The 288358-nt window shown below is 37.9% G+C and overlaps 2 protein-coding genes across 18 annotated transcripts; one reads left to right on the forward strand and one right to left on the reverse strand.

Annotated features, from left to right (window-relative positions):
• Positions 1-3232: 3232 nt before the first annotated feature.
• Positions 3233-203164, reverse strand: ELAVL2 (ELAV like RNA binding protein 2). 11 transcript variants are annotated; one of them, XM_042964165.1, is made up of 9 exons: positions 203117-203164; positions 168672-168826; positions 71354-71444; positions 68264-68507; positions 42492-42595; positions 17834-17987; positions 14273-14498; positions 6315-6353; positions 3233-5687 (listed from the first exon to the last, which is right to left on the reverse strand). In XM_042964165.1, the coding sequence occupies exons 3-9, from the start codon at positions 71423-71425 to the stop codon at positions 5360-5362; spliced, it is 1167 nt and encodes a 388-aa protein (XP_042820099.1). In that variant the 5' UTR covers positions 71426-71444; positions 168672-168826; positions 203117-203164; the 3' UTR covers positions 3233-5359. The 11 variants fall into 11 exon arrangements, with proteins under 11 accessions (XP_042820099.1, XP_042820096.1, XP_042820102.1 ...); XM_042964162.1 differs by having other exon boundaries at positions 3233-5690; XM_042964168.1 differs by lacking the exon at positions 71354-71444 and adding an exon at positions 166737-166834 and having other exon boundaries at positions 3233-5690.
• LOC102956655 (U2 small nuclear ribonucleoprotein auxiliary factor 35 kDa subunit-related protein 2-like) lies at positions 201066-226430 on the forward strand. 7 transcript variants are annotated; one of them, XR_006210494.1, is made up of 4 exons: positions 201066-201125; positions 223616-223702; positions 225093-225168; positions 226359-226430. XR_006210494.1 is itself a non-coding variant. In XM_042964157.1 (3 exons), the coding sequence occupies exon 3, from the start codon at positions 202382-202384 to the stop codon at positions 203822-203824; it is 1443 nt and encodes a 480-aa protein (XP_042820091.1). In that variant the 5' UTR covers positions 201074-201131; positions 201221-201282; positions 202228-202381; the 3' UTR covers positions 203825-204698. The 7 variants fall into 7 exon arrangements, 6 of the variants coding, with proteins under 6 accessions (XP_042820091.1, XP_042820093.1, XP_042820094.1 ...); XM_042964157.1 differs by lacking the exons at positions 223616-223702; positions 225093-225168; positions 226359-226430 and adding exons at positions 201221-201282; positions 202228-204698 and having other exon boundaries at positions 201074-201131; XM_042964159.1 differs by lacking the exons at positions 223616-223702; positions 225093-225168; positions 226359-226430 and adding exons at positions 202005-202130; positions 202254-204698 and having other exon boundaries at positions 201076-201125.
• The last annotated feature ends 61928 nt before the right edge of the window (positions 226431-288358 follow it).

The raw sequence follows: 288358 nt of genomic DNA on the forward strand, positions 1-288358 counted from the left end.
ACACACACACACACACACACACACACACACACAGCACTCTTGCTCTTCTTTGTACTGTATAGCTACTTGTAGACGTGGACAAATCTTCTGGAGCACAAGACAGACTGTGTGAGAACAGAGAAGCAGACGTCATCCAAACATTTATGTCTGGCCCTCTGAGACACTGTACATGCTTGGTTGCTAGAAGGTATTTGAAAATGTTAACACCCATGTAAGTATTTCTGGGGGTTAGTATAAACTACTACATCTTAACCTACATCTTTAGGTAAACTAAAAGTAATGTTAATATTGAATCTGAGGCCCCAAGATTGTGATATGTCTTAATTCAAAGGAGAGTAACACCAGTCAGCATACTTTTAATACTCAGGGTATTTTACCATATTAATGCTTTGCACGTTGTCACCCCATATATTATATGTTTAGAGAGGTCAAGAACAACCAGCCAAATTCTTTCATCAACCCAACTCTTCAGATAAACAGTGTCTTATTGTATAAAATAACTTTTATTTTGCTTCAGAAAGGTATGGACAACTTAATGCATATGAGAGCACTTCAAGATTCACTCAATAATACTAAAGTCAGATTAAAAATCACACAAATCTGAAGAAGGAAAAGCAGAATCTAGAAGAAGGGAAAAGCTGGTTCAATTTTGCAAGTTGTAACTGGGCTTATAAAAACTACAGCAAGCTAGCTTGAGACCTGTTCTGGGCTCTCACAGCACTTATGACATTGCGGTCATGGCCTTGTGGCTTGTCTGTCCTCCCTTCCAGATGACAGTTTCCAAGAAGTTAACAGCCACATCTTGCTCATTTTTATAGACTGGGGTACAACACACAGTACACAGATAACCAATAAACCTGTGTTCAACAACCAAAAAAACTTGTTTTTTTCTATAAGCCAGAATTCTGGAGAGGTGAATTTCAGTAACCCTACATCAACTGGCTTGCCTGTATTAAAGGTGTAGATGTTTTTTAATCCTTCCAACTCAAGGGAACTGAGCCCACTTCTGGGAATTTCCAGAGAAAGAATACAAAGAATAGAGAAAAATGAACCATTTGCAGCAATGACTGAGGCTACAAATGCTCTTCAAACAATAATTATTATGATTTTAGCAATACTGTTTTCTTCTACTGTTTGAGGTTTCAATATAGCAACAGATACAAAGGATCAAAACCAATGCCTCCTAAATATATCTTCTCCCAATAAAAGGTGTATGTATATTGTTCTGGAAGTATATTAAAATTTCAACATATTTAAGATAAATGCATTTTCTTATTTCAAGGTAACCTTTCTAAGCAGGATGTTACAAGCTTCCCCTACATTTTTGATCCTCTTAGAAAGTAAGGGTAGGACTCTTACAGTAGGTTTATTTAAAAAAAAAAACAACAAACAAACAAACAAACCAGAAAAGTTAAACTGCTAACACTTTTCCTAAAATCAGATTAAATTAATGAAAATGGGGGTGCTGGGTGGTTCAGTCTGTTGAGCGTCCGTCCTTGACTTAGGTCATGATCTCACGGCTCGTGGGTTTGAGTCCCGCATTGGGCTCTGTGCTGACAACTCAGGGCCTGGAGCCTGCTTCTGCGTCTCCCTCTCTCTCTCTCTCAAAAATAAACATTAAAAAATAAAATAAAATGTAAAATGATGTTAAGATTAAAAATTTATGTTGGCAACCCTAACACTGAATTGTAATACTCTAGACAATTTGCAAGCATAAGGTGGAAAGGATACTAAGGAAAAAACATTTCTCCTCTAGTATACCAGTATTCTCATCAACCTCCTTTCCTGAGAATTTTTCCACTATCTGCTCAAATATAAAAGAACTGCTGACATGCAAACCAGTCAAAATACAGATAAGCATACAGGAAGAGAGGGGTGACAGGAGGATGTTCTGACATCACAAAATTAGAGTATTAAATTCATATAATAAAGAAGGGGGTATGGAGATTTGAGATTAATTGCATGTTGGAAGAAAAGGAATTGTCTTGTCACTCAGCTAATCTCTTGACTACTACATTGTGAATTCAGGACAATTACTCTTAGAATGGCTTTTTACAAAAAAAAAAAGAAAAAAAAAAAAACAAAACCAACCCTGACAGATACAATCAAATCTAAAAGAGCCATTTAGGATACTATTTAGTATACTTTGTAAGGCGGGGGGGGGGGGGGGGGGGGTACTTCATTATATCAAATTTTCTTAAGCTCTATAGAAGTAGACTGTTCACATAAAAGATCAGTAAGAAGAATTTGTTTTCCTCCACACATCTGGTAAGGATGTGTTACAAGAACTGAACATGTATGAACAACACAGGGTTGGTACAGTTCAAGATTTGGACACATGCTACACACATCAGCCTTAACCTAATGAAAACTGAGCTTCTGATTTCTGAGAAGAGTCTCTTGACAATCTGGCACTAGGGCAACAAGAATAAATCTGACACACCAGAAATTAATCCCATGGGTGAATTAAACCTTGCTGGTAGAAGCAGAATAAGTTATCTTCCTTCTCTTTGGTTTTTCTTTAGCTCACGTAAATATGTGAGGACAATTCCCATTTGTTACAAAAAAAAAAAAAAAAAGAAAAAAAAAAAGGTGGTGATTATTAAATCAGAGCAACAAAATGATGTCAGCATCCAATCCAATTACCCAAATGTTACCACTGATAGTAGCATGTATTCCTATAAAAATTACTCATTAAGTAATATTTGAAAGCTGACTATCAGAAGTGTCATTCAAAAAAATTTTTTTGCACATTCTACTTCAACTAACATGCTTTTAGAATTCTTACTTTGGATATAACACTGCTTTCAACTAAAGCTCTGAGAGAATCTCTTAACTCTAGAGAGTAAGTTTATCAGCCTGAGCACAGGAGCCCCCAAAATGTGTATAAAGACCTACTCACCACACTGTTCTTTCCCTTCAACTTTGTTTATTGATGTACTGAACATGAAAAAGTACAAAGAATCCAAACACAAAAGAAAACATGTACAGCCTCTTAAATACTCAACAGAATATATTTTCTATTCCAACAGATGTGAATTAAGTCATACTGTACAACTTCAAATAAATACCAGCCTTACATTTTATTAAGTGCTCTGATAAACACTGTAAAGTGAAGCACAATTTGCATGCCCTCTCATCAATGCCTTGGTTTGCTACAGTAGTATAGGAAAGAAGCACGTAGCTGCTGTTTTCCCGTGAGGGAAACCTTATTTTTTTTTTTAAGTATATACATGTATTTTGTTTTTTAGTTTTTTTTTTTAAACGCAGAAGGTTAACTCTGACAATCTAAATGCACCTAAGGATATGAGAAAGTGCTAAGCCAATTGATTTCTGAATAGCATTGAGTGGGTCAGCATGAAAACTCGCTTATTCACTTTAGCACGCGCCTCACAGTATATGTACTGTACTATACTGAAAAATTTTATAACTACAATTTTTAAATAATAAAAAATAAAATTCAACGCAACCGCAAAGATAATGTACAACTATGTTATGCATAGCACATTGCCTGTTCTAAGGGGAAGCATGTGAGCATCTCAGTTTATACAAAAAGCAGGACGTAACTATATAGTTCTCAGTGCATCCTGATGAAGGCATTTTTGCCTTCAGCTTTTTTGAAAATTTATTATAAGCTAGATGCTAATCAGAAAATATTTTGTATTTTTTAAAATTTCTTTCATACATGGTAAAGACTTATTTTATTATTTCCCCAAATAGTGGTTTAAGCATCATACAAAGTTAAATTTCAGTAGCATACAGATATTTATGATTTTTGTATGAAAAATGTAAGGAAATTTGTTCAAAACCTATGGTTATACTCATTTTTTTTTACCACAAACATATTTATAAACGAAAATGTAGCATCACCATAAACAGCTGAAGCTAGACTATCTACAGACAAAATTAGCAACAAATCTGATGCACTGTAAATTCAAGTCCTCAGGACAACGAAAGTGATTAAGCAAGACCTCAAGTAACAATGTTAATGCCATTTACAAAGGAAAAAACTGATACAAAAACATTCAAAACCTGAACATCACTTGGCATGTAAGGGAAAAAAAAAATCAAATTAGCTGAAAGGTTCATAAACACAAGGTCTTATTTACATTACACAAAGCTCAGGTGTTAGCCTTGAACGTAACTTTCAAAATACCTTCAAATATATCCAACTCAGATCACTTTTGCCGATTTGCTGCAGTACAAATCATGTGCAACATCTTTTTTCCTTAAGACAAAACAATTCTTCAAACAATACTGCAAGTACATCACTAAACACCATGAGCTCTATCTGAAGGGATTTCTTTAGGAAGAACAGATTTTTTTTTCCCCCATCTCTTGGTAATTTAAATTTCTTGCCTGCTCTTATATATTCTTTTGTAAATTTTTTTTATTTGTTTCAAAATCACAAATCAATGTGAGCCACCTATCACATAATAACCAGGATGATCAGACGCTCCACTGGTGATTACAAAAACGAAACCAGCAGTGTTTCCCCCATTGATTCTACTCCTTTCATACAAAGATCTCAAAAGTAGTTTTTCTACATCATAAATCTTTCTAAATTTTCCAACCACTGCAAATTTCCTGGTAAATTTTAAAAGCTCACTAGGTGTCATATGAAGAGATTTCTCAAAGTATTCAAGTCAAAATATTTGTTCCAGGACCAGTAAAAAGTTTCTCCAAATTTTCTTTTTTATAAAAATAGATGCTTTTTTTAAACCCACATCAAAGAGGCTCTTATCTCTTTGGCAAGGTACTGCTTTACGAAAAGTTCTCCAGTATTCTTACAATAAGCGTTTATAATGTAGCCCCCCCCTTCCCCAACCCAAATCATAATTACAAAATAAATACTGTTTTTAACTTCATAAATAAAAATGTAAACTTCAAAATACTTTTCTTAGACATAACAGTAATGCTTTAAATGTAAACCAAACACAAAGCTAATTAGGAAAAGAAATAAAAGGGGGAAAAAAAGACACAACCAACTGAAGAACTACAACACAAAGCCTCAATATTTACTCACAGGTTCAAGGCAGTTATGTAAAAAGAAAAGAAATGTCTTCCCTTAGCTGAAACACTTTAAAAGGTCCACCTTCTTCAAAGAAGGCAATAGAATGCAATGTGACAGGTAAAAACCCTGTACCTCTTGTCCATATTCAAACATAAAAGATATTTAAGAAGTTTTAATTCAAATACTAGCAATAAAAAATCTCACATATTTCTTAGGATGCTAAGTAGTCGTTTTATCCCCATCTCAACACTGACTTACAAAGACATTTACTAATGTATAAAGTTTCTCTTAACTTGCCTTTGTTGTATAGTTTTCATATATAAATGGACTGAGGACAAGAGCTCATTAGGCTTTGTGCGTTTTGTTTGTCTTAAAGGAGACCTGCAGTACTCTGTCTCCCAGACGGTATCCATTGAGGCTAGCTATCGCCATGGCGGCCTCATCATAGTTGGTCATAGTCACAAATCCAAAACCTTTGCATTTATTGGTGTTAAAGTCACGGATGACCTTCACGTTGGTGACCGCTCCAAAAGGCCCAAACATTTGCCACAGGATACTCTCATCTGCGTCAGGAGCCAGGTTGTACACAAAAATACACCACCCTGTTCCTGGGTGCCCAGGTATATTAATTCCAGCCAAACTGGTCATTCCATCAATGGTCATTGGAGAAAACCTACTAAACAAAACAGGAAACACACATACACACACGCGCGCGCGCACACACACACGCGCACATACACACACACACACACACACAAATAGAAACAGAGGTTGGTTACAGCAATGGACGTTATTTCTTTTCCCTCTCCCATCCCAAGAGTTTGAGTAAACCTCCCCCCATCAAAAGATACATACAACCACTTGATGTTTCAATCAAGGCTTGCAGTGACATGCTCTTTTGACAAGGCATTAAGTTATGAAATGGCCATTATATGCTATATTGGATAATATGACCCACAATAGCAAAGAAATATATTTAGAATATATTTAGAATATATTTAGAAGTGGCTTCATGAATTGAGCAGGATTGAGGAGGGGAAGGTACCAACACATACATAAACATGCTATAACGTCGCGATGCAATACACAACAAATAATGGGGTTTTTAAAGACCGGGAGTATCTATCCAGCAGTATAAAAATATTCCTTCAGTCAACCGTGCTTCAAAAAGCAGCTTTTCATTAGGTTGTACATGCAAAAGAAAACTGAACACAAACTTATGAAGGGGGACACTCCCAAAATCAAAGAAACTAATCAATTATGGGAAGGGATTATGAGTATCATGAACCTCTGTCATTACCTCTTTACTCCATAAGCCATATTGAGCAGATTGTCCAACCTGCAAAACACACATTTAGCAAACTTCAGTTTCTCATTTTCCCCTGGACGTTCAAAAAAGCTGGGTTTGTTATTGCCATCTTCCAAGGGGATAGCTGCATATTAATTCTATGTGAAGTCTCAAAACTTTGGGTCTCAAAACTGGAGAGAATGGGTTCCCACTGGCATTAAGACACTACTTTTCCCAATGGATAGTTTATCGCTACAGTGTTTAGTGCCACATAGAGGAAATGTTGGTGGTCATCTGAGCAAACCAGAAAGGAAATGTGGAGGCTCTGGAACAGTTAATCTTTGGGCTCTCACCTACCGCCAGGTAAATTCTAAGTGCTTCACATGCACCTACATGTATTTTACACTGCTGTTAAAAAAAAGAAACAGGCCCCAAATGGAATCGCCTGTGCTGAGCCCCATGTCAGCAAACTAAGACTTGGTATCTACTAGTAGGTTCAAGAATATGAACTTTCATCAGTCAATCTGGAATTATGTGGTCAAATCTAGTGAGGTAATCTTCTGGAAAGACCCTTCCCCCAAAGGAAGGTACCCCTGCCTGAAACAATCCACTCTTTGTTAAAAACCTCTCTTTTCCTGTTCCCTTCTGCCTATAAAAGCCACCCATTTTGTATATAAAAGCCTTCCATTTTGTACATCTCCTTGGAGCTCTTTTCTGTCTGCTAGGTAAAATGCTACTTGATTCATGAATTGTTCAATAAAGCCAATTTCATCTTCACATTTACTCAGCTGAATTTTTTTAGCATTAATTTTCATAGCTCTGTTGGTCCCTGAATATACCAAGGCACACAGATTAAGTGACTTGCCCAAGACCACAGGGCTAGTAAATGGTGGCACCAATATTCTATGATTTCCCTTCAATCTCCCAATTCTGAAGGACTCTCATTTCTTACAAAGTGGTGTTATTACAGGCAGAAAGAACCTTACAGACAGTATCAGCTAAGTGTGTCATTTCTCAACGTGCTCAACTAAAGACCAGAGAAAGGCAACAGACTCATTGCTCCAGCAGGCAAGAGGGCAAAGGGTTCAGACCCTGAGACTGAGGCTTATTTTGATTCTGCCACAGGAACTGTAGCCCCACTCAAGGTGTAAGAAGCCAGGTAGAAACAAACCAACCAACTTGAGCTTCCCTTAATATTTTTAAAACTCAATAGTTGGGGGTGGGTAGGTACTCTTTAAAACTCCCCATCCCTTTCCTATTTCAAAACTTAAGTTGATTTTATAATACTTGATTTTTCTTGTCAGTTTCAAACGGACCACTCTCATGTTTCAATTTCCAGAATGCATACCAATTAATTATATGTGTTCAGAGGATGTAGGCATAACTTAACTCGTTGTAGACAGAACCACCTTCAACTGTTGCAATGTTCAACAGTGTCCAAAGTAAGATCGTGAGGCAGGGGGAACAATTTTTTTTTTTCCTTCTTATAACACCTATGAAAGGTTAAGTCTGAAAAATGTCTCAGCATTATTGTCTAACCTGTGGCCTCAAATGAGTCTAGGGCACACATGAGAAAGCAATTCCCTTTTGTTTTATAAAAGCCAAGAAAACATCTCTTTCTGGTCTTTTAGAATTGGAAAAAGAACCTTTATACATTCCAGTTCCCAATCACCCCAGGGCATTTTGTGTGTTTTGTGAAAACAAAGAAACAACTGAGCTGATGTAGTGCAAAGTGTAAGGGACGAGAACAAATCACAATGACAAAAGACCCTCATCTGTGTATGTAGGTCCTGTCCCAATACCCTCTCAGGAGCAGGGACATGTTCATTCCCCACTGTGCCACTGTGCATAAACACAGGCCTGGATCGCTGCAGGTTTACAACTATCTGGTGACAAATAAAGCAATAAGGTTACCGATAATATCCTTAACTACTTAATCCAGAATGAAAACTATCAGGAGGGCTGCTTGGGGAGCCTATTTGTATATGCAAGGAAAAAGCACATGTGTGGAAAGAGTACATAGGTGGGAAGGCTTTGCTTTCTGCAGAAGTGATAGTCATGCCTTTATACTCCAAAAAGGAAAGGCCACCAACACCAGAAATAAAGATGCATACAAATTAGTATCACCAACCCTCAAGTAATATGATACAAATAATTTCATGCAATTGCTAGAATGATCAATGAAGAATGCACTTGGCAGAGGATACCTATAGAAAAGAAGAGCATATTGAAGTCTCCTTCCAAAGTGCTGAAGGGGCCAGATGCAGAGACACCTTATCGATTCAAAGTAGCGTTATGTCGTCCCTGCCAGCCCAGGTAGGGACTGTTACACTCTGCCACTATCAGTTCAGTATACCAACCCACAACCTGAAGTCCAGAAATGCAATCTTCTAGGCAAATTTTCAGTATTTTCAAGACAGGGTAGAAACCAAAACTGCCCTAGAAGTGAATTACAGGTTTTGGAGAATCCAAGGATTCCCACGCAGGAGTTCTAGGCCTTTACACTAGGATCTCGGAGGGCTCTCTCAGTGGGCCTCATATTTGCCTCACCTGTGAAATCCTAGGACACACTGTGATCCTGACCACTTATTTCTTTACTTACACTTTCAGGAAAAATTCAGTCCTTTGGAACTTAAGCCGAGTTCTTGGTCAACCCCCGCCGGCCCCCTCCCACCATCTCCCTCCTCCATCCTCTCCCACATCCTCCTCTCCCACATCCTCCATTAGCAAGGAGAGCAAAGAGGAACACGGGATCTAAGAAACAGGACCTAGGCAGTGCTGAAAACTCCAGTCTGCATGCAATAGTTAGTGCCACACACCCACTATTCCTCATGGGAGTTGGGAGAAATCAGTGGGCACTTCACGTGGGCACTGTGCACCCCAAATCTTGTTTGTAGCAGTTGGGAGACTGTAAACTAGGCATCTTCTCTTGTAATTGCCTAGTTTACCAGTCAGACACATGACCACTATTTTACTCTCCAGAATTATACATCTTTGCTGGTATGTCCAGAGCCAAGGGCAGACATCTTTTAATAGGTGCTCATTTAAAAACAGAAGCCTATTTTTAATGGAGACCTAACAAGTTAGTAGCCTCCAGAATGACCCAGATGGGTGTCAATAACGATTAACTACAGTGTGACAAGAAAATATTAAAATGCCCATTAAAAATATGCTTTTAACTTTAAAAGTACTCTTGGGGCACCTGGCTGGCTCAGTTGGAGGAACACGGGACTCTTGATCTCAGGGTCTTGTAAAGATTACTTACATAAATAAACTTAAAAACAATATCCTTTACTCAAATTTAACTGAGGCACTGCACCCAGTACTCTTGCTCAGTCCCCATACTTTCCTGAGGGAAGACTGAGTAGTCCTCAAAAGGGAGAGTGACACTCTTCCCTTGTTCTTTAGCTTGGACATAATCCACTTTACAAATAACACATTAAGTGGATTTGGAGGATTAGATAGGGAAACCTAGCTTTAATTAAAATAACCCTTGAAGGAGATGTAGCTTCAGAAAGATTTCTATACAAATCCTCATCATCAGAGTGACGATGACACCAGTAAGGGAAGCACAAGTAAACAAAAACAGGGAAAGCAGATGATTTCTCCTACTCTTAGTACAAAGTACATTATGAGGTTACACACAAGATAATCTAACATGTCTCACTTTCATGAAATCAGACATGAAGTTCAAAATTACCAAGATAATTTTATGAATCTTGCTTTAAAGACATATTTATTATTAAAATACTGGGTAAATGAAATGTATAGTAAGTCAGCATGATAATAAGACATTTAATATATTGTTTCATCTTTATTTCCTGTGTTTGACTAGTGTTTATGAGTTAATGAATGTAATAGCAGAAGCCCATGTTCATATAATTTATAAAAACATATACTGGGGATACAGGTACAAACATTTTTCTATCAGTACAAATACAACTCATACGAGGCCATATTTTGAACAGAACCCTATATTAGATAGAGCATTCTGATTTCAAAACTAGAGGTTTATAAGTAGAGAACAGAAAGAAGACATCTGCTTAGCTTCCAAGAAAACTGGCCAACAAGACTACAGGAAGGCCTATACAAGTAAAAGGGGAAATGTGACTTTAATTAAAGTCAGAAATAAAAATATAGAGAGATTACTAGTGGTTAAGAAAGTGACACTATGAAGTCTACAAACTGGTTCTCAAAACCTCTCCAAAGCACTCGCCCAGATCTGCTCTGAAGTTAAACCACAAGATCATCAACTTATCCCCTTGTCCAATTAGATGGCATCATCTATCCTCTACAAGAAAAAAAAATTACTCAGGAGGACTGATACCAGTTTATTCCAAAAGGAAATCATGGTAGTGCCATCAGCACTTGCCTTAAATGCAACACGAGTGCTGATTTAAATGGCTACTTTACAAATGCATAAAGGCTTATAGAAGCAGGCACACAGGCCATTAGACTAGATCACATTCAATAAAATTAAAGCTGCTCCACAAGAAGAGAGATGAAATATTTGGCTGAAAGCTTAATTCGGACATGGTGTCCCAAAAACATACTTAAGGGGCTTGAATTATACTATGTATCCAAATAAATAAGGATGGTTTTATTTTGAAGACTGTAGTCAATTAAATAAGCACTTGCTCATGTTAAAATAATTCTCTAACTATTCATATGGGTTAACTGGGTCATAAACTTCACAAGCCCACTTTTAAACTTAACCCTGGGGCGCCTGGGTGGCTCAGTCCGTTAAACATTCAACTTCAGCTCAGGTCATGATCTCATGGTTTGTGGGTTTGAGTCCCACATCGGGTTCTGTGCTGACAGCTCAGAGCCTGGAGCCCACTTCGGATTCTGTGCCTCCCTCTCTCTCTGCCCCTCCCCACTCATTCTCTGTCTCTCAAAAATAAACGTTTAAAAAAAATTTTTTTAATAAAAATAAACTTAACCTTTATTGCATGGGTTTTAATTTTCCTGACATTAAAAGATATGGTGCATTTCATGAATATTAAAAATATCCTTGACTATTGTTATACTTATAACTTGTATTCTCCAATCTCTCTCAACTCCCAAGGTACTATGACAACATAAAAAACAGAAATTTTCTAAGTGTCTGCTGGAAGGTGATAAACTGAAGGCTAAGAGCATTAGGACACAGACGTTAGGAAGAAAATATTTCTGTAATGATCTAGAGTTGAACGAGAGAAGAACAAAATACTAGCAAAACAAGCAAGTCCTTAATTCCACGGTCTTTATGAAGAGAAGATTCAACGTTAATTCAACGGCGGGGGGGGGGGGGGGTCAAGGTAATGACAACCAAGTTCTTAAAATACTCAAGAAAAGCAACCAAACACACATCAGGTTAAACCTGAACCCTAGGGATAGGACTCCCGATTTCTTCTAACACTCAGTCTAGACCAAATGCTTTCACTGAGCTCAAAGACTAGTTCATAACTTATTATCTAGACAGAGATTACGGGAGGAAAAGATCATAGGGCAGTAGAGACAAGAGTCAATAAAAATCTTGGACAATAAAAATCACCCTCAATTTCTAAAACCGAGTTTTCCTTATAACAGACAATTCTCACTCCCCTTTTTTCAGAATTTCTTTTTCTAGGAGTCAGGGAAAGGAAGAATTTCAAGTTGGTTAACATATGGAATAAAAAGATAAAAGCAAAGGATGGGCAGAAATATATTTAGCAAGATAATAAATCTGACCATCATAACATCCTGGAAAGCTTTACAGAACCACAAGTAAGAAGCAGAGAACATGCAGGGAGTGGGCTGGGTGGGGCTGTGAGCAGATACAGTAGTCATCAGCCTAGTCTTGGGAGTCCCCTGCATGCCTGGCCATTTCAGTAATCAGGCATTCTCCTGAAGATTCTGTCATCTCAGGCCTCTTGCCCAATCTTCCTCAGAATTCAATCTTGACTCTCAGAACAGAGTTTTAGTTAATAACTGCCATAAAACAAGTTGAGAGCTTAAATTGGAAAACACCAGAAATAACCAACAATTTAAAGTGAAAACAGTTTTCTATTAACATCAAACATTTTATTTTATTTTCACAGGGTTGAAATCAACCTGTAAGTCTCAAAGAACCTTCCTCTCTGTAAGCTCCAAACTCTTTTCTAGGCCCCAAAGAGCTCTGAAGTCAACAGGATGGGCTGTCCAGGAAACACCTCGAAAATCCCTCAAATGTGTCTGTGCAAAATTTCCAGAAAGTATTATTCACTTTAAGATGCCACAGAGGAAACCCACAGGCAGAGCTAAAAAAAATGGTTTTATGAGATTTCTTTCTCCACAAGGGCAAGCATCCAGCTGCTTTGCGCACCTCTCCCTGAAGCCATGGCCACTATCATCCACCAAAGTCAAAGGTACCAGGTGTGCTTTCTGACAATGCCTTTTTTTTTTTTTTTTTTTTTTAAACCATGCCAAGTTAAAACAGAGAATGAAAAAAAGGCTCAATCGACTGGGTACCCAGGCATCCAGTTCCAAATGGAGCCTTTTGATAGTACCACCTCTACTCCCAGGGCAAAAGCTACCCTAAGTAGGAAGTGGCCATACTGTTTATGGCAAATTTCCTTCTCACACCTCAGGTGACACAAGTATTTTTTTAAAAGCAGATATCTGACCGATTTTATCTCCACTCTTTTCAGCACTCTCAATACCCCAAAGGAAAAAAACGCATGTGATTTAAGTTCAAAAACATAACTCTTCATTAAGCTACATTTGTGATCCTATTTTTAGTAATTAACTATTCTACCCCTGCAAGGAAAGAAAGAAAACTGATATGCACTTGGGATTAAAAAGAAAAAAAATTAGCATGGGGTTAGATGGAATTATGGCTGCAGTATACCATATGGCCAAAAGGATATTAAAAAAATGTTCTGGGGAAGAAAAAAAAAAACTGGGTGACTTTGCTTATGAAACCAGAAGTTCTTTGTGCTGTGTTTAAAGTCTTAAAGTCACTGTTCTCACATGCAGATTAGAGATGTTTTTAAAATGACTCTTGATTTGATTGTTATCCCAAGTTTAAAATAAAACTTGAAAAACTGAAATATTTATGCTTGTCTACAAGATAGAATGCCTTCTTTGGGCTGAAGATGCAGAGTCATTCTATGGACTATACAGGGGTCTGAAAACTACCACCCACAGGCCAAATCCAGACTGCCATCTGTTTCTGTATAGCCCAGGAGTGAAAAATGGCTTTTACATTTTTAAAGAGTTGTTAAAAAAAAAAAAAAAATGTATGCAACAGAAACCATGACCCATAAAGTCTAGAGTATTTACTATGTGGTCCTTTACAGAGGAGGCTTGCCAACCCCTACAATACAAGAAATAAAATTTTAAAAGGTGAGGGGAATCCATTTGTAGAAACAATGTTTTCACATAGGTTATATATCCTTAGTGGTGTACATATTATAAAGCAAAGTAACTGAAAGAGCTTGACCTAAAAGCTGAAATACAGGAATAAAATCTTATCAAGAAAAAAACTAAAAAGAAGAAATCAGAAGTACTGGAAACAGAAACAACCCAGCATTCTGCCGGTCGGAGTTTATAGCCTTGCACTATGGATGTCTGGGGCTATATGATTTGTTGCTGTTGGAGGCTATACTGTGTACTGAAGGATGGATATTCAGCAGCATCCCTGACCTCTACCCATTAGATGCCAGTACCACACTGCACCCAAGTCATGTCCACACAAATGTCGCCAGACACCGCCAAATGTCCCGAGGGGCAAAATTACTCCCCAGTTGAGAATCACTAGTACAGCTTATCGTCCCTTTTTGTTACCACCTTTAATATTAGCATAAGACACTGCACCTCAAATAGGTTTTCTCAGTGCCCGTAAGAAAAAGAAAGAAAACAACAACAACAGAACAGCAAAGCAAGAGATCCTATCAATAAAAGTACTGCACAGTGAACCTGAGAGTTCTGAGTTTAGTAGCTGGGCATAAGAACCAGACCAGACTTACCTAAAACGCTGTGCCTGCTGAGCTAGTGGTCCTGGATACCTTCTGTTTGGAGACTGGTACAGCTGGGAAAGGATGGCCTGATTGGTTTTTTGGCTTGGATTATTAGCAAACTTTACAGTGATTGGCTCTGTGGCACCAGGCGGTTTCTGGCCATTTAGGCCTTTGATAGCTTCTTCTGCCTCAATTCGCTTGTCAAATCGAATAAAACCTACACCCCTTGATATGCCTATTGGTAAATTTGGGTAAGGATTTGGGAAAGAGGGAGCAGAAGGAGAAGGGAAGAAGAGAAGAAAGGATAAATTAATTTCTCCTTAAAAACAAGTTTTCACCTACATATAACATCTGCCACAAAATAACAGGAGGAGGAGAGTTTTACCTTACCTCTGTAGCAATTCAGTCTAGAATCACAATTTTGTATTTTTTTTAATGAAGTCATCTACACAATCTGAATACCCATTATCACCTGCCTACCAATAAGCCAAGAAAAACAGCACACCAGTATGCCCATGTTCTCCCTACCTGCTGTCTTCTCTCCGCTCCCCCCCCATATGCTGATGTTCTTTAATAATGTCAACAACAACATGCTTGAGTTCCAGTTCTCTTGTGCTGTTGGATAAGCAGCTCAGAAATGAAGGGCACAGTAGCTTCCTTTCTTGTAAGAAGAACAGAACCAGGCATTTGCTAAAAATGCTACAAAGCTATGCTAAAAATATATTACAGGGGTAGAAAGATATTACATCCAACTTTTTAATCATAAAATTTTACTTAATAATATTACATAGGACACTGGCCCTTTAAGAAAGTGTCCAAAGAGGGTTTTCTCATTCCTGGAAACTTCCCCCACAGCTTTTAACTATTATAAGCTGAAAAAGGGATAAAAGAGGACCTACATTTTTAAATAAATAAAATAGAAATAAAGTCTCAAAGCTTTCTGGCTTTAGCAGTATTACTCCAATGGAAATGCCATTCTCTGTCTCATGTTCTTCCCACTCTGACAGACAAGAATAGGAAAGCAGAGCAATGGCCAAATACCTGTCCAGCTTCTGAAAAATGGCAGACAAAAACCCAACCCATTCCATTTAATTAGCTTAAATGGGCTAGCTGAGGTCAACCCATAGCCGGCCATCCGGAGATAAAACAGTAGCAGGGAAATACTTTTTGGGCAAGCAAATTGGTACTAGACGTACCAGCTTGGGAAAGGTAGCTAGACGAGTCTAGAATGAGAAGTTATCGAGAAAGGTTGAGAAAATGTACTAGACGATCACGATTTACAGGAACCTTAAAAAGGAATGAAGTTCTACTTGCTTTGTAATTAATACTGTGTAAATTCAATGGCTTAGAATTATATTCTAAGTGGATAGGCATTTCTTCCATATACACTTATGTCAGCCCATACCACTTTTCCTTTCTGATTTAAGTTACATCAGTTGCACATTACCACCTGATGGCTGAATAACAAAATTGCAGGGTTTTATTTTTCATTTCAGATAAAGTGAATAATTTCACCTTGAAAGCCATAAGTATGAAGATACAATGGTGAAATGACAGCAAATTTATTCTTCACTAGCGTGAAGAATTAATAACCCCCAAGAACTTAACTATTCCACGAGGAAAGCATAAGATGAGCAATGCAATAGCCTCTACACAGACTGAGTCATCTCAAGCTGAGGTCCTCAAACTTGAGCATGCACCAGAATAACCCAAAGCGCTTGATACAATGCCCATCCTCAGAGTTTTATTCATTAGGTGCTGGATGGAACCCAGATATCTGCATTTCTAGTGAAGTTCCAGGAGGATGCTGATGCTGCAGGGGTGGGACCACACTTAAGAACCAATGACTAACCCCAGAAGGGATGAAGTAAGTCTCCTTGGGAGCCAATGTACTCAGGATGGATTTGCACTTAAGGAGATGGGCATTCTGTAGCAGAAGTGAAATCTACTCTCAATTCACCAAGTCCTCATTAAGAATAATTTAAAAAGCATAAATGATATGAACAAATAAAAGGGCATTTCTATTGCTTTAAGCCAATTTATCTGGATTGCTAAACCTCGATTTCTCTTTTCCTGGTTAGCAGTCTGTGTGATACAGCACAGAATGAAAGAACATGTAAGAAAGATTATAAAACACAGTCATCATGAAAAGACCTTATTTTTACCTTCCTTCCCTAAATTTTCTTCACAAAGCACAACCTATTGGCCATTCTCCCAAGCATATGTGTATGAAGGTAGATCTCTCTCTACCCAAAACTCTAAGTGTGGTGCCTCCTACGGATGAGCCCAATTAACAGTACAGAAGAGCGTAACACGGGCTGCTTCTACTCAAACTCACATCAATTCAACTGAGCTTCACTTGAAGAAATAAAAAGTTGGCCTGATTTTATTCTGTAGTTAATCTAGTGCTTCCTTTTTTTTTTTTTTTAAGGATTAGAACAGAAATGATATAGAAACTAAAACAACAACAGAACAGATCAATGAAACCAGGAGCTAGTTCTTTGAAAATATCAACAAAACTGATTAACCTCTAGCCAGACTCATTAAAACAAAAGAGAGGCTCCAATAAACAAAATGAGAAATGAAAGAGGAGAAATAACAGACACCACAGAAACACAAAGCATTATGAGGATGTCCACTGCTTACTTTAAAAAGACAACAGACATTGTAATACATAATGAATGTCTTCCGGTGGTATTATGACAGAGAGAGAAAAGGAGAAGGAAAACCGGAAAAGTAAAAGAGAGGAAAGAAAAGGAAGAAACATGAAGAATATTAAAGAGGAAAATCTGTCTACATTTTCCCCCAAGCCTTAATGTGACTGCTTGAGTATACGGCCTTAAGGTTAATTTTCCCCCCTCCTTATCATGTTGCTCTATTTTCAATATGTTTTTAGAAAATAAGCATTATTTTCATAATAGAAAATTACCATTTATTTTTAAAATCTGTAATCAAATCAGTATTGCTTTTCTTAAAGGCTTTGGCAAAAGAGCTCCCTTACCAACAAAAGTTTTAATACACCTATCAGTCTTCTCATCTCAGTTGGTCAAAAGATACAGCAGGCATAAAATATTTTAACATTCAAAAAGTCAACCTTTTACTCACGCCCATACAATCCAGCATGGGCCTGGAAACCGGCCTGAACAGCTAGTGCGGACATGGTGTCATCCTCCCCTAGAGAACTAGGTGCATTCTGCTGTATTAAACTATGCTTTTTACAAAAAAACAAGACAGCTTATTAGGAGGAGTACTTGATGGAGAATGGGGGCTTGTTTCACGCAGCAGCTTAGAAATGAGGATTATTATCATCTACAAATTTATTACATGCCATAAAACAGGCTTCGAACCTGCCCCTTCAGGGTGGAAATGACTCAAGCTCGCTCACTTCACTCCACAAGCTATTTTTATGCATGCATATTTATGAACAATTCCAGCAGAAAATTGCATTTTCTGGTCCACATATACCTTTGATATGTTCTAGAAGCAAGACTGCTGTACGGAAAGGCAAAATATTTCACAATCTGCCACTCAGAAAGTGTCAAAGATTGTGTAGAGCAGCTGCCGACTTACCAGTGACCTGGTCAACAAGAATACGAGAAGTAATGATGCGTCCATATTGTGAAAAAAGCTGCTCCAACTCCTTCTGGGTCATTGTTTTCGGAAGTCCACTGACATACAAATTCGCATCTCTGATAGAAGCTGAACTTGGGCGAGCATAGGAAACCTGGGAAAGGAAAATGAAATTAAGCATCTACACACACTCAGTTACCTCCCTTCAGAAACTCAACGACTGCCTAAAGTTAGTCAGCAGCTTTTCCGTATGGAGCACATAACAAACACGGATGTTAAAAATAAGTCCTGCGTTAACCATTTTACTCCTTTCTGGAGAAATGATCAAGAAATAGAAAATGCCATTCCCCCAGGAGGAGAAAAGAGATCATATTTATCCCTAGGTTTGCAGGGTTTCAAAACAAACCAGTGGTGCACATAGCACAGTACTACTTAGGGTAACAGGATGTCCTCACTGGGGCCAACCCCCTAAGCTACAGATGTAGGCTCAATCGAGTAATTCAGTTTAAGAACTCTAAATTCATCCAACACATTTTTGTGACCTGTTTTTGAGCCTCTCCCATCTCTGCAGGCGATGGTACAAAGTTTCTAAAAATTTACCATATTATCACTAAGTATGCCTTTTTGATTCATTTCAAAATAGCATTTTATCATCCCTAAACTTCCGGACATTTAAGTATGTGAACAAGCTATATCTCTAGCCATTCCTTGTCTATTGTCTTCTTGTCCACAAGCCTCTGTAACATTTATTTTCTAAAAGGTCTTAAGTCCCTTTTATTGGCTTTAACTACCATTTTATGTATCCTTTCAAAAAGCTTCTAAGATATAATGTTCAAAATTCTACAAGGATAGAAGACAAAATAAGTCTGCCTGTATTTGTTGATAATCAACATTCTTCATGTAAGCTCCATGCACTAAGGAACTACCTCTCACTCTTATCACTGTTATCCTCAGCATCTTGGCATATGATAGATGCTAGAACATTTGCTGAGTAAAACCAATCTAATAACCAGTGATCCTGTGGGCCCAGAGCAAGCTTCATAGACCACAAGATTTAACGGACAGTTCATGTAGTCATCAAGAGCTTGCCCAAAACATAATCGACAGCTCTTTGCCTACACCTATCTCTGCCAATTTTCAGACAGCTCTGGATCTCATATGCTATTCCTGACCACATTCCCTCTGGTTTAATTCTAAGCTTTTCTGGACTACCTAACTACAAGGTCACAATATAGCCTCCATCTTCCAGACCATTCATAAAAATGGCCAATGGGTCTAACTCATATTGATTTGCTCAGGTACTGTAACATGGTAACTTCTGCTTGCTACTTTCATCTGTAAGTATCTACCTTTAAACTAGTCCACTGCTCATTTCAAAAACAAAATTAAACAAAAAAAAAAAAGGTCTTCAATTTCAACAAGCTCTTGGTATTTTCAAATATATTCTCCATGGTTTAAATTATGCCCACAGTGTCATCACCATTTCCTTTTCGGCTTTTCACAAAAAAAGTAAGCCAGATTTATATTACTTTATAAAAAGGTCTTGCTATCTTTCATCCCTGCCCCACTAGTGTTAACATTTAATACTCTTATCTTTTATTCAACAAGTTTGCTCATTAACAAGTGAAAACACACCTCTTGGTCCACAGGCTATATTTGAAGTTGCATGAACACTGTCCTATACTACAGACACAAGGAATTTGGAAGAGTGGTGGAGTGCCGAGAGATAATTATGCACGTGCACTTTTTCTCTATGCCTCACCACTTAAGAATGAAGATTGAGGAACTTAAATGTAAGTGAAAAATATGAAGGAAAATTCCAAGTGATCAACAAAATAATTCAAGTGGAACCTAGTCTTGGGATTGCTATAAACTGAAGGAGAAAAAAAAAGGAAAAAAAAAAAAAAAAAAAGCAAATGAATTACAGATACCCTCAGTAATATGAAAACAATGAATATCCCACTTCTTTTCTAAAGCCCAATTCTCAATTAACAGCTACAAATCCCACCACTTAAACTCTTGCTTTCGGAGACTGAGAACTCTCAGCAAGGCAGCTGTAGTCTGCTCGGGATCATGTGACTAAAGCATTCCCTTTAGGAAGAGCCACTTCCCACGGGCAACAGAGTAAGCATATGTACATTCTCTCTCCCAGGGACTGATGAAGGAGGCCATGGAGGCAGACAGCCACTCCAGGAGCTCAAGCAAGGCATGAGGCAGTATAATGGTAGTTTTAAGTGATGGCTTTCCAACCAGTGTGCCTGGGCTCGAAACTACATTCAATTCATTAAGGCTCTGTGAACTCGTGCAAATTTAAGTCTATTACCACGTGACCGTATCTCCATTGTATGATTAGGAATCTTAATAATTTCTAATGTACACAGAATTCTTCGCACAGAACCTAAAAACCTAGGTGACTATAAACATTATTTACCTCTACATGCATCTGAGAAAGACACAGACCATTAAAACTGAGAGTAACCTGAGTCCATTACTGTGTTCCAGAATAATTTACTCAGGCAGTGACATTTACTGCTCTGTGCATTTCAGAGGAGTGTGGGTGGAGTGTTTTAAAAGTTATCCTAAAATATATTTAGGAAAACGGGTTTATATTTAGTGCTTATATAAAAGCTTTGAAAACATACTTGGGTCAGTTATGTTATCTGCTTTTGTTTTTCTTCAATGTCCAGTCTCAAGTTCACACTGCTGCTTTAATTTCTAGCCTGTATTGACTAGATTTTATTTTCTGTATTCTTGATGCTCTAGCATCTGGGGCCTGGATCCTGAAGACTGCCCCTCCCAGAGATAACTACTTCTTGGAGACAGTAAATGACTCTCCTGTGAGCCTGCCTTTGATATATAAACAAACCAATCCCACACACCTTTTCTCATGTATCAAATTCTCACACACCAAGCCTATATTCCCCACCCTAAATCACCCCAGGGCTGGGTGTCTGACAACTAGAAACTCCCCACCCCCAATCTAGAGCCCTCCAAAATTATTCAAGCTATCCAATGCTAAACTCAGCATACCTATCCCGCCTCACCCTTTCCTTCCCACTGGGAATTTCAATAAAGGCTCTGGACCATACTCTGCCTTCATCTCTCTGCCTCCTGATCATCCTTGGTGCTTCCCCATGTGGCCCTACATGTCAATGGAAAACAGGGCTGTTTCCTTTTGTTTTAAGTTTGAGAGAAGGGGGGGAGGGAGGGGGGGGAGGGAGAACACGCAAGCGAGCGCAAGCAGGTGAGGGAAAGAGAGAGAGGTAGACAAAGAATCCCAAGCAGGCTCTGTGCTGTCAGACCAGTGCCTGAGGCAGGGCTTGATCTCACAAACCCCAAGATCATGACCTGAGCCAGTCAGATGCTTAACTGAACCAACCAGGCCCCTGTTTCTAAAGGTCTGTAACTATAAACTGCTTCCTTCTAACAATAATTTCCATGTCAGCATATCCTACCATACCTGATTAAAACGAATCCAAGGTACATTTTTAGAACACAGCCACATTAAAAGGACTCCTAGAAGCAACAGTAAATCTCCTCAAAAGAGTATTTTTTTAGTAACTTTCTCAAAAAACTGGTTCCAGTCCCAGGACAGAGATGAACTATCACATATAAACTCATGGTAGTAACAAATATTTCCATTTAACTTATACTTAAGGACTTAGGAGACTTTACCACGTGCAAAATAGAGTGTTTTGTCTGTGGTAGGTAGGGCACACATTAGTATTTTATAGCTGGGCAAATAGTATAGACAAGGTAAGTAACATACCACTGGATCCAAACTCTGAACACGGGATCCTTGTATCCTCGTCCAATTTTCTTTCTACAATTTACTACAGTAACTTTTGTTCTTAAAGTTTGGAGGAATTAAATCAATCTGGGTTGTTTCTCACACTAACACAGTGAAACTGAGCTAAGGCAGCAGAAAACAGGATGCCACCAGATATTAAAGTTATATCAAAGTTATTTTATCTTCCATTAATATGTTCTCTAAAAAGTAACTTCTAGCAAGAAAGAATGAGTGGCCACAGATTGAGACTCACTGGAGAAACTTCACATGATACTTAGGATTTTTACGTTTATTACTTTCTGAGAATGTGATTAAATGAGCAATGTATCCCCCCTCTACCCCTCATGAACTTCCAAGAAATAAAAATGTAATGAAGGGCAACCATCCTTCACCCAGACCAATGTGTCATGTCTTGCCCCTACACCTGTTTCTTAGGATTTGCAGGTCCTTCTCCTGCTCTATCAAGGATGTCACTGTCAGTAACATCCTCCCTTCCAAGAAAAGCAAAATATTTCTTCTTCTATCTCAAAGGATTATAAACAGAATGTACTTAGATCAAAGTGGGAAGAAGACTCCCCCAGTAGGATAAATTTTGTACCTGGTAATTATCAGCAACCTTCTCCATTCTGATTTTTCTGGATGTGGAGGCTGTACTGGTGCCTTGAATAATGCTCACCTACAGGAACTCTTGGTCTATCATAAGCCTCAAAGTATTAAGTCTATTTTTATGGTCCTTCAAGGTTAATACCCCTTGGAGAAGACCCAAGAAATGGCTTTGTTTTATGGCAAATTATGTATTAGAAATACTTCAATACAATAGCCCTGCAGCATATGATCCACTGGAGTCAAAATAGATTCTTCTGTCACCAACTGCAAGCTCTTCTCCAATCTACATTCACTGGATTAACAGAATGGGTTCGGATTTTAAATTTTCACTGCCATTTAAACAGGTGAATATTTAATGCCTGAGGAGCAAGGTTATGAAATGTCAAAACTACTAAGTGAAGGATCTAATTTAAGAGGCAGCCAGAGAGTCTGCAATTTAAATATTTAAAGATGATACAGAGAGTACAACACTGAACACCAATCTACTCCAAAGATAGCAATTTAAAACTCAGGTTTATTCTGGAATTTCTCACAACCCTACAAGTGATATAATAAACAAAGACAAGCAATACTGAGATTACTTGAGGGAAAGCAAGGAAAGCAGTTAGAAGTACCAGGCAAATAAATGCTCTAGCCAATGGCTTCTGAAATTGTTCTTCGTAAATGAGATCACACCGGACAAAATAGAGATAAAAATAGATTTATCAAAGTAATTAGGTCTTGAAAATGGAATAGTTTGAAACACAATATATTCCTTGTAATTAAAAACTCCATTTATTCATCAGCAACTAAAATTAATTATACATTAAACATTCAAGGACAAGTAACACATATACTAAGAATAGGCTATCAAAACACAAGTTAATCAAAACACACAGAATTAAAAGGAATGAAGATATCTATGGATAAGAATTAGCACTTCATTACATGTACATAGTAGAGTTTAAAATCCCACTACATCACGTTCAATAGTAAGTCCATCAAAATGCCTTTGCCCAAAAAACACAACTGCTCTCATTTCTCTTGGACTCATCAACAAAAGATCAGTGACAGTGGACATTAATACCAACAGATTAAAGAGATAAGGTCTATAAATGAACAAAGCAATTCCTTCTTTATTAAACTAAGGACATTTGAAAAATCTCCCACTGGCAAGATCAGCATTGAACAACTTCTATCATTTGTCAATTACTGACCCAGGACTATCAACATTAAACCTGAAAATTAGATGCTTGCCACTTCAGACTTTTTTGAAAAGCTCTATTCATTCTCTTCAGCTGGGAGGAATAGATAAGATCATGGTTGTGCCTATTTAAAATGAGAATTAATTGCTGTTCATATCAAAAAGCTGAGTCTTGATAGGGCTGTCTGAAAAGTGACACTATCACTAAATAAAAGCTCTGGCTCTGGTAGGCAGTAGCAAAGGTCCTGTGACAGCATTAAGGCTTTACAGACAGGTGGTTACACCAGAGCCTCCAAAGAGCTGAGAAGTACACGGAAGAATGTGATCTCCCATCACAATTCAGGCCAGAGACCTCAAAATGCATCCAAAAGGAGGAACTATACTTTTATCTGCTTCTAAATGCAAAACCCCACCAGGAACAAGTCTCAAAAACACATCAAGGCATATACATATCACAGTCTAAGTTTTTTAAGGGCCAGCATGTTTCACAAAAGGTGGCAAATGAGTAAACCCGAGAGAACAAAGCATACAGAAGTAAGTCCATAAGAAATTAAAGATTAGCTGTAGAAAAGGTGTTAGAGTTCAAAGCAACAATCACCTCTAGCAGGAAGGCTTTAAAAAGGGGTATTATAGATTAGGGGAGTTACCTTTAATAGGTATTCCAAAACATGGAATTTAGAAAACTCCATTGGTGGAAAATACAAATGAAACCTCTGCTTTAAGTCTCATAAAGATTGTTTTAATTCAAGCAACACCAGGAAACACATTTGATTGTGTTACTCTCAGCTTCAAATCCCTCAGGGACTCCTTAATGCTTTAAGATTAATTTCAAATTTCTTAGTCCTTTACGCTCAGGGCACTGACTCCCTTTCTATATAAACACACACAACCTTCAGTAGTTTTCCAAACCTTCCTCTCTCTTACTTCCCAGTGTGAGTATAACCTGCACCTCCCACTCAACTAAATGTGAGTCACTTCAGACTCTACAATGGCATCACGAGTGCCTAACATCCACTCTCATCCACCTTCAATTGTCTGAGTTAGTACCTTTACCAGTACCCACATGCCTGGTTTCTCATCCACACTGAAGAAACCAAGATAAACTCATCTCTTATCCTCTCTTACAACTGCCTTACGTCCTTGAAATAAGAAACCTTGTCTTTATCCTATTTTGCACACCCTGGTACCTGCCACACATTACCGTAATGAAGAGGATTTATAATCACAAAGTGGAGAAACCTCACTTTGGAAATCTTATGTAAAAAGTTAAGGGCCATAATCTACTTCGTAAATAAAGCAAAAATCATACATGATGGCACTCTGTTCATAGACTAGACTGTAGATGCCATTAAACATGTCAAGAATGAAGTGTCATTTCACAAACTGGGGATTCAAATCTCCAGAGGCAATAAAATCTTTGATAGAATAATATGTTGCTGGGGGGAAAGGTCTTAATATTGGAACAAAAAGGAAACAGATCATTTGGCCCAATTTCTTTTTATTTAGGAAGGAGGGAGACTGAGGCACACAAAAATGAAGTGATTTGTCCAAAGATGCAGAGCAAAAGAGTGTAGGATTCACAGGCCTTGACCCTTCATCAAGAGATTTTCCAATACACCACTGCCTGAGACACAATCTGAAATCATACAGGTTTCTAGCAAAATAACAATTATTGGGAGGATGATGAGACATATACAAGGAAAAAGATATATGCAAGAAGGTAAGAACTTTAGCTCAGCAAAATGGTTTATTCTATACACGTAAGAAAATCCAAAATACATCAAAATGGGTCTAGTCCATAGGACACTTACTATATTTCTTCTACTAGTATAATGCCTGAGAACTATTTAGGAGATGTCTGACAAAAAGCTAAGGGGAGAGAGGTGGGGAAAGGGGAGGACAGTTGAAGAGGGAAAAAAAAAAATCAAACTAAGAATCTTGAAACTATTGCTTTATACCAAGTAAGTTAAAACTTACCTAGAAGAGAATATTTTAGGTATTAAACATGCATTTAAAAAACATTATGTATTATTTAACAGAAAGGGAAAATAGCAACTGGGTGTATTATACTAGAGAGACTACCCAGCTTTACATCATTTCCAAGTTTTAATGCAACATTAAATAAAATTCAAAGCAGTTGACTCTTATACCCAACTTAAAATTGAAAAAAGAATAAATAATGTCCTAAGAGTTTAAGTGATCACATACGACATTATTAAAAACAATAGAAAAAAAGCACACTAGTTCTAAGTATCCTACTAAGCAACTAATCATAAACTGGACACTTGAAAAATTAGATTTCCTTTTACATACATCTTAAACTCAGCATCTGAAAACTACACTGAGCATAGTCTATTAAATACTACCCTCATCTGTCTCATCCAACATTTATCAATTAAATGAGGGTCCAAACAGACTGTCCTGACAGACATCTTTATATTTTATTGAAGTAGTTTTATTAAAGTATCAAAGTATTTACTAAACCATCAAAGTTTTTAGCAGATCACATCTGCCCGTCTATTGTCGCTTCTGCCTGGCTACAGAACCCCGTTGGTTCAACAAGGACTCTCACGCTGGTAAAGGTAAATAGGGAACCCATGGTAAAGCATTCCTGAAATGCAACTTAAGCCAACAACGTCTTTCAAATTCCTAAGGATCTGTGCATGTAAAGAATCTAACAAAAAAAAAAAAAAAGAAAGAAAAAAGAAAACAAACAGAGTAAGTGGTAAATGTGGCATCCAGAGGGGGTTGAGGATTAAACTGGATCTGCAAGTGCAGTGGTGGTCAATCAGTCATCCCAAGGTCTAAGCAAGAATCTGCCAATCAAACTGTTCCATATTCCATTCCATACCTTCACTTAGCCCGTTAAAATTTTAGCAAGTGATTACCCTAAAGTGGCTTGGAAAAAAAAAGAAAATAAAAGAGATGGGAGTTTCAGCTATAACCACCAGAGTTCATTCCTAACCTCTCTGCACTGGGAAGTTTTCAAGAGTGGCTAGGAAAAGCGGACTCCCTTATTTTCAACATTAAAAAATGAGAAATGAGCCTGTATTTATTTGGCCACATATCTTCAGAAGTATTAAGTAAGGGGTACCTGGCTGGCTCAGTTGGTAGAGCATGGGACCCCTGATCTCAGGGTCACGAGGTTCAAGCCCCACACTGAGCATGGGGCTTGCTTAAAACAAAAAGAAGAATTAAGTAATATAAATAGGCTAGAATTAAGGCAAACAGGAATCAGTGTATTACTATGTCAAAAAAAACTTAAAAGGCAAAAAAAGAATGTATTATCACTGGTGAAGTTCTGGCCGCAACAGGGCATACTATGAACTAGTGGCCAGAAACTGATACTCGTACCGGAGCCCTCCAAAGTTATGAAGCACTGAAAACACAGGGCTTGGACGTGCACAGAGCCAAGTTCAGGTCTTGGCTCTGGTGCCTTACCAGTTATATAACTAGGGAATAATTTCCTTACGTTCTCTGAAGCCTCTATTTGTTCGTTTACAATCTGATGTAAATGAAAGTCCTCACCTCACAGGGACCTTACAAGGATTAAATGGAAAAATAAAACTATTAGCACAAAGCTGGAGAACCATAATAATGTTTCAATCATACCTTAATGATTTCATACATAGAAAATCATAATAACATAGATAATGATCGCTCCAAACACTTACTAAGCACTTACCATGTGCCAGACACTGTTCTTGGTATGTTACATACCTTAATATTCAATTGATCCTAATATCAGGGTTATAAATTGGGTGTTATCACTAGCATCCCTAATTTATGTAAGAAAAAACTCAAATTATCACTATTATCTCTGAGATCAGATAAGAGGACACAGAGGAGGCATTTGATACAAGATGTATGTACTTTAACAGAAAAACAGTTCAAAGATTAAGTCTTTTTCCAAATCCATCGCAGTTATTATCAAAATTAATCCTCACTAATTATTACAATATTACAATACAATCTTCCATGTATTTTGTAAGACAATAGCAGATAAGTGTATGGGAGAACCCAAGCCCTCGTTGAAGCCTAAGGAAAAGGCTGTTTGTTGTATAGAAGGTCAACATCCAGCAGCTTTAAATGAGCTGATAGAAAAGACCAACTTGATTTTAATATTCTTTCCCCAAAGTACTGCATATTAAATACTCCCACTTCCTTATTCTCTCTCATAAATATCTATTAGAGCCTAAAATGAGATGCAAAATGAGAAACAGAATCATCTCCGTTTTGGGGAGACAGTGGCAGAAATCATAAATGGGCTTTGGGGAATAGTGCCTATTTCAGATGAGGGGCGCATGTATGCACCTGAATGTGGGATGGGTTACAAAACACCATTCAACCAGTGCCTAATGACTCAATGTGATTTCACACCAGGAAAAAATACCAAGAAGGCTATGCTAGCAGAGTACTGTGAAAGTTTTTCACTTTGGACACTCACGAAATATACTAGGAGGATGTTAGACATAAAGAATAAGGAAAATATCAGTACTCAGTACTCAATATTCGGATGGGTGTAGGGCCTGTTCAACACTGCCAGAGCAGCAGACTACCTCAAAGCCACCTCCCAGGGTAACAGCACTGCAATTCACTTACAAAGCTTTTATATTATTAGGCTGTACGTTTCCTAGAGGGTTGAAACTAATTCTTATATGTATTCCTATCTTACACCCCCACCCACAAGTGGGTGCTCCGATTCTTACAGACTGAAAATACTCCATGGCCTCCTGCAGAGGCTATTTCTGAAGTATTTTTCAGGCAAGCTGATTAGAAGGTGTGATGCTTGTCCAAACAATCTGGCTTTTTGTGCTTCACTGGAAACAACAGAAGTTAAACTAGCTTACAGAAAAATAGATGTACTCATTCAGTTCTTAGAAAACCATTCTTCAGTAGTAGCTTCTTAAGGGTTCTTTCAAGTTTCTGAAATTTGATCAGATGCAATCTCTAACAAAGCTACACTATCAAGTTCCCTGTTAACAATTTTACGTGTAAATATAAACTTAAAATGTAATTCATGTAGTATTTGACCAACTAGTAGATCTAAAGCACTGGCAGCAGATTAAAATGCTGAGTTAGAAAAAGTTAAACCTAAAGAAGGTCACCACAGTACCTGGTAGAAGTAAAATGGAGCTGTTTAACAATAAAAGCTAATTAACACTGGTTGGTAATGTGTAGAAAAAGGTTCTCAACAAGCCAATTTTGGTGGGTTACATACCCTAGAGTTTTTGCATACTTCATCTAAGGTTTGAAATGGAAAACATAAACACACACACATCCCACTATTTCCTATCTCTGAGCATACAGAGCACATCCCCATTATCTCTTATAAGCACTACATAAAAACTTCCTCATTCAGAAATTTTAATTTTTTTTTAATCTTTATTTATTTTTGAGAGAGAGAGAGTGAGGCAGCATGAGCAGGGGAGGGCCAGAGAGAGGGAGACAGAATCTGAAGCAGGCTCTAGGTTCTGAGCTGTCAGCACACAGCCTGACACAGGGCTCGAACCATAAACTGTGAGAACATGACCTGAGCCGAAGTCGAATGCCTAACCGACTGAGCCATCCAGGAGCCCCCTCATTCAGAAACTTTAAATAAAAGCTTATATATTTTGTGAAGTGCTCTAAAGACAAAGATGCCTGCCCTCTGAGAGCAGACCACCAAAGAGAAGAAATGGTAATGTACAGAGAAAAATAAATGCTTTAAAAAAATGTTTTTAATGTTTAGTTTTGAGAGACAGAGCACAAGCGTGGGAGGGGGAGAGACAGGGAGACACAGAATTGGAAGCAGGCACCAGGCTCTGAGCTGGCAGCACAGAGCCCTACATGGAGCTTGAACTCATGAACTGTGAGATCATGACCTGAGCCAAAGTCGGACACTTACCATACTTAGCCACCCAGGCGCCCCAAAAAATTAACACTTTTATGGCCAAATAAAAGTTGGTAAGTAATGACAGTGGTATAAGGCAGTACAGGCAGAGAATGAACCAAGGCAGGAGATAAGAATTTGGCATGCATATTCAAGGAGGAGGAGCCCAGGTGAGCCAGAATAAAATCTCTGTAGAACAAAGACAATGCTGTAGTAGGAAGCTGGGGCAGATTCTGGAGCCCTTAAATGTCATAGTGAGGCTTTTAGAACCAAGGGAGTGACAGTCTACAAAAACGTATGTGTGTAGGTCAAATACATATACAATGTGGAGATAATTTTCCCATAAGCTAGGTGAACAGAATAGTCAAAATCAGCGTGGCAATTTAAAAGGCTATTTTAAATACCATCTACAATAAGTTTCCTTTTGTTCTGTAACTAGAAGAAAAACTGCTTCGCCACAATGTTGGTTCAGATATCCAAGTCTTCTTTGACCTACTTATATATACAGTAATGAAAATATAATGATCCTATTTCTGTGTGTACACTAAATACTCCACAGAGAAATTTCATCTTGGTACCATTTTTAAACATCTTAAATGAGTCTCATAGGTTACCATGAATCTTTGCAGAACAGGGCAGATATATGAATGTGAACAAATGCCCAAAATTCATCCCCATAGTTCCTTTTATGAATTAGGTCTTCCCTAAAAAAGAATAAATGTAAACTATGGGGCTAGGTTTAATCAAATTTGCCTACCAATCATTTTCATAAAAGGTTAATACTTGATTGAATAAATACACTTTATAGTTTCCAGATACAAGTTTCTTCCAAAAAGTACATGTCACATAAAGGCCTCTGTGCCTTTGGATGAGACATTCCTTCACGTGTAATACGTGTCTTCTTCCTCTACGTGATAAACCCTATCTTGTAAAACTCTATCACTTCTGAAACCACTGCAGGGGCCTCTCGACAGCCAGTGACATATCCATTTCCACTGTACTCTGCATTCACTTATCATACATCAAAAAAATGGTCATATAAAGTCAGTGCTGTCTCTTTCTACTATACAATGGCATCAGGGACAAGACTGTATCTTGTCATGTTTTAGCACGGCTCCAACATTTAGCAAAGTGGACCTATATGTGCTAGACATTCAAAATACTTACGGAATTAAGTACTTACAGATATTCCCTATCCAAGACTGTATAACCATGATTGTATCGTCCTTAAAAAACAATTTGCAATTAAACATTTTTTAATATTAAATTTCACAGCTTTGACCTTGGGGGGCAGAGGAAAAAACACGTTATGATAGAAATTAATAACTTATATTTAGTAATTGTTTTTCATGTTTATTTATTTTGAGAGAGAAAGAGCACAAGCAGGGGAGGGGCAGACAGAGAGGGAGAGAGAAAATCCCAAGCAGGCTCCATGCTGTCAGTGCAGAGCCCAACACGGGGCTCAATCTTGTAAACCATGACAGCATGACCTAAGCCCATGCCTAACTGACTGAGCCACCCAGACACCCCAATAACCTTTAAAGCATATGCCCCTCCATACAAACTTGGAAACTAACCACTGGACTTGCTAGGATTTCATATAATGTAAAAGGCCCTAATGGGACAAGACTATTGAAGATGAAATAATCACTCTTACTAAACCTTTAACGTACTTAAAAAATTATTCCTCAAACATCCAAGGGAAAATTTCTAACAGTCTTCCTTCAAACACCTGTTGTAAATGTAAAAATAGTCTGTACCCATATCTCTTACAACTAAAACACAACAGTCAATATTTAATGTTTTCAGGCCTGATTTAATCCGATTGTCAGGAATCTAGTGTGTGCGTGTGCATGTATATATGTACACACGCATATGCACAAAAAGTTAGGAAACCACCTCACTTTCCTTCAAGGAGAGCCTGTCTTTGCTGAGCCTTAATGAGTATAAACTATACACCATTAAAAAAAAAAAAAGGCAATACCAAACATTTTGGATTGCCTATGGCATTTCTCTCTCAAATAGACTAGAAAGAAATTGTGTGAGAGACACATGTATGACATATAAGAAAAAGAAAGAGAGATAATAGGAATGTTATTATAAACCCTCCCCAAGGCCAAAGAAAGTCTTACCTATATATTTTTTGTGGACATAAATTATACAACTATAAAAAATTTATTCAATAGATAATTCAAAAGGAATAACCCTTGAAATATTACTGAATGTTTTATAACTTCAAACCTACCAAGATATTTTTCTCTCAACATGATTAGACATTAGAGAATAATCACAGGGAAAGCTTTTTAAATGAACTGATTTGCAGGACTAATAGTCTCATTCAAAGACAATCCCTCATTCTCCAAATATCTATTAGACACCTGAGCTGTATATCCCCCAAACAGCTTTAACAAAAAGTAATTACTATATTCCTAAAGCCTTTTGTATGCCAGTTGTGAAGGCCTTACAAGAAAGAGGGTTTTTAAGGAACACACCAACAACCTTAACTGTACACAATGAACAGACCATATCACTGCCATTCATAGACTCCTCCGGAAATTTAAACAGGAGCAGTAAGAGGGGATAACCGCCTTTACCTCTGTTGCAGGACAAAGCATTCTCCTGCTTCAGATGTGCAGAAGCACCTCACTTTACCTTGAGAATCCAGTCCTGCGGTATTTAATTACACTGTCGGGAGCACCGAATAGTCTGGCACAGTGCCCTTTCCCTGGGTCTTGCTGATTGATAGCATCAATAACATTCACTGGCTGTAATTAAACCGCCAAATAGTACCCCCTTTGCCACTTGGTAGATCAATGTTCTTTAATACTCAAAGAACAAAGTACAAAGGTGAGAGGGGTGTTCTTAGCCTTCACCTTCACAGTTCATTTGACTTTGTGCACCAGAGCGGTCTGCAGACAACGCATATTTCACAATTCCCCCAAGACACTGGTTAATGAAGGAGAACACTATGGAAAACGCTGTAAGTTGGTGACAATTACTTATTAACCCATTTTTGCAAATCTGAGAACAGAGACATTCTAAGCCTTTTGGTGACAGTATGCACCGCTTTCACATAGCTTCGGAACAAAATTCAGTTTATAGGTCAAAAGGCTTCCAAATTAAGTTGGCATACAGTAAATAGTTTTTTTTTCTTTAAATATTTATAACATGCTATGTGGGCAAGTTCTTGTGATAGTAACACAAATTCCCATTTATTAAAACCCGGACTAGAAAAGTTCAAACATCCAGATACTGTGGAGGGGTGGAAGAGGGGTGTGGTTGGGAGTCTATAAATAGGAGACAAATTTTTATTGCATTCTAAAAGCAACTTCCATATTCTAAGGATTCACAACCATCCTGAACCATATAATTGAACTCCCAATCTCTATACTAATATGAAATACCCATTTTAAATGAATGGGCCCCAGAAGAACGATACTGCAAATTCCCTATGCTCAGAATCAAATATTAAATGACATTTATGTACTTGTAATACTAAAAGTATTTAATGGCACTGAAATGCCCTGAAAATGATTACTGTGAGTGCGTGTGAATGTGTGTGTGTGAGTGTGAGTGTGAGTGTGTGTGTGTGTGTGTGTGTGTGAGAGAGAGAGAGAGAGAGAGAGAGAGAGAGAATGAATATTATTCAGGTAAGTCCAGCATTATATTCATTAAAAGTACATCTGTTAACCACAAGCATTCCAGATACTTTATGACAGAACCTACAAATGAAAATTTCATTAACATGTAGGTTCATTTTGAAACAAGCACCACAGACCTATCCAAGTACAAATCATTAAGGTCCACCAAACAATGGTTCTCAGGTCAGACCACCATCTATTAAGAATCACCTGTGGTAGCTGGTTAAAATACATTTTTTGGTCTCTCCCTGCAGATATCAGATTCAGTAAGTTTTGGGGTCCAGAACTATGCATTTTATCAACCACCCCACCTTAGTGATTCTGATGAACATTTTAATGCTTTGGCAGTCCCTTATGTAGACAGACTTTAAATAGGTAATCCTCAAACTCTGGGGACATACTTGGATTCCTAGAAAGCTCATAAAAATTACAGATGTCAAGCTCTCTTCCTGGTCACCCACCAATGCTGGTTTCCAAATGAGTAAGAATGAGTAGCTTGAAAATAAGGTATATATGAATAGAAATAACCAATAAATACAAAAATGTAAAGGTAAAACAAAGCCCATAAAAATTCATCCAAAGGTATTTCCAAATATCAGCCTGGCTGGATGGGGCTCAGCTGGATTAGGGAGCTCATCAGCCTGAATGGTCTGTGGAAAAGATTTAATTCTATGAAGTAAGAGCCACTCTCAAGGACTCCAGAATCTTTCTAAGAATATGAACAGGGTCGGTTGTGTGAAGGAAGTGGGAACAGTCGAATTTCTAAACAGTCATTTAACAAAATTGTAAAAATGAAAGCTTTTTCTGAATGATCAGTTTTCAGGACCATGCAGGTGCTGCCTTTCCTGCTGCTTGCCTGAGGGTCAGTGAGGGTCACTTCAAGACTCATTAGCAACCTCAGAACCTATGCAGGAAGGATTACACTTCCCAATTCCTGTGGGAGGAGGTAACCTTATACTAATGACCAGAAAACAGAGCACATTAGCATGATTTATTGATTTTTTTTCCACCATCCGCTTCTCTATAACACAAGGTAACTACAGTAGTTTTAAATATCCAACAAAATCAAACTAACAAACTAAAACAGTGGGACTACTTACTTTGGAGTAAAAGCAGCTTTTTCATTCCTCCCCAACTAGATTTCTAAAATACCACTTTAATAGAGCAGGACATAAATCCAGGACTTGTGGCTCTTAAACTTTGATGCAGCATTCAAGGAGTTGTTCTCATTCGGGGTCGGGGGGCACACAACTAGCAGACTGCTTGTACAGTTTTCAAAATAGAGCCCTCTCTCTCTTGCTTAATCACAAGTAGTACGTCAAGAAACTTCCAAAGTAAAACCCCCACAAGTCTGATGTCGTACTCAGGGCTTAGAACTGATGCTAAGGGCAACGACAGGAAAATCAGTCAGAGATGGGAGTAAAAGAAAATGGACCACACGTGCTTTTGTAAAGAGTCCACACAAACTTAAAGAATAACAAATGTACTTTCTGTAGCTTTTAAACTAGCATTCTAAGACTCACAAGAACTTACCAGAAAAAGATTCCTGTATGGGTCATCTCCTACAGAATAGAGATCCAGAGCGTTACTGTAATAGTAATTCTTTTACTCTCCAGTTACCATCAAAATACTTCAACCTATGTGATCCTGCCCATCTTCTAGACAGGACCTCCAGACACTAGTTTTATTCTCAAAGTGGGTGTCTGGCTATCTCCAGCATTCATCCTGACAGACAGCAGTTTTCTGGCCACTAGGAACAGCTCCAATTTCTCACATCTAACAGAGATCTGAGCCAGAAAGTCTCAAGACAGTAAAGGACCCAAATTAAGGTTCCCAAGACAATATTCCATTTGTAGTGGTATCTATAACCTGGTTCTAAATGAAACACCTAAATGTCAAAAATATGAGGTGAAAAGAAAACAAGAAAAGCCACCAGCATCAGCCAACGTGTCCCTTGTGGTACTGTTAGCTACAAGGTGTTTGAACAAGTCCCTTAACCTGAGCTGCATCTCATTGGTCAGAGGGAGTATTTGCCTACAGGAATATTGCTTTTGCCTAAGTCCAGTCAAGTAACAGGATAAAAGTCCTATGCAACTACTATAAAAAGTAGATAGAGCAAGGAATTGAGGGACCCTTTTTCAGAAGTTAGCATATCAGTCTGTGCTGACAGCTCAGAGCCTGGAGCCTGCTTCAGATTCTGTGTCTCCCTCTCTCTCTGCTCCTCCCCCACTCACACTCTCTCTCTCAAAAATAAATAAACATTAAAAAAAACAAAATAAAAAAAAAGAAGTTACCGTATCTGTCTTAACCTCTCAAGCTAGCTTGGTAGAACAGGCAGAAGCCACCAACCTACCTAGTACTACTCCCAAGTCACAAATAAAAAGCGACAAAAGCCCTACCCTACCCTTTAAAAGCAGTAGAAAAGATAAGCAGACAAGTGTTAACAGTGCTTTGCAGAAATGCCTTTGCTGATGCACATTTATGAAACAGGCAGAAAAGGTAGAAGCTTGAATAAAAGGATCTATAAACTCCCTCCTAAGAAAGTGGGGTTCAGTCAACTGCCCAGACACTCCCCACCAACCCATCTGTGGTTCACAAGCAAGTAAGGGCAGGAAGCAAGCTGAGACAGTGCTACCAGGAACCCTCCTCCTCACCCATCACTCTGTGCAGGCTCAGCCTTTGTGCCAGCAATTGTCCAAAAATGTCTACGGAAGAGCAGTTCAGTTACTGCCCTCTGGGAATTTCCAACTGTCTCATTCCCACTTTGGAGGGAGCCTTGAAGGAGCAGGAGTGACACAAATAAGCCTGAGTTGGGACAATGAAGTTTTGGACTATCCTAGGCCACCTACCCACACTCTTGAGGCTACCCAAGATAAGTAACAACCTATAGTGGTTTTTTTTGTGTGTAAATAAATAAATTCACAGCTCACAATGGAATATTCTGCAAACACATGACAGGCATTATACAAATAATACCTTATTAAAAAATCTTAGTCATTTCAAATAAGGGCTGTGTATACTCAGCTCAATATAAGAATTTTATTTAAATGTATTGAAGAGTTTCTGATGATCAGATGTAGCAATATACTATTAAAACTCGGCACACGGCTCTAGAAATTTCCAGACCATGGGTTAAAAATGAAGTTATAATACATTCAGTCTTTATTTTAAAAAAGGCAAAGAAATCATTTACTCAGCTTCCATTTTTGCTTCCACTCCTGCGATGTACTTTTTCCACTTTTTTTGTCCCTCCACAAACTAAAGTCTGACCAGCCAAATAATAATTTAAGTTAACATCTCCAAAGTTGTCAGTCAATCTGAGGCCTGTCCTTCAGACTATTACTAGCAAATTTTCCAAATCTAGTCAAGGTAAAAAGATAAATGATGATCTATATGCAGCAGCGTTGAAATCAGGGATACTTTGGGGTGCGTGGTGGCTCAGTTGGTTAAACGTCCGACTTCGGCTTGGATCATGATCTTGCAGCCTGTGAGTTCGAGCCCCCCATCAGGCCCTGTGCTGACAGCTCAGAGCCTGGAGCCTGCTTCGGATTCTGTGTCTCCCTCCCCCCCCTCTTTGCCCCTCCCCTGCTTGTTTTCTCTGTCTCTCTGTCTCTCTCTCTCTCTCCTCTCAAAAAAATAAACATAAAAAAAGAAAGAAGGGATACCTTATAGTAGATGCTTTTACAAGTTTGTAAAGCCCACCCTTCTCCTACAAACATCTACACTTTGTACCTACACAGAAAACAAAATCAACTATGTAAGCTGAAAGAATACTAGCATAGCCTGAGATGCTCAGAGATGTGGAGTCTGTACTAGAGAGACCTTCCCTTCATAACAAATACTTAAGTCCAATCCATTGCTGCTCTGCTCAAAACACTTTGGTGGTTCTCCCTCACCTACACTATAAAACCCTGGCATGGCACACCTGCCTTTAATAATCCCCAAATGCTCTCTGCTCCTTTAGGCATTCCTCCCCCTGCTCACTGCTCTCCCTAATTCTAAGTGGTTCCCCTAACAGCTGCTTTCAAACTTCCCTACAAAAGCATGAACTCTCAGCATTACTGCCATTTGAAACCCACTGGTCTCAAATATCCCAGAATGATGCTGTAGATCTTTTAGCGGAGCACCTACCAGGTGGCAAGGCTAACGTCACTTCTGTTTCCACATCCATGCCCTTTCCTTCTCTAAAGTGCGGAGCTGATTTACACATTTCCTAACGGGCAGAAGGAACGGGCATTCCTTCCTAACTGCATGAAGGAATGGGTTATAATGATAAGAATCAATCCCCTCCCCAATAATTCTGGAACAAAAAGAGGGCTAGGTGATGTGGAGAATTGTTTCCCCACACAAATTTTACTGTGGCTGCAAAAATTTTCAACAACCACAAAGAGAAAGTATTAACATGTTGTCTCTTCAGGATGGGGTGCTGCATTTCACCACTAACTAAATCATTCCATGATAACCATGAGTTGACTAAAAATCTATTAAGTAGCTACACCTTTTTGTAATATGCAATTTGGTAGACTATGGAAAGTTAAAAAAAAAAAACGGGGGGGGGGGGCAGATAATAAACATTCTCAAGATGAATTAGTTTTACAGATAAAATGGAAACCTGAATGATTACTGTCCAAGATCACACAGCCAGTTAAATCATGTTATCAATGTCCTGAGAGAGTAAACTTTCAGAAGTGTGGTTTATAAGTTTTTCCATATGCACTTAAATGGTGGTTTGGTTATCTTAATATGAGAAATTTCACATTAATGAGGTCAATTAATAACTTTTAAGCAAAGGTGAAATTTAGGCTGGCCTATGTCTGAACGATGAATCAAAAACAAATTTAGGCAGTTTTTTTCACGCTAGTAGTATTTCAAACAGAGATCCCCCACCCCCACCCCAGTGGGGCAGAGAAGGCATGGATTTGTAGGAGTATCTATCAATAATAACAAAAGACTTCTATTCCTTGAGGTTAACAGCTCCCACTTTCAGAGAAACCTAGGGACTAACAAAGCTTCCTACACCCCTTGTAGGAGGGGAAAAGCTAGGAGTGACACTGAGGGGCAGGACCTCCATCACCTATTCACAGTACTTGCTGGGGGTGGAAAGCATGCAAGATCTTTTGGAAATGAAGGATTTTAATCTGCTAATATGAATTTAAGTCTGATACCATTAACCTGGGCAAAAAATACATTTTCTCTGGGTAGGGGGAGAGGGCATGAGGACTGGCTTGAACCCATAAATGTTTCATACGCCAACTTAGATTTTATCAATACTAGAGACTCCCTAAAACCAAAATGAGTAGAGAATATGAAGACTGAACACACTAGTCACAACCACTGAGAACCCAAATGATCCACAGAACAAAAGGTGCCCATGGGGACCAGGACCAGAGGGCTCTTGATGAGATCCTCCCCCCAGCATACAATTTTTGACACTGTCATGAGGAGATTCCCGTCCCCCAGGGCTCAACTGTGCGTATACTACCTTTTCATTACTTTCCCTAAGATCAGAAGTTAAAAACATCTGGTCATCTTCACACTTCATTAACCATCCCAATATCAGGGACAACATGGACAGGCTTTATCATAACTGCCTCTGTGCAGCTCAGAGATGGTATGACATCACCAGTAAGGTAAGCTGCCAAAACCTCGAACCAACCAAGGAAAAAAGTGACCCTTAGGAGAAGAGAATAACCACTTTGAAACTTTAACCTATGAATGCTGCTATTTTTAATAAAAATCTTTTTTTTTTTTAATTTTTCATTAACGTTTATTTATTTTTGAGACAGAGAGATAGAGCATGAGCAGGGGAGGGGCAGAGAGAGAGGGAGACACAGAATCTGAAACAGGCTCCAGGCTCTGAGCTGTCAGCACAGAGCCCGACGTGGGGCTCGAACCCACGGACCGTGAGATCATGACCTGAGCCGAAGTCGGACGCTCAACCGACCAAGCCACCCAGGCGCCCCAATAAAAATCTTTCTAACATAAGGTGAAGATATTAAGTTTTTCTAATTTCTAAGCCACACTTTTTAAGAAGTGAAGATGGTATGAACCACTTTTTACTCTGAATGTTCAGCTATCATTCAGCATGCTCAGGAGAATTATCCACAAGATGATTTTCAAGATAAAAGATGAAAAGAAACTGAACTTAGCATGCAAAAATACCAATATTTAGAGAACCCACCTATTCAGAAAAGGTACATTTTGGTGGCTCCTAAGTGTTAGGCCTTAGACTTGCTGTCACAAATTACCTGGAAAACATATTAAAAAGCAGATCCCTGCATCTCACCTCTGGACACTGATCCAGAAATTTGAGGTGGGCCCCAGAATATGTATTTCTAACCACTTTTCCTTGTGATTCTGATGCAAACAAGTTCCGGAACAACTGCTTTAGGATTTCACAGTGCCTGAGGTGCTTCACTCACTGCAAAAATACTGAATATTTGTCATGTATTCAACACACCATCCGTCTATTGTACAAAACCTTACTCGGCTAATGCTATTAGGGAGCCCCAGGAGAAACTACAAATGAACCACCTTCCACGGCACTTGATTTCAGTTTCAATATTCCAATTACTAGGAATTCTACCAAATGCATACTAAATACTAGGTATCTTGGAAGACTTAACTTGAGGAGCACACAAACATTTGTACACTTGCATATGACGTATTTATTAGTCTACTGCAGCCGTCTGAAGGGAGTTTTGCCACATTAAATATAAGAGTTTTGTCTTCAAAAGCCCTGTCTTAGCTAAACTCTATGAGCACTAAAGGTCTCAACTCTTTTTATTGGAGGCATGCCCAGGTAGGCAGAGGCGGAACGAGGAACTTCAGATGGGCTCCAATAGACAGGGAGGCTGCTATTCAATTAAGGCAAGTGGGAAAGGGTATGCCAGGAAGCAAGGCCTACAGGAGCATACGTGCAGAGCCTGAGACGATGATCACGTGCCGGAGAAGAGCCAGTCTGACTACTGTGGAAAGCAGTAACAACAATGGTCAATTCCAAAGTCAAATCAAATGATAAGGTAAAAGATTAGGGAGATACAAGAGAAGTTTGAGAAGTAACATGAAGAAAGTGCTGTTTTGTTTTTTTTTTTTTAAGTTTAGTCCAATAACCACCACCAGGATAGACTGGAAGAAGGGTAAAAAGGCCAATTTATGGAATGGTATCTCAGGGAATGGAAAGGTATATACATGCAGCTTCTAAAAGGTACTTAAAACAGCAAACATGTGAGAAGAAAAAAAAAAAACTGGCTCAAGATCTTGTGTAAGAACACAAAACATGTCTAATTGAAAATAAGACAAAAAACACACAAAGAACAGACAAAAATGGTGCTCTGTAGTTCTGGAAAATGGTCTGCTTTGCCTCTCAGAGAAATCTGGGCCAAACTGAGGATACCAGCTGTTATCTGATATTTTTACAGGAACCGAATGGGGGTGGGGGAAAAAGGAGCCTGCTGCTTCCCCACCGCTCCCACCCCCATTTCAGAAAATCAGAAGAGAAGTAGCAGATGTCACAGTTTAAAAGCCACAAGGCATTACTGTCCTTTCTTCTGCATATTCTGCCTGGGCAGCTGGGCCCTGAAGAGAAAGCTGGGCAATGGGCAGTGAGGAAGCAGCCATCATCAATGGTCTCCTTGCAAGCCACGGAAACTCATTCTCAGACAACTCTTCCCTTGCATCTCTGCCTTCCTGTGGACATTACTGCAGAAGAACTTACAGCTAAAGAACTGACTCACTAAAATAAGGATGGTTATTTCTGGAATGGAGAAAAGGGTATGTTCAGGAACGAGCCACCCCAACCATCCCTTCCAATTTCTTCGTAACCACAACTCAGGACCTCAACACTAAGATAAATTAGCAGCAATTCTGGAAATCAATTTAAAATGGGGAGGCCTTCAAAAATCCACGGAACAGAGAACACACAAAACAATCTGAAAATAACTGGATATCAGATTTTTTTTTAACAGCATTTGATTATTACCTAATAGTAATAATGTGGGGCACCTGGGTGGCTCAGTCAGTTAAACAGCCACCTCTTGATTTCAGCTTAGGTCATAAACTCACGGTTCATGGATTCAAGCTGGGCTCTGCACTGACAGGGAGGAGTCTGCTTGGGATTCTCCACACCCCCCTTGCTTTTCCCCCATGCTCACAGTCTCTCAAAAATAAAATAATAAAAACAAATTTTTTAAAAGAGAAACATGTAGAATTCTTGGACATCTTACATCCAAGTATATTTGGGAGCTACCCCATACAGTTCCCTTTAGATAAGACAGACCTGGGAGGCATTCTTCCTACAGGCCAATAAAGAATGAGATGTCAAAACTACCCAGAGCTAATGAATTACTTTAGTTAACAATTCTGAGAGAAGCAACTTTTAAGCACAAAGATGACACTGCATTTCCAGATTTCTGAAAAAATGAGCAGAATCTAGACAAGTCTGTAAGCAAGATGGATGCCACAGTCAGCCTTGACTAACTTACCCTCACCACTCAGGCTATCGTCTGAGCTGACTTCTTAAATCAAGGGTGGGAAATAGGTTCCAACTTGAGTCAATTGACAGAGGTTGTCTGGAACACTATTTTGAAAAATATTTGGGGGCCACATCTAGACTGAGTGGAGAAAGACTGCCATGATTGATTGGCAATGTCTGCACTGGGCAGGAGAGGGGAAATTGATGGCACATGCACTAAGCGTTTGCCAGAAGCAACATCCCTTTTATTCTGTAAAGGAAAAGAAATCTATACTGCAAACTGGATTAAATTCTTATCTAGATACAATCTACATTGGCATTTCGAAAATTCACAAAAGTGGGAAAATATCCACAAATTATTTATCATTTGTCTTGAAAAGAAAAATGTAACAGGAAAAATAACCTGTGTGGCAAGTAAGCTCATCTAGTCAGTCTCCTCAAAGTCAGAGCAGAGTCAAACTACAGCCCAAGGACTACACCCAGCCTGCCAGCTGTTTTTTATGACCATGAGCTAAGAATGATTTTTATATGTTTCAATGACTGGGACAAAAGAAAAAGACTATTTTGTGACACATGAACAGTACATGAAATTCAAGTTTCAGCTTCCACAAATAAAATTTTATAAGATCACAGTCACATCTGTTCATTCACATTGTTATTGGCTATGGCTGCTCTCACACAAGGGCAGAGTTGAGAAGTTGTGACAAAGACTATATGACCCACAAAGCCTAACATAGTTACTACCTGGCCCTTTAGAGAACAACTCTGCCAACCCCTGAGCTCAAAGAGCTGGTCTAAGGTTTCCCCAAGTTATATGGCAAGTAATTCACTATAAAGGAAGGAGACTTAATTCAGCAGGCTTCACAAAGTACTTAGCTAAGCAAGTTGCTGCTGCCGCCTTGTTAATAAGGAGTGATTACATGAAGTCCTCGTGAACAGGTTCCCCCGTCATGCAACAAACAAAAAATTCTGCTATGCCTCCCAGAGAAATGTCTATGTGGGCACAAAATGAATAAAGGAAAGAACTACATGAAGATTTCAATTGTTTTTAATCTCTGTTCTGCAGGTAGGTATGAAGAAAACTGAAACATACTTTTATTGTTTTGGTTTGAAGTCTCAATCCATTCAGGGTGTTGATAGCTTTCTCTGCATCCTTAGGGTCAATGTAGTTCACAAAGCCATATCCCAAGCTCTGCCCTAATGAAAGGGAAGGAGAAAAAGGCATACATTAGTTCTACACCACTGATGCCAGCGATCCACTCTCATTTTGGCATATGGTCTTGTCATTAACACCAGCACATTTTCTCAATAGTAAAAAGAAGTCTACGTTAATTCTTCTAGAAATATACATGTGTTTTTTTTCATCCCCTGTCTACTACATTTGCAAGTTTAAACATCAGTTAGAACTCAGCAAGCTGTGCATTTAAAGTGCACACGCGCACGCACACACACCTCCAAAGCATTCCATCAAACGTGTCCTGCCTGAGCCAGAGCACCCAGCAGCAAATGCAACGTTCAGCTTCAGAAACTGTGGGTGCAAGTCTCTGCCGAGCTGCTGAGTGGGCTTCACGGGCATGACTTATTCAGTTTCGTTTTCTTTACCCAAAAAATGGGAAGGCGTCACGCATCAACCAAGAATCTGTCAGTGTTCTGTACTTTGTACCCTGGCAAATTTACAGCCTTTACCAAATACAATTATTTCCATTTAAAAGGTGAAGAATCGTGTGTGCACATGGACATTTATTTTATAGGAGGGCCTCTTCAAATAAACTGAATCTAATTTTCTAAAAAAGATCTGATGACCTAGATAAGGAATACAGGGAAATCTGAAGATTTACACTGAGAACATCCAAGCCAGTAAGAACAATGAAAACATGTAGGAAGGGAAGAAAGTATAAACAAAAATAATAAAACACAGTTACTCAAGTAAGAGCTGCTTAAAAATCTTGTTTTTCCCTATCATCTGAGCTCTCTAACTCCTGGCTCAATAATGTCCTAACTCAAAAAAAAAAAAAAAAAAAAAAAAAAAAAGGAAGGTATTCAAGAGGCTGAAATCAATGGAATGCACAGGTAAGTAAAGCCAATCTGAAAGGTCTCAATTTTTCAACTATGGGAAAGTTTCACAGTTTCAAAAAAAATGCTACAGTAGAGTAGGTAACAACAGTGGACATAAGAAAGGTTTAGTCTATTAAAAGTTAAACCAAACGAATTGAGGGTTTCCAGGAAGATGTTTGGTAAACCTCCAAATACTTTTTATTAAGTATCGCTTCTGTATGAATTTCACAGCAAACTAAGGGATCTTCGTCCTTGATGGGGCACTTTAGGCACATGTGGTTATGAATACAGGTATTTAGGACAGCCACTCCGGTTATCCAAATGTGGTTCCCTAGAACTATATTAAAAAGAGAGAGAACACTAAATACAGTACCTAAGAACTATGAAAACTTGTAATTATATTTTGGGACCACTATCAGATTTTGGGTGTTGTACAATACCCACAACTAATATGTCCATTTACCTCAATAAAAAAAAAAATTGGGGTAATCATTGCTAAAGTATCCCTCTAATCAAATTGCATTTTTTTCCTGTTTTTAAAAAAAGAGGGTGAAGGGGGTTCCTGGGGGGCTCAGTCAGTTAAGTGTCCAACTCTTGATTTCAGCTCAGGTCATGATCTCAGTTTCCTGAGTTTGAGCCCTGCATTGGGCTCTACACAGCGCAGAACTTGCTTGAGATTCTCACTCTCTCTGCCCCTCCCCTGCTCACACTCTCTTGGTCATTCTCAAAAATAAATAATAAATAAAAAACTTAAAAAAAAAAAAAAAAGGTGAGGGATGAGCTAAAACTAATTCATTATTTTTTTTCTCACAATAATCACAGAAGTTTTGTTTTACTCACAGGTCTATTTTTAAAAAGTTCCATGTGAAGCCACTGTATTTTAAGCACTCAGCCTTTTACTAATTTGACATTTACCATGTGTCTATAGCATGCATAGTGCCCTCTTAGAAAATGTGCTGCAGCTCTATTGTCAAATGGGATGAACATGAAAGCTGCTCAAGGAAGCAGTTAAGATGGAAAGAACATGGGCTTTGGAAACAGACACACAGGAGTTCTAAGCTTGCCTCTGCTGTTTATTAGCTATGTGACTTTGAAGAAGGCTACTTAACTTCTCTGAGCCATTACTTCCTAAATTCTAAAATGAGGATAGTAATTTCTATCCAACAAAGCTGTTGAGGCAGTGATGAATACGTTCGCTACTGTTGGAAGTAGATCATTTTAGTCAAAAGATAAAGTAAGGAAAAATAACATGTATCTACTACATGTTAAGGAGTTTCCACGTATTCTTTCAAAATTAAATCAAGAAGATGCTACAAATATAATGGGGAAAAGAAAGGCAAGCCAAACATTGTGCAGTTTTGTCACATTGCTATTCTATAACTAAACAGGTCAAATAATCAATTATACCAACGTTAAGAGTCTATTTCTCCTATCTCCTGACACTATCCTCACACCTGCATTTAAATAGCCTCTAATCAAAGTGCTTTTTCAACCCTGGTTGCACACTGAAATCATCTACAAAGCTTTGCAGCGGGGTGGGGAAGCAAACAGATGCCTAAATCCTATTCCCAAAGATTTTTACTTTATTAGTCTATTATGAAGCATTGGTAACAGGCTTAAAAAACCCTGGCGATTCTAACAAGCAGCCAAGTTTGAGAATCACAGTTTTAATGTGAGAGATAATCGGGGGCTACAAATCTGGCATCTGGGAAGCCCTGAGAGCAGCCACGTGCTGAGGGGTCGGGGCATGGAAGAAACTTTGCGGGAGGACTGTTTTTACAGATCTGTTTTCAGGTAGAAGTGTTTCAGATGTCTTCCCTCTAAAACCTTCATTTTATCCAACACTTCAGAGAAACTGTTTCTTGGCCTGTGGGGTCACTCTCAGGCACAGCAGTACCTGCTGGAGGTGGGTCACCGGGGAAGGTAAGCCTGCCCTGCCAGTCCCTGCTTAGCTGTCTCCCAGGCTGGTTACTCCTAAGCACAAGGTAGGCACTCCCAATGTTTGCTAAATGAATGAGTGAGAAACACAGTGGTGTTACGTATTTAACCAAAGCTATTATCATCAACATCACATCAGATGGTCCATCCACTAAATGGGTCTTTGACCTGACCCCACACAGCAATCATGGCTAGCTGTAATGAGTCAGCCAAGTTTCTAGTACCTGTGAATTGACTACACTCAGAAAATATTTATCCCTAAATGACCTCTCCTCCACAAACAAAGTTTCTAATTTGCTCAGTGGCATTATCAGGAAGAGCACCACCCATCAATTAGAATATGTTTGAAGTAAGCAAAATTTTACTTTTATTCTAAGGAAGATAATATGAAAGGAGAGATTTGCTGCAAAAAGGCTGCATTTCTAAATCCACTATAGTAGCTGAATTAGCATGTTGGCAGTGAAGTACAAGAGAGTTAGGAACTTCAGAGATTTTCATTTTAAAATATGTTAGTCAAGTCAGCAAATATTTATTGAATGCTTATAATAATTTAAAGCTTTCAAAGATGATACCAACATAGGCAAGACTCCCTCCAGTCTCATCTTTCAGCTATGTGGTATTTTACTATTTAATTTTAGCCTCACATTTATCATATGAGATACTCATTTTCCTCTCCTGTGAAGGAGACAGGAGGATATTTGAAGCTAGGCAAGGTCAATCAGCTTCCTCAAATCAAAAAAGCAGGTAGGAAGTAAGGGTCAGGACTTGATTCCAGGACTCTCAAATGCTATGCTCTTCTCAGCTCAATTCACAGCTGGTTAATATATGAACCCAGACCACCTTCAATATGCATGAAGGGTAATGTTACCAGGCATTTTCTAACAGGGCTCTACCACAAAAACTGTTCTGAGACAGTTGCTCACTGTCTCAAATTCCTATACTTTATGTGCAAATATCTGTTTCTGTATATATGAATTTCAATGCTATTATTCATTCCTATGACAAAGTAAATTGCCTCTTATTTATATAGTGACTACTTTACTTCAGGTTATCCTAAGTGAGTGCAGATTTCTATAAAGTAAAAGCAACACTGAGTCAAAATCAAGAAAAATTATTTAGCCTGGATCCACTTTTTCCACTCTTGTATTCATCAGCTAGTAACTAACAGTCATAAACCACCAGGGAAGGCATGGAAACCAAGCATCATTTATCCAGATCATCCAAATCTGGTTTTCAAATCATTCTGAATTTAGAATGTGCATATTGATAAACCCAAAACCAAGAATCATTTTCTTTAAAAATAAAAATTATAAAGCTCTACATTTAAATTCCAAGTATAAAAGCAACCCAGCGTGATTAGAACTGAACACAATGACAAAGCTAAGGCTCTCCCAAAAAATCCTTCAAGACAAATAAATCCTGTCTTTCAAGGCTAAAAAACTTCTGGTAACTGGATATAAAGAATAACGTCAAAGCACTTGTCCCCAGCTATCTATACAAGCTAACTGTGGTCCCAAGGCTATTAGGGATTTTGGAACCATTAATCCAAGCCTTAGTCCTAACAGGGAAGAGAAGGATTCTAGAATTTCATTACAGAGGAAGTCATGTGAACAGTTATATGGCCTAAGACCTCCATGCATGTACTGAAAACTCTGGGTCAATACCACACTTCAGTCCATGCATTCTATATACTGTGTGTGCGAATGCCTTTTGTTTTGCATCCTCCTTTTTAACCTAACATACATGCCACAGAAGATCCCTTCTTCACAAGAGACAGAAAAATCACTTGTAAACTGCTCCCGGCATAAGGAGAACAGTTATAAACAGGCTCCTTAGAACCACAGTCAAGTGGTCTATAGCACAGAGCTGAAGCACTCCACAGGCCTCTGAATGGGACCGAGGCCCATCAAGAGCCACACGGGGATCAGAACAGGAAGAGGAAAACAGGAAGAGTCCTTTTAGTAACAAAATGCTGGTGGGAAACACAGTAAACTCCAATTTATCCCAAACTGTGCGTAATTCAAAGCAGCAGCCATTCCCTTGCCACCTACATTGCTTTTAATAGCATACTTTAATTAAAAATTTAATTGCATATTTTAATTAAAAATACACAATCTTCTGGACCCATTTAATTCAAAGGTCACTTTACTTAGTCTTTTCTATTTCAAATTACTACCAATGTGCAGAATATCAAATTACCCCCTCAGGTTTAAAGGTAAAGGTAATAGACCTCCATAATTCTTGATTATAAAACCTGGTACATTAATTTTATCCAACCAGTATTAAGTGAGACCCTTCTCAACATGGAACTGTGGAAAGTAAAATTCTGCATTAAAATAAGTCATCCTACACATTTCTCACCAACATTTAGAATTCATTTGTTCAACAATTATAGAAAGTCTACTTTTTGCTAGTCCCCAGGGACAAAAAGTTCCTCTTTATAAAACCTACATCCTGCTAGGAGACAAAAGAACAAGCTCTACAGTGTATTAGAAGAAAATAAGGGCTAAGGAGAAAAAAAGGAGAGAGGAGAGTGTGGGGAAGAGGGTCAGGGATGCTATGTAAATAGAATGGTCTCAGAGTGGGCCTCACCCTGAAGGTAACATCTGATCCAAGACCCAAAGGAAGTAATTCATAGTCTAACAGGAAAGCTGTGTAAATAGACCAGTTTGAGTGTAAGTTCTACCATAGGGGTATCGCATCCTGCCAGTTCTACCAGCTAAATCTGCCCCTTCTTCCCCCTCCTCTGATTAACACAGGTCCTTGTGTACTATTCTAACCCAGATTACTGCTACAATACTATAAGCAACCACCCTTTCCCTACATTCCTGTCAATTCCCAAACCAGTTGTCCTCCACCATGATGCTGTCCAGATAATCTTTTTTTTTTTTTTTTTTAAGTTTACTTATTTTGAGAGAGAGCAAGCAAGCAGAGGAGGGACAGAGAAAGGGAGAGAGAGAGAATCCCAAGCAGGCTCTGCACTGTTAATGCAGAGCCTGACGCAGGGCTCGAACCCATGAACCATGAGATCATGGCCTGAGCCAAAGTCAGGAGTTGGACCCTTAACCAACTGAACCACCCACGCACCCCCAGATGGATCTTCCTCAAAGACAAATCCAATTATGCTCTGGTTTCCAAGGTCATCATCGGCTTCTTGCGAACTTCTACTACTTCACACATACCCTAAAATGGACATTCACAGTTCCCTGCGCACATCTCTAACTGGCCAACTCCCACATATCCTTTGAGACTTTCTCTAAGACCCTTTCCCTGACACAACTTGCCCCACTCCCAATACACACTGTTCAATCCTCCTCAGTCCTTCCACAGCCCTTATATTATATACCCTTATCTTAGCACACATGGGTAGTGAGTCAATTTGGATTCCTCCCCACCCGAACCCCCACTGAACTGTTGAGCAAGGGCAAGCCACACATAGTTCCTGACACAGAAAAACCTAGCACAGATTATTAATTACATGTTCACTGAACAAATGAACGAGCTAATGAACAAAGAAACAGCTGTGTGCCTTTCACGAACTTAGGTTTAGAGGAGAGATGCCCTGCTGCCCATGTCCCTACATTGTTCCAGATGGATTACAGAACAAAGGTGCTCAAATGTTACAGTGTTCTGTCCTTACAAGGGAGCGATGCGAGATATTTTTTTAAATAGTTCAAGTAAGATTTCTCATGAAAAATTTCTACAAATACCTTTTAAATGAAATCTCAGTTTTAAAAAATAATGTCACCTACAGTAATTTGATAGATTTACATAAATCTGTTTCACAAATCTGTAAGTATGAATTATGGGATGTCAGCATATAATTTTGTTGAAAGTGCTTTTTCACTAATATAATTAAGTCTGCCGAGACTATTCATGTACAAGTCAAATAAAATGCAGAGTGAATTCTGTAAAAACCTGGTAGTTGAATCAACAATAAAAGGTGACTACACTGATTGATGTGTATCTATTATTTCATTTAGAGCAGTAGCAATGTTTTATGAAATAAAAAAGGACAAAAGCAGCATGAATCTTTTCTAAACCTCACAGTTAGCAGAAACAGGTCACTATGGTCCTCTCTGACAAGCAAGACTATTTACAATCTAAGGTTAAATAATGCAATAGTTTAAAAAAAAAAAAAAAAAAAAGCAAATTGAAAAGATTTATTCTCCAAACACAGCCCCTATATAAAACTTCACCCTTTAATTAAAAAAAAAAAAAAAAAAAAAGCAAATAATTTGAATTAGGAAAACAAGTTAATTCCGGGAGAGGGAGGAGGTGCGGGGGCGGGGAGGGCGGGGAAGGATTTTTTTTTTTTTTTTTTTTTTTTTAAAGACCCACCTACCCCTCCCTCCCCCAAACACACAATCAAGTTGCCAACGTGTTGTGTTTCTTCAGATGGACTTTCTGTTCTTGGGCATTGGTTATGTGTGTCTGTTCAGACAGGCTGTGCACTGCGACTCTGGCACCAAAGCAAGCAGCACCAGACTTTACAAAGGAGCTTTCTTAATATCTCAGATCTGATATGTAACAAAACCATGTGGACACCACACACATCAGGGTAAAGGTTTGGGAGGATCTTAGGAGAACGGAGGGATGCAACCCTTTCTAGTCACGTTTTCGCTCCAAATTTTAATTCCTGACTTGGCCCGAGTCTCCTCAGATACAGCATGCCAGATGCAGCAAGACCTTTCATTTAAACACTCAACTAACTCAGGTCAAATTAAACAGGTCCTCCTCACTGCCCTCTAATGAGGAAGATCAAATTGTGAGGCAGAGGACTAGTGAGATCCTATTACTACAGAACACACGCCAGCCTCCCTGAAAGCTCAGAGCATTTTTACCAGCTTCCCAAAGGACATTACCAGGGATTAGCACAAGGAAGGAGAATTCAACCTAGAAAGCTCACATAATACAGAAAACAGATGGCTCATTCGGAGACTTATCTTCCACCCAAATGCTAATAAAGCTGGCCTAAGACTAAAATGCCCCAATATTTTAAAATGGTTTTCTGGACTTCACAGATATGTTAAGATAATACAGAAGAGTTTAAATTGTAACTTTTCTGCTGAAATCCAAGTTGTAAATAGTGATCATTTGGTAAATATTACCTAAGCAGCCTAATTCTAGAGGGAGCTGTTAACATCCCTAGCACCAAGGCATCTTCCTTTCAAGTTACTTTTAATGGCCATATCTGTCCTCTGATTATGCAACTGGTAGAGCTCTATTTTCCTATGGTTCCAATCCCAGTAATTATGAATCTGCTGGCAATGCAGCGTGACCTTGCTTAAGTTGGTGAAACCGTGGATTCTTAATACATCACAATTTCAGACAACGTTAAGAACTCCCACACGATTCAGTCTTAGGCTATCGAGAACAGCAACAGCATATTAAATTCTTGAGTACTGCACATGGGTACTAAGATGTCTTTCGTCCAAGACCAGGAAAATTAAGGAAATGTGATCTTTATCCAAAGTGGGGAAAAGAAACTAATTGCTCTAGCATATACAACTTAGGATAAGATTTTACACTGGATATTCCCCAACCAGAGACAGAGTGAGATATTGTAGCATCTCAACACCACAATTAAAACAAAAGCCAGTTCTCATCACTTACTGACAGCAATTAGTTGCTGTCAAAGAAAAATCAGCAGTCCTAGCGGCCCCTGGCCCCATGATGAGAACAAAAATGGAAAAAAAAACAAAAACAAAAAAACAACCCTCTGAGCTAAGGCAAAAACTATTTTCAGTTTAAGATCTAGGTCTGCTGCCATATTCTCATTACTTTGTTAATTATAATTAACTCTGTACACATTTCTTGTAATTAATTTTGTACACACACAGAGGCCTGTGTTATTTGCTTTATCTTGTGCTTTCTTAAAAGGCAATGGCATTATCCAAGCAAATATCATCTGAGATGAGGGCAAAAGAACTATACATCACAAAATATTGCTGGGGCAAAGAGAGAAACCAGTTAACAACGGCAGTAGTAAAAAGGGCATCTGCTATTGCTTGCACTACCAGCTGGTGTCAATCTACACACGTGCATACACACATACACACACACTGGTAAGCAGTCCATCAAAAAGCAGTACAGCTTCTTAATCTGTTTGTCTCTCTGTGTAAGACATTATTTTTTATTCTGATATTGCAAGGAAAAAATTTAAAGGTCCTAAAGCACTATAATTAACTCAGTGCCCTTTCTGGAACTGTGTCAAAGAATCTTGCAAATCACTATGGTGAGCTCCTGTTTTGTCCGGAACAAGGGGAAACATCAGTCTACAAATTCCATCACGTCCTCCTGATTAAAAAAGAAATCTTATTAGAGAAATATTTTCTTCTTGAACACATAATAATTTGTAAAATAAATAAATAAATATAAATAATAAATAAAATAAAATCTCTCATCCACAGTTAAAGGTTCACCAACCCAACCCTTCCCATTCGAAAAGCTCAGTTAAGTCTATGGGAAAGTCTGCTCCTACTTCTCCATACTTGCTTTTATCTAAGCTTTCTAGAAGCAAATAGTACCACTGCCTAATTATAAACTGCCATCAACTTATTAGCCTTATACATATTCATATTTAATTCTCACAATAAAGCTCTGTACAGATACATCCGTACCAATTTTATGATTATAAATTTGGAGGCCCAGAGATGCATATTAACTTGCTCAAAGGCACACAGCTAGCTGGTTGTTCAAAGCCAGTATTGACCTTTCTAAAGTCGGTCTTTCCAGCATACACTTAACCGCCTTTGGCCAAGTTTGGGAATAATACTGAGGCAGAGTGCTTTGCATCCAAAGTTCACAAGTTTTCAACTAGGATATTCATAATCTCCAAATACACCTGCAATTTTTTTTTCTTGTTCTTTGTCATGTAATCGATTGACTAGAATTTCACCATTCTTTCTTAATCCATCAAGATTAAAAAGAAAAAAGAAACCCTTAGAAAAAAAGAGAAAGAAAAAAAAAGGAATGGCATCCTGCAGGTGCACAAACCATTTAAATCCTCAAAACAAATCCATCATTACAAAACAGATTAGAGATATCCACATTATAAAAAGATTCATTTAAAACAGGACTTGATTTGCATACTCTTTTTCCAGAAACTCAGAAAGCAATTCTTATGGCTAAAGCCAAACATGTTTGCTACTGCCAAAATTGTCTCCCACACAAGACACTTCTCTCGTCAGCAGATTGCATTAAAATGCTTTTATACGCACAGTGTGGTTTCCTAGCTAAAGAAAAGCAGGTGGGATCAATGCCACATGCTCTCTGCCCTCTTAAGATCTTTGCTCAAAAATTTAAAGCAAGACAGTAAATAAGGGAGATGCAGGCACCTAGTGAACATGAACACCTAATGGTTAATCACGGAGTTTCAGGCTCAACAAGGACAAACTTGCAAAAAATATATTTAGTTGACTGAAACACAGAAGAAGCTAGGAGTTTCTTGACAGAGAAATTAAGGAAATAGGCATATGGAGAAGAGCTAATGTGTAGAGAACAGAGGAGATGGTTGATCCAACGGCACAATGACTGAACAGCACGTGGGGTATGTAGAGGTAAAGAAGCCGACTGAGAGCAGGCCTGCCCCACACGAACGTCAGTAGTGGTCATACTGCAGCACCCACCAAGCAAGGAGGGACAATGAAGAAAGAAGAGAGAGAAACTGAGAAATGTAGGGAGGTTAACTCTGGGAGCCTGAAACAATCAGGACATACAGATCTAGGATCAAGACCACCGAGGAAGAAGTTTTTGACAGTCCAGAAAAGGGACGTGACCCAAATCCCTTTCAGTCAAATCCCCAGAGATCTCTAAAAAAACAAAAGTTACAGGATAAAAACCCACAACCTCTTTCAAAAGGCCCTAAAACTGCCCCAGTCTGAATCAGCTAACCTCTCATCTATTCCTTATTTTCCTATTCCACAAACCTTTTGCTCATGCTACCATTTTCTGAGCCTCTGCACCTCTACTCCTACCGTAGAGGGTAAAGCATGATCAACCCTTGAGGTGACTGGGTGGCTCAGTGGGTTAAGTGGCCAACTTCAGCTCAGGTCATATCTCACAGTTCATGAGTTCGAGCCCCACATCAGGCCCTGCTGCCATCAGCGCAGAGTCTTCTTCATTTCAGATCCTCTGCCCCCCTTTCTCTCTGCCTCTCCCCTGCTTTTGTGCACTCTCTCTCAAAAATAAATATTATGGAGGAGGAGGAGGAGGAGGAGGAGGAGGAGGAGCATGATTAACCCATTCCAAGTCTCCTATCCTGAAAATTGAACTTTTGGACAAATTACTCTCTTCTTTCAGTGGGCATTCCATAATAAGGGCCAGAAATGGAATCAAAGGCAACTCCTCCTACCCAACAGCTCAGTACTTCTATGGCATAACTTCTCACCTTCATAAGAGTAACAAGAGACCAGGAACCTCCTGAACCTTAATACTCAGCGCTTAACACAGACTACCAACCCAACAGCCTCTCCAATATATTCGTTCACTATGCACCTAATAGATACGGAAAACCCCACCCACCAGAGAGCAAAACCAAACATGACTACCCAGGCAACTCTTAATAATTTTCTAAGACCTCTTTTACACAGCTGTAAAATATATATACCTGAATTCCACTCCCCCCAGTTTAGCTGCTCTTATGAGTGGACAGAAAGTGTTACTAATTACCATAAATGAACACAAAAGTGTTAAACCTTATTTTGAAATTTTGTGCAGCTATCACAAGGTTATACATGACTTCTGAATGCATACACGCACATACCTAAGTCCTACACGTATAAACGGTAAAACAGAAAAAAAGAGAAAGGGGATAAGGCTAGATCATTTAGAAGGGGACCCTGGATAGCATCACATCATGGGGGGGGGGGGGGGGTGTAGTTTCAAATAAAGTAAAAACACGGATCATTTCACCTTATCTATATCATTGATCAAGTATCCACAATATATGTAACAAGGCTTTCACTCAGGGGCAACTCTCCACTTTACTTCATTTTATTTCAAAAACAAGGACCATAATTAAATTAGAGATATTTTTAGCAAAGACAAAGGAAGTAAAATTCCAAAGGACATCCATTGTCCCCAACTGACACAAAGATTTAGGTATAAATAACATGTGATTTTCTTTCTCTTTGTACAGCACATTTTGTTTAGTTTATATTTAATAAAGGCAGGTTTTCAAGAGGATATGAGGAACATGTTTTTGTTTTTCCCTCTCCCTCTCAATTTAAAATAGTCACATAAAAGCACTAATTTTTATACTTAGGAACCCCCAAACAGACCAATTGTGTTTGGTCAGGTTCAGATATAAATGCTAACTATAAAGAAAACTTATTTAAATACTGCAGACACAGCTTCAAGGACCTCAAGAAAGCCCTCTCTGAAGCAGGAAGGAGAAAAGAATCCCAATACAACATAATCTGTAGAGGAAGCCAGCAGTACGATGTCAAAGTTTAAAGGCTACAGATCAGATGGGAACGATGGCTACAAATTAAGTCAATGAGGTACCAGACAAAAATATCCATTTTGTTTTTGCTAAGGGACAGCTACGAAACAGCAAACCACTCTGAGACTGTAGGGCAATTTGCCTGCCAATTAACAGATGGCTTCTAAAAAGAAATACAAATGGTCTGGCTCCCATGATTGCCACATTCATATCACACATAGCATCTCTGACAAAATAACCTAGTTTAAAAGTTGAAAAGAGGAACTATTGTAATCCTCCAAATTTAAAAGTCACATGAACACTTTACACGGCAAATGCTTAAAAGATTTTGTTTAGACAATGCCTCATTAGCACACAAAAGTGATGTGGTACTGTCCACATCAGCATCACAGTAAATGCACCACAATACTGACCTGGAGAAGCACAGAGGCTTCTTTCTCACCACTGGCTAGAAAGTGCATTGAAAATGAAATATCCAAGTCATATACTCCACAACTTAATATATCTGACCATTGCTGCTAACTCTGGATACAATTTCCCCACGAAACAGGAAAAATCTAAACATGAAAATAATCTTCTTAGCTCACTGTCGTTTTATTGTCTCAAGTACCCATGAACCTGTAAGCAGGATGGTGGGAAAAAGAATTTTAGGGTACTTGGCTGGCCCGGTCGAAGGGCACGTGACTCTTGATCTCAGGGTCATGAGTTCAAGTCCCACGTTGAGCGCAGAGATTACTAAAAAAAAATTAAAGAAATAAAAAGCACCTAAACTAATTCATTTTAAGGACTTTTAAAATGATGCTTTCTTTCATCTGCTATTACAGAAGTTACTTGAATACATATCTGAAGTTTGTTCACATATCGGAGGCTCATTCTTGGGGAAAATGCTGTGTTTTTATGGCACCAGATTAAATATTAAGCACCATCTGATGTGGGAAGCAACTTCTACAGACAGAACTTATAGTCTATTTGGGTCACATCATACAGCAATTCTGTAAACACATTTCAAGAGAAGGGCAAAGACAAGTGGCAAAAGTTTTCTCATTCAGAAAAATTCATCTTTTTGCCAGAAAGTGTCTCCTAAAGAAAAAGGGGGCTAGGAGCGTAAGGCCTCCCTGCTAACTAAACCCTAAGATGTAGATGTGTTAAATGATACCTCATCCGTGAATAAAGCTGGGCTAAAGGGACTCTAATGTTCACCCCCTGTGATTCTACCATCCACCTTGCCCTTGTCAAGTTAAGTTACACAAATATATTCATACCAGAACATTCCAGTCAGTCATGTTAAAGAGCCTCCTACACTGTAAAGTGCTATACAAAACGCCAGGTATTCAATTATAAGTACACCACTCAAATGAAGATTTCACTAAACACTAGTCTTTCAGCTCATTCCAATATTCAATAGCCTTTAGTGTTAAGGAGTTTTCTTAGGTGGTTGCTGACAATTTCTTCCTTGCTATTTATAAAAAAAAAAAAAGGAGGCGATTAAATAGTTATATATCATAAACTAATCTCCTTTATTTCAGTAAAACTTGAAAAATCTTATGCATTGTGCCAGATCACTTACTCAGTAGTCAAACCCTATTCCCAAACAAATCCATAAATTAAGGGCTTATACTAGTTGTCCTCATGAGCACCAACATTATTAAGGTATTCCACTTATATCTAGATTACCAATGTTACCATCCTCAAGCCAGAATATTTCCTAGCAAGAAAACACAGGGACACATGTGTGGTTCAGTCACTTAAGTGTCTGACTTCAGCTCAGGTCATGATCTTGCAGTTCACAAGTTCAAGTCCTGGGTCAGGCTCTGTGCTGACAGCTCAGAGCCTGAAGCACTTTTCAGATTCAGTGTCTCCCTCTCTCTGCCCCTCCCCCGCTCACATTCTGTCTCCCTTTCAAAACTAAATAAACATTAAAAAATACATACACACACACACACACACACACACACACACACACACACACACACACACACTGATACGAATCTCTATACTGTATCTGGGTTCTTGATCTCTGCTCTTCTCTAAAAGAATTACATCTGAGACTAAAAGGAAGTAGAACTTATACAGTGTTTAAAAAACTCTATCTTCTACACACAGTTGTAAGTTATAAAGGTGTAAAAACTACAGATACCTCTGAGATCAGCTGAGATTCAGATAAAGTTTGACTCTAAACAGCATTCTTCTGAAGAAAGAGAGAGGGACACATTCTTTTTCGTAAGCCTCCAGAATATGAAAGATTAAACATACAATTAAAAATTTCAATTATGCTATTCCATGCTACTTGCACATCTTCATTTTTAGCCCTTGCACTCTTAAAACATGGAAATTAACCCAGAATTTCTTTTCCTTCCCAGCAATTCTCAAGGCTTTTGATTGAATATCCAGAAACAAAAACTAAAGGTTAATCACAGTGATAACTACATTAGCTATCAAATCTTATCACATGATTGCCCTCCAATTTAAAATCTTACATTACAGTCAGACATAATGACTTCCCAGTCTTGCCTCTTGCCCCAAGACCTTGGATTCCATTATTCCTCACAGAGCTAACCTGTCCCTTTGCTTCCATTCTGTCATTTTCATCTATGTTAAAACAGGTAAAGCAAAATTCCAAAGGAAACACAAAGTGACCAGGAGCTACATGAGACTATTACCGTCCCCAAAGCAACTGTTTTCTCTGAATGTAGAATCTACAGGCTAATGAAGGTGTAATTCAAAGGCTTTCCATATCATTTCCTAAAACCTAGTGATACCCTGGCCACGCCATCCCCCTCCCGAACTCCATGCCATGTTTCCACTTAAAGCTACTTGAACAGATATCCCATTGTAATCCTTTAAGCTTACATAAATATCTTAACAGGTTGCAGGGTGAGAACATAAAACCACTGGATATTCTTTCAAACAATTACAGTTAACAATTCTGCATCAGTGACTAGTGAAAAAATAAAAGTAATATAAAAAAGAAAAAGATAAAAACAGTTATTTGATCTTTTCAAAAACTGAAGACTGCCCCCAAACCACTGATACTGATGATATGTCCCACAGACTCCCTGGGAGAACTGATTTAACACACTATAACCAGCCTACTCAATACATTTTAAAGTAGATGAAAAGCAAACTATTAATTCCTTTCAGATGTATGAAAAAAGCTCTCAGGGACCAGTACCAGGGTTAGGAAAAAGGATTCAGAAAACAGTGCCTTGGAGGCCACTGTGTTATTGACCTGGTGGCTCCTTAAGACTGGATTTAAAGCATCAAAATGTGGGGAAATAAAATTGTTCCCTCAGGCTCCAGTGACCTTGAATACAATGAAATGACAGGTTTGCCGGTTTACATGCTGCTGTGCCTCCTTTAAACCTTACTTTAAAAGGAGAATTTGACTTTCTCAGGATAAAGCCCAAAGGTCAAACAGGTTGTGGAGAGTCAAGGACATCACCGCAACTAGTCTACAAAGTAAAAAAAAAAAATAAAGAGATCACCTCAAATGCAAAAATGCAAATTTCTGTTGAGCTGGACAGGAGGTTGGGGGTGGATTACAGGACTTGTGAGCCATATACACTCCCCCTTCAAAACCAAAGCATTATGTAGAAAACAGAGTTCCAACAAAAAGTACAATGATGAGAAAAGAACTCATTAAGAGCTAAAAATAAACTCTAATTCACAATATGCATACGGATTTAACAAAAAAAGGAAAACACGATGTAAAATTGCATCTGCTAAGTTAACTGTGCCCTCGTGGAAATCGCCACCCCCCTTACACAAACTGAAATCTGTAAAGTCTGTGGCGACTGAATAAAAGCAAGGCTTTAAATGTTTTCAATGAATATTCCAACAAAGAGAAAACAAAGAGATAGCAATTTTTTGTCTTAAAGTCCTCTGATCTGCTAACACTATAGGAATACTGGGCTTCTTAACATTCAAACATACAGGTCTCTGCATTTCCCTACCTGAACGTCTTATTTTATGAAATCAGAGTATTTGGTAATAGTGTTTACAACTGATAGTAAAGGGGTACTAATTTTAGGGAAGAAGATGTCCATAAAAGTGAAAATAAGGCTCAGTTACTTTTTATCTAACCAGTACCTCATGACTCAATTTAACAACTTGCTGACCTTCCACGCCAGTAATAGACCACTGGGGAACCTCAGCGAGAGTACCTTCATATTTTAAGTTAAGCTCATTCATTCTGAATAACACGCACACAATACCACACAGAGCAATAACTCCACACTCCATCACTCTAGTTCATGGAGACTGATGTAGTATCATGAATCATCTTTCTGGGCTCCCAAGTCTTGCCTTGAACTTCCTTTTCCCACTTTGTCCCACCCCTAGAAAATCAATTATCTTGTTCAAATCACCTAGAAAGTGAAGAACAAGACATTAGCTTTGGATTCTTCTTCCCATGTGATGTCTGAGAAATCATAAGACTTCTAAGGCAATAGATCTCTCTGAAGATTTTTTTCAAAAATTGTTTTACCTAAGGAAAAAGAGTCTGCAACTGTCATATAAGTGAATGTGTATTAACTGGTAAGAAGGAGACAAGAGAAAGAGTATGCCCGTATGCTACCCACTCTATAAGAAACTCAACTTGAGGCAAATGGCTCACATAAGGCTACATTACGTGGCTAGACTAGGTGGCTAGACATAAGTGGCTAGACTAGGACATGGACTCAGTGTACCGTGGTCTTTCTAAACTAACACTTCTAAAATAGACTCATTAGGCCAACTCCCTAGCTGGGGAGTAGCAGGCATTTTGTTTCAATGTTAATCCTGAGAACTTGATCCCAAGCTAAGCAAATAACAACCCTAGTGTACATAGGGGTTTGGTAAATCCTATTACCACTGCATTCAAGTCCATTTCACAAGGAAAGATACAAAGGAAGGCAATGAACACAGTTCAAATTGAATACTTCCATCTTGCATCCCCACGTGCCCCACCCGCCTTGTGAAGGAGGTATACAGCATAAGAATCTTTGCTCTTATTTGGAACAATGTAGAATGATTGCCCCTCAATGAACTAAATATGATATACAACATAAGGTTGAGTAGTTGGATCACAAAAAGATCGTTTTAACTGAGATCTGTTTCTTCACAATACTTGGAAGAGCTGCCAATGCTGCTTTACAGCTTTAAAGCTCCTCAGAATACAGTTGATGACAGAAACCATCACCAATAAAAGGACATTCAAGGGTGTCAAAATATTGACACTGTAAAACTTTAAAAAGCGAAACCACGTTTTAAGGAGTAAAACATGCTAACTAAAGCCACTGCATCAAATCAAAACGACACTCACAAGTAAAATGCCAGGAAATATTTTTTAAAGCTGACCTTTTTAGTTGAAAAGGCAAGCGCTGAGGGTTTCCACAGCTCTTAAAATTCAGTAGTAGCAATGCACTCCACTGAGTCAATTAACTTAGAACAAGCTCAGAAGAAGTTGGCGAATTGTAAAGCACAGTTTTAGTTTCAATGACCAACTATTCTGTTCAGGAAACATTTAGAAAGAAATGTTCCAACAGGTGCAAAATAAAAATGCTTTGCTCTATTCATAATTTAGAAAGTTAAAACAAGGCTATTACAAAGGTAGTGCAATAGATAAGATGATAGTGAAGTAAGAACCATCAAAAGAAAAACAGGTTTATTTTGTAGTATATCATAAAGGGAGTCAATTTCACACCGGAGGATAGACAGGATTTTAACATTGTATGGATTACAAAAGGAAGAAGAAATCCTGTATCAGAATTTAAAAACAGCTCTTCTCCCATTGCCTTCACCATTTTCTTTCTCATCTATATTATCTGTCCATCATTAGGACAGCCACTAAATAATAAATTGAAAGTGGTTTCTACTCTATGCTACCAATCCCAATGCAGAAGTAAACAAAAACAAACAAAAAGTGTGAAAAGATTTGCAATAGCAAATAGCACACAAGCATGCACACTTCGCTGAATTTGAAGGGGAGAACTCTTTTTATTTAAAAAAAAAATTTTTTTTAATGTTTTCTTTATTTTTGAGACAGAGAGAGACAGAGCATGAGCAGGGGAGGTGCAGAGAGAGAGGGAGACACAGAATCCGAAGCAGGCTCCAGGCTCTGAGCTGTCAGCACAGAGCCCAACACGGGGCTCAAACTCAGGAACTGTGAGATCATGACCTGAGCCGAAGTCAGAGGCTTAACCGACTGAGCCACCCAGGCGCCCCCAAGGGGAGAACTCTTTACAGAAGAACTTCAACCACATTTTCTATTAATTTGAATGCATTAACAATGTTTGTGTTTTGTATCAAATTAATAAAGGAATCAAGTCAAAGGCACTAAACACGTGCTCTTAATCTACTGACTAGACAAATATCATGATTCTAGAAGCCCCAATGAGGATATGGGTCAAGAAGGCATGGAATCGAAACTCCTAAGCCTCATTTGCACAACAGATTCAACCTCATTCTCCCAGTAAATATTCTTAAAAAGCTTTTGAAAAATGTGTAATCAGCTCTAGGGAGTTGCAATACTTTTCTTCATTTTCTTCTAATGGAATAAAACAAAGTGACATAAATATCAACATCAAGAAAATCAGAGAAACTGAAATCTCAATGACTGAGAAGTTAATCAGCAATGATTTTGTTTCAAACTCTTCTATATCCTCACAACAGTTATCTTTTCTTCCCAGCAACTAGCCATTTCAGGTTGCACTACCACGGGACATCCCAAGAGCCTTTTCTGTTTAGGTTTGTTAACCAAGAGTTAATTTACTGTATGATAAGAGGGTCCTAGACGATATCACCCCAAATACACTAGTTTTGCCTAAGGAGTATTCCAAACAGAAGACAATTAAGAACCAACAGACACAGAAAAGAGTTCTCTACCCTATTCTTTTCTGCCTAAAAAGCAAATCACAAATTTCCCTTGGGCAGAGGTCCCCCTCCTCTGTGCCAGAAAGAGCAGAGAAACTTTCACCACCAAAGACGGAGAGTTGGCACCAAAATGAACAAACAAACCTTGCTAAAATATAAAATGGCTCAATACCTTCTGTTAGTTTCCCCCTTGTAAATTCCTGGTCACTTCCTCACAATTTATCATGCCTCAGAACCCAAACCCCCTTTCCTTTGTTAAAATGGTATATAAGCCTTGAGTCTAACCACTTATTTTTCTTTTTTTGTGAATTCCAGTGCACATATAATGCTAATAAAAATTGTGTGCCTCTTCTGTTAAATCTCTCCCCTCCCTGTTTCATTGAGATATAACTGACATAAAACACTGTATAATCTATCCTTTGTTAGGTTCAATCCCTGGGGGCCTGTGAATGTAACTAAGAGAACTAAGAAAAAGTTTCTCTTCCCTGATAATGGTAAAGAACCATATTTAATTTCCTAAATTTGATAAATTTTTAATTTCATCATCCTGAAATTCATCATCTACATTAATCAATGCTGACACAGAAATATGTTCTATAAAACACCTCCAGTTCAAGGTTTGAGTGGAAAAAAATGAACATAGAAGAATTTTAAAGTCTTTCCCCCAAAACTTTAAAAAAGCTTCTATGGTAATAACATCAAATTTTTAAATGACTGATTAGCCATGACCATTGGAAAAGACAAAGGTGCAATTAAAAAATTAGGTTTAAATATATATTGATAAATATACATAAAGTTTCTTCAGCACCACCAAAAACAACAACAACAAAATCACTTTATACAAATTTAGTCACTAAAATCTAAGAATAGCTATATTCAAACGTATTGCATTCCATAGTTAATACTTTAGGGACCACCAAAGCATCTACCTTGTAGAGCCAAGTTGTCTTGTTTTGTGAAGACCTGAGCACACAACAGCCTTTCTGCTAAATCTCTAATTAAACAGTACCCAGAGTCTGCAAAGTGAGGTGTTTATTAAGCTACCACCAGCCAGCCACCCACTCTGCCCTCTTCAACTATCTGTCTGAAAGAATCAGAATTCTTAATCTCTTGATACTACTGACACTGAACAACTAACCTTAGGATTGTAACTGACACACACAACCACCTTTTCAAATTAATGTTCAGCAAAACAGCCTGAGGCTCACTCATTCTGATTGACTTCATCACAGTAGTAAGTGCTATTAAATTTGAAGGCATGCATTAGAAAAATAAAATACCATTTATCTGTTTCAATTCTGAGAAGCTAAGATTGTATTTGTTTATGGGAAAAAAAAAAAAAAAAAGGAGGGGAGGGGCTCCTAGGTAGCTCAGTCGGTTAAGCATTGGACTCGATTTCAGCTCATGTCACGATCTCACAGTTCTTGAGTTTGAGCCCCGCTTCCAGGGGATTCTCCCCTGGATTTCTCTGCCTCTCCCCTGCTCGTACTCTCTCAAAATAAATAAATTAAAAAAATAAAATAAGGGGCGCCTGGGTGGCTCAGTCGGTTAAGCGTCCGACTTCAGCTCAGGTCATGATCTCATGGTCCCTGAGTTCGAGCCCCGTGTGGGGCTCTGTGCTGACAGCTCAGAGCCTGGAGCCTGCTTCAGATTCTGTGTCTCCCTCTCTCTCTGCCCCTCCCCCATTCATGCTCTGTCTCTCGGTGTCTCAAAAATAAATAAACATTAAAAGAAAAAAATTTTTAAATAAAATAAATAAAATAAAACCTGTCAGTTATTTGATAAACAACAAACAAAAAGAGAAGGGAAGAATACAATGGCATTACAATGAAATTTGAAAAGCACATTATTTTGATAACAAAAACCACAATCAAAACTAACTTCAACGTTCTCAGGAAGCAACAGACATAACTCAAATCTGGCTAAGAACCTTCGTGTTAAAAAAAAGATTTTACCACACAGGCCCTAAGGCAAAACAAGGTGGGAGGAGTCTGTGTTTCCACAGATGGCACTGCCTATTGAGAGGTAATCAATAGTGGCAAAGTCCCTCTTGGGTCACCTATAGTTTGTATATGTTTCTTTGGGCTTTTTTTTTTTTTTTTAATGTCTATTTATTTATTTATTTGAGGGAGAGAGAGAGCACGTACGCATGTGAGAGAGAGAGAGAGAGAGAGAGAGAGAGAGAGAGAGAGAGAGAGAGAGGGAGGGAGGGAGGAGTGGGAGAGGGACAGCGAGAGAAGGAGACATAGAATCTGAAGCAGGCTCCAAGAACCGTGAGATCATGATCTGAGCCAAAGTGGGATGCTTAACTGACTGTGCCACCCAGGTGCCCCCCTTCAGCTCTTTGTTTTTCCTTTTTGAACGAAAGATTCTAGTTCACAGCTGATGGGGTCGCCACAGGACCCACCTCAAACAATTCCTAGAATAAGAGTGAAGCCATCACACCAAGACAAAAAGGAGTACCACTCATGACCTGAGGTCTTCAACTAACTTCCCTTGCTCTTCTATTAGAAGAAAGGAAAAGTAACAATGACAGAACAAGCTCTCTTGGAATTCTGAAAAATAATTACACATGTACACACACCCTTTCAGGGACAGGTCAGGTGTTCAGTAAAGACACAGCCTAGTGACTTTGACATCTCTAGTACTGAATACTAGGAGTTAACGCATCAGAAACCAATGCTGGGGAGGGGGCAGCGCCTGAAACTTAGTTTACCACAGAATTAGGCACTGTGGTTGTAACAACTCTCCCATCTCTAGCCAGAGTTCAGATAAACCTGGTTAATTCTGGTTCTATCTCCCTGAAAAATGTTCAGGAAAAGAAGTGAGTAACTCCCAGGTAAATGGAACATTCTAGGCCCTACACCTCAAAGATTCTGATTCAGTAGGTCTGGGCATGGTCCAGGAAGCTGCGTTTCTAGTAGTCATCCCAACGGATTCCAATGCAAGTACTCTACTGACTACTTTAAAAGGGTGATTCCCAAAAGTGCTTGCTTGCCCGTCAAAATCACCTGGGGAGATTTCTGACAACAGATTCCCAAGGTCTCCAGAATCTCTATTTTTAAACACTCCCTCACAGGAGGATGTGCAGCCAGATTTAGGAATCACTGGGCTATAATATCCAAATACAAAACTACAGATTACGAAGTTTCTAGAGAAGCATGAACGTTCTTCATTTTATGTATCCCTCAGTCCTTTACTCTCAAAAATCTCTCCTTCCCCTTCTGAAGATGACACATACACCAGAAGATGCCCGTTGGTGAATTTATACAAGTTAGGGGTCTCACTATAAATTCATCAGTTAGTCCTGAAGTTCATTTTTCATGAGTTCTGGCCTCCAACAAAAGGCGAGGAGGAAATATCCCAGGAAAAAACAGAAAACCAGAATTCTGGTCCCTACTCTACTGCTTAATAGCCATGTGGTTTTGGACTAATTAGTCATTTAAACAAACCTGGGCTTCAGCTCACCTGTTATGTGAGGGAGCTGCCTAAGGTCACCTCAAGGACTTTTCTGATTCTAACATTCTATTACTGATTCCTTGCATCCTAAAATCTATTTCACTCCTCTAGAATGCAGCATCAGCAGGTGTCAAGGACTCTGAAGCGCATAAACTCAAAAGAGATGGACTGACATCAGCTAAACTGTACAAGCAGCAGTGGCTTCTCATGACGAATGCCTAGAGACAGGAAATGGGATGAAGCATAAAGCTGGGCACAAAACCAAAGAAAGGGTCTGAAAAACAACATAATAAATAGAATGTAGGCCAAAAAGAAGATTACTATATTTACTACTGAAGAGGTTTCTCAATGTATTGCTCTAATCCTCATCTTATCAAAATAGTGACATTAATTTGCCAACACCAAAACAATCTAAAAATTATACACTCTTTTTTAGGACTTAGGAAAGAGGCACACACTTTCCTACTAGACCTTTTTTTTTTTTTTTTTTTTTTTTTTTTTTTTTACCTGAGATACAGTTTCCTAAATTTGGCATTATTTAAATAAGGGAAGATTTAAGAAAAATGACAAAGAGCAACTTAGATGTTTTTCCCAAAGAGTTATCTCATAGTTTTCTTACAACCCAAACAATTAATGCCCGCCTCTTACAAAAACAGAATACAAAGAGCTGGCCTGGCAGCTCCCGGGGAGGTAGGATAAATTGGATAATTAGACCCAGGAACTCAAATTTAACCCTAAAAATGTGTACTGAGAAACTACAAAAATTGGCTAATGCTAAACACCACAGGGCAGAGTCCAAATCCTCACACATTCTTTCAATCTTTCTAGATGTATTAATAGTAGCTTCTTAGAAATATAGGCCCACTTTGTAAAGTACAACCATTCAAAATCCAGTTTTAGAAACCTACCATTTACTGGACTATTTTGTTCTATACAAATATTTACTAAGACACTCAGAATTAAAAACAACATATCTGAGGTAATCTATGCTTACAGCTAAATGAGTCAGACCCTTCCAAACACTGTTTTAACCCATACTAAGAAGATGTCAGTGGGCTAAGTCAAAACACGGCCACTAGAAGAGTTCCTTTGTGTTCTTACTTGCCTACTCAACTTTTTAATCCATTATACAGCTCATTACCATAGATGTTCATATTTGAAACCTGCACATATTTTACTGTTACCAACAGGTTACAGAGAAGTTTCAGATTGTCTGATAATTAAATGAAAGCTTTTATACGCTCAATGTAAATCTAGTATTAAGCAGATATCCCCTAAAACAAGTTCTGTGGTCAAATAAGGCCAGAAAACTAGTTTCTTTACTGCAGGATCTTAATATGTGGTTTGTAATATGCTGATGATCTGCAGTTTGGCTCTTAAATAGGAAACTATCAAGGGAAGCATTTCTCAAACTTGTCTGTCAATGGAACATTCGTTTTAAAGAACAAGTACGGCTGTGTCTCATGAAATGAAGTTTAGAAAACATCTTTTGACCCTCATTGCTCACTATGGATTTTCCTGGGTACTCCATTTGCTTACCAGAGGTTTTAAACAGAAATTTTACCATGGTGGAAAACTTAATTGGCCCCATCTTACTGAAAAGACAGGAGGGTGTTGGTGAGGGGTCAAGGAAATGGACAGCAAATACTAATGCACTTTGCCAGTATCTACCCATGTACTTCAGATCACCACGCACTACGGCTCTACCACCACTATTTATCACACTAAAGACAGGAAGGCAAAGGGTATAAAAACACACAATTCCAATTTATCCACCTGCACCATAAAACAGTTCTCGTAAAGGACTTCAGAAAGAATAACACAATTCAAGACTGACCAGAGAGATAAAAATCTTTGAGATGTTTTCTGTAGTAGATGCCTAATACAAACGACGTAGGATTTGTTTCATACTTTCATATACTCTCAGTATCATAACAAAAAATGCAACTTCTATATACCTAGTTCATGGGTTTTTTGTTGTTGTTTTGTTTTTTAATGGTAGGGATGGCTACTAAGCAATCAAACCAGAAATCACATCCTTGATGTCATGGCCTTTATGCCATTTAACACATAGTCATTTATGTCAAAGAGGTTGCAAAACTCACATATAAAGATACTGTTTTGCTAAAAAAGGTAGTAATAAAGGCCAAGAGCATGACTTTAGTCATGTAACTGACTAAAGTTCAGACTCCCGGTCCAACTCTTCACACTGCCTGTAGGTATTCTTTACCCATTTCAAATATTTAGTTTTATAGTAGGAGTTACAAGCCATGTAAAGCAATTTCATATACACCATCACCCAATTTTAACATGAGCATGAGAAAGTTAGCCTTTGTACACTTCACACATTTTCCATGTTTGAAAACAACTCCTGCCGGAAGCATTAACTCTTGTATCCCAAGAACATGTTCCTCGTTTAGGTTTTGGCTGCTTCTAAGAATTTAGTTGAATCTTACAAAATTCTAAGGATATTTTCCACTACCTAATATTCAAAATGTAGTATCAAAGGCCAAATTACCCATCCTTTCGTTTTTATCTTTAGGATAAAAGAAACACTCTTACACCACCTTTTCCTTTACTTATCAAGGAACAAAACATTAGATCCTACTGCACTCAAATTATATCAGTACAAATATTTATACATTGACAATGTGAACACTACCATTTACTCTGTCATATATATTATAAGCAGGACTATACAGACTTAAGGGAAAAGACATTTTAAGAGGTTTCTTCCTTCTTCCAAACAGAGTATTCTTCTTAGAACTCATTGTTAAAATGCTAAATCATATAAGCTCAGGAACTAAAACTAAAGGTCAACATGACACTTTCTGTCCCATACACACATTCTTAAAACAGTTTTCAAAGATGTTATTATACAGTTCAGGGTATATGAAAGTCTAGTTATAACATATACTGCCCATAAAAAATATTTTATGCTTTAAAAGGAAAACTCTAAAACCAAAGTTTCATGCTGCTGATGTAGCCAGTAAAAGAGTATCTAGACGTGTAGAACTGCATCACTGAATGACCTACTAGAAGAAAACCCATTATTTTCTCACACCTTGAAACATAATCCTTTAAAGGTGAGTAACCTATACAAAATTGCATACCTGTTATTTTGTCTCTTACAAGTTTACAGGACTCTATCTCACCGATGCTCCCAAAGAGACTCTTTAGTTCCTCCTGGGTCATGTTCTGAGGAAGGTAGTTGACTATTAAGTTGGTCTTGCTGTCCTCTGTGTTCCCAGAGTCAACCGGTGAGGAGCAGTTGTTGTTTATGGTGGTTGGACCATTGGCTGTGTTATTGCAAGTTGGCCCATTAGACAGTTGTGTTTCCATGGCAGCAATTACCTGCTAAAAACAGAGAAAATAAGAAATGTCAGAATTCATATTTCATAAACTATTAGAGATTCCAACCAAGAATGTAAATATGTGTCACTAAATGCAAGTCGTTCTGCTGAAATTACAACAAAGCTTCAACAAAAAGTGCAACGCCTACACTAATTTCTACTTCATATATTAAGCTAGTCAATTTAAGTTCACAATTACACTTTCACATACATATTCCATACATGCACATAAAAGCACAATTTAAATGTTAAACATTCTCTAGAACCACATTCTGGGTCTACTCATATACCCTTACTCACCTGCAATGTCCACATACTCGAGAAAATTTAGTACCAAAGGGCATGGAATTAAACCCTGACTATATAATACATACTACAAGACAGAAGTGTTTAACATGCTATCAGAAAAACAAACCAAAAAATGGTCTTCCTAACTTTGAAGAGATTTTCAAGTTAGCCTAAGAGTTTCAATATTCTAAAACTGACAGACATCCATTAACTTAAAATCAAGGAGTAAGAGTATTTTAAAAAAATATAAATTTGTCAACATGTACTGTTTTGGTTACATATTGAAAATGTTTTTGATTGACAATATCTTATACCTCTTCTGTTGGTAAGAACTAAGAAAAATATCTGATGTTAAGTGTTAGGGCATGAAAAGGATTTGTAGGATAACTTGGAAAAGAAGCTCGGCATACTTAGTGTACCTTGTAGAATCTAACAAGCCATTCTTGTCAACCTTGGCAGCTAAAGATCACCAACAAGGTAACTGATCTACAGCATCAAAATAAAATCCCCAAACAATGCAGTATGGCATTCTGCCTCGACTGTGACTTTAAAAGGGAAAAAAACCAAAAACCTATCCAGTCCACCAAAACAACAATATAAAGATTTCAACTTTTGCAAACAGACCAGCCCAAGGAATTTTCATTTGAGCACATAAGCCTGTTGAAATGCAGGTAATAAAGTATCTATAAACTCCAAATACCGGATAAGTAGCAGATTTGGGGGAAATGGCCTCAAACTGTTCAGGCTACTCTAAAAATCTACTCATTAATAAGAAAATCTGGATCTAGTTTCCTAAAAATCAATGCTATGCTCTTTAAGCAAAAGAGTCACAAACCACGGCCCCAAATTTTCTAAAACCATCTTCCAATAGCTATCTACTTTGGACAGCCAAGATTGGGGGAAATCCAAAAATCAAAGCATCACTAAAAGAATTATCCTTTATATTTCATCCAATGCATCTCTCATCTCCACAAAGAACAACTTCTCAAAACTGACAATTCTGAATTGATGGAATGCTAGTTTTAGGGAACTTCTTTACATATAAAAGGCAAAGAATTTAAGGCAAAATTTTTTAAAAAGCAAAGTAGAGGGAAAGAGTGTTACAAGAGAAAAAAGTTTTTTTGTTTTTTTTGTTTTTTTTTTTTCTTAAAAAGCATATTGTCTAAGAAAAATAAAAGGGCGCAACAGTGGATAAGCATACAGGAAGAAATCTCTACTGCCAAGAGATGTTTATAAAAGAAGGCAGCATAGGACAGATTGAGATTGGTCAACTGACCAGATTAAGACTGGTCAGACTGGACAAGAATCAGTGCTATCATGATAAAAAATCGGAGACAAAATCCAGGCCACCTATGAAATATCAAACAAACTAACTCTCTATGACTTCATTTCCTTTTCAAAGAAATGGGTTTTTCTACAAGTTGCATGCTACCTCTCTTGGTTAAGTGTTCTCAGGGAATACTTAAAGGAGTAAGGGAAAATAAATCTTTGGAAATCTGTAAGAAAAAAAAAATCTGAAAAAAAAGATATGCATTTTATTATAATTAACAAATTTATCTGAAACTGAGAAAGGAGTTTCCAAATTTCTTAACAAAGCATAACTGTTCCAGTCTGCAGAATATTAGCTGTGGGTCACTTTCCACAGCACAACTCTTGTGGAATTTACCTTTGCCCAGCATTTATGAAGACAAAAGAGTCTCAAGATTAGAGTGGCCAAAGCCAATTAAAACAAATCATTATTCAAAAGTTAGGGTATGTGTAGAAACTATGTGAACCCCAAATATGAGATTTGGACTTAACTCATTGGGATGGCATTTGAAATATAAAGTGTTCATTGACTGAAATTAGCAGGATTTAGCAAGGACAACAAACACTCCTCACTTAATTGCACATTTATTTCCATGTTCAGGTGGCAAGAATGAGCTCCTAAGCCAACATTCAAGTGAACAGCTGCAGTAGGCTGTGTGTGCTGAAAATTACAGCATCTCTCAGCTATAGGACCATCTGCTCAGAATAAAATGATACTAATGTGCTATATTTTACAAATAATGCATATTCCATTGATAGGCTCAACACAACTGTTCACAGAATGCAAACTCTTTCAACAGTTACTGGGCAAATAATTTTCAGCCAGATTTACAATTTCAACAATTTTTTTTGAGCATCAGGAATTGTAAATAACTTCAAAATTTAGTAACCAAAAAAATACATAGTAAACAGAATGTAAAGAATTACGGTAACTTAGTATTCAGACCATACCAAAACTTTTTTGTTTTGTTTTTTTTTTTAAAAAAGCTTGTCACTCTTTTCTTTGAGTCTGCACTAAATCCTAATTTTGATTATAAAAAGTTACATACAAAAGCATGGTTCTGATGCTACATATACCACTGTGGTTAAAATTGCAATGTGCTTTAAATCCTAATGATGGCCATACCGCAATAGGTTAAATGTAAGAATAATTAGTATGCCAAATGAAAAGTTCAAGTGTTTGGTATGGCCTCAGCACTCCTGCAACATGCTAAAAAAAAGTAGCCTACAGAATTTAAGAAAAATCCCACAGACCCCAGTCCAAGGCTCTGCTGCCCACGAACCACTTCTAAGCAGAGAAGCCACATCACACAGTCTGACTGCCATGTTAGTTTGGAGTTGCCGTCTGCAATATGGACACAAAAAGTACCGTATGTTAGATGAGCAAGATAATGCAACAAATCAGTTTGTACAAAATTTACAGTGATTGTATTGATATTCCCAGCACGTCCATGCAGTGTGGCTTAATTGAATTTGAGGCAATTCCAATCTAATCTTTCCAAATTCATTTTAACATGTAGTTTTCTTGCACAAATTAAGCATTTTAAATTAAGAGGCTGATTTTCAAACAGCATTAACTAGTTACCTTGACATCTATCCTCAAGAACTACCTTAAACCACATCTCAAAAAAAAATTTTAGATAAAATGAAGCAAAACACTGCATGCTGTCCTGTCTTTTAAGGATGTGGGAGAAGGAAGGAAATGTGAATGAAATTTATAGTGAGAAAAGGCTGTCATGCAATTCGTAAGTGAATGCTTTGACTAAAAGTGCTTTTTCCCCAAAATATCAGAGAGGCATTAAAGGAAGCTATATTTGCCCACACTGTTACATTATACTATAAATGATCCTTAATCCTGGGACTCAAAATTAAAAGTGAATTGAAACCCTGTGAGGTTATTCTGCCACTATAGTCCAACTGATCTCTAACAGTTTCACTGAGAATTGTTCACATATACTAAAAGGCAGTAAACCAGCATCTTTCAATTGAAATAATTGGACCAATAAATAGGATTGTTTGGAGTAATGCTTATACAGGATGTCAGCTTTGTCCCTGAACGAAATCAAGTGAATATTTTTTAATATGTAAATTGTAAACGCAGCACGATTTGAAATTAGTGCTGCTATGAGGCCTCCAATATAGTTAATGAGCCATTTACCACTTATTACAACTTGCCCAAATACTAAACAGAACCACAATATTGGCACAAAAGCCAAAGTTTACATTTTAGCCATATATGCAGATCCTTTAAATGGTCAACAGAATATTCAGAAAAACTCAAGTCTCTGAAAATATACAATGAGTAACAAAGGAGGGCCAAAAACATATTTTACTTGGGTATCTATGATTATAAAAATTTCATCCATAGAGTTAAACCTGGCTGTAAAGTGATTTACTCTTGATGCGAGTGATGACATTAATTAACATGTAACAATGGATTCCATTTTCTGGCATCTACGAAAACAGTTTAACATGCACTTTACAGGATGCCATGAAAATGTTTTACACTTCTTCCCTTCTCCCACTGTTACCAGGGAATTCAGTTGGATTCTATGTTTTTTATTTAAAAGAAAAAAAACCTACTTATAGTTGAACTAATCTGTGAAAAAATAAAGTGCTTTTTATACCCATGAAATATTTTGACAAGAACCTAATTGTAGTTAGCCCACATGGTAGAAGTAGGACCACACCCAAAAGGTTCAACCAGGCTTAAATTTATGTCCTGAATACCCTTGGGAATTAATATCTCAACACTCTTCACTACATAAAACCATAGATTCACATTTAATGGCCTCAGTCCCTTCTATTCCATAGGAGGCGACGCTAATAAGCTAAGCTATTGACACCCCTCTTTCTGAAAGCCCCAGGGATGTGAACAATCACTTTATTGCACCAACTAGCTAGGAAGGCTGTGTATGGAAAATGATTCTACTGCACTTTTACATTTCAAGCACCCCAGACAGTTTCTCTGCTTGAGGCAGACACATACCTTTATGGGAAGTTATAAATAAGTTGCTCACATGGCCCTTACCTTTATGCTGGCCAACAATTCAGTTACTAAAAATGTAAAGCTACTTCCCCTTCACTTAAGGACAGGCGATTCTGCTCTACTCAATCTACCACAGACAACCGGCCTGCACTATTTATAGATTCTATTGGCTCTGAAACCCTTTGGAAAAGGGGGGGGGGGGGGGGGGGGGAGCCACATTCCAGTATCACAAAACCATTCATTTTAAAGCTTAAAAAATACTGTTTCAATATATGTTCACATCTTAATTTAGACATCAATTGTGCCAGTTAAGACTGCTTTTTCTCCTGTTATTCTCCATGTAATAATTTATGAAAAGGCACCTTAGCAAAGATCAATCTAGAATATTCTAAACTTTTCCCTGGGCTCCAAGAGATAGAGGAGGTGTTAGTTTGGTGGAAGCATGATTTTACTGGGGGGTGGGGTGGGGGGGCGGGAGGGGGCAAAGAAGGACAACCTCTGTCTTTGCATTCACTGTTATTTCCAAAACTCCATAAAGACTTTTTTTTAATTGATTTTTTTCCCCCCTTTTTACTTAAATTGCCTTGTGTGTACTTTCATTTCTAAAGTTTCTTACACTAATGGATTTTAGGAAACCAATATTATCGCTCCATTTCTCCTATCTGGGAACAACAGTTTTCTGGTCACGTGAGAGAAAAGAAAAACTCCCTATTTTCCAAACTTCCTAATACAAAGTTCTGAAAACTAAGGTTCATCAGTTTCTTTCCTATTTTCAACCTCTTGCAGACAGCCACCAAACAAGATAGACTTAATCAAAAACATCCTAAATATATTTTGAGAATTCTTCATTAAGTACAATGTCTGCAAAGGAAAAAAAGGGTTTCTAAGACCTAGATCCCAACTGATTTGGGGACCAGACCTCAGGTTAAAGTCATAGCAGGACCACTGAAAGACCACTGCACATCCCCTGGTGAGGCCTGTCCAACTGCCTAGACTCCTCCACTGTCATGGATTTCTGTCCACCTCTGGGCCCTCATGTTTCATCTGAACCACTGAATTACAACCTTCCCAAAGGTCCCTCATGAGGCTAATCCACACTAACACTACTACTTCCTAATGGATTTTCCTAAACCCTCAATAGCTCCCTGCTGTCTATCATAGTAAGTACAAACTACTTGTGGTATAAACAGTATAAGCATCTGGGACCTTCTACAACTGCTTTTACCAGCCAATGTATTCAAGCACCTAAGTATCTGAACCACTCCTTGTCCCTCAAACAGTCGCAGTACATGCAAAGCCATACATTCTCTGGCTTTGCTCATGCAACTCAATCTGTCTAAAAGGCCCCCAGCCATACCCACCACACATCCATATCACTGGTTGTAAGCATTTGAAAATATACCTAAAGATAAGAACAGTTATGTTTTTTTTTTTTAAGCTGAGCATGAAAGGGCAATGACCTCCCTTAAAGGCATGCAAACTTAGCTTTTTTTCTCTCTCTCACCTCAAGTATTTCAAACCAGAGATAATTATGAAAGCATATTTTCAATTTTTGGCGCACTCCATCAGCCACCCTTACCCACTACAATGCAAATTCTTATTAAACGGCATAAAAAGAGAAACTACCTTGATCAGTTGTGTACTTTTATTTCAAGAGTCTACCGTGCCAAACTGCCAACTACAAAAAAGCTCGAAGCCAAGACAAAAACATGGAATAAATGTGATCCAAGCCTCTGGCCAACAGGATTACAGAGGTGTGGCGTCTGGAATCTGGGTCTAACTTGAGGAAAATGGCAGAAGCAGAGGTAGATGTGAGGAAAAATAAACAGACCTTCTAACACAAAGGTGCTTTAAAAAGCATCAAAACTAAGTTATGGATCTCAAATGGTTTTAATTTGATACAGACTAGAAAAGTTTAAGCAAATATAAAAGGCAACATCTCTAAAAAGAATCATGGCCAAGGTCAAGGGCAAGCATTTCTCTCACACCCTGAAAGATCCAGCTTGGATAAAGTGACGTTGGTCTGGACACTTATTTGCAAACTAGCAGGTTCTCAGTATCTCCAGTAGCATAGCACCAGGGGAGAAATCAGGGTAGTGCAAAGCCTTTCCTCTGACCACAAACCTCTCTGAAGACCAAGTTACAAGGTAAGCAGAAGGCACTGGTCTCTAAAGTTTAAGAAAAGAAACTACCAAAATAAAAACAGAAACCTTGGCCCCAAAGCATTTTCTTTTGGGGAACTCCAGGCAGGGAGCTAAAGCACTCAAAATAGTGGAGTAATGAGAACTTACAGATAAGCGTGGGTAAGCGACTGATGGGGCCATCTACCTAGCAGATACATGCCCACATAATAATTTTCATCTTTACCACTAAAATGGCATTTTCAGGATATATTCCAGCTTCAGGATATATTCCAGCATTTCAGGATATATTTATGCCAAGGGAAGAACTCAAGCAAGCATTAAGATCATGGGGCTGATGTGTCAACTACAGGAATGAGCCATTAGTTTGTTTTCTTTAAACCTCTTTACTTTCCTTTGTGGTTCCTAAAATAATACAGGTTTGTGGTTTCAAACTTCATGTGATTTCCTCAATCCTAAAATCTGTCAATTCCCCACCCCACCCCCATACCTGTTAGCTGCCTCATAGGCTCTACGGATTCCTCAGCCTTGTCAGGCTCAGATTTTTGGCTTTTGGGCTAACAAGGGTCCAAGAGCTGCCAGAGACAATACACTGAACAGCTGCAGGAGTCACAGGGAGAATGTTCTTTGGCAATGAACACCAACATTTCTCTGTCTCTTGGCCCTTTATGGCTCCTACAGACAACAGAGTGTTTCCGACGCCACTCTTTCTGAGGTTTTGTGGTTCTAGAGCTGGCAGGACTAAAACCTTTGAGGTTAGAAAGGAAAGCTAATGAATGTAGGAGTCCCAAGTCCTTCCCTTCATTCTACGTCCATTTCAGGTATCCATGCTGGGCAACAGAAAAGTAAAGCTCTGGTGAAAAAGATTTGCTTAAGATTCACACACTGTTCGTTCGTTCATTCATTCATTCATTCAAACATTTGTACACAAGTCCCATGACCTAACGACTGTCCTAGGTACTTGAGATACAGTAATGAAGATGAATCCTGGAGTGTACATTTGCAATAGGAGGTGTGTGCAGCAGACTGAAAATGAACATATAAAAGACAATAGAACAGCTATAAGGAAGTGAGGAATGGAATAAAAAAAAAAAAGGTAGAGCCAAGTAGGGATTGAGAATGAAGAGAGGGGTAGTTTCCAGCATTAAACAGTAGGCATCCTTGAGAAGGTGAACTCTGACCAAGGTCTGGAAGAGATATGAATTAGCCACTGTGCTGGGCAGAATAATGGCCCACTTTGGCTGTCCACATCCTAATCCCTAAAATCGGTGAAGGTTATGTTTACATGACAAGGGGGATTTAAATTGCAGATAGAATTAAGACTGCTAATCAAATGACTCTGAGTTGGGGAGATTATCCTAGATTACCCACGTAGGGCCAGTGTAAGCAGAAGAGTTGTTATAAATAGAAGAGGAAGGCTGGAGGGTCAGTGTCAGAGTAATGCAGCATGAAAAAGACTCAAATGGCTTTGAAGATGGGAGAGAGCCACCAACGTAAGAGTACGGGCAGCCTCCAAAAGCTGGAAAAGGCAAGGAAAGAGATTCTCCCCTGGAGACTCCAAAAGAAATGTAGCACTGCCAACACCTTACTCATAGCCCAGTGAGACCCACTTTGGGGGGAACTCTGACCTTCAGAACCAGAATAGAACAAATTTGCATTGTTTTAAGAAGCAAATTCATGATTATTTGTTAGAAATGTAATAGTAAACAAATAAATCCCCGTGGGGATGTCCAGAGAAGCACTCCAGGCAGAGACCAGCTAGGCTGTAGCTAAATGTAGTAAGAGGGATAGGAATCAATGAGGCAGTAGGGCCAGACCATAGAAGCCTTTGGAGGTATAGGGAAAAAGAAAGGTTTCTTTGACCCTCTTAGGGCCCCTGACTGGGTTTGAAAATTAGACTAGCAAAGACAGAGTAACAGGAGAAAAACATACAAATTTTATTGAACTTTTTACATGTACGTGGGAGCCTTTGCAAGAAAATAAAGACTGAAAGAAGTGACTAGAGCAGGAAGCTTTTATACCTTTTAGACAAAGAGTACTTTTGTGAAGACCTGACAAGGCAAAGGGGTTGGGGCTAAGGGTATTAAGTGATGAAGTAACTAGGAAGACGAGGGTTAGTTGAACAAGGTTTGTCTGTACTATTTCTCAGCCCCCAATTCCCAGTCTCTGGTGCTTGGTGCTAAGAATTTCTTCCTTCCCAGTACTATGAGGATACCTTTCACAGAAGAGTTTTATGACCTCTTTCAGGGAGGAAGGGGCAGTGGTGGGCAGGGCGACCTTTCTGCCTCTGTGTTCTCAAACTCCTGCAACTTCAGATACTCAATATGCCAAGGTTCCCTATTTTCAGGGAGTGTGTCCTGAACTCCATCAGAGACCACTATAAGAAGATTTTGAGAACAACAGCATGTGGCTCTTATAAAAACAAATCACGTATGATTGTCTAGGAGGACTCAGCCACTTTGGAAGCAGGAAGACCTATCGAGAAACAACTCCCGTTAACCCTGGTATAGAATGACAATGACTCAGGGTGCCTGGGTGGCTCAGTCGGTTAAGCATCTGACTCTTGATTTTAGCTCAGATCATGGTTTGTGGACTACAGCTCTGCATCCGGCTCTGTGATGGCAGCACAGCCCTCTCTCAAAATAAATAAAACATTAAAAAAAAAACAAAAAGAACCCACCCAGAATGGCAGTGACTCCAACCAAGGTGATACTAGAGGATATATGGTAGGTATATGGTATAGGAGGATATACCCAGAAGGAAATTGTTACTAATGTGTTACTTTAATTACATTATTAAACTGTTTAAATCCATGATCAAGGAACTGGTTTGATTCTAGATGCTCACAGGCTCACCAACCACCAATGCGTTTATTAAGATGTGGGCACTAAGAATACAAGATGACTAAGCAACAGAAGGGCTTTCTATAGAAAGGGCAGGGGTGGGGTGAGGGGGAGTCTCCTTAAGGACATCCAACACATGAAAACTGAGTTTACGAATATTAAATCAAGAGTTATTCATTCTATATATGGATTCACTGCAGAAGAGTTCAGTGATTAATTTAGTGTGTTAAACTAAGGAACTAAAAAATGGGAGTCACTTGTGCTATGCCCCACATAGCAAACCAAACCGAACCAAAACTTAGTTCCTAATCTGATGCAGTTTCAACCTCTCCCAGAAATGTAACCTTAAACCAGTAAATGTGGAATTGTCCGTTCGGCACTAGTGAGGTAATCCACCAAACAGACCCCTTTTAACCCCCAAAGAAGGATGAGGTAACCCACGCTTTTCCTTGTCCCTGTCACTTTCTGCTTATAAAAGACTCCCACTTTGTTCAGCTCTTTGGAGCTCCTTTCTGCCTGCTAGATGGGATGCTGCCCAATTCAGAAATAGCTGAATAAAGCCAGTAAGATCTTTGAAGTTTATTCAGCTGAATTTTTTGTTTGTTTTGATTTGGTGGCAGTACAAGATGTGTAAGCGAACTTCTGATGACACGCAGGGACTACGAGGAACACAGGAGTAGCACCGGCAAACCCCTGAGTTCTAGGTCTTTCTCACCATTCCTAAAGGCCATGGGTAAGTTCCTCTTAGTTCTGAACATCACTCCCTGCAGCAAGCTCCCAAACTAACTGGCTTTTCAGTTGGGGGCAGGTCGGCTTGTACCAGCAGATGGTTCCACCAGGAACCCAAGCCCCTTCCGCTGGTTCAGTCCACAATTTCCCCTTTTGGGAACCCAGTCCAGTACACATTCTCATTTTTAACGTCTGCTGGTTTAGTCCGTTCCCCAGTTGCAGGTTGGGAACTGCTGCTGGTATACTGCAGCTGTCTCTTGGCCAATGGGCAAGAACATCCCTTGGCTACTGCCAGTGTGTTAAGGTGAACCTTTGTCCTGTTTGTATAGATAAAGGCTACTGCTAATAGGAATCTCGGGGGTTGGGGTGGGGGGAGACCACAAAAATTGGTGTATACAGGTGAAGCACTTGAAAGCCATTAAGAGCCCTCATCACCTAACTTGAAGACTCCTATCTTATGTTAAGCTGGTTACATAAATGTTTGGATTAACGGTAGGTCACCTGCTAACCTCAAGAAAATTTCCATGTAATGAGGTACACTGTAAGACATCACAAAATTCCCAACCCAGCAGCACATCCCTTTCAGCTATTAGTTTGGCTCTAAGAGATCTAAAGGCTTAGATAAAAACAAAATTTAAATCAAATTTAAAAAACTAAATCATAAAGAGATCTTTACATTCTAAAAAGTGAATCAAGACACATTCTAGCATACCTACTTATTTTAAGTTCTAAGAACTATTGTCCCAGAAGCTGTAAAGACCTACAAAAATGAGAAAATCTTACTAAAAATAACCTAGAATTAGGGAACCTCATTGTGTGTTATCCAGAGAACTTAGCCTGATAACCATCAAGTTAGGGGCCCCTAAATACCACAGAGCAGAAATATGGGCTGCACATACTCCATCTGAGGCAGATATGGCTGGGCAGAAATGTGGTTTGCACTCCACTGTGGCAAAGGGTCCTACCAAACTGCTGTCAGTCCCAGCAGGGAAACTCCAGTGGTCATTATGAAAAATGTCCCCATTAGTAAAATCACTTAAGAGGTGCACTTAAAAGTAAGGGCTCCCGGATTAAGCAAACAGAATGAGATACCTATTTTAACTCCTATGCAGAAGCCTCCAAAGGTTTCAAGATTCCAAAATAGCTTCATTGAAAGATTCATTGTAAAATGCTAATGACAAATTAAAGACACAATAGGTATCTATCTAAAACACAAGACCACAAGATGAATGCCAACTCCTACTGCTCCCCTCTATCCTTCCTAATGCAAGTACTCATTCCAGTAATCCTGTCTCAACTGTCTTTCTACCTCTAAAAAGGTTACAAGACCCTAAAATAAAACAAACAAAACTCTGCCAAGTTAATGGACAAACTTCAGGAAGGTTATTTTTATCAAACAACAACCACAAAAGAGGAAAAAGTCAATTAAAACTTGGACAAAATGAGAAATTCTTTCACAGGTTTTCCCAGCAAATATTAGTAAAACGTTTTAGCAATCTGAGCAAGTAATCTCAATTTATCTTACCTACCAGAACAACTTAGATCCAACTTCTTTCATAACTACTGAATTTTGGACTATTACATCTGATTCACAGCAGTAATTTTAAAATAGAAGCTATATGGGTGGCCCAGTCAGTTAAGCATCCAACTTTCACTTAGGTCATGATCTCACAGCTCGTGAGTTCAAGCCCCGCATGGGACTCTGTGCTGACAGCTCAGAGCCTGGAGCCTGCTTCGGATTCTGTGTCTCCATCTCTCTTTGCCCCTCCCCTGCTCATGCTCACACCCGCGTGCGCGCGTGCTCTCTCTCTCTCTCTCAAAAATAAATAAACATTAAAAAAATTAAAAAAAAAAAAGCTATATGGTCTCTGTTTGCATCTGTCTATATATGTGTCTACACCTTATACACGTGGTATTTTCTACCTCCAGATGATAGTGCCAAAAATTAATTTGTAAAAGAACTCTATTTAACTGACAAAGAAAACTAAGCGCTTATATGAATTAAAGCATTCTTAAAATTCTCATAAATATAACAAGAAACTGACTCAATTATTTTTCAGGTTCATGGATCTAGGAAAATATTCAGTATTAAAGCTAATTGTAAGTTTCTTTAAAATAAACACATCTTTAGAGTTATCAACACTGAATATAACAGAGACATACAACTTTTATTCTACCTGGATTTATTTGTCAAATAAGTTCATTGTTTTCTCGGTTTTAAAACCTATCAGCAAGAGAAATAACTTGGTATGATGAAATTTTCATAAGTAACCTAAACATAATTATTGACAACAAGTAAATTAAATAGATGTAAGCAAGATAAACGTTCTTAGGTAAATTGTTTAATAGTCTCCCCAAATCTTCTTGGTAACCTGAAATCTTACAGTTTTGCTAAACTAAATTAAGTGATGAGTGGTTAATATCTAAATCATTTGCAAATATGATAAAACACAAGAACATTAATTACTAAAAATAGGCTTATCCACTTTTGGCTTCCTTTACAGAGGAACTCAAGATATTTTGGGTCTATTAGTAAACACGTTTTGTGCCATGCTGAGAAATTTACTATGAGAAACATATGTTTCCAAAAATTATAAAAAGTATTTATAAGTTTGCCAACCCACAGAATTATAATGCTAAAAGACAATTCACAGTTGTGTACTTCTTTATTTTTACTAGAAATTAAGGCTTTTAAACAGTAAGAATTCTAACATATGTAAGTAAATCTACCAGAAATAATAAGGAAAACAACTATGTATTCAAGGAAAACAGGATACGGGTTTTGTTTGTTTGGGTTAGAAAAGGCATGAGGTTTGAAAATGGGTTTCTGTGAAGGGAAAATGAGACAAATTTGTCCCAAAGTAAAACTGGTTACTTAAAAATGGAATAAGGCAAAATAAAGGACAAATTAAATAGAAAGTCAGGAAGAGAAAAAGTGAATCCTATCTTGTTTGGATCAGTTGATTAAAATTAAATGAATTTATTATAAAGGTTATAAAATTAAGCTTTAAAACAAGTAGTGTACTTATACAAAACTAAAACTTATTTTCCTTCAACTGCTAAAAACACAGTTTTCTTGGACTACTGGTCTGCTCCTGATAAGAAATTTTGATAACGTTTTTCTTTACCTTTTAAGCAGACTGCCTAAAAAACAAAAATTTCATGTCTTGTCACAGTAATTTTCTGTTTCAATGTCGTTTTTATCAGGTCCTTGATTATTTCTGAAAAGTCAGTCCTCCTTATTAAACGAGAGCTAAGGTTTTTTTACAATCATTTAACTTTCTGTATTTCCACTCAAAGTCTTTAATCACCACTATGGTTAAATGGTTAAGTATTGTTTCAAAGTGACCTATGATCCTACGTGACCAAATGTTTTAAAACCTTTTTGATATTTTTGATAAACTTCACAAAATCAAATTCTAAATGAAGTCTTTTTGACCTCAAACTTGGGATTTTTCAGAGGATCCCTGGAACATCTCAAAAGATATGGCTTCTGTCCTTATAAAAAGAGAGATGTTAAACTAATTAGACTTACATGATAAAATTACATGGGAAGCATTGTCAAGAATACAAAGCCTTTTTATGTTGTATTTGTATAGACAGGATGTTAGGACTCCCGAAATCATACGAAACTCCAAGAAATCTGATATATCTTAGTATAATGTTATCAGTCATAATTCCAGTTATTATTGGGGCACCTGGGTAGCTCAGTCAGTTGAGCATCTGACTTTTGATTTAAGCTCAGGTCGTGATCCTAGGGTTGTGGGAACAAGACTCCATCGGGCTCTGCGCTAAGCATGGAGCCTGCTTAAGATATTCTCTTTCTCCCCCCGCCCCCACTCGTGCTCTCTAAAATAAAACAATTAAATAATTCCAGGTATTATCTTAAATGTTGTATATCACAAAAATAACCAAATTTCCTTGTCAATTCCATCATGATGGAATACTCAGATCTATAAAACATGAAATCATTTTTAAGACTTTTGTCATTTGCAGAGGTACTGTTTTACTCTGATGTTTCTGCAAAAGAATTCCTGTAAAGTGCTTCATCTTCAAGGAGGTTCATGGAAAGCACTTTGACAAGTACAAGTTTCTGTTAACTTTAAGATCATAAAACTTAACTGGGTAAAAATCACCAGAACTAATGGGAAAACTGGATTCAAGCAGAACAAGTATTAATGAAAGGTGACTCTAATTTTTATGATTTTTGTCTCAAAATATTGTTGGTTCCTTATTATTTTGATTTTGTAGATTTAAGGAAAACTTTATTTTCTTAGTCTATGACTTACAGCAATTTGGTAAAGCATACCTTTGTAAACAAAGAGAAAACATTTATTTTTTTCTCCCTACCTAATCTCTCCAAAATTCAGAAACTCTGGAGTATCCTTTTCATGGCAGTATAGAGATTTACATGATTTCAGTAAGAATCTGTTCCTCCTTGCACCTGAACACAAATGGAAACACTAACCAAATTACCAAAGCAATGGGTGGAATGGTATTACAGGTAAAATGTGATGAGACGAAGAGTCCTTAGAATGGCTTCTTGGTCTCAGGTTTTTCAGAATCTAATAGAAGATTGCTTAAAAGTTCCAGCAAAGGAGTCTTAAAAAGAGTTCATATGGTCAACCACTCTCCTTGCTGCACTTATGTCAGGCCAAGTTAAATACAAATAATGAGTTTTACTGTAATAATCTCTGCCGGGGCAGAGGGGATAGGGGTAACTATAGAGAGAAAAATTGTTTACACCTCTGTTGATATTAAATTCTAATCCCATTATTGTCTTTGAGACTATAAACATGTAGAACGGACTAGATCCTAAATTCTAGTTTCCTCAAATATTTGGCTATGACTCTCCAAACCAATGTTTCAAGTCGCCCCTCCACTCTTTCTGATTTGGAATCACTAAGAACAAAGACCATCCCTAAAATCCCCTTAGAAAGAAAGTATACCAGGTCCTCCTTACTAGCCAGATAGCAGCCAAACTTCAGGGACTGAAACCTCAGGCGCATATTTCACAGCTAAAGGCGGCTTTACCTGACATCTGTGGTCCTGTACAAACACTGGAGACCTTCAAATCAAATTGCCAAGGAAGAAAAGTAGCTGACATCAATGTAGACTGCTTCCTCCCAAGACAATGAATCAAGACTTCATACTTTAACTAAACATGAAACCCTTTCGTCTTCTCTTTTCTTTACCCTGGCATTGGGCTGGAAAGAGAACACCATCATCTCTACTACCAGGCCACTGCTAAGGGGGTTAAACTTTCAGACTGCTGGATTTATCAAGAAAGACTCCAATCTGTTCTAAGGACCCCCCCCCCCCCCCCCCCGCCCAAGGCCATTTCCCAGAACCTTGGGTCCAGCTCTGCATGAAGAAAGGGCCATAAAGGCAAGGCTAACCAGAATAAAACCACCTGTGTGGTCCAGACTCTACAGGTCTCCATGGTTGTTACTTTTCCTGTCCTAGGCCACAGACTCAAATGGGAATTACCAAGAGGCATTCATGATTCAGAATTAGCTTCCTTTGGCAGATCAATGCTCCACTGGCTAGAGATAAATGTAAATGAGGCTATGGTCAGTACCTCCTCCTTAACTCTTTAAAGTATTGCAGAATCTGCTGCTAAAACAACAGGTGCCCAGCAAAAATCCTTAGACTTTCTGGCCAAAGTTGTTCTTGATAATTAAGACAGCCCTTAATTATCTTTGAGCTCAGCAAGGAGATATCTGTGCTATAGCTAAAACCACCTACTAATTTTGGATTAACACTTCTTGGGAAGTTGAAACTCAGTGACATAAGATTATATGAGCCCCATGACTTAGAAAAATGAACCCTTCGATCCCTTCTTTGACTTACTTGATTTTGATTGCTTTGGGTCTTAGAGACCATTGCTTCAAAGTACACTCCAAACATGGGAATTTTTCTGCTTATAATAATCATAGTAGTCTCCCTAGCATGCTATATTCTCTGAAAAGCTATAAATGCCTGTCCACAGCTGCTAAGCACCAAGAGAATGATCTCCCTAAGAAAGGACCATTAAAAAAAGTAAACAAGAGAATGACCAACTTAAAAGTTGTGAACCTGAAGTAATGGTTTGTAACATTATAGCGATTAAAAGCAAAAATCATCATGGCCATGAATACCACACAGATGTTCAACAAAAAGTTCAAGAACTTCAGAGTAGTAGCTGAGAGTGGTGGTAATCATTTAATTTTCTTTCTTTTTTTTTTTTTTTTTTTTTTTTTTTTTTTTTTTGAGAGAGAGCGTATGCACCAGCAGGGGAAAGGAGCAGAGATGGAGAGAGAGAGGGAATCTCAAAGAGGCTTCACGCTCAGCTTCAAGCCCAACTCAGGGCTTGATCCCACAACCCTAGGATCATGACCTTAGTCTAAATCTGAGTTAGGATGCTCAACTGACTGAGGCATCCAGTCACCCCGCCTTGAATTTGTATTACACTTTTCCTTTCACAAGAGAGTGTGATCAAAAGGGGCGGGGGGGGGGGGGGGGGGGGAGGGTGGCATTGTTAAAAGAGAGAAAAAACAGGTCCAAAATAGTGTCACTTGTGCTAAGTCCCGTATCAGGAAACCAAGACTTAATACCGAACCTAATTACAACTTCAACCTCTCCCAGGAATGTAACCTTAAACTTGTAAATCTGCAATTTCCTGGTCAGCACTAGTGAGGTAATCCACCTAATCTACCCCTTCTGTCCCCCAGAGAAATATGAGGAAATCCACTCTTTCCCTATTCCTGTCCCCTTCTGCCTATAAAATCTCCCATTTTATCCAGTTCTTCAGAGCTCCTTTCTGTCTCCTAGATGGGATACTGCCCAATTCAGGAATCACTGAATAAAGCCAATAAGGTCTTTAAAGTTTACTCAGTTTTGGTTTTTTTGCAAACAGCAAATGTAAAAATTTTTTAAATCAGAGAAACTTAAAAGACACAACTACTGAACACAGTACATCAGGAACTGATTCATAACCCTTGAGAGCCCCCCTTAAAGATGTCAGAATTCAAACTAATATCTCAACATTCCTCCCAAAAGTTTAAAAACAAAACAGATGACAGTAATGAGAGTAAGTTACACTTTGTGCAATGGAAATAGGCTTTACAATACATATTCTTCAAAAGAGCCATTTATTCACCTCCAGAACAGTGCAAGTTAAGCCAGGGGTTAACTCAATCCTGGTTATAGGCTGGAAAACACTACCTTCCAGTGATGAATCATTCCAACCTCATTCTTTCATCCTAACCTCAGTGGGCCTAATTAATTTCCATGCCATTATTTGGCTATAGAACCTAAAAAGAGATATGAGCATAATAAGAATAAAATCAACTACTCCCACAGTTTTGTAGCAGGGTTCTTGTTTGGTATAGGCAGATAAATTTGAATTGCTAAATTAAGACAGTTAACATAGTAATCAGCATAGAAATTGGATTAACTTCACATTCTTCCACTAAAGTCACTGGCTAAAGGGAACCCCTCAGGGTAGTAACAAATTGTGAAAGGCTGATTGGAAATCCTCAAATTAATCCCAGTAGTTGAGGGTTTTCATTAGGTAGGTTAAAAAACACAGCTCTTCTGTAGGATACAGACACTAAAACACAGTCATATTCAAACTCCAAAAGAGAAACTATGCCTAGTCTTAAGTGGAACGAAGACAAGGAAGGTTTATGGTCACAAATATTTTTAACTCACAAGTGTTATAAAGGGCCACAATACTCCATCTGGCCACTAAGGTTAACATTTTACTCTTCACTGCCATTTAACAAGATTTATGACAGAAAGCCAGAAACTGTAGTTAGTATTTAATCCCTACTGGCTTATACCAAAATAAAGGCATCTAAAATGTCAACAAAACAAGGTACATTTCCCTAATAATGTTGGGAGGCTACAAATGTTTCTGTTGGACTTCAGAAAAACTGAAAATAAAGAGCAGCTATCCTCGGACATAGAAATCTTGTAATTCATTACTGCACTGTGCAGAGTAGAACAAGGGTTCTCAACCTGCCCCCTGTAGGACAAAGGACGGTGGGAGCATAAACCTTGATCAATACAAAGGGCCAGCTTCCTTCCTCTCTGAAATGGAGATCATCTCACTGGTACTCGCCTATAAAATATTTTTCTTTTAAACTGATGTTTAAAGTACTGACATTCCCAAGAGATATATACTTTTGATTTAGAAACATGACTATGAATTATTTAGTATGGAAAGTTGAAGCATCTTAAAAAACAAGATTCACACTAAGAAAGATACTTTATTTCCTTTGGTCCACCTCTTCCCCCTCCTCCCTGAAAGACAGCTTTCTTTAAAAGCTACATCCCAGCTGGAAAAGGAAAAAAACAAAAAACAACAACAACAAAAAAAACAGCACTTAGGTACATCTGTGGCTTCTTACAGTAATTAAACTCCTAGTTATTTATTACATTTCAAGAGGAGATTTTCGGGGTGGGAGGCTGCTAGGGTAAGAACTGACATTCAGTTAAAGTGTTATTTTTACTCCTAGTGATTCCAACTAAGAGGTGGGGGTGCTGAGGGAAAGGATCACAAAGAAATTTCTGGTTAATCTCCTGCCCAAGAATGTGTGTAAGAGCTAATACTTGAGAAGAGAACACAAAGTTAATACTATACACTACAGATCAGTTAAGGCCTTTCTTAACCTCAGACCCAGTCTGTGTATTATATCCAAAACAGGCACATACGCCCAATCCCAGATCTCAGATACCTCTCCAACAGGGAAAGGAGTCAAAGTGTTTACCTTACCTATCAGTGGCTGTCACTTCAGCTTTGGTCAGATTTCCCTTTTGCAAGTTATTTTAAGGTCACTAAAGTAATGCACATTAAAAAAAAATTTTTTTTTTTAATGTTTATTTTAAAGAGAGAAAGAGACGTAGAGACAGAGCATGAGCAGGGGGGGAAAGAAAAGAGAATGAGGGGCAGAAAAGAGAGTGAGACACAGAATCCAAAGCAGGCTCCAGGCTCTGAGCTCTCAGCACAGAGCCTGACAGGAGGCTCCAACTCACGGACACAAGATCATGACCTGAACCAAAGTCAGATGCTTAACCAACTGAGCCACCTAAGCGCTCCAAGTAAAGCACATTTTAAATAAATGCTTAAGGATTTCTAAAAGTACACTGGTGCAAGTCCCCTGGTTGTATAAATGAACAATGAGGCAAGTGTGTGAGCACATACGTGCATATAGAACCTATTTATGTATGTACATATATATTTCCAAGAGTTAATGAGAAGCAGTATAGATCTCCGATAGGTTGAAGTATTGAAAGGGGGTACATGTGAAATCACAGGCTACATTTTAACATAGAAAAATTCTTAAGACTCAAACCACAAAGACATCTAGCCTTTAAATTATTTAAACTCTAGTAAGGGGATGGGGTAAATGGGCCTGTTTTCTTTAAAAGCTTTAATTATATACATATTATTTAGTCACACAAACTCCAAGGTGCCAAGTGAATACCAATTATTGTTATTGTTAGACAAAGGAAAATACCTCTATGAAATTGTTACAATAGAGAATTGCCTATCTGTCTTTTCGGTTAAAGGTTAGGCTATAAACCATGTCTAAAAAGGCAACAAAAGGGTACACAGTTTTGTTGGGAGCTTCTTCACATGAAAAGAGAACACTGTGGACAGAAAAGTGCAATATGCAGACTTTGCCCAATCATGACTGTCCGCGCCTATGCAAGGCCTCGGAAGCAGATGCTGTGTTAAACTACATTTAGCACAGTCACAAATGGTGACTAAGGAGGAGAAGAATTTTTACTTGACATGCTGCAATTTTTAACCCCAGACCTCTAAAGACTACATTTACATATACGAGCGCCAATAGCCTAAGTGTTGCACATCAGAATTAAAGCTTGGTCTATTTTAATTTACCTTACTTTAAAAAGTACACACACACACACACACACACACACACACACACACACACAGGAGTGCAAATGCCTTTCATCCTCCCCAATTCAGTCTTCTCATGCTCAGCTGCTCGGTCTCTTGGAATTTTAATATTTAAAATTAGAAACTGCTACCTCACTGTTCCTTTGGCTAAGAACTCTAAGGATGACACAAGCATCTTCCACTTTTATTCAGATTTATTATTTACAACACAAGAGAGAATGGGCATGCCGAAGCCTCAGCCATGAATGTACTCCAGAATCTAGATTGATAATGCACACACTCAGATGTGTCACATGTTGCCAGTTTCTACAACCCACAGATCAAAGAAATGATCCATACACATCCACACACAACTGTTTAGTCTCCTACCTTCTTTCTCCCAACATGATTTTCGAAATGACCTGAATTTGGACATTCTTTTTCTAAGTTGGCCCTAACTTCAATTTTAAGACAATGTTTAGTTTAAAAACTAATAATAAAATTAAGTAAGGCATCCTCCTAAACTCTTCACAAGATTTAGTTATATCTTTTGCTACAGGAAAGAGGTTCAGATTATCTGACTGCCTCCTATAGTAGTTTAGTGAATCCTACTACCGACAGAAGGTAGGAAAAAGTAGGCAAGGAAAAGAGAGCATTTATTCCGTATTCCAGACAAGGCCTTAAGCTAGCTATATTACAAACAAAATCCCATTTAATCCTCTTGTGCACTATGAGCTCTACACATTATCTTTAACATACAAATGAGGATTTAAAAACTTTAGGAGAACATACAGCTACTGAGAAGAGAAACTGGGATTTGAAAGCAGTGCTGAGACTCCAGCTGAACACTCCTAACCGATGTCTCTGCTTCCAGGCTTACCCCTCCTCCAGTCCAACCACCATTCCACAGCTACAGTGGTCTACCTAAAACGGTCAGCATCCCATGACCATTTATTTTTTCCAGGCCTTCAGTGACTCCCTGCTGCCTACAAAGCAACATCTCAGCTCTGCAGTGGCACGCCCAACCTGACCCTGACCTGGTTCCCACCTAGCTCTGCCCAGCATGCCCACCACTCCATGTCACACACGTGAGGCTCTAGGAAACTCCCAGCAGTCTCTCCCATGCCCAGGCTGCTTCCCACAGCCTCACTTCACTGCCTTTCCTCTCCTAGTAATAGAAACATCCTCAGCACGCGAAAAGGAGGCACAACATCTCCAGGAAGCTTCTATAAACCACGGAGTTGGGTCAAATACTCCTGTGTGTGTGCCTATCAGCCCATATACTCACCTTTACCTGCTCAGCAATAAATGTAAACAGAGATCTCTAAAGAGAGCATCAGTGCTACCAAGTGCCATTAAAGATGGTGAGAGAAAAAAAAAAAAAAAAAAATCCCACTAATTCACGTGGCTTTACATTGCCTGCCAAGCAGGAAACCTTCCAAGATAACTCTATGTATCTTGAGAAGCCAAAGTCACCTCAGGCTGTTAATAAAGGGGAAGGTCGACTTGGAGCAGGCTGTCATGGCCCACCACCAACACACACATCCCTTTCCAGATACACCTAACTCTTGCTTATAAGCTAAAGCTTCGAGTTGAATCTGCATTTTTTTTTTTTAATTCCTAGGTACAAGCTTTTGTTAAAACAACCTAAGCCTCAGGGAGGAAGTGAGAGAGGGAAAGACAGATATTGTCACCACATCACAGTTCAAAATAAGCAAACCTCACCACCATTGTGAAAAACCAAGACCATACCAGAAGTTAATACTCCTCCTCCCAGGGTAGCCAAGGTCTGGTGTATAGAATAACATTAAGAGAAGCAGACAAAAAGCGACCACCCAGGGCCAGAAAAGCAACATCCCTGGATTTACAGGACATGACAAGCACAGTGTACAGATGCACTAGAACAAGGTGCACAAAGCCTCCTCATATTCCACCCCTCATGGAGCTTCTCCAAAACACACCTGCACCCAGAGGAGTCAAAGGTTTGCAAGCCAGTCTTTAAGGATCCACAGCCAGCAATAATAATCTCTTTGGATGACCTATACTAAATACTGTGCTATCTAAGAAAAAGATAGAAGGCAAAGTCATTGCCATGGAAACTAGCACCTGTAACTTAAACATCTGAACTGAGACACGTATTTGAGAAAAATGAACCATTTTGCTTACCAGTGTTTAAAATGCTAGAGAATAACAAGAGATTGCGCAGTTTTCCGGTTTAAACATTAAACTGGGGGCGCCTGGGTGGCGCAGTCGGTTAAGCGTCCGACTTCAGCCAGGTCACAATCTCGCGGTCCGTGAGTTCAAGCCCCGCGTCAGGCTCTGGGCTGATGGCTCGGAGCCTGGAGCCTGTTTCCGATTCTGTGTCTCCCTCTGTCTCTGCCCCTCCCCCATTCATGCTCTGTCTCTCTCTGTCCCAAAAATAAATAAAAAACGTTGAAAAAAAAATTAAAAAAAATAAGATAAAATAAAAAAATAAACATTAAACTGGACTTCTGCCTCAATATGAAAATTTGAAATTAACAAAGTTTTTCTGATTTAGGACTGCTAAGAGCTTCATCACATTCATCTCTTGCCGTAACGTTTTCCCATGTAAACAACACATTTCTTTAACCTCCTCAGCCCAGGAGCCTTTACATGTAAATTGCTTGGCAGTAAATATGCAGTACTTTACTGTTCACAAGACTTTCAGAAAGTACCCGCTATGTAACAGGCAATATGCTAGTCCAGTGCAGTTAGTTCTACAACCTCTTTTCAGATCAGCCTAAAAGGAAAAGAAACGTTTTACCGTCATTTACTACTTGAATCTCAGATGAACTTGGGGGGGGGGGGGGGGGAGGGAGACGGTGAGGGAATCCTCAGGCTATTTTTGAGGTCATGAACCCTAATTTTTTTACTCTTTTTCTGAAGGAAAAAAAAGGCAGAGATCTACAAAAGCACACTCTTTCTTAGACACATTTTAAAAGACTTCATTAACTTGATTTTGATTGTCAATCTCTGGTTCAAGTACAATGGTTTAGAAATATGATTTTACTATACACCCATACCCCACCCAAGCATGCTTTTTAAAGCCATCTTAGATTGGGCTAAAGCCCAGGATTCACAACAAACGCCTGGGGACTACAGGCCTTGGAACAGAGTTGAGTAACCAGAATACTGTTTTTCATTTTCTATTTCAAGAACATGGAAAGCAAGAAGCAGTAAGGGAATCAAGGTAGAAGCAGAAGTAGTAAATTAAAACTGGAGAAAACTTCCACTGCATAAGAACACTCATGAGAACAAATTTCACTGCCATCAGATCAAGAAAGAACAACTGCTATGCATCACTGGCCAAGATACGGTGGTATGTGGCCAAAGTAACTTATTGGCCTAAACTGAAAATGACCCATATCCTGACTTGCTAATACTAAAGACAGTTGGCTTCCTATATTAAGAACTGACCAAAATGCAAGCAAATGAATTCTCTTATTTTATCTTCAAGGCTGCCTGCCTACACATTAATCAAGACCTACTCAACATTGTCAACAGAAACAACAGCAGCCAGCTTACCATTTTTGACATCCTTCATGTATAAAGCTCATCATATACCTAATGACATGGTGAACAGAACCCAACAATGCCTCTGACCAGCAGGAAGTAAAGCTGGACCAAGGAAGAGTGGCAGGGTGTAAGGACAAAGGGTGTCACAAGTCTTCCCGATTCAACTATTATGCATTTAAATCTGATGCCCACAGTTAATAAAACCAAAAATAAAGCTCAAAGACCACAATGGACTTTGTTTAAATAATACATGCTACAGTGGAAAAGGGGTTACAAAATCCCACTTGAAAGGAAGAATAAGGAAACGTAACAAAAAAAATAGTCATGTGCAACCACATAAGATGATGTACTGCCTCTTGGAGGAAAGCCAAGAGATAGAGGGGACAAGCTGAAAGTCAGTGAATGCTCAAGATCTCCAGGCCAGAGTCAAAACTGGAAGCCAGAGGACAGATTTAGTCTGCAAACAAGTGTAATTTGGTTTATCCAATGTATTTTTAATTAGCACTGCCCAACATTTAAAACCACCAATTTGCCAAATGTGTGTGTATGTGTGTGTAAATAAACGTATATACATGTACATATATATACTGTGTACATATGTATATATTTATGTGTATATACATATATGCATACACACACACACACAAAATTCCTACCTTCTCTTAAAAGGAGAAAGATTGGCAACAGAGGCCCCATTCCCACAGACCTATTAGCCAACAAGCTGCCCTTTAAAAAAAATTTTTTTAACATTTAGTTATTATTCAGAAACAGAGAAACAGAGCATAAGCATGAGGGGCAGAGAGACGAGGAGACACAGAATCTGAAGCAGGCTCCAGGCTCTGAGCTGTCAGCACAGAGCCCAATGTGGGGCTCGAACCCACAAACCGCAAGATCATGCCCTGAGCCGAAGTCAGATGCTTAACCGAATGAGCCACCCAGGCGCCCCAACAAGCTGCCCTTTAAATGAAGTACGTTCTCTGCAGTTCTCCCAACACCAGCTTTACTCCTTTGCCTGGTTTCTGAAAGGGCTGGATCTCAAGTAAAACAACATCATAGCTTGAAAGTCAAACATGCCAAAGGGTGTACAGCTTTTCTACCATGGTGGTAGAGAAGACCAGGGTATTGGCACGTAAGTGGGAAAATAGAAACAAGATCCCTAATACAAAATGCTTGCCACCTTCACTGTAGATATGGCACAGAGGGGGTGAATTACTATTAACTGCTTTTGGCAAGTCATTTTATCTAAACTCAGGATTTTCCATTTCAGACCTAATTGTCTATGAAATTTTCAAAGGAATAAGCATATCAAAGAATAAAGCAAAAAAGCATCATTTCGGTGTTAACTACACATCCCAATATGACCACCACATAACTTTCAAAGCACTCTAAGATGAGATCCATTTTGGCATGTTACACTACTCTAAACTGGGACTAACTAGAAAGCCATCGTGTCCAAAAGAAAAAAAGAAAAGAGAGAAGAAAAAAAAGAAAAAGAAAAGGAAGGAAGGAAGGAAGGAAGGAAGGAAGGAAGGAAGGAAGGAAAGTATATCCTTTTCCTTCTGGGAGGTGAGGAGAAAGTTAATTCAGACCTAAATAAATATTTTAATACCAGAAAGAAGGGAAAAGGCACACATTGAGTGTTTTATATTCGGGGGTAGGGGGAGGCAAACCCACGAAAAGATAAAAATCACTTTCATTATATCAGAAGCCCTTGAATTAATATAAACAAATGTGAAGGTCAAACTGCCTAAAAACTGTCAATAACATACCACAAATTACATTTCCAAGGCAGAACAGAGTAAGCAGGGACAAAAGTAGAAAGAAAAGAGTCTTACTTAAAACTCTTCCTGCTGCCCTCAGCTTACCCAAATAGACTTATGAAAACCTGCCTCAAAACCAAAAGAGTGGGCAGGTCCTGGGACAAAGGAGATCCCTGGGCCTGCAGGAAGTCTTCGAAAACAAGCGAAGAAAGCAAAACCCTTCCTGAAGACTGGCCAATTTACTACAGGGTGAAAATGCAAATTGGGAGGTGGTTGATGGGAAGAACCACTAGAGGGTGGGCCTGAAGCAGCTATTTTGTTTCTGATCTAAGTTTTCAAAGTACTGCAAAACTGTCCCTAGGTCCATTTGGCAATATCAGAACAATTACAATTTGGTTAAAATCCTGGGGTAATTAACTCACCATTCTTTCCAACTCTCTAGAAAGAGGTCTAAACAAAGAGCAAGGGACACCATCCCCCAATGACAGAATAATGGTCACCCAAGAATCTCAACTAAGAAATCTTCCAGCATTGTAAGTTTCAGTAATTGAGGCAAAGATCAGGAGAAAACTATACTTTTCACCTCCTCTTGTTAACTGAAAACCACAGCTAAAAATAAAAAGCCAGAGGAACTCCAAAATTGAGAGTTTTATATGGCATATTAAATTATTCTCTATCAATTGCAAATCTTTAAGGTTGCAGAGTATTACTTTAATGCTATTGATTCCCTGCCTCCCCACCCCCCCCAAGAATCCATGGTAATCTTCCTTGGGCGGGGGGGGGGGGGGGGGGGGGGGGGGGGGGGGGGGGGGGGGATCTTCATGAACTTCCAATCTAAACTCTATTAAGAGAGAAAGAGGTAGTAGTTCCTAAATGTGCACAGCATTCTGCCTATTCTGCAAAACCTCACATATAATTTAGGTCAATTCTTTCTTATTCCAGGGCTGTATTACCAAACATGAACTGGGAACAGACCAGTATGTGACATTAAACAGCAGTACTGCATTAAAATAATCCTTTTACATGTTTATTAATCTAGTGTAGGAGTTTCCAAAACAAAGTGGTCCAACAATAGAGACCTTACTAAAGGGAATCTGAAATTCTCATTTTAATTTTAAACATTGACAAGTATTTAGTTCTCCCTTTGACACCTGATTGTTACTAACCCTCATGCTATGTTTTCAGCCTAAATAAACTTAGGAAAATGGCTTTCCACATACTAAATACCTCCTATTTTACAACAATTTATAACCACTGAGTATTATGGGTCTTTGTATGAAATCACTTTCTCACAGTATTTTTTTGGTCAATTTACAACGACCTTGTAAGAGTTAATTCTAAAATATATGAATATCAGATAAGAGGTATGGTATACATCTTAGCTCATATCATTCATTATGGTGGCCCACACCAAGATTCTTACTATATTCTTAATTAAGGGCTCTGGTTACAAAAATAAGTGCAGTGGATCAGTCTACATTCAAATCAAAATCATCATGTATAATATACAGTAGCTTTCAAGTATAGCTACTATTTCCCATATACAAAATATAAGCACGAAATGCATCCATTTGTATTAAAAAGAAGGCTTCAGTTCAATTCTTCAGAAGAGTTAAGAGACGGCCAGGTACAGCAAGGTCAAGAAAAGACAAATCTTAGTACTATATCGCATGTGGGGGAGATGTGGATTTTATGCTTTCACATCAACCAAAGTTAGGGCTGGGAAATGATCTCAGAGGAAACCATCCCCGTCCCAGGTGCCAGTCAAATAAGACAACTAAGGAGGATATGGAAACAGGAAAATAAAAGTAAAAGCCTAAGGGCGCCTGGGTGGCTCAGTCGGTTGAGCGGACATCCGACTTCGGTTCAGGTCATGATCTTGCAGTTCGTGAGTTCAAGCCCCACATCGAGCTCTGTGCTGACAGCTTGGAGCCTGGAGCCTGCTTCGGATTCTGTGTCTCCCTCTCTCTCTGCTCCTTCCCCGCTCATGCTGTCTCTCAAAAATGAATAAACGTTAATATTTTTATTTTTAAAGTAAAAGCCTACATGAAATAAAGAAGCTGGCAGCCAGTCCTAATTGTATTTCTTAGTAGTTCTGTTGATCTTCAACATATTTTAACCTCAGTAACTTCCTTTATCTATGAAGTATAGATTTTTCCCACTCTGCTTATTGTGCAGGACTATTACATGAAATAAGTTAACTAGGTAAAAGAATGGCTTATGAAAATAAGACACTAACCATCTCGAGAACAGTTTTCGGCTCCCACTTTCTCCCTCCTAACAGTACATTTCTACTTTATGCTAAGGTCAAGTCCCACAATCATGGGACCTTGGAAAATTCAAATTAACAAAGATAAACATACACTCCTGCATATGGACCAGGCTGGCTGTGCTTTCCTCAGTCACCAAAAAAAAAAAAAAAAAAAAAAAAGTCATTTTCTACTTTAAACTTACCTATAACAAGGTCTCATACACTAAGTTCCAAGTACCAAATATTTAAACCACCACAGCAGATGGTATAGACTATTTGAGTAGCTTTTATAACATAAAATGTTTAAGCAGATACTGATTCAAAACACTTTCAGGCTTAAAACAAACCACTTTATTGCTAAATAGCTGACAGTGATGTTCAGGTGCCAACTGAAGAACCACTATAATAAACTGTGATTCTTAAAACCACGATTTAAGAACACTATAGATACCCTGTGAGAATTCACAAAGTACACAGTAGGTATCTGCCTGCAGCCTGGCACAGGATTTAAACAAGGTCCTAACATGATCAACAAATGGACCAGCTCTTTGAAAGAGCTAGATGCATGAACTAAAATTAAGCCTGAAGATGATTAGTATGTACCAGACCAAGAAACCACTTTACAGAGCCAATACCTCCTGGCATAGTCTGCTCATGAAGTAATCCTACATGAATTTACTGATAAACTAGTCACAAGCCTACCAAAAAGACTTGGGTACAAGGGAAAGGCATAGCTGAAGATAGAAACCCAAAACTTCAAAGGTGAAGGTGGCATGCAGGCGACTAGGAGAAGGACAAGGAAGAAAGGCAGGAAGGAGGCCAAATGTCTTTGATAGTCTTGTACATATCTTATCAGCCTTTTATTTTCCTCCTAGCTTCTCATCTCAGCCCCTCATCCCCTCTTCCATTTGAGAGCTCAGCTGGGTCCTGAAATATGCCAAGATGCTAAATATTTGGCCAGAGAGAGAGAGAGAGAGAGAGAGAGCGCCCATTTCATTTTCTATGCATCCAACAAACTCATACCTCAAAAGGGCAGGGAGTATCTGGAATTTTGTTCCTCTGCTTGTGAAAGGTACTCTCTGGAGCATGGAATCATCCTCCTCCTAGATGATCCATTTGGGTAGAATTATCCATACCTCAACTGTTAACCTTTACTGTTCAAAAAAAATTAGCCAAAGTGAACATAAATGCTCAAAGCACCAAGGACGGAAGACAGTAAGGTCTCAGTTTACAATGCAGAGCTACTTACATGGAGTGACTACAAGCAAAACCAATTAAGTTAAACTGCAGAAACACACATAACTTCAGACAGCATGGCATGCTGTACAATTCTGGACACTACAAAGGGGCCATGCATGAACCTGAAAACAAGGAGATTCATTACTGAAAAAAAAGCATCAGGGATCCTTTGAGATGGAGCTTTCAAAAGAGGCTTAAGTCACAACAACTAAAAGGACAGAGAAAAAAATAGATGTGTCTCAAATATCAACACATTTGAAGGACAAAGACATTCACATTCATTCTAATATGCAAATCCTATAACATTCAGGGCACTGTGCTGGATACTCAAGATGACTCAGATAAGGAGTTCCCATTTAGTGTCTAGCAAAGAACAGAACGCATGCAGAACCACAGCACAGGACACAATCTGCTAAGTGTTAGAAAGAGGGATTATATCCGGATGACAGGGAAAAAAAAAATCACAAAGGTTCAGGGAACAGAGAAAGGACATATGCACTAGAGGCCATCCATTATCCTATGTTCAAACAGGGGATAAGCCATGCATGGATTCAAACACTTAATAAATAAATGCCCGCCATGAGTAGCCCACAAAATACGCACTCAGGGAGGGGAACTTAATGGAAGAAAGACATTACATAAGCAAAAGAACAAAACTATTATTTAAAAGTGCAATGCATGACATGAAAAGAAATAAGAATCTACGTGTATAAAATAGGCAAGATGATCAGAAAAGTCCTCTCTAGAGAATGACATTGAAATTGAGACCTAAAGATAAGGAACACATTTAGTATATGTAATACGTCGTCTTTCAAGGGAGGGGATGTTGCCATGCAACGTGCCAGGGCTTGGATGGTGAGTAAGATACAACCAGTCCCCCCGAGGAGTCTCATCCTAGGGTAGTAGTCATATGGAGAATGTGGAAGGCCAGTCAGTAGAATTTTACCATTATGGAACCTTAAGAACCTAGAGAGATCCTGAAACCCATCCAGCTCAACCATGCCTTTTTTCAAATAAAGGAAATGAAAGGCCAGAGATTGGCTCAGGGTCAATTAACTAGGTAGGGGCAGCAGTGGGGTGCCAACCTATCAATTCTCATTACTCCCCACTGCCCATTAGCTTTTTAATCAGAAAATTCATTTGGAAAACTGGAACTCAACAGATTATAAATGTATAAGGAACAAAACATCTGTAGGAAAAATAAGCAAACTCGGGCCTAAGTGCCAACCAGTTCACTAGACTTTGTAGAATAATCTTCTCTGGTTCAGGCAGTATAAGAAAATGTAGTGAGTTTTTTCTAAAGTGAAATATATTCAATTTCTCTTCTAAAATTATGTGCATCTAACTTCTGGGTGTCTGAGCATCCAGGAAATGATATTTGATAATGGAGATTCTGTCAGATTTTCTTAAATGACTTTCCTTGGTAAAACGGAGTTGGCAAACCTATCAACTCTCCCCGCCCGCCCCTCCCCCCTCCCCACACACACTTTTATATTTTATTGTACTTGCCTGAGAAATACAAACATTAAGGTATAAGTGCGGGGGTGCCTGGGTTGCTCAGTTGGCTAAGCATCCGACTCTTGGTTTCAGCTCAGGTCATGATCTCGCGATTTCATGCACTGGAGCCCGGTATCAGGCTCTGCACTGGCAGCCCAGAGCTTGCTTGGATTCTCTCTCTCCCTCTCTGCCCTTCCCCTACTCATGCTATCTTTCTCAAAATAAATAAATTTAAAAAAAAAATTTTTTTTAAAGGAACTGTTACAGAGAGGGAGGGGAATGGGGGTAGGGGAACTTAAGAATGAGTTCACAGCAGTAAGATTCCTCAGAGCAAAAAAAAAAAATAACTCCAGTACTTATCAAGGAAGACATGAAGACAAATAGTCACAGATTCACACAAATCAGTATTATTCAACAGCAAAATAGAGCCTATGCAAAGACCAAACTATATTACACACTGAGAATTTTGATGAATTCAATGTTGTGTCCTGCTGGACAAAAAAAGGACTCACAATGTTGTAAGTTATTATAGCTGCCCCAAGATATTAAATGTAGTCAAAAAGAAAATATTAATTTTTAATCACGTATTTTCCAAATCCTACATTATAATTTTTTACAGACAATGTGGAAAGAAATGTAACAAGGAAAATGCCCTTTAGGTTGGAGCCACTATAACTCAACCCTCGCTGTCTCGCATCTGGTTAACCCAAAACTCCTACTACATACACTACTTTACTAATTGTCTGCAGCACAGAAACCCAAACTTACTCTGCCAATTAGCAGCTGCTCAAGGTCAACCTGTAAACAGGTACTTACTTCTAAAGCCTACCATCAGATTTAGCCTGAAAGGGCACACAGTGGGAAAAACAGAGAATCAGTTTATGGAACTGGGTAGAGTTGACCAGACACTAGCTCTGACTTGAAGACTTAGCTCAATTTTTTCACTTAATTTATAGTTCCAAAGAACAAACAGTGACCTAAGTAATAATTCCAGACCTTTGTGTCCTGAAGGTCACCAGATGAAGTCACCCTGAAGGGGAATTCTCCCAGAATGCTGATTGATCTACTGGAAAAAGCAGACTGGCTCATCTTCACTGATGCTACACTCTATTTTGGACACTGTCTCAAGCTAGCTGAACTTGGGAGATTTTTAAGTCTTTCCAAGGACATCAGAAACATTTGTGTCTGTACCAGAGCATTTATCTCTGTTACTGAAGAAAAAAGTCACCTTCCAGAAAAATTGCCGTGAAAGCCCACATCATGTGCATTACAAAGAAAAAAAAAAAAGTAACATAGAAAAGGAAAAGTAGTTTAAAAACACAATTCTATTATATACCAGGAATGTCAAGGTGAACTTTAAGAAAATTAAAACCCTGATACCTAATTTTACCAAAATCATGTAAGCAATAAAGATCTAATTTATACTGAGACACACTATATAGTTCAAACTATTTCAGACAAGGAATTCAGAAGAATGCTTATTTCATACCAAGATTTGTAAGACATGAATGATTTAGAAATATACATGGACCTGAGCTACTAAAATGATAACAACCTCAAGGTGATTACTGACATATCAGAACAGTAACAACAGGAGTTTTGACGGACAGAAAAGTTCAATATAAACCCATCTTTTAAAAATAGAAAGACAGTTATCCCTTTCAACTGATGTTGATCTGCCCTTTATCACTGGAGATAGAATATATCACTCAAAAAGTCACCTTGAAGCTAGAAAGACGCTTGGGGGAGGGGGGATTAAACTTTAGGTAAGGATAGGGCTAGCAGCCTAAGTCAAAAAACCAAGACATAAGTGTTCAAAAAAAGGCTATTAGCAGGAAACCTGCAGTGGCTTCAGCATATAGTCTTCAGTGCCAAGAAAAAAAAAAGGATGAAAGAAAAGAAAGATTAAGAAATCTAAGCCACTGAAATTTTAAAATGACACCCACAGACCCAGTTTACTTTTCTACTCAAATTTTTTCAACTCAGGATGTTGTACACCTGAAACTAATGTAACATTGTATGTCAACTATACTTCAATAATAAAAATTCTTTAATAATATGTAAAATGAGGGACAGGAGGAAAAAAAATAAATTTCATCTTCTCTCACAGTTGGAAATCAACAGATTTGCTCCAAAGTTTCAAGGAATAAAGATAGAAATTACAGTCATCTTAATCATAATCACAACAGAAATATAAGCTTTTCATAGTAAAGAAACACAAAAACACACATCACACACACACACAAAGAAAGTTAGGGGGAAAAAAATAATAAAAGATTTAAAAGTAGCAACAACATCAAAAAAGCATCACATTAAATATAGGACAAAACTAAAACCTAAATCTGTTATGTAAAGAAATTCAAATGGAGTGAACTCATCTATAAGGAGAAAAGAATCTGCTTAACTTACAAATAAAACCCAGCAATATGCTACATACTAGAGACATTTATAAATATATGTCAAATTTATAAAAATTTATGTTGAATTTATAAAAATTTATTTTAAAAATCTGTTACAAAAGTACTTTATAAAATATATGTCTAAATATCCCAAAAAGTTTGTAAATTTTTTTAAAAGACAGGAAAGGGGCACCTGGGTGGCTCAGTGGGTTGAGCGTCTGACTTCGGCTCAGGTCATGATCTCACAGTTCATGAGTTTGAGTCCTGGTCGGCCACTCTGTGCTGACAGCTCAGAGCCTGGAGCCTGCTTCGGATTCTGTGTCTCACTTTCTCTCTGCCCCTCTCCTGTTTGTTCTCTCTGGCTCTCTCTCAAACATAAACATTTTTAAAAAATAGATAAATAAAAAATAAAAAAGATGGAGAAAAAAGCATACCAGGAACACATAAACAACACTAACAAATTAGACACTGGATCTTAGACAGTATCAAATTGCAAACTTTGGGATAAGCTTTAAGGCATTAAATGTGATTTTTTAAAAGACTACAAAATGAGGAAGTTTCTCATCAATAATAAAAATTAAATTATAAAGTCTGTGTGGTAGTAAGAATTTTAAGATGTCCCCCAATATTCCTGTCTCTCAATATCCATCCATGCCTTTTTAAATTCCTCCCATTGAAGCTGGGCAGGGGGATGGGGGGGTGGGGGGGTGGGAATGATGCTACCTATTTTTCCTTGGAAGTTTTTCATGTCTAATCTATTTTAAAATGTTACATCATTAACCTATAAACAAATTTTAATGAGAAAGAAAAGTTCAAACACAGGAAAAAGACAATATATAAATGGCAAATATGAGAAAGAATATGGGCATTTGGAAAAGGAAAAAAGCACTGTTGGATGGATGAAAAAGATAATAGCTATTAGTTTAATTTAGGGTGTGCCAGGCAGTGTGCTAAACTGCTTAAGAGGCAGTATCCTCATGTGATCCTACCAACAAGTAAATGGGTCATTTTAGCCCTATTTTGCAGATGAAGAAATGAGCTTAAAAAAGATTAACTTGCCCAGAACTACAAAACTTGCAAATCCAGGTCTATCAGACTGTAAAGCACATGCTCTTTGCACCACATCAATAAAGCAGTTAAAATAACCAATGCCTGGCTTCACCACAGACCAATTAAGTAAGAATCTCTTATAAGGGCCCAGACACTGGTATTCTTTTAAAGCACCCCATTTGATGCTAATGTGCAGCCAAGATTGAGAGCCTTGCAAGGCAAAGACCTTCATAATACAAGTGGAATATCAGCTGGGTCATGCAGAACAAGCAGGAGTCAAATCATCAAAGATGGAGAAGGCATCCAGCTTCTAGGGGGAAATGACAATGAAATTCAGAGGCAGAGCCAGGCAAGAAGATGGCCAGGGAAAAATCTCACCAGAGCAGTGACTAAAAAGGCAAAGAAAAGTCGAGTGGAATCTTTTTGCTGAGAGCACAAAGTATAGGCCAGGAAATTTGTACTATAAAGATTGCAGATAAGAAGGGGGAGGGGCAGAAAATGATTTTTATAAGTTACCTGACAAAAGGGATATGCATTTTAAGAAGATAAGAAAGAAATAACAGTCAATGGGCAGAGATTCAAATTAAAGAAAAGGACAGATAAAGAGCAGGGCTTGCTGAGCCATCAGATGTAGTGTAGTGGTTACAAACATAAACCCTGCGGTGCCCCCCTTGCCAGCACCCCCCCATTCTAAGACTTGATTTCCTCATTTAGAGAATGGGGAAAATAGGGGCGTCTGCGTGGCTCAGTTGTTTAAGTGTGGCACTCTTGATTTTGGCTCAGGTCATGATCCCAAGGTTGTGGGATTGAGCCCTGCGTTGGACTCTGCACAGAGCATGGAGCCTGCTTAAGATTCTCTCTCCCACTTCCCCTCTCTCCCCCAGCTTGTGCATGATCTAAAATAAAAAAAAAAATTATAATGGAGAAAATAATCACATCATCTTGCTCACTCACTGGAAGGAATGAGAGAGAATCCAAATAAAACAAAATCAGAGCTTCTATATTTTAATAGAACGCAATATAAGGAAAATAGAGCCCCAATTTTTCCCTCATCATTACAGCTGTAGATGGTCTTGACAGTTTTAAAGACACCGCAAATGTAGAGTGGAACCTTGACCTGCCTACTCAGTTTCTATTTTCAATTACTCTCCAAATCTGTCCAGTCTAGTACCCAGAGACTAGATGCAGCCATGAAAAAAACGGATATTCTTCCTAAATGGGAAGATGGAATGTACCCTCCCATCCCAGAAGTGATTGTCATTTCACAAATGGTTGGTAAAAATTTATATTAGGGGACATATTCAATTTATATTTTATATATAAATTCATATACAAAATTATATTAAATGATACTGTCAACTTTCTTGGGGCCAAATATTATGTAGGAAACAACTCCAGTAATAGGATTAAACTTTCAATTATTAGTCAAAATAACCCACACAACTTAAAATCTGACATCTGCCAAGTGATAAAGCTTTGCAGTCTGTACGAGTTCCTATTTAACTTTCATTTTCCCATACTTTATTTTGCCATAAGATGATTGCTTTTAAATTTTTTTTAATGTTTATTTTTGAGAGAGAAAGAGAGAGAGACAGAGACAGAGACAGAGAGAGAGAGAGAGAGAGAGAGAGAGAGAGAGAAAGAGAGACAGGATGAGTGGGGGAGGGGCAGAGAGAGAGGGAGACCCAGAATCTGAAGCAGGCTCCAGGCTCTGAGCTGTCAGCACAGAGCCCAGCACGGGGCTGGAACACACAAGCCATGAGATCATGACCTGAGCCAGTATCAGACACTTAACTGACTGAGCCACCCAGGAACCCCATTTTTCTTTTTGTTTAAGATAAATTCGGGGAGGGCGGGCGCCTGGGTGGCTCAGTCAGTTAAGCAACTGACTTCAGCTCAGGTCATGGTCTTGCAGTTCGTGGGTTCAAGCCCGACATCAGGCTCGCTGCTATCAGCCTGTCAGCACAGAGCCTGAAGCCTGCTTCAGATTCTGTCTCCCTCGCTCTCTCAGCCTCTCCCCTGCTCGTGCTCTGTCTCTCAAAAAAATTAAAAAATAAAAAATAAATTTTTTTCATGTTTATTTTTGAGAGAAAGAGTGTGAGCAGGAAAGAGGCAGAGAGAGGAAAACACAGAATCCAAAGCAGGCTCCAGGCTCTGAGCACAGAGCCCAATGTGGGTCTCGAACCCAAGAACGTGAGATCATGACCTGAGCCAAAGTCAGATGTTTAACCGACTGAACCACCCAGGAACCCAGCCTGAAGATGATTTCCCACACACTTAGTAGGTAATCCTTTAACTAAGTAATCTTTAAACTCACTCTTTGAATGGCAAGAAACTGCTTCCTGAATAATTTGCTACATTGTATAAGCTATCACTCCAGTCATTATGATGGAAACCTGAGTCTCTCCTTCTCCAAGAAAATAAACATTCTCAAAAAGAAGGGAAATAGGGAGTCAACATAGGAAAAAAGCACAGCTGTAAAGAGAGTCAACTTCTCACATCTTTCAAGCCTTTTATTAAGTATACCTTACAAAACAAAAAAAGATACTCCAAGTTGTTTCTGAAAGAACACAGTGTTCTTTTAACCCTCTCTTGACTATACAGAGGTAGGGCCCTCAAAGCTAAGGGGGAGTGGTGGGGAAGGAATATTCCTAGAGTAAGGCAATAACATTAATTTCTAATTCCTAAAACCAACTTTCAAAGGAAAAACTGTTATAATGCTTGGATAGCCCATTAAGACACACATAAAACAGCAATTGCTGGTGAGGAGGGAAAAAAGCCTTTTCAGCAAATGAGAAATTTCTCCTAAATCATTCTTTGGCTGGAGAACCTCTCTAAAAGAAGTGAAGGGTCCTACATCTGTCCTCTTGCTTTGTACTGGAAACAAAATAGATCTAACCATTATAATGAATACCAGGAAGAGATCAGAGAGGGACTCCTGAAATTGACAAACTTCTGTGTAAAAAGGACAGGAGAAGGCACAAAAATATACTGAACTACTCTTGCTTGGATGAAAGGACAGTGGATATTTTCACCAAACCACTGGAATCCACATTCTCAGAGATGCACACTTCCCCTTTCCCATTCTGTACTTGCACAGGTAAAGCAAAAATACCATTTTGGCTTTGGAATGGACTTTCTACCTAGGATAAATTAGAGGCATATCAGCTATACTGGGAGTTCACTCTCCAACAAAATGAGGGCAACTCTAAAAAACCTGACTGAAGGAAAGATTATATACATTTCAGACTCTATCCCATCCTCACAACTCTGTCTCAAATACCTATCTCAGCCTAAAGAAAGCTAAAAATCTCGCCGTGTTCCCTCAAAGAGGAAAGTCAAAAGGTCTGAACATCTGATGATTACCCAGAAGAGACAGCAAAGCAACAGTTTAGCTAGATTGGGGCCAGTAACTATAAACTGGCTTGGCTAGCCACTGTAGCTAAGGGCTACAGCCCTTTATCCCAGAGCTTTGATTTTACATTTTCTGTATTAGGGTTCCACTCCTAATTTTGTCTTTAAGTTTGAGAATCAGAAACTCATTAAGAAGTTGTGACTTGCAGGGATACCTGGGTGGCTCGGTCTCCTGAGTGTCTAACTCTTGATTTGAGCTCAAGTCATGATCTTGGGGTTGGGAGATTAAGAGCCCTGCATCGGGCCCCGTGCTGAACATGGAGCCTGCTTAAGATTCTGTCTCCCTCTGCCCCTTTCCCCCACTCCCGTGCGTACACGCGCTCTATTTTAAATTAAATAAATAAAATAAATAAACAGTTGTGACCTGTAGACATGTGCTCTGGGTAAGTACACAAAGCAAAAGAAACAAAAAATACCACAAACCTCACATTTCTTAGCATTTCCAACACAACACAGGTTCCATGATGAACACTTGACCTCTTGTTGTTCTCCAAGTAAAGTGGGACCACAGGGTCTCAGAGCTGCACAGACACTACAGCAGACATTCAGGGAAAACACTGCCAAGACCCTCTTGACATCCTGGCAAAAGCACCGTGTCTTCTAAATATATGTTCTGTATAAGTGGTTTTTAAAGCATAAGCACAGTACCTTTAAAAGCAGTTTGTAACAAAAGGTCAAACTATAAAATTGAAGAGAAGAAATCAACTGTATATCAATTGTGAAAACCCAACCTGAAAAGGCAAGAGTTGGTCAGAAGCTGTGGTACAGAGTCACAGGAGGGAAAAAAAAAATCACATTGGAAATGCCCAATCACTGGGGTAGAACAAGGAGCCTTTGACCAGTTGTAAAAACCAGACAGCATTTTTCTTCTGCACTGAAGAAAGCAAAAATATATATCAGAAGTGCAGGGAAAGACTAATTTCTCTTTATCCCTGGAAGAATTAAATACCTTTGCCCCTGCTGTGGGCTGGATAGGTCACCTAAAATCCATAGGTTAGGTTCAAGTCCTATCCCCCAATGTGACTTTATTTGGCGACAGGTCCTTTAAGGAGGTAATTAAGTTTAATGGGGTTAAACAAGTAGGTCCCTAATCTAATAGGACTGGTACCCAATATGAGGAGGAAGGTTCACCAGGAGCATACACACCTAAATGTCCTCAGATGGTGACAAGGCAGCTACAAGCTGGAAAGAGGCCTTACCAGAAGCCAACCTTGCCAGCACCTTGATTGTGGACTTGTAGCCGACCCCCCGCCCCCCAACTGTGAGAAAACACACTTCTTTAGTGTAAGCAACCTAGTCTGCAGTATTGCTATGATAACCCAAGGAGACTCATACAGCCTCTAAACCAATTCCCTCAATTATCATCTCCTTCTTGACACTGCCATTCAGCCTTCGGAAACCTCTGGGATCCGAACCTTGGGTGATACATCCACTGAACTATATACACATCCTTTCTTTTGAATCTACAACCATTAATTTTTCCTTCACTATCACCAACACCCACCTTTTCATCTTCCAATTCCCATGACACAATGACAAGCGTTTAGCACCATATACATTACCTCCTGTCTCCCGGCCCTGACCCACAGCTCTATCACTTCTACTTCGTTCCAATCTGGCTAGCTTCAACTTCCCAGGAGGATCTCGTCCAATCACTGGCTCAAACACCACCAACTGCATAATGCAGACCTACATTCAAGGACCTTTTCCATTTTTTTAATAACTTACCACGTGTCCTTCCAACTTCTCAGGCAAAAACTCTACAACACAAGATCAAAATGAACTATAACCATCCCATGAATCTCTCTTGCATTTTCCCATTTCCTTGTTTTTATTCTCACTGTTGCAACAACTTAGAATGTCCTCTCTGCTCTATTTCTTCTTTCTAAATGATGGCTCGAAGAGAGAAGTTACTGAAGAACACTATATAATCACAAGGGGCCGTGCAAAACTTGAACCTCCAAATGCTGCTCTGCTGTACGATTTATTTTATTCAAATAAGCTTTTGGCCCCACCAAGGCATCATGCTAGGTTCTTACCTGACAGCTGAAAGATGGTACCATCTACTAAAAGAGAAATAGGAAATAGAAAGTCACAAATTCCATAACATGTCCAGACTATTTCTGGCTTGAGAGAAGGGAGGAGAAAATCCATGAGGTTTCAACTGGCTCTAGAAAACAGGCACATGAAAACAGACTATGTACTCTTAGGGTCAATGATGTTTAACTTCCACAACACAGGAAAATCTCAACTCTGCATAAATAGGAAATGGGGGAGATCATACATAAATGAAATGCAGAAAGTTTTCAGAGACCCTCACCTCCCCCTAGATCTTACCCTAAGCATTGTATAAAGTCTAGAGAGACAATAAGGTACCAAAAGGCCTGACTGCTCAGAGGTCAACCACTTCTCCCCTCAAACCTACTTTATTTCTAAAGCCATGACCTATATCCCAACAATTAAGACTTGTAACTAATGAAGACTTTCAGATTTTCCAAATTTTCAGTGATCCCCTCCCCTAGCAATCCTCCAAAGAATGTCACAAGCCTTTTCAACACCCCTCCCCCTTTTTTGGGGGGGGACATAACTGACTTTACGACCTACACTACACCCTTACTGATTTTCATCGTGTGGGTGACAAAAAAATAAATAAACAGTAATATACAAAGGTTTCCACAAATATAATGCTTGGATGTTAATTTCATATGCTCCCCAAACAGTCTCTGTCCCACTCACTAGACTTCCACCTCCATAGCTTCATAATTGCAATTTTATCTACTTGGCATCTTCTCTCCCATAGTTCCAATTCACACACTCACTCATCACCTATCAAAACTTCACTCACCTTCAAATCCCTCCTTTTTCTTTAAAACCAGTCCTCCAAGAGTTCTTCCCTGGCAACGTAGCATGCACTATATCACCCAGATGCCTTTAAGACCCCACCAATAATGACCTCACCTGTATGTGGTCGATTTTATGTGAAGACCTAACTCGGGGAAAGACTTAAAAACAGCCTTAATGCTATTGCTCCAACCCCAATGAAAGTACAGTGGTACTCAGAGATACTCCAGTGTCACTGACGGACACACCAAGGGCATGCAAACCACTTGATGGGCTTATCTTTCTCATTCCAACTTACAGGGAAATAACACCAAGCAGATCTATAATCAAGACCAGTATACAGAAGGAAACTGGTAGTATAACATTCAAGTACTTCAGTGACTGTTTCACGTTTTCTTGTTTCTCAGAACACCAAGTGCCCAAGAGGGCTGGGCCATCAGCTTCCCATCAAAAGGGGAAAAGAACCACCCACTTTCTAAAACAGATTGACAGTTAAACACATGTACAGCAGGCCTCTTGCAGGAGAAAAGGCAAGCTGTCCTACCAGAGTTCTTAAAAGCTTCTGAGGACAACAATTTTTTTAAGAGATGAAAAGATATATTCTAACCCATACTGGATAGATAGCCCCCTTTCTCAAATTCAATGCTTAGTAAGATACTTTTTCAGTTTTAAAAATTCCTAGAATTTGAGAATTCCAAAATACCAACCCTTTTCAGATCAAATACTTACAGTAGTCAAACCAGACTAATTGCTAAAATTACACAAGATTTGTACAATCAATCCCTACTTCTAGGGGCGCCTGGGTGGCTCAGTCAGTTGGGTGTCAGACTTTGACTCAGGTCATTATCTCAAGGTTCATGAGTTCGAGCCGCCATGTCAGATTCTGTGCTGACAGCTCAGAGCCTGGAGCTTGCTTTGGATTCTCTGTCTCTGTGTCTCTCTCCCTCCCTCTCTCTCTTTCTCTCTCTCTCTCTCTCTGTTCCTCCCCTGCTCATGTTCTGTTGCTCTCTCTCAAAAACAAGAAGAAAAAAGAAAAAAGAGAAAAGAAAAAGACAAGACCTGTATACAACACACCCTAAAAATTAACAACTATCAAAATAAACTACAGGAATAAAATGACATTATTGCTTTTTAGACATTAAAACATTTCTAAGTAATATTTTCATAGCCAAGAAGCTTAAAAAATAAATGAAGCCCCTACCTTCATAGATAAGAGTCTCAAGAGTCTCATGATTAAAGAGGGTAATTTGTTTATATTTCATATAAAGATTCTCAAAGAGTCCAAGATCCCACTAGTGACTATTTAAGACACTGAGAAGACAGAATTTAAGTACTGGACAATAATATGCCCATAGGCATTAATAGCATATAAAATGACCCCAGAAAGAATGGGACACATAAAATACAGAACATCTTACACAGAAATTTTAAATTGCCTATATTAAAATAGACTTTAAAATCTCAAGTTGGCATATTACACAGTCATTAAAAAAAAAAAAAATGAGAACTTGCCATTTGTGAAAACATGGATGGACCTACAGGGTATTATGCTAAGTGAAATAAATCAGACCGTGAAAGACAAATACTATATGATTTCACGCACATGTGGAATCTAAAAAACAAGATAAATGAAAAAACAAAAAGCACAATCAGACCTACTACAGAGAACAAACTGATGGTTGCCAAAGAGGAAAGGGGGGGGTTGGGCAAAAGGGGTGAAGGGGAGTGGGAGATACAGGCTCCCCGTCATAGAATGAGTAAGTCATGGGAATAAGAGGCACAGCATAGGGAATATAGTCAATGATACTGTACTGGCACTGTAAGGTGACAGATGGTAGCCACACTTGTGGTGAGCACAGCATAAGGTACAGGGATGCTGAATCACTATGCTGTCCACCTATAACTAAAGAAACACCGTGGATCAACTACACTCAAATTTAAATCACGTTTCCATGTATTTAAGAACATTCCTTTGTTCGTTACAAAGCTGACACAAAAGCAAGAGTTGTTTAATGGCAATGTGTCTCCTCTCCGAAGGCTGATTTATTGTTATTTAGCATTTCCAGGAAAGTATTTCCAAGAGCTAAGCCATAGTTTTTAATACTGACTCCTCTTCACAACCTGTTCTGTGGCACTACCACCTTTTTACAGATTGAGGAAAAGGCTTACATGGATGTTTACATGACTTACTGGATCTCAATATTTTTTCCCCACCAGATTGTGGAATATCATAGAAAGGAAGTATACTCATCTTCGTCCTTGGGTTTTCTACGGTCTTAATTTTACAAGAAACAAAATTATAAAGTGTAAAATACTTCAGCAACATAAGAAAGAAAGATGAACTATCTAGGTCCCACCACAGAAGGCGTGCCCAGAACAAGACTCTAGTGTTGGAAGGGTGATCAAAGTGAAAGCACAACTCTGGTTCCAGCCTTGGTCTCCGCATTTCACTGGGTTATTACAGTTCCAGTGATTTATAAATGTGGAAGCTTATTACATATAAAAGCTCTCAGTCCCAATAAGCTCTGTGTAACTTGCTATCTACATTTTAAAAGCCTCTTCCTCACAATTACCATCCATTTGAAGAGTGATTTGACCCATACGCTGTCCTTTGAGACATTACATGAAAGGACTCTCACCTACTCAAAAATCAATCTTTTCAATTAGATGAAAACTTAATGAAAGCTGGGATCATCTTGATGAAAGCAAAATACTGCCAAAAGGCAGAAACAGTTTCACACTCTAACAGTAAACGACAAAGTTGCCAAATTATAATTCTGCTATATAGTTGTTATGGTCCAAAGATCTGTTATTTACCTCAGTAAGGCAATGATTTTTCTCTAAGCAAGTTATTCAGAGTGTACCATCCTTATAGGGAGCCATGACACTATCATCATCAAATCTATGTACAGATTTGGCTCCCTGAACAAGAAGATATTTAATCATACTTCTATACTTCACTATCTTTAAAATAAGAAAAATATACCAAATACTAGAAAGGTATTATGAGAACAACTGCACTTTCCTATGTCCTTTGCATAGTTCGCCCTACTGGTTCATTATCATCATGGAATACAACAAGGGGAATTAATTTAGGTTTGCTTATCCACTCAAACCCCATTCTCCTTATGGCCAATAATAAGGTTGCATTGGACAGAGAGCAAACCATAAAAGATGAGGAATGGGAAGATGGAAAGCAAAGCTGGTTGACATGGAGTCCAACTCACAAGAAGGACATGGCAGCCAATTTAGCTAAATGGACTAAGGCTGAATTAACCTAACCTTTATGCTTCAATGTCCTGATTTGTACAATACTATCTGTCCAGCTGAGTCCTGGGCTGCTAACAATGGGACTTCAACAGTTTAAGATTTGAGAAAAAAAAACAAAACAAAACAAAAAAAAAAAACAATGAACCAAAATCCAGAATGAATCCCACTTTTATTTAAACCCAACAGTGAACCTTCATACTGTTTAAAGAAAAAAAAAAAAAAAAAAAAAAAAAAAAAGCATTTTCCAAATATGTAGCCAACAAAAGCACTTCAAAAGAGAACAATTTTCTAAAAATCATTACATTCAATCTTAAAATATAAGCAGCCCAAAATAAACACATGATCCCGAAGTCCCCACTAAATTGCTGGAGCAGTGTAAATATAAACAAAAACTAAGAAATGCCTAGGTCATCTTCATGCTATAAGGTAAATCTCATGTAATACACACTTAAATGAGCCCTGAATGCCAGGCACTGGGAACTGAAAACTGAAAATTAGGGTGCTGCCAGGGAGGAGGAGTTAATAACAGAATGAAAGATGAGAGGACATGAAAAAAAGGATATCATGTATAAGATTCAGGGTCGCCTGAGTAATGGTATGTGTGAGTGAACAAAAAGTACGGGCTAAGAATTCACTGACCATGTTCAAGAATATATCTGACTAGTTCAAAAGTGGACATTGCATTTGGGAAAGAACAGAGAACTCTGAGTACCCAAAAGAGTTTGAAATCTGTTCTATAAGCCATAGGGACCTGAAGGTTTCAGGCAAGAGTGACAGAGCCAAAGCTGTCCTTTACCTGTGGTCTCTTCCATACAAGGTTCTAACACAAATGTGTCGAAATCCTACAGGTCTATTTGTATCCATGGAGATGGTCATAAAAATCAATGCTAAAAAGGTTACAAAAGCAAAACAATATTCCAACTGATCCACAATTGAGGTCTAATACCTGGGCAGAGAGAATTCCAGTATAGTTAAAACTAGGCACTCTCTGCATGCCTTCTAATTCGAGCTCTGCCATTTCCTGTATCTTTGGGCCAGTAACTTAAACCTCCCTGGTGCTGCAGTTTCTTATCTGTAAAATGGGGGAAATTTGACTTAACTACACCTCAGAGTTCTGAGAACTTGAGAGAAAGTAGCTTGCTTAGAACAGTACGCGGCACCAAAAAAAAAAAAAACAAACAAAAACAAAAACAAAACAAAAACAAAAAAAAAAAAACAAAGCAAAACAAAAAGCTTCTCGATGATGCTGATACAACCACTTCTATGCCATATCCTTTTGACATCTAACGTTATCGTAACGTTTCATGTAAAATGAAGGAATGCTGATTCAGGAGCTTTTGTAGAGATATGTGAGTATGGGGAGGGAGATGAGAGGGGGAGTCTGATTTTTTCTGTTCTGATCCTTTCAAACGCACAAGCTAAAAGCTACATACCTAAATGAACACTTTTCTTTTTCAACATGCCTTGTCCATTTTTTCCCTTTTCAATGGCTTAAAATGGTTCCCAGGCACACATATGTAATTAAAATTCATTACCTTAAAAGACTGCTTTAGGAAACCCCACAATGAAATCTGCTATCATCCCTTTTTTATGGATAGATATAATTACAACCTAATAGGCATCATTTAATCAAGACTTAACAATTAGGTTCTTAAATCCAAAACTTGATCATTTTCTTCCTTGAAAGGTGCACTAAACTTTCTCCCAGGTGGTGGCCATGTAAAGTGAAAGGCAGAAGAACTATTAAAACCCTTATCATAAAGGCCTTCTGAAGTGCTTCTTATCCAACGGTGACAGGCATAATCTGAAAGTAGAGACCCTACCACAATCTCACAGCATTTTTTTTTTATTTGTTCACCTCCATCTCCAAACAACTGTTCACAAAAAGCCCAAAACCAAAAGTTGTCCCTAACTCTAACTTATTGCTTCTAGACAAGAAAATATAGTCATCAGTAACAGCGTCCAACCCTTTGCCTGGTTCTAACATCAGCAAATCAGATCTTTAAAGAAGGAAAGCAACCCTATGCTTGTTTCTCATCCCACAATTTGGATATAAAAAACTATAGACCCTGAGAAGTGACATGTTCTCCTTACACACTCAGGGTCAAATTGGCACTAGGACCCAGGTCTCACCCAATACAAAACAAGATTTTGTACTCTACCTCCACTCTACCATGTGGGGGTGGGGAAAACAAATATATTTGAGGGCCTACATTTTCAAGTATAATAGCTGTGTCTGGCCTATCTAATTACAATATCTATCCACATTTCCAGCTAAATAAGATTAATTCTTAGTCACTGATGCTTAATAGTAACCCCTGCTACTCCCAGCAGCCAACACCCTAGTTTGAAAGGGATGCAGATCACTAATTAATGCATCATCTATTGAGAGCCTATAATTGCCTTACCACACCCAAGTCCCTTCTGGCTACACTTAAGCTTCTTTACAGACCTAATACACCAAACAACAGACACAGTTGGGCAAGAAATCTATTAAGAATTAGAAAACCCTGAAAGGGCCCTATTTATCACTGAAAAGAGAAATCTAAGCTCTTTGGTGTTTCATTCTTTTTCCTTTTCCAAAAGCTGTGAGAGGTTTCCCCACAAATCTAAACCAAGCCCTTGCCTTTAAATTTAGTTGTTCAAGGGCTCTATAGATCAGAGGATAGATCCGATCTGTATGCAAGATGCAAAGGATTCTAAATACTGCAGAAACAAAACTTAAAGTCCAATAATTTCTCCCAAAATAACCTCATTGAGTATTTTCAGTCTTACAAAAAATTCTAATTCAAGAAAGAGAAAACAGCTACTGTTTTTGAGAGTTTACTATGGCATCCCAGTCAACCTTTTGTCAAAGGTATCCACTCTCATTCAGTAGGTCAGAAACATTAAGACGTGGAGACGCTAAGTGACTTGAATAAGGACCCCTGTTGTTTGGTGTATTCCTAACCTTGGCTGTGACGATCAAGTTCTAAACAGAAGAGAGTTCTTATTCCTTCCTTTCAATTTACCTAATACTGGCAGGTGTCCCCCCAGGTTGTCAGCTCCTAGGGGCCACTTCACAACCCAAGATGGTACAGCCAAGAGAGTGACTCTGCTAAACTGGAATATGCAAAGGGCAGCATGCTTCAGCCACACAGGTAAATCTGCAACCTCTCTTGTAAGTTCTCCCCTGCCTTTCCTCTCATCCAAGGGAAGTGAAGTGGACCACAGCCACATAGGCTTTCTAAAAAAAAAAAAAAAAAAAAGAAAAGAAAAGAAAAGAAAGAAAAAAGAAAAAAATTTTAAGAGCCATTCAAAGGATGTAATCTTGACTAAGGCAAACTAGTAGTCTAAGCAGTGTAGGAATCGAAAGCTACTTTGGACTGCATACTGCTTTCTCTGAGTGCAGGATCAGTATAGAATCCCTCTTAGTAAATGAGCCTACAAAATTATGAAACTCAACTTGTTACAGTAAAAGTTTAAAACTAAATTTTAAAATTAGTTTGAGGAAGCATACAATGACAATTCTTATTCAAATACTAATTGAGATCTATCTTCTCTCAATTTGGGTGCCTTCAAGAGCAATGTATATGCTTTTTAAAATCTCCTCAGAGGATCTCATCCTCATTTATTAAACAGAAGCCACAGGAAAACTGGCACTGACATCCTCTTCCTGCTCTTCCAAAACAAAAGTACCTCATTTGGGCTTTCCAGATCAAAAATACATTACAGGGGCGCCTGGACGGCTCAGTTGGTTAAGCATCCAACTTCCACTCAGGTCACGATTTCACAATTTGAGAGTTCAAGCCCCACACTGGGCTCTCTGTTGTCAGCACAGAGCCTGCTTCAGATCCTGTCTCCTGCTCTCTGCCCCTCACCAGATCACACACTCTCAAAATAAATAAACATTAAAAAAAAAAAAAAAAAAAGATTAGGAAAAAAACAGATTACGTACCAATAAACCCTGCATACAGCCTGACCCAGTTTCAAGCCTAAATATTGTGATTTGTATTCCTTTCCTTCCATTTGTACTTTGCACCTCAATTTGGAGCTGCATAACACAGACACAGTCACCCTGCAGACTTTATATCTCAAAACAGCCCTTTCCCTTTAGAGATACCCTTACCCAGAGACACCTCAAAGTATGAAATATAAAAGCCCAAAAGAAAGAATAAAAGCAACACTACTGGAAACAGTCTCAAATTAAATATACATAGATATATGTTTTTTTAACTGCTGCCTTTATTTCTTTTAAACTAGGTAGAAATTTTGTCAGGTTGAAGATTTCATTTTTTATAGTCACAAGTGATTTCCAAAATAAAAAGTGATTAATATTCTTAATCTTGAATTTTGTTTTTTTGTTGTTTTTTTTTTTTAACATTTATTTATTTTTGAGACAGAGACAGAGCGTGAACAGGGGAGGGGCAGAAAGAGAGGGAGACACAGAATCTGAAACAGGCTCCAGGCTCTGAGCGGTCAGCACAGAGCCCAACGCGGGGCTCGAACTCACAGACCGTGAGATCATGACCTGAGCCGAAGTCGGACGCTTAACCAACCGAGCCACCCAGGCACCCCTTAAATTTTGTTTTGAAAGGAAATAAAAGTTTTACTTTCATTCAATAAATATTCAATTCTGTGCACAAGAAATTACTAGAATATAAAAGTGTCTTCTCTGTTCTCAAGGACTTCAGAGTGTTCAGAAAAATTTCTTACAACCTGAAACTCCAAAATACCAATAATTCTCACCACCAGCACCCACCAGAAATATCTTGGCAAGCGACGTTTTAAACAGAGATCAACATGATTAAGAATGCTAGATGCCACTAGTACGGAGATCTGGTGATCAGGTAACAACAGCACATGAAGGTCTCAATATCAGACAACCTGATGTTAAGGAGTCTGTTAGCCAAATTAAAACGCAGAAAAGGTCTAAATAAGCAAATTTGAAACTTAGAAGACATTAGTGCTATCAGAATATTAAACAAATGTGGAATCATACACAAAAAAATGAATGGGCACCTCCTCATCACCAGCAACCCCTACTGCAGCATTTTCTTCTCCCAACAACCTGGAACGGACAAGGAGAGCCCTGCCTGGTGGTAGTAGTCTGGAGGACATCTCACCTTCCTCCTCCTTACCCACCTAATCCTAGGACTCAATGGGGAGTGGGGGTGGTAAACAAATGCAGTGGAAGGTTTAAAAAAGAAAAAAAAAGTAGTCCAGGTGTGTTCAACAGCTGACAAAAGAGGTTAAGATTCTATATACACCCACAGTACCATTTAGTCAATTTCTATTTAAGAAACAAACTGGGACAATGATTCCAATGTAGGAAAAAGAAGATGCCTTGGGTGAACTACTCCAAGGTGCATTTTTAGCTCATGTGACCTTCCAAAGTGCTCCAAATGTGTGTATGTAGATGTGTAGGCATGTGTGTATTTATAGAAAGTGTTGAGAGCACTATAAAAAAAAAAAACAAACCCAACAGATGAATAAATCATAAAATGTTAGTGCTACAAGGGACTTCTGAGAGCTAGTCTATGGCCTCCATTTTTAGGTAAGAAAAAGAACCAAGACGTGGACCAGGTTTTTAAAACTTAACAGCACTGAGATCTTCATTCCCAGCAAAATCTCACCTTCAATTATTCTAATTCCATGCCTTTATTCTTAAATGTACACTTCCCCTGGAAAGAGGACTGTCTACTCCTCTCTATAATACAGAATTTAAATGGTCTTTTAGGACTCAAATAAGCTTTGTCCTATTTCTCCCAGGCAGGCCATTAATCCCACCCAGTGGTTCTCAAATTATGGCCTAGGAACCCTAAGGGTCCCTAAGACCTTTTCAAAGATCCAAGAAGAGAAAACAATACCTTTTTCTCATTCTCTCATAAATGTACAATAAAGCTTTCCAAAGGTTATATGATGTGTGAAATCTACATCTGCGTTCAGTCTGGTGCAATATGAGGATACAATGGACTCCTATTAAGTAACACATTAAAGAGGTGAGAAATGTGAAACCATGCCATTCTTATCACTATTTTTCTTCTAGAAAAATATATGAATCTTTCATTTTTAAAACATTATTTTTGTTATTTTATAGGTTTAATTTTTAACTAAACTATATTTTTAAACATTTGCAACTTAATTTCTAATAAATATTGACGAATATAACCTACATAAACAAGAGAGCTTTTGAGTTCTCAACTACTTTAGTATATATAAAGGGGTCCATGGGGCGCCTGGGTGGCTCACTCTGTTAAGCATGTGACTTCAGGTCATGATCTTTGGGGGTGAGTTTGAGCCCCGCATCGGGCTCTGTGCTGACAGCTCAGAGCCTGGAGCCTGCTTCAATTCTGTGTGCGACTCTCTCTCTGCCCCTCCCCACTCACACTCACTCTCTCTCTTGCTCTCAAACTTTTAAAAAAATTTTAATAAAGGGGTCCTAAGACCAAAAAGTTTGAGAAACACTGGTCTAACTCACTGATAAATAACGTTTTTTGGTTTGTTTTTTTTTTAAAGGAATTTATGGTGAATTCCTTTGGCCCCTATGGATGAACCTCAGAAAAGCTTCCTATTGCTCTTCCCTACCTTCAAAGGGATATTCCTCCAGCCTTGGAAGGATGTAAACTACTTCTTATGCCCACTAGTTTTTTAATCACATCAACTCCCTTTGATAGTGAATTTTTATAAACCCACAATATGGGAATCATGAATATACCTTTATATTCTGGTTCCCAGAAAAGACACTTTATAAAGAAACATACATTATGTTAAGTGTTGCCTACTTAAGTTGCTTTAGAAAATGCTTGTGAATGTTACTATTATCTCCTAAAAAGAGTACCGAGGATGCCAAGAAGTGGTTTTTCATTTGGTGGATACCATCATAGGCAGAAAATCATGTTGTCTTCCTCCTGAAGCCCCACTCCTTCCTTCCCAGGGCTGCTTCAGTCCTGTTAGCCCCTGACCTTTACTTTAGCTTTCCTCCCCCCAGGCCAATCCTACAAAATTGCCCCCAGTCTGATTTCTCTCAAGGCTTCTACTACCCCTTTAATATGAAGGCTTCATCGTGCCCGTCACAGAAATGAAAACATTTTGGCCTGATTTCAAGGCCCTCTAGAAACCCAATTATCCTCCAATAGTCAAATTTATTTCCTCAACACGCTATCCGTGTATCATGTGCAATCCCTCTCTTTTCCTCCTAGAAAAAGAAGTCTTCTTCTTCTCTATAAAACCTCCTTCAAAGCGCCACTCACATCTACCTACCTTCCCAACTACGGCAGCAGCCCTCACCAAACTCACACTCCCATACTCCACTCCTCACGTTTCCTGCCTGTGGGCTGTCAGCCAGACTTCAACAACTGGGGGACAACATCCATATGCAGATCTTCTAAACTCCCAGAATCCTGGCACAACACAGGCACTGAACAGTTTAGATGGTAGACAATATTAAAAATTTATTAAAATGCTCTGAAAACTATAAGGAGGATTATCTTTTGAATTCGTAATTACATATTAATACTTTTGTGAATTAAAAAATATATGGGTGATGCAAAAAGATCATAACTGCTAAACCATATAAAATGAAAGCTAGAAGTCTTTAATTCTTCCTTCCAACCCATACTCCAGAGGTTAACAGTTTCATTAGCAATCTGAACACTGTCAAAGTGAAGACAAATGTATACCAGCACATAGGAAAGCAAATACTTCAGTACACACAGAGATAGATCTTTCTGTGATGCTCTTTGCACCTTGCTTTTTACACTTAAATATCAGCACATGGAGAATTCTTTCTTTACAGAGGACTATAATAGAGATACATTATTTAACCAATTAATTAACCAATTTAATTTAACCAGTTCCCTACTGAAACATACCAGGGTTTTGCTACTTCAAACAATGCTGGCAACAAATAACTTACACAAGAGGGCAAAAATATAAATTTAAAGATAGAAAATGCTGGTTCACAGTCTGTTTGCATTTTTAATTATGCTAATTGCTGCCAAAAAGCCCTCTAAAAACTCAGCAATTTGTGATTCCTCCAAGGCATCGCCTGCAGTTTTAAAATGAAACCGAAATAATGCAACGGTGTAAAGGACAGGGGACTGGGAGAAGGAAAGAGAAGCCAGGCACCAGCAATGGGTCTAGAGCCTCCAACCACTCACTATTCATAAGACATTAAAAGCAACACATCTTTAGCATTGGTTCTGCTTGTATAAGATCAGGGCATTGGTCAATATTGTGGGCAAGGGCCCCTCAAGCTCTAACTTTCTTTGATGCCCTTGAATTTGCTGAATGTAAGAAACACACATTAAATACGAAGACAAAATACTTATTCTCTTGTGCTGCCCAGAAATAAACAAACAAGTGCTGGGAAAGTCAAACTGCTGCACTGGGAGAATAAATGCTCTGATAAAAACCCTGCTAGGAATTTAAAAATGGGAGATTGAGACTGGAGGAAATGGCTACCTAAGAGGAAAGATAAAAAACCATTTCAAAAATAAACAAAAAAAGGATGATTTTAATCATTTGGGGGTTTCCTAGTTTAGGACAGGCTGCATCTCAGTAGGAAAAATACATAGCTAAACAGCTATCACGAGCAAAGACCAAAGCAACCTGATGGTGACTAATTAATAAAAAGTCACAGACATCCCTTTCAAGTTTACCATCTGAAAAAGTGTATGTTAACAGGAGATATGATTTGCTAAGCTAAATAAAAGCCTTCATTAGCAAGGAGTGACAGGATCACAACCCTGCTGCTGATAAACTGCCAACATACCCGAGGCCTTCAACGAAGGGCTGCCCATTTAACATACTGCAGCTTTAAAATGAGTTGCTCTAGAACAAACAGTTCTATGTCAGGGCATACCAGATGGAGCTGCTCTTGTACCCTGGATTGTGTGTGCGTGTGTGCATGGGGGGCGGGAGGGGGGTGGCAGGATACCCCACAGGAGTATCCAGTCTAGTAACCCTTCCTAAGGTTAACCTTCCATGATTACAGCATCCGCCTTACCCCCCAACTTCTCTGCTTCCGAAAAGACTCAGTGTTGAGCAGAAAGCAGCCATTCTTCCAACATCAGGAAGAGGTTTCACACTGCTATTAAATGACTGGCCCAGCGGTCATCTCTAGAGCCTGCCTCCTTAATCCCAGCAGACACAGCCTCTTCAGCCCAGTCCTGAAGCGGTGAGGTCTTTTTAATATAGCATGCTTTGAAACTGTATAAAATAGGTCATAAATACATGTAGAAGGCACAGTCTCCGTCTAGTCAGAGTGGTTACAGAAGCATCACACCAGATCTTTCCCTGTGTGGTCCAAGTAAATTGTTAAACTCACCAGCTCAGAGACTACAAATAGATACAGTGAAATCTTAATTATGGGGATGGATGAAGAGACACAGCACATCATCCTAAAATATTAAATTATCTATTATCCAGCACTTAGACATTACTCTTGTATAGTAATTAATACCCATTTAAAAATATCAAGATGCTCAGTTTAAACATTAAAAATTTTTATTAACTCCAATTGGTAAACTTTGTACGTTAAACACGGCATCTTCATAGTAACCAGGGTACCAAGACAGAGTATACCCCCTCACACACACACACAACTGTGTATACAGTGTTTACTTTCAGCACATGTAACTGTAATCTTGATTTTGATATAATAGGACCTACTACATTCAAGGAATACAGTTGTGAGACAGGATCACGGATATCAAAGAACCAATTCAGTTGAAAACAACACTTAAGTGTCCCAAAAGTGCAAACTAATTTAAAGAGCAATTAAGAACAGAACAGACACCCAAGGCCACCCAACCCCCTTCCCTCACCAGCCCCTTAACTCTCAACTCTGCTGTCCATAGAACACAAGAAGTACCATTAGAATTCTCCTCCCTTGAACTAAAACTGGTTTTACTTCTCTCCAAGCTTCCTCAATCAAGAGTTGAGGCTGTTGCATATATATGTATATTTTTCTAATTTTCTAATGTTTATTTATTCAGAAAGACACACAGCATGAGCAGAGAGGGGCAGAAAGAGAGGGAGACACAGAATCCAAAGCAAGCTCCAGGCTCTGAGTTGTCATGACAGCACAGAGCCCAGTGTGGTGCTCAAACTCACAGACCACGAGATCATGACCTGAGTGGAAGTCAGATGCTTAACCGACTGAGCCACCCATATTGTATACATTTTCAAAGGCTTCATTCTGCACCTAAGGAAAAAGGGACTGAAATCTAAAAAGGAGTGACAAAAGAAGATCCAACAAGAAAAAAAAATGCTATAGATCCATATTACACAATTCTGGGCGATACTAACTAAAAAGGATTCAAAGTTTTGATTGCCTTCCAAAAAAAAAAAAAAAACCCACACAATATTAAAAAGAGAAAACAACTGTTTTAGCCATCAGAGTCCACCTCTCTGAGGAAACTAATGAGTTAAAAATACATTCTAATAAGTATAATACGCAGGTAAGATACTGTTTTAAGATAGCATGCCATAAATTCACTGTACTGTTCTGTGTGTGGATAAGGAAACTGAGCCACATGGAGAATTTGCTTCCTCTTCGTTTTGACTCTTGGTTTCTTGTTTTTCTGATTGCTTAGAGAAATCTCCCAGTCTTTACCAATCTCTTACAAACATACACAGCCCTTTAGGATGAAGGGACTGCCCAAAAACCATTCAGGTTTTTTCAATAAATGTCTTCAAGATTTCCACAAAGAAAACTACCCAAGCCTCCCCCATCCCAACAAATGCTTTAAAGACAATTCCAAATTTTAGTTTAAATATGAATGAATACAGAGAGGAAAACAGCATTGTGAAGAAATAGGGAGGGTTGTCAAGATCTGGTAGAAAAAGAGTCTATAAAAGTTTATTCATAAACTAACCAAACAATTAAATCAATGACAACTACAATTTTGAGTGAGTTAGTATAGTCTTTTAAGGCAAGCAAAAAGCTTAACAGACATTCCTCTTTAGTTTTTACCAGCTCCATCAATAACCTGGAAAAACACTATCAAAAAAATACTGATAAATTGAACTTCAAAAATCAGAACATTTTCAAAGCCATGAATCAAGAGAATAAAGGATATAGACAACACAAATCTCACTGCTGGAGTTGGCATTCGTTGTATAGTTTTTAGTGTGAAAGCTGGCTAATTATTGTTGTCCTAAAGAGAACATTAAAATTTGTTTCTCAGCTGTTTAAAAAAAAAAAAAAAAAAAGCCAGCTCTACAGCAGAATACAAGCAAGGCAGATCCAGGTTCCAAAGTTCACTATGAATTAACAAGCAAAACAGGGTTCAACTTAAAACCCTTTTCTAATATGCTAATGCCTATAAAATTAAAAACTAAAAAGCCTGCCTTCGTGTGAGTAACCACAGGGAAAAGGTAGACAGGAAGAAAGATAAAATTAACAAAGGAACTTTCCTGACAACTCCACTTTAAGTTAGGAGCCCCAAACACTTTTCCTTCAGAGCACAAATCACAATTACAAACAATAACTATTAGAACTTTAACATGTGTCTCCCTGAATAAACTCTAAGTTTCACATCAGCAAGAATTGTATCACGTTTACTACTAAATCTCCATATGTAAGACAGCGTATAATGTACAATATGAATACAAATGTTTACTAAATGAACTTTTGCATAGGAAACCAAGAAACTTCACACATGAGGTAGAAAAATAATTGTTTTTTAAACTACTGCAGAGCAGAATAGGTTGATGAATAATCAAACAAGTGAACAAGCGAGCAATCAAAAACAGCAAAATACCATTAAGATCAGGAGGTTAGGCAAAATAAATCATGAAAGTGTAAAATCTATGAAAGTGTAGGTCTAGAGAAAAGCTTCAAGTTTCAAAGAAGCCACTAATAAAAACTAGATTTTGCCAAAGAAAAATACAATGAACATTTTCAAATATTCATGAGCTATTTAATAAACCATCACCAAATCTGCTTCATTTTGTTAGACAATAACAAACAGGAAATAATCATGAGGAATGAAAAAGAGAAAGGACGAATAATGAAAAAATTCCTATGGCTAAATCTCCATACAACTCTGTAGGGAAACAAATAAAATAGGACACCCACAGCTTGACAACAGGTCCCTGGATCTCTTTAGGTTTCTGAACTTCTTAAAGAACTGAGGAACTATAGAAACATTTAACTCTGAAGCTTTGGTAGTCTAGGCTAACTTTAAAGAGAGGAAAAAACACAGAAATTAAAGAGAAGTGGTACATATTCATTAAAGTCATAGGTTAAAATTGTATTGTCCTATAAGTTGAAATGACATAAAAAGCTATTCAGCTCTGAATTCTGAACACATATCTTAAATTTGTTTCTCCTTGTGATGTCCTAAATCGTGGCTAAACAATAAGGAGCATCCTTGGCAAGACTGCACCTATAGGCTTCTACTCTTTGCTGTGTGTATTGGCCTATTGGGCCAATTTTACACTAGAGACACCTGCTTGTAAGGTAGAGACAATTTGATTGTTTTATTTTTTTAGGCTTACACCAGCTTCACAGAACACAGATGTTTATGATCAACAAGGAGTAAACTATACACAGGGATAAGAAACCAAAGAACATGCTAACATGCAGCTACTTCAGCTTCTCAACTTTAAGACCTCACAGACTGAAAGATCCACCACTACTAACTTCTCAGCTTCGAGAGAAATAAAAATCACTGCATTATGCAGACAGATTTAGGAGACTCAAAATCACTGTAAAAAATTTTTACATGTAAGATGATGAAATACAGCATTTGTTAAAGCAGTAATTTTTACTAATATTTTCTCGTAGTAGTTACAATTTTAATAAGATCACCTGTCATTGTGATTTACCTAGAGATTCAGATAAAATTTTCTCAACTGACAGTAAGTTTCAAGTACTGTATTATCTTACTTTTCCTATAAATTATCTCTATTCTAGGGGCGCCTGGGTGGCTCAGTTGGTTGAGCATCCGACTTCAGCTCGGTCATGAACTCTCAGTTTCTGAGTTCGAGCCCCGCCTCGGGCTCTGTGCTGGCAGCTTGGAACCTGGAGCCTGCTTAGGATTCTGTGTCCCCCTCTCTCTCTGCCCTTCCCCTGCTCATGCTCTGTCTCTCTCTGTCTCTCAAAAATAAATAAAATGTTAAAAAAATTTTTTTTTAATTATCTCTATTCCCAACTTTGAATTCAAGTGAATCAAACAAATGTTCCATAAGTTTTTACTACAAATAAGTAGCACACTAGATGCCAAGAGAAAAACGATAACAATAATGATGATAAAGTCCCTTTTCCAGAGAAGACCAAAAGGATTACTCTGAACCTATATTTTTCCCCATCCATTCTCCAACCAATTTTTCTGACAGTTAAGTTGGAGAAACAAGGTGAATCAAGTACAATCTTTACTGGGTGTATATTTTGGTTGATTCAAGTTTGGACATCATACATCCTACTGAACACCTGACCTGCAACTATTTTTCTCAGAACAAAAATAGTGGTGTTTCTAAAAGCCCACCAGACTTGGAAAATATTAGTTTCAGAAACTTAACAAGATTAATAAGGAATAACTTTTAGATTCTACACTACAATGAGCCAGGGTTACATGAATGTCACTTTCACTGGGAATAGAACATATAGTATTTCCATCTTTTTTCCTGATTTTAGCAGCATCCAAAAATAAGTTGGAGACAGTGTCTTCATTCCCTTGCTTATAGAAAATAACCAATCCATACTTCATATGCTTCCAAAAAGTAATCCTGCAAGTCAAGACTGCCAGCTGGCATCCGGAAGACACCAGCCTGTGACAGCCTGCGATGGAATCCTTCCAAAAGTCACCTAGCCATGGGCCTAAAATAGTGCAAGGTCAGAATCATGCGCCGGGGGAAACAAGTGGGCATTTTGCTGGGAATGTTACAGGGACCAGGGTGAGGCTTTTAAAACAACAGTAACAACAGCTCTACCACTGAGGAGCCAAACATTATAGCCTGGAGATGAGATACAGTCTCTCAGCTGCCTCTTGGATCTCAAACTCTGGCCTTAGCAGTCTTAAACTACAACCAGCAGAACTATGCAAGGTAGAAAAAACATCATTTTGGAGTTCATGGAAAAGGTACTGAACAAAGAGTCACAGACCTACGTCCTACTTCCCCACTCAGGAGGTTGAATCCTTAGGCAAACCACCTAACCTCTGAGCTTCATTCCTCATCTATAAACTGATTATCCCTAGGAAGCTGTGGTAAGTTTCTGGAAGAACAGATACATTGGGCACCATCACTGCCACTAGAAGAAATGCTCTCATCTCCTAGTTCCATGGTTCCGGGTGGTGCACCACCTTCAATTACTGCTTCTCCTGTCCTAATAGGCCAACAACTAAAACCAGGCAGCTCCTTGCTGTCCCCTCCAATACACTGTCAAATTACCCAATACAAGATTTCTTACTCTGATTGCATTCTTAAGAAGCAATAATTTAGAAGTTACTTTAGAAGTTGTACAAAAGGGAGACGAAATGTATCTCTTCATTCTTCTTCATAAGATCACCAACTATGTTGCTCACCATCAAATCAAACTTTGCCCCTTACTGTCCACAAAATAATGCCCATAAATTAGCCAAACTTTTTTAAAAGTCCAAGAAGAACAAGAATTTGTCTTTAACAGTTGGCTCCAACTGAAGGCCTGAAGCTCTCCAGAAAACCAAAGAAATGAAATAGCATATAATAGTCTGTTTGATCACCTCTCCGAAGAAAAAAAAAAAGTAACGTAAACGCCCTTAATGCAGAAAAGCAACAGGCAGACCTGAGCCACAAAAACTGGCAAGAGAAAGCTACAATCAGCATTCTGGAGAACCCATAACCCTGCCAGATATGGTCTTAGGCATGAGGAAGACTCAAGGAAAAGGTACACATCACTGCTGTTAAAAGCATTCCAGCTTCTGACCTGTTACCTGCTTTCTACTACTGGAACTATACTAAGAGGAAGGAGCTGAATAAACATTATAATCTTTACGACTTTTTCTCAGGTGTTTTGAAAAATGTTATTTTTGATGCTGGTACATCATGCTGTTGGAGAGACTATGGGGGGAAAAGAAAGGCTGGGGCTTCATGCAGTACACAGACACATACACACACCCTGCCTGGGATCGTTCTGGGACAAGAGCAGAATTAAGACAGTCACAGCAGCATCTCTGTCCAGCCACAACTTAAAACTTGGCAAGTTCTGCATTGCGTAAATATGCTTCACCAGTGACTGGGCTCCTGGCAAACTAGGAAATATTCATACCACAAAAGAGAATCAAAAGGAATAAAAATGACATGGGAGGAAGTGAAGAGAAGGGAGGGACACAAAACTAAGTAAATAAATATATACCCAAAACTGACCAAGAAAAGCTACACCCTCTGTTCCCCAAAGCAATATGCAGCAACCTGGCAATATCCTTAATATCCAGACTACAGAGTTCTATCCCTTTTCTCAATCCCTCAAACATTACCAAACTGAGGGGCAGGGCAGGGTGGGGACCACAACATCTTTTAAATTATCATTTTCTGTCTCATCTCCTTAAGCAGACAAACCACCAGGGAAGACAGGATGTTTTAAAAACCTTCTCTAAAGCACTCTCAGTATCTACCATTTACAAATAGCATCTCATGAAATAGTAAGTATTATATAACATTCCTGGCTTCTAAGCATGGTCCCAATACAAAAAACTTGAAAAATGTTTTAAATCCTGGGGTGCCTGGATCAGTTAAGTGTCTGATTTTTGATTTCAGCTCAGGTTATGATCTCATGATTTGAGTTCAACCCCACATCAGGCTCTATGCTCAAAGCATGGAGCCTGCTTGGGATTCTCTCTTTGCCTCTTCTTCTCTCCCCCTCCCCTGCTTGTTCTCTCTAAAAATGAAGAAACATAAAATTACATTAAAAATTTTTTTTTAATCCTTTAACAAAACTAAGAAAACTTTAGATGAATTTGTTAAGGATCTAGATGCCAAGTTAACCACCAGCCAGCCCACCTATACCAAAGCCTTTATCATACAGAAGTAATCTCCATGACAATGGTTTTCAACCTTGAGGGAAATAAAACACTCTTTTTCCCAGTTCTCAATTCCCCACTCCAAACCAACAATCAAGACACTGTAAAAGCTCCTCAACCAGATGACCCAGGACACACCAAAATAAGCAACAAATTCATCTTAAAAAATCATATAATCATGAAACAGGATTGGTACTCTTGGTATCAGGAGTTCTTTTCAAACACCTCTTAAAAATAATATACTTATGAGGGGTGCCTGGGTGGCTCAGCCAGTTAAGCCTCTGACTATTTCAGCTCAGGTCATGGTCTCATGGTGTGTGAGTTCAAGTCCCACATCAAGCTCTGTGCTGACAAGTGGAGCCTGCTTGAGATTTTCTCTCTCTCTCTGCCTCTCCCGGGCTTGAGTGCTAAGACAAATGAACAAACTTAAAAAAAATTTTTTTTCAATGGGGCGCCTGGGTGGCTCAATTGGTTAAGTGTCCGGCTCTTGGTTTCAGCTCAGGTCATGATCTCACAGCTTTGTGGGTTTGAGCCCCACGTCGGGCTCTGCACTGACAGCACAGAGCCTGCTTGGGAGTCTCTCTCTGCCCCTCCCCCACTCATGCTGTCTCTGTCTTTCTCAAAATAAATCAATTAATTAAAAAAAAATCACAATCTTAAAAATTTTTTAAATAATACTTCTATAATTTTTTTTCAATAAAACTATATACAGTTAATTCAAAATTAGTTTTTTAAAGAAGCATATACTTTTACTCACACCCCAAGTATTAAAAAAATGAAACTTGGAGGAGCTGCAGACTGCACCAATTTTTAAAACTGCCAGCATTACATGCCTCTTATTCAGAAGAATTTCGCTAAGATGTTCAATACAGGGACATAATTCTAATTCCTTGTTATGACTGGTCTACCTCAAGTGGCTGCCAGGAGAACAGGGCTTTACAGGCATTGTTCTATCCTTAGATGCTACATTAATGCTGGTTGATCAAATAGATCTTTGGATCTGTTTGTCAGGCTGAACAAACAGTTAACTAGAAATGTAAGTGCTTAAAGTCACCAAAAGGAAGGCTCTACACTGACATTTTCTACCTATTTATCATTCATCTATATTCATCTCACTAGACATTAACACACACCAAAGATGCTCTCTGCTATTCAAATTGTGCTATTATGCTCAGGACTAGATTAATGATATCCACCATCCTTATTGCAAAAAAAAAAAAAAAAAAAAAAAAAATTACAGCATTGGTCCAACATACATGGAGCCTCTTTCTACTTCTGCTGGTCCATCAGCCTGCTATACTGCACACGTGGGACAAAGCTTCGCTAAAGCTGTCCTGCTGTTTCTAGAGAAGAGCAGAAAAGGCTGAAGTCTGAAAAAAATAAGGGAGAGAAGAGGAGAGACAACACACATAAACCTCACACCTGGTAACCTCTCATATCAGCTCTTTTTTACAGCATTCTGAAGGGAAAATGTCTTTTCTAAGCTGACACCATCAGCAAAGCTGTTAGCAGGTGGGCCACAGGCCTCTTTTAAACAGCTCATAACATCCTATTAGTTTTCACAGCACCAAGCAACTTCTGCTGACCCCAAAGCATGTGATAAATACAAGCAGGTGACCAGCAGGAAGAAATTCCTACTCCCAGTAGGGGCAGGTCTAAAATCCCAGGGAGAGGGAGAAAAGGTAAGATAAAACTGCTGGAAGGACATCTTATAAAGAAAAGAGAAACTCTCTTTAGACCAGAGATTAAAGGAGACTTCTTTAAATGAGGTAAAGGAGAGAACTACATTTATACAGAGTGATCTAATATAATTCAAATATTTGCAAGGACAATCAAAAGCATATGAAAACTTAAGAACTCCCACTTTTGTCTTTATATTTGAGTGAACTTTTTAATTCCCATGGCTTTAGGAACCGTCACAAAATCACGACTCTAATATCCACAAAGGCCAGGCAGTAATTTATGCCCAAAGTGAAACAAATTAGGCTCCACATAAAAGATGCAGTTGACAAATATTGGCTCCGTGTTGCTCCACCCTTCCAACTTTTCAAGAGACGTGAAATGTGGCTCTAGATCTTTATATGGTATTTCCTAGCACCTACAACATTTCACTACTTTTTTGAAGAAAAAAACAGGTTTAGGGGCACCTGGGTGGCTCAGCCAGTTAAGCGTTCGGCTTTGGCTCAGGTCATGATCTCTCGGTTCATGAGTTCCAGCCCCACGTGGGACTCTGTGCTGACAGCTCAGAGCCGGGAGCCTGCGTCGGATTCTGTGTCTCCTTCTCGCTCTCTGGCCCTCCCCCACTTGTGTGCTCGCTCACTCTGTCTCAAAAATAATAAATGAATAAACTTAAAAAAATAAATAAAATAAAAATATGGTTTAGGCAAAATAAAACAGCTACAGACCAAATACAACCCTGGCCTGATCCAGAACCTATGGCAGAAACTATTTGTCCATGGATACTCATTTCTTCTTTTTGTCCTCTAATGTCAGCAATTCACTTGATCACAGAAGATATTCTTCAGGGAGTAAAATGTAACAAAATGCTTAAGAGTCAATACAACTGTTCAAGCCAAATGAAAAAAAATAAATACAGGGACAAATGAGTAGGTTGTACCTGTCCCAGAATTGTCAGGCAAGAGGCAGAACTACCCCAGGGCTCAGAAGCATAGACAGGTGACTAAGAGACAGAGGGCTAGCACAGAGGTGTCAAAGAGAAGAGAGGAAGGCTGTGGGTAGATCAAGTTCCTTGCAGAGACAATGGGAGCAAAGGGATAAAAGTCAAAAGCACGGATGACCTAGTATTTGAGAAAAGTCCATGAGTCATTCACAGCTATAGGCCAGAAAGGACCCCAGAGGTTTAAACAAAATAAACCAGCCACCAGTAAGTAGCACCTCCGGGAAAGAAAGCGGTGTTGAGTAAACTCATACAGCAACAGGCCTTAACTGGGAATAGGTTATGAAAACTTGCTCGCTCTATAATAAACTCTGTATACTTAAAACGGTCTAGCTAGTTCCGCAATAAAGGCGGGTGATCCTCACATCACCAGAGGGGCCTCCAGTAGGGAAGCAGGATCAGTAAGATTTTAAAAAACTGACTTTGGAAAGTAGCTCAGAGTAAACTCAAGATCAAGTACAATCAGTTCCAGGAATATTTTACCCACCTTACCCAATTCACTGAATTTATTTTCAAATACACGGTGATTTATTTGCTTCGAGAAATACCTCTTGTACTTCTGATACACACAAATGATGCCTAAAGAATAAAAATGTGTTAAACATGCTTTAAAAACTGAACAAGTGAGCAATTTCCAATAACTTACTTGACAGGGCATCCATCAATGACTTCACTTAGGGTGGTAAGAGGGTAGTGAAACAAGCAGGAAAAAAATGTATTTCTATGTGAACTCCATTTTGTGATGTATAGGAATAGATTCTTGATAAGAGATTAAACAAAATTCAAATCAGGAAAATAGGGACTATTTTAATTTAAATGCTTAAATTTAAAAATTTGATTTCTCATTGAAAAAAAGATGTAATATTTAAATTAAGACATTTATATTCCTGGAATGTTAGCTGGCTTAATTCTCATAATTTCACATGTAATTTTTTAACATTATTTATATTTTCAAGAAAAAAAATGCATCTTAAACTTCCCTTCCAAATCCCATCATCATAGATATATTTATACCTATTTCCATACTAAAATGTTCAAAGACACCATTCTCCCAAAAACTCCCTGCAATTTGGGAATTTTCTCTTTCTCCATGGCAGAAATATACATTATATGATGGCATGTTATGAAGATTACTAAAAGTTGTTGTTCTTAATAACACACTTAAATCCAAATATATAAAACTAATCAATGGGAACCACCTATCACTACCTTTCCAACTCAGTAAACATGGTCAATCCACTCCCAAAAATCTCGTATTTTCATAAGCTCGTCTTTACCTCGTCCTTGACATGTGGAGGGTGAGGTTTTATAGTCAAGGAAGTTTAAAAAAAAAAAAAAAAAAAAAAAAAAAACAACAACAACAACAAGGACATAGTAATTGAGCAAAACCAGACAAGGGAAACTTCAGACTTCCAGCTTATTGTACCTGGCTCGGCTAAATTAAGAATTTCAACTTAAGTGACAAAACCTATTGAGGCAAGACAACTCAGTAGCTAAACTGGCAGCATTGTGCTCACCAAAAGACCTTACATGTGTAATATTTGTTTACAAAATCAGAATGGATTTTAAAACAAACTATGAGAAGACAAGGAAGCTTAGAATATGCCTTCGATGAAAGCTAAAAGCCATATTGGTAAGGCTACTGCAGAGAAGAACTGATCCGAAAGGCTTCGCCCTGCCCTCACTAGTATATAACAACTCCAATTTTCAAAGTCCTATTTCCCAAATATAACCTCATTTTATCGCTCTTTAATCCTGAGGGCAAGATGGTAAAAACTATACAGAAATTTCAGTGTATGTACATTTCTCTAGGGAGAGAGAGCCCACAGCTTCCTTCAGATGCTCGAAGAGATCAGAATTTGATTATTAGCTAGAAATTTCCATTTTATAGGGACTCCGTAACGAAGATACAGGAAAGCTGAGAATTCTAAAGCAACTACTATGCCTCTTCTTGTAAGGAAATAAAACTAGTCAAGAAAATGTCTAATAAAGCTTGAACTGAGTTTGACCACGGCTAAAAGCAAAATGAAATAAAAACTCATCCTGAAATGTTGATCTGCTTGATATTTATGAAAATATGGATTTTTGTGATATTCTGTTAACACAGTCTTTACAGTTGCTGAAATAATCTCCAGTAACTAACAGCCTGCAACAACAAAAATTCTACAGGAAAAGAAAAGCTAGTCATGTAGAATACAAATTCCTTTTTATGAGACAGACTCCTTTAAGTCAAGGGGAAAAGGCTGATACGAATCTATCACTATTAGATTAGGCAAAGGAAAAATATACAGATACCTTAACCTAGGAGTTCAAAACTTATCTGATCTAGAGCAAAACCTTCAACATGTTTAAAAACAAAAAAAAAACATCATCAGAAAAAACCCTATCATTTTACTGTCTCACAATAAACAAATCTATTGAGAAAAAATGTCAATTATTTTTCCCAAATAATTTCTAAAAGTGGGTAAGGGGGCCTTGCCTGTCAAAACTTATTTGCTATATGTACATTTTCAAATTGACATAACGGAAGTCAGATATGGAAATACACACAAATACTATGTGTAAGTTTAACGAAAGAAAAAAAGTTACTTGCAATTAATAAGGCAAACTCCAAGTTGGTTTAGTTTTAATCTCATGCCACCTATTCCTATGACCTTGGTTATTTTACCTATCCTACTCCTTGCAAGAGCACCCATCCTCTTCTATACGAAGATTTATTACAAGCAAAACCTGTATGCCATCACCCAAAACTATTCAGCAACACTCAAAAGGGAAACATACAATTAAGAGTATCAGTAAAATTGATGCATTCAAAACCTAGCCTATAACTCTGAGAAAATAATACCTTTACCAAAAATAGATATCTAATATAGCCCAATCCCTGGACAGGTAGCACTAGTATTAAAAGGGGAAATATCTATAGAAATGCACCCAGTACAGTGTTACTCAGAGAAGAGTCATCTTTTGTTTTATACAATAAAATACAAGGCTAGAGATACAGAAAGTCATATTCTCTTAAAAAATATTTTCCTGGGATCTTGCTAAAATTAAAATTATGATATACATCATGCATGCTGAAGTGTAAATGTTTGTTAGTGAAAAATGTCCTAAATATTCCATAAAACATCCATGGGATTTTACTATCCTAAATTCCTATTTTTAGTTCAGATTCTGAAAGTTACCAATGCTACTTAAACCACAAAGCATGTATCTTTTAATACACAAAAGCCTTAAAACATAGTATTGCCTTTTAAACTAAAGCACCTTCTGTTTCTGCTTAACAAATTTATATTGCTCAAAATCAAGAAAGAAAAATCAACATTGCAAACCAATTAGTACCTAGAATCAAATAAATAGACCTTAAATGTCCTGCCCAAATCAGAAACATAGAACAATGAGTTTGGCATTAAAGTACACAACATGTAGGTTCTGTAAGTAACCAGAACCAGTGAAGACTTCCACATCTGTATAATGAAACTGGCCAAAGCAAGTGAACATTCTGTGTGTCTAAGTGTCCTCTACATTGTTAATTCAAGAGTTGGGTGTGGCATCACCAGTGCATAAAGCCATCAAATTTCAAACAGTTCTGTAATATATTAGCATAAAGCAGCAATATTGGCAACTAAAAATATTAACAAACAAGAAAGACTTTAGCCAGAATAAGCTGCATAATCTGTGGATCCCCATGCGAAATCAAGGTACAGAGTCCCCTTGTTAAAAATTTAAGAATTTCAAGGGAGAGCGGTTAATACTGTATGGGTTATGTGTCCACAAAGCAGTTCTACTTCCAAACAAGTACTCGTGCTTAAAAACAAAACCAAACCTCAAATGCGGTAGTTTACCATGATTCATGGCCTGTCCAGCGGAATATGCAAAGAATAAGAGATGAGGTAGAAGGTTACGGGCTGGTTTTCCATAGGGTGACATACCACCCACACCCCACAGCCGCATACCACCTCACCTATATACAGCCCCCCAATACCATCAAAAAAATAATAACCTGACCAGGCTAAAGATCATGGATCTCTAGGCTCCCTTATTCCAAATAAACATTGGTGACAAAGGTGGCAAAAAGAATGTGATATGGTAACTTTAGTAAGAGTTCAAAGGAGAGCAAAAGAATTGACCTTACCAAGCAGACCAATCTACCAAAAAGGTTACCGTTAAAGTCAGTCTTAATAACATGTTATTTTGGAATATCCAGTTCTTTGGGCAAAAAAGAACATGAAGGGTGGTGCTCTGCCATGCTAATGCCGGAAAAGATCCCAGGTTTAAAAAAATCTATTTTTTTTTCCCATCAAAGAAAAGCTGACCCCAGTTTAGAAGTCAGGGTATCCTTCGTAGCTTTGTTGTGTCCTTAAGAAAACTTGGGACTTGCTTCTAGAATGAAAGAAAGAGGTTGGGGGGAGGGGGGAGGCAGTATTTTTAAAAATTATAATCATGTTAACAAGCAAAGCATGGAAGGCTAGAATAGCAGGAAGTGGTAACAAGGATTCGGCAAGAAACATCTGTCTGCATACAAAGATTGAAAAGGCTGGATTAAGGAACGGGGCAGTAGAAATGCCACCTACAGCACTGTTGTTCCATATCTCACTGGGAGATAGGTCATAACTAATAGTGCAAAACCCCGGCAGAGAAAGACTTTGCTTCTCTGGTAAAAAAGAAATAACCAGAACCAACCAACCCTCCCCCCACCCCACCCCCAAAAAACAAACAAAAAGGAACTCTTAACAACTCATGCATTTTTAGTCTAGAAAAAAATTTTTAGTCTAAAAATAAGGTTCAGTAGTAAAATGACAAGCCCAGCCTACACTCACCAGTTTGGCGTACCTGTTCTATTCCAGGAGCATACCCTAAAAATTCTCTTCAACCACAGGGACAGTGTGTACAGCTTAAAAGAGCTGACCTGATTCCTAAGAGTAAACACTACACAATGAAGCAAACACCTAAAGAAGGGGGGGGGGGGAAGGGGAGGGGGGCTTAAATGCCTCAGGCTGTCTTTGAGGGATAAATAAAAAAACCTCATTCCCCGAAAGGTGGCAGCACAAAGTTACCCAAAAAGGAATTAAGGGGCCAGTTTTGATCACACAAACACAAAAATTCTCTCAAAAAGGAAAAAAAAAAAAAAAAAAGGCAGAGGAATCATATAAAATTGGATGTAATGTAATAATTTAGTTTTTCCTGCCCCACCCTAGCCATTATCTTCTCGACAGTTTTTTTTTCTTGCCCCCTCTTCCCCTTTTCTCCCCCATTTTCAAGGGAACTTTCTCTAAGTACGTACACCCTCTCCAGCAGTATTAAATCAACATTCCTACAAACCTCTTATAAAGAATAACCCAAAAACAAATGCAGTAATGTTCCTGTCCATCCAGCAGAACAGTCATCGTTTCTAGACCAAAAGGTCCAGATGAGAAAGTAGATCCAGAAAAGCTTTTCTACCCGCTTACCAAAATGGAGACTCTGGGTCAGCTTCCGCAAGAGCGAGTGAGCTTAGCACAAATGAAAAATTCAAAGGACTCTCGGGAAACGATTCTCGAGAAGATTGTCTTCAAGGGCAACTAACCAGTATTTCATACAAACTGATTTTCTAAGGGGATGGGGAAATCACACCCCAACTGGTATTCGAGTGGTTTTAAATGGACTTATTTGTCTCAAGTTTGGGACTGAGGTACATTTTTATGAAGACAGGATTATTATGGGTAGGTCCACCAAAAAATTAAGTTTTAAAAAACTCTTTGTCCTTGACGGAGATCTATTCATTTGGCATTGCTAAGCATCATTCCCTGGGGAGGGAATAAAAGAATAGATACCGAGTAACAAATTCTCCTTTCTCACATTCTCGGAAAATGTAGAAAGAGGATAAGAGATGAAATTTTTATCATAAAGATGATCATTTTAAATGCACACTATTTTAAATGACCATCTGGACAACTACAACTCCATGCTCATAGCTCACATCTAGAGACGAGGTTTTGCGCTCCAGCCCTCCAGGATAACAAGTAGGCTTTTAAGACAACGCTGTGGAAAGACTGCTTGCTGGTCATTGTCAAGACCACTGGAGAGGCACCTGCTGGTGAATCGATGTTGGTCTGAGCGAGACCACCAATCGCACCAGTGCACGCACACACATCCGTGCACGGGGGCCGCAGCTGGCCAGCCCTCCTGGCAGAGCTGAAGGCGCGACTGCCGCAACCTACCGGAGCGAACCAAAGCCCCGGGTCCACCTCGCCCAGCGATTCCCGCCCAGAGCACCGCTCGCGCGCAAACCCAGGATGCCACCGCGAGCTGCGACCTCGCGCGGCTGCGCCCGGCCTCACCTAATACCGCGCAAGAGAACGAGCGGCCCGCGGGATCCTCTTTGCTCTGCCCCGGCCACCCCCAGTCCCATGCCACCTCTGCACATTGCGTGGCCGCTGCAAGTCTCCAGACGCCCCGGGAGCTCCAAGGACCACACGCGAGGTGGTGCCGTACCAAGTGGGCACGCCACCAGACACCATCCGGCAGAGGAACCCACCGCACACAGTCTCCCGAAAGGCGAGGTTGTCAGTTCGCCACAGGAATCTTGCCCTTTTTCTAGAAAAGCCCCCCTCCCCCGCTTTCCCTCCAAAGCACTCACCTGCGTCTCGGCGCAGTTCCCCTCGCGCTACACGCGGCCGTACCGGGGCACGTCCAGGCCCTGAACACGCTGCCTGGACCGACTGGCCCCGCTCGGCTCCCGCCGCCCCCAACCAGCTAGTGCCCACAGGAGGGGCGGTGCCACCTCCCGAGGCGCCCAATTCCCTCTACTCCCGCCGCAAGGGGCCGAGCTCTAGGAACTTCGCGTGCACAACCTCCGCCGCCCCCACCGGCGTTCCCGCCCGAGGCCGGACTAGGGCTTCCCACTAAGCGGAGGCCGGACTCCGCTCGGCGTCGCGGCGCCCGCACACAACCCTTAGCCTGGGCGTCCAGAACAGACCCCGGGCCAGGCGCGGCGTGCCCGTCCTCCCCGCCCCCACTCCCACGCCCCCCGCACTTGCCTGCTACGACTCGGAGCTGCAGCTACTACGGCTTGCGCCGCCAGCCGTCAGCACAGCCGCGGAGGAGTCGCTCCGGGCGGGCTCCGCGGAGAGGCGGTGGCGGCGGCGGCGTCCCCAGTCCTAGCGAAGGCAAGAAGGCGGACTGGAACCCGGCGAAACCCCCGCCCTGCCCTCGTCGCGCCGGCGACCGGCCTCCTCACCCGGCCGGCAGCTGCCTCAGTGACGCCCAGGCGCCGCGGTCCCGCCGTTTGTAGCGGGGCGGGGAGGAGGGGCTTGCTTGGAAGAGCGCCAGGAGGCGGGGCCGGCGGCGAGTTCGCGGCGCCGCGGCCGCCGCCGCCGGCGCGTGCCCTGCCCGGCAGCCCGCCGGTCTGTGCCTGCGAGAAGACGCCCGGCTGCGGCTGCTCGGCTGGGTCCCTCCCGTCTTCCGATTCCGAGCAACCTCCGGGACCAGGTTCCCCTGGCAGCGCGGAAAGCGTCGCGCGCCCAGAGGCGGTAGATTCCAGGTGCAAGTTTGCAAACCCCGAGGTTCCAGGCGCTAACGGGGAGCCAGAACGACTCGCGCAGGGGTTACTTTGATGTATATGTATGTGTATCAAATACATACACATACATACATACACATATATAGCAAGTACAGTTAAAAGGCTTTTCCTCTACTTCATAACCGAAGGGTCCTGTCCCTTGGCAGAAAACTAAAGGCTTAGCCCTGGCTGCCCCTCTATGCCTCTCTAGATGGAATCTGACGTTCAGATAAGCCCGAGTACCTGTGCGGGGTGCTATACTCTGCTTCAAACGCAAAGTAGGAAATCCTGCACTCGACTATACAAGAGCCTGTCGCTCGCCGCATCTTTCGAACGCCCCCCCTACGTTAGCCCCGAAATGGCCAACTCTTCACCGAGGGGGCGTCACATAGCTACCTAGCCTTGGCCCGCCCCCACGCCCTGTTCAATCGCCTTTCCCCAGAAAAACCTGTGCCTGTCCTCAGACTCAGCCCCGCGACTGGGAGTCAAAATCGACCCCGAGCCACGCGGTGGGAGCACGTTTTTACACCTGCTCAGCCGCTTAATTACGAGAGCACCTGTCGTGTTGTGGTTTTCATTGCAAAGGCTTCTGTTTTAACCCTTACCCCATAAAAACTACATTTAAAATATCACCTGTCATACCTACCTGAAATCGCAAGAGGTAAGAGAAAGGAACTGAGCAGTGGGCGACTGAGTCGCCGCAAGAACGTGACCGAGGTTACAGCTTCAAGGGCATGATGCGGGTTTGATGCAGCAAGGTCCGCTAAGGGCGCCCAGCGCTCCCCGCCCCCACGCGACGGGCGGGGCGGGGGGGGGGATGGAGAATGGAGGAAGGACTCCTCTAACCTATGGCGGGGGTGGAGGCGGCAAAATTGCCCTGTTGGGCGAAGTCAAATCAGGCATAGTAAAGTAAGGGGTTTAACCACATGGAAATAGAGACAATCCATCCCTCAGTTTGGGGAACCCAGACTGGGGACACCAGAAATAGCTAATTGATTCTATATCAGCATTTCTGTTGTCAGCCTAAATCCGATTAGCAATTAAATGACCTTAATTGACTTTGTACGGGGTTACTGGGAAAACCGCTCAAAGCGCCTGCGCCTCTTTGACCTCCCTCTAAACAGTTAATTACAATATTCCCATCCCTAGCAGGCGGGATTGCTAAAAATGCCTGTTTCCAAACGTTAGGCAAAACTGGGCCTACCAAATTTGCCAATCCAAGCCTAAAACTCTTAGAATGCCCTACGCCCTACTTCCTGAAGCTGACTTCTTGAAGTTATGGGAGATCTCTCTACAGAGTTCCCCAAGTCTTCCAGTCCATTTCGACCTGCAAAACGTTGCGTTTTTCGTGGAGAACTCCAGAAGAGGTTAAAATGGGGTGCCCAAGCACTTGGTCAAAACATGGAAGGAGAACCCAGGAGTGCTTGGTGTAAGACATACTCAGGGAATGACAATAATAACTGAGCAATAGTTACTTTTTTAATCCTCCAAAAAGCGACTTTTAAACACTCAACATTTTTTTTTTTTTTTTTTTTTTTTGCAGACTTATCTGTTCAGATTCGTGACAAACCTTTCAGATGTCCCATTTAAGAAGCCATTTTGCAAAGGAAGTCTTACAGGCTCAAATAGATTTTCTACTCTACCATCTCTAAAACATGCACACTTCTTTCTTGACCTTTAGGAACTTATTTCCAATTAGGAAAATAATTTATTCGGTTACTATTGTCTTTTCTGTACTCTCCCCCCACCCTCGACTTTACGCCTGCATTTTATAGGTTGCAGTTTAAGCCTAAGAAATAAACCACCTCCATCTCCCTCCTATTCCCAATATCCAGAGGATGGGTATATATATATAAATTGGGATGTGGGAAAGGGCTAAACGTTTAGAAGCTTAACCAACAGGAGTGGCACATGAGTGGGGGCGGGGAAAGAACCCGTGCATTTCGGGGAGAAAGTAAGAGATTCATCTCAGCCCAGCAGTGTTAAGAGTAAATACTAAATGCTTGACTATTTCTCTCACTCTGGCCACAATAAAGCCAGATCTGCAGCTGGCAATTACAAGAGAAAATACCCAGACTCGACATCAGTTTCGCTAACCCGTATTTGAAAATGGCAAACGGGGAACGTATCCAACCTCCAATTTGCCACAGTTGTATAGCTCTCATATTAATTCTTTACAGACGTGAAATAGGTGGGTACGTAGCAACGTGCTGGGCATAAATTAAGCAACAATGGCCACGCGAGGTCCTATTCGCCGCGGAGCTCCCGTGCTGGGCACTGCCACCTTGCTATCCCCAGATCCCACCGCCCCGGAGATGGCAGAGTCCGGAGGCTAGCCCCAAGTTGGCTTTTAGACCCGGGAGGGTGGGTGGGGTGGAGAGTACCCTGGCCGTTTTTGTACCTGTCCCCCATTCTCTCCATCTCAAGCACCACACGGGCGTTCTCACGCACACTCACCCACACCCCCTCGTGCCAATAATTTAAACTTCTCTTAGGCAAAGGCAGCACCTCGTTCACCGCCACCACCTCCCTCCTCGTCCTCCCCGCCCAGCTAACACCCTCCCCCTTTCCCACATCTACCCTGATTTCTCTTTTTCCGCAGTAGAAAGCCAGCTGGTTTCTCCCAAACCCTGAGAAATCACAAAAGTTAAAATGAAGCATGTGTCTGCCCAGCGTCTCACCCCAACCATCTTTCTCCCGGCGTCAGATTAACAATAGCTATTCGAGAAGGGCGGGGGGCGGGGGGGGGGCGGTAAGGAAGGGGGTGAGGGCAACACAGCTGACTTGGCTCCTGGGGTAACTGTGAATTCTCGGGGCTGAGAAGGGGTTCCCCCCTCGCCCCGAAGGCGAAGTCAGCCGCGTAGGACCAAGGACAGGGCTTGGAATCCACTTCCCAGCGCCGTGCACAACAAGACTCCCAGGCAGCCGCCACTCCACAGACACAGCTCCAAGGATCTTATTTACGCTTTTCTGAACAAAGGGAATCTCATATCCGGTACAGGCTTAAGAATTCGGCCCTAAATTGGCTACCTTCTTTTAAAAAATAATCACGGTAATTGGCGCCCAAGAATTAGAGCCCGCACACCTAGCAATGATGAGTTTTGACAGCTTCTACCCACCCCAGCCCCAGCCCAGCCCTAGCCCTCAGGCGGCATGTACTTTTTTCAGTCAACTACAACTAGCAGCCTGGTGCAGCATCTAAATTCCATCTGGCAATCCCATCTCCCCAGCACATGTTATCTGGTTAATGCAATTAAGTGTGGGGTTTTCGCTGGTCTAATCTGCAAGTCCAGGCTTCTGATTCCCCTCAATAGTATTAACGCCTCTCCAGTCCTTTGGTTGCTGTGCGAAAGTAGAGGCATGCATCCCCCAAAACCGAAGTTATCCCTCTCTTCCCACGAAATGAACTTCCAACCTCAATCCCGAAGCTCACTCAACATCTAGACTCCTATTGTACCCCTGCTCTACTCTACCCACATTTACCACTTAAGTTACTGCCGCTGACATTTACGAAAATTCAGTACGTCAAGCATGCGTCCACCGTCTTTTAGTCTAGCTCTCTAGAATTAAAAAGCAGAACAGTAGCTTTGAAATGAGACAAACATGTGCAATTAACTTCATATTCTGTATTCCGCTCACTTACAGGTTTTCTGGGTTTGCCAGCGCATCGCTGCAACTAATGATTAAAGAAACCAAACCGAAACTTACCTTTCTCCCTTAAGGTTTTTGTGTATGTGTGTTTTTAAAGTAACGGTGCAGTTCTCCCAATAAGGATGAGCAAGAAGCTGCTGGATAGTTCTCTTAAGACAGCACGAAACCTAAACTGTGCTCGGCTTAAAAGAAGCAAATAAAAAGAAATGCTTTCGACCCCAAAGTCCAACGCTAAAAGAAATGGCGAAAAAAAAAAAAAGATGAAAGGGGAGGGGAAACTTAAAAAAGAGAGTTTAAAAAGACGGAGAGACTATCCTCCTATTGCCGTTCAACTAAACAAAAAGGGGCAAGAAAAACAAACGAAGGAACAAAGAAAAGAGACGAAAGAACGTTTTTTCAAAAAGACGATGTCTTTCTCCTTGTTGCTTTTTAGTAGGTCGCTACAGGAGTAAGCTGCTGCATCTCTAACTGAGAACAGAAATAAGGGGGGAGGACGTCTTAAAAGGGAGGTGGACTGGACCACAGATTTATAGCACCGTATCACCAACCCCTTCTCTGCCTCCGCACTGCCGTGTGTGCAGCTGCTCTGCCAGGCTCCTATCCCGGGCAGCACGCGCGGAAGTATACGCCGAGTGGCGCCACAACGTAACTTGCTCATCTCCCCAGGACTCTGATTGGCCTAGATGCTCCCATTGAGGCCGCCCGGGCGAGCTTGCTTGATATGATTGGCTAGAAGCTTGTGTCACTCTCAAGAGCTCAATGGAGTCCCGTTTCAAGGTAAGTTGTGCGGGGAGGTACACACTTAACACTGGCGGCGAAGGGAAATGCAAGAAGCAAAAAGAGATGGAAAGAGCAACGTGGGAGGGTTGGAACTGTAGTATCAGAGTTTGCGATATGGCATGATCTTCTTTCCTCTTAAATCTTTCTGCTTCCGAAAGACTCATTTTCCTTGCCACCACTGCCGCATCTATGGCACGTTTCTTTATAACATTAAACTCTGTCCGGTATGTATGAGTCATTGAGAGCTCCCTCTCTTTGATCTGAGTGAAAGGAATGAATGTACATCCATTACTTGCCCGCATGCCTTTCTCGATGTGTGTTCTAGTATTCTGTATTAGATATTAGGCAATTTTATGTCTTTCTCTATTTTAATATATGCATATTGCAGCTCTCTTGTTGATTTTTTTTTTTTAAAGCATCCTTTTAGGATAAGAATGAGTTCAGAAATGCTTTCAAATAAAGGTGGACGGTTTGAATTCGCTTTTATTTCATGTTAGAAAAGTGTAGGATAAACATCCTGTCAGGAAAAGAGGTACTAAGTAGAGCTAAGGTCCTTCACTTTAAGGTACATGGTGATTCAAAAAGAGCATCTGTATGAAAATTAGAACAAGCCACTCCTCTGTATTTGCTGGCAGTACAGTTCTTGGACCACACATGTATTGCTGACAGTAAAGATTAGTCGAACCTTTATCTGGGTTTTTTTCCTCTGAGGATTTAGAAAGTTTAGCCAGAAGACCAAGTGCTGTCAGTGCTTCTGCTTTATAGATGAAGACTACTTTGTTAAACACCGTATTTTAATGACGTTCAGGAGGCTGAGGTTTTGTTCGTGGTGTTTATATCTTCCTCCAAGTGAAAGTGTGGTCCTCAGGATCGACTTGATATATAAGTAGAGACAATATTAACTTGACCTAGGTTCTTTTCCAGCCTGAATTTCTTCTTTTAATCTTGACAGTGCAACTTCCTAGATAGTACTTAATGTTTCTTACGCAATGTAACATATCTTCTCTAGATGCTCATGCCTTTCTAAAAGGAATTCCTTTACCTGTTTATTGCTAGTGCCTATCTTTGAAAATTCGGAAAGAGAAGGCACAGGTAAGAGTTAGAGATTGCAGGAGGGCAGGGTGGGCTGGAGGGTAAGGGACAGAAAATCACAAAGCAAAATGACTACAAAGTGAGGGGTGAAGTAATTCAGAGTTCCTTGAGAGTGTCCTTGAGTGTTGATAAATGATTAATGGCAAAGAACAGAAGACCTGTTTATCTCCCATATAGTCTGTATAATATGTTCAAATTCTATTACTTTGCGTGACAATAACAGGGGGTTGGAAAAGGAGGCCTGAATCTATATGTTATCTTATAATAGGCATTGTTATCTTATAAGTTATAATTATCATGTCCTAATCCCCAGCCCCACTTTTTATATAACAACAAGACTGGGGTCCTAATTTCAACTTAAAACTATTCTCTAGACCTGGGTGGAACAGGTCTAGAAAGAAGGAAAGAAGAAAGAAAAGCAATTTGAGGAAATGGAGTAAAGGGGCTGAGGGGAGGACAAATCAAGGAAAAAGACAGAAAGACTCCACCTCACCTAAAATAGAATAATCACTGTATGAATAAACAGTTGGAAAGTTGTGTTTGTTATCATCTTCCCTCAAGCCCTCCCCTTACCCCCAGGTCAGTACAGAGAAATAACTCTTAAAGTAATAAATACAACTTAAGTAAAACACTGTTTAATCAGACTTATCTATGAAGTGACTTGTCTTTGCTCCTGGTTAACGTGCTCTTAATATTGAATTAGTTGCACGTATTCATGTAATATCCTTGGCACTTTGTAGAAAATCTTTACCAATAACTTACAACTACATAAGTATCTTCTAACTGGGTGGAAGCTAATACTTTGTTTCATTTTTTGATGTGTGTTTATTTCCACAAGGAAGGTTTTTTGCAGATTACAGTGGTATATTTTCCCAAAGGGGGGGGGAGGGTTGATATGGAATCCTGGGTGTGGTGTGGTGTGATGAAAATCTAGCATGTGTGTTCTGTAGTTAGAGAAAACACTATTGGAAAATAGTAAACTTATCCATTCAAATGCAAATGCTAAATTCTGTGGATTCAGTATATAGGCTTTCTTTAGTTTGGGCAGAGGAGCAAATGATTTTCAAGATGTGGTCATCTTCAACATGTTGTGTTTCTACGCAGGTAAAATGGAGTTAAATTACTTAAGATATTGAAAATATCCTAAAATACTAGTTTACTTCCTCAATAAAACAGATGTTTTTAAATTTAAAAACTTTTACATGGATACATATACCATAAGTTATATGTATTTTGCCAACTTTTAAAAATAAAAACTAAATACAGCCTATTTAAAATAAGGGATATCTGGATGTAGATTTCACTTTGAAATTCATGTTGTCATAGCCTGAAATACTAACATATTCTATCTTGCAACTAATAAAGACTATGTGTGTGTAAACATCACACTCCACATTAAGCAATTGTAGTCAACCCCTTTTCATCCATAGTTAGGTAAAGTATTATCCACAGCCTATGAACTTGCATTAGAAAAACATTTAAAAGATATCTGGGTTATGATTGTCATGTTAGCTCTGATATATCTTCAAAGTCCTTGGCATTATTTTAAACTGTAGTTGAAAATGGATGGATCTAGGGGTTCACTCACTGAAAGTTTGGAGGAAAAGTTGGATGTGGAGAAAGCTGCAAAAAGAATAGTTCTCAAAGCTGAAAAAGTAATGGATTCAATAGATTATTTTGCTTAAGTGTGTATAGGAACATTCATTCATAGGAATACTAATCAGCTATTGTGGGCAATGTCTTTTAGAATAAATAACTCTCTTATACTATGTGAGGGATGTGATTTTAGCATTTCATGATGAAGGACGATGTAAACTACTATTGTGACATTTTTTTTAAAAAAGTAAATAAACAGTAAAGCTATTTAGATGAGTTTACAATGTTTGGCTTATGGGGGTAGTTCCAAATATTATGCCCTCTCAGATGAATAAAAATATTCTGTGTTATTTTGTTGGGCAGTTTCAGGTGGGGGTGGGGTCTGTGGTTCATACCATCGGAAATGTGACAGTTTAATGCCTGCGTGACAAATATAGAAATTATATAGCTTGTTGATTACTCTTTTATTTACTCTTCTTAAAGAAGCATGTCGACTTTCCTTCTACAGTTTAGAAAACAGGAAAAAAGTTGTCAAGAAAATTGACACCAACTTGAGTTTAAGAGCGTGGCAACCGGGCAAGAGAATGAGGCAGGAATTAGCACCATGGACAGAGACGAGCCCATCCAGAATAAAGGTTTGCAAAGTCCCCTAGTGTTTTCTGTCCCTCCCATGTAACAAACGGAAACTGCAATTCTTGGGACAGACTTTAAGGAAGACGCTGTCCTACTTCATAGAAACACATTCATGTTGAATTAGGCTGGCTTTTGCTAGGACTCGGCCTTGGTGACAAACCGCATGTAAGGTTAGAGCCCCGAACTCGGGTCGCACCCTTCACTGTGTTTCTCTTCTCATACACTCCCTTGCCCTAGTGAGCCTGCATTTCATCAGTGTTCATGCAAAATAAACGCAAATCCAGGTAGTCATCGAAAAGTCTGCTAAATCTACTCCAGAGTTTTTAATCCTCGAAATTCCCAGCGGGAATCGCAACAAAACCGCCTACCCGCTCCCCCTCGCTCCCCCCCACCCCCAGTTCTTCACTGGCTCCTTTCACGTACTGGCAAAGGGGCAAAGCCTTTTATCGGAAGATAAGTGACCTCCGAGACTATTTTGCAAAGGACCCTTTATATTGCAAACACTTTCCATCAGGGACAGTGCCAGAGGCGGCAGTGAGCAGGATCACAAACATCCTTCACTTTCTCTTTACATTTTGTCTTTAAACTACTGTTCGAGGGAAAAACTGTAAAGACAGCACACTCGGCGAGAATTCCCTTAAAACCTTAGGTTACTGCTCACACTTAAAAGATATGTGAACTGTTTAGTTAAATGTTTAAATTTTTTTCTAAAATGTAATCCAGTGTCGCGGTAAATCTTTTGAGACCAGCTTAGATTGTTCTCCCCACCGCTACACACACGCCTTTTTTTTTTTCTTTTTTTTTTTTCCTGGGCAAAATTTGTATGAAGTTCATTGTCCTTTAGGTGATTTGACTGCAGATAGAGACTAAGATGTGTTGCACGTGCCCCAGAGTGTCTCGAAAAATATATTTGCAGCTTCGGATCGACGATCATTTATGTAAAGCTTCCCACAAATGTCCTCAGATTTCTTTTCTTCCCCTCTTTTGCTCAGTAGCAACTTTTAGCAGGATAAACTCATGTCTTTGCTGAGCATGCAAAGGGAGGTCTAGATGACCAGGAGAGGGTTAGGTAAGAAAAACTGGAGGTGAGAAAAGGCAAATCAGAGCTTTGTGTCCGTTTCTTTCAGGGATGCTAACAGCTTTCTCTAAGCTTTCTCCTGGAGCCGATACATCTCATGCAAAATTAATACAAGTAATTAAAAATACCAGTTTCCAAAGTTAAAGGAAACCATCTGTCTCAGCTGGTGGCAATCAGTCTTTCGGTCGGCCCCTTTACTGGGACCTGGGAAGAAACGGTTTCTCTGCTTCGGAGGCTCGGAGGCTCTTTCTTATATTGAAGATTTATGTTTCCACTTGTGTGCGATGCACGTTTAATTTGAAATAATAAAGCCGGGCTGAGAGACCAGTCAATCAGAGCTATCAACTGTTCTCCGTACGCTGCCCTGCCCCCACCTCCCTCTGGTTTCTAACCCTTTTTCTTTTCTTTACCCTCACCACCCTACCCTCCCCCTCCCTTTTCCTCCGTCCCCAGCTCACTCACACACTCGCACTTTCCCCCCACGTGTGTTCAGATCAAACCCTTGCCCCATAGAGCAAGTGACCGCAACGGGGCACGGTGACAAAGGCGGAGTTTGTATCAGAAGAAGACTGAGGCCCGGGGAGACACGGCGGATAGAGAAACAGCTGTCTTATCAGCCCGCTGCAGAGATGGAGATGGCTCGAGAGGTCCTCAACAGATAATCACTTGAATAGGTTTGCAATGCGCCAAACTTCACGCTTGATAAGGCCAACCCAATGTAGAGAGCAGCCCGGATCCTGCTCCATTCTGTTTTATCTGAGCTGTAAATTAAGAAATTGAAATTCAGGTGGCAAAGGCAGCAGTCTGCTGATAGACCGCTAAAGTAAACTGTCATTAAAATGCTTGCGGCAGGCAGAGAGGGGGCGCCTGGAATGGGATATTGTTTTATTTTTTAATTGGGGGGTGGGTGGGTGCTGGGGTGGCCAGCCAGGAGAGACAAAGCCCACCGGTTTTTAAAATTATTTGGGGAGGGGAAAATGAGAGTTAGCAAAGGGACACAGCATCTTGATCATGATTCTTAGTCGTAGATTCCATGCATAAACAATTTGAAAAGTATAAAGTTGTGGGAAGTTTGGTGAAAGAGTAAGGAACAATTTTAAAGCAATCTGATAGGAAATAGAATTCTGTCGTTATCAGAACACGGGGCAATGGGAGCTCTCTGATGACAGTATTAGAAACTAATTCTAAATGGAATCTAAAGTTTTCCTTTTATTGTAAGAAAAACAGATCAACCGGATACAGAGGAGTTACCATAAACTGAAGTTAACTTGACCTTTTTATTGATGTGATAGGGCCACCAGAGAGATTCCAGGGTGATTTTTAGAACAGCCTAAGAAATTATCGACCACATAAGAGAATCATCTTAGCTACATACAGGAATAAGAGCTGTATTTCACCCACTTCCCCTTTACCCAGATTATTACTAGGAGGTAAATTCAGAAAACTAAAAAAATTCCACATGTGTATTTTGACACCACGTGGTTCCTACAGCACACTTTATACCTACACTCTTATGTTTGCTTTTATGGATAGGAGGCGTGAAATTCTATGCATTATTTGAATCAATGTTTCACAAAAGTTTAAAATGTATAATGACCAGAATATCGCCAGTGACCTTGCTGCCTAGATTCACTAATGACTGTGCACTGTACCTTGTTCTTTTTGTCACTGAGGAGATTATAAATTCACTGGTGTGCATTTATGAGAGTGTATAACAGGATGCATTTCATTTTCCACAACAGCGTTTATATCTTAAGTTTTAGCAACATTTCTGAAAAGATACCTTCTGGTGATAACACAAGTTAATGCAGCTTTAGAAAATCAATCATTTTTTACTTTGTTTAACCCCAAAACTTTAATCAATGTTAGGATGCACTTAATTGATATTATTAAGGCTGCTTAAATCACAGTGGGATGTGGAAGAATTAAAAATGAATTTGTCAGGAAAAGTAGTTAGAAAAAATTAAGGTGTGAGTATACATTTCAGTACTTATTAAACTATTTAGATGTATTAGACTATTGTTTTAAACTTTGCATTTATCTGATTACTCATAGGGAGTTGAGCAAATAAATATAAATAAAGGAATCTCAAACACATTTTTGTTCAATTCTTCATGCAAAAAATCCATCATATCTTCTAACCCAGAAAGCAGGTGTTGTTGTTGCTAAATTCAAGTATATGGATGAATGAGTGCTGTATGTATTTCCTGAGAGAGAAATTTATGTTTATGTAAGCTAAATTTTCCCTTCTGTATCACCATTTTCCATAATGTGACATTGGTTTAAATAATGGCTGCTATATAAGCATTTTAGGAAATATTCTTTTAAATTCCAGCCTTTCAGGCACTATTATCTTCAAATAATCATACAACAAGATATTTTTCTGCTTGTTACAAATACTCAAGTAAGTTTGAACTGCCAGCCTTAACGAGTCTCTTAAGCTATGTTTAAAAATTTTTATCTTAATTAAATTGAAAATATGCATATAATGGACAGCTTAAGCCATTATTTGCCAAAACAGGCAGGACTTTTTAAAGATGAGAATTTACAGAAGGGTTAAAGGGTGTACTCTCACTAAGTTTGAAATGTGATAAAATGATATTTTATAAATGTACATTATAATGTTTCACAACTAAAAGATAATTTTAAAAAGAAAATTACATTACTGAACAGAAAAGTCTTTTAGCATGAATTATAAAAATCTCTCCTAATTTTTGTCACAAATAAATATATATGGCATTATGAATGATGAAAAATAATTTTAAAATGTTTTAAATGCCAATTTTATTTTTAAAGGGATTCCCCATTAATTCTTCTCTGTGGGAAATGGGATAATAGATTTTCAAGGAAAACATTCTTTTTATGATGTATGAAGGTAAAAATATTGGAAACTTTAGAAATATGTAAAATTTGTAATATTTTTGTCCAAAACTGATTATAAATCAATTACCAAAGAAAAAACTCAGACAACTAATAGCATCCTTACACATATAATATTTATCTTCAGGTGAAGGTCAATATAACCAGTTCCTGTTTCTAAGTATTTATTCCTGATCTTTGACAAAAGAACCATTTTGGTTTGATTCAAGCATCTTTTATAAGCCTATATTTGTACAATATCTCTTTACAAGTTTTTAATGGTAGAGCCTGTCAAAAATTAGTCCTTTAAATAGAAATTGTAATGTTACTCTACCATGAGCTACAGCTTTGCAAATTGTTAAGAGTTTGGGTTTGTACTTCAGATACATATCAATTTGAACCTGACTCCATCACTGTTAGTCCTTAGACAATTAGCTTACTGTCTTCTAAGAGTTGATTTCCTGATCTGTACAATGGTGATAATAATGCTTAATGTAGGATTACTGTAAGGTCAAATGTAATTGTTGAGTGTAAAATATTCAAACTTCCTGGAATAGAGGAAACAGTTGATACAAGGTAACTATAATGGTAACAATACTGGTGACTTAGCACATTTATTTGATGAAGCAAAAATTAGAGTCCCTCCTTTTACATACTGTCTATTAAATATTTTCATTTGCTGTTATTAATATCCCAACCGATATACCCTATAATAAATATCTTCTCACCTTTCTAATTGTAACCAAGTTTAAAAGGCCTCAAAAAACATAAAATCTTCTGTCTGCCCTCTCATGTGGCTTCAATATATTTCCCAATACAATTTCATGCGCCCATAAAAAGTTGTGGGTCTTCAAAAAGGAACTTAGTCTGAGATCCCACTTGATTGATATAATAATAAAAACACCTTAGATTTTTATAGTACCTTTTATCACAAAAAGCTCAATGCATTTTTACATATTTATCATTGTAACCCAGAAGGTAAGGAAGGACATAAATTATTTTTCATTTTCATGGGCATAACAGAGGCATTAGGAATATGAGTTACATTTCTAAGATTAATAGGAATAAAGAGCGGCTTCCCTGAATGTCAGTCTTTCTACAATGTGTTACTCACTTTGGCATTTATTATGACCATTGTTTATTTAGGCTCAAAATGTTAGTGTTTGCTATTAAGTATAAGTTATAATTCAGCTAATTACTTGCTGAAATCAAGTTGAATCAAATACATGCCATCACAGTCTAATCAAATTAAAATATTTTGATTTTATGCCAAGAGACACTTTTATTATTGAATTACATATATGCATATATTACCCATCTTTATTTACCATTCTGTGTTAATGCTAAGGCAAGAATTTAAAAGTTACTAGTCATTTATGGCCTTGGAAGAAATCAGTTTCAATCTCCTTATCACTGGCCTTCCCCCAGGCTCATTCCCTCTCTCCACATTTTTATAGGCTATGATATTTATTCAATTTACATACGCTAACAGTACTTTCTGCTCAGTTTTCCATTTCTTAGTTTGTCTGTGTTTGATAAATCTATCAAAATAAATATCCAAAGGAATACAGAGGCAGAATATATAAAGGGCACAAGAGAATATGCTTTCTGTAATAGTTTTTGTTTGTTTTGATGGAGAAATAATGTCCACTTAACATTGTAAATATGCTATGGTTTATAGTTTTGCAGTTCCTTCCTGGGCTAACGTCTCTGTGGATTGATACAGATTCAGCTACAGATGTGGATTTTCACTGAATAAGTACAATGGAAGGAACCAAAACTTTGCAGCCTGATAAAAGAATAAATCTTAAACTTTTTGATGTCTAACTTCATAGATTATAATGAAAAAAAAGCAGACATGACTTTTATTTTAAACTTCAATGAGCATCTATCTGTATCCTAAATGGATCTTACAAATTTGGTAAGACTGAACCACACAAAGTCAAGTCCAGTCATGTGACTGCCAGACTTATAGGTGGAAATGCAGTTAGCACCAGGAAGAAACACACGTGCATACACAGAACAGCCAGAGCTGCTCTTTAATGCCACCTCACCAACCCCTTTTAATCCTTCATGTTGATGTGGCTAAAGGGGAAATCTGCTTCTCTGATTGAGCATATGTATGTGCATTTTAAGGGAATACTGAGAATACTGTTATAATAAAAATAATGTTCCATTCCTTTGGTCACTGTCATTCTGGTATGAGAAATTAGAGAATATGGTTGTTTGAAATGTCAGTTTTTATAAACATGAGTTGGAAGATCTAACATAGATGAATGGTGTTACAGACTGTTTAAGCTGTTTGAGTAACAAATAGACATTTCCTTGAATTATTTTGACATGATTTACTGTGAAATTTCTTTTTTTCTTTTGCTGGCATTTCTAGATTTCTTGTGCAGACAATAAAGAGAAAGGCCTTTCTTTTATGTCAGTGCTCATCATTTAACTCATACAGCACCGATATTTTCTAGAATACAGATATTTCCTGGATATCAAACGAATGCTAAAAGAAAGGTATGTTTCCATATTAGCCACATCAAAAGGACAAATGAAGATTTGAGCTTCTTTACAAAGTTTTATAAGAGAGGAAAATACAAACATATATTGTGGTGCTTTAGTCCTTCATTTTAAAAAATCTTTATATACATCAACCTTATTGGGCTGTGTGCATGTGTGTGTTCAGAAAAAAATGCAATGAGGTTCAGAGGAAAAAAAATAAGGCTTTGGTCAAGGAGATCAGGCCAACTGTGGTGAAGGAAGTGGGCTGGAGAGCAAAGACACTGGGTTGTTTAGGTCACATCACGGAGGGCTTTGAAAGCCAGCAGAGGAAAGGACTGCCATAAAACTACTGGATACAGGTTATATCTATTGATAGGTGTAAATTTTGGACATGATAAGTGGAAAGAGACGCAAAGGTACAGAAATCAGAATCAAGACACATGGAGGGTTAAGAAGTTTTTTGTCTAAAACTCTAAGACCCCTTGGAATGAGACAGCAAGGTCAGGGGATAAACAGAGATGGGGGAAGACTGATAAGTATAGAAGAGGGGTTCACTGACAATAATGAAAACGTTTTGATGGCCAAAATATTTATAGCATGCCCTGGGAAGGTGACAGGGTTCTAAACAAATAATACTTTTGAGGAAAAAAAAAAAAAAAACCCAAAAACCCAAGACTGCCAGTGAGCATGAGAAACCGGGAACCAGAGCCTACACTCTGATGATCTGTGAACGCCTCTAAGACACTTCTGTATCCCAGAGGAGGCTTTAAAAACACTGCTAGGAGAGATACATTGAGCTAAGAATCCTAGGCTGGGAGAAAGGAGCATGGGTCTGAGTGTTATTTCCCCCACTTATAGCTGATTCCCTTTCAGCAAATCACTCTGGCTTGTTATAATGATAATGAGTAACAAGTATTGAGTATGTACTACATGCCAGGCAGCATTCCAATGCTTTATATACATTAAATCATTTAATCCTCACAATAATCCTGTCATTTTAAAGAGGAGGAAACTGAGGAAACTGAGTGCCCAATATGGCACAACTAGAAACCAACAGAGGTGTGATGTGACCCCAACTAGTTCATTTCTCTTTCTTTTCAGTTTATTTATTTATTTTTTGCAGGGAGGGCTGAGAGAGGGAAAGAATCCCAAGCAGTCTCCGCTGTCAGCACAGAGCCCAACACAAAGGCTTGATTTCAGTCATGACCCAAGCAGAAATCAGCTGACTGAGCCTACCAGGGATACCCCAAGTAGTTCATTTCTATGGCCTAAGTCCTTAACCACTATGTATTAGATGACCTCTACAGTACTTTCCAGATGTAAAATCCAGTAATCCTAAAGAAATATAGCAGAAATTAAAGATGATATAACACTTGCAAAAATAACAAGAGTACAGGGAAAATGGAGACTACAATGAACATCAACAGACAAACTCTGTTTTCCTAAAATGAAATACTCATACTCAAGTCTTGACATGCCATCTATTGCTGACAAATGGAAGAGAGATAAAAGTGATATTTGGATGATTTGCTTCTTTGAAATGATTCAGGTAAAATATAATAGGATTTTAAGAAACATAATATATGATGTCCTAGGAAGTCCTAGGGCAAATTAAAATTAAAATAATTTTAATTATTTAGTTTTGTAAATTTTAGTTTTCAGAAGTCTATTCCATAATCATAGTAAACAGAAGCCATTGAAAAGGATAGTATATATTTGTAATTTAGTGATATGTAAAGATTTTCATGAAATATTGTTGAGAGTATTCAATATCACATAAAGAATAGTCACTAGAACATTAGACAGGGGTTATTTTGAGGTAGTAAGAATTGAACCTTTAGTTTTCTTAATGTTTTCTGAATTATTTGGTTTGCAAAAATTCTGAGCATGCATTCTTTTTTATAAAGCAGGAAAATGGGTAGAGCTCAAGCTTTGGCCCTGTAGTCAGCAGGTGGAAACTGGTGATGAAGACCAGTAACCTCTTAAAAGACAAGTCAGATTCACAGAGAGAACAGATTAACAGCCCTGGAGTTTATAAACAAAATAATATTCACACACAGAAACAAATCTTGAGATTTAATACGTATGAAAAATACATATATAATAGAGCAAGATGAGAAAAATTTTAAAAATTGTTCTACCAGTTTCTTAGAAGAATACAATATAAGATAATAACTATCCTGCCCACTTAGAATTGCCTAATATTAACTATACTCAGTAATACCAACTATTCCCTTTACTTAATGCCCATTTATATTATGGCCAAGGGATGTTCCTTCCATTTAATTAATCATTTCTTTTTCCCTATTATACCCTTTCCTGCAGTTGCTAGAGAATCTCATAAAACACACCTTTATTCCCAACTAGCAAAGCCCTTAAAGTGATTTGCTTGTATTTCTATGGCATATAAATAAATGAAAACCATAACACAGTAAATAATTATAATGAGATTGAACAAAAACTGGCTTCCTGACAGGTACCATTTAGTGAACTGCTGTTTCAATGCCCTATACAGTCACCTGAGTTAATTCAATTTTCATATTGTTTAAGATTTGTCTTTAAAATCACTCTGCAGAGAATGGGAAACTGGCTCACAGTCTCAACTCTATAGGGTGGTACAGTCTGAACATTCTCATTTCTTTAATTTTGCTGTTGAAAAACATTCTAATATTATGACCAAGAATCAACAAACAGTATTATTTAATTTTAAAGAAATATAATGACCAAACTCATAGTCTTGGTAGAACTGGAAAAGAAGATACTAAGACATAATACCAAATTAAGATAAATTTATTTTTTAATGTGAATTCTTTAAAGTGTCTCTGCTACTGTCTTCCAAGCTCTATAAGTTGTGAACAATATATTAACTTTTAGATATGAATTATGACCATTTTGAGAAAACATTACTTGTCATAAACAGAGGGCATAAAGCGCCGCTGCCCTCGATCATGCACTCATTTGACTCATGGCGCAGTCTTGAATAATTTTAAACCAAACATGACTGCGGCAATCAATTTTCGTCCAATTTATTGGGCATGAGTTAAAGCCAATTAAAAAACCATTTTTGGTGCAATTCAAGGGGAAAATGTATAAACCCATGAAAAACAGATTTCAGTCCTAGACATGAGTCATCACTATTCTAAATAATGGTGTCAGCCCCAAATCAGAAAGAACAAATCCTAAAATTGCATATTCCACACTGGAAACTGCATTTCTCAGCAATGATTTTATATAGTTTTTAATATTTTTAATAAGAAATTAACCGGGAAGGAAAAGCATGCTCTTCTAACATTGAGTCATTTCTGAATATTGTTTAGCCATGAAATTAAAAAGTAGTTTACAGCATCTCCTGAGTTTCTGAATTAAGGCTTAAGGTAGAAAGTCATCTGAAATTTTCTACAAAGACAGCAAGACATTTTACCTATAAAGTATCATTTACCTTTGACCATATCTCCTTCCACACATATATAGTAGCTCTCTTTTAAGGCCATACAATGAAATAATCCATGTACACTCTGGATAATCTTAGGATAATCAAAGCAGCAAAATAGAAGCTTCTAGGTAGGAAATTATAGCTGTAAAATACAGCCATACATTTTTAATCTGTATATTTAAAAGGTCTTTTCAGGACTGTAGTGGTTCATAGTATTCAAGCTGACCTGGATTCTGGTTCTGCCTCTCTCCTATCTTTTTATTTATTTACTTATTTATTTTTATGTTTATTTATTTTTGAGAGAGAGAGAGAGAGAGAGAGAGAGAGACAGAATGTGAGCTAGGGAGGGGCAGAGAGAGAGAGAGGGAGACACAGAATCCAAAGCAGGCTCCAGGCTGTGAGCTGTCAGCACAGAGCCCGATGCGGGGATGGAACCCATGAGCCACGAGATCATGACCTGAGCTGAATTTGGGCACTTAACTGACAGAGCCATCCAGGCGCCCCTCCCAAAACCTTGGTATATAATGTGAAGCACGTTCGTTGACCTCTCAAAGCCTCAGATTTCTCATTGGTAAAATGAGTACTATAAGAATAATAGCCACCCTTTATGGTTATTGCGAGCCCTAAGTGAAAAATTATTTGCCAAGGGCTTAGGAGAATGCCTGGCACAGAGTGAATCTTCAGTGAATGTTAGAATTGGTAACAGGAAAGCCTGGTGGTTCTCACACATAGCTATGGATCGATGCCTCGACCTCCCTGGGAGGTTTTTTTCTTTTAAAGTACAGATGCCTGGTCTACATCCCAGGAGATGTTGCTCAGTAATTTTGAAGTGAAGTCTAAGCATATGTGTTTATACAACCCTCCATGGATGTTTATGACAAACCACTGATTTAAATAAAAAACAGTACAACTTCTTCAGTTGCTCAGTTAACTTGGAGTTAAAGTCTGGCTTGAACTATTTTGGTATGGCGCTCTGTTGAGCAGATTAATTAGAATAATTGCCAAATTCGTACTTTGTGTTATGCTGAAAGGGATGTAACCGGGAGACTTTTAAAACATTTGATTTACATTCAGGGCACCTGGGTGGCTCAGGTAGGTTAAGCATTCTACTTCAGCTCAGGTCATGATCTCAGGGCAGATGAGTTTGAGCCCCGCCTTGGGCTCTGTTCTGACAGCTCAGAGCCTGGAGCCTACCTTGGATTGTGTCTCCATCATTCTGCCCCTCCCCTGCACACTCCTCTCTCAAAAATAAACATTAAAAAAATTAAAAAGTAAAAGATTTGACTTACATTCATATGACTGTGAGGTCACAGAGTAAACATGATTTTTCACAATTTCCTGTCACACTGAAGAAGAGACATGTAAGATGGCCCTGGGAAATTGCATTGGCATGGATATATTTTAGTGTTTACTATATAAGTTTTTATTTTTTATTTTAAAGCGAGAGAGAGTGTGAGTGCAAGCAGGGGAGAGGGGTGGAGAGAGAGAGAGAGATAGATAGAGATAGAGAGAGAGAGAGAGAGTGAGAGAGAGAGAATCTTAAGCAGGCTCCATGTTTGCCATGGAGCCTGCTGTGTAACTGGATCCCATGACCCTGGCATCATAACGTGAGCCTAAATCAAAAGTCTGATGCTCAACCAATTGAGCCACCCAGGTGCCCCTATAGCTTGTAGCTTTTATGTCTATTTAATAAATATAGGGAGATAAGATAATTTTTTCAGTTACATTTTCCTATTGAGTTACTTCATTTCTAACTGCCCTATTTCAAAATAAGCAGGCTCCTCAGTGATAGAGATCAAGGAGCACCAACATGGTTAAGAAAAGCATAATTCACCATAATTGTTTATTCACCATAATTGTTTGACAAAAATGCAGACATTTTCCTTGGGAGTAACTTTTAAATATTAACTGAAAAAAAAAAGGAGTCTCCTTAATATCTTCCCGTTGGTGAAGATTAATTCATTAGATTAACAACCTGTCATGTTGGAAGGGAAAGAGGTATTGTCCTACTAGACCTTGGGTTGTAACAACATGAGGAAAGGGTTGGCACAGCCCTAGGGGAAGAGAAGGTGGCTATGTCCTAGAGGTATCAAGAGAAGGTGAAGGAGACATGAGAAAAACAATCACACAGGTTTTCACCATTTTTTGCCTAGAGCAGCTCTAAGTGCAGCTGGTATATTCTCAGACTTGTGGCTTTTACAGGCCTTGTTGGTAGGAAATCAGAGTTATTTATATGCTGGTATAACTCTACACAGGAATCCAAGAAAATTCTAATACTGTCACCCTAAAAGATTTTTTTTTTATTTAGAGAGTTTTTAGAGAGCATGCCATTGATATACAATCTCACTGGATCTAAGAATGAAAATTGCATAGATAGGGAAAAAAACTCCTTGTCTGGGAACATTTTTATTCTGACCCTGGAGTTTAGAAAGGACTAGAGTTTAGAAATTGCCTGAAACTTGCTGAACTATTATGGAACATGAAAATGAAAATCTGTATAAATAAATAAATAAATCCTCCCATTTTCTTTGTTTATGAATATAATGTTTTATCCAAGTCTAGCCTTAGACAGTTGGTCTCTAAAACATGGCTCTTTGAAATTTTAGAGGAGAGAACCCTTTCAGAATTTTTCATTTAACCAGCAGAGAATTGCTTTCTCACAGCTGGAAGCTTCAACAGCTGTTGATTCGGGGTACTTTCCTATTCTCCCAGGTGACAGTTCAAGGACCCTCACTGCCATCATGACAGCCAGCAATGTATGTGGTCAGGAACATGTTCCACTACAACCCAATTCCAAAGCCACCTCTCCATACACCCCCAAGGACCAAGGCACAGATAACTCAGAGCCCCTGTGTTACCTGAATGGGAAAGATTTCTCTGTTGAGGAAAATCAACCTTTATAAGAATCTACTTTCTGACCCATGGTCAGATCACAAGGCTTATTTATATGACCATAAGGATTCTTTGAAGGATTTGATATTTGGAACCTATCGATATTCCTTCCCCCACTTTTTTTTTTTACACATTGTGTCGGAAATGTCTCTTTCATTTAGGATGCATTTGAGTCTTAGTGGAAAGCTAAATAGCTAAGTTCATTTTTAACTTTCAGGAAGAACAAGCAAAAAGAGTATTTCAGCATAGCTGCCATTGCAGTACTATTTATTGTATCCACTAGGGGACTCCTTTCAGAATGGCTCAAAATATCTCCCCTCTCATTCTCTGTGGCCTCTGGCATTTGATGCTCAACTAACTCTTGAGTTGGGCCACTGGCTACATATCAGTGTTAGAATGAAAACATTCCCCCTACTTTACACCTCCTGCTAGTTCAATAAAGTGATGTTTAAATAACTGAACTGGCTTCAATGAACTGTATTTGCCATTTTTTCCTGCTTCTTAGCTAGATAAAATGGAGATAATTATGAAGTGGATGAGCAGGTTTAATGAAAGCCAGTTTCTTTTGGTATACTCCTGAAGCAGCAATCATCATCTGTTTGGCTTTTGAAGAGCAACAATTATAATCACTTAAACCCCCAAGGGGAACAAAAATAGAATTTACATTAGCATATAAAATATACAGCTGGATTGGGCAAGCCTATAAAATTCTGGGGAAATCATTCTAATCTGAATGCTATTCAAACTCACAAGTAAAATGAGTTCAAGAGTATTTTACATGCTTCCTTCCTATAAAATAATACATATAACAATATTGAGAGGATTTTCCTAAAAATGAACACAAGGAAATAAAAAATTGTTGCCAGGAGAGAATCCCAGGGAGAATGGGATAAACTGCATTGTCAAGATATCAGAAAGCAAAATGCATAACGCTGTTCACGTGAAGTCCTAATCTGAAGTGCAGATTTTTCATGCAGTTGGGAGTTTAAGAAAAATAGGGTGGTTTTAGTCTGATCAATGATGAAACTTAATCATAAGTAAAGAAAATTTCAGATTAATAGTACTTCCCTCCTCTGTTGTAAATGTGAAAGCCACACAAAGAAAAGTGAAATCACTTAAGTTGATACCCTATTGTTATAAAGCAGAACTCTTTTCTATGATAAAACATTTTCATATCATTGCCTCTCAAATAACCTCTTTCTTACACCTCCCTTTCTAATTCTAGCCCAGATCACAGGCAGATTACAGGCAATCTCCCTCACCATTTATGGTATTTAATTACTTTTGCTTTTATGTGCCTTTCACGGTTTGCAATATACTTCTTTTTTTTTTCTTCATTTGGTAGAACATGGAAGAATAAAAATGGAGCCTGTGCTTTATCCATTATGCTACTAGCAACAAAACACTAACATAATCAATATATTAAAGGCTTGCCTGGCTATGCACATTTGTCAAAGGCAGTGTATCTGAGAAATTACACTAATGAATCTTAAAAAATTCAGCATCCTACACAGAAAACTTGCTCTCCCTCATCTTAAGTACATATCCAAATGTAGAAACTAGAATAATATATACTGCACCTTTATATTATTTGAAGATCCACTCTTACATTTTTTAATGGAAAAAAAAAAAAAAACTCGGTGTGCAAAACTTCACCTCCACTGAGAAGCACTTCCTGAATACCCTCACGAAAGCCAACGGCAGGCAAATTGGTGATAGCTCCCTCTGTGCTCCTAAAAGCACTTTGTACATACCTCGGATAGCAATGATCTCACTCCATTTATAACCATTTGTTGACATGTCTGTCTCCTACACTGACTGCAATGCTTGATAGCAAAGCCATCTTTCCCAGTGGGGTGTTCCCTGGCTCTAAAACACTGTGCCTAAAACCTAGTAAGCATACTGTAGTGTTTGTGAAGTAACATATACCGCTAATTTGTCTTCTAAGACACACTAAAATGTTATGTTATCTATGATAACTAACCGTATTAAACACCACCTCTACCACAATATCAAATTTAATTTGATAAATTAAGCACGGAGAAATTCGAAATTCGTAAGTCTAGATTTCTATTGCGATCTTCACTCTCATAATCCTTAACAAAGGATGGTAGTATTTTTTTAGATCTATTAAATATTTAAAATGTGTCCCATGGTTAATGATTTTGATTGGAAACACCCAAAAAGCTGAGTTCTCAGTTCTTAACGGTAATGACCTCAGGTTGCATTAACTTTATATTTCTATTTCAAAAAAAAAAAAAAAACCCATTAACACTGTCTTCTCAACCTCTATCAATGTCTGTCAGGTGTGGTGGTATCTAGCTTGTATTATTTTTCCCTATCCTGTAAACCCTTCATGCTCTGAAAGGCTTTGAAAATCTCTAACGTGCAACTTTCATTTGAACACAAAATGTAATAATTTCAGATTTAAAAGAACCTAAAGGGATTATTGAGGTGCAAAGCTTGAAGGATTCCAGAACCTATGCAGGAACTATCTTAAGGTCCCTCGATTCTTTTCCTAATTTAAACATAGTCCATACTTCCTAATTTTTCAAGTGGAAATACCATTTATGAAGTTATAGGGAAGCAACAGTGGTGACTCCACAGACCTAAAATACTCTTAGATTTTTGGTTAATAATAAATATAGTTAATGTTCTCAACATTTGATACAGTTCAGTTTTGGGGCGTTAATTACCCCTTAAGTTTAAAACTGAAAAGCTACTTTAATAAGTTTTCTCTTACACTTCATACTAACAAAACCATAACTTTTTGTATACGTATATTTACACTTATTTATTATCTGTATATATAGACCCGTGCACTTTGATGAATTTGAGAAAAAAGAAAATTGTCTTCTTATAGTTCTATTATTTTAGTATATAATAATGTAATGTAAACTTTCAAATCAAGATTAAAATAGAGAGTTATACAACTATTTTATGAACTATAATAAAAACTGAGAATGAATTTTATTTAAAATGAGGCAAGTAACCAGAATTGGTTTCTTGGGGGTGAAAATCCAAGGGTTTGTCAAGGTTTGTTCTCCAAGGTCAAAGTGAAGTCAAGCTGAGTTAGATGTGACCAACGACTAGAATATCGTGGGATTGAAATACTCAAGCCCCACAGTTTTCCTGATTCTAACATGGTTCATAAAGGTTGAAAATTATCAGACTTTTAAAAAAGCTACTGGAATTCTCAGAGAAAGTGGGTTTAGACACATAGTTTAGAACTATGGAGCACCTGGCTGGCTCAGTCAGTAGGGTGTGTGACTCTTCATCTTAGGGTTGTGAGTTTGAGCCATGTTGGGTGTGGAGATTACTTAAAGATAAAAATCTTTAAAAAAATAAAAATAGGGGCGCCTGGGTGGCTCAGTCGGTTAAGCACCCGACTTCGGCTCAGGTCATGATCTTGTGGTTCATGAGTTTGAGCCCCGCGTCAGGCTCTGTGCTGACAGCTCAGAGCCTGGAGCCTGCTTTGGATTCTGTGTCTCCCTCTCTCTCTGGCCCTTCCCCTCTCAAGCTCTGTCTCTGTCTCTGTCTCTCTCTCTCTCTCTCAAAAATAAATAAACATTAAAAAAATAATAATAATAAAAAATAAACATGATAGGTCCAGATGATTTCATTTTATAAAAAGTGACCCAAGGGGTGCCTGGATGGCTTAGTTAAGTGTCTGACTTCAGCTCAGGTCATGATCTCACGGTCTGTGAGTCAAGCCCCACATCAGGCTCTGTGCTGACAGCTCAGAGCCTGGAGCCTGCTTTGGATTCTGTGTCTCCCTTTCTCTCTCTATCCCTCCCCTGCTCATGCTCTGTCTCTCTCTGTCTCAAAAATAAATAAACATTAAAAAAAATTTTAAAAAAAAGTGACACAAAACAGATTAATCAAATTTTAAAAGTTCTTCACTTGACAAGAGTATAGATTCAAATGCTCTTTTAACATGTGAGGTCTGTGCATTTTAAAGAAGCTAATTAAAAACAAACAAAAAAAGGTTTACACAAACAACTTAGGAGCCCATTTACTGCATCACATGCAGACAGAGTTATTCTGAGTGCTTTCATTTCTTCTCAGGTGAAAGTGAAAAATAGTAGTTTTCTACAGCAGAAAGTAGTTTTCTGCTGAATGTAAATGATGTCCTTAAACATTTCTTCACTGGTACTTAAGGGGACTTGAATGGATTATCTCCATAAAATCTTAACATATCCATTTGTACAGATTCAAGGTCATAAATAAGCAAACTGGAGCAGATACAATATCTATGTCCCAATCTTTCAGGTTCAAAAAATTTATAAATTAAAAAAGCACAATTCAAGTGTTTTCAAGGGAAACAGTTTATTTTCTAATATTTGAGAGTCTATCATCTTTCATATTTAAAAAGGAATCATATGATAGGATCTCATTTGAAAATTCTCTTTTCTGTCTCACTTTCTATCTTTATGTCTCTTTAGTTAATTAAATGAAGGCAGTTTAAAAATTCACAAAATTACAGAAGTTAATTGATTATAGGTATATCAAGGGAAACTAACTTAAAAAACACATATTATGTCAAAAAAAAAAAAGACTTCAAATGATTTGCCACCTATCAAATCACATAACATTTCATTACTCAGGCAAATGCTATTATAATCAAAATTTTTAAGTCTTTAAAATGAAAAAGAGCACTTAAGTTGGTAAAATGAAAAAAAAAAAAAGTCACTCTGCTTATTTTAAGTCCCCATTTAAGGAAAACTGGGTTTGCAGTTAGGTCTTCTTTTTAGTAAGTAGGCTTTGTTGGTACTTATTTGAAAATACTTTTGTCACTATAATTGATTTAATCTTCCTCTCCTTCTGTTTGTTTTTGGGGTGGGATGGAGAATGCAATAAATTCTTCATAATTATTGTTCCAAGAGAGAAACAACCAGCCAAATTAGCTTAATATAACCAAACCCAACTTGAGAAAATAATTAGGAATGTTTCGGTAAGATTTATTTCTTCAAAACTGTTTTATCAAAGAAAGTGCCAAGATTAACAGGTAATCATTCCTATCCTCTGAATTCGTGGAGATTATGTGGGTTTTCTGTAAAGTGTCTCTTTAAATTTAGAAAATGATCTCACATTTTCTATGATTTGATTTTCATTTTGTTTGATTTTGGACCCAAGTTTAGATAGATTTTGATTCAAATGCTCATTAAACTATCTGACCTTCCTCTCCTTAGTTGCTAGGCATAATAAAACCTAACACCTACAGTGTTTTGAAGATTAACTGAGATAATGTATGTAAAGCACTCACGTAGATGAGTGGATTCATGCCTGGATCATGGCAAGTAGACAACAAATGTTAACTATTTAAGGGAACTTCTTCACTGTTTTAGATTGTGTGCTTGATAAAAGATACACATGAAGTTTAATACTAATTAGAAGTAACAAATGAAGGTTATTTTTGAATTTTTAAAATCATAACATCACTTCAGCTATTCCTCTTTTGCTTGTTTGCTTTGCAAGCACATTTCATGTCCTAGACATGGTACGCAAAATGCGCAACAGAATGCTAGGTGACCCTGGCTACCACCCACCTACACTCCCTACGTCTATGTCATCTATTTTGGTCCTTTATTTATGATACCTATTTACATAAAGTGAGTCGATGTTATGGGAAGCAATGAATATTTCTATGAGACTACTGCTTAGTTGAAAACACTTAGAATTTGGTTCTTATGAACTTTATAAGCCTTCTGTTTTTTGTAAAATTTACTCTAATGGACTGAGATTTAGGGAAAATATCAGAACACGGCCACTGCATTTCTAATGTGCAAATGCCATATAATTAGAACACTGAGGAAAGAAATGATATTACATTCTGATATAAAGAATTCTTCATATTGAGAATATTTAGCAAATCTAAAATTGCCACAGAATTGTGGTATTAATGAGGGAAAGTGCCAGGAAAGATGGCATTAAATAATCTAAGTATGCTTATAAGATATTAAACTATAGGCACTAGTATTATCATTTAGACAACTTTCAATTACCCAGCTTATTTTAAATAATAATTTCTATGAATATCTTCAAGTGAAACATTATTTTCAGTGTGGAGATAGAGAGTGATAGTAAAGTTGAGGGCTTATATGAGATTATGACTGTTGTAAAATAATTCTGACTAAAAGTGTTTTTCCCAAAGTGTTAAAGTAACCTAATTTTGCATATATACAGGCCATAAATTTACTTGCAAATATTTGTACAGTAGTAGTAAATGCTTACTTTGTTTATATTCTTCACATAAATACAGTTTAAGATGTTTATTAGAAAAAACAAGCAGTACTAGTATAGATCAAGATTAATCACAAAATTAAATAGGTATGATAATTGAGTAGCATGGTCCAAAACAAATTATAGAGTTAAACATATTGTTGATTATCTGTAATCCAAGAATATCAGTGCAAAAGAAAAGCAAACTTCCCAACTGAAACTCTTGCTACTACAAACATATAAAATACTAGATTCTAATTTAAACTCCTCTATGATTTTTTTTCAAAGTTTCACCAAATTGATTCTGCTTGTATCAACAGATTAGTAGTTTAGTTAGCCATTTGGTGTTTAAAATCTCTAACAGAAAACTGTTTTAAACATGGAGATTGCAAATAGCAAGACTAAAAGCAACAGTGGTGATCCAGCTGCATAAGTTGTCACTTTCCTTCGATAGTTACTGGCAAATTACATCAACTTCATGCAGAAGAGACAAAAAATAAGTCAGTTGTTAAAAAAAGTTATTAAACTATATGCCCAATAAAATTCAATAATTTTGTTGCAATATGGAATCAGTTTAAAAAGTTATTTCCTGTTTTTCTATGATCAGAGGAAGTTTATAATAACTTAAAAATATTTTAGAATAGATCTTGAAAAATGTAAGCATTTGCAATTATATCTGCAAACATACAAATGATAATTAAGAATGATTTCAACAAAACATGAATACAATTACTCTCACGGGGCATTTTTGTTGCCATCCCATCCTTCAAATGAGAAAGCTTAAAGAAGGCCTGCCTCATCAGAGAATGTGTGGGTCCATTCCAAAATAGGGCATCCTAGTCATCTCCATGACAACAGCCCTTGACAAATTAAAAGGCAACCAGATTCACAAACAGAAAAAGTTAAGACTACTGAGCACTGTTAGTGTTTGTTTGTTTGTTTGTTTAAGTCAGAGCTGGTCAAACAACTTAGAATTTTCCAGGAGAAAGGTTGAGCCCTTTACCAAACTCAAACTGGTTAAGTATACCACAAATATTAAGTTGGATAGCTAGTCACAGAAAGTGAACGAGATAAGGGGGCAAAACTCAGAAATCCTTCTCTAGAATACACCTCCTATTTTAAAAACAGGAAAAAGGTTTTAGGAGAGGAGGTTGGGGAAGGACCCTTCAACAAATCTGTACTCTTTAGTGTAAAAGGAGAGAGGGCAAGGAGAAGAGACAGGAAAAGTGAGAGGTGGAGTGGTAAGCAATTCCTTTCTCCAGCTCAAACCTCTTTTTAAGACGTTACCAAATGCATTATTTTATCATCCGTTAGTGTTTAGAATTATCTAAGAATGATGGCTTCTCAAGTTGCTACCTGAGAAGGTATGAGGATGACAGCAGGAGGTCTAACAGTGCAGGCGAGGGCACGAAGATAGTTGTAGTGACTCAGGGTGACCCCCCCCCATTGCTCCTTTTCTCCCTTTTAAGGATATGGATCAGGAATGACCCCGCTACTCTACTAGGCTGAGTTCAGGAAGTCAGAGCTGCAGGGTTCTTTTAAAAACCAGACAATAACCCAGGTCCCTTTTCCTTCCTCCCCAGCACCTCAACCCTGCAGACTGCCAACTCTCACCCACTTTAAATGCATCAAGCCCAAAACCATCCCAAGAGTATCAACCAGATAAATGCAGAACATGTCTATTGACCATAGTTAGAAAAAAAAACAAAATTAGAACTACTGTTTTTTGTTTCACCACCCCCTCTTCCCAGCCCCCAGCCCTTTGTGTGTGAGGATTCCCCTTCAAACCACCCACAGACCGAGCATACAAGAAGAAATGGTAATTTTTGGTTTAAAAGTTCACTTACCACGGCAACCTCATATTGCTTTGTCATGCTTTTTGCACTTAATTTTTCAAAACTGCTTGTGCAGGGCGCAGAACTGGGAAGGCAGGACTAAAGTATCTCTAGTAATCACAACAAAAAGGAAAGAACATTCGCCAATCAGAATTACATTTAAATGCACAAATCTCAGAGCAAGACGCGCGGTTCACACCACACGAGGGAGAGGGTGGGGGTGGAAAAAGCCAAGCTAACAAAACAAAAGGTAAAAGGGAGAGTTGAGTGGTTGGAGGGCAAATTGATCCAAGCCGTCTTTGGACTGAGGACTGGCTTAAAACCACCACCACCATCACCCCCGGCTCCCAGCACCCCAGCGATTACCCGAGTGACTGCACTTGCCTCCAGCCAGCTCAACTGCAGGACAGGAATGCCCCATCTAAGTTCACTAGCCCTGTCACAGTCTTCCACTGCCTGATGGGTTCGTTCAGGAAAACACTTCCAGAGGCATCCATCCACTTGAGGTCTGGGCTTGGCTGCTGCTGCGGGGCTGCTGCGAGCAGCTGCTAGGATCCTTGCCGTCGCGTTCCTGCCTGATTCGCGCTGCACAATAGTCCCGGCTGGGTGCACCTCATTAAGCCAGCCCGAGAGCCCCAGGAGCAGGGCAAGCAGTGTGACAGCGCTGCCCCTTTGTAATGACTGTGTGATGGATGCAACCGAAGGGTGGGGTCTGGGTGGGTCAAAACTGTTAATGACAGTATGTATCATTCTGTCTGTCCTCCAAGAGAAGGAAGCCCCCTGCCCTCCCCCTATCCTAGGTCGGTTCTCTCTCTCTCTCTCTCTCTCTCTCTCTCTCTCTCTCTCTCTCTCTCTCTCTCTCTCACACACACACACACACACACACACACACTTTTCTCTCTCCCCTCCTCCCTATGACATTATCTGCAGTTAGCGTTCAAAAAAAGTATGAAAACCATCGGACCATCGGGTCATTTTTTTGTTTGTTAAATCTCAGTAGATCATGGAGACCAATTTTATCCAAACACTTAAAGAACCAGAAGATCCTAAAATCAAAAATACAGGCGGAAGAGGGGCGAGAAGAGCAGGCTGCGTGGGTGCTGAAGCGAGCAGGATATTAACTGGCGGATAGTTTGCAACTGTGCGTCAATTTCGCACCACCAACTCCGCGCGGCTCCGCGCAGCGCGGGACAGCGCTTCCCCGCCGACCGCGTTGCTCTCTGGGCCAGGGACCGTCTAGGGGGCGAACTGCAGGGCGGAGAGAGGGGAATAAAACCAATCCGAGGGGCCCGGGCTCGGGAGGTGACTGCTGGAGGGGCCCTGCACTCTGACACCCTCCCCCACCCCCCACCGCAGCCAGGCAGGGAGGAACCCAGCACCCATACCGAAACCCCAGGCGGCCGGGGAGGGGCTGCCAGGGTGCCGGAGTTCCGGGGTCGGAGGCCGTCGAGCGAGGGGTTCTGCCCCCGGCAGGTGGGTATCCATAGGGCCAAAGCCCCCGTTCCGCTTCCCCCCGTTCGGGGCCCCTCCTGTGCCGGGGAGCGGCACCCCACCCCCTTGCAGGTGCGCAGCGAAGTCATAAACTCCGGGACTCGACCCCCTACTTCTTCCTCTCGACTGCCAACGGTCCTGATTACCCTTCCCGCCTCATTCCTTTCTCTGTCTCGCCCCCGCTGTCCCTGGAAGGCAGAAAGCACTAAAAACGCCTCTCCTTTCGCCCCCCTTTGTGGGGTCTTACTTGGGTCTTTGCTTCTCTGCCTCCTCCTTGCCTGTTGAAAATATCCACAGACACCCCCTTTTCTTTTTCCTTTTCAATTTTGTTAATGGTCATAAGAATCCAATTCATGGGGCACTGACATTGCAAGTATAGTAAAGTCTTACAGGGCTTTAATTTCCCTACATGGACAAATACATTATTTTACACTTAACTTTATGTTTCCAACTTACCATGATGCTGTACAAAGCACCTGTTCCAAACAGCCTGAGTGATTTCTCCAGAACCGTGTGGATATTTATTTGCGTTTATTAGAGTGCATGGAGCACCACGTCTCTGACACTATGTAATCCACTTCTGTATTTTCATTTTTGATGCGTTATAGCAGCTAAAAGAAAGCAATAAGAGAGAAAATAGAACATTTATGACTAATAAAACATCTCTCCTTTTTTATGTTAGCTATTTATTAATCACTTAAAATTTGTGTATATAGGTTGTGCAGCCTGTTCTAGGATGTGAGGGTTCACTGAAGAAGATTATGACAGTCCTCAAAAAGCTTCTGATATGTGGGGAAGGTAAGAGAACCAGTCATTCTTAATTGTTTCTAATAAGAAACCACTCTTAGTAGATGGGAAGGAAAGATCTTGTCAGAAGACTTTCAGCATAGGAAAAGAAGAGTGTGGTGTTGGCTTTCCTCTCTTTTCAATGAATGACTTTCAACAACTTTTTACAATTCTATGATTTGAAGGTAGTACCAGACTTAGGTTCACATATTTTCTATAATTACATAAAGGGAGAAGGTTGGGGAGGAAGGAAGACCTGTTAGAATTAGTGAGAAATCTAAATAAATTGACTTATTAATATATTGACTGACAGTAACAGTGACTTAATAAAGCATTCCTAGAAGAAATCCCTAGAGATATACCTTAATGAATAATAAGAATTCTGTATAATTAACAAAATAATTATTTCTACATAAATACCTCTTAAGAGCTTGAAAACTTAAACAGTTGCACTTACATTGTTTTACTAATTTGTGTAATGTAAACAGTTAAAAATAGTTGTGAGTAGAGACATCAAATGGCTTTTGTAGTAAGTTATTAATTGTAAGTATAATATTAAAAGTTCGTGTTGTTATTAAAGCTCTCCATTCCTCAAGACCTAGATGGGCATGATACTAAGTGCTTTTCTATGAACATAATATCCTGGTTAAGAACTACTATGACTTTTTTTTTTTTTTTTTTTTTAAAGAATAGCTCATTAGCTGGCTGGGTAAGTTCCCCTCTACCCTCATGAACTTTTCAACAGTTTTGAAGGCATTCTGGAAAATAGACACTTTATTAAATTCACTTTTCTCTCATCTCCCTTTCTGTTCCTCCAACCAAGAACTTCATCATTACCAGAGGAAAAATGAAAAGAATGGGAATGCTAACTAATGGAATAAAGGTGTTTTCCTTGACACTTTAAAAAGTAGACAAAAGAAATGAAAAATAAATTTGGAAATTAGGTCTTTGACTAAATGAAAATCTTAAGATGTGATAAAAACAGTTCCAGTAAGTGTATACATTAAATGTATTAACCTTGTGAAATGTAAGATTGCACCTGGGAGAAGTTAGCACAGTTGGAGATTATTAAGACACACCAACTCAGCATTAATGAGAACTTGAGCCTGGTGTGGAACACAGTTGTACCAAACTGGCAAGAGTCATACACCTAAATGTAAACTGAAATTTTTCTAGGAGGGAAGGATATATCAAGCCCAAAGAAAAACTATAGATATGTTTTTTGTTGTTTTTGTTGTTGTTGTTGTTGTTGTTGTTGTTGTTTGTTTGTTTTTTAATCATCCTGGGGCAACTGGGTGGCTCAGTCAGTTAAGTGTCTGACTTCAGCTTCAGGTCAGGGCATGATCTCACCCTTTGTGAGTTCGAGGCCTGCATTGGGCTCTGTGCTGACCAGCTCAGAGCCTGGAGCCTGCTTTGGGTTCTGTGTCTCCCTCTCTCTCTCTGCCCTTCTCCCCCTTGCACTCTCTCTCTCTCTCTCTCTCCTCTCTCTCAAAAATAAACATTTAAAAAAATTAAAAAGCAATTTAAAAAAATCTACCATCTGCAAAATGCTTATCCTACCAAAATTTTCTAGCACATTCCACGATAACCTATATGACAGTATTAGTACACTCTGAAAAGAGTGTTTAATACCTGAAGAAGGAAGTATGTTCCATGTTCTATTTTTATTAACACGATTATAGGCTTGATTTATTTCAAGCCTTGCTCTTTGTGGCAGGAGAAAATAGAGGACAAAACAGTTTCTTTGGCATACATCAAGGAATACATTATAATCAATAAAAGCAAACCAAGTCTGGAAAATATATAAGCTAGGTATTAAATAAGCAATTCACCATCTGTAAATCTCCCACCAGTAGGTGAATGCTGAGAGTCATGCTAAGGCTTCAGTGACTAAGGAAATATAGTGCTTAATCCCAAGCGACCTTGACTTTCTCCTTTTAGGAACTTCCCAACAAGTTTTGTGACAGGTAAGAACAAGATCACCGTGAAAGAATCCAGTATGGATTCTAAAGATTATCCTGCATGTAACCTTCTAAGAGGAGGTTCAGTGTCTCGGAAAACATTATTCTTGTGCTTTTACGATTTCTTTGCCCATGTTAGCAGGATTTCTGGAGTCATAAAGAAATTGGTTCCAATGTTTATAAGCTGGATGACCTGGACAATTCTCTTAACCACCTTAAGCCACCCTTCTCTCTTTAGCAAAATTCAAAGGGCAAGGACCAACTCCTACTTTTGTGATGATTTAATGATACAAAGTGTGAAAACACACTGCCTGGTAAAAGCCCTATTGAAACATAATATAAATGGGCTCATTCAATACAAATTCTCAACTGCCTCCCTCCTTGTCTTTGATACAGAGACTGGAAATTCAAATATTTGATTTCCCAATTTTCCTTGGAACCATTAGTGGCTGTTTGAGACAGTTCTGGCATTTTTAATGTAAATACATATTTGCTGAAGGGTCATCTGGAAACACTTGTGCTTTCTTAATGAAAGAGGAATAGATACAGCTACCACCACCTTTGGCACACTCTCCCTACCCTCTGTTTCTCACCTGGATATTGTGAACTGTCTGGAGGTAGAGCACCTATCTTGCAATTAGGAAGCAGTAAGTTGAAGACCAATCCCTGAAAGATGGCGAAGAAACAGGGGAAAACCCAGGTTCCTGATGACATGCTGGGGCTGGACTACTTATTTTTGGACTTACTGTTTTATATGGAAAAAAGCTTTATTTAAGCAATAGATAGCTGAATAGTCTGTATCTTGAAGCTTTCTTAACTGATATATTGGCTACTATTGTGGTTTCCTGGTTCTAAATTCTGCCTTGATTATTATGACCCTGGATGACAGGTTGAATTCTAGGTAAAAGATTTCTGAGACTCCACCTATAATCAGGACACTGGTATTAGATGGGATAATCTGCTCAAATTATTGAACGAGGAGTGGGTTTGTAAGAATCATTTGAGGAAGGGTGTCACAACAACAATTTTTTGAAGAAACTGCGTAATTGTCCTATAATAGGTTGAACTTAAAGTTTAGTCCAAAGTCCATGGGGGAGGGGAAGAAAAAAAAAAAAGGTTAGAGAGGGAGAGAGCCAAAGCATAAGAGACTCTTAAAAACTGAGAACAAACTGAGGGTCGATGGGGGGTGGGAGATGGGTATTGAGGAGGGCACCTTTTGGGATGAGCACTGGGTGTTGTATGGAAACCAATGTGACAATAAATTTCATTAAAAAAAAAAAGTTTACTCCAAATATCTTTCCTCTTTTATATTGTTTTTCTGTGCTGTTGTTTTCAAACAAACACATAGGCATAGTCACCTGGGAACGTATCAATATTTAAATATTTAGAATATTCACCTTGGAATACTATAAACATTTAATTGATGACTCCAGTTTGCTGCCATAGCCAAAACAATTTAAACGCCCCTTTCAGGATTTATGTTCAGAATCTGAATCACAGTTTTAGGGAATACCGGTAATGTTGACATATTTTTTTCTCTAACGATTGGATTTGATTTTGGAAAATATCCAAAAAGTTGTTCACAGTCAAATCTAGTGAAGTAAGTAAGCATTCACTTACAAACTGGAGAATACATATTTTTGTTGTTAAAAAACAGGTATGTACACAAGATAATCTGACCTAAAATGGGCCTAAAAATGTGTTGTAGCAATAATGGCATTGTTTAAATAAACATATGTCTTCCCAAGGGGACTGCTTTGGAGATCCACACGCTTGGTCACATGTGTTAGCTAAACTTGTCAATCTCCTAGCTATGCTCAGTGGTAATTTCTTGGAACAAACCAGATGTTTCCTTTTCACCTTTCCCCTTCCATTCTGTCATAAATTCCTTATTCTGAAACAGGCTCAGTGTTCAATGGTTTCAAAGCCATTTTTTGTAGTACTGTCACCTTACTCTAGTTGATTTTTTAAAGCACAAGTTGCAGACAAAAGAGTGTCACCAATAACATAGTAAGATTACAAATCCAATAGAATTTCGTTTGAGCTCCAACCTGACTACTTACTGGTTGTGTGATTTGAGTGATTATTTAATCATTGAGGCCTATTTTTTCATCTGTAAAATGAAGATAAAAATAGTACCTATCTGAGGTGTTGTGAATATTAAGTAGGATAATAAATATGGGCTTTGCATGTAATGTTTGCAATATAGCAAGTGATTAACAAGCATCACTTAGGATAATACCATGTTAGGCAAATAATGAGTTTGTGAAATACTTAAGATGTAAAGAATATTAGGCTGTTTACAGGAGATGCTACCAAGAACTGCAATTCTACTTTTAACAGTTTGGAAGGCATTCTGGAAAATATACATTTTATTAAGTTTACTCTTCTCTGATCTCCCTTTCTTCTTCCTCAACTTAGAACTACATCTATTAAGAGGGGGAAAATGTAAGGAATGGGAATGCCAACTAATGGAATAAAAGTGTTTTCCTGGACACTTTGAAATACAGATAAAATGAAAAATGAATTTATTAGTTAATTATGAGTTAATCGTGGATAGTTAACATGGAGTAATCTGAATACTTATTTTGTTTGATGCAGTGGAAAAATGTGGTGCAGTAGAAACAAACCAGTCCTTGTTCCCATGTATGATTCTAGATAAATCTCTTAAACTACCTAAGTCTCATTTTCCTCAGTATAAATGGCTCATGTCTGGGGTGCCTGGATGACTCAGCAGGTTGAGTGTCCCACCCTTGATTTTGGCTCAGGTTGTGATCCCAGGGTCCTGGCCTTGAGCCTTGCATTGGGCTCTGTGCTAAGCATGGAGCCTGCTTAAGATTCTCCCTCCCTCCCTGTCTCTCTCTCCCTCCCTCCCATTTTCCCTCCCATTTTCCCTCCCATTTTCCCTCCCATTTTCCCTCCCATTTTCCCTCCCTTTCTCCCTCCCTCCCTCCCTCTCTCCCCCTTTGCCCCTCTCCACTCACTCTCGCTCTCTCTCTAAAAAAATATATATATAGCTAATGCATGTCTTCCAAATAGATAAGAATCTGGTAATTCTTTCCCACTTGTTAATAAAGAATAGAACACTGGATGCATTTTCTAAGAACCAGGAAGGCACAATTAACTTGGAGTTTACAAGATCTCCAGAGGTATTTCATTACTCAGAGAACTAAGATGACACTAGAAGGTAGATGACTATTGATTTAGATCATGTGTGTTTATGACATATCAAGTAAGGTGATTAAACAAAAACTGGTGTCTGGCTGCAAGTTAGTTAACTCCTTGGTGCCCATCCTTCAACTATTCAATGAGAAGGTGGAATATGAATGTACTTTTCAGTTATTCAATCATTTGCTTATAGTTAATTTTAACAAAATATACAGTTTTCTTACTTGACTCAGCAAGACTTTCCCCTCACAGACCTCACTGCATTTGGCATGGAGGAGGATAGAATGTAGAAAGGGTAGAGAGATACAAGGGGAGAGATGAAATAAAATCTTTCAAGAGTTTTTGACTATAGCTTACTATGTGTTAAGGTACAATCTCAAAAAGGAAATTATGGTTTTCAGGGAAAAGGGAAAAAAATCAAAGTCCTCTAAAAGTAGATTTTAAAACTTTCATATTTTATGAGAAGAGAAATATGAATAATACAAGTTATGCTATGGAGGAAATAGTTTACTTAAAAATAAAATTAGGGGTGTCTGGGTAGTTCAGTTGGTTAAGTGTCCGACTTTGGCTCAGGTCATAATCTCACGGTTTGTGGGTTTGAGTTCCCCATCAGGCTGTATGCTGACAGCTCAGAGCCTGGATCCTGCCTCGAATTCTGTGTCTCCTTCTCTCTCTGCCACTCCCCTGCTCACGCTCTGTCTCTCAAAAATAAATAAATATTTAAAAAATTAAAAGTAAAATTAGGTATGTTGTATTTTTTTTTTAACATAGAGAAGACTCCACTTTATACCAGTGGTTCTCAAAGAGTGATCTGCAGACAGCATCTTCATCATCTGGGAAGTTGTTAGAAATGCAAATTATTGGGCCTTTGTAGACTTACTGAATCAGAAACTCAAGTGGACTTAGTTTGTTTTAACAAGCTTTGAGAAGTGTTTTGCTCTACAGAACATGGCAATGTTCTGATTCTGTACCTTGGCCTCAAGAATCCTTGCACTTTTCTCTCTTGTTATCCTGGCACTGCCATAGAAACAAGTACAAAGTAGCCTATAAAACATGAGAGATCACATGGAGGAGAGCCCAGGTGTCCTAGGTGAGGCCATCCACACCAGCCTGCAGTCATTAACAACTTATTAACATGAGAGAGCCCGACCAAGATCAGGAGAGCCTTCTACAGCACTTGCCTCTGATGCCTGAGTATAATGAGGTCAAGAGTAGAAGAACTGACCAGCCGACCTGTAGGCCCATAAGCAATAGGAAATGCTTACTGTTTTAAGCCACTGAGTTTTTAGGGGCTTTGTTATGTAGCGCTATGTGAAATGATACATCCTACCCATTGTGTAGAATACTTTCCCAGTTCTTCCTTACGAACTTTAACCCCGATAGTATTTTAATGACATCATCATGTTATTTGTGAGGTGATATTTGCTTTATAAAGATCATTTTAAAGATTGCCAAGTAATTTCTATATACCATTGCTGTATATACCATTGCTAATTCCTACAATAACCCTGGCAATTGGGTGTCGTTATTAATCCTATTTTACAAATGAAGAAATTGAGAATAATACAGATTGAATAATTCACTCAATGCCACACAGTAAGTGGTGAAGTTGACGTTGGGACTCATGTCTTTTTAGCACCAAAGACCCTATCTTTCCACTCTGGCACACTGTAGGAACTGGAAGGATTACAAATACCTTCCAGCCCAAACCTCTTACTTTGCAAGGTAAAGAAACTCAAGATGTGCAATGACTTGGCTAAAGTGATTCATAGTATAAACCTCTCAATCTTTATGATGCCAAATACTCACCCCTGATTGCAAAAATGGAGACCCTAGGCCACCACAGAGTTGTTTCTAACCGGCAGAGGAACCCGTTTTAAATGAGCATAATAGGTTATTCTGCTGTAGGTGGGCTGTGCATTGTTTGAGAAAGGCTGAGTCAAATTAGTCGTGGAGCCAGGACCTAAATCCTGGCATGGTTCACAGTGTGGTCAGCTTTGAACTACACCAGTGATTTTCAACAGAGAGAAGGATTCTGCCTGGTGATGCTGGGTGGGCAGGAGGTGGTAACTAACAGAATTGCCCTCAGGGGCTTTTTCAGCAGACTCCTTTAAGGTCAGACAAGTCCTTTCTTGCTCTCCTCAAATGGGAAAACTTGCTGTAGTAAACTACTGTTGTTGGTGAATTTTTTATCTTCTCCAGTCCCCAGGTAGTGGGGGGTTCACAGTAACAAAGGTTGAGAAGGTCTGCTATACTGCGTTATGCTGCCTCAGTTATTTTATCTGGTTAAATTTACTCTCACACAATGAAATCTAATGAATAAAGGCTTCAGTGGGAATGGGTCCAGAAGTATTAGGTTTCAAACACAGTATATATTGACAAATTTGGGTCCTGCTCAGATAGCTTCCTAGCTGAGAGATAGCAAATATCACCTCACAAATAACACCATTCCCTGATGGAAGCGTGTAACTTCCACCCCACTTATCTCAGGGTAAAGGCAATATATGGCTCAAGGTTTGTGAAGTTTTTAGCTTAGCATTGACTCAGTCTAAAGGTTTTACTACTTTGACCATCGTTTTCTATTAAGAAATGGCCTGCTTTGTTCTCCATTTTCTTTGTTCATGGGTATTATTAGACCCTTATACAATTAACTGGCTGGCATGCCCTCTCAGACAACTAATTTGTCACCTGTCCTAGTGCTGGACACCTGTGTTTCAACTTCCCTGAAACAACCACCTACTTGCCTAGGTATCTGTTCATTTATTTGCTACAGAATTTACCTGCTGTGTCCTGTCTGCTCCACCCCTTTATCCCACTAATAGTCTCCCTAAAAGATGGAAACCTTTCCTTGGAATGCCTGTGCTAGGATAATGAAGCTCTTCCCTATTTCTGCATTCAGACACCCAGTCTTCTTTTGTTTTAATGCACTACAGATTCTGCCATGGCAGCCCCATCACCTACCAACCAGGTCTTTAAAAATGAATTGTAGGAGGAGGAAGGAGAAACAGGAGTTACTCGCCTGGTCCTAGAAAGACAGTGTAGTGTAGATCCAGAGGACAGTGAGTTTTCCTTTTTTTTTTTTTTTTTTTTTTAATGTTTGTTTATTTTTGAGACAAAGAGGTGCAGAAAGAGGAGGAGAGAGAGGATCTGAAGCGGGCTCTTCACGGACAGCGAGTCTGATGCGATGTGGGGCAGGGCTTGAACTCATCAACCATGAGATCATGAACTGAGTCAAAGTTGGACACTTAACCAACTGAGGCACCCAGGTGCCCCAAAACAACACAAAACTTGGCAGGTCACAAGTCTGAAGTTGGGTCTTACTGGGCTAAAATCAAGGTTTGGGAAGACTGTATTCCTGTGGAGGCTTTACTGAAAAATCTTATTTCCTTGGCTGATGACCCCTTTCCATCTTCAAAGCCCACCATGGTAGGTGGAGTCTTTCTCACATTGTATCACTCTGACACTGACTCTCCTGTCTCCTCCTTTCACTTAAAAAGGCTGTAATGATTACATTGGGTCCACCTGGATAGTTCAGGAAGCTCTCCCCATCTCCAGGTGATCTGATTAGCAACCTTAATTCCATCTGAAACCTTAATTCCCCTTTGCCATATATATACAAATTCTGAGGGTTGGGACACAGATGTCTTGGGTGGGAAAGCATTATTCTGCCTACCACATCTACATAGTGAAGAAATAAATTTCTCATAGTAAACAAGTATCTAATGACATCTATTCTCTAGGATTCATGAAGACAAAATACAAAAAAAAAAAAAAAAAAAAAAATGCCAGGCTCTTTGACTTTAGGGAATTCATGTAATGTACTAAAAATTCTAAGGAGATTGAGAAAGAAATTGTTATGCAGGAGCCTATACAAATGTGTCTTTTTAAAGGCATATGTAGTTCTGTAATTCATAGTCTGTGTTTTTTGTTTTTTTAATTTTTATTTTTTAATGTACATCCAAGTTAGCATATAGTGCAACAGTGATTTCAGGAGTAGATTCCTTAATGCCCCTTACCCGTTTAGCCCATCCCCCCCTCCCACAACCCCTCCAGTAACCCTCTGTTTGTTCTCCATATTTAAGAGTCTCTTATGTTTTGTCCCCCTCCCTGTTTTCATATTATTTTTGCTTCCCTTATGTTCATCTGCTTTGTACCTTAAAGTCCTCATATGATTTGTAACTTGAGTTGTTTTTGACCTAAAAGCATCACACCTATGTATATAAGGGGCGCCTGGGTGGCTCAATCAGTTAAGCATCTGACTTTTTAAAAAAAAATTTTTAATGTTTATTTATTTTTGAGACCGCGAGAGAAAGCACGAGCAGGGGAGAGGCAGAGAGAGGGAGACATGGAATCTGAAGCAGGCTGTAGGCTGAGCTGTCAGCACAGAGCCCAAGCGGGGCTTGAACTCATGGAGTGTGAGATCATGACCCAAGCAGAAGTCAGACCGCTTAACTGACTGAGCCACCCAGCTGCCCCAAGTGTCAGGCTCTTAATTTCAGCTCAGGTCATGATTTCATGGTTCCTGAGAGTGAGCCCTGCATTGGGTTCAGCGCTGACAGTGTGGAGCCTGCTTCAGATTCTCTCTCTCTCACTCTCTTTCTGCCCCTTTCTGCTCACTCACTCTCAGTCTCTCTCTCTCAAAATAAATAAATAAACTTAAAAAAAAAAAAAAGAATTTAAAGGAAAACATTTGTAAAACCCAGTCCCACCAAAGTAATGGAAATCAATTCAACTGAAATGGGTACAGGTATAAGCAGAAGGTATAAGCAGGTATAAAAGACGGCTTGTAAAAGTAGAAGGAATTTTTTGTATCCTTATTATAAGATAATAATTGCAGTCTCAAATCTTCATCATTTCCTTTGGCTCCAACCCTGGGTTCCATCTATGCTGTTGATTCAGCAGCCGATTCAGTGATTTAAGCGGGAGGACTTATTCTGCATGCTAAATTCTGTTTACAGAATCAAAGGGTTTTCAAATGGAAACGCTTATCTGGAATTTGGAGATGAGATCTAGCCAAGTGCACAGAAAATCTTAAGTCCGAGAAATAATTAAATTACAACCCTGTTTTTATTGAGCTCAACATCAGTTTGTTAAAAAAAAAATAAATGTCTCTGTTTTTATCTTTCCTGTTCATTTCTAAAAGAAAAATTACTTTATTGATTTTATAAATATAACACTTGTTCATTATAATGAGCTCAAGTCATGCAGAAAAGTAAAAAGAAGTTTTTAAAAAAATCACCCCAAATCCCTTTTTAACATATAATACTTGCTATTTTTGTAAGTAGAATGAATTAGAATGAAGCCAAATGAAGCTGAAATGAATTGGAATGGATTGCTAAACTTCAAATAAATGTTGTATCCAGTATAACATACGTTAATTCTTAGGAGATCCCTCTAAAGTTAGAAAGATATTATTAAAAAAACTAAAATGTTGAAATCATAGTTTTAAAACCTGCACATTTCAACTGTAGATGGCATCAATTGTTTCCCTGCTCTGAAAGATGAAGATATTAGCTTCTTTCTTTTCCCTTCTCCCACCTCTTGATCTTGTTATTTATATTTAAAAAAATTTTTTTAAATGTCTTATTTATTTTTGAGAGAGAGACACAGAGTGTGAGCAGGGGAGGGGCAGAGAGAGAGAGGGAGACACAGAATCCAAAGCAAGCTCCAGGCTCTGAGATGTCAGCCCAGAGCCTGACATGGGGCTCGGACCCACGAACCGCGAGTGACCTGAGCCGACACTTAACCAACTGAGCCACCCAAGCGCCCCGATATATTATTTATATATTGTCAAGGTTTTTACATTTGTGTTCTGTGCTGCAATTATTTAGACATACTTTAAATTGTTTTAACATTGGGGCGCCTGGGTGGCTCGGTCGGTTGAGTGACCGATTTTGGCTCAGGTCATGATCTCATGGTTTGTGAGTTCAAGCCCCGTGTCAGGCTCTGTGCTGACGGCTCAGAGCCTGGAGACTGCTTCGGATTCTGTGTCTCCCTCTCTCTCTGCCCCTCCCCCACTCATGCTCTGTCTCTGTCTCAGAAATAAATAAACATTAAAAAAAATTTTTTTTTAATAAATAAATAGTTTTAACATTCACCCAGGACCTTTTACTCCTTTCCTCTTTATTTTCCAATCCTTTTGTAAGTCCTACTTATAATCCAAAAAATACTTGGATTTTATTTACTATCAAGTAATATTTGTTTGTCTATTTTGGGGGTTTTGTTTTCGTTTTGGCAAAGGGTGCACATGTGTTGTATTCCCCAGACCTCTTTCAGGTTTGAAAACATCTGTCTGTTCTACCTATTGCTGTTGTACACCTTGTGGACATGTGTACTTTGTATATTTTGGATGTTTATATTACTGTTTGATTATAGGTCTTTCCTTCACAATTTCTTACATATTTTCCAATGGTTTCTGTTACCAAATGTTACTGTGAAACAATATGAGACCAGCATGGGGCATCTGGGTGGCTCAGTCGGTTAAGCATCCAACTATTGGTTTCAGCTCAGGTCATGATCTCATGGTTCGTGGGCTGGAGACCCCTGCATCGGGCTCTGTACTAACAGTGCAGCACCTGCTTGGGATTCTCTCTCTCCCCCTCTCTTTCTGCCCTTCCCCTGCTCCTGCTCTCTCTCAAAATAATTATTTAAACTTAAAAAAATATGAGACCAGCATGGGTATTTTCCTTTAATAGTGATTTATTTACTTTGCTTTTTGGGGTGCCTAAGAATTCTTTATCCTTGAGTATGGGTAGTATGACTATAGACTTAGAGAGGAGTATTCCCAATCAAATTATCTTGTAATATATGTTACTTTTCAGGCTGCAGATTAAACGTTTGCTTCATTTCAGAAAAGTTTCTTCTTCATTTAAAAAAAAATTGTATCTTTGGGTACATTGCTGTGCTCCCCTGGGTTTTCTACCTAAGAGACACAGCTCTGTTACACAGAATTTGTCAGTCTTCAACTTCTATGAGCTTCTTTCGGATTCCTTAATTTCTTCTTTTTTCATCTGCATTTACTATGATTATCTCAGGTCTTCCTGCTTTTGAAACTTTATTATTATTTAATGGTTCTGTTTCAGTCTTCTATTTCCTTAGGCTTGCAATCCCTCTTTTCTTCATTCTGCTGTTTTTAAACACATTTTTGAATTTTTGTTTTATTCTTCTTCAGTTATAAATAGCAAAGCACCTGTAGAGAAATTAACTTTCATGCATTATGTTTTTTCTAGGCTTGGTTCAATATTGGTCTTTTATACATTCTGCCTGCCTTCCTAATTTGTTTGCATCGTTGCCTGGCTATTACTTTTCGTGGCGCTTGTTCATGGGGATCTGTCCAGACCTGCATTTATTTTTTAATAATTAAAGGAATGTTTTGACAACAAGGCCACCTTAACTAAAACCAGTTTGTTTTCTCCTCTTATATAGAGTCTGATGGCTGAGAACTTAGTGTTCTAGATTCCCCACCCCCACCACCCCCCGCCCCGGATCATGAAGGCAAAGAGGGAGAACTCAAGATTATATGAACATCTAGGCTCTGCTGCCACTTGGCATATATTGTTCAAGGTCTTCTACCAGGTTTCATTGTTTCCATTTGTGGAGTGGTGGTATATCTCATTCTCACTGAAGTGTATACTTGGAATCGGGGTGGGTCTCTTAATTCTGAGTGTAGACCTCACTTCTTCCAGAGAGAGAGCCTATACCATCGTTCACTTTCCTTGTTTCAACTCCTTCTTGGCAATCATTACTACTTCCAAGTCAAAAGAAGAAAAAGATGAAGTTGCTACTCCTTATGGTACTTTTCCTCTTGGACAAGATCCATTTGCACTGTATTCTGGTCTTTTCTTAACCAAAGGAATGCCAAGGAGATGGAGTGACTTCTCTGATGGGTAATGATGCCTCTGACTTGGTGGATAAATCTGTCTAATTCTGGGCTTTAGCTGGTGGCACAGTTTGCTCTTACCCTAAGCCACATCATCAACTTAGACTCTTTGTATTGTAAATATAATATATATGTCTTCCTTCTTCTAATACCTTGTGCTCTCATCTTTTCCCCTTCAGAACACAGGGAGGCCCTGTGAGACCTCAGACCCCCTCAGAGACCTCAACAGTATAGCTTGCGTGGGGGTGGGGCAGGTTAGAGGTTGATGTTGGCAGACTCCTCACGCATACTGACTTCCAGAATCCTATACTTACTTCATTATTGCCCCACTTTTTGTTAATGGCTTTGGGTTATGCCCCTTCCCTTGCACATGTGATTTTTGAGGGGCCTGGTTTTTACTATTTTTATTTTGTAATGTACTTTTATTTGGTCATCTTTATGTGTAAGCTTGAAGACATTTTTTGTTTTAATTAACATATTTAACTTTTTTTTTTGGATAGGCACGAGACAGCACAAAATGCAAAAGATACAAATGTGCCTACAGTGAAAGGTAAGGATCCTACCTATTCCTGTCTCCCACCTGTATGGATCCTTCCCCTAGAGGGAATTACTGTCATCAGTTTCTAGTGTAAATCTCCAGAAATGGCATTTGTGTTTAGTTTTAGTTTTTTAGTTTTTAGTTTTTTTAATAAAAATAATGTATACAGCATACACAATTTTATGCTTTTAAAAAACTCATTATATCTCAAAGGTTGTTCCATATAAAAACATATACAACTGCTGCATTATTTTTAATTGTGCATAACATTTAATTTTATACCCATACATAATTATGTAACTTAGGCTCATGAGATAACAAGTTTTTGTTTCCCCACCTGCTCCTTTGAAATTTATTTAGTGAGTGTAACCTTCCCCCTGCCTCTAGGTGGAAATATGGGCAGATTCCCAGGACTTTTTGCTCTCTCTTAGGAAAAGACAGTCACTTTGTCACAAACACAGACTAAATTCAGAAATCAGAGTGCACTGTCTCAGAGATTATTCAAATCTGGGAGGATGGGAAAGGGCAAGAAATTTGAATCAATCCCTTTTAAACTGCATTTATCCATGCCTTCTAGGCTGGGCATATGTTTAAAGTTGACCATCTCTGGTGGGCTTTTCAGAGGTTCTCTGCTGGGTCCCACCAACTATGAGATCCTTTGACATAGGCTAGGTACCTTTTCCTTCAGCAGGCTCCTTCCTATCCTGCCTCAACTTACATTTCTCTGGTAGTTCATATTTTTCATAGTCCTTCAATGACAGGTTCCCTCACCCCTGCCAGTTTCCAGAAGCTCTCTTTGGCCAAACTAAAGATGGCCCCAGCCTGGCTCTTTCTCTTCTGTCCCTAGTCTATCAATAGGGAATCACATCTTTTCCCCTGACAATCTTGGGACTGTGGGTCACTCTTACCACAGCAGAACTTTCTTGGCTTCACCATCAAGTGGTTAGTTAGCCTTTTATTTACCCTTTGAACTGCTCAGCTCCTGTGGGGTGCCCTGCAGGGAACACATCTCAAGCTTTCTCACTGACCCCAATGAAAGCTCCTTTCTAGTATTCTGCTGAGCTACCATTGCATCTGAGACAAAAAAGAAATTTATATACACTCATCAAAATATCCTCTCATATTTTGAACCAAGTGGAAGAAAGTTAAAAGCTCTCCCCTCCCCCACCCCTGCACCCACCCAAATGACTACTATACATATAAAGCCTCACTGTTTTCAGTATGCCTGCATATCTTTTGTCAACCCAGGGAAATATGCCCAGTGGAAAGGCCACAATGGCTATACTGCCCTGGAACCAGGGCTGTTTGGAAATGACTGTTCTGTTATATAGTAATGCAAAGTCTTAAGACAAACAACAACAGCCTATCTTAATCTAAAAGTTTGATTTTTTGTTTAATGTGGATTTGTTTTACATTAATTTATATTAACAAAATCCTATGTTAAATGATTATTTATCTTGATTACTATGTTTCTGGCATCCCCTTAACTTTTTTTAAAAACAGCTTTATTGAGGGGCTCCTGGGTGGCTCAGTCAGTTAAGTGTCCAACTTAGGCTCAGGTCATGATCTCACTGCTTGTGGGTTCGAGCCCCCCATCAGGCTCTATGCTGACAGCTCAGAGCCTGTAGCCTGCTTTGGATTCTGTGTCTCCCTCTCTCTCTGCCCCTACCCCGCTGGCACTCTGTGTGTGTGTGTGTGTGTGTGTGTGTGTGTGTGTGTGTGTGTCTCTCTCTCTCTCAAAAATAAATGAACATTTTTTTAAAAATTTAAAAATAGCTTTCTTGAGATATAATTCACAAATTACAGAATTTGTATATTTAAAGTATACAATTAAATAGTTTTAGTATATTCTCAGTTTTCAACTATGACTATTTTAGAACATTTTAATTATCGCCCCCCAGAAAAAAGCCCATTAGCAGTCATCCCCCATTTCTCTCCAGCCTTAGGCAATCAGTAATCTACTTTCTGTTTCGACTGATATACCCAAGAGAAATGAAAACATATGACCACCAAAAAATGTTCACTGCAGCATCATTCATCCTATCTAAAAGATAGCTCCCTTAAATTTTGTATTTGACCCTGTTCCATCTTTGCGCTAAAAAAGGGAAAAAATCCCTTCTTCTTTCCCTTTCCCATCAGTGCAATACTTCTCTCCAAGAAAATCACTCCACAAAATCCTTCCTCTCTCCATATTTTGCGTTATTTTTATAGCTTGATCCAGCTGAGACATCGACTGGTCTTGAAACCGTCTCCACGTCAGTAATGAAGACGTAGTAGTGTGGTTAGCACTTTGAGAAACAGAGTCTCGAAACAAGCCAGTTCACATCTTGCAGTCTCCAATTACAAGGGAAATTACTTAAACTCTCTGAGCTTCAATTTCCTCATCTGTAAAATGGAGATAATAGCATTATGTTCCTCATGGAGTTCCTGTAAGGTTTAAATGAATCAATTCATCTAAAGTACTTATAGTAATATCAAACACTCAAAAATTAAATGTCAGTGGTTATTTAAAAATTTTTATTGTGATAAAAAAACATATAATTTACCGTCTCAACTTTTTTTAAGTGTACAGTTTAGCAGTGTATATTTACGTTGTTGTGAAACACATCTCCAGAACTTTTTCACCTGGCAGAACTGAAATTCTTTTTTTTTTTTTTTCCAACGTTTTTTTATTTATTTTTGGGACAGAGAGAGACAGAGCATGAACGGGGGAGGGGCAGAGAGAGAGGGAGACACAGAATCGGAAACAGGCTCCAGGCTCTGAGCCATCAGCCCAGAGCCTGACGCGGGGCTCGAACTCACGGACCGCGAGATCGTGACCTGGCTGAAGTCGGACGCTTAACCGACTGCGCCACCCAGGCGCCCCATGGCAGAACTGAAATTCTATACCCACTCAACAACACCTCTCCTTTGCCTCCTGACCCTGATCCTTGATAACCTTGACTACTGTAGATGTCACATATAAGTGGAATCATACAGTATTTATTATTTTGGGATTGGTTTATTTCACTTATCCTTAGGGTGCGTTTGTGTTGTAGCATGGGACAGAAATTCCTTCCTTTTTAAGGATGCATAGTATTCCATTGTATGTAGAAAGCACATTTTGTTTATCCATTCATTCACTGTTGCACCTTTGGGTTGCTTCTACCACTTGGCTACTGTGTGCAGTGCTGCTGTAAACATGGGGGTGCAGATATCTCTCTGAGACCCTGCTTTCAAGTCTTTTGGATATATACCCACAAGTGAAAATGCTAGATCATATGGTAGTTCTATTTTTAATTTTTTGAGGAATTCCCAAAATTTTCCACGCTGGTTGCACCATTTTAGAATCCAAACAACAGAGTATAAGAGTTCCCACTTCTCTAAATCTCCACCACACTTGTTATTTTCTGTTTTTCCTAATGAGTGTGAGATATCTCATTGTGGTTGTGATTTGCATTTCTCTGATGATTATTGATGTTGAGCATCTTTTCATATGGCTGTTGGCCATTTGTACATCATCTTTAGGGAAATGACTATTCAAGTCTTTTGCCAATTTTTTAATTGGGTTATTTGATTTTTTGTTGTTGAGTTTTAGGAGTTCTTCATATATTCTGGATGCTGACCCCTTTTCTGATCATTGCAAATATTTTCTCTCATTCTGTAAGTAGCTTTTTTGCCATGTTGATTGTGTTTTTTAATAGTCTGATACAGTGATTTTTTTTAATGTGCTTTGTAAATTCTACATGTAACACTCTGTCTTTGGAACTTTATATATGTCTTAGGGGAAACTTTAATATTCACTTCCTGTAATATTTATTTGGCTGGTTCATTATCAATGAACACTTAAGTTTTTTTCCAACATTTTGCTACTACTAATAATTCTGTGCTTTTTTTTTTTTTTACATGTGTCATCTTTCATTTATTCAAGCACATCTGTAGCAAAAATGTCTAGAAGTAGAACTGCTGCATAAAATGATTTATACATTAAAAAATTTGATAACATATCAATTTATACTCCTACGAGCAATTTATGAAAATACTTATTTTCTGGCACATAGGAGTGTATTACTGTCATTTTAATTTGCATATCTTTTACTACAAGGACAAGTAAAATAATTTTATAATTTAAGGTCTGTTTGATTTTCCTTTTCTTTTTTTTATGTTTATTTATTTTTGAAAGCGAGACAGAGTGCAAGTGGGGGAGGGGCAGAGAGAGAGGGAGACACCAAATCTGCAGCAGGCTCCAGGCTCCGAGCTGTCAGCACAGAGCCAGGTGCAGCGCTCGAAATCACGAACCTGTGAGATCATGACCTGAGCCAAAGTTCGATGCTTAACCAACTGAGCCACCTAGGAACTCCTCTTTTTCCTTTTCTGTGAAATGTCTCTGTCTTTTTACCATTTGGGGAAACTTTTTTTTTTTTAATTAAATGATAGGAATTAAAGATTCCTATCATTAAATTAATATATTAAAGAAATCAAATGATTGTAATATAAGTGGCAAATATTTTTCCTGAATTGCATTTCTTAGACTTGGTTTATGATATCTTTCATTATGCAGAAATATTGAGTTTATATAGTTAATTCACATTTTTAATGTATCCTTTTTTTAAGCTAATTCTTGAAAAAAGGCTTTTTTCACCCTAAGAGCTTTTTTTTTAAAGCGTATTTATTTATTTTGAGATAGAGAGAACCAGTGGGGAAGGGGCAGAGAGGGGGACAGAGGATCCGAAGAGGGCTCTGTACTGACAGGAGTGAGCCCGTTGCAAGGCTCAAACTCATGAACCATGAGATCATGACCTGAGCCGAAGTCATACTTAACCAACTGAGCCATCCAGGTGCCCCAATGAATTTACATCAATATGAGGTATGCAGTATAGATCCAATGTTATGTTTTCTAAGTATTTATTTCCACACTATTTCCTGTATAGCCCAATCTTTTTCCTAATTTGTAATGCCTCCTTTATCATTCATTATATTTCCACATGTACTTGGGTCTATTAATGTTTCATGATACATACCCCCACATACACATTCATTCTATAATCTTTTAATTAATATAGTTTCTCAATACCTGTCTTAATGTCTAAGGCTCTTCAGCTAGTATACCTTAATACTTGAAATGACTAGGACTCTTTAGTACCTTTATTTTTCAGAATTTTCTAGCTGTTCTATCTTGATTATTTTTCATATGAACTTTAGAAGTACCTTGTCAAATTCCAAAAATATTATCTTTTTTACTGGGATAAAATTAAAGCTTAAAAATTAAATATCATTAAGTATTTATGAACTTAAGTTTTACTAAGAACATGGTATATACCTTTCTAATATATTTACCTCCTCTTTTGTATCCATTAGTAGCATTTTAACATTTTTCTCATATAAAGCTAATACATTACTTGTTAATTTTATTCCTGGTGTTTTATCTTTTTGTTGCTATTTTTAATGTTGCTATTTTTAATTTATTTTTAATTAAAATTTTTAATTTTTAATTGTTGTTGTTGTTATATGTTATAAGTTGTTGTTTGAATATATGAAGGTTATTGATTAAATGTTAGGATTTTACTGGGTCATCTTAGTGATATTTAGAAGAGCTTTTTAGCTCATTCCCTTGGGTTTTTTAGGTACATGATTTTACTACCCTAGTAATAATGATAATTCACTTCCTCCATTTTAATTTTTATACTTCTTACTTTTTGGTATGCATTTGGATTGAGTAATGCCTCCACACCATGATTCCCCTCTGAGGTCATCATGATTTGCTTTCACTTCTTTTCTCTGTCTAAAATGTCAGTTTAAGAGAGATGTCCCTGATCACTCTGTGTAAAATAGCCATGCCTCACCCATCATTACAATTTACCTCCCTGTCTCTCTTACCTTGCTTTGTTTTTTTGCCCATGGTAGTTATCCCTATATAATATTTGTTTGCTCGCTTATTTATTGGCTTTCCTGAATACTGTAACCTCTATGAAGGCAGGCTATTTAGCTTTTCTGAAAAAAGACGTGTCCCTGCTGCCTAGGATCTTGTCAAGCAAGCATCAGTTGGCTCTAAAATGTTGAATGAATGAATGAATGTTGTAGAGAATATTTTTACATTCTGAGTTAATGGGAATGCTTTTTTGGTTTCCCCACTAAGCCTAAGGCTGTGTAGCTGATATTTAAAGTTTATTTAAATCTGTCTTCTCTATTTATTTTAAAAGATTTTAAGTAATCCCTATACCCAACATGGGCTTGAATTTACAATCCTCAAATCAAGAGTCACTTGCTCTACTGACTGAGCCAGGCAGGCACCCCCCAAATCTGTCTTGTTTAACTCAATAAAAAGATTTAAAAAAAAAACCCTGAACTAATTTAAAAAAGTTTCAGTTCACTGGTTTAGTTTATTTTCATTATTTTTTTTTTTCTGGGTAGTAGGCCCAAGTAGATGGAATAGTATCAGCATTTGAGTCTTAAACATTGTGTTACTAAAGTTTAGTGTTTGGCTTTGTGTCTCGTCACCATCTCATTGCTTTTTTTTTTTTCTCAATACTTCTTTGTTTTGTTTCATTTTGAATGAAACACCTACACAGAGAAGTGCACAAAATACAAATGGATAGCTCAATGACTTCAGACAAAGTAAAACCCCTGAGAGCATTGTCCAGGTCAAAACATGGAACATTGCCCACACTCAGAAGTACAGATTTTACCCTTTTTCTCAATCACTATTGCCCCTGCTCTGACTTCTAGCACTATAATTTAGTTGTATTTGTGTTTTTTCCATCATATGATTAAAATCATACAGTAAGTATGCCTTTCGCCTGCATTCTTTTAACATTATAAAATGCATACATGTTGTTACTTATAAATGTAGTTAGTCCATTTTTATTATTGTATTATGATATTTCATTGTGGGAATATACTACTACTTCCAGAATTCGTAATCCCCTCTGCTTGCACACCAAACAGGGACAATTGTAATATGCTGTTTACTCCTTTTTTCCTTCCCCACAGAGAGTTTTCCAGCTCCTTTTCCATCACTAAACATAATTATTGCCTCTTACTTTCCTTTTATTCTTGACTTTTCAAGGCCTCTCTTTTTCCTTAGCCTTTCTGCTCTTAATCACAATGTCCTTGTTCCATTTTTTTTCCCTCCAGGAGCCTGCCCTAGCCTCCTCCTTCCCTGACCATCTAATGCAGAATATTATGACAAAGAAGAAAATACAGTAATCACAAGCTAAAGTACTATACAAATGAACTGTGAATTTTAATTTTTTAATTTGTTGAAAATATACTGTTCACAGAAATATTTTAGATTTAGAGTGGTGTTTCTTGCTATAACTTTATATTTAAGAGACATGGGTTAGTTCTTCTTAATTCTTCAAAATTCTCATATTTAAAAAAAATATTTCTGATGTAACAGAATTAAAGTAATTTAAAAAATAAATGTATTTTATGTACATAAATATATTTAGGTGTTTATATGATTCACGTAAATTGAATCATTCCCTTAGGGGGATATTTCACATTATCTTTTCATGGAAACTTAAGCTAAAAATAAGGAATTTAGAATACTTTGGTTTCCTGGGTGGCTCAGTCAGTTAAGCGTCTGACTTCAGCTCAGGTCATGATCTCATGGGTTGGTGAGTTTGAGTCCTGCATCCGGCTCTTTGCTGGCTTTTTCAGAGCCTGCTTCAGATTCTGTCTGCCTCCCTCTCTGCCCCTCCCCCACTCACGTTCTGTCTCTCTTTCTCAAAAATAAACTTAAAAAAATAAAATAAAATACTTTGGGTTCCATTTGGCATTTCCTTCAAGAATTTGCTCAAATTTTGTGATGAATTTTGGCATTGCTATCTTATAACAGCAGGAATAATTTGAAGTGTTAATCTAAATTTAAATATAAAGGTTACATAATCCACAACAAACATATTTATTGACCTCCTGATTCAACTAAGTATTACTCACTTTTGCTTTAAAAATGAGATTTCTGCTGTCTGACAAGTATTTGGTGGAAATTTTCATCTTCCATTTTCTGTTGTAAATGGATAGGAAACTGCCAGTCTTATTTTGTTGGTTCCATGTTTTGAAATAATTAAACTATTTCAAAGTGTAACCTGGGGTGAAGATGCTCCAGTATCTCAAATGAACAATGATGAAAATCAGCCCTCTTTTGAATATCAAATGGACTCAAAGCAAGAGCTTTAACATTCACTTATAACTTAATACTTGTAAATGGTGTTTCAGAAACAAATAAAAACAAAGTTACTCACTATCCTCACATCTGCACCAAACTCAGAAGTAAATAACAAAGCACTCATTATTATAATACTACATTATTAAATGAGAAAACAATAGCTTTCCAGGAAGGAAGGTTAGTTTTTCAGATGTCACTGCCAGTGGTTGATTTGTTTTGAGATTATAACACAGGTAAAGTGACTTTTCTAAGTTCTTATTGAGCCATAATATGAATCTATATAAGCTAATCTAATTCATGTTAAATATATATGTATAATTTAATTTAAAAGTTATGAGGAATTATTTTTCCTTCTCATGACTCATTCTCTTAGAACAAAAATCTCTGTAGTAAAGTGTTATAATTGTGTGTGTAACTCTATGGTTATATGCAAATATATTTTATGTAAATTTGAGTATTTTATAGGAAACTAAGTTGTGAAATACTTAACATACATGTTCTGGTTAAAACTTCTGAGAGTGGATAAATCACAAGAAACCTTTCTTGAGACAGCGATAGAGCTGAACAACTTTGAAGAGCTTCCACTTAAATAAACCCATTGAAAAAATGTACTTGTCTGTATTCCCTCCCGAAATTACATTCAAACCACATTCAAGGAGTTAGAGATATAATTCACAAGGACAAATAGAATGAGATGACAGGCAACATTTATAAATGTTTCAATTGCTATTCTGACTGATAAATTTGAATTCAGTTACCTAACTTAGTGAGATTGGGGGGCAAGCACTATTTTTGGAAGAACTTCAGCAATTGGAACCACCTGAAAATTGCAATCAGTTTCCTCATAAAATAGAGTTTCTCATCTTTGATGGGCAGTTAAGCAGAGGTGGACCCTCCAGTTATAGTAATGCTGTTGAAGGGTACTGAAGCATTTGATGGGTATGTGTGTATGTATGTTATGGACAATGTGTTGGAGCTGGGGGTGATGTGGCAGAAGGAGACTAGATGATTCCTGTAGATTTCTACCCCGTAGAATATCTGTGATTCAAATATTATACAATTCCCTCCTTATTTATAAACCTATGATAGTTTTTTTTTTTAATGCTTATTTGTTTTGAGAGAGAGAGAGAGAGAGAGAGAGAATGAGAGAGACAGCAGGAGTTGGGGAGGGGCAGAGAGAGAGGGAACGGAAGAGAATCCCAAGCAGGCCCCAACGCGGGGCTCAATCTCACAAACCATGAGATCATGAGATCATGACCTGCACTGAAATCAGGAGCTGGACACTCATCTGACTGAGCCACTCAGGCACCCCAACCTATGATATTTCTATATCATTACTGAAAAAATATGAACTGTCATCCTGTGGTTAATAACAACTAAAAACTTGAATTTTACAATTTTTTGAGCGTATACTCAATAGTAATTACTTATTATTTCACCTCTTAAAGAAACATCACAATCTGATGGTTGTTTAAAATAAAGAAAATAGGTCATTTATCACAAATATCTTGTATAAATGCTTGAATTGTGTTATAGTTAGTGCCAATATCTCAGTTTATCAGCAAATGCTGGGGCTTTAGCGTTAGAGAAAGATGGGCATAAAGGAAGAAAAATATTAGAAGTCACTATTTTAAAAAGCTATAAATTGGTCTGACGTGATTTTCTGTTTAGAGTCACATAGACTTAGTTTGAATCCTGAATTTGTCATTTTCTAGCTGTATAATAGCACATTGTTTATCTCTTTGGAGCCTTGGTTTCTTTACTGATAATATGGGGAAATAAAAACAGGGAAATAGCATCTAAGCAGAGGGCTATTGTGAGTATTTAATGAGATTAAGCACGTGAAGGATTTAGCACATTGCTTTGTAAGTGCTTAATAATTGCTGGCTATTAATGATATTAATGATAGAATGATGTTAACATTATAGAATGTTACCCCCCCATGCATAGCAGATGTACCCTATGATAGCTGCTATGACATACAATAGTGAGCGCTAGATCTCCTAGAAAATCTCCTAGAAAATCTCTGTTGGTAGATGTTCCATGGAATTCTATGAAAGAATGGGATAACAATCAATTTCTCATGCATCTCAGAAAAATAGCAAATAGAGATTCAACATATACAGATAATGATCACTATTTTGACATTGTCCTAGAGAGGGTGAATAAGAGGCAGCATCTGTGCTAGAAAATCTGGTCTTCTATATTCATTTGGTTATATAAGTAGCTATTGTTAGGTTATATCACTGTGTAGGGGTTCAGCTGGCATAACAAGATGCTGAAGTGTTTTAAATGTATGAGCCTGGTATTCCTGTGTGACTAAAGGCATTGTTTACTAATGACATTAAGTGTAGGGTAGCTCATTTAAAAAAATTGGTCTATTGTATAAAATGAGCCTGCTTTAAAATAAGACCATGTATTTTATTTAATCCGAAAATTAATGTTCCTGAAGAAAATACAAACCCATTTCAACGGTTACCATGCAATTCTAATAAAAATATCTGGCAAAAATGATCAGCAATTACTTACTGTTAAGCCTATTTTACTTGTACTGAATGGAGGGAGACTTTTTAAAATTTTAATTTAAGGAATATATAATAGTAGGAATCCAGAATCCTAATGTTCACAGAGAGTAATGGTTTATTAACTACAATTCATATACTCTGTGACTAGGTGTGAATTCTTTTGAGCTTTAACATAAAAAAGCAACAAGCAGTGCTAGTTTGCTTAAAAAGAAACTGACTTCTGTTATAACTGGTTGCTATAAAACATTTTTTTCAAGTTAGGTTAAAAAAAAGTAGGAATAATCTAGCAAATGGTTACAAAACGAAAAGCAAATCAATCAATACTTATATTGTTAATTTCCAGCCTCACCTCAGGCATCAAGTTTTCTGATTATATATAATGTAAAAAGCATAGTCATAGAAGTAAAACAAAGAAGAGGGAGAAATCAATTATTTCTTCATATACCATGAGAATACCTTTTTAGGCTTGCAAAGCTTAACTACTAACACACTCAGAAAGAGCATTCTTCATATAGTGGGTATAAAAATGGCCTAATTTGAAAGACAAAGTGTTGGCCATGCATACCCAGTAGATTCTATTCAGCAAACTCTTGAGATTTCATGTTGACATAATGAAATATTGTACTATTCCTTGTAGGCTAAATTTTTCTTTACCTCCTTAAATCAATAGCCTAATAATATTTTGTCCAACTCTGACTGCATCTAAATTTGAAGTTGCTTTACTGAAAATTGCAGGTTTACTGCTCTCAAGTTACTCACCCTTTCTTTTTACCTCCCTTTCAGATCTTTCCTCCAAATCTTTTAGAACTAGTCTTTAGAATATATATAATACACATTAATAAGAATCACTTAAGCATAACTATTTTCTTTGGGTGCCAGGGAAGATGTCCATCTTTCTTAGTGTTGGCAATTGGTTTAATTTCTTCAGGCTCTTTAATAAAATAAACGTTGGTGTCCAATGTGATTATTCTTGTATTAGCTAGGTAATTTCTCTGGGGTAGGTGACAATTTAATTCAATAATAAGCTATTATGTGTGTAGGGGAAGGGCATTTTGGGCAGAATCTTGATTAGTTTTCACAAGATTCAATGTACTGTATATTTATAAACCAATATCTTAAGTTCTTGAATCTGTATTGCTAAAGGGTTCACAAATTTTAAATTCTTAGGTCCCCACCTAATGATACAGTGTTTTTTAGATTACATTTAAATATGAAAATTTTCAAATAGACACAAAAGTAGAAAGAAAAGTAAAATGAATCTCTGTGTACCAATCATCCAAATTCAACAGTTATCAAGACTACCATGATTGCTTCATAATTTTTACTTTGTAAGAGTATTTTATATAAACTTTTCTTGAAGAATAACAAACTACAGAAAAGTGCATGAACCATAAGAACATAACGCTATGAGCATCTGTATCAAGAAGCAGAACAACAGCAGATCCCCAAAAGTCTTCTTATGCTCCCTTCTAGTCATTACTCCCAACTTCAAGGGAAACTGATATTATGACCTCTATCATCATTAATTAGTTTTGCCTATTTTTGGAATTTTGTATAAATAAAATCATGTAGTATGGACTCTTTTGTGTCTGTCTTCATGTCCTCAATATTATGTTTATGAGATTCGTCCATGCTGTAGCAGCCTGCTGGAGTTTGCTCTTGTTGTACGGTACTCAGTTGTATGGATAGGCCATTATATACCCATTTTACTGTTGAACATTTGGATTGTTTCCAGTCTTTGGCTTTAAAAATATTGCTGCCATTAGCATTCTTTTACATGCCTTTTGGTGAACATATGTGAACATCTCCTTATGTATACATGTGCTGAATTATTTTTAGATTTTTAATGTTTATTTTTTAGAGAGAGAGACAGTGCGAGTTGGGGAGAGACAGAGAGAGAGAGAGAGAGAGAGAGAGAGAGAGAGAGAGAGGGAAACACAGACTCTGAAGCAGGCTCTAGGCTCTGAGTTATCAGCACAGAGCCTGATGCAGGGCTCAAACTCACACACTGTGAGATCATGACCTGGGCCAAAGTCGGACCCTTAACCGGCTGAGCCACCCAGGTGCCCCCACGTACTGAATTATTTTAAAGTAAATTCCAGAAATTGTCATTTCACCTTTGTATGTTTCAGCATACTTTGGCATGCATCTCGACAAAGTATGGACATTTTCTCACATAATAATCACTGTTGCTTGTTATCATTGGATGCCTTGTCTAATTAAAATGCATGGAAAAATACTGAAGTTGAAATATACCAAAGCTGATAGTAGTTTTCTTTAGTTCTGATGGACAGATCAAATAACCAACAAGCATTTATTAAACTCTTTTTTGCCAGATCATCTAACTCATCTGTTTGGCAGTTTTTTGGGTTTTTTTTTTTTTTCTTTTTAAATGTTTATTTTTGAGAGAGAGAGCACAAGCAGAGGAGGGACAGGGAGAGGGGAACGGAGGATCCTGAAGTGGGGTCTGCACTGACAGCACAGAGCCCGACGTGGGGCTTGAACTCATGAACTGCGAGACCATGACCTGAGCCAGAGTCAGACGCTCAATCAACAGAGCCACCCAGGCACCTCTGGCAGTATTCTCACTCATAAACTCAATTACTGATTGGAATTTAAGGGGAGAAAATAATTCCTTTTGATAAATTGCTAGCAATGGAACTGTTTATATTAGGTATCATAAACTAATAATTCAACTCACGAACAAAATGGGCTGTGGAGCATACTTTAATGAATACTGACTTAAGTGACTTTTTCCAAGTGTAAATGTTACTTCTACAGGATTTCTGACAAATGTTTAAAATAAATTATTGATAGTAATCAATATATTATATATACCATAATGATTATATATATATTATAGAAAATATATGATATTGTGTATATTATATCAATATATTTAATAATAGATAATATATAGGGACACTTGGGTGGCTCAGTCGGTTAAGCATCTGACTTCGGCTCAGGTCATAATCTTGTGGTTCCTGAGTTAAGCCCTGCGTCAGGCTCTGCGTTGACAGCTTGGAGCCTACTTCAGATTCTGTGTCTCCCTCTCTCCCTGCCCCTCCCCCACTTGCACTCTCTTTCTCTCAAAAATAATAAAAAAATTTTTTTAAAGAATAGATAATATATACTGATTAAAATTATTTAACATATAATTGAGATAGCTTTAATTAATTAGTACTTAAGACATTCAAAGAGATATCTTAACTAACATTTCCTACATCTGATTTCATTGTTTTATGAACATAATGTCAATGGAAAGAAATGATCTTTTTTGCTTGGGATATATGATAATGATTAAATAATTTAGAATACCTTTGCTGATATAATCTTGGTCCATGTCTCAGGTTGAACCACTCCTATTTTATAGATTGATTTTTTTTGCTCGGATTTTCCTTATTACTTTATCACTCCAAACATTAAAACATGTTTTAGAACTTGCCTCAAATTCTGATTTTCTAATGCATTTGCTGTGTGATCCTGATCAAGCAATGACTTCTCTGAGGCCCAATTTTCTTGTCTAAATCATATTGTAGTAATTCCCACCTCTTTTTTTCATATTTATTTAAAAATAATTCAGGGCGCCTGGGTGGCTCAGTCAGTTGAGCGTCAGACTTCAGCTCAGGCCATGATCTCACAGTTCATGAGTTGGAGTCCCATGTTGGGCTCTGTGCTGACAGCTCAGAGTCTGCAGCCTGCTTTGGTTTCTGTGTCTCTGGCTCTCTCTCTGCCCCTCCCCCACTTGTGCTCTGTCTCTCTGTCTCTCAAAAATGAATAAATGTTAAAAAAAATTTTTTAAATAATTGTAATATTTATCATGAAGATTTTTCTAGAAACTCACACTAAATATAAAAATTTGTATATTAATATGCTATTTCAATAGTTTTAAGTTCTAAAATCAAAAGACTGGCATAAACACAGTAGAAACTATTTAAGCTGTCTGCTTTTGTTTTGAATCTTGTTTTCTTTTGACTTTTGGTCACTTAAAACAGTAAAACAACATCAACAAGACAATAGCTATGATTTACTGACCCTTACTGCGTACCAAGTATTGTGTTTGTTAGTTCATGTAAAATGTTTGTAATCTTTACAACAATGCTGTAAGGTAGCTTAATATCAATTATAATAATTTATGCCTGTTTTACAAATGAAGAGATTGACATTCAGAGAAGTTAAATAAGTTTTACATTGTCACATAGCTGGTAAGTAGTAGAGACAAAATTCCAACTCATTTTTCTTCTCATTAGCTAGGTCAAGATTTCCTTTATACAATGTAAACTCACTTTATTCTGCTATTGTGTCTGTACAAATAGACTTGTGAGCACTATGATGTAGTTATGTTAGTTTTCAGTAAATTTTTAAAGAAATGTCAGTAAATAATGCTATTTTACCAACCTCATGGGGTGTCAGGTTGTAAAAAATTAAATATTAATGTTCTTTTTATGTCTATAAACAGAGCCGTAAACAATTTAATAAATTTTGATATTATATGTGAAATTAGCATATTTTAGGAACTCATTTTTACAAGTTGATAACTTTTAAATACAGGGTACAAAATTTTTTAAATAATTAATTAAATTTTATCTAAAATTTACCCATCTATTGTGATGTGTTAGGGTGTTAACTGGATGCACAGAAGGCACTAAGCACCCTTGATTAACTGCCAGGCCACATTTTTTCGTGGAACTAACAATGTATAGAATCTGAGCATTCATTTTTAAGAAAAGTATCATTAAAAATTCTGTTGCGAAATGTTTGCCTCTGCAATGAGGAGCTGTGTCATGTGGCTATTCGGAAATCACATTCCTAATTATTTATCTACCTCCTCGTCAGTTTAATATCAAATTATATTTCATCCTTCCTACCTTCTTAGAAGCCTTGAGTATAAAGAGTAAAGAATTTTTGATGGAACAATTCATAATGCCTGAAAACATTTGCCTCGTATAGTCATAGCTCTAATCTTACTTCTGATTAAAGATTGAGGTTATTAGTAAATTGAAGGTCCCTTATTTCCCATGTGTTAAATAAAGTATTAGTGCTCTAAACCAAGTAAGGGATTACTTTGGGGGAAATCAGGTATATTTTCTAGTCCTGCTTGTGTGCTTTCTTATGGCCAATGTTTTTAAAGGTCCCAGGGGATTAGAGTGTGTGGGGTACACGGTGTGTGTGTGTGTGTGTGTGTGTGTGTGTGTGTGACTATTTCTGTTTGTAGGGAGGTAAGGAGTAGGACAGAGAGTAGAAAAGCGTGTTTAGGGAAAGTAGGGAGAGGAAAAGAGAACACATCAAAGAGAGAAACTTTTTTTTTTTAGAAGAGAAACTTAAAAAAATTGTTTTTTAATGTTTATTTCCGAGAGAGAGAGAGAGAGAGAGAGAGAGAGAGAGAGAGAGAGAAACAGCACGCGCGGGGGAGGGGCAAAGAGCGATCAGGAGACAGAATCTAAAGCAGGCTTCAGGCTCCAAGCTGTCAGCACACAGCCCAGTGTGGGGCTCCACCCCAAGAACCGTGAAATCATGACCTGAGCGGAAGTTGGAGGCTCAACCAACTGAGCCACCCAGGAGGGAGAAACTTTCAAACTGAGATTGCTAAGTATACAGGGGTATTACTTCTGAGGTAATACTTTCCCACTGTTAGAAAAGAGATGCTGGAAGCTTGTTGGCCAATATGTAGTGTAGGGGATTTGGATATTTGGATCCAATATCAGGTCCACTTGTAAATCAAAGATTCTAGAAATCCATAATTCTAAATGATATGAAACTGGTTAGAGGTCCTTGGATGGCAGTTATGAATTAGATCAAGTTCAAAGGGGGAGAGGTTTTTATTCTCCTTGCATGGCTACAAGAACAGTTTCAAACACATGATAATAATAGTGCTTTGTCTTACAAGATGAAAGTTTGACTCCACTTTTCGTTCTCTATTACCAACAGTAATTCAATTAAAATTTTATTTCAAGCTCATCGTCTGTCAGAAGCTTTGTCTTTCGTATGCTTGAATTCTAATATACCCTATGTAAGTCATTCAAACTAGTGAGCATCTCATTTGGCAAAAAGAATACAGTTGTTTTTTTCATAAACAGCAGTTTGGAAAACTGGGTAGAGAACAAACTGTTCACTTAGCATTGCAGTTACTTTGTTCTTTTTCTCTGTGATATGCTCTAATTTTATTACCACAAACAAATGAAAGGCGTAGGGATGGGAAGTAGGGTACAGGCCATATTCTGAACTGGCTTTCAATTGTGACTTGTTCTGATTCCATTTGTACATTCAAAAATGGCTATTTTGAAATTAAATTTGCTTGGCATATCTAGGCTATCATTTGCTTTTGTTTTGTGGAGCTATCTTCATTCTGTGGGATGATAGGATTCAGGTCTAGCTGGTCACTCTATCATTTCAGTGGGTGAAGCTTATTCTCACTGAGATTGTATTATGTTTAGGAATTCACTTTCTCTTTTAGCTGTGGATGAACATCGTTATTAACTCCAATTCTTCCTCAAGTGTTATCTTTCTGCAATTTGCATCAGTATCACTTGGGACGATTGTTAGATTCTAGCACAAATTTACACAATCAAAAACATAGGGATCTGAATTTTAAACACATTTCCAAACAAACAGGTAATTCTTATTTAGCCTAATATTTAAAAGTCATGATCATCTGAGTTAGTCTGTGTTGCCTTTCCCCTTTCACTAGCTTTCCAAAGAAAAGTCTAATATTCTTACACCAGTCTTGCTCTCTCCTCTCAGTCCTGGGTCTTTCTTGAACCGAGGCAAATCCCCTTGTTGATCCATGAATTTTTCCCCTCGTAACCAGATGTAGAAACCAAACATGTCAAAAGAATACTGTGGTGGCTAAATTTTATGTGCTGATTTGGCTAGGCTATGGTGCCTGGCTGTTTGGTTAAATATTAGTCTAATGTTGCAGTGAAGGTATTTTGTAGATGTACTTAACATCTATAGTTGTTGACATTAAGTAAGGGAGATTGCCCTTGATAATGTGAGTGGACTTCCTCCAGTCAGCTGGCTTAAGACCAGAACCTGACATTTCCCAGGCAAGAAGGAATTCTGTCTCAAGGTTATGATATAGAAATCCTGCCTGAGCTTCCAGCCTGCTGGTCTGCCCTACAGATTTCCAATCTCAGACTAGCCAGCTCCCAGAAATGTGTAAGGCAATCCCTTAAAATTTCTTTGTATGTATGTATATGTGTGTACAATATAAAAATCAGTAAATAATCTGTATCAATATCTATGTATCTATCTATCTATCTAATCTATCATGGTCTTGGTTCTGTTTCTTTAAGAACCCAGACAGGTACAAGTACCTCCACATGCCATGTGACTCTCATGTTCAGGGGCTAATGTTCTCAGATCTCCTTAGTAATGCCCCCACTATGTGTTTGTGTAGTCAATAGCACTAACTTCTGTCTTCAATCTTATATTACTGGTTGCTTCCCCACAGCTGGTCTCTAGGATAAGGCTTTATACTGAACAATGAATTCATACTTTTCTACCATTCAGCTCATCTAATTCCTAATTAATGTTTGTTTCCTATATTTTCTGATTCTGACTCCATTTAACAGACTAATACCGAAGCTATACATGTAGGATACAACATTATTTACATGGCTTTATCTTATTTATTGATTGATTGATTGAGAGAGGGAGAGAAAGTGTGCAAGCAGGAGCAAGTGAGGGAGGGGCAGAGGGAGAGTGAGAGAGAGAATCCCAAGCCGACTCCACTCCCAGTACAAAGCCTGATGCGGTGTCAATTTCACAACCAACTGATTGTGAGATCATGACCTGAGCCAAAACCAAGAGTCAGATGCTTAATTGACTGAGCCACCCAGGAGCTCTCCATGGCTCTGTCTTTGCAACCAGAGCAGTTCCCCTAGGACCCAACTCATTTTAGGGTACAGGTATCATTTTGGATCCTCTCTGTACCTCTGCTTTTTCCTCTTGTCTTTTCCTAATTTTCCAAGCAGATCATTATGCTTTGATTCTACAGATTGGTTTGGCAACAAAAATATCCTTGCTCTCTGCCAAATTTTTGGGTCAAGCGTGAAAAGTGTAAGTGTAAAGAGAGAAATTATTTTTCCATTTTAGCAATTAGCCTCAGAATTCCTCTCATGGTGAGGAACTTTTTGGGTAAAAAGCTCATATGCAATAAATTGTATTTTGTTGCAAAAGTGTGGCAGTTGCCAAGGTCATATATTATAGTTGGAGGTAATATACTATAGCGGTTTAAAGGAGAGGTTCTAGAATCAGATTGTATTGGTTCAAATCCCAGCCCTACTACTTATTAGCTTTGTGAACTTGGAAAAATTACTAGACCTTTTGGTTTCTCGTCTGTAAAAAGGCTGATAATATTAATAGTTCCTAGGGTTTTTCTGAGGAATAAATGGAGTGATACCTGTAAAACACATAGCACAGTGTCTGAAATATGTGAAATACTCAATAGATGGTAGCTGTTATTATTTTCATTGTCAGAAGACGGAAAGGTCCTCCACATGAGAGACAGGGAAAGAGAATGGAGGACAGGGGTTCAAGACAATCCGGAAAAACCTGGGACTTACAATAGTAAGATGGCAGAATGACATTTAAAACTAGTTCAGATTTAATATTTCACAGGAAATTGTTTGAATTGCTGAGATACAAGCCTTTTCCTTTCCTCCTCTTCCAAGTCAGTAAAATCTACTAAAGTCATTAATCCTCCACGCTATTAGTAGCGTGTGTGTTTAACACTGGTGAGGGTGTAGAGTTTCACGTCCAGATTAAACTATGCATTATAGAGTTAATATACACGGTGGCAAGAAACACGGTGGCCGAAGAGTCTGAGGACCTGAGCCCGTCACTAATTTGCTGGAATTTTTGTAAGAGTTTTATATTTTGTAACAGATCAAGACAAGCTTGCTCAGGTAAAAAGCACGGGAAATCTCCAGCTGATATCTGGGTTAAATGAGTAATTTGTTTCTTTTCATATTTTTTTCGGAAAATGGAACATGCCTTTGATAGTGCTCTCTATCGCTCATTCTCTGAAGGGTGTCATACGCATGCCAAGACTAACACGGTCACGTTAGTCACTACTACGATGGCCACTCAAAGGTAATTTCAATCTTTACTTGCACCTGTAGAACAAAAAAGGGGCTCAAAGTTGTGTTCCCAAACCATGCTCTCTAAAATACACGTTACTGGCCCTGGCAAGATGGCGGCGCCCGAGAAGTTACCGTTTCCGGAGAAACCAAGCCACAAAAAGTACAGGGCCGCCCTGAAGAAGGAGAAACGAAAGAAACGGCGGCAGGAACTCGCTCGACGGAGAGACTCGGGACTCTCCCAGAAGGAGGAGGAGGCTGCTTTTATTGAAGAACAACACCCAGAAGAAGAGATGCTGTCGGAGACCGAGAGGCAAAAATTACACGAGGCGTGGCTGCTTCGGGAGCAGAAGGCACAAGAAGAATTCCGAATCAAGAAGGAAAAGGAAGAGGCAGCTAGAAAACGGCAGGAAGAACAGGAGAGAAAGTTGAAGGAAGAGTGGGAAGAGCAGCAGAGAAAGGAGAGAGGAGAGGAGGAGCAGCAGAAGCTCCAGGAGAAGAGAGAAAGGGAGGAAGCTGCGCAGAAGACGCTGGAGCAGGCTGAAAGCGAGTTGGGAAATGGTGCCACATGGCAGAACCCAGAACCACCCACGGCCTTAAGGATAATGGAAAAAGATCGAGCTAACTGTCCATTCTACGGTAAAACAGGAGCGTGCAGATTTGGAGGCAGGTGTTTGCGTAAACACAATTTCCCGTCGTCGAGTCCCACGCTTCTGATTAAAAGCATGTTTACGACATTTGGAATGGAGCAGTGCAGACGGGATGACTATGACCCCGATGCGAGCCTCGAGTACAGTGAAGAGGAAACCTACCAGCAATTCCTGGACTTCTATGATGACGTGCTGCCTGAGTTCAGGAGCGTGGGGAAAGTGATCCAGTTCAAGGTCAGCTGCAACTTCGAACCTCACCTGAGGGGCAACGTGTACGTTCAGTATCAATCGGAAGAAGAATGCCAAGCCGCCCTTTCTCTGTTTAACGGACGATGGTACGCAGGACGGCAGCTTCGGTGCGAATTCTGCCCCGTGACCCGATGGAAAATGGCAATTTGTGGCTTATTTGAAATACAACAATGTCCAAGAGGAAAACACTGCAACTTTCTTCATGTGTTCCGAAATCCCAACAATGAGTTTTGGGAAGCTAATAGAGACATCTTCCTGTCTCCAGATCGGACTGGCTCCTCCTTTGGCAATGGCTCGGACAGGAGACAGAGGACGGGCCACCAGGACGAATACTACTGGAGGCCCGGGAGGCGGAGAAGCCCTAGTCCATCGCATTCCTACGAGAGAAGCGGGGAAGCTGAGAGGAAAAGGAAAAGCAGTCACCGGGGGAAGAAGTCTCACAAACACACGTCAAAGAGTCGCGAGAGGCACAGTTCACGCAGTAGAGGAAGAAAAAGGGACCGCAGCCGGATCCGCGGCAGCCGCAGCCAGAGTTCCTTCGGGTCCAGGAGTCCTGGCGGGAAGAGGTCAGGCAGCAGAGACAGAAGTACTCAGAGTCCCAAATCCAATTTTGTTCTTTAAAAAAAAAAAGAAATACACCTTACACGTCTTGTAATTTCTCTGAGGGATCTTACTTCTTTGTTAAAGAAATAAATGTAGCCTTTGTAGCTAAGGACTCACCTTCTTCCCTCTCCCACTCTCATTCTTGTATTTTTGCATTACAAAAGAACAGGTCCAGAGAAGAAGGGGGTCTCATCAGAAAGAAGGAAGGAAGAGAATCTAAAAGGGGCAATGAATGACAATTTGTCTTTAGTAGTGATAGGGAGAAAGAGAGGAAAACAGAAAACGAACATTAAAAGCTTTTTTTCCCCTTGCTATATCCAGAAAATGTAAAAGAAAAAGAAGACTGTGGAATCCAATCATTTATGTCTCTTTTCTTGAGAGGGACTGATCATCATCCATTAACACATGTTAATGTTTAATTAATTTTTGATAATGCAAGTTAATACTGAATGTGTAATGTGAGCTATATTTTACATTTTTTACACATTTACATAATGACAAACTAGAGTTGCTGACATGCTGAGAAGGACAGCACAAGAAAAGGCAATTATAGGCTGATAGTCCTAATAAACATATCATATATGAGATTATGCTAGCTCATAAAATGATTTAGGGAATATAACTTCTATGCATATATTCTTTGGAAAACTTGTATATGACTGGAACATTTACTCCTTGAATGTTTGCAATTCTTCATTAGTGGTATCATTTGGGCTTGGAGTTTTCAAATGTGGCAAGATTTTTTATTTGGATTAAATTTCTTCAATAGTAGTTGACTATCTAGATGATTCTATTTCTGCCCAGATCAGTTTTATAAGTTACATGTTTCTAGAAATTTTCCATTTTTGTCTAAATATTCAAATGTTTTGGTATGAAGTTGTTCCTGATATACTTGTATATTTTTGATGTTTGCAGTGTCTCTGATAATTTCCTCAATTATATATTTTAACGCTAGCAATTTGTACTAGCTTATTGTCTCTATATAATTCTTGAATAGAACAGAATTCTCTTTCTTTCATATCACTTTCTGCAAAATGTCTACTGCTTTTTACCATGAGAATAGCATGGTAGATTAAATAAAGATGAACAATTCATAGAAATCCCTCAAGTGTGGGGTCTAGTTCTCTTTGCTTTGAATCTGGGATGGTCAATGACTACATTAACAAAGGGTATAAGATATGAGAGAAGGGACCCTTTGACTATTTCTGGGCCTTGCTTTTTTTTTTTTTTTTAAGAGGAATTATAGTTTCCACTCTCCCCTCTCAGAACCCTGAACCGCTGTGGAAAACATCCTACTTCTCAGTGGAAGACATCACCTGGAGAGGCCCTGGGGGGGTTACAGGAGATACAGAAGGTTCCTGTTGAGCCTAGCCTTTCAGCCATCCTGGTCAAGGTACTAGGGAAGTGAGTGAGGCCATCTAAAACTTACTAAACCAGACTAGAAGCTCGCTGAATGTCCCCGAGTAACTCTGCTGATCCCATGTAGAAAAGAAAAAGTTGACAACCCAATCCTGCCTGAATTTTTGACCCACTAAATTGTGAGATATAAATAAAATGGTTACTGTTTACACACTAAGTTTTGGGGGTAGTTTGGCTCACAGGAATAGATAACCAAACAACAAAGGTCGTAAATCTGTTGTCATTTTTATTCTGCATGCCAATATATGCTATATCTTTGAGAGAAATTTTATGGACTGTTCTAGGTCTGTAGTGACATTCTGGTTTGAATAAAAGCAGTAAAACTGCATCGACCTTCATGGTAAAATAATTGAGAAATATAAATTTACTAGTTAGGGAGGAAATACCCTGATAAAATAATTGCCCTAAATAAAATCATGCAGGTAGAAAAAAAAACAAAAACAAATGAGATGTGTTTATGGAGTAACACACCAGTTTTCTGGAATAGAAAAGTTTTGAAATGAAGTTCCAGGAGAGAAAAATAAAATTCTAGGTGAAGACCATGCAATTAAGGCAGCATTTTTAAAGTGTGTTACATAGTTTTGGGATATGTTTTGGGATAGTTTTGAAAAAAAAAAAAAAAAAGAAAAGAGAATTCCATAATGAAATATGTCTGAAAAAAAAACACACATTAAAATGTCACTTAATAAATATTTATTAAGCCAATGAAACCCGTGTTAAAGTTTAATAGTTTTATGCTCTTGAGGACTTGGACTATCCTTTAATATGCTTACGCAGTTATAAATATCTAAGAGGCATAGTTGGTGAAATACTAGGCAGGGTTCCTAGGTATTTGACCACATAACAACCTCTTGATTGTTCATCAGGGAACTACTTGTGTTCCACAGAACACACTTTGGGAAATATTGCTTTAAATCTGTTGTATTCTGATATAAACTACAAAAATTATTAAATTCTGGTTCTGGTAATAGCCAAGGATCTGGTATTGTAATAATCCTGCAGGTAACAATTGTAAACTGTGAATTAAGTTAAAAAAAATAAAACGGCACAAGGTTTAACTAAAAGCAGGAAAATGTATTAAAAGAAACTTGATCCTTGAAAGAAGAGAACTGCACTGAATGAGATCCACATTTACATAGAGTTTTCCAGGAGGACCCTTCCTAGTCCATCAGTGTTCCGCAGCTTGAGTAAAGAGATACAGAAGTATTGGCTTGTGGTGTCAAAGTGTGGAGTTTGGGGTCCTCCAAGTAGCTCAAAATTGAAAGGGGTTAATCTCATAAAAAAAGTACTCCAAGGTGTGGAGTCTAAATCTATATATATGTCTAAATCTATATATAATCTCTCCTCAAATCTTTCGTTAATCCCTGAACTGGGCATTCATGAGGAAAACTCTAGGCATCTGGTGGATTTCAAGTCAGAAAAGCTAAATAGGGGAGCAAAGATTTCGGCTGGTGCTTACCATAAGGAAGACAGTTTGGAATTTGAGTCCCACCAAGTTAACTTTTACGCTAGAATAAAATCAAATATATTCTCAAATGAAGATAACAAAATTCAGTGTCCACAATGTGTTATCCACAGTGTCTGGTGTACAAATTTTCTAGCCATGCAAAAAACAGGTTAAGATGACCTATAGTCTAGGAAAAAACCACAAAAAAGAAACCGATCTTAAGATAGCACAAATGCTTAGGTAAAAGTCTAATCTGTTGATTAGACATTATTATTGTGTCAGTGTTAATTTACTGATATTGATAATTGTACTGTGCTCACATAAAAATAATTATTTAAAGGTAAGTAAGTGTCGTTTATACAACTTACACATTTCAGAAAATAATTCTATCCATATAGACAGAGAGAGAAAGAAAAAAGAATGAACCAAAAGTGATAAAATGCTAACATTTAGGGAATCTGATAAAGGGTATTGGAGAATTCTTTGTATTATTATTATGCCTTTTCTGTTACTCTTAAATTATGTCATTCATCAAAAATTATAAAAATATGATATGGTATTAGAGACAGATATAGTAAGGGCCATGATTAACTTTGATGAGTGTGTATCATGAAAAAAACAATAAAGAGAATATTGAATATCAGCAAGGGTGCCGTGAGAGGGCCAACCTTACACATTGCTAGAGGGAGTAGAAGTTGGGAAAACCCTCTGCAAAACATTTGGTGATGTAGATTAAAAGCCATTGACAATGGGTGTCCTATTTTATTCAGTAATTCCATTCTGGAAATCTGTCCTAAGAAAATAATATAAAATGTGGGAACAGCTATTTGTATAAAATATGTCAAATCCAGAATTATTTACAAGGCTAAAAATATAAGGAATTTAAATATCTTTTAATAATTAGTTGGTCGTGTATATTACGGTAAAGCCTTATGGTTGGATATTATACAATAATAAATATAGTGTTGAGATGGTAGCTGACATACTCTGACATATAGTTACTATGTATCATGAGCTCTACTAGATTTTATCTATGCCTTATCTCATGTAATTCTCACAATGTCATTCAAATTGAAATTCATGAATAGTTTATATGACTGTAAGAAATATTATATAATGTTAAATGCACAATTCAGGATACACTGTTTTATGCAGTCAAATTAGAAACAAAAAAATTCTATGGAATAAAAACAGTAAGGAAAATTACCAAAGGGTAATAAGAACTGTCTTTAGATGTTGGGATAATGGATAATGGATGTATTTTATTCATTTTGTTTTGCTCTGTTTTACAGATTTTAATAGTTATGTGTTAATTTTATAATGAAATACAAGACAAAATAAAACAAAAAGTTGTAGTAAAAATTATTTTAGTAGAAGTCTATACATAGCTTTCATTTAAAATACCATAAAGGTGAAAATATTGTTGAAAGTATCAAGAGGTTAATTAAGAAATGTGTACGTGGTATTCATTTTTAATCCAAATTGATTTCTCAAGATGAGTTATTAGATATTTCTATGACAGCACCAACATGCATTATAAGATTTGTCAGAGAATATTTAATGCCTATGGTAAGCTTAAAGTTAAATAGTAGTTTTTCTTTGATTGTATTGTCACTGCAGTATAGACCATATGAGCATATAATTCAAAAAACTTGTTTCTGATAAAACACAAGTAAATGTGAGCCATGGTATAATATAAATGCAGTATAAAAATTGTGTCTCAGGAATTTCAAAGAAGAATACACTAGTTATTGGACTTATAAGTTAGTAGTTTACATTTCAAAGAAATACTAATAAAAAAATCTACATTTGGCATAAATACATTAAATACATTGGATGAGAATTAGAGTATTTCAGTGGGGTAACTATTGTCATATTGACTGTGACAATAATGAAAATGTTCAGTGGATTATCTTCCAATTTAAAATAAAGATTTAGGACATCATAATATCATATTATAGTGATGGAAATATTATTTCCCAAAAATACTTACATTAAAGTTATGTCCACAAATATAACATATCTTCCAGTTCTTTATAGCCAAAAATTATGGCTAGATTCATAAATGGTTTCTAAAATAATCTAAATATTGTATGGAGATGTTAGGTATTTTGTATCTTTTGCACAAATTCTATGGACATTTAGGCTAACTTTTATTGTGTTTGGTAAAACTAAAAGCAAAACATGTAGGAAACATATCACCAACTGATATCAACAAATGCAAAATTCGTAATGGATGTTCATGAGATTGTACTGGATGTATTTTAATGATCTAATTTTTTTTTTTTTTTTTTTTTTTTGGGACAGAGAGAGACAGAGCATGAACGGGGGAGGGGCAGAGAGAGAGGGAGACACAGAATCGGAAACAGGCTCCAGGCTCCGAGCCATCAGCCCAGAGCCTGACGCGGGGCTCGAACTCACGGACCGCGAGATCGTGACCTGGCTGAAGTCGGACGCTTAACCGACTGCGCCACCCAGGCGCCCCTTAATGATCTAATTTTAAGAAGCATGCACATCTACTTCAAGTCATTGTCTTCAAATAAAATTTTAATGTAACTGATCTTGATTGTAAGGAATCTATGAAACTTAACAAAAATTCACGTCTGGTGAGAAGCAAATGAGTATTCAATATCTCAAAACTAAAGTAATTTGTTTCAGAAAGGAGAGAGAGAATATAATCTCCACTGAAGTTGTAGGAGGCTGTAAGGAGATACACACAAAAGAAGAGTGATATGGGCATAATTTGAAAAGACTGAAAATATTATATGTAATATTTATTTGATCAGTATTAGCCTTACAAAGTGTTAAAAAATGTCATGGGTCGGGGCGCCTGGGTGGCGCAGTCGGTTAAGCGTCCGACTTCAGCCAGGTCACGATCTCGCGGTCCGTGAGTTCCAGCCCCGCGTCGGGCTCTGGACTGATGGCTCGGAGCCTGGAGCCTGTTTCTAATTCTGTGTCTCCCTCTCTCTCTGCCCCTCCCCCGTTCATGCTCTGTCTCTCTCTGTCCCAAAAATAAATAAAAAACGTTGAAAAAAAAAATTAAAAAAAAAATGTCATGGGTTTATGACAATATTTGTATCACTTGCAATTTATTTTTTTGATTTTTGTTTTATTCTTAGAGTTACGTAAAAGAAGTGTTTTCCCTTGAAGGTGTTAGCATCCAAACTTATCTCTAAAAACAGGCCCTCACGGACTTCATGTTTTAGAAAAAAAAAGTGTTATTTTCCTATATTTATATATGAGTAACATATTTAAAACAAGGGGAAAAACATTTGCTGTGTTTTCTTCTTCCTAACAATTCAGAACTTGAGGTTCATGTGGGAAATCCTAGAACATTAGAACAGTAAAGTGATCTTAGAAATTATCCATTCCAAGACCTTCATTCTACGGATGAAAAATTGAGATCCCAAAATGTTACAACTGTACAGTTAACCCCTTTGGCTACCAAAGGATGTCCTCGGGAACAGTCAAGTCTTTGGCAAAGACACATCAGTAACACCCCGTCTGTCTCCCATTCTGCCCTAGAAATGGGGAGAATAGGGGGTAGAATATAATACCCATACTTCCTGGTTTTCATGAGACACTTTTATTTACATTTGCCGTCTGGGTATAATATTTCCTAGCTCCCTCTTTTACACTCAGAATTGTCTATCTAAGTTTAGATACCCTAGGATAATGGGTGTTTAATTTGATTAATTTGCTGATGGGATACAGTGGGGTGGACATTCCTCTTTGCTTATATTCTTGCAAACCTAAGAGGTTTTGGAAAGAGCAGGAACAAATGGTTTTGCCAGAATTGCATAAAGTGAGAAGCCCAATGTTTTGACATATTAATTTTGCTTCAGCTGGACAATTGTATATTGTATACTCGACAGACTTGGATTAATCTTACTGTAAGGCAACATTTATTTACCTCATTCCTCTTCAAGAACACTAATAGTTGGACATTCACTTATGATAAGACTGTTAATATATGTTAATTTTCTGTGTCTGTCTTCTAACTTCCCATATAAACTCTAAACAGAAGATCCGGTGAGGATTTAAGGAAAAAGGAAATGAAAAACATTCAAGAAATGGCCTTCTATTAGGAAACAATAATTATGTTTAAATTATTACAATTTAGAGGTGAAGGCATAGGTCAGTGAGCCCATGAAAATTATGTGCAAATATATTTGGGTGTTCTTAATTCTTGCATCTATAATTTGAAAAAAAAAAGTGTTCTTTTAATAATTGTTATGTTGTCCTAATTTCCATAACAGCTAACCAAAATTTTGATTTTGTAAGGAGAAGCTTACTATTATAAATAAGCTTCTATTCTTGGAATTTTGTTAATACTGTCATGGAATGAATTCCATTTTATATAGTTATGTCAAATATTTGTGTTTTAAAGATGATCTCAAATATAGTTTTCAGTGTTAAATTGATGTTTCATGGTGATCATAGCGATGAATCATAGTTTCTGAGTAGACTTAACTTTATACTTTCATTTTGGCAAACAAGTGGTTTTAAGTTCACAATTATGTGAACAGGTGACTCTCATTCTAATGAAGCGCAAAGAGAATATTGAAGAAAAACTCTAATTTACACATGTTCATATTTTATACATATTGAATATATAGCAAAAACCCATCAAGGCTGGATGAAAAGCAAAAAATTCTTCTGGCTTACACATTGCACAAATGCACATGCATCTATCAACAGCTCTTGCCCCCTTTTCCTGCCCAATCTACTCTTACTGAAAGGGTTGTGTTAAAGTGGCTACTGTTTCCTAAATGAGATAGTTATATTATAGAAGAATGAAATTGGTTGTTGTTCATTTCTCTATTAAGAATAAGGACTTGAGGCCATAATCGAAGTGAATTAATGCTGTTATTACTGTGGAGCTTGTATTATGTCTTATTATTGTATCTGAGTGAAGGGAGTGGGGGGAGGTGGGAAGCAATGCCTTTCACAAAATCATAAAAGTATAACATTACAATATATAACAAAGGAATAGGCTGAAGGGCAAAACAAAAATGAAGAAGATTCATCCACTTAGACTATTTACTAAAGCTGACAATTTGTAAGGGTATTGGCATCAGTATGTGCAATTACTTATCTATTTCCACTGAACAGTGAAACTGTTCTCCCCCAAGGAAGGCTTAGAGCAAAGTGTTTCGAGGAAGGGGGTGGGGAAAAAAGACAAAGGAGCTTATCCTGAATCTATTAGCTATAATGAACAGGTACTAAGAAGCAGACACTGCCCGGAACATAAATTACAATCTAAATGAGATATTCGTATTTACATAAGCAGTTCCTCAGGCACTCTTAGCTAAGTTCATGGGAAGAAAGTCTTCCAAATGCCATTCATACCACCAGGGATAATTGCTGGACTAGAAGTATCCATGCCATTGCTGGGGAACCACGGAACGGGGTTTTAATTTTCAGTTTGACTTACACGCTGTTGTCATATCATAGAGACTACAGTTGCAGTTTTACAGCATGGTTTTTCTTGGCTTATTTTAGAATCACAGAAAGAGTAAGCTTGCAAATCTTTTAATAAGGCAATTACATTCAGACAAAGATTAGATCTCAGTGGCACAATAGATTTTTGCTATATTATTCAGTATCTTTTTGATATTCCACTGTCACTAGACAAAGCTGTGAATAGTAATGTGACAAGTCTATTCAGAAGACAACAATGAGGGTTTCCTTAATTGTGTTCACTTGTATGCCATACAAACCCTCACTTAATTTTTTTTTCCTGTTTTGAAAAAGCAGAAAGAAAATATCATTTAGAGTCACAAAAACCACTGTTGAATCTATCTTTGAAATCTACATTTTATATTTGTAAAATGAAAATGTTGAGATATTCAATCATTTAATTTTTTATTTGGTAAAAATATCTTATGATTCAAAATGTCAGTCTTAATATAGGAATGAATTATTTGACATGAAAAAGAACAAAAATTCTTAAGAATCTAAAGAGTTGTTTAAAATATGTACTTTGGATGATGGGATAGGGATTTGGAAGATCCCCCTGTGGGTTTCTAATGGTTGCTAATAAGAAACCTAAGGCAAATATTTGTTTTATGTATTTTCTTCAAGACTTAACCTTCCTCCCATACTTAAAATTATTTTAAGAACTTATGATGGAAATGTAAGACAGATAGTCCTTTTTGGACTAGTAAATTTTACATTAATGTATTAGTTTATTTGAGAGAAGGTCTTGTTCAAATGATCTAGTATTTTGTTAATTTTATAAATTAATGTTTATAAGTCAATTTTTTTTTTTTGAGAGAGAGAGAAAGAGAGGGATCAGGGGAGGGGGAGAGGAAGAGGGAGTGAGAGAATCCCAAGCAGGCTCCATACCCAGGGTGGAGCCTGATGGCATGACCATGAAATCATGACCCGAGCCAAAACCAAGAGTCTGACACTCAACCGACTGAGCCACCCAGGTGCCCCTATAAGTTAACTTTTAAAAGATAGTGGCACTTATCTTCATTGTCCCAGATTGAGATTGTGTAGCTAAAACATCACTGAATTTGTGGAACATTGTTTGAAACTAATGACTTTGTAGAAACAATTATCCTTAAAGTTTAATTTGAGCAGGACAAATGGAAACTGTGAGTGATGAGTTCTAATCTGAATTCTGTAAGTAGTGTTTTTACATCTTGGTTTCACTTAATCTTTTTTTTTTTAAGATTAATTTATTTATTTTGAGAGAGTATGAGCAGGGGAGGGGCAGAGAGAGAGGGAGACAGAGGATCTGAAGCAGGTTCTGTGTTGAGAGCAAGAGCCCAATGCAGGGCTTGAACTCATAACTGTGAGATCATGACCTGAGCTAAAGTTGGAAGCTTAACCGACTCACCCACCCAGGCGCCCCTCACTTAATCTTTTGGTACCTGTTTCCTTAGTAGTAAAATAAGGAAATGCTTCATGTGAGGATAGGTGTTGTATGAAAGCAATTAATCATGGGAATCTACTGCTGATGCCAAAAGCACACTGTTGACAATAAATTATATTAAAAAAAAAAAGAATGGAAAATTGATGAGAAAATTTCTGTAAATGTAAAAGCACTACATGAAGGCTGTACAATATCAGAAAAGCTATAGAAGATGTAGGAAGTGGGGGTTGCCTGGCTGGCTCAGTCAGAAGAACAAGTGACTCTTGATCTCAGGGTCATGAGTTCAAGTCCCAGGTTAGGTGTAGAGATTACTAAAAAATAATTAAATAAATTAAAAACAAGGTCCAGGAAGTTTCCATAGCCATAGATTTGAGAGCTTTGCATACTGAATCATGGAAGGAAGTGGTTAAGATTGTACACCAACTGTTACCCTGGAAGAGGTTTACAGGTAAAAAGTAGACAAATGATTCTAAAAGGAAATGTTACAATATCTTAGAAAATAATTGTTAAATGATATGATGAAATAGAACATTATTAATTTATCAAAATATTCTGAGCAATGTTTACCATTTTTATATACTTAAAAAAAGCACCCATACTGGGTGGCTTGGTCGGTTAAATATCTGATTCTTGGTTTTCACTCAGGTCATGATCTCTCAGGTCATGATCGCACATCCCTGACAGTGTGGAGCCTGCTTGGAATTCTCTTTCTCTCCCTCTCTGTGCCCCTCCCCTGCTTGTGTTCTTTCTCTCTGAAAACAAAAACCAAAACCATTTGATATTATTGTTGGGAGTGATTGGTAGAGCTTCCCACCTAATGAAGAGCACTGCAAGGCATCTTGGTCTTTTTGCATACAAATTAAAGAGAATACTTAGAGTTAGTGTAATAAGTAGGAACCAAATAAACTTTTTGTAGTTAATCGAGATGTTTTCACAGGCGCTAGCTATAAAGATTAGACAAACTGGGAGCCATTATACTTTGATATTGCTACATAAACCTTGACTTCCCTGTGCTTACCAACAACTTATTATTGAAACAAAATTGGCCAATTGAGATCAGGCCATAATACTCTATTTGCATCTCATACTTCCAAGAAATATAAAGAAAATAGTACAGTACTTCATGATTATTAATATATTGAGCAAATTAATATTCAGTCCTGTTACAAGTTCCAAAACATTACTGTTAGATTCTTTTAAAGTTACTTTTTTCCTGCAGTAAAGCAATTTAAGTCATCAAAACTAGTCCCTCACAAGGCGTAAGTTTATGTTGCTGCTATTCTTTAACACAGATTTGTCATAGACATTAAATCCCACACAAAATGTTGGATATTTACTGTAGAAAATCTGAAATGTAATTTTTCAGCATTACATTCTACCTCTACAGATTCTAATGAATGAATAAATTCTTTATTGACTTTGGCTCAAATGGCAAGGCTATGTGACCCAGGGAATAACCAAATGTTGGCAGAACAAAAGTGAAAAATCAATAGCAATTGATTATTTAAACTCAGAATTTCAGGGTACTCAGGCAGGATTTATTCTAAGCCAAGCCCCAGTAGGAGCACTCTTTGAATCTATCTGATTTGTAAACTGTCTCCAATACTTCATCTTACCCAGTTAATTTGCAATCAGAATTGCTGTTTGAAATGTAGACATCTGATTTGTTGATGAATCTTATATAGTTTCTGCAATTTGTTTATTTTTGCTCATGTATATATTAGTGTCCACCTAGTTCATGCCATTTTTATCCTTTTGAATTCTGAACCTCCTCTTCAGATTAAAAAAAAATATTATTTCAAGGACTGCTAGAAAGCCTTAGGACTTAGTAGTCCTGTGGTGTTGTCAAACTGATTGTTGGAGGAGGGGAGTTCCCCATCTGATCTCCGCCAAACCAGGCTGGGACATCATTCAATTGAAAGCCAAGAGGGACTCAATTGGAAAGCACCACACCATGCTTTTTGTATATTGCACCTGCCTCTTGGGGGTTATGCTAAAAGTGGCAGCACTTTTCAGAAAGAGAAAAGCTGGCAGATGTTGGAGGTGCTTAAAGGGATGATTAAAAACTGGCACATTCTCTCCATGAAAGTGTGTCTGTGTTTATTCTACTACACTTAGAACTTGGCAGATCTTGGGGATATGGTTAGAGTGGGAAAACTCTGGCAGGACCACTATTACTTACAAAGAGGTTCTCCTCCAAGATATTGGGATCAAATACTAAGCTATTCAATTTGCCAACAAAATACATAATGTCATAAATTTAATTTTTGTATGAACTGAGCAGAAGAAACAGAAATCATTTTCACAAAATGGTTGGTGACTGTTACCAACACTAATCCTTAAAGTTAGAGATTTTGAATTATGTGATACCATTATGCAATGTGTATGTGAATATTTAGGTTTCACATGGACACTTAATTTCATGTATAAAATAATTTAAAATTGAAAGTGTCCATATAAAATGTCTGGGCTTCTTGTAACCATGATTACACTTTTTTTTTCTAGAGAAATTTGCTATTAATATTAATCTTGAGTCACTTGTCTGACTATAAAAATAAAATTGATCATTTTAATCTCTTCAGTATAGTCATTATAGAACTTTGCAACCCAGTTACCTATGAGACATTTTGTTAAGGCAAATGTTAGCCGAGTTATGTGGTCCTTCCAAGAACATCTTATAAAGAAAATAGCTTGAAACAGTTTACAGGAATCATTAGTCAGTAGCTAGTATGACATTTCCAATTATTGTGAGTATAACGACACTTACCGTGTTTGCAGACTTTATATGAACTTATGAATTGCTAACAAGTAAATTAGACATTGATTATTCATCTTATAAATAGCCCACAGAAGCAAGAACAATATAAATATAGACTGATAATACAGAGTGGGAAGCGATCTTAGAATTCAACTTTCCTACGTATTTTGAATCCCTTATTGAACTTTCTTTTTTTTAATTTTTAATGTTTATTTTTGAAGGAGAGAGAGAGAGAGAGACAGAGCACAAGCAGGGGAGGGGCAGAGAGAGAGGGAGACCCAGAATTCAAAGGAGGCTCCAGGCTCTGAGCTGTCAGCACAGAACCCCATGCCAGGCTTGAAGCCACAAACCGTGAGATCATGACCTGAGATGAAGTCAGAAGCTTGACTGACTGAGCCCCCCAGGCACCCCTCAAACTTTCTTCATGAATGGTCATTTAGTCTCCTTCTTACCAGTCACATTTTCTGCCATCCCCAACCATGGAACCCATTGGACTTCTTTTTGTTGCCTACACATTTCTGTGCCTCTGATCATGCTTTTTTTCCTGTCTGGACTTCTTTCCTCCCCTGCAACTTCCAAAATATTACTTGTTTGGCAATATAAAATATGACCTTCCCTGTGAGGGACCTTTCCCAATTCTGCCAAAGCAGCTAAAAACATCTTCTGTTCCCTTCCGTTGCTATGGCATTTGCCACACTGTACTGCTATTGTGACATACACACACTCACACACACACACACACACTTTTGTAACTCTCACTATACTATTCTTATGGGTAGGAACAGTTAAATTCATCTACAGATTTTTAGAACCTAGCAAAAAGTACCAATGTTTTCTGAATGAATATATGAATGAATCAATAATTTTAATTGGATCAGAAAAAGTAGCCATAAAATTACATATGCAAGAATTGAAAATTAAAAATATGAGCTCCTAAGACAAAAATGAAGTATTGACACATGTGAGCTGTTTCTGAAACAATCATAATTCTCTAATTTTCTCTTTATTTTTTTAAAGGTAGATTGGTCAATGGTAGTCCCAATTCACTGAATGAGGTCAACCTAGAGACAGGTATAATGAAGCTACAAGTTTTCACTTTGCCTTGGAAGCGTCACAAATTGGTCAGGAAACAAATGTTAGTCTGCCTATGTCCTGTAGCATGCTGTTGAAATGCATGTCTTTATTCATGTTTGTGCCTATCAACAAGTAATAAAATGTTTAAAATAATAAAACTTGAATTTGGGGCAAATAGCCATTGTTTGCCATTATTGTCCCATCTTTTGTTTTCGTTTTGTTTTGTTTTTGGTCCCATCTTTTTTTTTTAATGTTTCTTAAACATAATTTATTCATTTTTGAGAGACAGAGAGAGACAGAGTATAAGTGGGGGAAGAGCAGAGAGAGAGGGAGACCCAGAATCTGAAGCGGGCTCCAGGCTCTGAGCTGTTAGCACAGAGCCCAACACAGGGCTTGAACCCATGAACTCTGAGATCATGACCTGAGCCGAAGGCAGACATCTAACTGATTGAGCCACCCAGGTGCCCCTTTTTGGTCCCATCTTGATAACAGGTTTAAGACTTTGCTAAAGTCAATAAATTATTATTCTTTCAATGTAACTCTAGCCAATGTAATAAGGCTAAGATTAATACATTTGCTAAATTTCTTTCATTGTGAAGCTATTGGAATCTGTTCATTTTGTAGCTGTCATTCTAAAATAAGCATAAGTGTCCATGGAGGCACGCAAGATGGCTTGGAATGATTTACATATTCAAGGAATAGACATGAGGAAAATAAAAATTATTAATCTGAGCTATATTTACACTTCTGTTGCTCTTTATTTCCATAATTAGAGGGGATTCTCTTAAAGTTATTATCACTGTTACAGCTTTTCATGCATTTTTAACCTTGAGCGTTATGTTTTTAAGTAATGTTCTAATTTGGTTAATATTTTCACAGAATGTAATTCTTGGTTATTTTCACCGAATGCAGTTTCTCAAGGAATGTTTCAAAATACAGCATTACCCATTCAATAATTTCAAACAAGACAGTGATAAATTTGCTGTTATTTAGCTTCTCTTTTAGACAGCATTTATTTATAGATAGAGTTCTGTTCTCAGAAATCTAAGTATACATTCATATATGTACATTATATATTTTATACATTGAAATAGCAAATTCTTTCAGGTACATTAAAGTAGAAATTGTTATGTAATGAATCTCTGGGTTATGATTGAAAGGAAAAAGTAACTAAACTAAGATAAAGCACCTTTAGGATTTTTAATAATCTTTATCTCAAGAAAATATGAATGTCTTCATCATTAAATGTAAAATTTTTAAAATATTAATTGGTATAATAATTAAATGTAATTTATAATTCTAAGGAATGAAAGAATAACAAACTAATAAAACCAAGTTTTAATAAAATACAGGTCAGCAAATAGGAAATAACAGAGTGAAAAAGATTTTCTGGGAATATCTAGAAAATCACTCACACATACAAATATATGAAGTTGCATAGGAGACATTGGAGGGCTAGTGCTAGTTGAATAAAAATTTTTAAAACCCTGAAAAACTGGATGTGTCTAAGAATTATATCAAAGTAGCATGACTTGAAGAGATGGGGTTCAGAAAGTCATAATAAAAAGGTAGCTGAAATTAATAACTGGCAAGATGTCAAGGTGTGGGGTAATTAACCTCTAGAGATATCTTTCAACTCAACCAATAGTTTTTGTTCAATACTATAAAATTTCTTGGCTTTTTTTTTCTTGATGTCTGTGTTTTGCTAGATGTCTATGAATTCATCTAAAACAATTCTGTGGAACTCAAAAGTTCTTTTAACTCTTCATGGTAAAGTCAACCAGTTTCTTCTTAAAAATAAAATGTATTATAGAGGTGTTCTTTTTTTGGAAGCAGGAGAGTTCTTGTGCTTATGCTTATTTTCATAGCTGCCTTAATGCTGTCTCTACTTTCCTTCTTATAATGGTCAGAAAAAAGTGCTTGGTGGGGTAAAATTTAAGCAATGATTATTTATTTGAGTTCTACAACAACCATAGCAAGATAGAGATGTGTTATTAATATTCTTAATCTTGTGGCAACTAGATTTGAGAGAGGCCAAGTGAGTTGAGTTTACCTGTCTAGTAAAAGAGGTGTTAACGCTGAAGCCAAGTCAAATACTGTTACATAATATTGGCACTTATTAGGCAAGTGATCTTGCAAAAGTTATTTATCTTCTGTAAGACTCAGTTGCTGATAATTAAAATGTGTATAATAATAGCTGTGACCTGATAGAGTTGTGCAAATTATAAAATAATCTGTATTAAGCCTTAACACAATGTTTGGCACTTGCACCTGACAATCCTTGACTCTAGATCAGAGGTCGGCAACCAGAGGTCCTCAGGGCAAATCCTATCTACTGTCTATTTTTGTAAGGCATATGAACTGAGAATAGTTTTTATATTTTAGATCGTTGAAAATGATCAAAAGAGCATTATATGAAATTCAAATTTTGTTGCTTATATATAAAGTTTTATTGGAACACAGCCATTCTCATTTGCTTATGTTTTGTCTATAGCTGTTTCATGCTGCAACAGTAGAGTTGAAGAATTATAACAGAGACAATATGGCCTGAAAAGCTGAAAATTGATAGTTTGGCCTTTTATGTAAAAACTTGGTGGCCCCTGCTCTCAATACAAGTGCTCAGCTTTACAGCTCAAGCTACATTTCAACTGTTTGATTCCAGGAACAAACTATCTATCACATCTGATTGTTAGGGCTCCAGACTAGGAGTCATTGTACATTCTTCTTTTTCCCTAACCTTCCTACTTCCAATCTGTTAACAAGGTTTGTCAGGTCCATGGCCAGATAATGCTGTGAGTCCAGTCAGTCCTCTCTTCAACCATTACCACATGAAAGACTGAACATACAAACGGACAATGGTCAGACCACATGTAAAAACAGAACTCTGACCTACAACCTAAAGCAAACTATCCAGGGACCTAACCCTCGTATCTACAATAAATAGCCCAGGAAGCCAGCCTACTGCAACTTAGTCTTGCAGGAAGCCAGATACTATCTCTAGAGACAATCCAAGAAGATAAGCAATAACTTCCTGTAACAATCAGGCCCAAATAGCCAGGACTTCATTAACAATTGAGAGCTTCCCTAATTTTTGTTTCTGATTTCAATGTAGGACTAAGTAGAAAATGCCAAACATGTATCAATTACGCACAGATATACCCTGCTTCTGGTCAGCCTGCCTATAGCCTCCCTATGCTGACAACTTCCAATCAAAGCATACCTGAGTGCCCACCCCCCCCCAAATAAAGCTTTCCCAACCCTCCATCTGGCTTTGAGTCTCTGCCAGAATGAAAGTGATGATGGCTGACTCCCTTGTGATAGCAAGCTCTGAGTGAGTAGCCTTTACTTTACTCACTTGGTTAGTTTTACAACAATGTAGAAGTCACACCATAGAAGCTACTAAAAGGCGCTTTTCTGTCCCTTGTCCTTTGGCTTGGCTCTCTTTCTTGCCTCCTTACACTTTGCACCCAGCAGGAAATGGTCCTTTTGAAATGTTAAATCGGATCATCTCAAGGCTGAGTTTAAAACCCTGTCATTGGACTTAGAATAAGATCCAAACACCTACCTAAGCCTAAAAGCCTTTTGCAGCGTTTCCTACCTACTTTTAAAAAATTTTCAACTCTTGATTATCTCCCCTTTATTCACTTTGTTTTAGGTGTACTGTCTTAGTTTTTGTTCTTTCAACCCATCCAGCTCTGTTGTTGATTGATCTCCTAGATCTTGCAAGGCTAAAACCTTGCATTTTCAACTCTGCAAAAAGACCTTTTCCTACCACCAGATTCTAAAGTAGTTCCTCTCATCCCAGTCTCACCCCTTAACTTCTCTAATAGTATATTTTATTTTTATCAAAGCACTCAGCAGCATCTGAAAATACCTTGTTTATTTTATATCTGTTTACTATCAGTTTCCTATTCTACTAACTACTCTTTTAGAGTAGAAACTCCATCTGATATCTTGTCAATGATAGTTGCTGTATAAAAAGGAAATTTTTCTCTGTCTGTATCTGTTTGCTGCTATAGCTCTCAATTTGTAATGTTTCCTAAATGGGGAAGGGGTGGTTTGATGGACTTTCCTCAAAATCCCCGACAACACATATAGACTTTTTTTTCCCAGTGAAGATGAAACAATATTATCATAGTTGACCTCCTTTTTCTCTTTCTCTTTTTTTTTTTTTTAATTTTTTTTTCAACGTTTTTTATTTATTTTTGGGACAGAGAGAGACAGAGCATGAATGGGGGAGGGGCAGAGAGAGAGGGAGACACAGAATTGGAAACAGGCTCCAGGCTCCGAGCCATCAGCCCAGAGCCTGACGCGGGGCTCGAACTCACGGACCGCGAGATCGTGACCTGGCTGAAGTCGGACGCTTAACCGACTGCGCCACCCAGGCGCCCCATCCTTTTTCTTTTTATCTTAACGCTGCTTGTACGTATTGGCTCCCTTACTCTTTTAATAACTCATATATTATTTAACTATACCATTGGGATGCATGTTTCTAATATTTTATTATTGCAACGATACAATAAATACTTTATTCTTTTGTTCATTTGTACAAGTGTTTCTGCAGAGTAGTATGCATCTTTTACATTTGACAGATATTGCCAAATTGTTTGCTAAAGAGCTGTACAAATTGGTATGCTTCTCAATAGCACTTGTTTCCCTGTATCTTAACCAACACTGGATATCGTCAAATTTTTCATTTGGGTCAATCTGATATGTGAAACAAGATATTACATTACTCTTTCTAATTTTTTTCATTCAATATATGAACATATTTACTTATACGTATTGATCATTTTTATTGTTTTTTCTGTACATTGCCAGTTCATATCAATTTTTTGTTTTTAAAAATTGAATGTTCTTTTTCTTTTTGATTTTGTGAGCTATTTAAAAAATTCTGAAGTTGTTCCTTTTCCTCTTGTATATGTTGTAAATATTTCCAACTTGTCGCTTACCTTTTTACTTTGCTTCTGGCATCTGATAGGCAAATCTATTAATTTTTTCTTTATGGCTCTTAGTTTTTCTGTCTTGTCAATGAAGAACTTCTTCAATCAAAAACTATAAAAATATTTCCCTATAGTTTCTTCCAGTAGTTTTATAGATCATTCATCCATCTATTCTTTTATCTAACTGTAAGTGATCTAAATTAAATCTTCCCTTAGTAGATAGCCAACTATTTTAACATTATTTCATGAGTAGTCAATTTTCCAATTGAAATGTTAATTTTATCTTATCCTAAATATCCGTATGTATGCATGGTTATTTCTTGATTTTTAATTTTCTCTTTGAAGGAAAATTGAAGAATAGGATATATGCAAAAAGTGCACAGATTGTAACTAAAAAGCTTGTTGACTTTTGTAAGGCAAACAGATCATATATAACCATGAGATAGGGCAAAAAATATAATTATCACTATTTCAGAAACATCTGTTTTCTAGGTAGTTAATTTTGTCTTCAAATATTGACAACGATGTCTTTTAAAAATGTATCTTTCTTTTGTTCCTACTGTATTAAGAACGTCTCCTGAAATGTTAAAAGCAAGGCCCTCCTTGTCTTATTCCTGTTTTAAATAAGGAAAGCCTTTGATCTTTTATTATTTTAATGTGAGGCTTGCTTCAGGTTCTTGGTAGATTCTCCTCAATAAAGCAAGATTTATTTCTATTCCACATTTATGAACATTTGAAAAGACATACATAGGAATTAAATTTTTGTGAGGCAACAGGCAGAATTGTGCACTGACGTTGTCCACAGCTGATGTTGTTTAGGCTGGCTTGCTTAGACATCAGGCTAGTTGTCTAGAAGGATGCTTCTTCTACTTTAGCAGGAGAAAACTCACTGAAATGCAGCCACCCCATCCTTACCGGAGGGACTGCAGCATCCTACCACCCCAAAATCTTCAGTAAGACAGATGGCTGACCTTCCCAGGTAATTTCTATAAACTGCTTTGACTCCAAATCCAGAGAGCCAGGTGCTAAGCAGCTGAGTGTTCTATCCATCCACAAGTTTGACTCTCATGCTTGAATTTTAAGGAAGAGATGAGGATACGGATGTGGTAGAGGTGTAGGGGTTAAGTTGCCTCTGCTAGAACCGTCTGCATATCCTCTGAGTCAGCAGTGCCCTGGCTTGGTTGGCCTCCCTGTGACATGTTGGAAGGATTAGGGGTGTCCATGTATGCCATCTCTTCTCTTGCTAGCCACTGAAATACCTGTTTCCCTTTCTCCCCAAAAGCGTATTCCTTAACCCATGTTGCGTGACATTGTGGAATTCATCCTGAACTCTGTGGGTACAGATGGTGCCTCAGACTGGAACCACCAGGTGGGGAAATTATATAAAATGTTTTAGCATTTATCAAGATTGTCATATTTTTTAAGGCAATCTGTTAATGATTTGAATTATATTAATAGATATTTTAATGTAGAACTTTTCCTTCTTGTGATAAACCCTAATGTCTTAGAATCCGAGGCCTGATGTGCCAATATTTGTTTGTCATAACAATTTGTATTCATGAGTAAGAGGTAGCTATAGTGTCTTTGTAAATAATAATGATTTTGATACAAAGTTGGATAAGCTTTTCATCTTTATTCCTATGTTCTGAATCCATTCTTTCTAAATTTGGTATAATTGACCAATAAAACTGGGTCTTGTGCACTTTGGGGGAAGGGTAGGTGTTGACTATGCTTTCAATATCTTTTTTCATTATCGTTTAAGTTTCTTATCTCTTTTAAAACTCAAATTCTGTAGCTTAAGCCCTTCTGAGAAATTTTCTGTAACTGTCCATTTCATCTAATTCCCTCCAACCCAACCTATCGGGACAATCTCCATGTTACTGATTTTACTTTAAAAAATATCTCCTAATTTTCCTTTTCTTGTTTGTAATTTTATTTACTGATATTTTTTAATCTTTCTTTAAAAAAGATTTTCTGAAGTTTTGGTTTCTAAAGAACTAGTTTTTAAATTCTTTCTGTTTTTTCCTATATTTTTAACCCATTAATTATTGTATTATCTTTATAAATATCAACTACTTATTATAAGTTGATTTTGTTATTGTAATTTGGCTCCTTGTATTAACTGCTTAGTTTATTTATTTTTAATTCTTTCTTGAAAGCTAATAGATGCATTTAAGTCTATGATTTTTTTTTGCGAAGTGCTTCTTTGCTCATCACATAGATTTTGTCAGTAATTTCTTAATAGTCTCTATTTTCATTTTTGATTTCCTTTTTAATGTAAGTAATTTAGGTGGGTACTTTTAAATTTCAAAGACACAGATTTTATTTTAGCTGCTTTTCATCTCACATATTAAGCGACATGTTTTTTGATTCATAATATATTTCCACTTTTTCCCCAAGTCAGTACATTTGGTAAGCTCTGTCTCATTCTCCTGAAAGTTGCATTGTATTATGTTTTATGGATGTATCATAATTTATTTAACCATTACCATATAGGTAGAGATGTAGATTCTTTAGAATTTTTGCTTTTGCAAAGAGTACTACAAAATATCCTATACTTCTATGTGCATGTGCAAGTACTTCTTCAGGAGAGCACCCCAAATTGGAATCAGGGCTGAAACTTATATTTTAAATTAGATAGATATCATCCAATTGGGCTTTAAAAGGCTTTATTAATATACATGTACAATAATGCTATTTTACTTCATCCTAACCATCAGTAGATGTCAATTTTTTTTTTGGTGCCAATCTGATTGTAGTAAGAAGAATAATGGCCACCAAAGATGCCCATGTCAACCTGACAACCTGGCAAATTTTACTTGGATTGTGATTAAGGTATGGACCTTGAGATGGGGAGATTATCCTTATTATCCTATGTGGGTGGGCCCAATATAATCACAAAATATCTTGGGAAGGGAAGAGTGAGGCAAAAGAGGCGGTCAGAGAAATGCAACATGAAGACTTGAGCCACTGTTGCTGGCTTTAAAGGCAAAAGTACGAAACTGTGAGCTAGGGAATGTGGTAGCTTCTAGAAGCTGGGGAAGACCTTCGGTAGCCAGCAAGAAAAACAAGACCTTAGTCCAGGACCACAAAGTAGTGAATTCTATAAACAACCCAAATAAACAGAAAACATAGTTCCATAGAGCCTCCAGAAAAGAAGGTTGCATACCATCACCTTGACTTCAACCTGTTGAGATCCATGTTGGACTTCTGACCTATAGAACTGTAAGATAATAAATTTGTGTTGTTTTAAGCTACTAAATTGTGATAATTTGTTACAGCAGAAATAGAAAATGAATATACCCATGCTTAGGTTTTCCTTCCTACACAAGTAGTAGGTGGAGCATTTTGTTTTTAATTTACAGTGTTAGTAAATCATGATTAGGTTGAAGGTCTTATTTTTAAATTGTGTTGATATTTCTTTTGAGGACTAGTGTGCTAGTATGGGTTGTGTCCCCTGATTGTACCCTGACTGATACATTGGTATATGTAAGTGTTCTGTTTTTATCTGAAAATAATGAATATTCACTGTTCATTTGGGATAAAATGATATATTGCTATGTTGACTTATTAAACTTAAATAGTTATTCAAATCCTTTATATCTTTACTTATTTTTTTTACTGTTTGCTTTCCATTCATTCAGCTTTGCATATGCTTATTGTCTTTCTCTTTTCATTACTTTTCCTGGAGTTTGCTATAGTTCTTTTTTATTTATTTATTTTTCTAGTGCTTCAAAGTTATAGTCTTTATTTCTACTCTTTTAATATTTATCCCTGATATTGTTGCCATGTATATTTAAGCAAACATCTAACGTTCATATATAACACCCTTCCTGTACATTTTGGTACCTTTGACCTCCTGAATAACATTCTAGAATAGAACACTTCCGTATTGTGTCTTTGTTTAGCCTGGAAAATTAGGCATCATCATCATTATTATATTTGTTATATAATACAGAGTATTTTGATTAGATTTATCCACTTGTCAATCACTTTCTTTTTTCTTTGTTTTTGGTGTGTTACAGATGCATTACAACTTTGAAGGTCTGAATTTCTTCTGATCCTATTTGGAATACATTGTGTTTCTTGTATTTGTGAGTTCATTATCTTTTATCAGTTTTAGAAAATTCTGTTATTGTCTCTTCAAATGGTTCCTGTCTTCTATTTTCTTTCTTCTTTCTCGGGAATTTGATTTGATCTATGTTAGACCTTCTCATCTTATCCTTGGTGTCTTGAGTCCTTTCCACATTTTCTAATCTCTTTAATCTCTATGTTGTCATTAATTGTGTTTATCAGTGTCTAATATGCTGCTTTATCCACTGATATACTGATGTCAACAATTTTATTTTACATTTCCAAAATTCTATTTGCTTATTTTAAAATCTAGTCACTCTTGCTTGCTCATTTTTCTATTTCCATTAAAAAAAACTATCTTATACAAGTTCTTTTATGGTGTATATCTGATAATTTCAATACAAGAAGTTCTTGGGTATTTAAGTTTGTGTTTATTATTGACTATTGAGTTTCATTCATAGAAACCTGTTTTCTTCTGTGTTTCCATTTCCTAGACTATAGGCTCATTTATGTTTGATCTGAATTTGTGGGAATCTTAAGGGCCAAAATTGCTGATGCTTTCCCCCAGAATGTATTTGCTGTTTCTTCTTCTGGAGACTAGTCACTAGAGGGTACTAGTGACTTTAAACCAGGAATGCGGTCACCTTGGTACACTTGGGAACCAAGGCCTAGTGCAATGCTGGAAACTCATCTTTCAGGTACCCCTACCTTTCATATGTTCCTAAAACATATGGTTTCTTTCTTAGTTACAGCTTTCTTTTTTCTTTTTCTCTTGGAGTTTTCCTTAATTTCCTGAAAGATCAACAAAACATTAAAACGATTACCCTGCAAACATTTAAAAAAAAAAGTTTTTTTAAAATTACCCTGGATCTAAATGTTTTGTAGTGGGAAGTCCTTCAAGATATCTGTTGCTTCATATTCCCTGAAATAGAAACTACCTTCTTGAATTTCTAATACAGATTGCTTTTTATATTTTAAATCTATATAATTAAGTACATTGATATTCTGTTATTCAGCTATTTTATTACATATTTATTTTAGCAGGTACAATTTGAAAGTTTCAATTATTCTTTTTTATTGTTGCTTATCATTTATTTTTTTACTTAAGTTTTGTTTGTTTGTTTGTTTGTTTGTTTTTTTGTATTTGAGAGAGAGAGAGAGAGAGCACATGAGTGGGAGAGGGGGCAGAGGGAGTGAGAGAGTCTTTAGCAGGTTCCCGGCTCAGCACAGAGTTCCACACAGTGCTATATCCTGTGACCCTGGGATCATCACCTGAGCCCAAATCAAGTTTATGGTTTTGTAGAAATAGGGATTGAGTCTTATGACTGGGTGGCATTTTTGTAGGATGGATTTTTCTTTTTTATGAGGAGGCTCTTCGTCTTTGTGATGGCTGTTATTTCACTTGTCTTAGGACTTACTCTGTTTTCTCTCTGGTATAGAACTAGGTAATGAATGAATCTGCCTCCTTCTCACGGTCCACTTTTCCACCTAGCTCTCACTGGGAGAGATCATGTTTATGATCATAAGCATAAACATGATCATATTTATGATTATGATTTTTTTTTGGGTTTCTAAGGAAAAACTCACCTTTGGGGAACTACTCTTTCACATGATTTTTGGTTACTTTTGAGGTTTTTGATTTCTTAGCTCTTTTGGATTTTATGCAAGGTTCATAAAAACACACTCACACACACTCAGTAGCTCTGTCCCAAATGCGTTGCAGAGGAGGGACCTTCCCAAACCAGGCAAGGAGAATGAACTGCGCATGCGCGGGCCACAAAGCTGTAGCCTTTCTAGAGCCCTGCCAGCCCCGGGCTGCTACAGGGCTTCTGGCGTGAAGCCCTGGGGCCCCAATCTTACGTCTGCTAAAGTCCAAGGCCGCAGCAACCTGAACGCGCCATTCCAGTCTGAAATCAGAAAATAAGGTGTGTCAGGCCAGCAGAGGACCTGCGTGGGAACCCACCTGATAATACCCTGTGCTGTCAGATTTGGCTGCCTGTTTCTCCTTTTCCTGCAGACGTGAGTACAGTTCCCTCCAAAGACCACTTACCTCTACCTCCGTGCAAATCACAGGCCACATCACCTTCACCTGCCTAGGGTCTCTGATAGCTAAAGGAGCTGGGCCTCTCACACTTGGGCATGCACAGATCTAGGGCCACAGGGGATTGGCAGTACTCCATCCCCACTCATGAGAGAAGGGCTCACCACAGCCTCCATAGTCCCCAGGTGCAGACCTCTCACTGACACACACCAGCCTTCCAATACAACAGCTTGATGTCTGAAGTACAAGAGAGTAGACACTATCACAACTATACCTGGGCGGCTATCCCAGTGAATGAAATGGAATCCCACTGAAGCCTTCAGAGCACAATTTGAACCCAAGGGGAAAAAACAGCCCTTAGTCCCAAGATCTGCTGACTAGTTCACAGTCTACAGTGGGTCCCTAAGGCACCTTGGGCACCCCATCTGGACACTGCTCTGGTAAGGAACAAAATGCTCAAATTAGTGCACCTCTCAGCAGTAGGGGGAATAAAAAAAGAAACACTCTCACAGAGAAATGCAAAAACCCTAGGTACTCACGCACATCCTTAGGGCTAGATGTTTCTCCTGGCAGCTGTGAGGAGTCTGCATTTCATCCTAGGAGAGCATCTCTGTTCACCAGCGTTTTCCCTGGTGCAGCCTCAGGGCACTACTGTCTGTTTCTGACCCAACCCATTCATTAGCACCCTGTGATGGGGGAGCTGGCTCCTTAACCCAATGCACCCCCCATCCCTCCCAGTCAGGAAATATTTTCTCCTTTGCACACCACCTAGGATGCTCAGGGACACGGCAGGGGCCAAGTCACGGTGGGTGGAGTCTGGGGTTCCCCAGGAAGGCAAACAGGGTGCAGTTGGAGCCCACAGGGTATGGTATGTGACTTCCTGTATGTGGGGGAGTAAGTACAGGTCCTGATGGTAGGGCAGGGAAAGGATGGGCTGGCTTGCGCTGCGTGTCAAGGGTGGCTCAGAAAATAGCAGAATCTGGCCCAAGGAGAGGCCGCCACAACCATACTTCCCAGTGGAAGCCCCAGGGGGGGGAATCTAGGGAGATCTATAAGGCAGTAGGGAAGTCATGGGATGAAAAACACCTGGTGCCTCGGTGCCAAAGGCTCCTTTCTCCAGAAGCGTCCGTAAGGAGTTTGGCTCACACCCAATTCATCATGCAGTCCCCAATCCTCTGGACTCCTTCTGTGTCAAGAGTCACAGCGCAATGGTGTTTCACCCTAGCAGCCTGGCTGGGTGCAGGGAACATGCTCTGGATCAAATGCTGTGCACCAGAGTGAACTGCACATAGGTGGGCCCCCAAACTATACCCTTCTTAGAGCCCAAAGGGCCCAGAGCAGGCAGGCAGGCTCCTGGCTTAGAATCCCGGGGCCCCAATCTGCCATCTGCCAAGATCCAAGGCCACGGCCAACCAGAATGCATTTTATACTTAAAAAAAAATAGCAACATTTTAGAAATATCATTCATATAGCATACCACTCACCTATTTAAACTGTATAATCAGTGATTTTTAGTAGACTCAAAAAGTGGTACAATCATCATCACTATCTAATTCCAGAAGTTTTCATATTTTGTCACCTCAAAAAGAAACACTATATATTGGCAAACACTTTCCATTCCTCCCTCCCCTCAGCCACAAGGGATTTACTTTCTGTTCTGACAGATTAATCTATTTTGAAAATTTCATATAAAAGGAATCATACAGTGTATAGTCTTTTATGTCTGGCTTCTTATGCTTACCATAATGTTTTGAAGATTCATCTGTGTTGTGCCATGTATCAGTACTTTATTCCTTTTATGGTTGAATAATATTCAGTTACCTGGGTATACCACATTTGTTTATCCTTTCATCAGTTGATGGATGTTTGAGGTATTTCAAACTTTTGACTGTCTTGAATAATGCTGCTGTAAATATTCATGTACAAGCTTTTGTGTGGACATATATCTGTTTTCAATTCTCTTGGTGACATGCCTAGGAGAGGAATTGTTGGTCCATATAGATAACTCTATGTTTAATTTTGAGGAACTACCAAACTGTTTTACAAAGTGGCTATAATTTTGCATTCCTGCAAGGTATGTGTGTGGCTTCCAATTTCAACACATGCTTGCCAATGTTTGCTATTATACATCTTTTTGATTGTAGCCATTCTAATGGTTATGAAGTGGTGCCTCGTTATGGTTTTAATTTGCATTTGTCTGATAACTGATTTTATTGAAGATCTTTTAATGTGCCTGTTAGACTTTTTTATATCTCCTTTGAAGAAATGTCTATCTGGATCCTTGCCAGTTCTTAAATTGGGTTTTTGTCTTTTTATCATTGAGTTGTGATGTTTATATGGTCTAGATACAAATCCCTTGTTATACATATATATGATTTGCATATAGCTCCCATTCTGTGAGTTGTATTTTCACCTTCTTGAGGTATTCTTTTGAGCAAAACATTTTGAGTATTCATGAAGTCCACTTATCTATTTTTCTTTGGTCTCTTATGTTTTTGATATCTTGTCTCAGAAAATATCGCCTGATCCCAAGATCACAAAGAGTTAGTCCTAAGTGTTTTTTCTAAGAGTTTTATAGTTTTAGTTCTTAAATTTAGGCCTGTGATCTATATTGCGTTAATTTTTGTAGGTGGTGTGAGGTAGGGACATTTTTCTAACAATTTTCTTTAATTCTTTAGATATGGCTAAAAATTCTTTTAACGTAGTTATAATAGCCAATTTAAATTCTTTATCTAATAAGTTCATAATCTGGGCTTCCCAAGAACAGTTTATATTAATTGCTTTTCCCTCAGGTATATTGGCCATATTTCCCTGTTTCTTTGAGTGTCTTATACTTTTTTTTGTTGGGAAGTGGACATTTAAAATAATGTAATGTGGCAATTTTGGATATTAGATTCCCCCTACCTTTGGGGTTTCTTGTTGCTATTTGTTGCCATTGTTTTGTTTGTGACTTTCCTGGAATAATGTAAAGTCTGTGTTCTTTGTTGTGTCTGACCACTGATGACTCCACTTGGTTAGCCTACTGGTCAGCTCGTGATTGGACAGAGATTTATTAAAATGCCTTATATGGATACGTCTCCCAGCCTTTGCTGAGGGGCTCTGTGTGTGTTGGGCATGTCTTGAATGTTCTTACAGGCAGCTTATAACTCTGCCTTAGCTTTAACTTTCTGATGGTCCAGAGCCTCAAGGTCAACCAGAGGTGAGAGATAAGTATGTTCTTAGGTCTTCCTGGATATGCACATAATCCTGCACATGCATGTGGCATTCATTGTACTTTCCAATAATACGTCAGAGTGTTTCAAAGCCCCCTTTGGACACTTCATTCCCCAGTTTTTCCTTTAAGCTTTTTTTGGTCGTCCTCTTATTAGCTGTAACTGATAATACTGCCTCAGGAAACTAGTACATTAAACAATTGCCACATTAAGTGACATTAAACATTGTTGATTATTTTCAACAAATGCCTCGGAGATAGGTCAATTTGCACAGAGTGCCCTCTGCATCAGGTTAAATAAAGACAAATCTTGAGAATGGTGCTTTTCAGGTTGCTATTAAATAGGTCAAATAGTAACATTCTCTGGGCTTTGGGGGAAGTCCTAAACCCATTTTGCCCTCTCAGTGGTTGCTAAGCTCAAGGGTTTCACAGTTACCATCATTGTGAAGCTGTTGGCTTTCAAGCCTACTGCAAAGCCTGGAAGAGAAGGTGGGTTGAGAGCAAGTTAAAATGCCACAAAATGTGCTTTTTAAAATAAAATTTCAGCTGTTTTTCTTTTTATTTATTTATTTTTTCACATTTATTAAATATTGAGAAACAGAGAGATACAGAGAGTGAGCATGGGAGGGGCAGAGAGAGAGGGAGACACAGAATCTGAAGCAGGCTCCAGGCTCCCGGCTGTCAGCACAGAGTCCGACTCAGGGCTCGAACTCACAAACTGCGAGATCACGACCTGAGCTGAAGTCGGACACGTAACCGACTGAGCCACTCAGGTGCCCCTCAGCTGTTTTTCTTGGAAAAACAAACACTCACTGGACTATGGCAAGTCTTAATTTCAGAGTTCTGAAAAAAGTTGGTTTTCATAAGTTTTCTACTATTCTTCCTCATTGCTTTTACAGAGAGGCAGATTTTCAGAAGTTCTAACTGCCATTTGTGAAGTGCTCTGATGTATTGAATGTGGTTCTATTTTCTAATTTGGTGTTTTGTTATACTCTTAATTTTGAAGACAATTTAAAATATGGAGTAATACAAATATTGCCATAAAGAAGCATAAAAGACAACAATATACCTTGCTGTCATAGTCTTTTTATCATTGTTGTACTTTTTTGGAATTTATCAATAATACAAAATTCCCATGGTTTATTAATTGGCTGTTTCTGTCCTGTGAAGTTTTCTGTCTTAAGAAGCACTCAACGAAATTGACAACCTGGATTCATGGCTAGGAGTGCAGGCTTTGTTTTACGAAAAACATGGGTTTAATCTTTTTTTCTTATGAGTGTATGCCTTTAGAAATATTGTTAATGCCTCTGACTTTCAATCATTTCATTTATAAAATAGAAATCATAATATATACCTCATAGGGTTATGTTGAAGATTGAATGACACAATGTATATAAAGCTTTTTCCTCAATAAATGGCACCTATTACTGTTTAAAATTGAAACTGGTGGTTTGGATATAATTTCATTTGGGGAAATTAGCAGGTGGGATGTTTTATTCATTGTCAGAAATGTAACGTCCTCCCACCTCTTTCATTTGGTTACTTTGAAATTTTCCATAGTAATTTTTCTGCTGTGATTTTTTTGGTATCATTTATTTATATATTTCAGTTCTAAAGCACAGCAGAGTCCTTCCTGTCATAGTGTCCCCACCAATTGTACCGATCTACTTCTTCCTGAGGGGCAGGAAACCTAGTAGAGGCTAGTTTTTATCCTGAGTGAGCAGAAGATTGAACACTCATAGGCTTAACACTTACAGTACCATAATAATTTTAAATGTATAACTGTCATGCTAATAGTACACTCTGATGTTTCATAGAATGTTCTATGTCTTTGCTAGATAAGTATATATAACCAGTCCTAGAGAGCAGTAGCATCCATGTGTCAAAATATTATTCGCTTTTGTATTTTCCAATATTAGATAACACAGTTACCCTGTAGTAGTAGATACTAAATATGACTAATAGATAAAATGAAAAGGTTATCACTTTCCAATTTCCAGTACTACTTGCACAAATAATAAGTGACGAAAGTTAAATTCTGTAGCACTCACAGAAGTAACAAATAACAAATTTAAATTAAGTAAATGTATATGCAAACGTTTATTTAAATAGTTTTCTCAAATAGAACAAAAAATATTCCACATGATCTTGCTTTTGGGACTCATAATAAATAATTGTACATTATTTTGTTAAGCTATGTTTGAAATCCTAGGTACTTGATGCGCTGATATTTGTGATAAAATTATAATTTTTGTTACTAAGACTAACTTTGAGTTTCCCACTTACGAGGTATACTGGTGGCATCTGTAGTGCTTTTTTTAGGATACAAAGATATCCACCCCCCCCCCAAGTAAAAATTAGAGGAAGGCTAATATTTATAGAGGGACTGAATGTTCCAGATATAGTGATGAGAAATTCTTCACACATTACTTAAACTCTACCCCAGTCCTGATGAATAGTAATTACTATTTCTTTCCTTTTTTTTTCCAGATGAGGAAATTTTTGCTTAAAGAAGTTAAATATTTTGCCAAAGGTCATACCATAAGTAGAGATAGTGCCATGATACTAACCTAGATCTACCAAATACCTAATTCCATGCCATTTTTGAAATACTTTTCTGAGAGCCATGTAAAGAATCATGCTCAAGATTAAGGAAGTAAACTAATATTTTTATGAAATCAAAAATATTAGAGAACATTTATGTAATTTTTAGGATAGCATAAGTGGTTCAAGAGTGACAGCAGTAGTATCTTTCCAGATGTTGATAGGTAAGGGAATAAAAATAAGGCCATGTTACTTTCCTTCATCCTTTTTCCCTCAACACCCCCCCCAATTTATGAATTTAATTTAATATTTTAGTTGGTTATAAAACAAAAACCCTAAATATATGTCCTATTTCTGTGATACAGAATGACTGTATATCCAAACATAACCTGTTGAACATCTGACTTAATAAGAGTCATTTCTTCATGGGGACACTAATAATTTTCATTATTTTATATTTTATTTCCTGTATAGATCCAGAGTTCTACCTGGAGTCTATTCAATGAGTTGAGCACATTTAATACCTTCTATGTTTAATCATTTCTGTGGCCCATCCAGATCCCCTCTCCCCTCTTCTGTCTTTTGTTCTGTGTCCTGGGAGGCTGACCTCTATGAAGTACATCAACAGGATCTCCTGCTTTCTGGCTGCCTGTTGGGTTACCCAGTTGCAGTCACCATCAGGAGATTGGAGGGCTGAAGGAGAATAAGATTGGGTATTTTTTCTTCCTGATTTGTTTCCTGCCATATCGCCATAAGGTTGTTGGAATCTATCCACAACAGACCACTGCTCCCGTAGCTAGAGTTACTCTATTCAGGTTTCAGCAACTTCTCCCTTTCCATTTTTCTTCAGACCTAGGACTAATAACACCTATGGCTTGCTGGTTTCCCTTATGCCTGCCTACAGTTTTGTAAATAGATCCTTTATTATAACCTTTGAGTGTGAAATCTGTTTCCTCCTTGGAGCCTGACTGAAACCCAGCTAAATACTGAGCAATGTACTCCAGACAGAACAGAGAGAGTGATTCTTAACTTAGGGGAGAGACACTACTAACAAGCAGGAAAAAAAAATGACATCAGAACATATGCAATGAAATATACAAATACAAATTAATATTGCCAGGTGGCCCATGATGAATGCGGGCATGGAAAGGAGAAACTGGAGTTAATGAGGTTTATGGAATCTTTAAAATATAAATTTGATAGTGTAAAGCAAAGTATTTTGTAAAGTTGCCATCAGTGTAAATTCAAAGCATTTTTGTTCTCAAGGTCATGTCTCAAGACATGACTTGATGAGAATGACAGAATTGGATCATCTTGGATATAAACACAAAGCAATTGATTTCAGAATATGGTAAATGGGAACTACTCTCTCCTGAAGACATTGAATGGTGTCGTTCTCATGGTATACCTTCATGGAATTTGACTTTTGCATGGTACAGTCTTTTGGAAGTTGATCACTGGGTGATACAGTCTTAGAGGAAATTGACCTTTGGGTGGTACAGTTCTTAGGAAATTTGATCTTGAGTGAAACAGTCCTTATCTAATTTGACCTGTGTCATCATTGGATAAGCATTCAATGGGATACGTGCTATAATATTCAGCAAAGTCATAACCCATATTTGATAAAGGACTTGTGCTAGAGTTTATAAAAAACTTTTATAGTAATAAGAAGACAAACAATCCAGTTTTAAAAATGGACAGAGGTTTTAAATAGACATTTCACCAAGTAGACATATGAAAAATGTTCAACATCATTAGTGAGTAGGGAAATACAAGTTAAAATCATATTGAGATACCACTATAGACCCACTATTGTGACAAAAATCAAAAAGGTTGACAATAGCAAGTGATAATGGGGTTGTGGTACAACTGGGAATCCTTACACATTGCTGATGGGAATACAAAATAATATAGCCACTATGGAAAATAGTTTAGGCATTTTTAAAATAAACAGACATCATATGATTTTGCAATCCCACTTCTAATTATTTAACAACAACAAAAAATACAAATAAGTCCACACAAAGGCCTATTTGTACTCAAATGTTCATAGAAGCTTTATTCATTACAACCTCAAAATGAAAATAAGCCTAATGTCCTTCAAATGATGAATTTATAAATAAATAGTGTTATGTTCATACAATGGAATGCTATTTAGGAGTAAAAAGGAATAGACTACAAATACCTGCTTACTCATGGATGAATTTCAAAAGTATTGTGCCATGTGAGTAAATACTGTAAGATTTCATTTATATAATATACTAGAAAGGGCAGACCTATAGGGACAGAAAACAACAATCAGTGGTTGCCTGGAGCTGGGGGTCATGGGAGTGATCATCCCTGAAGAGAAATAAAAGAACTTTTCTAGATGATGGAAATATTCTGATTCTTGATTGTGGTGGTGTTTACATGACTGTGTGCATTTGTCAAAACTCATCAAACTACATTTAAAAGTATTGTATATAATTATATCTCAAATAAAGTTGACTTTGAGAAAAAGGAAAAAAAAAGAATTTAGCAAAATGTACTGCTTGATAATAGATAGATATTCAGTTACTCTCTGAAGTTGTTAATAGTATTTTTGCTATTGGGCATATTTCAGTGTAATTCACCTTACTTGGAATTTCCAGCTCTAAAAGATATATTATTATTTTAAATTCTTAATTGGATGTTATTGGAAGTAGAGTAAGTTAATGGAATTTGTTATTATTATTTTTTTTTTTTGCTAAAGAATCTTACTTATTTGCTCTTGTGCAACAGAAATACTTTTGCATATTATAGTGATAGATAAGGATGAAGTAGCAGAAAAATTCTGAGGAGGAAAGACTAGAGTCAAGGGTCCTTGAAAATGATAATTTCCAATTAAGGAAAACAAGGAATTCAAAGAGCTATATCCAACAAAAACCAGTTTTGTGTGGATCTAAACCAGTCAGACTAAGATGTTCCTTTTAGAGTTACCTGGAAGCTCAGGAAGTAACTCCAAAAGGAGCTCCTTAGTTGTATCTCAGTAAAGCAGGGAATAAAAAGAAAGCTATAGTAATGACACATATTCAAGTCCATTTGTTTTTAAAGTACATTATACCCACTTCAATGGATGGAAGAAATAAGATTTCATAAAATAAGTTCTGTAGATTTATCAGTATTCAGTTAGTTTCCAAAGCTTAAGCTGCATGACCTTTTTCCTGTAAGATTTTCCTGTTGGCAATCTCTGTGTTCAAAAACATGTCCTGGTGGTGCCATTGCTATTTTTTATTTTTATGTTTTTTTCTCAGATGCCTCCAATCTTTTCTGAAACAACAAATATGCCTCATGTTTGCGTATGATTGAGAGAATGACAAATACATATTTTTCTGTCATGGTTCCCTCACTTAAAGCAGTTCAAAGTGCATTTTAAAGTCCATGGTGGTTCTAGGCAGTCCTGAGAAGGGCATGTAACTGTAACCTACTGAGTCTGTTTCTGCACTTAGACTGAAACGTCTCTGTAAAAAAAAAAAATTATCCATCTTTTGTTTTGGTTATTTCCACTAAATCAGAAACAGCTATTAATCAGTAAATTTTTGACATTATCTGTCACCATCAGTTAAATGACATAAAGAAAAACTGAATTTCATATCTCTGAGAAGTGGGTGTATTAAATGCCAGAGATTTTTTGGATGATTCATTTAAATTAAAATGGTTGAAAGCCTGCTGACAGAATCCGAAAGGAACTTGGCAGTACGTTCCTAGTACAGACTTTGAACAGATAGCATCTTTGCAGATTTTATTAAAGGGTGTTTCCCTCCCTTTTTGCTTTCTCCAGTCAATGAAACAATTGTTATAGGAGATAATAGGGATTGATCCTTAAATATGTTTGAAGGATAAAATTAAAACAAGTTAAATTAATGATATTTATGGCTTTTTTGAAACAATTTAAATATATTAATTCATTACTTATTAGGAATTTACACAAATATTTTACCTTCCCTCAAAGAGTTTATAATTTAATAGGAAAAGTAAGACACATATGTACATCTAACATAAGGCAGAAAATAAATCAAATGAAAGAGGAATATATAAATTTCTTATTCAGATCAGAAGGAGTCATAGCTTCCTAGGGTAAAAGATCATGAAAGGCTTTCTGGCCACGCTTAGAAAACAATAATGGCAGAATAGGGAAAGGCATTCAAGTTAGAGGGAATAGACTGGCTGAAGACAGGGAAATTTTGGATGTGTATGGACATCTGGGAGGAACGCAATTTGGCTTGAAACAGAGTAAAGTGGAAACAAAGTGGGACTCTCAGGAAGTGTTGAGATTCTGGATGCATGGCGGGCTAAGGAATTTGGATTTTATTCCACAGGCAGTTGAGAAATCAGTTAGCACTAATGCAGCCATTGGAGAATTCAGTGTTTTTCAAAGAATTCCAATTGCCTTGTGAGAGGTGTTTAGAAGTCATTTAACAGAATTTATTATTAATTTTTCTATTTTCTCCTCTCCCTTCCCTCTGATATATTGTAATGTGTCAAAAGTAAACTTTCTAATATTTCCAAGTTACATCTAATGGCAACTCAAATCAACATAATTATTTGCTGAACCTCCATTATGTGCAAGGTACTTTTTGCCAATTACAAGACATTGATCCTCAAACCTTTCTGCCCAAAATCTCAAATGCAGAGTATAAAACCTCTTATCGTCAGGGTTCTAGGGAAACTTTTCTGTTTTAAATTTTTGCATGTGATTTTTTTCACTGGACTTTAAACGATGTAAATACATTTTAAAATTCTTACTAAGGAATGCTTATCTAGGCCCCTAAAAAAATCTTTGAGTAAAATTGACAACAAAGATGAAACATATGTATGATATGGCTTTGTGTACATGCTAGAGAGTACCTGTCCTTTCTGGACTTATTTTACCTAACTTGGGCACAAAGGGTAAGAAATGTCCATGCCTTTAAGAACTCTGCAGGTATGTCGAAGAGACGAAACAAGGATTTTGGAGAAAGCAGTCCTGTTTTATGTTTTCAATTCAATGTGGTTAATTAACTTTTATTAAAATCTCAAAATTTAGACATTGAAGATATATCGTTTGGCAGTGATTAAGTGAAAACTAGCCAGATAGAAAATAAAAGTAAGCACATAGGATTCTAGAGGAGAGAAAGTATTACTTTAGCATTTATAATTGACCTCACAGCACTAGGATAGGACTATACTTTCCATTTTAAAAGAAAATTGATTTTATTAATGTTCTTAAATATAAAATCCTAAAAATTAAAATATGACCTTAAGAGGCTTTATATTTGTTATCAGATTAAAATGTATTAATCAGATTAGTGATAACAATTTTGCAGTTTAGCTTGTAAATACAAAGACATTTTCACTACATTCTTTTTTTCTTGTAGATCTTTGATTTTTGCCCTTCCTGTCATTCATGTGTTCCTTTACATTGTCCTAAAATTCAAATTCATATTTTTAACATTTATGACAAATGGAACTTGCACCTGACTTTCACTCTAGTTAAGACAATTTCCTCTAGTGATTCCCAAACATATTTAGGAAGGCGAGCTCTTTTTGGTCACTCATTATAAATTATGATATATATCTATAATTTTACATATATATAGTCTCAGAATATTCCAAAATCCCTGGAACAGTATGCAATAAAAACATTAACAATGGTTATCTTTATTTGTATATATTTTATAAACATATATTATACGTACACCATATAGTATATATATATATATATATATATATATATATATATATATATATTTATGTATACATAAGATACATGTATCTTATGTATCTTTATGTATTTTCTGATTTTTTTATGAATGAAATAATTTTAATAACAATCAATAAATGTATTTAAAGTAATACTTAAAATAATATCCTGCTGGACTTTGGCATTAGCATATTTATTTTTGGAGATTTTGATTTTGTTTGCTCTTGTTTTTGAAAGGGCGATTCTAGGTTGAGCCTCTCTTCTTTGTGTTTCTTGCTTTCAGTTCCCTGCTAACATGCAAAGACTTACACTGTTTGGTAGTTTTGGTTTTAAGGGTGAGAACTATCAACTGTGATGGTATAACCAACAAAACACTGTTCACAAGGGGCTTGCTATTAGTGTCTTCCTTCAGTTTTATTTTTGTTTGTAAGAACCTGGTTGCTCCAGGACGCATATATAGGAGAAATACAAGCCACAATATTAGGGCTGATGTATACTACTACATCACAGTGGAGAAGGTTCTGGTGTGTACCATAAGTCTCTGTCTGCTCAGACCTTGCTTTCTTAGGCTGTCTTAGGTGACCTGACTTACAGATGCAATATATATTTCTGAATATTTTTTTCCTCTTTCTCCTATCTTTTAAGATTTAATCCTGTGCCTCTGGAACCCTAGTAAAATTCCATACTTGTTAATCTACGTTTTCTTATGGGGTAATGTATCCACTTACTTGGATGACTCTTACTTTGGGTGGAGGAAGGTCAATCATAAGCGGTGATAAACATATGTCCTCCATCCTCTCCAGAGGGATTCTGGAATTCCCATTGAGGATCAGTGTTGATTTTTTGGCATCTTCATCACCCAGGAATCTACAGTCTACCTTGACTGCCTGTAAGTTACAAAAACAAAAATTATTTTTCCATTTCCTACATATACATATTTTGAATATGTTCTCTCCAATTATCCATCTCTCTCCTGTATGACTTAAATTTTTTTTAATGTTTTTATTTTATTTTTGAGAGAGAGAGAGAGAGAGAGAGAGAGCGCACACCATGAGTGGGGGAGGGGCAGAGAGAGAGGAGGACACTGAATCCTAAGCAGGCTCCGAGCTGTCAGCACAGAGCCCAATGTGGGGCTCAAACCCACGAGCTGTGAGATCATGACCTGAGCCAAAGTCGGATGCTTAACAGACTGAGCCATCTAGGCACCCCTCTCCTGTATGACTCTTAATTCAACTCAGTTGAAATATTATAAAGTGTCACAGCCTATCTTTGAATATCAATTTGAAAGTAAAATAACAGAAATCACAAAGATGAGAAAAGCACAGTGTTTACAGTTGACAGATCTGGGTTTGAGTTCCCTCTCTGCTCCTTTGCTGTGTGACTATGGTCAGATCATCAAATTAATTAAAACCAGCTACAGTTAAGATTGAGATAGTACATGTAGAATATCTGATATGTTATATGGTAGTGTCATTAGAATTTATGGTTGTGAAACTATTTTAAAATTTATAAGGCGTTTTATAAATACGAAATTAGTATTCTTCTTCTGAAAACTTTTCATGTTGCTTCTCTTCAGATTCAGATGGCTGAAGCTTTCACTATGCCCAGCATTCACCAGGATCCATAATGTCTAATGTCCTTTCCTTTAGTTTTGTTTTGGGACTATAGTTACTGGTTTCCCCTTTTCCTTTCTCCCCATCTCTGCACTCTCATGGAGCTCCTTGTCTGAATTACTGACTGAGCTCTTAGCATATGCTTTCATGCATTGGTATATGTATTTTATCAAAAAAAATTTTTTTTAACGTTTATTTTTGAGACAGAGAGAGACAGAGCATGAACGGGGGAGGGGCAGAGAGAGAGGGAGACACAGAATCGGAAGCAGGCTCCAGGCTCTGAGCCATCGGCCCAGAGCCGGACGCAGGGCTCGAACTCACGGACTGTGAGATCGTGACCTGAGCTGAAGTCAGACGCTTAACCGACTGAGCCACCCAGGCGCCCCGGTATATGTATTTTAAACTTGTATCTTGTCTCTCCATCCAGCACTAGCACAGTGCTGTGCTCGCCATGACTTGCTCCTCAGTAAGTGTTGACATGGAGATTTAATGGGAAATATGTGGCAAATAGGCTTTGGTTCAGATACACTGGCTTTTGGTGAAGGGATCTAGAATGAACTTTTGACCAGACAGATCTGGTTTGAGTTCTGGCTCTGCCACTGACCATCTCTAGGACTTACTTAATCTCTCTCTCTTTTTTAACTCTGGAGCACAAAAATTGGATTATGGTTGGGAGAATTGATAAAGATCTGCCTTAGGACAGAACACTTTTCTTAGATATGTTAATTTGGATTCTTCTCTCTACCCTCTCCCCCACATTAGAAGATATTTCTTTTTATATTATAGTTTAATTATCTTCCATGGTAGCACAACCCTTGTCACTTGCTTCACTTTTTTCTACCCACTCATATGTCAGAGTCTATATAATTTAAAAATAGAGATGTTTCTGCTGTTTATTTTTATGCTTGGGTGTTTTGGGGCAAGTGGGTGGGAATACTGACTTCTAAATTGTCATATTTCAAAGGAATTCTTAGGAAATGTATAAAAATTATAATACAAGACAATCATTTTGGTCTGCCTACAGTAGCCACTCTTACTTGCCTACCCAGCATTCATTATCATCCTACATTTCTAATAAGGATACCACCCCCCCCCCCCAATCTTCTGCCATGTTGTCCAAGTGCTTCAGGGGAAGATGGCCATGCCCTGACTCCAGGGAGTAGGTTCTGGTTGGTCTAAAATTCATCTTTCTAACTTTTTTCACAGTCACTGTTCAGGAATTAGGCCTAAGCCAAGTAGCCTAAGTCAGTGTCTTATTGAGGAAGGCACATGGAACCCAATTTGGCCAATGAAATATAAGGGGAAAGGGTTAGTTTGGAGATTCAAAGAACAAAGTTTCCTGACCTAGAAGATATCAGAGAGATCTCCCTTCCTTTAAATTTCAGGATGTGTGAAAATAGAAATGGAAATTGCCACATCCATTTTTCTGACATGAAGGAAGTTATGTGGAACATGAAATCAGTTCACTGGAAGGAAGAGTGAAGGCAATCCCAGAGAAATAGAATTTATGTACTAGATTAAAGCTATCGTGAGGTCTAGCCTACCTCTCAATTTGCACTTATGAAAATCAAACCTTATCCTTTAAGTTTGTTTGAGTAAGGTTTTGTGTTGCATGCATCTTTAAAGCATCTTAAAGTGATATGCCATTTTAAAATTAATGTTTTCCCTAAGGATGAAAATGTGATCTAGACCAGCATCGTCCAACAGAGGTTTCAGCATTGATAGAAATGCTCTACATAAATGCTGCCCAATGAGGCAGCCACTGTCCACATGTGGCTATTGAACAATTGAAATGTGGCTGGTACAACCACTGTAGAATTAGAACTGAATTTCTGATTTTATTTAGTTTTAATTAATTTGTATTTAAATGGCCTCCTGTGGCTAGGAGCTACCATAGGAGATAGCACAGATCTAGACCAATTGACCTTCAGATGTTTGGGACCAATCCGCAAAATCCCTCCTAAGCTTCGGTCTCCAAATGATCACTAATAGCTATTCTGAATTTTATTTTGAATTTCATTATATAATTCTAAAGCAAAACAAAGCCCAAATTTGATTACACTGAAATGTCAGTGGCATATGTGTGTATGTGTGTGCATGTGTGTATGTGTTTATGGAAAATTTTCATTTGCTCATATTTATATTTCACATAATGGGGGCTATTAGAAGAATAAACAATGCCTGTCCCTTGCCACACAGCTTGAGACACTTACAAAAGCGATTCTGATATGATAGCAATTCATATATTCATATATGATAGCAATATATGATACAGACCAATATCTATGTTTGTGAGTGCTAAAAGACTTAGAAGAAGAAAGATTGGCACAGTTTCTTTCACTAACTCTAATCAATATGGCTTCCCGAAGAGGATAGTAGTACTATGTAGTGACAACTTTCTCCTAAGGGAACACTATTTCAAGGCTTTCATCATCTTTTCGATTCCCCAGTCGAGAGGCCTCAGGAAAACATTTTTACATTTTATTGCCTTCTTACCAGGAGAGAAATGGATTAACAGATGTATGCCTTTTCTGAATTAAATACCTTTGTTGTATAAGTAGGGCTTTTGATGAATAGTCTTACTGCATTTTGATTTACTCACTTCTTCTGAATGGCTCTCTCGTTCCCTTCAATTTTTCTCCTTCCCTCTCTCTCTTCCAACCATACTTTTCATAGACATACCTGCAGAGAACATTGTATCTTTTTCCATTAAAAGGATTCCTAACTTGGATATGGTCATCATAGCATGGAGGGAACACAATTCTTGGTTGAATTTTTCATTCTCCAGTTCTCTGCCAATTACTGTCAAAAGCAGTGGTGACTTTTTGTGAGGTGGATGCTTGTTCATTAGAAAGTGGCCTGAAACAGTGAATTCCCTTCACATAAACCATTGAACTATCATGAGATGGTAACGACTTTCTGTCATTCCCAACCTAGGTCTAATCCAAACTCCTGACCCAGAGGTGTAAAGGCTTTGTAGCTCATTAGTGATTCCCCTGGAGCCATCAAGTGCCAAGTCTCTAGTCACATGGAGTGTAAAGTATAGAAGTAGTGTGCACCTTTTCGCATTAGGAGCATTTTAATGGCAAACATGATAGGATTTACCAAGCTAAAATGCTTAAAATAAAAAAGTAAACGTTCTTAATATTTTCTATGTGAAGCTAAGGTGATCATGTTAATATGATTCAAAAAATTTTATTGTAATTGCATTGTGTTATTGAACCCGTTTCATGAAATCTTAGTGAGGACAATAGTCCAACTCAGTGGGGCAGAAATGGATTTTCTCATTTACTCTGGTATATAAAATGTCATTTTGTAAACTAGGAAGTAGATTGAGAGGAAAGGGTTGGTTTTTCAGTCCTGGACTGAAGATCGTTTTGCTTATGTGATCAGGACAGCCAAGCCTCCTGTACCTTTTTCTGGGTTACTTAAAAAAAAAAATCATATTTGAATTTAAATGAGTATAAAGAGCACAATCTCTAAACCCAGTTTTCCTGTTACTAAATTAGTGGTTTAAGAATGCTCTTTCAGCTAACTAAGTCTGATCAAGATTTCAGGTTGAATTTCAGATTATGGTGCAAAATCTTACTGCTTCAGTGCAAATAATTTTATTAGTTTTTTTCTTTCTCTTAATGCTTAGGCTTGAAACAAAACTCTATAAGATAATAGGTGGGTTATCTGGACTGACTATAATTGGTTTCAGTCTGGGGGTCTATCAAACCAAGATATTATCAATTTCATGCTTCCAAATATATCCATTATTTATGGTCCTATATATTTCTCAAATATGTATTTCTTTGTGAAACAATTTGCTTTAATTTAAGGGAATGCAGATCAATTGAATACAGTGATATATTTAACCCAAACAATATATAATATACACAATAGAAGCATTAATCATTTTATATGGAGTTAAGGACCTATTAGTGATTCTATTACAGCACCCCAGTTTAGGTTTTTATTTGTTGAAAATACTTCATCAGAAAAATAAACTTCATGGCAAAGTGTGATTGAATGTGAATAATTTCTTAACTTCTTAGTTTATTTTTACTTGAAAATTAGTTATTTTAGGCTCTAGTGATTTATATGTTTACAATTATTCAATTTTAATTGAATTCAATGACAGAAAGAATATGCTCAAACAAATTAATATATTATAAATTTATGTGTAATAGTCAAGAAATAGCTCATGTTGACATGCAATTGTTGCAGCATTTTAAAATTCTTATTAACTTCTGAAGACCAATCTTTCTGAAAGTGGCAGACATCTTAACAATGATCTTCGGTTATCACATCTCCATCATAGCTAGCACTTTGTAAGCTGATATTCTCTTTGCTAACTGACCAAAGTCAATATATACTCCAATTATAGCTGGATGAACCTGACAGCTTGTATCTTCTTTCTGAAGGTTGTCTGCCTTGTTGAGTAGCCTGTACAGAAAAGCTGCCAGATCTTCATTAATACCTGGGCTGCTTTTTTATTGTTTAGAGGAAGTGGTGTTTGTCTGGTGGATCATACGAAGTGTTGTGTACTTTGTTGTCTAGGGTAACTTTCAAAATTTTTATTTTGAGTTGTATTTATTTTCCTCTAGCATTCTGAAAATTTAGCCAGTAGCCAAATATTTTTACTTTGTTGTATGTTGCACTATTTTCTTGCTGGGTTTGAATCTCTAAAGCAGTGCATTGTAGTTGTATTACACATTTACTTTCAAAAGCATTTTCAAATGTTTTTACCCTTATGGTAATACTTGAAAGTTAAATTCAAATGATGCTGTTATCATCATTTAACCAATAAACATTTTAAATGTTATATTCAGTAGTTAATGATTTGCTGTTAATTAACCACCTGGATACTGGTGTAATTTTTCTTGATAATATATTGCTGTTAAAATGGCCATGCAATTATTCTTTTAATGAAAACCAGCCCCCTATCCAGAGATTAGATGACTAATTTTGCCCATAGTGTAAACTTAAGTGTCTTCTTATCCTCTTTAGGAGCCATATTGGTTACAGTTAGTGAGAAACGTCTTCCTGATCTTTCTCCTCCTAAGTCTTGTAGCATTTACAGACATAGATACACAATCACATTTTGCTTTGTCTTTTTGGGGGTGTTTTTATGTTTTTGTCTCCCAAGCTGTTTGGCAAGGATTAGGCATTGTTTATTCTTCCTATAGCTCTCATTAAGTGAAATATAAATATGAGCAAACAGAAAACTTTCAACACACACACACACACACACACACACCACTGACATTTTAGCATGATTAAATCTGAGCTTTGTTTTTAGAATTATATAATAAAATTCAAAATAAAATTCAGAATAGTTATTAGTGATTATTTGGAGACAGAAGCTTAGGAGGGATTTTGCAGAGGGGTCCAGCCATCTGAAGGTCGATTGGTCTAGACTTGTGCTATCTCCTGAGGTAGCCTCCAGCCACAGGAGGCTATTTAAATACAAATTAACCAAAACTAAAAGAATTAGAAACTCAGTTACTGAGCTACCCCAGCCACATTTCAATTGCTCAATAGTCACAAGTGGACAGTGGCTGCTTCATTGAGCAGCACTGATACAGAATATTTCTATCAACGCATGAGCTCTTTGAGATGGTGCTGGTCTAGACCACATTTTCATACCTAACTTTAATATTTTTAGTATTTATATGATATATTTTTCTATGATAATAAAAATCAAAAGAAATAATTTGGAAGTAATAGTGCCCTCAAAGGAAAAAGAAAAACACAAAAATCAAATGCATTAGAGTTTATTATAAGGCATGAGCCACAGAACCTGCTGTTAGTCACTGCATTCAATCTATCCATTTCACATTTCTATAATTTAAGATACTTGAAGAATTTGAATTTTCAAAAGTTAAAAAAATTGATGACTTTCTTTTTTTTGCAAAAAAATGATATTAGTAATTTGGTATTTTTTTATATCATAAATTCTAGTTTATAGGAAGAGGCATAAATATTAATGATGAGGTCTGGGATCCCTTAGCCTTTTTTTTTTTTAATTAGAAATTGTACATGTCTGCGCAAGCACAAAACCCATAACATGATTTAGAAGATGAGGGCATACAAATAATTCTTTAATATCTCAGAAGGGAAATCCACTAGCACATCAGAATATTAGAACAGAGAGAGGATATTCATATCAGGTAATTTGTCAGTTTGAAATATTGTCCTGTACATTGTTCTATTAATGATGACCTAACTAAAGAAAAAGTTTAGGGATTTTGGTGGATGGGAAAAGGGCCACTATATGCTGCAACTGTTGACAGGTTTAATTTCATTTTGAGCCATTATTACAGGGAATATGTGGAAACTATCTTAGTAATCTGCCATTTTCTCAGCTTATTCATAACAGTCAAAGGAAAGATCATATCTTTATGTTTATAGTGAAAATCTTTGGAAGGCAGAAAGCAAGTCTTTTATTAAATTTTTGTCCAGTAGTTCATATTTCAGGTCTAGAAATGACTAGTTATTGTTACCATATGCCCAAGATCATCTATGACTGATATGATAAAATAACACATTTAAAAATAAATCAACAAGCACTGGGTCCATGTTGTTCTTGCCTGTCAATTTTATAATTAAACAAATGTTCCTTGTTTTCTTTTGTAGGTAATTTTTTCAATGCAAGTCAGATCTATTTAAAGTAGAATGCTTTGAGGGAAGGGTGGTGTTAGGGGAGCAGGTAAGATTTTGCAAAAATATAAAGGATGATATTGCTGTATAAATATTAGCAACCATGTTTATAGGAGTATGGAAAAAGGAATTTTTTTACTTTCTCCTAGAGATTTCTATCCTATGCTACTCATCTCCCAAGGAGAGAACACAAGAATTTATTTACAGTAAATACATGTTTTCCTGAAAAAGTTTTTTTCATAAAAAGTAAGCCAAAGTGAGCTACAGGAAACTGAATGTATTATTTCCCTTGTTCTAGGTGCCTGATACTTTAAGCCATGTCAGAGAATGAGTATTTTCTTATATGAATAAAAGATAATCATATTCCAAACTATCTTGGAAATGGAATCCCTTTATCCTAGGTGCCAATGCAAATGTTCCAACTTCCCATGGGTGAGGACATTTGAATGAAGAATAAGAACAGAAAAACCCTATAGGGAAACCATAAAGAATCCAAGGAGCAGGAGCATGGATTGAAAGTGCAGAAGTAGGTGATGTAGCTTTTTCTCTCTTCCTCAACACTCTCCCTTCTGCAAAGGTAAATATCTTGCTTCAGCTCTATTTTTCAAATTATAATCAAGACTGAAACAAGTCAGACCATTGAGACTCATTTGTTTGCTTTCTGAGCTAGGGCAAATGGATCTAATTTCATTCCGAGACAAGGCAGGTGGGCTTAATAGATAGTGTGGGGGTGGGTGAAGAGGAGGAATGGTAACCGAGGAAGACATCAGTTGTAATTTATCTTGACTTAGGAAGACTTTTCCTTTCTGTATGACATGCTGTCTACAAATGGAGAGACACTCCTGTTAAGTAATTGCTCAGATTATTAGAGTGTTGTGCTTAAAAAGGACTTCTAAGCTGCATTAGCTTGGGTTGACATCACTGGTACTCATCTTCAAGAGGTCAGTCCAAGAACCAATCCATTTAACATCTTCATCAATGGCCAAGATAATGGAAGAGAAGTAGCAGGCCTGTTAATTAACTTTAGAAAAGACATTAGACTGCAAGGGGTGGCTTGCACATTGTAGTGCAGGGTATGAATTTTAAATGACCTTTGCCATGATCAAGCACTCCTCCTTTGCATTCAAAATCTCAAAGGCTATTTGTACAGGCATGGCTAAGAAAACAAATCAGTGAACTCTTGCTACTGTGAATCTGCATATCCTGTTTGCTATTGCACAGAATATTAGGACTGGAATAGTTTTGTCTTAAATAGAACCATCCATTTCTTACAGATGCACCCCCAAATGACTTTTTTCTTTTCTTACATGTGTCTCTTTCCTGGAATTTCAAGGCAAAACTGTGCCGGTGTAAGGGAGGGTCAGCCACATAATTTTCGAGGCCAAATGCAATGAGAAAATGTGGGGCCCTTTATTCATTAGGCAGGAACAAAAATGCCATTAAAGGTACTAAGATGTAAAGCTTTTTTCGTTCTTCCATGGCCTCTCTCTTGACTTGTCACGGTGTGTTTTACTTGCTATTTAATGTCATTCTAAGAAAAGAAAAATTAAAAATTTAAATTATTGGCACAAATTGCATCGCACATCTTTATGTTGCGTAGTGTCAGTTTTAAATGAGATTTGAGAACATTTAACTCACGTGAAATAACAAAAATTGCGCAGTTTGTATTTTGTGGCTCATACATGCATATGTACTTCTCTCTTACCAGGAGAGTAGAAACCCGACATGAAACAAACTCAACTATTTGTATTTCAGTCCTTGATATACACACATTCTGCCTGCAACTTCAATCTTTGGCTGACAGATGAGTCAGGAAGGACTGAAAGGAAAAGGAATTGTGAGTTGCCCTACCTTTTCCTTTCCTTCTATGTCATCGTGTTCAATGTAAGAGGTTGGCTAGTAGAGGGAAGTGACATTAGCAAGAAGGATAAATAGGGTCCTTTGGCCATTTGTGTTTTTTAGAACACTATTGCCTTATCTCTGGACTTCAGTCAAGTTCTGATTTGAATGGAAAGCATCGCCTCGCCTCCAGAGGCTGTCAGTGCCTCTGCTTACTCAGTCCGAGATGTAATAACACTCTTAGTAGTCACTTCGAGTCTTGATGAAGTCATGCACCAGAGTTCTGTGCTCATGGGGCGTCTGAACTCCATGAAGGGGGCAGACAGGAATGGCAGCTCTTGTCTGCTCTCTTCAGGCAAATGCTTGATTGTCCCAGTGGACTTCACTTACCATATACAATTTGAAAGATAAAGTTCTGAGGAATTTTAAGATGGTGACAGAAAAGCATTAAACGAACCTCAGGGGCCGCCCGGTGCCACTGCACAGGCTGTCCACCCATGAAGCTGGACCTGGGGAGGTCCTGGGTATGACAGGTCCTCTGCCTGTGATACCCATACTTGTGGTCCTCTTTGCCTGATCTTGTGCACAAAAGATAGCTGATCACATGTTCCTGCAAGTTTCTGGGTCTGTTTCACCTCTGTAGCCAAGATGCAAGAACTTCCTTGAGTAGGCTGGGAAACGAATTCTCAAGATAAAGGACCCCTTCTAAAACTCCAGTATTTAAATATGCAGTTATACAGTAGAATTCTCAGGTTCATGCATAAAATACACACTGAATTTCATGGATTTTGTTTTTGTTTTTGTTTTTAAGTTAGAAGATATCCTGTACACATTTGTTGGGTTTTTGCCTCTTGCATGCAAGACTTAAAAATATTTTTGGCAAATTTGAGGCTTGGGCGTTGCCAAGGTTTGTATCCTGTTTTCAACTGTTTGCATTTAGGTACTGGAGACAGGATTCAGGCCCTACTCCTCTACCCATGTCTCTTGGGCTTTAGTGTCAGAGAAAAATGACAAGACTTCCTCAACCCGTGAATTCATTGCAACCTTTGGCAAATTCTTGAATCCGTCTGACCCTTAGTTTTCTCATTCGTTAGAAGAAGATAATGCCTATCTTGCAGATATCATTTAATATGATTTAATGAGATAATAAAAGTGCCTAACAGATAGTAGTTCTGGTACACGTGCTCTACTAAATCTTTTCTGAGAGTAAGTTAATGTAGGAAATAAGTCCCTATATGCACCACAGTTGGCACTCAATTTTTACGTGAGTTTAGAAAGTTTAATTCTTAAAAAAAACCCCATTTTTTTAAAGTTTATTTATTTCGAGAGAGAGAGCGAGTGGATGTGAACGGGGGAGGGGCAGAGAGAGAATCCCAAGCAGGCTCCACGCCATCAGCACAGAGCCCAACGTGGGACTTGAACTCACAAACCGTGAGATCATGACCTGAGCCGAGGTCAACAGTTGGATGCTTAACCGATTGCACCACCCAGGTGGCCCAAAAGTTTAATTCGTTTTCCCATAATTATTATTTAATCTTATTTCCTTAACTTACTGTCTTCTTACCCATCCTAAAGGTTTCCACTATAGGTGTGCTAGTGGATTTTGTGCAGAAATGTAGATGCCCACCTGCTTGCTTCATAGTAATATGCTAACATTAAAAAACCAGCTTTACTTTTATCTGCCATCAAATTTTATGCGTCAGCTGTGCAAATTTTTAAAACATCAGGCAGAAAAATATAATTGGTGTGGCTCACATTTATAACTACTGCTTATTCGGCATCTCAATTAAGCTTTTACCCTTCCATTGCTTTGTAGCTCAGTGGTTTTTATTATAAAATTTGTATTTATTACAGAAAATTTAAAATACAGAAAAGAGGGACAGAGAAAGGATTGTGCATATTGAAGATAACTGACAGTTCCCCCCCCCCCCCCCCCCCCGCTTTGGTCTTTTCTCAATGTACAATTGTAAAAATACTGTTGAGATACTACCATGTTTAAAACTTTATATCCTGCTTTTTAACATAATATTATATTGTAAGCTTTTTTAGTATTACAGTCTACATGAGCACTGAACATTTCCATGACTGCAGAGTATACATAGATTTATTTCATGATTTCTCTATTTTCTGGCACAATTTCATTCATAGGAAATACTGTGCTGAACATCTTTTTGAATAAGGCTTTTTCTGTTTTTCAAGGTTATACCCTTAGGGCAGAGGCACAGGAGAACATTACTGGGTTAAAGCCTGGCACCCATTTTAAGTTATCTTGATACCTGTTGACAAATCACTTTCCAAAGGAGTCATACCAATTTTTATTCCTTCCAGGGATTTATCACAATGTCCCTTTCTGTCTTTGTAGTAATCTTTGCTATTTTGATAAATGGAAAGTGATGGCAATTTGTTAAATGTAGACTATTTTTATTAGTGATGATGGATATATAATTAATATATAATTTAATAAACATATTAATATAATTATATATAATTGATATATATAGAGAGTTAGGGTACATATTTTTTGTTTTTAATATATTTATATATTTTTTACATCTTAAGACATTTTATATAGTTTAATACATACATTATATATGTATTTATATATATTTAATATATATATATATGTATGTTTTTTTCTCACTCTAACTCCTCCATCATGAAATACAGTGTCTCCTTTAGGACCTTTGATAGACCACTCATTCTTATAATCATGACTGCCTAGCAGGAGAGTAGGAGAAAAAGACACTGAAAAATTTTACAACGCTTGTATTATTTGTGATGTCCTCATTTTTCTAGCCACCCTTCCCTTCATAAAAATTAGTTGGAAAAAAAATGACTCTTGCCCTAGTGGTATGGGCAGAACTGGCTTATTCCTGCCTCTGTCTTTTGCTTATTCTCCCGCATAAAACCTCTGACGCGTCTTCCTTTTCTTACTCTCCTCATGCTCTCCAGAGGGTTGCTTCCTGCATTTACATGTTGGCAGTATGGTTTTACATTTCTCTAGCAGTCTGATCTCAATACTCTTGGCAGGGTTTTGGCTTTTTAAAATGCATTTTATTTTATTATTATTTTTTTAAAGGTTCAGGCTCTTTTACTGTATTAAGGAAAGCTGGGGAGAAAATGTTAGAGAAACATTGTGTTAGGATGCCAAGATCTCCTTTTCTCCCTGAAGCTAAAACACATACAGTTTCACCCTGAGGAACCCATTCTTTAGAAAACCAAGCTAAAAGGGCAGTGAAATGAAAGGCAGCCTACATTAAATTTCATTTAAGCCTATTGCTTAATTTATGTCCTGGGCCTCTTGATTTCTTTTAGGCCCTAGGCATGCAGGGTAATGTTTCTGTGGGTTTGGCCACGCCTTCGTACTTTACTATATCTTTGGGCCTTAAATCAGAAGGTTGGGAGGGCTGATTGGTCGAGTGGGATGTTTCTTTAACAGGTGTGTCGGTTTTGATTTTTTCTATTAAGCCTATTTAGCTTTCTCCTTTTTGATTTTAGTAATGTGATGTCTTACTTCTGTTGGTCAGTTTGTAAAGTTTTGATTATTTATGTGTACATGGACTGTTGTGCCGTATTTTCTCAGTGTTAGATTTTTTTATTTACTTTTCGTGCGGCCCTGGAGCAGACATGGGGATTTCCTATGAAAGCACGCATGCTGCATACACACTCTAACCTGTGTTGTGGACCTTTGCAGATCAGGGGTGGTTCCATATTGTGAGCCATGTGGCTAAGCAGGATATAATTGCCTCATTTCTGACCCAGCAGTCGAAGATGCTGTGCTTTGCTGGAGGGAAGTGTTCACAGTGACTGCCTGTGTTGTAGTTTTTTTTTTTTTTGAGGATTAACAGAAGACCTGAATTTTTAGGGTTTTCCATATGGTTGCTTTCCCAGTTGCAGTAACATTGACTTGAAAAAAACCCACCTCTTCACTTTAGGGAAAAGAAAGTCTCGAGTCACTTAGTATTCCTTACACTCTGGAAGGCTGACTATAAAGGCTTACGCTTCCTGCTGCGATTGTATCCTCCTTGAAAGACACGAAGCAGCAACATGAACTTAGTTCTCTTTATCTGCACAGTGATTCTAAGTCCCAATTTCTGCAGTCTTCCCTCTCTGACTATTTAATACACTTATCGTTTCTCTGCCTGGCATTCCCCTATAGGAGAGATTGAATTTAACAAATGTACACTAAGAATGATAGCTGACACTAATTCAATGAGCAGAAGGTTAAATCCAATCATAATTCCTGAGGTAATGGAGACGGGTAGGGTATGCAGATCTCTGAAGAGTCAAAGAGATTAAATGAAACTACACAGTCCCTTTGACTATGAAGCCACTAGGAAACTGTAATAGTATTTTAAAGTAGGGTGATACCAGAGCCTAAAGATTTATTTTTTTTAAATGAACAAAGCATCACAGTCAAGCTGATGCAATAATTTTGCAATCCCTCGAGCTGTTAGGCTCAAGTGAAGAAAGATGTCAGCTAAATACAATCTGGAATGAATACATTAATTTGCACAGTCCCTTTCCCCCCATCGTGCATAAAGTCTTGAACGATTTTAACTCAGATGGATTCTAGTCCATGATAAAAACTGGAAAGTCTGCCTGCAAAGCTTTTAAAAATATAAATAAGTCACATTAGGGATAGAGGGGTGGGAAGGGGAGGGAGGGACGATTTGCAAAGACTTAAAAAACAAACTAAACACAACCACTTGATTTAACGTCTGCAGATGAAAGCTGTGGACCAGCACTTCCCATGAGACTCCATGGTGGAGTGTCACTGATGGCAGCTACTGAGAACTAACTGGAAACTTGCAGCTGGGGTGCTTGCAGGATCCTCCTCAAACAGCCCTTCTCAGTGGGGTGGCAGGATTAGGGTGAAGGCTGAGAGGATAATGGAATCTGTGCATGCCTGGCCTGATTGCTCCTCAATCTGATCACTGGTAGCAGGGTGACAGCTGCTTTTCCATCCCTCTGAGCGGCAAGGAACAGAGCAGTATGTCAACTGCATGTATATCTTTAGCAGTCATGTATTGACCATTAAGGAGAAAGTGATTCACATTTGTATTACCCTTACTAAAGAGAATATGAAATATTTAGTCAAAGACTTGGAGGGTTTAGAGATCCCACTGTGAATTCTTGCATGATTGAGCAGAGTTCTTCTTTTAAAAAATGTATGTGATGAGTGAATGATCATAATTCTTGGGTTGGTGTGGCTGTGTTAAGATACCAACATTACATATGCAATTCGCATATGTACCTCAGAGGAAGACTGTCAAGTTTTAGAATGCTGTAGAGGTACATGATATTGAAATTGCATTGGATTTGTTGAAATTCAAAATGAAAGTGATGGAGCAGAAAGTATATGGGAAAGAATATTTTGTTTTCGTAAATTAAAGCTTTCTAAATTAGCAAATTACAATAAAGTATTAAGTCATTTTGAAAAATGCGTAAATGTAGTAATTTTTATAGAAAAGAAACTGATTAGTAAATCTGCTAATGCATATCCCAAACATTTAAAATGTGCACACCCTTCAACCTAGTATTTTAACATCAAGGAATAGGTGATATCTGCCTCATTTTCTCAAATAATATATCTTTTTTGTTTGTTGTTTCAATTGAAAAGTACTTCCTTTTGTTCTCTATTAAAATTATATAATATTTGGGGTGCCTGGGTGGCTCAGTCAATTTAAAGTGCAACTTCAGCTCAGGTCATGACCTTGCGGTTTGTGAGTTCAAGCCCCATCTCGGGCTCTATGCTGACAGCTCAGAGCCTGGAGCCTGCTTTGGATTCTGTATCTCTCTCTCTCTCTCTGCCCCTCCTCTGCTTGGGCCTCTCTCTGTCTCTCTCAAAAATAAATAAACATTAAAAAAAATGTAAAAAATTATATAATGTTTGACAAATGTAAAATGTAAGTAATGCAGCATAACAGTAACAGTGTAACAGAGCACTAGTGAATTCACCATCCAATTAAGCCTAAACCATTACTTATATGATTGCGTTTCCTTCTTATCTTGTTCCATTTTCTCCTCCCTATAGATACCCAGTAACCTGAATTTTATCATTTCCTTTCCTTTAAAAAAAAAATTATTTTTAATCTTTATTTATTTTTGAGAGAGAGAGACAGAGTGTGAGCAGGGGAGGAACAGAGAGGGAGACACAGAATCTGAAGCAGGCTCCAGTCCCCGAGCTGTCAGCACAGAGCCTGACACGGAGCTTGAACTCGCGAACCATGACATCATGACCTGAGCCAGTCAGACGCTCAGCCGACTGAGCCCCCCAGGCGCCTGTATCACTTCCTTTCTAAAATGCTTTTATCACATTAGTTTATATTATTTGTAGTTTGTCTTTCAAAATTGAGTATAATTTACATATAGTAAATTTCATCCATTGTAGTGTACAATTCTGTGGGATTTGACAAATGTTTGCACCATCACAAACAAGAAGGGAACAGTTCTGTCACCTTCGACTTGCCCCTTTGTAGTTGGTCCCTCTCCTACACCCTGCCCTTGGCAACCACTGATCTGTTCTTTTTTTTTTTAATTTTCATTTTTAATGTTTATTAAACATTTATTAATCACATAAGAGCATGAGTGGGGGAGGGGCAGAGAGAGAGGGAGACACAGAATCAGAAGCAGGCTCCTGGATCCCAGCTGTCAGCACAGCGCCCCACGTGAGGCTCGAACTCACAAACCACGAGATCATGACCTGAGCGGAAGTCGGCCGCTCGACCGACTGAGCTACCCAGGCGCCCCATGATCTATTTTCTGTCTCAATAGTTTTGCCCTTTCCAGAATGTCCTATAAGTGGAATCATAAGTGATGTGGTCTTTTGACTCTTCCTTTCATTCTGCATAATGTATTTGAGATTCATGCATATTTTTGTATGTATCAGTAGTTCATTTTGTATCATTAAACAGTATTCTATTATAGGTATGTACTTACTATAGTTTATTGATTCACTAGCTGAAGAACATTTTGGGTTGGTTCCGTTTGTGGCAAATACAAGTGTATCAGGTATAAGCCTTTGTACATATGTGAACATAAATTTTTATTTCACCTAAGTGAATATGTAAAAGTGAGATTTCAGGGTCACATAGCAAGCTTATGTTTAACATTATAAGAATGTAATATATAGCCAGCCTTTCCAGATGGGCCATGGCCTTTTGCATTTTCACAAGGAATTTATCAAACTTTCAGTGGCTCTGCATCTTCCTTAGCACTTAATATTGTCATTTTCTGGGGCATCTGGGTGGCTCAGTTGGTTAAGTGTCTGACTTCGGCTCAGGTCATGATCTCACGGTTCCTGAGTTTGAGCCCCGCGTTGGATTCTGTGCTGACAGCTCAGAGCCAGGAGCCTGCTTTAGATTCTATATCTCCCTCTCTCTGCCCCTCCCCTGCTCACACTCTGTCTCTCTCAAAAAGAAGTAAACGTTAAAAAAAAATTAAATAAATTGTCATTTTCTTTTTTCTTTTCTTTTTTTTCAAATTAAGCTATTCTTTTCTTAGTGGTATCATATTGGGTTTTATTTTGCATTTCCTGAATGATGAATGATGTTAATTAAGCATCTTTCATGTGCTTATTTGTCAGGTTAATAGATAGATAATGACAGATAGGTAGATCAATCTACCTTCAGTGAAGTGTCCAAATTTTTTGCACTTTTAAAAAATGAGTTGTTTATTTTCTTATTGAGCTTTGAGAATTTTTATGTATAGGTACAAGTCCTTTAGTTTGTGACTTGCAAATAATTTCTTTTGGTCTGTGACTTTTCTTTTAAAAATTTTAAAAACTTTTTTTTTTCTTGAGAGAAAGAGAGACAGAGCATGAGTGGGAGAGGGGTAGAGAGAGAGAGGGAGACACAGAATCCAAAGCAGGCTCCAGGCTCTGAGCTGTCAGCACAGAGCCTGGCACAGGGCTTGAACTCATGAACCACAAGATCATGACCTGAGCTGAAGTCAGATGCTTAATCGACTGAGCCACCCAGGCACCCCATGATTTATCATTTCATTCTCTTAATAGTGCCTTTTGAAAAGTAGAAGTTCTTAACTTTGCTAGGGCCTAATTTATCTATTTTTTCTTTTATGGTACATGCTGTTGGTGTTGTACTTGAGATCTTTGTTTCTTCCTTGCTTCTCTCCCTCCTTTCCTTCCTTCCTTCCTTCCTTCCTTCATTCCTTCCTTCCTTCCTTCCTTCCTTCTTCCTTTCTCTCTCTTCATCCTTTCTTCCTTCCTTTCTTCCTTTGTTGCCTAACCCAGAGTCACAAAGATTCTTGTTCATTTTTTCTTCTGGCAGTTTTATAGTTACAGATTTTAAAATTAGGTCAGTCATCCATTTTCAATTAATTATAGTATGTTGTGTGAGGCAGGGATCAGAAATCACATTTTTTGCATATGGATAACTAATTGTTTCAGCAACATTTGTTGAAAAGACTATTCTTTTTGCAATTGAATTGGCTTTGCATCTTTGTTGAAATTCAAGTGAACACATATGTGTGATCTACTTCTGGATTCTCTACTAAAAAATAATTTATATGTCTACCCTTTTACTAATACCATATCTTCTTGATGCTGTAGCTTTAAAAATAAGTCTTGACATCAAGTAATGTGCAATTGGGTAGTTCACTTAAAAAATTATCTTGGTTATTCAGTTCTTTGTCTTTCCATATAAATTATGGAATTAGCTTGTCTGTTTCTACAAGGAACTTAGTGGGATGTTGATTTAAATTAAATTGAATCTGTAGATCAATATGGTGAGAAATGACATGTTAACCATATTGAGTCTCCCACCCAGTCCATTAAAAGTGGCTTATCCATTTATTTACATCTCTTAAAATTTCTTTTATCAGTGTTATGTGGTTTTTAGCATACAGATCTTTCACGAATTTTGTTAGACTTAAAAGTATTTAATAATATTTAATGCTATTATAATTGGTATTTTTGAAATTTCAATTTCCAATTGTTCCTTGCTAGTATATAGAAATACTATTGATTTTGTATTTAGACTTTGTATCTGAAATCTTAAGTCACTTATTAATTTTAGCAGCTTTTTAGACTTTTGGGTTTTTTACAAAATCTGTACAACCTTGTTTTTCATGAATAGAGACAGTTCTATTTCTTGCTTTCCAATCTGTATTCATTTTATTTATTATTATTGCATTATTGCACTGTCTTGGATAGTGTCTTGTATGATGAATAGAAAGCTGACATTCTTGCCTTGTTCTGAGCTTAGGAAATAAAGCTTTCAATTGTTCATTGATAAGTATGATGTTAGCTATAGAATTTTTTGTAGATGCCCTTTTATTTCTAGTTTGATGAAAATTTTTAAGAATTATGAATCAGGATCAAATTCTACTGGATTTTTCTGCATCTATTTAGATGTGCATGTGTTTTTTTTTTTCCCATTATTCCTTTGATATGATGAATACATTGATTAATTATTTTTTAAATGATGAACAAGCCCAGAATTATTTGAATAAACTGTACTTGGTCATGATGCATTATTATTATTATTTACACATTGCTTGATTCAATTTGCTAGTATTTTGTTTGTCCATGGGAATGTTGGCCTGTAGTCTCTGCCCCCCTCTTTTGGTTGTCTTTTTCCGGTTATGATATTAGGGTATTTCTGACCTCAAATATGAGATGGGAACTATTCTCTCTTTTTTTCTATTCTGGGAGAGATTGTATCAACTTTGTATTATTTCTTAAATGTTTGGGAAAATTTGCCCATTATCTATACAAGTCTGGACTGTTCTTTGTTGGAAAATTATAATTAATAACTTAATTGTAATACCTTAATACCTTTTAATTGTAATACCTTAATTAATAGATATAGGATTATTTAGGACTATTCTTAGTATCTGTTACTTGAGTGAGTTTTCATGGTTGTGAATTTAAATGTCTGTAGTATCTACAGTGACATCTCTTTTGAAGTCTTAATATTTGTAATTTGTGTCTTCTCTCTTACTATGTTGGTCAATTTGGCTACAAGATTATCCTTTTCTTTTTTCAAAGACACAGCTATAGTTTCATTGATTTTTGTTTTTCTGTTCTCCATTTAATTGATCTCTGCTCTTTATTATTTTATTCCTTCTGCTTGCTTTGGGTATGATTTTCATCTTTTTTAACTTTCTTAAGGGGCATTCTTAAGTCATTTATTTGAAGCTGCTTTTCCAATATAAGCATGTTAATGCTATAAGTATCCCTTTAAATGTTGCTTTAACTACATCTCACAAATTTTGATGGTGTATTTTTCAATTGCCTTAAATTAAAAATAATTTCTAATTTCCTTTGTGACTTCCTCTTTTATCTTTGGGCTGAGAAATGCATTGTTGTTAATGAAATATTTTGGAATTTCCAGATATATTTCTGTTATTGATTTCTAGTTTATATCTATTATGGCTAGAGAACATACTTTGTATGGTTTCAGTGGTTTTGAATTTATTAATGTTTTGTTTTATGATCTGATACATTCTTAGTGTATGTCCCTTATGCACTTGAAAAGAATGTGTAGTCTGTTATTATTGGACGGAGTGTTTTATAAATATCATTTAGGCTAATTTAATTAATTTTATTGTTTAAGTCTTCTGTACTCCTTCTGAGTGTCTGTTCACTTGTTTAATTGATTACTGAGAATAGGGTCGCCTGGTTGGCTCAGCTCAGTTAAGCCTTTGACTTCGGCTCAGGTCATGATCTCATGGTTTGTGAGTTCAAGCCGCATGTCAGGCTTTGTGCTGACAGCTCAGAGCCTGGAGCCTGCTTTGGATTTTGTGTCTCCCTCTCTCTCTGTGTCCTTCTTCCACCTGTGCTCTGTGTCTCTCTCTCAAAAATAAATAAACATAAAAAAAAGAAAATGATTACTGAGAATAAAGTCTCTAACGATAGTTGGGTTTGTCCATTTGTCCCTTCACTTCTGTAAATTTTTGATTCATATATTTTCATGATTATTAAATGAATATAAAATTATGTCTAAGCTTAAGTTTTCCTAGTGAGTTGTTCTTCTTCATTTCAATAGTATTTTTGTAAAGTCTACTGTTTCTGCTATTTATATAGTCACTACAACTTTTTTTTTAGTGTTTGCAGAGTATATGCATCCATTAGTTTTCTCGTCAATTATTTTAACTTATCTATGTATTTATGTTTAATGTAAGTTTCTTATAGACAGAGTTGAGCATTGCTTTTTAAATTAATCTGACAATCTTAGTCTTTTCTTTAACATTTATTTACTTATTTTTAGAGAGAGATAGGGAGAGAGTGTGCACGGGCAAGCAGGAGTGGGTGAGGGGCAGACAGAATCCCAAGCAGGCTCCCCACTGTCAGTGCAGAGCCTGATGTGGGGCTTGAACTCACGAACAGTGAGATCATGACCTGAGCCAAAGTTAAGAGTCAGATGCTTAACCGACTGAGCCACACAGGTGCCCCTGACTATCTAAGTCTTTAAATTGGTTTGTGTTTTGGTATTCTATGTAGCATTAGATATTTTTAGATTAACATACTGTCTTGCCAGTTATTTTTATTGTTCCATTTGTTTTTGACCCTCCTCTTGCTTTCTTTTATATTTATTTATTTATTTATTTGTATGATTTCATTTTATCAACACTATTGGCTTATTATATTTTACCTCTTAAAATATTTCTTCATAGTTGTCCTGGGGTTTACATCTTTAATTAATCATATTCTTTTTTTTTAATGTTAAAAATTTTTTTAACGTTTATTTTTGAGAGAGAGAGTCAGAGTGCTAGCGGGGGGAGGGGCAGAGGGAGAGGGAGACACAGAATCCGAAGCAGGCTCCAGGCTCCTAGCCGAGCCTCGCCGAGCCATCAGCACAGAGCCCCACGTGGGGCTCGAACTCAGGAACCATGAGATCATGATCTGAGCCGAAGTTGGACGCTCAACCGACTGAGCCACCCAGGCACCCCTAATTAGTCATATTCTATGTTCAGATATTAAACTTCTTCACATGTAGTACAAGGACCTTATAATGTTATACTTCCAATTCTTCTCTTCCATTCTTTGGGATGTTGTTATAATTTTAATTTCATATATGCTATAAACACACACACCATAAATTGCTATTATGTTTTGCTTTGACAGTCTACTATCTTTTAGATCAATTAACAATTTATTTACTTTCATTAATGTTATTTCCAGAACTATTCATTTCTTTGTGTAGATCCATGTTTCTGTCTGCTGTTATATTCCTTTGAACTGGGGAACTTCCTTGAACATTTCTTGTAGTGCAAGAAATGATTGTGGTATTAGTAGCATATATCCATCTGGTATGCCTAACTTTTGTGTGTGTTTACCAATCACTAATCAGGTTTCTGCTCATAGGATTATTTCTTCTCCTTGGAAATTGCTTACTTCTTGGGAGTCTATCAATACAGTATGTTTTATGCAGCATCTAGTGGTTTGGCAACAGAGGGATCTTTCAGAATATTTAGTCTGTCAAATCTCAAAAAGCAGAAGTCTTCAATAATATATTTTATAATGTTTCTATATTCACTCACATAGATATGCCTCCATTTTTCTAAAGTTTGCATAGTATTCAATTTTAAGGATGTAACATATTTTAAATTCATACCCTTACTTAGAGGCATAAAGATTATTCCTAGTCATTAGCTGTTTCACATGGCATGCAGGGAGCATCATTGTGCTTGAATTTCCATAAACTTTTATGAGTATATAGTTGTAGGATACATTTCTAAGGTGGAATTGCTGAGTGAAAGGCATTAAAATTTTTTTTTTTTGAGAGAGAGAGAGTGAGCAGGGGAGGGGCAGAGAGAGTGGGGGACAGAGGATCTGAAGCAGACTCTGTACTGACAGCTGACAGTCCAACGTGGGGCTCAACGTCTGGCGCTCAACCAACTGAGCCACCCAGGTGCCCTGAAATGCATTTTGAAAGGTTTTGGTAGATATTTTCTGGCAAATTTAAATGTTGTTAGAAAATATAAACAGCGTTTCTAGACTTTTGTATTTGGCTAATATTTACCATTTAAACAACTGATATTTATATTCTTCTATATTGTCAGTATTTCCCCTTCAATGACAGTAAAATCTTGTCTATATGGAACACTTTTATATGAAGGCAAGTTGTATGCAGGCAAGAACATTTTGTATGAGAGTTTAGTACCTGGGTCATAGTCTTGGCTCTGCCATGAATTTTCCTTTTGACTTTAGATAAGCTAGTTGATCTTTTTAGATCTCTCTTTGTATATAAACTATAGACTATTGAACTAGAACAGAGGTTATTAAATTTTATTCCGAGGGTGAGAAGATAAGCCTGATTGGCAGTGCTTTGGAATCCCTTCAAGCAAGATAGCTGTGCATTTATCACATAGATATATATTTATCAAATAGATATATTCTATAAATATAAATATATATATATATGCTGAAAAATTTTATTCATTTTCCAAAAAAAGTTATGCAATTAAAAGTAGTAGAATCCTTTTGTTTAGTGGATGGATTTAAAGTCACTTCTCGTTTAAAAATTTTATGACTTATGATTCTGTATATTCTTCTGAATTGCTGGATTTTCTAGCATTGAATTCCAGTTATGGCTTCTAGCTTTTTGCTTCTCCATTTAATGCAAAATGCAAAAACAAATGCAGTTATGTAGACCCCCCCAAAAAAAGAGAGAGAGAGAGCACGAGCTTTTCTTCCTCTAATCTTTTCTCTCAGCATTATTTCACTTTTGAATTAGAAATGTTTCAGTCTCAACTACATTTTTTTTTCCAGAGGAAAGTTAAACAGTTTTGATTTCTCTTAATTTAATATCCTTCATAGTGAGCCTGAATTTAAATATAGAATGCCCTGTCCTATATCTTGTCTTTCTTGATTTTCTGTAGAGTATATCCGCAGCCTGTGTATTGGTCATTTTCAATGGAATGCTTCTATCCTCGCCCTCATCAAGTTCCAAGCCCCCGCATACTCTCCTGTCATCAATGTTGAGGGCCATAGTCACATTTCTTCTGTCTGAACATTGCTTTCACCATAACATTTTTTACATTTCTGGGAAAAACTCTAATTACCTTAGGCATAAGAACAAACCTCTTGGTTTAAATCTCTTAATCAGGCTTTCCCAAAATAGCCACTGAGGCAAACTGACTCATTCTCCCATGTGCCTGATTATCCATCTCAGAATTTTTGAAATTCACTCAATTTACATCTATGTTAAGGACTTCTGCACCTCTGCAAGTTCCACTTTTCCCACTGCTAAAAAGTAACCTTCTCCAGGAAGTTTTCTCTTACTAACTAGGGACGAAATATTCTTTTTCTCTCACAGTAGGCAATGTACTTGTACTTTGTCTATAATGAGAAAACAATGAAACTTAACTGAAATAGTTTCCAGTAAGCCTGAGTTTATAATAATTTTACCTACACTGGGCTGAAGTTTGAAAATGCTATCTCTAAAAAGAAATCTACTAGGGAAATAAGAGTAACTAAGATTGTAGGAGATACATATACTCAGATAAACACACACACACACACACACACACACACACACACACACACATGCACAGCACACCTCCTACCTTTTGGAAAGTCTTTAAAATTGTAAAATCTTATTTCTACCTTAAATGAGAATCTGTTAAAATAATCACATATATTTAAGAATATTTCAGCATATGTTCTATAATTTAAAATGATCTTCCCTCGATCTGAATAGAGCTTTACTATACTATAGCTTATTTACTAGGGAAAAGTTTAGGTAACTTATAACAGTGGACCCTGTCTTGCACTTCCCAGGTTTCTCTTTAGGACCAAGGCACTCATTCCAAAGCTGTTAGTTAGAAACACTGATGACTGGAGGACCTCAGGTGAATCCCTCTCTAAGAATTGCCCTCAACTAAAGAAACTCATCTTGACCAAGATAATAACATCGTGTCTTTGTGGGCTGCCTGAGCCCAGCACCTGCTCTGGTGGATGTATAAAATCTTGGTCCTCCTCCCCTCATTTGGGCCGATTCTGATGAGCCATCCCACTTGTAGAGCTCACCCTAGGACTGGTGAAGGCCTTTGTTGTGACAGCTGCATTACAGCTCAACTTCTCCCTCTGCTACCCGATTCCTTTGTTCCCCTGAGGCCTGGTTCCCAAGAGACCCCTTGACAAAATTCCTGCATACTTAATCTTGACCTAGAGTCCTTACCCCCACACTTACATGTTACCATATAATTGTGAAAAACAGAGAAAAAAATGGCTAATGTTTAAACAAATCTTACTGCTTTCCAGGCATTATGCTAAGAACTTCAGATTCATCAAATCACCTGATCCTTACAACAATATGAAGTGGTGGTTATCATCAGCGTCATTATCGTCTTTATTTACAAATGAGGAAACTCACTTTAGAGCAATTACATAATTTCCCCAAGTCCTACAGTTACCAGGTGGTAGAGCCAGGGTTTGAAACTATGAATGCTGTATTCCAGAGATTATATTTTTAATAACTCAATCATTTACTTCCTGAATCTTTATGACGTGTATTGAACACTAAAAGGGCATGTCTGGATAGAGAACTATTTAAGGATTGTGGCTGTGAAGACTAATGACTATATTCTGAAAATCAGATTCTGTTCCATATTTATAGTGTAAGGACACATAATTTTTGGTAAGATGATTTTTTTTTCTAGGTAAAAATAATCACCATCATTTTTAAGTTAAAGCACAATACTATATTTAGATATTGGGTACAACTGATTTTCCATCTCTGATTCAAAATTAAAGAATGTTAAAATTAATCACATGTGAGGAAATTCAAGCCTACTTGCTGACTGATACTAATAAAGGCTGATTTTTTGTTGTTGGAATCAACCGCTGATGTGTTAATGGAATTCTGATTAATGAATTTGTCAATTGTTTGTCCCTACTGTAGACATTAACTGGCATTCTATCAATAACTGTGACATAAAAAAATACATGACCAAAATACAGATTGCTTGCTGCTTTTAAATGCATTTCCAACCAAATTAAACTAGCTACATGACACAACTGATCTAGTCTCCTATGTAGAAATTAACTTTATTTACTTTCGAAATTCATCTGAAGACCCCTTTTTTCAATAGGTACACATAGATCTTAGTCTTATTAGAGAGCTTTCACAGAGTAGAAGGCTGTACATTAAGTTGTTTCTTTTATGTATGTGAAACAATATTGATATTTATATATGCTTTGTAATAAAAATACTTTATATTTGCATAGCACTGCTGAGTTTTCACAAATACTATTCACATAATTCTTATCATGACTGTGAGATAGTTGGGGTGGATGTTTTAAATATCATTTTCTAGACAGGTAAACAGGATTTAGACTAAGTGATTTGTTCAGATGGCTGAGATAGGAGTTCATCTGACCCACAATCTTTTATACACTGACATGAACATATAAATGTGTCTCCTCTCTTAGCCATTCCTTCACTTCTGCCACCCTTCTGAGACATAATGTTTTGTTCTTCCTTTCATGGGCAAATTTCTTGAAGAAAAGAACATACGTGTGCTACATTCACTTTCGTATTTTGCAGCCACCATTCCTGAATGCTTTGCCATCTGAAGTGTGTCCTAATCACTATGAAAGAATGACAGTATCACAGGTCACCAGAAATCTTCCTCATACAACATCCAGTGGCGTTATCATAGATCACAGGTTTCAGACGTCATTGAAGCATCCTTCCTAAGCATACCATGTGTTTCAAGAAACATTCCTCTCTTTGTTTCTGGAAACTGAAAGTGATTCTCTTTTCCTCTTTTTTACCTTCATTGAATCCTTTTCCTATCCTTCAAATATAGCTGTTTACCAGAGGAATATCCTTGACTTTCATCTGTTCTTTCTGCGTATTGAATTCATCATGAGTTTTATGGTTTCATTGATCAACTCCACCTACATGAAGGGCGATATAATATAGGAATTAAGATCTTAGCTTCAAACTCAATTCTGTTTGAGTCCAAGCTCCATCATTTATTAGCTCTGTGACTTTGAGAAACTTCTCAGTTTGTCCATGTGCAAAATGGGTTTACTCTGCTTACCTCAGAGGGTTGGAAGGACTAAAGAGATAAAGTATGTAAAATGCTTAGCCACTGATAGTCCCAGTTTTTTATTTTAATACAATGTAAACCCTATACTTTAGTGTCCACAAGACTATACCATCTGGCTCCTTCCTACATCTAGGCAAGAGATATTGATGGTGAAGATTATTTGGTGGCAAAACAGATGGAGAGAAGTAGATATATTGAAGACATGTTTTACAGGAAGGATTTTGTGTGAACATGGTGATTGAGATGGGGTGATGAAAGATTATCCTGATATAGCTTGAAAGTTTAAGCCTCATAAAACTGGGTAGCTGGTGTTATCTACTAAGAGAGGGGCACTGGGGGATAACTAGGATTCTGGGGAAGATTATAAATTAGGTTTGGGGCATGTGGAGTTTTAAGTTCCTTTCAGATCTATAGGTGGAACAGTTGAATAGGCAGTTAAACAGGTAGCTTCCAGCACTCAATAAAGATATAGAAGAAAAAAAAAAATCCCTGAAATATTTTAAGTTGAGAATTACATTAAAAGCAACACAGAAAGTATAATACAACTGAAAAATATATATAATCAGGGTTGTGGTAGATAAGAATATATAAAATATAAGTGCAAAGTTTAAAATTATAATAAGGTTGATAAATATGGAAGACATACTAGGGAGTTTATATGTATGTATAATTGGTCGTCCTGAAGAAAAAAGAAAAGGTAAATGAAACATTAAAACTAACTAAAGATATATTAGAAGAAAACTTTTTTGAAATAAATACTTGTATTATTGTTTTATCAAAAAATATTCATTAGATGACTAGTTTTTGTCAGGTGCCATTCTAGGCACTGAGAGCAAAGTATTGGAAAAGTTAGAGAAGGTGACTTTTCATGGAGTGAGCATTCTACAGCCACTAAAATGCACACCAAGTTCCAGAGGAAACTTATATAAAATGTCAATAAGACAGACTGTCATGACGTTACCAAACATCAAGATAAAAAATTTTATGGATGTCCAAACAAAGAATGCAAGTCAGCTAGGGAATAAAAGTAATTTTGGCCTCAGATTTGTCCATTAGTCTTAGTGAGAAGACAGAGGGTCACTGTCTACAAAACTCTGAGGGAAGATATGTCCCAATAATTTTAATACCCAACCAAAATTTCTGTCAAGTATCAAGGCAGTGTACATTCTCAAGTAAGTAAGAAGTCAAGCAATAATATACCCATGAATCTTGGTTGGAAAAAATGTAAAAACTGGACAATGATATCCAGCTGAAAATGATATGAAGCAAATTAAAAAACTCAGGATGGCAGACCCATGCTTGGCATTGAATATACTGAGATATAATTATTTGTATATTGAATATACTGAAACATATTTATACTGAAGTGGATTATAATTATATAATATTAAATAAATGTGGGAATTTTTCATCAGAACATAATACAAGTGTCATAAACCTTGTAATTAACAAGTAAATATTACAAGGTAAGGAGAGAAGAGATAGGAATTAGTATTTTTATGCTAATTTGTCTCATCTTTCATAGTAAAGGTTCAAGATCATGGCCTAAATTTAATCATGAGGTTTTGTTTTTCTTCCTGAAATAATGATATCTATCTCTTAGTACTTTAAGATTTTTTTTCATAACTTCAAAAGAATCTTTTAGGAACCAATATTATATGCTGACAAATGAACAGATGTCTAAACAATAACTTATTTAGTTTTACTTTATTCTCTTATGTTAAACTCAAGTAGACTTAAGTAATTTAGAAATTAGAAAGTACGATCTCATTTGAACCACTATTCTTTGTGCCTCACTCTCTCAGCCTATCTATGTGTCTATCTGTGTGTTTGCATGGGGGTGATTTCTAGAGTGAGGGTCTCCAGATGATAAGAACAAAGGTGACTTCTGGAGTTAGGGAGATAGCACAAACATGATATGTTTCTTTTTATTATGAATAGTCATATATTGAAGAAACCACTGATGAATGAAAAAAACAAACAGTTCAAAATCAACTTTGGGAATGGGTCTGGTAGTAGGGGTAGATGAAGCAGGAGGATTAACCATGAGAAAATCTTTTATCCTCTTGGGCCCCTTCAGTTCACAGCACATCTTATATTATAGAGGGCAAGTTATTTAAGCAATAGTATTTCAGAGAAAACTTTCTAATTCTGATGTATTTATTGGCCATTTCAGAACTGACTTGCTAATTATTTCAATTTCAAATATTGAAACAATTTAAAGATTTTTTTTTTAGGTATTTTCAAGTATTAAAAATATTTTGAAGTAATGGTTTATTTTTTCAGGGAGTTCTGTAGTTGTTATACTTTGTGATTTTACTTGGTTTAGATCCTGGTCACACCTTTCCTTTCTTTATTTTATTTTTTCCAAAATTTTTTTTAATGTTTATTTTTGAGAGAGAGAGACAGACAGAGTGAGAATGTGGGCAGGGGCGGGGCACGGTGGGCAGAGAGAGACAGAGACACAGAATCTGAACCAGGCTCCGGGCTCTGAATTGTCAGCACATAGAGCCTGACATGGGGCTCAAACTCATAAACCGCGAGATCATGACCTGAGGCGAAGTTGGACGCTTAACCAGCTGAGCCACCCAGACACCCCACACCTTTTCTTTGTATAATTATTTCATATGATACACGCACCCACACACATTCAAATTTTTTCGATTAGAAAAAGCTTTTGGCATTTGAAACTGATTTACTAAAATGAGTTGATCTTTCTGACTTGATTTTCCCCACTAAATAACACAAAACAATCACTTCTCCTAAATTCCTATAAGTTCCTTATAGCACTCAATTTATTTCGTTTCCCAGGTTGTCCTTGACTTCTATACCACCCAGGTACTGCTGGGAGCATTGGAGGTCAGGATTACACCAGCTCTCTGGGCTTTGTAAGTAAGCCTGCCTCTACCTAGGAATTAGCAAATAGGACTTTTGAAAACATAAATCTACCTCCTTTTACTGTTTTTCTGTTTTAGAAATGTTTCATGCTGTCAGAGGCTTGAGTTCATATAGGAAGGAGAATAAGAAGGAGGCTGGGTGACTTGGGGACTGGAGGTCACAGTGGGCCAGCCTTGGGGGTGACTTCCACATGCAGTGATCCATCTGGTGCTGCAGTTTGTACCTCTGCTCTGTCTTTAATGAGACCACTTGATGTCCAAGAAGCTCGGCTCTTTTCCAGCTTCTGGATCAAATCTCATCTCAGTAGCAATTTAAAGAGAAATTAGAATGGTCTGTTAAGATGTCACAATTCCAGTCTCAAAGGAGTGGGAGTTACAAGAGGGAAGTTGGTCATCTCAGGGGCTAGTTATCCATAAACTTCTGGGTGGTGGAATCTTTCTCTTTTATCACCATGACCCCCATTATTTAACATATTACTTTGCATAGAGGAGGAACCCAGTATTTGATGAGTGAATAAATTATTAATTAAATATATAAAAAGAAGGAAACAAAGAGTCCTAATTGGGTCATACTGGGGAGTGAGTTGCACACTTGCTCTTGAAAACGAAGCCATCACTAGCGTGATGAGTAAATTTAGTGCTAGAAGGTATAGTCTGAGGTATGAAATGAGGGCTCCTCCAATGTCTTCTCACCCACTTACCTTGAAGTCTTGGAAATCCTATTTAATTTTTATTTTATTTTATTTTATTTTATTTTATTTTATTTTATTTTATCTTATTTTATATTTTATTTTATTATTAGTTTTTAAAAGTTTATTTATTTTGAGAGAGAGATTGAGCATGAGTGTGAATAGGGGAGGGACAGAGAGAGAGGAGAGAAAGCATCTCAAGCAGGCTCTGTGCTATCAGACGTGGGGCTCCATCTAAGAAACCATGAGATCATGACCTGAGCAGAAATCAAGAGTTGGATGCTTAACCAACTGAGCCAACCAGGTGCCCCATTGGAACTCCCCTTTTAGAGATTTGTTCATAAAGGGAATGTGGCAGAAGTGGGACTGTCATATTTATTGTGACTGTTTCTGGATAAAAGAACTATGCAAGGTAAAACACACAAACAATTCCGCCCCCCCCCAACCCAGCAAAAAGTAATAACAATAAGAACAAAAGAGCAAGTCAAGGAGAATGCCTTACCAAAAAAATAGATGCCATGTTACATTGATGTAATATTTTTCCAGAGTTATTCTATTAAATATTGATTTTCTGTTTTTTTTTTTTAAATCTCTATCAATTTATTAAAGCCTTTTGGCATTATATAAGAATCTTTTGCCTTCAAAAGATTAAAACAGAGACCTTCCAAATCAGTGAGCAAGAACAACTTCCTGCCACCTACAGAAAATCTTGCTGCCAAGGAAAGAAATGACAGACCTATAATATTTATGCCAAAGATAGCATTTCTTGGGCCCTAAATGATATATCTGGAGACCCTATATTTACTGACTTTGTTCTTATTGCTAAACTATCTTTTATTACAAATAAAGTTTGCTTTAGTTCCCTTTTGGATGGAGAGAACCCATTTGCAGAAGCTCTATGCTATCCCTTCTCCTACAGTTATTTCAGTATGAAAGTTTGGAATTTCATTTTTCTGTAAGTTTAGGAGGAATTTATCCAGAACTTCTCCATGGTTTTCTGGCCATCATATAAAACATCACAGAAACTCATCTGCTTCTGATGTGGTCATCTCTGGTCTTTGCATCCCAGCTGGCATTTTCGTGGACAGGGCAGAAGCATTTTTCATTTAGGTCACAAAACTTCAAACAACATGCACTGTAAAGGAAATATATGTCTTATCGTTTGCTCTTATCAACAAAATGTTTCCCCCTAAGTGTGGTATCTGTTCACTGTGTATCGAAATTGTTGACCTAAAATCTTAAGGGAGATCTTTGTTTTTGGCCTTTGACAACCTATTCTCATTGACATAAGGATCCAGGAGACTGGATTAACAAACTCTTTGTGATAAAAGCTTTCTCCTAACAGAGATCCTCTTGGAAGCAGAGAATAGGGAGAGACTCCCTGAGGCATCTGAGTAGTCATGATGGACAGAGAGGAGACCAGACACCTGGACTCCATGGGGCCATCATTAGAGGGACATGATGTTTGTTAGAAAGGGAATCCCTTAAGTATTCTCAAATCTCCATTATATCTCCCTCTGGTGAGCTATTTCTGACAATAGAGTCTGTGTCCTTGGAATACATTCTCTTTGCTGATTGAACTACTGTACTTTTTGCTACCTTAGAGTCATAGATGATTTTGGATTAAGAAAAAAATTCTTTTAGAACTCAGTGACATACAGCAGGTCATTCTTAAACCAGAAATGCTGACTCAATTTAGATTTAAGAAAATCTTTTTTTTCAAATTTAGACTTAAAAAAAAATCTTTTTTCTTGAAAGATGTTATAGAACTAAAGAGAAAGGAGAATAAATGAATGTTGTTTGGTTTCTGTTCATAGACACAAGCTCTGGACGTTTAATTTTTTTGCTTTATATTTGTATAAATATATATGTTTAAATAAGTGAATCCAACTATTCCCTGTGATATTCAGCTTGCTATAGAAATCCTTTTCTTCACTGAAAAAGTAAAGATCATTTCTCACACAAATTTTGTTATTAATTTACGTTGAGGTAATAACTCTTTAAAAACATGGACTGAGTCAAAAGAGATAAATTTGACATTTTAGAATGGTAAGATCTTGATTTAACTTCAGATGGGAACTTTGGTTACTGAGGGACATCGTTTTCTCTTTTAATTAATTCCTTTTCCTGACATTTCTCCCATCATGAGGCAAATTTGTTTGTGGCGCTTAACCTTTAAGTATGATATCAGTTTTCACTGGAGTCATGCAGCGACCAACAGTAAGTAAATGTAAGGCAAGAAAAGTATTTTTTTTTTTTTAAGGCAAAAACTCCTCAAACTAAGTTTACAGTCAGGAAATTTTCTTCTTCACTTAGAACTCATGACCTCAGCTGCCGCTTTATCTTTGCCTTCTTGGTCCCTCTCCCCAAACTCCAGAGCCCAGGGACTTTGTGTCCTGCAAATAGTTTTCAGATTCACTCTCTCCTCCTTACCCATCAAATTCATTCCCTGAACAACAAACAAACAAACAAACAAAACAAACTTTTTTTTAAACTCATGCTCTTCCCTCTGCTGTTTCCTTTTTAGCTTTACTTGTCAAATTTTACTTATCCTTTAAGCTTACTTTTACTCTCCCAATCCCTGCTTCCCCTTTCCCTGTTATTTTTCCCTCTCCCGGCCTAGAATGATGAATTCCTTCTTTGTTCTCATATACTTAGTTCACATGTGTAGTATTTACTCCACGTTATTATCATTTGTAGTTTGTCTGTTTCTACTCCTCCTTTCCTTGAGGGCACACCAGTTTTATTGACTTTTCAGCCCTGGGGGTGGCAGGGGGCGGGGTGTTGGGGTGAGGGAAGAAGTTCTAGCATCTGGCTTGAGATCCATTTATTCCCTTTACCTGGGCGTGAGGGTGGGGTAAGATATGCCTTCAGGGGAAAGAAGAGAAGGCAGTTATCTTGGTCTAGTCTCCATGTTAACTTGACCTCCAGGTAAATAGGATAATAATACTTTCTGGGAGGAAGAGACATTATTTCAGAATGCCTGCAGTACAGTGTTCCTGGCCAAGGCTTACTTATATTAGCTAGAACCCAGGAAATATGAAGGTTGGCTCCCTGGAGAATGGCACATGGGCTATGTAATAATCCATGGCAGGGGTTGATGAACTTTTTCTTAAAGGGTCGGATGCTAAATACTTTAGTCATGTGGGTCACATGGTCTTTGTTACAACTACTAAGTTTTGCTCGGCAGTGGGAAGCAGCCATAGACAATGTGGAGCATGTAGGACTGGCAGTGTCTTAGTGAAGCTCTATTTATAAAACAGATGGCCAACTTGTGGGTTGTAGTTTGCCAACCTTTGATCTAGGGTATAAAACAGAGAAGCTTCCAAACTTATATGCTCCCTGCGGTGGGGGGTAAATCAGCAAGCCTCACTTAGAGAACTCAACCATTGTTTCTCAGCAGAGGTCCACCTGGAGGAAGGAGGAAGGGCCTAGGAACGAACCATTCTTAAAGTCACAGACCTTGACTCCCCTTGACTATCTATATCCTTGAAATCATTAACAAAACTTGATTCAAAGTGAAATCTCTGATTTGTATGAACCAGACTTGACCATACGATCCTGAATGCTAGCACAAGACACCGTGGGGCCTGATAGGTCACATTAGCACGAACAGATAAAACAATGAATATTTGTCGAGCATTATTACTCTGCACCACCCCCTAAGTGTCTCAGTGAGCCGCATGTATTAAGACATGAACTTGACTGGTCTGTTTTGGGAATCAGGTGGCCCATCCCAGTAAACCTCAGACTGTCTCAAGCAGGATATCCCTGACCTTTTATCATTGTTGATCTCCCTTATTTTTCTACAGCTATTTTGGTACATATATTATACAGTTGTTGAAGAGTGTTCCAAATAAAACAAAGTCGTGTTTTTGACTGTTTGCTGTTTAATAAGAGTGGCTTCTAAATAGCTTTCTCTGTCTGTAATACTGGAGTATGGGGATTAGTATCCTGTTTTGGTTTGGAGAGACTTGGTTAGGCCTGACCTTTGACGTGTTATTTCTGTTGAGCATATAGCTCAAGAGATCCTTCCATCTTCTCTATTTCCTGTATAATTCCAAATTAAGTCAGGTGTGAAAAGAAAGCAGCGGAAGAAAATCCTAACTGAAGTTACGGCCCTGCCTTCTGGCGCATCCCTCTCTTATTTTGGGTGAAAGAAGTAGGCAGTGTTGACACTAAATCTTGTTATGTCCCTAACTAGCTGTGTTACTCCAACCAATATACATAACTTCTCTGAACCTATTTCTCTTTTGTAAAAATGGGAAGTACACCTTTATTGTGTGGATTTAAAGGGAAAGCTCATTTGCAGGTTGGGTGATTATTCTTGTTCTTTGTTGGCCTGTAGCCAGAAGTTATATGCACATGCACATATGTCATTCAGAATTACAATCAAATGTTGAGAAACCTCCCCTAAAGATGTTCCTGAAAGAAAAGAGCAAAATTTCTCTTTCTAGTGTGGTTTAGAAGCAATTCTACTTGAAGGCAGAAGGATGAACTGGAACAATGTCTTATTATCCTTTATAGTCCTATTAACCTGTCTATTTCATCTGCTTCCCTTTGGCACAAGTAGTATCTCCCTCAACATGTTGACTTTAGGGAGAAAAGCCCACTATGCTAGTGCCGAATGCTAGTTAAGTGCTGATTAAGTGAGTTCTGAATGTATGTATGGCTTGACTAAAATTATTTATTCAGTCAGGGAAGAAACTAATTCACACAGCAGTGCCCTAATTGGCATCAGAGAGGCATTTCCGTAATGCCCTTAGGAAAAGCAGGAAGTTGATTAAACAGAAAAAATGCACATGGAAATAGGAGTACAAAGTATGCATAGAAGAATAAAAATGCAGTTGTTAAATAATCGCCCTCATGATATTTTTTTTTTTTTTTTTTCCCTGAGAAGCTACCTTTGATTTAATGCAGGAGAGAGCACCTGGGAAAATTTCAAATTGGAGTCCCTCCCACTCGTGCCCTGCTTACACTAAGCATCCATGGCCCAGAATTCAAATACTAAATCTAAGAGAGGCAGGTAAAAAGAACAGTGGAAAACAGATGGCAGCAGTTACAACTAGCAAATTCCCAGTTGGTGGCTCTCACATTTAGAATCGGGCATCTGTTCTTCTTCCCCACTGAAAAGTGGTTTTAACTCAGAGGTGTTAAAAATATCTAAGTTGCTGTTTTATTCATTTCTGCTATTTACTGACTTTAATGACTTACAGTATATCCAATGAAAAGTACAATGTTTACCCAAGTGGCAAGAGACTCAAAACAGAAATATGGAATGCTGTTAAAAAACCTTGTGGTCTACTAAACAGCCTGTATGATTTTATAGGTATACCTTGCTTTATGAAATAGACGGGGAACTTAATATTTGTTTGTGTAGATGGAAATACACTTTGAAGTACACCTGCAGTTCTTGATATTGGAAGAATCCTGGGAGAGTCACAACCTCTCTGGACCTCACTTTCCTTCTTCGCAAAATAGTAATAATGATGCCTACATTATTCAGTTGTACAGGTCTGTTGTGAACATTAGAGATAGTGGCAGTAAGTTATGTTCAAAGGCCCTCAGATCTTGTAGGTGTTTAATAAATAATGCATTCGATTATTTGTGAAAGTTCCCATTTTGAGACAAATATCCATTCATAAACAATCGAAAATGTTGGCTGTGCCTATATTCTTGAGTAAGAAAACCTCAAAAATGAGAGAAAAGAGGCAGCCTTCGTAATTATGAATAAGATATCAGCAGCCTGTTGTTTTTATGTTATTGTAAAAATGCATTTCCCGTAACCATTTATACTGGTTCCAGGAAGAGAGTCCTATTGAATTGAATGTCATTTAACCCAGGGCCTGATACAAAGTAGGTGATCAATAGATAGTTACTGACCACGGGTTATTTCATATTTCATTCTTTCCTTTTTTTTGCTTTAAAAATAGTATTTAATCATTGTAGACAATTTGGAAACATAACAGCATGAAGAAGAAATAAAAAAATAGTTTATAATTTCAAAACCCACTGACATAATTTTAAAGACTAATGTGAATCTTATATCACCACATTGAGAAAGCGCTACTAATAAGATTAATGTATTAATATTTTTTTCCTTCTCATAAAACTTACACTTGAATAATGGGTCTATATACAAACAGTGGTTTGTAATCACAGATTCTATTCTCACTAACACTCTGAATATTCTTTCTCAGTCAGGCAGTATTAACATTAATAATCACTAACATTTATTGAGAATTGTTATATACCAAGTACTATATTAATGCTATATATAATAATATTAAGGGGGTATATATATATATATATATATATATATATATATATCTCCATTTAAACCTCACAACAATCCTGTATGTGGGACTATTATTTACAAATGAGGAAATCAGAGCATTTGATATTAGGAATATGCCCAAGAGCTCATGTTGGGTGATAGAGGTAGGATTAAATTAATAATTAAGGGGGTAGGAGGGATAGGCAAAATAAGTAAAGAGGATTAAGAGGTATGGTGACAGATGGTGTCTACACTTATCTTGGTGAGCATTTTGCAATGTACATGATGACTGTTGAGTCACTATGTTGTGTGTCTGAAACTAATATAATATTATATATCAACTATACTTCGATTAAAAATAAGTGGAGGAGGGTGCCAGGGTGGCTCAGTCAGTTAAGCGTCTGACTTTGGCTCAGGTCATGATCTCGGGGTCTGTGAGTTTGAGCCCTGCGTCAAGCTCTGTGCTGACAGCTCAGAGCCCAGAGCCTGCTTTGGGGCTTCTCTCTCTGCCCTTCCCCTGCTCATGCTCACTTTCTCTCTCTCTCTCAAAAATGAATAAACATTAAAAAAAATTTTTTTTTTTAAATAAGTAGAGGGGCACCTAAGTGGCTCAATCGGTTAAACATTCGACTTGGGCTCAGGTCGTGATCTCACGGTTTGTGAGTTTGAACCCCACATTGGGCGCTGTGTGTTGGGCTCTGTGCTGACAGCTCGGAGCCCAGAGCCTGCTTCGATTCTGTGTCTCCCTCTCTTTCTCTGCCCCTCCCCCACTCATGCTCTGTCTGTCTCTGTCTCCAAAAATAAATAAAGAATTTTTTAATCTTTATTTATTTTTAGGAGAGAGAGACAGTGTGTGCGCAGGGGAGGAGCAGAGAGAGAGGGAGACACAGAATCGGAAGCGGGCTACAGGCCCCGAGCTGTCAGCACAGAGCCTGACGTGGGCTCTAACTCAAGAACCATAAGATCACGACCTGAGCCGAAGTCGGACGCTCAACCCACTGAGCCATCCAGGCGCCCCACATTAAAAAAAAAAAAAAAACTTTTTTAAAAAGAAAAAGAAAAGGGGGCACTGGGTGGCTCAGCTGGTTAAGTGTCTGATGCTTGATTTCTGCTCAGGTCATTATCTCATGGTTTCTGCTGTGGGGTGGAGCCCCATGTTGGGCTTGGGATTCTCTCTCTCTCTGTCTCTCTCTGTCTCTCTCTCTGCCTCTTCCCTGCTCTCTGTCCCTCAAAATAAATAAATAGAGGTTAAAAAACATAAAAAGGAAAGAGCATTGGACTTGGAGTTAGACTAGATTTGAATGCTAACTAAACTATTAAATAGCTATGTGATCCTGAGTAATAAACCTTCTCTCCTTCTCTGAGTCTTCATTCCATCTATAAACAAAATTTTAGAAATTAGGGTATTTCATTCTGTAATGTGTACTGAACTATTCTGCTTCCCTTTAGTGTAGAGGTAGGAGCCCAGATTTTGAAATCAGATATGTGTGTGGGGGTGTACACTTATTTCTCCATTTCTCACATGCCCTTTCATGTGGAAAGACTTTCACTTGGGTCACCTTCTGTCCCTTCGTTCTCCTCTTCTCACGTTAAGAAGATTGGCATCCCACTTGCAAGAGAGTTTTGGCTTGCTGTCATTGCTTAGTTCTTTCCTCTTTTCTCTTTCTGTGTTCTATGTGTGTGGAGAGAATGTGCATTCTCAGCAGCTCCTTGGCAGTGCAGGCTCTATTTTTGTGGGTATGCCCAACGGTTTTTTTTTTTTTTTTTTTTGATTAATGGGGAGGGTAAATTTAAGCCAGGGATTCATAAGTCAGCCCATTTTTTTTTTTTTAATTTATTTTGAGAAGGAGCGGGGCAGAGAGAGAGGGAGAGAGAGAGAGAGAGAACTCCAAGCAAGCTCTGCACTGCCAGCACAGACCCTGATCCAGGGCTTGAAGTCACAAACTGCAAGATTGTGAACCGAACTGAAACCAAGAACCATTTGCTTAACAGGGTAGTAAGTTAGCCTATTTATTGTATTTGAGTTACCTCCTCCCGTTTAGTTCTTTGTCAGTAATCCATTTGTCTGACTCCGATGTCTATCTCTCAGTTTGTCAGTTGAGTTGAGTTAGTATGTACAGAAGCACTGGAGGGAAAAAAGGAGGAAAAATTAGGATGCAGAAGTTTGGATGAGGTCGGTGGACTGAAGTTAGAGGGTAGAAGTGACCTTGGGTACATAAAATGCTTGTCCTCCCAATTGTTCTCTGACCAGCCTTCATGGACCCAGGCCTGAACTTTGCTTGTGTTATTTCTTCTCATTTTCACAAAACCCTATAATACAGGCTTTGTTTTCACTGTCTTCTGATGTGGATACTGAGACTTGGGAAAGTTAAGTACCGTGTCCAGGGTCCCATAGCTGGAAAGAAAAAAAAAGACTGGTAGACCAAACCAAGTGTGGGGTCGTGAGCATGGAATCAGATACTCATGACTCCTGGGAGTGTGGGCCAGTGTCAAGGAGATCACTAACGGACAGTAGAAGGATGCTCTGAAGTCATGATTAGAGCCTTGACACAGGTCGCAGGAGTAATGAATGGTTTGCAAGGCGGCATGAAGGTGCTCTGGTTTTTAAAGAGGAATGGTTTTCTATCGACCTGTCATTTCCCCTTGTCTAATTAAAGCTCAGATTTAAAACTACTGGTGTCTTAATATAGAATCACACGGCTTGTGATCAAGTCATCACGCTTAAGAGCTCCACCAGTATGTTTGATTTTTCCACGACAAATCCTACTTCCTCCAATAAGATGCTAAGGGTCGTCTCTTCCTGCTCTCTCTCTGCGTTCTCAGTCTTCATGTGTCCCCTCTGTGTGTCCCCTTTCCATCCTCTGCCTTGGAAGCAATGCAGTTACTGCCTGAGGAAGAGTAATGAATAGAAAGAATCACATGTACTTGAAGGGAAATTTTGGTAACGCATCTACTTTGAGAGCCATAGAGAAGTTGCTTAAAAAGTGGGGGATTTGGAAACCAAATGAAACCCCAAACTGTCCCCAGATCAGAGGACAGTCTGCAAAATTAATTGTCTTGTGCCCATGGTTGTCTTTCTTAAGGAAAAGGCCATTTTTCAAGGGGCAAATTTGAGTTTAGCCATCATTTGAAAGAGTCACAAGTTCTTTCATAGAGCTAATACAAAATGAAGACCACACTTGGGGCAGTGCACTGTACTAGGTATTTTGACCCGCATTATCTCCTTTCATCCTCAACAATAATCCTGAGAAGTGGAAATTACTGTCTTTGCTTTTACAAAAAGGAAAGTGGGACTCAAAACGATTAAATACTTTGCCCAGGGTGACCCCTTTAATAAGTGCAGGAGCTAGTATTCATGCCCTAGTCTGTCTGTTTGCAAAGCCCCTGCTCTTTTTGATCTTTCTTGCATGAACTAGTTTATTAAATATGAATGGGGGGAAACTTCACTAGAAGGCTTTTTCCTCAGAGCAACCCCAGGAATCCCTTCTCTACCTGTAAGTGGATACATTAGTATGGTCTCCATGTCCATCTATAAATTTTCTAGAGGGTGATCAATTCTGAAACTGGCAAGGAAAAACTTGGGCAAATAGCTGCTCTTACAGAAAGTCTGGAATTGGAAAGAGAATGGCTGTACCCTGTGCCATGAATTTTTCAGGAGAAATGTTGCAAGGGATGGAAGTCATGATATAGATGCCTTTTTTTTTTTTTTGAAGAGCTCCATATGAGAAAATCTTCCACAAGGGACATCCCTTTTACCAACTTGGCAAAGACTAAAAATTCAGAGTTTCCAGGATCAAAGCATATTCGCAATGTGAAGAACTATCCCCTGACAATCAGACTGGAAGAGGGAGGTTTCCTTTAATCTTTTTTCCTTTGTTTTATTATTTTTTTTTTTCTGAGGGGAAAATTCCTTTTTCATTTTCTTTTGCTGACTAACTCTTCCCTTTAATCATTTTCATCTCGAGACTCATAGCCATTTCCCCCCTTTACATTAAGAATGAATATAAACACAAATCATTTTTGAGTTTCTGTTGCAGGGAGTTGCTTTCCTCCTGAACCCTTCAAAGATATGCAGGTGAGAGCAGGACCCGAATCTAGCAGAATTGGAAGTTTTCCATCTCCTCTTTCCTCTCAGTGCATTCTAGAATTGTGGAGAAAAATGTATCCTGTGGCCAGAGGAAAACAATCTGAGTCAATCAAAGATCATTTATAATCTTTATGAACGAAAGAAAAGAAATAGACTTTTAAGAGATTTTTGGAATCTAGGGAAGCTGTATAAAGGGAGCCAGAGGTGGTTATTTATAAGTGAAACTTAAGGTTTTTGGTAAGGAGCTTCTGTGCTAAAGATTTCAAAGCTTCATTTGATGTGCCTTAATGTCTAGGACAAATGCCAAAATAAGGGACGCAGGATCATTGCACAGCTTCCCTTGTCTGGGGGCCCAAAGTGGGTGGATACAATGGATATCAGTGTTCACTTCTGAGCTGTTCTTTTCAAAAAGCTTCAAGTTATGAAGAATAAAATCATCGTTATTATCTCTTTATATTATGGGCCCGGGATATGAAAAAATTGATTACCTGATCTTTAGTTCCTTACTCTATCCTATCTATCTCTAATTTTGTTGCTTGGGGATTACTGGACTATCAACACTCTTCCTGAATAATCAATCTGGTTAATTTAGCTTATAAACCACTTTCCCCCTTGTGTCTGGTGTAACATATTGTTTAGTAATGTGCCCAGTAAAGCATAAAAAGTAACTCTCCCAGAAATGGAAAAGGAAACAGCACTCAGGTTTTGAACTTAGGCATCTTGAATTTTACCCGTCTGCTGGGCTGTGTGGTAACTGACTTTTTATTTATTTTGTTTTTAGACATATGACTAAACTTACCTCATTCTGCTCAGCAGCTGAACAAAATGCACAGTGCTATATTCTGAAGCGCCTACTCATTCTTTATTGCTTTTATGACAAAGCTGTCCCTCCACATGTCTGCTCTGCCCTCTGACCCAAGGCGTTTGCTTCAAGTAAACAGGCCAGATGGTGGAGAAAAGCGATGGGTCAAAGAACAACCCTTGAGGGTCAGGAGTCACCAAATCCTTCTTCACGAAGCAAACTTAAAAGCAACAATTTCACCAAATGCAGTGGAGTACTTTCACAGTGGAAATGGAGGTGGGGAGGGCATACCTTAATTATATATTTTGCTTTCAGGGCCTAATGATTTTAGGTGTAGTGTCTATTGGCTAATTTGAATATAAGCGATTTATGAGAAATAAGACAAGTTGGACAGATGGATCAATCTTATACTCTGCAAAGAGCGGCAAGGCTTGGGTGTGAATGAGCATTCCCAGCTCTGGCCAGAAAATTACAGAGATATTTTAGACTCTTTTAATTTTTTTAGGGGCTATTGTTGAAAGTTGACGCCAAGGAGATGCCATTGTCTAAAATACGCTAGATCCCCACACCCCCCCCCCCCCCAAAAGTCTCTAGTAAGTCTGCAGGAAGCATTCAAAGGTGACACTCCTTTCCTTTTCTTTGGTGTGGTGATGTGTGAGTCCAGGTGTATGAGCGTTTGTGGAGGTGCTGTAAGTACCATAAGCACAGAGATATAGTGGGTCTTTTTATACTGCTGTTTTCAAAAGTAATTTAACAAAACATTTATTAGCCATTTTATAAGACTGTGTATTTTATAAAGAACATTAGAGTACTTACTAGTTTTTCCTTGTAAATAAGCTGGCAATGGATAGGCCTGGTTAGCTCTCGTGCAGATAATGATAGTATAATGTACCAGTAAAATGTATTAGATTTATACGTGGAATTCTAAAATTAAAAAAAAAATTTTAAATGGTGAGCACACCCTGAAATTTTTCCGTTAAGGGTCCTGAAATACACCTGTGGGTTTAGAATTCTTTCTGGGCTAAGTATTATCTAACGTAGGGCGTTCAGGATGAAGTGTGTCTCTCACTTGCCACGACATAGTTACTTATTTATTTTTGCGTGTGTGGTAAAATGAATTCTCTAGCTTGGATACAGTATAAAATAGAGAGTTTAATTGGTATTTTAAATGTAAAGATTATTTCTAAGGCTAAATTTTTGTTCTTAAGTTACCAAGCTTCTATAATATATCGATATAACTGATATTTAGTGTTTACAAATTACCAATCGCTGAATTTATTGCTTTGTGTGTGTTTTCTCATCAAATCTTCAAAACAACCCTCATCAAATCTTCAAAACAACTGTACAAAGTGGGTACAATTCTTAGAGCCATATTGTAAGTGAGAAAACTGAGGTTCGGAGAGACTAAATAACTTGCTTAAGACTATACGCCTGGTAGGTGGCAGACATAGACTGGAATCCCAACACACAAGTTTAAGTTACTTCTCTTGGCATTGTCATTATCCCTACTATATTAGAAGAAACATTGGAATTCAGACATTTTGCGTCTACCCAAAGTCCCAATGCTATCAAGAGGCAGAGGGGACATGCATACTCAGGGTCTTCTTACTCTTAACACCGCACTAGATATGGTGGAAGCTCTCTCAACAGAACACTGCCTCTTCAGTACCCAGGACAGTGGGCTACTTTCTTAGTATGCTTGCATATTTCTTCTTTCCATAGTTTAGTCGTGTGTTTATAGGAGTGTAGTTTCTGAACCTGTTTATACCGGTTGAACATGTTACCCTAGTGATATAATTATTTTAATGACCACAGAAACCAATGAAATCTGGAAATAGAATTGTGATTTCCATGAAAACTAAAGTGGATGGAAAGACTGACTTAATAAAGGCAAGTTGAAAAAAAATTACATAGATTAGGTATGAGTGATGCTACTGTAAAGAATTGAGGGAAAATAATACAGTTCTAGGAAAGCTCTTTAAATTTTCATTCCACTTAAAAAATTTTTTTAAGATCTCAAAGGAAAGACAGAACGACCTTGGTTCTAAATCAAAAGACTGGCCAATGATGGGGTGCCTGGGTGGCTCAGTTAGTTGAGTGTCCAACTTCAGTTCAGGTCATGATCTCGTGGTTCGTCAGTTTGAGCCCTGCGTTAGGCTCTGTGCTGACAGCTTGGAGCCTGGAGCTTGCTTCAGATTCTGTGTTGCCCTCTCTCTCTGCGTCTTTCCTGCTTGTGCTCTGTCTCTCAAAAGTAAATAAACATTAAAAAAAATTAAAAAAGAGACTGGCCAATGAATTGATAGTTATACATGTTTAGATTAGAATAAGATATTTAAGTGTGTCCTTAATTTTATGATCACATAATGATAGAGGATAGGAGCATTTCTTCTCTATTATTACTTTGTTTACAGCTGGGAAGACTGAAATGCAGGCTGACTAACTCACTTACCTAGATCCTACAATCTAGTACAATGGCAGAGCTAAGACAAAGTGGCAAAGTCAGAGTAGGATGTAACTCTGTCGTTCTCCATGGCCTATACTTTGTCCCTTACTGCCTTGCCAAGGATGATAAATTTGAGGGTGAGAATCATATGCCGGGAAGCTCTATGGGAAGTATTTGGACCCAGGCAGTCCTTGAAAGGTCTGCCACCACATTCCCTACTCTCAAAAAGAAATTCCCTTTTCTCTGACATGAGCCTATTTGGTTTTCAAAAACTCTGGGGAGAGATGTTTCATCACATCATGTTATGATTATCATTGTTATAAGAATTTTATTTTCCTTAGAGACTCTACCAATAGAAAGTACTTCTAAAATGTAAGGCTTTTAAGCAATAGGAAGGAACAGAAATGACTTATAATGACAAGACAACGTTGCTGAAGATGTAAGTCCCAGAACTTCTCTACTGCATACTGTCTTCCCCAACTACTTACTTGACACTTGCTGAATTATTCATAAATGAAAAAAGACAGTGTACATTAGACTTGGTGATTAAAATCATTTAAAAATAATTCATTTAGCTAGTTTCTATCTGTTGAATTAATAGGAATGCCAGCTTTGGGGGAGGATTTCCTAGAGAGTGAGAGAGTGATCTGTGATCCTATTTTCTTCAGAATTAAAGCCGGGTTATGATCAATAGGGGAGTAATTGCTATATATATCCCCTCTTCTCAGGATCTGTCAGTGTAATGACCGGATCCCTTGTGTTAGTTACTATGGCTAGATAACAAATCACCCCACAACTTAGTGGCTTTTAATAATACTTATTTACTATCTCTTATGGTGTCTGTGGGTTAAAAATTTGCCTGTGGCTTGCTTGGAGGAGTCTAGCTCAGGGACTTCCATGAGGTTGCAGTCAGATGTTGGCTGGGACTGCAGTTATTTAAAGTGTTGACTGAGGCTGGAGGATCCACTTTCAAGGGAGCTCCCTGACATGATTGGCCAGTTGGTGCTGGTTGTTGGCGGGAGGCCTTTGTTCCTCTCTCCACAAGGCTGCTTGGGTATCCTCATGGCATGGTGGCTGGCTTCTGAGAGAGCAGTCCAAGAAACCAGGCTAGCAGCTGTCGTGCTTGACCTGGCCTCAGAAGTTACACCTTGTCATTTCTACCATATTCTGTTGGAGTCACACATGGCCAAAAGGAACAAAGATCATAAGGAACCATTTTAGAAGCTGGTTACTCCACCCTCCTGCTTTATACACTTGGAATCGTGGCCATAATCAAAATCTGCTGCAATGTAATGAAAACTGTCTCTCTTCTCTCTCAGAATTTAAGTTTCTCTGCTGCCTTCTTCCTGTCATTGATTTTCTTTTTCTTTAGTACACAGGTTTTAAGAATTTTTATTTTTATTTTTTACCATTTCTATCCCCCTCACCCTGGTGTGTACGTTTGGTTGCTTCATTATTTGTTGCCACAGAACAAACCACACCAAACCTTAGTGGTTTAAAGCAACAACTATTTATTTACTTATAATCATGTGGATCAGCAGTCTGGGCCAGGCTAAGTTGGGTGGTATGGGGGTCATTTGTCTTGCCTGCAACCCAAGTCATCTGACAGTTTGAACGGAGCTGGATGGTCTAAGGTGACCTTACTCATGGGTCTGGTATCTGGCAGGTTATCAAACCCTCGATTCTTCTCTGTGTTGCTCCTCCAGTAAACTAGCTTGGATTCATTCATATGGAGCTTTTGGAGATGCAACAACATCTAGGAGAGGGCTTAAGCGCTTTTCATTTCTCCTCTTATATTGTGTTTTCAAATATTCCATTGGCTAAATGATGTCACATGAGCAAACCCAGATTTATGTAATTGAGAAATTGATGTCACTTCCTGATGGGAGGATTGGCATAGTCCCATTGCAAAGGGAAGTGATACAGGATGGGAGGAATAATTATTATGACCATCTGTGCAGTCTGCCCAAGTGGCTTTCCACTCTCCTTTGGGATAGCCCCTCCTTATCTATATTACCCTCTAAGCTATACACTCCCTGAGGCAAGGACTTTGGCTGGGTTATATTTTTCTATATCCCTAGCATCTCTTCCACTGTTGCATAAATATTTATTGAATTGGACTGAATGTAAAAACGCTTCCTAAAAAAAAAAAAAAAAGATTGTGGAAAGGGCAAGTGGAGAATGAAATTCAGACTCATGCTCTATTGACAATTTTGACTGGATTAGTTATTTAAACACTTGCTCAACCCAGGCAAACAAAACCATGAGATTTAAAAAAACTCAGTTATTAGTTGTTTGAGCTGACTAGCTGTTTTGTCAAAAAGGTGGGATAAATTGTGGGTGTGTAGGCAAAATAAAAGTACCATGTGCCAAGCAATGTCAGTTGATAATACTTTCTAATTGCTAGTTCACATTAAACAACTTTTCAAAGTTTATTATTGAAATGCTCTAAGAATATATCAGGTGGTTAAGAACGTTGTTTCCATTGAATTAGTTCTTAAAGTAACAAAGTTTATTCGTGGCAACAACACCTCTACTTTTTAGTATTCAATTTAGGATTATTTATGTTTTTTTCATCTATGGCAGTGGTGTTTAATTTGCGACTATATGTACATATGTTTAATATTAAAAATATTTCAGATGAGACTTCAGAATCTAAAATTCCTAATTTTCTTTGATTTTTTGGACTAGAATTCTATTGAGTGGAATTGCAGTGTGGCAATTCCGATTATTTTATCCTGATTAAAGTTATGGAATATCTGATTAATGAAAAAATAAAAACAAATTGATGTGTGTATATTGGAGCTTATTAAGTAGATACATTTTCATAGCATGAGGTCTATGGAGAGAAATAGTAAAAGAAGCTGTCTGATAAAAGTTGGGAGATTGAGGGCTATGTTAAATGCTTTAAAATATGGGGTAGCCACTATAGCTATAAAAAGTAGGTCTCATGAAAATCATGTAAATTAAGACAGTTAGTTATTAATAGAGCTGGCTGTATTCATTATCTATTGCTGTGTAAAAAATTATCCCAGAATGTAGTAGCTTAAAATGATAATGATCATTCATTTTCTCTCATGAGTCAGGAATTTAGACAGGGTATCATGGGATGGCTTGTTTCTGCTCTATAATGTCTGGAATCTCAGCTGGAAGAATTGAGAACAGGGGCTGGAGTAATTTGAAGGCTTATTTGTTTGCATGGTTGATGCCAGGGGGCTTTGTAGGGATTGTTAGTCAGAATACCCATACAGAGCCTTGGTCTGGTCTTCCTCACAAAATGGTAGCTGGATTTCAATGATGAAGAGAAAAGAAGAGAGAGAGAGAGAGAGAGAGAGAGAGAGAAGAGAAATTGCTGCTTATGACCTAGCTGTAGCAGTCATATATTGGTACTTCTGCTGCATTCTATTCATGTAGGCATTCACAAAGTCCGGCCCAATGTGTAGGGGTGGGAAAATAGAATTGATGTCTTAACAGGGAATGGCAAAAAGTTGGAAGCACATGTGGAACCAGAAATATTGCTGTGGCCAATTTTGGAAAATCTAACCTGCCGTTATGGAGCCACCAGAAGTGGTCATGATCAGATTGGTTTTAGACTTATTAGGCTTTTAAAAAAACGTATGTACTAATATGGGATTTTTTGACTTGTGGTCTGAATAATGAATATGACTAATAATGTTGGGCAGAATCCAGAGTGTTGATTCTAGGGAGAAGGCATTAATTAGACTATCTTTCAGAGAATTCAGAAAACATGAGCAATAATTTTTTGTTGTATTGGTGGTACATTTTTGTTGCAAGTGGTGAAACTGAACTTCAGTTGATTTCATCACAGACAGGAGTTTATTAACTTACACAACTGAAAAATTTGGGGGGGATAATGCTTACTGTAAGTACAACTGGATAAAGGTCTCACACAGGGTGTCAGGAATCCACGTCTCTCCATCTCTCAGCTTTACTTTCCAATTTTTATTTCTCAGGTAGAGTTTTCTTAAGTCTTGGAAAAAGAAGCTAGCCATAACTCTAGGTTTCTATCCTTACAGCTTAGCAGCTCTTATTGAAGCAAAGAGTCTTTTCCCTAATAGTTTCAACCATAGTTCAGAGTACTGAGACACATAGTGCTGGACTCTGAAAAAA

Source organism: Panthera tigris, chromosome D4 (assembly GCF_018350195.1).
Source record: "Panthera tigris isolate Pti1 chromosome D4, P.tigris_Pti1_mat1.1, whole genome shotgun sequence".
Classification (NCBI taxonomy): domain Eukaryota; kingdom Metazoa; phylum Chordata; class Mammalia; order Carnivora; family Felidae; genus Panthera; species Panthera tigris.

What these genes read in the sequence shown, in the direction of transcription:
- ELAVL2 (XM_042964162.1), bottom strand. Translation starts at nt 71,425, where the DNA reads ATGGCAGTCAGACTGTGTGATGTGGCTTCTCTGCTTAGAAGTGGTTCG. An exon ending in CAGCAGAGCCTTGGACTGGG is followed by an intron (nt 68,508 to 71,353) that starts GTCTGTGGGATT and finishes CTCTGTTTTTAG; the next exon opens with CAGGTAATTGCTGCCATGGA. An exon ending in TTCAAACCAAAACAATAAAA is followed by an intron (nt 17,988 to 42,491) that starts GTATGTTTCAGT and finishes TTCCTTTCCCAG; the next exon opens with GTTTCCTATGCTCGCCCAAG.
- LOC102956655 (XM_042964157.1), top strand. Translation starts at nt 202,382, where the DNA reads ATGCTCTCTAAAATACACGTTACTGGCCCTGGCAAGATGGCGGCGCCC.